The sequence below is a fragment of the Balaenoptera acutorostrata genome, chromosome 5, assembly GCF_949987535.1.
Source record: "Balaenoptera acutorostrata chromosome 5, mBalAcu1.1, whole genome shotgun sequence".
Lineage (NCBI taxonomy): Eukaryota > Metazoa > Chordata > Mammalia > Artiodactyla > Balaenopteridae > Balaenoptera > Balaenoptera acutorostrata.
The window spans coordinates 112,353,128-112,641,485 of NC_080068.1; the positions used below are offsets into that span (position 1 = coordinate 112,353,128).

General features: G+C 41.2%; 1 protein-coding gene across 3 annotated transcripts; it reads right to left on the reverse strand.

Moving 5' to 3' along the window:
• Positions 1-1,424: 1,424 nt before the first annotated feature.
• On the reverse strand, positions 1,425-119,152 carry LEF1 (lymphoid enhancer binding factor 1). Of its 3 annotated transcripts, XM_007191003.2 has the most exons (12): positions 118,741-119,152; positions 116,247-116,313; positions 114,657-114,790; positions 40,310-40,442; positions 34,420-34,510; positions 32,708-32,791; positions 30,499-30,621; positions 29,303-29,465; positions 23,457-23,564; positions 17,013-17,061; positions 16,319-16,359; positions 2,482-2,563 (listed from the first exon to the last, which is right to left on the reverse strand). In XM_007191003.2, the coding sequence occupies exons 1-11, from the start codon at positions 118,951-118,953 to the stop codon at positions 16,325-16,327; spliced, it is 1,200 nt and encodes a 399-aa protein (XP_007191065.2). In that variant the 5' UTR covers positions 118,954-119,152; the 3' UTR covers positions 2,482-2,563; positions 16,319-16,324. The 3 variants fall into 3 exon arrangements, with proteins under 3 accessions (XP_007191067.2, XP_007191065.2, XP_007191068.2); XM_007191006.3 differs by lacking the exon at positions 32,708-32,791; XM_007191005.2 differs by lacking the exons at positions 16,319-16,359; positions 32,708-32,791 and having other exon boundaries at positions 1,425-2,563.
• Positions 119,153-288,358: the final 169,206 nt, after the last annotated feature.

Consider the following 288,358-nt stretch of genomic DNA (forward strand, 5'->3'; position numbering starts at 1 on the left):
GACATCCAGGTTATCTAGGAAGAGTTATTCTGGAGGAAATATGAATAGAAAACTAGGAGGGACCAAGTTGTGGCCCGGAGGATTCAAACAACCCATTTCTTTCAATACTGTTTACCCATTTTTTGCGTCATATAAACGTAGAGGAGGAGGAACCCAGGGAGAGGAGACTTGAGTAGGCTTTGGCTGAGGCTCAAGTCTCACAACTATCCTTGCTCTGTTCACTTGACGGACAGACTTTTATCACTAATCAGTTTCTTTCTAAGACTCAGAAGAACCAATGTGTTGCTATGACCTGTTCTTCCCCCCAAAAGTAACACCCTAGATTTTTCCTACACTTCCTTGGATCTTCTAGTTAACTTCTGGAGAGACCACGGTGGCAGCTTTAAACAGTTATAACTTCTTGGTTCATGTATGTTAAGAAAAGAGAGAGAGAGAGAGTTTCAAATGAATATGAAACCTTTAACAAGTAGGTCCCCTGAACGTAATAGACATTTTTCCCTGCTTCAAGTTTAGGACTAAATGAAGAGGAATTGGAGAGGTTCCAGAGGATCGTAATGAAAATGATTAAAGGACCAATGATGAAAGGTTCAAGGAATTGGGATTACTTAGCCTGGAGAAGAGAAATTTGAGGGGTGATTTAATGGCAATCTTCAAGTACAGTATGTGGAGGGTTATTACAAGTATGGTAGCCAGCTGTTCTCCAGCTGTAGTGAAGGTTGAAAAAAGGAAACAGAACTAGAATTTCAGCAAGACATTGAAGTTAGATCAGTGGTGTCGGTGGTTTTCAGACTAGCTCAATGGACTGTGGAAGCTTTGTGGAAGACCATGAAATGCTGATGTTTTAAACTTAAAATATGGAGGTTCTACTAAATCCGATACCAACCTATATATAGTATAACAAACGCTTAAGGGAGAATTATGGAGTTCAAACTCAAAATTGGGAAAATGTCAACTTTGGGGAGATGAATGGGAGTTAAAGCACGGGGACACCTTGATTCGGGGAGCCCAGTTTTGAGAACCCATGGGCTCTGACCACGGGCTGCACCAGCACACCTGCAGAGGTGCCAGCTGGAGCCTGTGAGGATGTCTGGGTTCTCAGGAAGGGAGAGAATCATTCCCATCTGAATCCTGTGGCCCTGATTTCCATCTACCCGTGGGAGAGGAGGAGGTGGGGTTCCAGGCTGCAGGAGGACCCCTACGGACTGCATAGCCTGGAGAAGGGGGTAGGGTGTGGGCCTGTCCCCGAGGCAGCCTCACGGGCAGTGCCCCCGTCATGCGGACACACCAGCTCCGGCCTGGCCTATGGATTTAGGTCACCGTTACCAACTGCAGGTTATCAGGAACTTCACTCTTTAAAAAAAAAAAAAAAAGACTTGTTTTTAAATGTTTTATTACAAAGCTTTTTAAAAAAAATGCTCAGCACGTTAACTCAAACTGGAATGACAAACGTTAGATGACAGTTTTGGGCAAAGGCTGTGCCTTGCTGTTTAAAAAAAAATGGGTACATCAATGCTCATTTTAACAACTGGCTTAAAATTCCACTAATTGGCTAATAAAAACAGATACAAATACAGAACATTTAAAGTAATAACAATTCAAGTGCTGGGCTTTTTACAAGAGGGTGAGAAGGAAAGAAATGAAAATTCACTGCAAACTGGTCTGCTGAAAGGTATCTGTTAAGGTTTACCATTTTAAAAAAAGAGAAGAGATCATAAGAAAAATAAAATGAAAGAGGACTGCCAACTGCCACCCACACAGTGGACTGTTAGGTTTACTTAGCTCTATCGGACACCTGACAAAGACAGGCCACTATTATGACAGGCAATTCACGGAGAAGCCCCTTAGCGGACAAGATAGCCCTCAAAAGAAGAAGGCTTCTTTTCATTTCGTTTTTATTTCAAACTCTTCCAGATCTTTCGATTTTACTTAAAAAGCTCATCGCTAGCAAAATATACAAGAAGATTAAAACTAAAAAGTGTAAATTAAAAAAATTCAAGTTTAAAAAAAAAAAAGAAGCAAACAAGATCGATCCTTTTGCACTGTTAAATAAAAGCTTGAGGAAAAGAGAAACAAACACGAAGCCAGAAACAAAGAGGGAACTCTTCCACAAGTTCCCCCCAGGACGCTGACGGCTGTGCCGCGGCCGCTCCCGGTGCTCGGGGCAGGCAAGAGCGGCCCAAGTTACTGTCCTTGCCAGGAGGTTACAGGTATGGAGGCGGGATGCTCTGGGAAGTGCATGGCGGAGACGGGGGAGGAAAGCTGCTCAGCTGACCCAGGGCCCGCTAGCATTCTCATGTGCTTTTTTTTCTTTTGAAAAACCTTGTATGCTTTTTATTGTGGAACTTGGCTCTCGCAGTAGATGAAAGGGGGTTTGGCAGTGATTGTCTTTATGGATCAGCGTCTCTAGCAGTGACCTCAGGGTGAAGTTGGTGTCATTTCTCCTTTGGGGTCGACTGGGCAAGCCGTGGAGACAGTCTGGGTGGTCAACAAGCTTCCATCTCCAGGAGAGGTCCCGGGGTCGCTGCCTTGGCTTTGCACGTTGGGAAGGAGCTTCGTTTTCCACCTCAAGAAGGAACAAATAAAGTACTGTGAATGTGAATTTGCCACAGACCTTTACAGATTTTAACCTCTATTTCATACAGCACATGTCTTAAGATCTCTGCATTTAATTAATCCACGTTGTTGATCTGGTGATGGCTAAAAGAGGTTGCCCTATGGTAGCCCTAAATCCTCAGACTATGTTAGAGAATAAGTGTACTTTACTGAAATGTTTACCCTGGTTCCATGTATTTGTACATAAATGTACAGGGTTACGATGTGAAATACACGTAATACTTTAGATCATGGTGAAAAAAGAAAAAAAAAATCTGTTGGAAAAACATCAGGAGGGAATGGCCAAACATGAATCGTAATGGCAGGCAATGGCCAGATCAGGGGAAGACTTGTCATTCTAAAGTGTTGTTTGGTCTTTTTAGTCCACTGTGGGGAGCCACTGTAGGATTTTACACGAGACTAAACCACACGCAAGTTAGTCAATGCCCCTCACACTCCTGCAACAAGCCCCCTTGTGACCGGGATGGTCTATGTCCGCTCATATTCAGTCTTGAGGTGCATACGCTTCTCCCATCTTAGACTTTTCAATTCTCAAGAGTTTTTCCCTTCATAACAACCAGGATCTCTAACGTTAGCCTTGGAATGTACACTCAACAAGTATTTAAAGATATTGCTGATAAGAGCATTCAGAAAGGAGAATCCCTAAATCCCCAAAGCTTTAATAATCTGAGATTTAAAAAGTGATTAAAAATAAAATATAACATTGCAACAAGATGAGACAAAGACAAAAGGAAAGTGAAAGCATCCCCAAGGTCACCTCCTCTCTGGAGAGCATCCGCCACCCCTGCTTTGCACCTGGGGAGACGGCCTCGTCCAGCTGCAGGGAAGCACCTACTCTACCTGGGTCTTTGGCAGCTCAGACACATCTCAACTTTTTGTGCTTGCAGTGTCCTTGTTATTAGCAGACATTTCCTTCAAAAAAAAAATTAATTCTAAAAAGTGGAGTGCATTCCTTTATGCTTTTTATTTGAGTGGAAAGACATCTTAGAGGAGAAATAAAAGGAAGCTTTGAGATAGTTTAATAATGAAAACTCAACTCTGGGTAGCGAGTTACGGTCTACACCGCGCTGTTCAGAGAAGATGGATCTGTGGCCCGGGAGCCGTGAGGATGGGCTCGGCCAATGCCTCTAAGGGGCTCAGAGAGTGCAGGGCGCAGAGTGAGCCCCGCTATTAGGGCTCTTACCAGCCACGTGTTAGCATCGTCAGAATCATGGCAACCACCACCGCTGCTGTCCCTCAAAATGACTTACCAGAGCTGAGAAGAAACTGTTTACCCGGGTGGCTAGTGAACAAACAAAACAAGCAAAAGCAAAATGGGAGGAAATCAGCCACAGAATGTTGCCTTCAACAGAATGAGGTCTTCAATGACGATTTCAATTCCTATTCTCCTGGAAAATTAACCTTCCCCCATTTAACGGGAAAACCACACTACAGCTTTGTGATTTTTAAACTTGAAGCAGGGTAGAGATGCTTCACACAGGAGGATGGAAGAGCTGCGAAGGGCCCTGGCTTTCCAAGAAGACAGGAGCAGAGCCCGGGTGGGGGTGAAGGCAGCGCCCGCAGGCTCCTATTCACACCGTGCTTGGGCTCATGGACTCTCAAAGGCCCAGACCCGGTTGCTCTTGCTGGTGAGGAATGGCGAGCAGCCCCGGGCCAGGAGCGCACAGCAGCTGGAGACCAGCGCTGTGGTTCAGAACAGACTGGCCTCAGCCGCCAGGGGCGTCTGTCTGCTCATGGAGACAAACTGTCCCTCTGCTGGGACCCGTGCCCACCCCAGCCTCAGGCTGATTCCGAAGCCAGACGGTCAGCGGCCTGCGTGGCCCTGCGGCGGCCTCCTCTCTCCTCACGGCACCCAAAGTGCCTCCTCCTGCCCGCTTCTTGAGAGCATAACAACATAATTACTAACCCGATTCCGGCTGGCCTGAGTGGCCATTTGTCACAAGGATAATACGCGCTTCCCTGGCAAGAATTTCGACATCTCCTAATAAAGCCAGTGCTTTCTACAGTCTCACGTTTCCCCACTGTTGTTTCATTATCTTAGTATCCTCTTATAAATCCTCCTGAAAAGTTGGTTTCAGAGCTGCTCTGTACAACTGCCAACCAAAAAGCGACTCTTCCCCACCGGGGATGCTCTCCTTATAGTGTAGCTGGTATTTAAATAAATGGGCAAGGAAGCTGTCTATCAAATAAGGCACCTTATTTGAACCTGGTTGCTCCTTTAAAGTACAGGGTCACCAGGGCAGACCAGTCTTACCCCCAGATGGGAGAACTGGGGGTAAAAAGCCTTGCAGTGTTGCTTTACAGACATAAAACAGGTCAAATCAAGATTCTTTTCAAGAAACCACAGGCATGAGGCTCGGGAGACTGGAGACTTCCCACATCTAAGTCTTCACGGGGGGCTGCAGCTGAAGCTGGGCCGGCCAGGCGAGCCCCGCGCAGCCCTGCCCAGCGGTGGAGTCGGCGTAATCAAAGCCGCAATTACCGCGCCCGCTTCAAAGGGAGCTCGGAGCTCCGTCTTACACGTCAGGCTTGGGCTCCCTCCGCCAGCGCTCACCACGTGGGCCATTTTGCTGAGTGGGTGTGAAGGAAGCACAGGAAAACGCCCTCCTCCCACCGTCCAGCTGAAACCCAGGAGGCTCCTCTCCTGGACCAGACTCCAATCCGGACAAAATATCCCACTAACCAAATGGAAGCAGGAACCCAAACAGGCAGAGTCGCTTATTAAGAGCCCAAGCGGTAAAGGGACATCTCAAGATTTCAAGAGGGACCTGCGTCTAGAAGACGACCAGCACTGACTGAGGCATTAGGGCCTTCTAGGCCTTGGCTCAAAAGATGTGAAGACAGGGAGAGGGGAAATTCCTTCTTCTTAAGTGCAAACGTGAGCCTCCACTGGGAGCCAAGTGCGTGGCCAGCCCATATCCTTGAGGTTCTGCGGCCCAGCCCCCTTCCCAGGCTGTCCCCCCAACAGGAGGGGCTGCGGAAATGAGCCCATTAGAGAGGCCGAGGTGGGTGTGGGAGGAGGGGCGACGCGTGACCAGGACCCACCGGCTCAGCTGGAGCCGTGCCTGTAACCTCACTTCCTCGTCCAGAAATGGTGAGTAACCCAAAAGGAAGGTGGTTGGAGTAAGAGCTCCTCCCTCCCCTTCCCAAATGTTACTAGCAAGGAGTGGGAAACTCTAAAATGTTTTTAGTTATGCTGTGAAATTTGAGGGGAGAGTATCAGAGATCAGTCTGTGAGAGATGAACAGAGGCAGAGGCTTTGCAAAGATCGCCCTCCTCACAGCGGCACACACCACCTCATGCCTAAGTTCTTCTGCCCCACCTCGGGGCAGACGGACGGAAGCCTGCCATTCAGGGCGTGAACTCCCGTGCCGCACAAAGCCGCCTGTGTACGCAGGGAGCGGACTTCCAGAGCGGGCAGCGAGCGCGGCAGAGCTGGTCTGGCCCTGTTGTCCTAGAGGGAACTGAGGCATCTGGTTGTGAGCGGCTGGTGTGAGGGGCCCCTAGAGATTCCCCAGGCCTCCTGGTTCCCCACGGGTCACAGGAGCTGGTGAGGAGGAAGGAAGAACAACAACAACGTGCGCTGAGCGCTGCCGTGCCAGGCGCTGGGACACGACGTCATGCGATCACGACAGCTCCGCTGACTTGAGCGCGTTTACACAGAAGGATCCCGCTGCGGGAGGGGCGAAAGGCCTTGCCTAAGGTCACCCAACCTACAGGTGGCAGGATTAGCTTTTGAGCCCTACACATAAGTTCTCTCCACCACACCTCAGGGCTAAATTATCACTCATTTGCTTCTCCTCGCCCGCCTGCCTTCCGTGCCCATCATGAGTCAGCATCACTGTGGAGGTGGAGGTGGTCTCCATCTGGACCACTGCCCACCCCAAGAGGCTGTGCTCTGCTTGAAAGCAGGGTGAGAGAACAAAGGGCCTAAGAAAGTAACTTTGAAACTTAAATCTCTAAGATTGAAAGTCTAACCTACAAAGGCCACCTTCAGGTCTTTGAAAGTAAGTACTACCCAGTATTGGAGAAAAAGAAGAAATGATAACGCGTGGTGAGGAAGGTTAGCGCTGACTCTTCTCTCTGCAGTTGAGCTAGTCCTGAAGTCCCAGCATCAAGCTCGTCGGTCCCCCAGTCGCCAGCCACAGCTCTGACACCAGATGATTCCCAGAACGTGGAGGAGGCAGGGAGGGAGGGAGTGGTCAGTGAGACAAGGGGTCACTGGCCCCGGGGTTGGATCCAGGTTATACAGACCGAGGCAGGGTCACTGAATCTGTGCGGTTCCTTCCTGTGCAGTTATTCAAAGCGTAACTGTGACCAGTGAAAGCAGACTTCGGCAATGCCGAGATGACGCTGAGGCAGGCCTGGAACTATTGATAAATTGCTCGAGGGGGAGATGCTGGTTTCCATCTGCAGCTAATGGTTTCTCTTCCTCATCAGCCCTTTGTGTCTCCCTGTGAGGACGTACACCACCATTGGTTGGCTGGGCCTCCCAGTGTAGGTCTCACCCACTAGACCTTCACCTCCGCTGGGAACACTACCGAAACATTCTCAAGGAAAGTTTTGAATAAGAGACCCTCAAAACCCATCTTAATTCTGTATATTAAAGTGCTTCAGGAGGATAGCCACTATGGAGACTCACCTACCCACCTCCAAATTCTTTATCCAGTTCACCTTTCTCTCTACAAGTTCTCCTGCCCTAAAAATTCTAACTTCACCTTCTAAAAATGAGGCAACAGAATGAGCACACACTTCTGTGTGTTTTTCCTTTCCACCGTCGTGTAGTACGAGTCTACGTGTCTAAGTGTATGGGGCCTAGGGAGGTGACAATGCGTTGTGGGTTCTGAGCATGAGCTCTGAAGACAGACTTATCCTGAGCAAGTTACTTGAACATGCCACACCCGTTTCCCCATCTGTGAAATGGAAATAGTTAAGTCGCTCTACCTCATAACGTGTGTTGAGGGGTTGAGAGGAGATAAGGCTCTCCTGTGACAGGCTCGGCAAGTACCTGGCATCTGAAAGGGCGCAATGAATGTTGGTTACTGCAGTGGGTGGAGACTTGAGTGACAGAGAGACAGAGCCAGGTGTGAACCTGCCCCTGCTGCACACCAGCCACGTGGCCCTGGACAAGTTACTGACATCTCCTCATCCCTCTAACAGGGCAGAGATCCCTCCCCGAACAGGGCTGCCTCAAGGACGGGATGGAGAGGCTTCGATTAGAGCACCCAGGACAGAATACGTGGTCCAGAAATGTTAGTTCCATTTCTGTTGTTCCAATCTCACACAGCATGTTCAGGGGGTAAAAGCAAGATTTATACTATTTACAGAACTTCCGGTGGAAAATTACGACCAATAGAGAATTCTGGAAAATCTCTCATGAAATATTACAAAATATCTTATAAAATAGAATGTCTGCAGAAACACACTGATAGCTGGGAAAAGTAATCCCAAGAGGGCAGCAAAAAATTTGTCATTATATTTACGGAGACTATATCTAAAAATTTAGAAAACTTCAGGTTAGGTTTGACTTAGGACTTAAGCAAAAAAGTGGGCACTACTGTTTGACTGAGGTGCTTTCATTTTTTTTTTCTCCTCATTCTGTCGAAAAGAATAGAGTGACTTTGCTAAGGCTCACAGAGAGTTCTAGGCAGGATCACCCCGCTCCTCTGGATCTGTTGACGGGCAGCTTCAGACCCAAAGGACACAGCTGAGGAAAAGGAAGTGAAAAGGTCTCAAGGTCTCACTGCAGTTATCAAGACATTCAAGCAAAAAAAAAAAAAAAAAAAGCATATTTACCCTTCGTAATAAGAGCACCCTCCATGCGCCAACTCAGGCCCCGTTTACTTTTAATGTATATATTATTCAAGTAAGCTGTGTTTTCTGGTTCCCAATTCTACAAAGTGGATCAGAAGGAAAACTAGGGGAGGGGTACACAGTCCTAGACAGAACAAGAAGACACAATAAATAAAAAAGATTTTTAAGAAAACCCCATTATTTGGGGTCACCTAGAAGGGTCAAATAGCATCCATTCCTTGTTATCATTTACCATATGGTACACTACACTGTAGAATAATGGCATGAGGTATTAAGAAATATTTAATTTTCATGTACTCTGGTGAAGAAAGAGGTGCATTCACAAGAGTGAAAATTAAAAATTACATGTTTTGATACTTAAAAAGGTAAACCTAGAGTTCTCTGGGAAACTCTGTTATCCAGAAGGATGATTTCCCTCAAGTTCTGGATGGCTCAGTGAGAAAACATTCTATCAAACTAAATTTGTCCAAAATAATTTTTTTATTCTATGAAGTACTAGAATAATAGCATGGATCTTAATTTCATAGGGCTTTCATGAACAATACTAAATATTACGTATCTCAGGAGGGTTGTAATAATGAGCCTCATTCTCTCCGTCCACTATTATTTTTTTTTTTTTCACTATTATTTTTTAATGGCACGTGACCACTCTTGCTAGCCAAGGGTCCAGTTTCCTGTTTGTTTCCCAAGGCAACTTAAACACAATCCTAGCTCTTCTGACCATTAAAGAAAGAGGGGAAAAGAATTGATGGGAAGGACACTGCAGCACAACAGAGATTTTAAAAGCTTTCACCGTATGTATGATCCTCTCCCGGTTCCTTCACGAATGTACAGTTGCCTAGATAAAATCACCCTGTCTGCTGATCTAACAGGCCCAGCCACCCGCTTATTAGAGAGCTGTGGTGGACGTCTGCTGGGTTGCAGCCTGCCTCCCTCTTGATTATCCCAATGCCAACACAGCCCCGGTGGGAGCGGTGAGCCCCCGACAGCTGTCTTGTACTGTGTGACCATCTGCTGTGACCACAGTTGATTGCAGATGGGGGTAGAAGTTTGACCCAAGCTGGGCTAGCCAGAGTCCCTTCTCTGGAATTTGACTTTGTATTGGTTTATTTTCTGGCCACGCAGCATGTGGGATCTTAGTTCCCCGACCAGGGATCAAAAACCTGTGTCCCCTGCGGTGGAAGCGCAGAGTCGTAACCGCTGGACTGCCAGGGAAGTCCCCCTTCTCTGGAATTTGAAAGAGTTTTCTCTTTTGGAGACTGGTACTGTAAGAAAGAACATGTGAGCTTGAGGGGTTCTGGACACGTGGATCAAAGAACTGAGGAGGCCAATCTGCAGAAGGGGAGGATGTGATTTGGGGGAGGGGCAGATATAAGAGACAGCAAAAGCGTCTGGACAGTTTTCCAAGAGCACCTTCTAGTACTCTCCTCGGCTTCCACACGATGGTCCTGTATCCTTAAATAGAGATCCTTAGCCCAGCAGGGGTTGTTTCTGCTCCTTGTGATCAAAAGGCTCTCATCATATGAGCAAGCATAAGGCATTCTGGAGAATGGTTAGAACCTGAAAACCTGCGGTCCATGCACAACTTAGTCTAGCTACACAGTGCCGTGAGGCAGCCGTCTCTGTTTCAGACAGCGTGACCAAGGCTGCCCTTGCTATCAGTGTCTGAATTTTCCTGCGGAACCGTCTTACTAGGGAGTCCCTAGTAAGAACACTGCAGTCAAGTGTCCATATTGCCGTGTGAATTCTCTACAAGTTTTCCGCTAACTCATGATGCGTTTCGCAGGGGTTTGCAGCCAGACGTAAGAGGAGGGGAACGCGGGTAGTCTACCACCCCAGGCAGGGACAGACCTCCGTGTCCTAGGCACAGCACACCTGCGATCCTGACAAGACAAATGACACGCCCGCAGTCGTTTCCATCAGGATCCAGACGCTTGGCCAACTGGCAGGCGAGGCCCTGCACTGTCCGGGCCACCGCTCAGAGGACGCTCAGGAGGAACCTGGGGACAGCACTGAGCCGGGTGCAGGCGGCCGTGCTGGTCTCCCGCCTCCAGATGTGCGGCTCCGTTCCCGAGAGCGCCTGACTCTGCCGTCTCCTGTGTGCTTAGTGGCAATTCTAGGCTAAGTGCCCGACACACTTAGTGCCTAATCGTGTGACAAAAAGATGAAGGATGGAAAACAGGGCGTAGTTTTTTCACTTTCTCATTATCAAAGCCTTAATTTTTACTCTGAGACTTTGGACAAGCCTTACCATTTCTCTAGCTGCTTCCAACTTTACTACTTTGTAAGCACTTGGCTTTGCCTTCTAACTAGACATGCCAACCTAGGAACAAATACCCAGAGGCTCACTGATACTTAATGGGGGTGACTACATAAGTACTTAGGGAACAGAGTTCAGAGCAAAGATTAGGCAAAAGCATCAAGTTCCCCAGGGTGAGCTTCAAAAACTATACGAAATAAATGTTTTTCTCAAGGAGACAGCTGAAAATATTTAGACCTCTCCCTGAGTCTTAAGAGGACAGGGCTAAGTCCTGAGCTTCAGACAAGGTTCCTAGAAGACCTTCAGGGTCACAGTCTTCTCGCTAGTCCTGCACATGACTCCAGTCTATAATGGAAAGCTAGAGACAATTTTTTTAAAGATGTAAATCCAAGCACTGCACAATTAACTATTGCATTCTATACTGTACTAGAAATTACTTCTCCCATACACCTCTTGGCGCCAGGGAAATAAAGGCGAATGTTTTTATTTAGTAAAAAATATATATTAATTTCTCAGTTCAGCAAGTGTGCAAGCTAAAGATTATGCCAAGGCTAAAATCATAGTGTACAGAAGTATGTCTGTATGTGAGTGCCTATATGTATCTCTGGGTGCATTTAACCAGAGATTTTTTGCTTTTTAAAAAAAGATAGCTTGTTTCTACTTTTAAACTAGACCTTTGACGTTATATAATCAAATGAAATACACTGAAATATCATAAGAATATCTTTTCAATCTATATAACTTTAAGATAGTGGACTTTTTATGTTTTGCTAAAGTAAATATTAGTAAACCAACCTGTAAAGTTTTTAAGTTAGTAAACTCAGAATGATAATTCTCTCCAGCTTTTCAAAAATTCTAATTCTTTGCTTCTTTAATTCTTTATGAATCTTGATTAAGTCAGGAAGAAAGGGAAGTTCAGTATTTGATGATAATCTCTGACTTCTGATAAACTCTTGACGTTACATATTCCAAATGAAACGTGCACCAAAATACTGGAAACTCAAAGCAACTCGATCATTGTTCTGTCAAACTCAAGAATTCCCCCATGACTGGACACGCAAGTGTTACCTACTGCAGGAGGCCTTCCTTGATCTCGCTCTGATTTCCGTCGTCTTTGTTTTTACACACTGCGCTGTATGCACTTCCTTGGTAGCATAAAACATATTATTTTATAATTATCCATTTGTACGTCTGCATCTTCTTAAACAGGGAGCGCCTCTGGTAACGGACAGGGTCCGTTTAGCAAGTAACCCCACTGCCTAAAGCAGTTCTTGACTTGCAGGAGTAGGCCTCACTGGATGTTGGCAGAGTGAATAAACAAACAATTGGCATTTTATGATACTGGCCTTCACAGGAGAACGTGTGTAAGTCTCACTGCCTGAGGCCCTGGGCTCCCAGCTCCCACAAGTGGCAAGTTAGTTAAAAAAGCTAAGGATGAATCTGGATTTCTTGAATGATCCCACAGCTTGGGGATCACCTCCAACTTGGAGGAATGTCTTTTAAGGATCCCATTTCCAATAATCCTAAAGTCTGCTGCAAGGTGTTGAGACTGGGTTAATGCTAATTTCTTTGTTTCAACTTGATTTCACCAGAGTGAATATTCTTATAGAATACACAAAAGTAGAAGCTCACAGGGAGATGGGGACACAGCTGGGTATATGAAGCAACTGCAATGGCATTTCCCACCAATGAAATGAGAAAGTATTAAGTGAAACTCATGTCTTTCAAGGAACAGAAACAAGTTTTCAGAGGGCTTTTTGGTTCACAGAGGAGTCTTTTCCTGATGGGTGGGGTCTTTTCCTTATAGTCCACTGTCCCACTCTAGTTCAGAGTAATGAGAGTTCCCTAGCATTTGAGCTACATCATGGCTGTCTAAGCTCAGTGATCTACTAGGAATTTCCTTTAAGGGCAGCAGGATAATGTTAAGTTGCGCTGTGCAGAAAGAAACCCTCTCAAAAGTCTCTTCACGTTGGATCACGGCATCCTCCCTGTCTGGGCACCGTGCTCCGGTAGCTTTACCTTCCTGCAGGGAGGGCCGTGACTTCAGAACTTCCCTTCAGAACTGAAAGCAAGCCCTGTGAGCTTTCACAGACACTATGTGCAGGATCAAGTCTAATCAAACATTTCATCTGTCTGCGGCTTTTTTCTAAGGTGGAGCCAGCAAGAGCGGGACCGAAGTCTGGCAAACAAACAAGGAGCCACGTGATGGCATCAGTGGGGAAGCAAAGCCCCAGACTAGAGGCAGTGCTTGTGGGCACTCATCCTGTGGAGGAGGAGGGCAGGCAGGAAGTGACCTATACAGGACTTGAAGAGCAAGCACATCGTGGGCAAGTCGTTTTCAAGATCATACAGGTGCCTTATAGTTATACAGAGCCACTCAGACCTAGAATGAGGATGACAAATTAGTAAACAAAAAAGAGACCCGAGTCCCTTTACTAACACTGGGAGGCAGTGCTGCCCGCGGAAGCACAAAGCAGACCAGGACGTTGGGACCTGATGCAGCCGGGAGCTTAGAGGCCAGCAAAGCGCCCCTTTCACTTGTGCCGAGGAACCAGTCTCGGGCTTAAACCTACTGCCCCAGGCCATACAGCACAGGGACGGCTAATGTGAGAGCCCGCGTGGCCTCACTCCTAGTCTAGGCTCTTTCTACAACAGGGTGCCCTGTTGGCCTGGTCTTTCATTCAGAACAATACACACAATACCCTCCAGGGAAAACAACTGGTTATTACTGAGTGTCACCTCCTCAGAAGGGCCTTTCATGATCTTCAAGCCAAAGCCGACCCTCAAGTCACTCCCTGTTTTATTTTTATTATAGCACTTACACTTTCCTGTTTGTTTTAAATCAACTGCTCTCCCCGAGATGTAAGCAGTACAGAGCGGGGACCTTCTGAGCCTTGTTCGATGCTGTATTTCCAGGTATTATGGAGCTAACTGGCATTTATAAAGTGCTCAATAAATGCGGAATAATGACTAAACAAGTCAACTACTACACAGATAGAAGTTTCTGAATTCCTAAAACAAAGAAGGGGATGGGGAAACAGTAGGGATAGTATCATTCCTAATTTGCGGAAATCTTTACGAATGCAAATCTGACCTTCTCTCCGCTTAGTAATTCTTATCAGATGACTGCCAGTGCCGCTCTCTACGACAGGATAGTGGGGAGGACAGAACTTCAAAGGCTGCATGACTGATCCAGCAACGAGAGGGGAGAGGAACACTGGAGACTCTGATTAAGTGCAGCCCAGCCGACGGGAGCCTCACTGGTCACTGGTGAAAATTGTTTTCTTGGGGGGAGGGGGGAGACTTTGTTGTGTTTTTCTGGGGCAGGGCAGAGGGGACACACCTTGACCTTTAGAAAAACAAGTAAGTGACAAGAAAACACCATGATCACTGTAACATGATTTTAAAAAGAGATATTTGGGATACATTCTAGGACAAAAATGCATTCAGCCTAATCGTCTACTCTAAAATACTATATAATGTTAATCATTAAGGACACTAAAACCAAATATCAAAGTATGAAGCAGAGAAATACATTTTTGCATGATTTTTAATAGAAACAGCATTGAAGATTTTGGTGCAAACAGAGGACAGAGTAAAATCAGTGCATGTTGGTCCTTAGCATGGTATGCTTATAAGGGTTTTCTGTTTTGAGGCAGAGCATAAAAAGGGCTGCTGTCCATACCTAAGTGTTTAGTCATTAAAAGGACAATAGTCTTCTAAAAAAACGCAAAGAAGAAGTACAAGAGCATGTGCTTGCTACTAAAATTACTTCTAAACTATGATGCCATGAGCACCTGGGGGCAGAGCCTGTGCTCCTATAACCAAGCTGGGGGGCCAGCTCAGAAGAGGTCCTCAATTAATAGCCATTAAGTTGAATTAAATATGAACATCATCTGTGATAGTATCTTTCTGATACCTTGTTTGGTCACCTGTATGAAGGGCTGATCTTCTTTTTACCTGGAGAAAAGCCTACCACTCAGCGCTAGTTTAGAAGACTTTTGATATCATAAAACAACAATGATGACATTTTGAAGAACCTGGGGAACGTGAATAAAGATGAGGCAAGTTTCACAGAGGAGAAGGCAGCTGCATCAGGTCTTGGGGGTGGCGTCTAGGGAGGGAGGGAGGCCACATACGAGAAACAAAGAGCCCTAGCGGGTGGCGGTTACTGTTCCCATTTTACAGTGGAGGAAAATGAAGATTAAAAAGCGCAAGCAGATTGCCGGGGCAAACAGCTGATGCAAAATTCATATCTATTTGGTACCAAAATCTCTGCAGATTCCCCTGGGAAAGTCCGCTGAAATTTGAGCACCAAAATTAAGTTCTGAAAGATTAAGCGGTCATCTGGTTCTAGTCAAGAATGAAGTGACCCGCAGGCTAATGCTCTTCTCCTAAGAAACACCACCCTCAGGCAGAGGAAACGGGCTTTCCAAGCACAGGGACAGCACGTGCAGCAACCTCCATCTGCCTCAGGGACGGCAAATAGTTTTGTTTGGACTGAACCCAAGATGCATGGTTGGAGGTGAGGCAGGTCAGAGAGTGGAACCCCCAGGACAGGGTAGACGCAGATCCACACTGACGTGGTCTGCACTGCGTCCCTCAGACAGTGGGCTGACCGTTTTTAAGTCGGGAAGTGACACAATCCGTTTGTGTTTCAGCAGATCCCTCTGGGAGCAACACAGAGGATGAACTGGCAGAAAGGAAGTCTGGAAGCAGGAAAATTATCCAAAGGCTTATTACAATAATCCAGATGGAAAGTCTGAGCACCTGATCTGGGGCTATGAAACTGCTGAGTGTGAGAGGAAAGACTCGAGACAGACCCAAAAGATAGAGCTGACGGGACTGGGAGGCGGGTTCCTAGAGAGAATAGAATCAAAGCGAGCGCCTCTGAGAAGAACTGTCACAGTGTAGACACACTGTGAATTCAAAGCCTAGCAAAGACTGAGGCAATTTACAAAGCCAGGTTCCCGCCAGGGATGGTGGTCAAGTGGTCAAAAATCAAATAACTACAATAAAAAGAAATGAAATAAATATCACCTATAAAGATGAGAGTGAGATCTAGCAATGGTTACCAATAAAGAACTTGATAGAATACAGTTCATAAGTCCCCATGCCACATTTTTAAATAACAGAAAAAATGAAGCATCCCTCTCTTTCTCACTATAAACAAATCTATTACTTTTAAGCCTCTATATGTCATCTCAACTGAGAAAAAGTCTCTATACCACAAAACCTTCCAGGTCCTGGGCCAGCCTGAGCTCCTCCAATGCAGCCCTGGGTTTGCAGAGTAAGATGGCATTTTGCCGGTTTTTGTTACTTGTTTGTTTCTGAAGCAGGCAGATTTGCCACTGGTCAGTAAGGAATGGCTGACAAGAGTTAGGGGAAAGGGAATGGAGAAAGATTAAAGGGGCAAAAAGGGGAAGAAGAGAAGAGAGAGACACATACTATATTGCAAATCCATAGCCGGTATAAAAACCATCAGATGTTTTAAAGCACTAATTTGATTTTGGTGGCCTTTCCTCTTTAAAGGAGCAATGCTGAATGGCATCAGTATGAGCAAGAAGATTCACAAGCAAGTGCCTCTGTTTATAACTAATGTCAGCAGTAGGACCAGAGAGTCGTTCTTACCATGTTTCAGATGTAGGCAGCTGTCATTCTTGGACCTGTACCTGCAGAAAATTGTGTCTTTAACAAATTTTTATTGAAGAGGTTTTTGTACATTCCAAATACGTAGTAGCTACAATATAATGTGGACCTGTCTGCTTTACTTTTTATGGTTCTTATACCAGCCATTTTTATTTGTGCAGTACAAGTAGAGGCCTTATCTTTTATGAAGGAAAAGGGGAAATAAACTGGACCTCACTGATTGATGCCTTGAATTAATGTACACGAAAGATAAACCCTATCACCATGTTTTATATTTTTAAATAACCCCAAACCACAGAAAAGATTCTCAAGGGGATATAAGGTAGCATATCATAGAGTCATCATAAAAAACTGTATTGTAAGGAGTTTTGCAAATAGAAGAACAGAAGTGTTAAAGCAAAGAGAACACAGACAACAAAACCTTAAAAACAACCACAGTTAACAACCAGGAATCCAGGTGACAGGGTTTGCAAGAGCTTTTTAGGTGTACCTTCACATAGTCACATTTAAAAGAAAGGTCTTTCAAACATTTTTAAAGAATCTCAGGAAGAAAAGCAGAGTTCAACAATCATATGTTATAGCTGAAGAATAAAGCAGCGTGTAGAAAGATGCAGGCTACTTTAAAAGGTGCTTGTCAGAAGCATGAGAATTGGCTGGAAAGTCACATGGTGCCTACCTGATGTAGATTCCTGTAGTTTCTCTCTCTTCCTCTTCTTTTTCTTACCCTGGAAGAAGACAGGCACATGTTCATGTTATAGACTGTACTGTGAACACATGGATGAACGTGATACAAAAGGACCAGCAGGCGGTCAACCAAGAGATCAAGATGCCTCATTATATGTCTCTCTTTACCATCTGTACCTAGAAACAGGGCAAGAGAAAGAAATTCTTATCTGTGACCTCTGTCTCTATAGCTTTGCATTTAATGTCATCAGTACTGTACTGACGTTGGCGGTGGCCATACACACACACACACACACACACACACACACACACACGATGATGATGTCCTAGGGCTGTGGCCACAGACCCCCCCCCCACCCGCCCACCTTCAAGGAAAGCCCGCTTAATAAGGAGGCACTCCTTTTCCTGCTAACCACCACACTTAGGACCCACTTCTGGTAGTATTGATGATAAATCTTCCTTACTGTGAATTCCACCATCTAATTAAAAATCCACAGTGTTAACTGAGGCCCCTCAGCTCCCATGGCACAGACAAGACATAACTGAAGACAGTAGTAGAAGGGTAAGATAGAACCTGAGAAAACTTAGAAGGTAACTTTAAAGACTTATTTATGGCAGTTAAGGACCCTGCTTCCTAAAACAAACACGATAACGTGAATATGCTTGCAATTTAAAATACATTTCAAAATCATCTTAATCACAAATTTATAATTTTAGGTCCCATTGATAGTAGTTTAATTTTCTATTTTTCTTCATAATTACTTTCCCCTCAAAAAATAATTATAATAGGGCATAGACACAGTATATATTTGATTTATATGAATAGTAAATGACCAACCTGGATTAGGATGGTCTTTTCATATAAGTGTCATAGGACACGTATCACATCCAGTATCTCTATCTTACGTCTGCTGTAATAATCACATTCACAAAAAGTAAAACCATAAAGATTATATTGAGTATATTGTATGAATATATAAAAGTATCTATTTTTATGCACCTCAAGATAGTTTTTCTTCATGTCACATGACCCGACCATTGAGGCTTTATATCTTTGGAAAGTTGACTGAAACTATCCTCACAAACACTAAGGCAAACAACAGATATTAGTGACCTGGGGAAATGGCATATCAAAAATAATGGAGTCTTCTTTCAGAAGATTAAGGTGCTCCAGGAGGAGGGGAGCAGACAAAGGAAGGGCACGCTTCTCAGGGGCATCTGCTATCTCCCTTTCAAATGCAACGACTGTGGTTTCCAGAAGGTGCAATAAGCTTGTTTCCTGTGTCTGGAGCCTTCTTCCTCACCTTCTCCTAGCTGCCATTTGCCCTTTAAGACTCACCTCAGGTGTCATCTTGTCCAGGACCCTTCTCTCCCCACCACCTCCACCCCCACCTCCCATCCCCCAGTGTCAGCCCCAGGCAGAGCTCACCAACCATAACGTAATTCCGCACAGGTGTCATGATGGGCTGTGGCCCTGGACCCCTCAGCCACGTGGCTATCGGCTCACATGAGCACTGCCCGAGTCTCAGCACATCTCTGCCACCCAGCACATGCCTAGCACGTGCCTAGAACATGCGACCGTGCCCTGACATGTCGGACTGATGTTGCTTTGTGAAATAACCTGTACTATATTTTAGGTATACATCAGTGCTTCAAGAGAACTTACATTTATGGTAGACAAAAGGACCTAAGGAGTTTGGATGTATTCATGTCAGCTTAACACAAAAACAAAATTCACGTGTAGTAAACACATATAAAATTTTCATTAAAATCATATATAGTACTTGGGTTTTAAGCACTACATTTAAAAGCTCTAATAATATAAATATAATAATACACCTAAGAAAATATGTGCACTGATTTACGAAAACCAGTTATAAAAAATGAAAGTTAGAAAAACGAAGTTATAAAATCTATGATGCCATACAATAGGACAACTTAATATTAAATCATTGAGATATATATTTAATATGATCACAGTGAGCATCAGGATAGCATTCTGACAATGAAATGCTAAGACATAGGGCATGCATCTTATTTAGACTGTATTCCTGTACTCTTATTTTAAGAATACTGGGGCTTCCCTGGTGGCGCAGTGGTTGAGAATCTGCCTGCTAATGCAGGGGACACGGGTTCGAGCCCTGGTCTGGGAAGATCCCACATGCCGCGGAGCAACTGGGCCCGTGAGCCACAACTACTGAGCCTGCGCGTCTGGAGCCTGTGCTCCGCAACAAGAGAAGCCATGATAGTGAGAGGCCCGTGCACTGCGATGAAGAGTGGCCCCCACTTGCCGCAACTAGAGAAAGCCCTCGCACAGAAACAAAGACCCAACACGGCCAAAAATCAATCAATCAATCAATCAATCAATCAATAAAAAGAATACTGTAATATCTTTAGCTAAAGTGATACCACTTGATTGACTTCTGTTTGCCTTAGTAATTAATAGGCTTATTTTGATTGTTATAAACATTTTAAGTAACAAAGCTGGGCTTCCCCTTCATTCAAAGAGATCCTAAAATCAAGTTATGCAAAACAATTTCCTTTAAAAGTTGTGCAGAGGAAAATCTTTAAAGGTAAATTCACATAACACTGGTTTTCTTTAAAACTACTCTCTTCCTGTCTCTCCACATGGAGAAAAGGGGAGAGAGCAAGAGGGAGAGAACATGTGTTTCTTTTATCTCTTTTTAAAAGTGGAAACTCACTCCTTAAGGATCAGAAACAGAAACTTCACTCAAAGACATGATATCATCCATATATGTGGAATCTAAAATACAACACACATAAATTAGGAGGTTGGGATTAACAATATACACACTACTATATATAAAATAGATAAGCAACAAGGACCTACTGTATAGCACAAGGAACTCTACTCAGTACTGTGCAATAACCTATATGGGAAAAGAATCTGAAAAAGAAGATATATGTATACGTATAAGTGAATCACTTTGCTGTACACCTGAAACTAACACAACATTGTAAATCAACTATACTCCAATATAAAACAAAAATAAATAAATAAATAAAAAGAAGGATGAGTTTGAAAAAAATAAAATACAACACAAATGAACATATCTATGAAACGGAAACAGACTCACAGACATAGACAACAGACTTGGTTGCCAAGGGGGAGGGGGCGATGGGGAAGGGAAGGACTGGGAGTTTGGGATTAGCAGATACAAACTATTATATATAGGATGGATAAGCAACAAGGTCCTACTGTATAGCACAGGGAACTATATTCAATATCCTGTGATAAACCGTAATGGAAAAGAATATGAAAAAGAATATATATATATATGTATAACTGAATCACTTTGCTGTACAGCAGAAATTAACACTGTAAGTCGACTGTACTTCAAAAAAAAAAAAAAAGACAGTCAACATGCAACACTAAATCTATGCAAAGTCACAACACAGCAAAGCTCTCCCAGAGGTCAAAGAAGGAAGGCCACTCTCCCCTATAAGGCCAACCACATCCAAAAGAGATCCAGGACAGGGTTAGAGGAAGACACTTCTGAAACGCTTTAGGTGGGGGACTGATCTTCCCACTTAAAGGGCATCACTAAGGCTCTATCCAGAAAATACTAACTACGGCCCAGAGGATGGAAGCCCAGTTCAGGGAGAAAAGTCTTCAACTAAAGCAGACTTCCTAAAAAGGCCCTGGAAGACTGAGCTGGTCCACCTGGAGGAGGAGGGAAATGGCATAGACTGTGAAGTCTGGGGAACCTGGGTTTCCCTTGTAGCTTAGCCACTACATGGCCCTGGACCAATTACCTAACCTCCTGACAATTTAATTTCCCTCATCTGTAAAATACAATAATACTGTTGATGCCACAGGATTATTAGAAGGACTAGAAAATAACACAAAAAGCATTTAAGACAGCTCTTGACCATTGGCATATAGTATTGCACTGGCCAAAAAGTTCATTAGGGTTTTTCCATAACATCTTACAGTACAACCCAAACGAACTTTTTGGCCAACCCAAGTAGTTATTTAAAACAATCAAGACAACGGTTCAGGAGAGTTGATGAAGCTGCTGCTCCCAAGTCACAAACAGGAGGACTCTTACTTCCTACGCCATAGCTGTATCCAACCTTTAAGCTCCAAATCCAGACCAGTAGTGACTTCTTCTCTGGAGCATGTCACAGGAAACAAATGTGTTCCGAAAGTCTTGGTGCCTCATTATATGGGATGTAAGACCTCAGACGTGCGTCCACACAGGACCATCTCCAGCAATGGCCACACACTGATTTACATATTGATTCATGGCTTCACCCTCGCCCTTTTTTTTTTAAATTACTTATTTATTTATTTAACATCTTTATTGGAGTATAATTGCTTTACAATGGTGTGTTTCTGCTTTATAACAAAGTGAATCAGCTATACATATACATATATCCCCATATCTCTTCCCTCTTGCATCCCCCTCCCTCCCACCCTCCCTATCCCACCCCTCTAGGTGGACACAAAGCACCGAGCTGATCTCCCTGTGCTATGCAGCTGCTTCCCACTAGCTATCGGTTTTACATTTGGTAGTGTATATATGCCCATGCCACTCTCTCACTTCGTCCCAGCTTACCCTTCCCCCTCCCCCTGTCCTCAAGTCCATTGTCTACATCTGCGTCTTTATTCCTGTCCTGCCCCTAGGTTCTTCAGAACCATTTTGTTTTTTAGATTCCATATATATGTTAGCATACGGTATTTGTTTTTCTCTTTCTGACTTACTTCACTCTTTATGACAGTCTCTAGGTCCATCCACCTCACTACAAATAACTCAGTTTCATTTCTTTTTATGGCTGAGTAATATTCCACTGTATATATGTGCCACATCTTCTTTACCCATTCATCTGTCCAGGGACACTTAGGTTGTTTCCATGTCCTGGTTATTGTAAATAGTGCTGCAGTGAACATTGTGGTGCATGACTCTTTTTGAATTATGGTTCTCTCAGGGTATATGCCTAGTAGTGGGATTGCTGGATCGTATGGTAGTTCTGTTTCTAGTTTTTTAAGGAACCTCCATACTGTTCTCCATAGTGCCTCGCCCTTTTTAAAAAGGAATTTCCACAAAGGCCCTGGAAGACTGAGCTGGTCCACCTGGAGGAGGAGGGAAATGGCATAGACTGTGAAGTCTATGCCTTCCACAAAGGCATTCCACAAAGGCATTGTGAAAGGCATTTCACAATTCCATTTAATGTGAAGTCTGTCCTAGCTGGCACTCTGAATGCTAGTCTCACAAGAAACATGAAAATGATCTTCAAATTTTTAAATTAAGAGCTTAAGTAATCAAAATCATTCCCCTCTATAAAATATGATACAACTAATATCACTTATAATATTCTTTCTCAGTAGTTTTTGCTGTATCAAGACTACATGAGTAAGGTATTCAACTCTGAAGTAATAAAATAATTGGCAATATAAATGAGATATTTTTTTCCAATAAAATTAGTACAGCTTAAAAATATGATAATACCTACTTCATCTGAATAAAATATATAATAGGCATCAGGGTACGTTAATATGAAACAAACAAAAAAATGCTTTTTTTACCCAGTTTTAATTAGTCTGTGCAAAACAGTCACTGGAATACATTGTAAGAAGTGTAAAATAACGCAATCCATTTTGGAAAGAAATCTGACAATATATATCAAGAGGCTTTAAAATATTTATAATCTGTACTCAGCAATTTCACTACTGTTTCACTACAATTTCACTACTGTGAGTCTGTCCTGTGGAAATAAGTCCTAAAAACTGTTATGCACCATCCACTGCAGGATAATTTCCAATTATTAAAAAAAAAATAGCAAATGTCTAAAAAGCAGGGAAAAAATGGTTAAGTAAATTGTGACATTCACTCAGTGAAATACTGTATACCTGTTAAAACTGATAAACAGAAACACTATGCCATAACAGAAAAATGCTTATTATATATAAGAACAAAAAGCAGCATGATACAGAAGTGTGTGTATATACACAGCCACCCACCCACACATATCCAAGTAAAAGATAAAAAGATATGCACAACACACCACTGTAAAAAGCAATTATACTCCAATAAAGATGCTAAAAAAAAAGATAGGCACAGAAAAGATACTGGAAGGTAGCATAACTAGTTATTACTAATGCTGCCTTTACGTGATGAGATTATATGCTTTTAAAAAAATCTTTTTCACCAACATTTTAATGATAAGGTTTTCTTCGATTTAAAAATTTTTACTGAAAGATTTCATTAGCATATAGCCAAAAAATATTGACAGCACAAAGCTTTCGGAATGGAATATATCCATGAAATCTTTATTATAAAGTTCATTAACTTTCAAAACTAGAGAACGGCACCAGCATTAGATACACTCTACAACACATTTCCTTCATGAGAGCAACAGAGAGAGAGAACGAGTGAGAGGAGAGAGCCGTTGGTGTGCATAAAGTGCTTACATAATTGTCTCTTGCAGACCAGCCTGGATAGAGCTGCATATGTAGCTGTCTTTCCTTCCGTGCTAATTCATAATATTTAGCCTGCTCTTCGCGAGAGAGGGCATGCCACTGAAAAAGAAAGGGGAAGGAGGAAAAAAATCAAGTAAAAGCAAAATAGCGACAGTATTATATGTTTCATATTTCAAACACTGAAGAATGAAAATATTAAGCATTTAAACTTTGATTTATTTTTAAATGGCAGAAGACCACGTGTTGCAGAAATCCATCTAGAGTTCAGTGGCTGGAGTGAGACTCAAACTTTGATTTCTCTATTCTGTTCTCACGTTACATGAAACCTGTCAAAGTATCCAAAGTGAAATGGCCTGTCACCCAGCCTTTCTCTTCTCCAATACAAATTAAAGAGAACATTCACTGGTGAACCTCAACACCCACCTTAGCCCTTTTCATAGTTTGCAGCATATTCTGACATCTGAGCCCAAGCACCATTTATTTATGCAAAATGAAGTAATTTCCACAGATATATCCTCACCTCCCATGCACTCTCCCACTCTGTCATGTGAGGAATCTGAAACCTTCATCATATGATCCTGTCTATAAAGCAAGACATCAAAAGTCAGTCTGTCTCAGTCTCTTCACCCTCCCCTCACACTTATTTAAACACTAATTGTCCATAGGGAGAATACAGATAACACTGTATAATCAAACATGCACACTTTATGGCTATGTTTTTTAGCTTCCTTCGGACGGAAAACAAGGAGCATGACCTAAGTTTATTTTGCCATCTAGACTTTGAGACTGTAGGATCTAATCTGGAGAACGTAGCAGCTGACACCCTGCAAATTTTCCATTTCCCTTTAGGTAACATATATTTATTTATCATACAGAGCAAAACAGTTTATGCAGGCAAGGTGCTGTTTGGGATTTTTAGCAGCCTGTACTGGCATTTTGTGTGTGTTTGCACACAACTTACCCCAGGCCCCCAGGGAGCAGTTTCCAAGTTCGTCCCCCTACTCTCCAAATGCCAGGATCTGTTGTCAGAAAATCCCAGGAGAACTGGCTTCACTTTGGGGAACCCACTGGCTGGAGGTGACGGCACAGAGGTGGTGGACCCGACGCCACACCACTGCGCAGCTACATACACGTGCACATGCACGCGCACACGCTCTGAGTGAGCCCGGCTCCCACTCCAGGGCTCCCAGCTCTAGGGTGTGTCGCTTCCCATTTCGCTAACTTCCCCTTAAAGGCTGGGTGATTCTTTCTCATTCACCTCTACCCCGCATATTGATTTTAATTACCCTGTTCTTGTTTTTTAAAATGATAAGACAAAAAGAAAAGAAAGGTGTGACTGGATTGAGGGAAAGGAAGGAGGAGCGAGGGAGAGGGGCTGGTGAGTGAGAAAAGGGTGCCCTCCAGGACAGCGACCCAGTGGTTAGGACGCAGCCCCCAGAGCATGGCAGGGATGCTCTCCTCAAGAAAACGAACACCTGCTGCTCTTGCCTGTTAGAAGAACGAGAACCTGATCTCAAGGAGAGCACTAAAGCACCTTCGGCCTCATCCCAACCTCCCCTCCCTCCTCCCGTCCAGAGGCGGTGGGGCTCACAGGCAAGGCAACCAATTCCATTTCCTTTGAAAAGCCCCTTGAAGGCCAGGGCCTCTGCTGGATAGGGCAGATGATTTCATTTTTAATTGCTTTACACGTGCAGAGTGTAAAGTTAAGATGCATGACACACAGTGGGACTTGGCCTGAGTCTAAAGGCAAATCAGGTAATATGCTTTTCTTTTAAAAAAAAAAGGTGGGGGGGCGGAGGGGGGAGAGGAGATGGGGAGGTGGCAGGAAAAACAAAAAAAACAAAAAAAACCCCAAACACCTGGAAAAAGTTACCTGAGACACAATTCTTTGTACTAGCAGAGTAATCACAATTAGTCAAGTGCAGCCTAGGAAGGCACGTCTGGGGAGCAGTGGAAGTTCAGGCAGGAAAAGTCACACTGCCTCTGTCAACTGACAGCTTTTCTAAACCTGAGGTACTAACCTAGAGACCTTCACAGGGAGAAAAAGCCGAACTGGGCACAGTGGAAAAGATCAGCCTACACTTTTTTTAAAAAAGACTGATCATGGGCTTCCCTGGTGGCGCAGTGGTTGAGAATCTGCCTGCCAATGCAGGGGACACGGGTTCGAGCCCTGGTCCGGGAAGATCCCACATGCCGTGGAGCAACTGGGCCCGTGAGCCACAATTACTGAGCCTGCGCGTCTGGAGCCTGTGCTCCGCAACAAGAGAGGCCGCGATAGTGAGAGGCCCGCGCACAGCGATGAAGAGTGGCCCCCGCTTGCCGCAACTAGAGAAAGCCCTCGCACAGAAACGAAGACCCAACACAGCCATAAATAAATAAATGAATAAATAAATTAAAAAAAAAAAAAGACTGATCATTAGTGTTTAGACAGTTCTGGTGCTAACATGATCAGCAAGAGGCAAAGCGTTATCAAAAAGGAACAAAAAAAAAGACACTAAGGAAAAAAGATAAGGATAGAAGTCTTACTTTGTAAATCTGTTTATTCATTTGATAAATAATCTCTCCAATCCTACTGCAGTATGTCAGTATAAAGATATCTTTTTTATAAATATAATTACCTGTAAATATATTTTTATAGTATAAAAAAGCTTAAGTAATTTAAAGTATAATTTTATGTAATTTATGGCAGCTTTATAACTTGCTGAGAAAATCTGGCATTATAAATAGAACTTGTCTCCCAAATACGTATGGAGGTTGAGTCTTCTACCCAAAACAACCAGTTAATAAACAAGCACGAATTTTTCAGTTACAGTAGGAAACTTATGTTGACAAGACCCCAGCTAACAAAACAGCAAAATTCAAGGAGAAAAAAAGCAGACCACATACTAAACTGTTTACTTGCTTACTTTCAATTGCTTTTAGTTCCTTGATGTTATTTCTAATTCACAAACTTTACTCACAAATGAAACATCATTTACCAGAGTAAAACAGTAGGTAAAACTATGTATTAAAGTTTTGCACTGAAAACAAGAATAAAGTCTGATGCAGACTAGAAAGATGATCTTTCTTTACAGGAATTTCTGAAACACAACTGACTAAAAATGCTTTTCCATCTCTTCTGCTTACTGAAAGATTCACCAAGTTTTTGGGAAAATACCCATTTAATTTGAAGAGACATTCTGACAATGAATATGCAGTAAATGGGCTTCCTTTAGTAGCCTGGAAGGTCTGAAAACGAAAAGCTTATTTTAAAGTAATATCTGTGTTATTATTATTCAGAATACGAAGTAGAAAACTTTGATTCATTCATATGAATGAACATTTCTATGCTAGAAATACAGTAGAAGTGAATAAAAATCAAAAGATCAAATGTTCTAGGATGAATTTCAGGCCCACTATTAAGAATTCTAATTATCCCAATGTAAAACTTCATGATTTTAAAGCTGGGAACTTTAAAGAACTAGCAAGGACTACCCTGCCAGAGGCGGAGTTATGAAAGGACAGAAAACCTGATCTTAATCAAAGATCTCAGAGACCTATAAATAGAAACAGGTGTCCAAATTAAAAACAGAGAGAGACCTTAAATGAGAACCATCCTTTAGGACACATGCTCTGATCTGGGGATTGTTAAGGGAGCTGAGAAAGTAGCAACTGTTGGAAATGTGCATTAAAAATAGGAAGCATACATTCATATATTCTTAACTCTCTAGAGCAGGAAAATAATTCCCACTGGAGGACCATGGACCTTTAACTCAAAAAACAAACAAACAAACAAACAAACAAAAAATCTAAGAGTTTTACACAAGCTGAAATAAGAACCCTTCTTTTCCTCTGATTTCTTCTTTTAAAGGGTCAGGGAAAATGGTCATCAGCCTTTAAGCTTTCAAGGCGGAGTTCTTCAAAAAATGATGGGAATCACTCATCTGCTATGATCTGGCTTTGGAAATCATTGTAATTATTGTTATTAAGTGTTTAAGAATCCACAGGGAGATAGAGTACTGTACACAGGGCACCAAAAGAGCTATAATCTACCACTGCATCCCACCCCTGAAACCCTGGTGTCTTGCAGATTGGAAATTGCTGCATTTTTATGCTCTCCAACAGGAATCGATAATACAAGAATGCCTGCTTTCCTCCAGCTGCCTCCTCACATGGACTGGAAATCTCCTGAATGTTTTCTGTTATGAATGCTGAAATGTATTAGGTTTGTAACAAACATGACAAAAATTATCAACAACAGCTAAAACATGATCTCTAGGTCTCACAAAGGTTGTCAAGACCCTCCTTCTCCTGAATGTTCATTTGCAAATCATGAATTTCTTGAGAGGTTGCAAAAACAAATACACAGGGTCATATTTTAAGAAGCTACCGGGACTTCCCTCGTGGCTCAGTGGTCAAGAATCCACCTGCCAACGCAGGAGACACGGGTTTGATCCCAGATCCGGGAAGATCCCACATGCCACGGAGCAACTAAGCACCGTGCACCACAGCTAAAGAGCCTGCGCTCTAGAGCCCACGAGCCACAACTACTGAGCCCTCGTGCCACAACTACTGAAGCCCGCGCGCCTAGAGCCCGTGCTCCGCAACAAGAGAAGCCACTGCAATGAGAAGCCCGCGCACCGCAACGAAGAGTAGCCCCCGCTCACCGCAACTAGAGAAAGCCCGCACGCAGCAACGAAGACCCAACGCAGCCAAACACATATACGAAGAGCATCAACAAGTTAAGATGAAGCATTTCTAAAATTACAATGTAATTACAGAAAAATGCAATTTGAATTAGAAAAATTCAAATGTTCTCCACCACCCGTCAGATACCCAACTAAACCCATTTCAATCCTGAGAAAAGTACTGGGAAGGACTTGACTAGCCTCTGGGGTGGTGGCTGGACAAAGAAATCTAAGAGTGTCTGTCCTAGCTGTCAGTCCAGTTCCTGGTACATGACAGGTGCTCAGAAAAATATCTTAGCATAGGTGAAAGAAGCAACAACAACAAAAAGAGGGGCAGTCGAGAAACCTGGCCCATGTACACGTTAAGAATCAGAGAGCAATTTTCTAGAAAGAAGACTTCTCAGGCCTGTACCAATTCTTCTATTTAAAGCTTCAAGGTGGAACGATCTGCTTACATCTTGCAAGGAGCAGCCGGCCACATGTGCTTGCCAGGGTTCACCCAGAAGCGTGGCTGGTCCCACAGGCCTTTCTGTAGCCCCCGGGGTGGGTTAAGTGGTTTCCTGCTTCACAGTGTGCGTGCACACACACACGCACACGCACGCATGCACACACACACTGCTTCACCTCACCCCGTTCATCACATGGCTAACCCCACGCAGCTCTCAGGCCTCAACTACGTTCTTACTGGGCCCTTCCCCAGCCCCCCTGTGGTCCTTTCTCAGATCCTTGCTCTTCATACTCACAATATTTATCACAATTTTAATTATATATATACTGGGTAATTATTTGTCTAATATCTGTATCCTGTCACAAAACTTCAAGCTCTACGAGGGCAAGGACTACATCTATTTTATTCAGCAATAATTATCTAATGCCTACCACAGTGCCTGGTACCTAAAAGACACTCAAGATATATTCGTTTAAAGAATGATAATAGGAAAAATAGTTATCATTTTCAGGAAGTTTTCTATGTGCCAGGTACAACCTAAGCTGCCTACAAGGCATTATATCACTTACTCCTCCTAAAGGCTGTCGTGCTCTCTACTCCCCAAATGGCTGGTGACTATACAATGATTCTATGACTACCTGATATGTAAGTGCATTTGGGCAGATGTTAATGAAGAAGTTCCATGGTTACCATAAACATTTACATACCATCCCACTACTTACCCTTCTGCCTAGAATCTGGTTGATAGCTGCGCTTTCCTTTAGAGTGCACTCAGCTACGACATTCGCTCTCATTTCTTTCATGTATAACATGAAAGCATTCAGAGGCTTCTTAATGTGAGGTCTTTTCGGCTCCTGCTCCTTTCTCTGTTCATGCTGAGGCTTCCTAAAAGGTGGCGGTGGGGAAGAGGTTAGCCGAATAAGGAAGAGGTGGCAGGAGAGAAGCAAAGCATCTGCTTGTATCACAAGCCCAGCTCAGGCTGGGACCACGCCCTGGGCTCTCTATAAGCCCCCAGAACACCAGCAACTTAGAAGAGCACCTCATCAACTCCTTGCGGATAAGGATCCTTTGGTTTGAGGAAGTTTACCCACAGCTATAGAAGGGTTTAACACAACATGGAAACGGGCTCGTGAAGATGCTCCATCTAAACTTTTAGATGCTCCTTGGTCGCCTCAGGAAAAGCTGAACATACAGTGCGGGTGGTCAGTCCTCCTCCAGAACTGAGGGTCTCGACTTTTGTGGGTCAACGGCCCCTCTGAGAAGCTAATGAAACCTTAGACTCGCTCCCCCAAACACACGCACGCTGGTTTTGCCTGTATTTGCAGGGGTTTTATGGATGATCACGTGCTCCCTGCCACCCCATCCATCCTCCCATCCCAGTACAAACCCTAGGTTAAGAAACTCAATTACTAATCTCTTCGGACAATTTAGCCCTGCTGTGACAGCCTGGGATAACCCTGGCCCGACAGGAAATCCTGGGCTTGGTTTGCCTTTCCCTTGAATTCTGTGCTCTTGAAGCCTCGATGCAGGGTGACTGCCTTTCCAGAAGGAAAGGCACTGAACCCTCCAATCTACTTAACTCCTGTGCTCAAGAATTGGAACCCAATTAAAGCCTCGTAGTAAATGGCTATACAGCTCAAGTGATTCAGTCGCTATGCTCTGAAGATCACTCCCCCTTTGGTGAGTTTCCCTTGATCTTTTGAGGTCTGTGCTCCTTTTCAATCTCAGACCCAAAATCAGAGCAGTGAGAATCAAGCTGCTCAGTGTCCTTGGGGACAGAGCTTTTGAGGCGGAGCTACACTGACTTCCGTAATAACAGAGAGGGGGCAGATTCAACAACAGCGAAGGAGAAGAAATTGTGTGGTTTAAGTCCTTAGCACCGTAAGGCACTCGCGGGTGAAGACACAGGCACACTTACACGTGCATTAGGTCGCTGTCAGTGTGCGGGTGTTCCTGTTTGACCTGAGGCGTTACGATAGCTGGATGTGGGATGCCAGTTGTGTGGGGACCAGGAGGACCGGGAATCATATGATGAGAAAACCTAAAAGAAGGAAAGACAAGAAAACAAAATGTACTGCTGTAGCAAAAGCTAGACAGAATTTCCAAACAACCCACTAACTGCTATCGGCTGAGAGTGAAAACACACCTTCATACGCAGAAGTATTAACTATAAGTTAGAGCAGGCTGATGATTAATTTCTTTCCTTTCTGTATTCAGGTGGAAGATATTTATAATTACGTGCCACCTAACAGATTTTTTTTCAAGCTAAATGGTAGACTCGGGCATTTCTCCTGGGAAGGCTCTAGGCCACAGGATTAAAAAAAAAAAAAAAAAGTGAGTCACTTTTCTTGCAAAGCAGTTTTCAGAGAAGAATTTCAAGAACAATTACTGGAAATATAACACTATATTAAGATTTAGCTTTTTAAATGATTTAAAAATCTAAAGACATCACATTTTAAACTCTCTGTCTACATTCCTAAGCAAACCTTCACATTAAGAGTCTTCTTCTCCTGTTGGCTTTTTTCCTAATACTAGGAGAGAACAATTGAGAAGACAGGGGACAGGAAGATTTGTTCAGTCCCCAATTTAATAAGGTCACCATCAACATCACCCCAAATAATTTTCTACACATAAAGAAAGTAGTGTTTGAGAGATCTGGCCTAATGGAAAACTGATAACAAAATTAAGGGGAAGGATTTAATTAAAGGGAAGGATACAGTTCTGCTTCAAGGTAAAAACTACGTATGCTAAAATAAAGGCTTTCTCCCAGAGTATACTAGTAGAGCATTAAACAAATCTTAAAATATCCACTACCATCCAACACAAAGGAGGGAAACTGCCATGCAAGAAAAATAAAACAAATAAAGCCAGTACTTTCAACAAGCTCTTTGGATAAATTTGGATATGCTTTAGAAATTTTTTTTTTCAAGCTCTTTTAAAGTCAACAATTTAATTCAACAAAAACAACTTTCTCAGGTCTTTTCATCACCGCCTGTACAGTTAATTCCTTCTTCTGGGAAGGAAAGAAGGGACTCTGCTTGGATATGTAATATTTCAGAAACAAATTTTTAAAAATTAAGGAGGCATGGGAAAAATACAAATACTTGATCAAATCATAATGCTCTGCTAAATGTACCATTTGCAAAAATGCATGATGCTGGTTATTTGCCCCTGAGAAAATCCTGTCATCACACAATTCTTACAATGTTAAAAAAAAAAGTGTACAGATATAGTTTGGGGGAAGGATATTAATTTCATCCTCTCCCAATCAGCTAGATTTACAATCTACTGAAAAAATAACGTTTCTTAAAAAGCTGAAATTCGCCACAGAAAACTGCGAATTTCATACCGACGTAAAAAAGTAAAGATTCACAACCAGTTACTAACCCAACAGTTCGACTTCTAGCATGTTAATGCTAGCTCCCTTGAAAAAGCCACATTGAACACGCAGATGATACACCACAAATGTGTGTGTACATCAAGCACAGGGCATAGAAGCCATCCTTTCCAGAGGCAAAAGCATTACACAGAGCGGTGTGGCATAGCAGACCTCACAGAGCTTCGCTTGCACCAACGTGTCCACACGGGGCCTGATTCACACACTAGGACACGCAGCCCCGTACGGCCTGACAGCCTGTGAGCACCGTCCCTTCTCTTCCGACGGCCTTGGTCCCGAAGGCTCTAGACTATCTGGGCGTTTTCAAACACTGGCACGTGAAACTGATACAACTTTCCTCATAGAAAGCAAATTAGAAAACTCAGATCAAACCAGTCTTTATTCTCCCCCCCGACCCCACCCCCATCCCCATCATATTTTGAATCGAACAAGCTCTTCTGATCATGTCCCCTCTGGGGACGTTTTCCGTCCCACAGGCGGTGGGCAGCGAGGTCTTCGGGAGACACGGGTTCCCGGGGCGGCCGAGTCCATCCCCCTGGTGGGCGCGGCTGGCGCTGCTGGGGGAGGGCCCTCCGGGACGCCTAGTGTGGGAGGCAGGCACCCTGCGCAGACAGACGCGGGCCGAGCCGCGCACCCGCCCGGCCGGGACCGAGAGGCAAGCAGAGGCGCGCGAGCTGCAAGCGCAGGAAGAGCAGCCTGTCCTGGAGCGCCCGGTTCCACCTCCACCTACCTGGACATGGAAGTGTCGACTGACAGGGAGGATGGGTAGGGTTGCCTGAAGCCTCCCGTGACGGGATATACAGGCTGACCTTGCCTGAGGTCACAGAAGAAAGGAACCCATCAATGACAAAACATGACTTACCAACCAGCAGTAAGAGTTTGACGAGGGGAGGAACTCAACCAGCATTTTGGGGGAGTGTTACCAGGGCACTGCTTCAGTCACCCGGCTCCTTCCCTTCCTCACCCTCCACCCAACCAAAGCATCGTCTGCCTTGAAGGAAATCTCCCACCGCAGTCCGTGAATGGCCTGTCGTCTATCCCTTCCCCTCTCCCATCCCCACGAATGCTTTGAACAAAGCAGGCAGGTAAACAATGCTTACTGAATATAACAGAACCTGAGAATGGTGAAATACTCCTTTTAGGTTAGTGGATTCTTTATCAGAATCTTTGAGGATTTCAGGGAAGAGAAGAAAGAAGGAAATAAAAGTTTATATTTATATAAAAATGAACAAATTTTTAAAAACACTGCACTTCCTCCCCACTTATATATCCATGCTATAGGGAAGAAATAAAAGATCGATTCATTGGAGTTATTTTTCTCTCTGCTCTGAGAATTCCATCTCTCCCTCTGCTTTTCCTACATCTCACACTTTTCATTTACACAATCTTTATTTCCAGATGCCACTGATGCAACTCGGCCCAGGATTATTGCCCCTGAGTAGCTGAGTTCAGAGAGAATAATTGATGTAGGTTTGAAAGTATCTGCATAATCAATTAAATTCAGACAGAGTTATTGACTGAGAGATTTAATGCAAAGAGAAGAGAGAAAGCTGGAATTTCCATGGCAGGATGAGCCCTCCTTATGAAGAAGAGATAATATAAGGATATCAAGGTAGGGAAACCGGGGCCTTGACATGGGAGCTGTGGGGACAGAGAGCCAGATAAAGAGAGGAGAGAAAATATTTGCTGAAGTTGCAGCACTCTGTCCATGGAGTGAGCAGTGGGGAGAGGAGAGGAATGGAAGTGGGAGCAGGGAAAGCTGCACACTAACAATAAAATGATAAAAATAGGCTACATTATATGTAGTGATTCTTTCTTCCCTAAATACATTTCTTTTCCTTTACCTTTACAATTAAAAAAATTTGAAAGGAATGTTACGGATTTTTCAGAAATAACAAAATAGAGAGCATTTGGATTCTGATAAAAGAAGTCCAAACATCAGTTTTTCACGCCTCTGAACTCAAACTGGTGCTTATTTTATTAAAATTCAAAAGATGCTTTTGCACTTGCATTTCTCCCTAGTTATTTGTCATTTATCTCACTTGCCCATTTATAAGCAAAGATCGATATTCAATATATCTAAGGTTATGTTTCAAAAATATAAGTTGTTCATAAAGAACTAGAAAAGAAAAATCCACACTAAACACTTTGTACAGGCATAGCAAATGCCCAAAGCCACAAATTGAATCCATAAAACTATAAGCTTCAAAGCAAATGCTACACAGCCATTTTCTACACATATTAGCAAACGAATTCAATCCATTTCAAAGTCTGTATGTTTTTTAATCTTTTAAATTGAAATGAAATAAAGTTAGCCCCTTGCTTGTTGATGTGAAGTTTCTTCAACTCAAGTGTTATCATTCATAAAGCTAATTTCCATGAATGGGAAGTAGAAGAATACGTGTTCAAATGCCTGGCTAAATGTTGCAGGAAGGATCTTACCAGCCAAGAGGTGGGGTAATCTGTCCAACACCACCCGGAGACAGGGGATAAAAGGTAGGGATCTCGGGAGCTGGAGGATGTCTGGACATGCCTATTAAAAAGAACAACAGAGAGGTAGAGTTTTCAGATTCATAGAACATTCAACTTTAAGAGAAATAGGCAAGAAAATGCATGATGTCATTAATACTTAAGTTCTAGAATGAAACAATATTTATTTTTCAGATCCATTTAACAGAAGTCAGTTTGTTAGCTTTTCTCAAGATTTCAGCATCTGAGAAAACAGGCATTAAGGTAGTACATCTTGAGGAGCTCCTGAAAGAGTGAGTAAATATGCTGCTAGTAAAACAGGCATCAAAATAAGACTTTAAAATTATTTAGTTTGCCCTCATTATAATATCACTTTGGTCAGGAAAATGGTAGACAATTGTTTTTGTGTAGGATGGAAAATGACAGCCCTTCCTAAGTAGAAGGCCTGCCATGGTGTTCAAGGATTAGGTAAATTGCTACTTTCAGATTTTCACTGGCTCCCTTATGGACACATAGATTTGGGAAATGTGATACCTCAGAGGATAAAAGATTAATTAGAAATCATCTTCAGCCCCATAATGGTCGTACTTGATATGATTCATTTGGTCTCTGCCACTTCAGCTCCAACTAAGCTCTTCATCAAGTGGAGTCCTCTGGGCTCCAAGGTCAAGCTGTTCTGGATTAGTTGTATTCCACAGAAAATGAGAGTGCCACCAAATTGTTTCTTGAGCTCACACTCCCTGGAGCACACTGCCCTGTAACTGTGAAAACCACCTGAAGATTGTACCTAATCCTAGTCCCAGATGACACCTCTTTGTTTATATCTTACCTTGGGTACAGAAAAGAAGGACTAAGACGCACACATAAAAATGCAAAATAAAAACTTAAGATTTAGATTTGGGGGAAAGTGCTTCTGAACAGAAAAAAACCACATGAGTTTCTTTACATAGCTAATCTGGCTTTGAAAAGGCCATTACCAAGTGCAAACACACATTCCCAGGTTTAACACCCAGAATATGCATTCAGTGGCTGTAATTATATTGGCCAGTATGCAAATTAGGTGAGTATACAGAAGATGCTCTTTAAGTATGCTGCTTTTTTTTACTATTCAAAATGTTTATGAATTTCATTTGGCTCTTAAAAGATACTGAAGGCCTTGAGCATATGGGAATGGCTTAAGAAGTGTTGCCTTCAAAGTGGATGTTAATTTGACTTTGAAGTTAGGACAAACTATTTCTCAACTCTCAGAGAAAGGTCTTTAATCTTTCTCTTAACAGAGAGTTTCCAGGAGATCATCTGAGGTTTTACTGTTTTTAAAAGGATAGTCTAAAATCTCCTTTTTTGATCTCTTATCACTTTCAAATTTAATGAGTATTCTTTTAATTCCTTTATATCATGAACTCACCAAAAGCATTGCATACAATGGGACCTAGGGCATTCTGCGGATCCACTCTCTCCCACTGAAGCAGGGCCACTGGCAGCTGCTTTTTGGAAGCTGGAAGTTCACCTTAGCAGAGTTACCATCAAATCTCCCTTTTTTTTAAAGCTAGAAATACTGCTTCTTTTGGTCACAGTAGACCCCGAATTTTATACTCTGGGATTTTTTTCTTGGGTCTGGGGAGGTAGGGGCAGCAGAGGTGCCTACAGTGATGATCCTTGACGTATCAGAGTCACAGGGAAGTTTCTCCAACTCGCTGCCTCCCTCACCCCGACACTCTGCTACCTCTCCAAACCTCAGGTTCTGCAGGGGGGCTGCTCAGTTTTGAAAAGAAAAGCCAGGCCAACTCGGAAGAAAATGGAAAACTTTGTGGAAATTTGAACTTGAAGATCATAATTAGAGATGGAATTGTCTGAATTGTCTACTTTAATCCCTTTGTTGGAGAGGTGAAGTGACTGTTCAGGTACCTAAAAAATGCGATGTGTCCTGGGATCTTATCTCTGGGATGCAGAGAAGTAGCCTGCTTCCAATCACATGTCTCTAAGCAGACAAGCTTGAAACCTTGCTCTCCACTCTAGTCCATGCTCTGAGTACACTGAGGAGGCTGCATTAGTGATTCCGTGTGGGAGTAATTGGACAGAACAAAAAATACAAACTAGCTGGATTTGATTTGACTGCTTAAGAAGAAAGGAGGGAACCACCATTTACTTAGCACCTGCTACATGCTAGTTCCTATGCTGAGTATTTAATTTGACTCTTTCTATTAAAATTCTACTCATATTTCAGATACCTCTCTCTCATGGAATAGTCTCTAACTTTTATTGCTCTGAGAAATCTTTCTTCTTTGAATTTACAACATTTCATTTGTACTTTTAACATGGTACTTAAGATATTCTTCACTTTGTTTTATAGTGAGGTTGTACGAATGATTTCCTGCCTGAGCCTTATACACTGCTTGGAAAAAAGAGACCATGTTTTCCCCATCTGTGTATCAAACCATAGCTGTCTCCGGAGAAGGCTCTGAATATACTTCTGAGCGACTAAACAAATGAACAGGTGAAATAAATGGACCCATTCCCCATGCTGGGTCAGTACTCTAACCGTTTTGCACGTACATACATGACGTGGCTTAGGTCATTACATGAGTAGAAGAAAGTGGATCTGTGTTTTCTAAATAGCTTACTGTTGTTTTAAGATCCCGTTTCCAAAGATTCCTAGAAGAGTGTGCCTCTCTACCAACTCCTGTGCTACTGAAGACACATTTCACATCATTCATTTAATGAGTATTTACTGAACACTTAACTATATTCTGGAGGCTCCATGCAGTATATCCTTAAAAATTTTTTAACTTTTATAAATAACTTTTATAAATACAGCTAAAATGATTCTGGTGTCAGACTGTATGGATACAGTGATTCTGCCACTCACTAGCTATATGTCCTTGAGGAAGTTATTTAATTATTATTCTGTAAAATCAGAATGAAAATGAAATAAGTGTTGCAGTCAGGAATAAATGCATTCGTATATAATACTGAGAAGTGCTTGGTATATAGTATAAGCGCTATGTTGAGTGTTTGTTGTTATTTATAAGGATACAAACATATAAACAGGTACACAAACCCAGTATTTCTTAAAAGCTCTTTCCTTTTCACATTTTTATCAGACACAGTGAGTGGAACAAAATGATGGGTATCAGCTTCCCTTGCTTTTCCTACAACTAACTACACCTACACACCTGCACCCCGCACCCCATCCCGAAACACATACTGAGGGAAACGTAAAACCTAATATGCTTCCTAATAGGAAATTAACCTAAAGTTATTTTCCTACAAATGAGAATGGGTTCTGCTGACAAGCAGTTTATATTTATCGGATAATTCCATCTAGGGTTAGAGTATGAACACAATATTCTTATTTTGGTTTTTTTTGGATTTGGGGGGGATAAAGCTAGCCAGCTTCCCAAGGAACTTTGAAATCAGCAACTCAGTATCACCATGTTATAACCAGCTGTATGTGATATAACCAAAAGGCAGGCAGAAGGAGAGAAGAGAGTAAATGCAAGAGATCCAGTAAGCCTTAGACTTTTTTTTCCCTTATACTTATTTTTTGGTGATCAGTGTACCTAAGTATAATGATATAAACTCAAAATCATGTAAATTAGTACTTTTTAAAAAATTAGTTCTTTTTAAACCAAGGTTTTATATCCCCCTAACTACATGGTGATGAGGTACATGAAGTCCAGGACAAAAAAAGTAATTAAAAACAGGATTTTTATATTAAAACAAATGTAAACAGTGTATGGAGTAGAATGCAAAAATCACACAAATTTTTAGGACAAAATACTTCAAAGAAACTGCAAGCAGACAATTTCTGTTCATGCCCACTAGTCCCTTCTCTAGTTCTAAAACGTTTGTTTTAAAAAAAAAAAAAAAGTTTGAGGAGTAATGATATAAATTACAATTAGCAAGGTAAAACAAGGTAGGGTAGCCGTAAATATGGAAACAGAAGAGAAAGTGTAATTGTAATTGGTAGCTAGTCATAAAATTGTCTGTTTCAAAAAACTGAACTCTCCTAGGGACTTCCCTGGTAGTCCAGTGGGTAAGACTCCGCGCTGCCAATGCAGGGGGCCCAGGTTCCATCCCTGGTCGGGGAACTAGATCCTGCACGCATCCCACAACTAAAGCCCGGCACAGCCAAAATAAATAAATAAATAAATATTTTAAAAAACCAAAACAAAACAAAAAATTGAACTCTCCTAGAATTCCTGAAAGAACAACTTCTGAACCATCACGTGTTACTCCTTTAAAAATTTGTATAATGTTATTCTTTTAAACAAGTCCGTTTCAAAGTGCTCAGAACAGGGACTGGGATATAGTAAGTACTATGTAATTGTTAAGTAAATAAACGGTTTAAAACTAAATAAAACATGCTGTTGGATTATTTTTGCTAATAGCTTGTTCGGGGCTTTTATATCTATCTTTAACTGTCATCCGCATCTTTATGGTCCTCAGAGGCCAAGGTCATATTGGTCATATGGTCCCCCTTGGCCACGGCCAAGGTCATATTCTTGAGCTTCCCTCTCAAACTCAGCCTTCTTCCTAAGATGCCTGTCTTAATTCCCTTTCTCACTACATATTCACAGACCTGTCTCTGATGTTTCTTATTCTTTGGAGGTCCTTGACAACAGGAAGTAGAGGAGAGGAAGGACTGGAAATGAGGAATAAAACAGAGACAAACCCAGAAACATCGGCCTTGATGACTTCTGCCTCCTCTAAGTAAAGGTACCTGGGCTCCACTCAAGCAAAGTCCAACAGTAACTAAGTCCTCAAACAGTCGTCTTTTTAATAAAGGTGGGAAATGAACATGATACATATTTAACCTAGAAGTGTTCACAGCAGTGGGAAAAACACCCAGCTTCTGAACTCCACTCTTTTTTTTTTTACATACTTACTATATTTTATTGCTCACTATCGATCAAAGATAGGGCTGGACAAACGGGTGAAGTGCTGGAGACGGCACATTTGACCCCTATATACATTCTCTGCCTTCATGTGGTTTTACAGGACCTTTTATTTTGAATGTCTAAAGATCCTGTTGAGGTCCAAGTATGTACGTACGTGGAAAGAACAAGGGCTATCCTGTGAACAAACTCCCCCTCAAAGTCTGCTCTAAGCTGACAGGACCGGAAGGCTTGGAAAACCCGAGCTTTGTGTCCGACAACGAACCCACACCCACACCCATCAGGTTAGAAAACAGGCGTCTTGATTTTTCAGACCGCTTATGATGTGTGTTTCTCTGTAAATGATACAGAAGCAGAACTTGCTAATAACGTAGAGAAGCAAAATAAGACTCACGTTGCTTTGACTTTAGACAGAGATGGTTTTGTATTTTAATTATATTTATATCTAAATTGGTGCTGGGAAACAACAGAGAGAGGAGAAAACACAGCAGGGATATAAAGACCAAAAGAAATCACAAAAGGCTCAAAAAGGTAACATTTGAGGAAAAAAAATCTCCTACTTTGTCCCTTTTCTACCTTTTTTTTTTTTTTTAAACACTATCATCAACACCTAGTACATGCTAACATAAACAAATATGGCAGGGGGCACTGAGGACTGAATTCGTAATGTATTTTCACAACATATTGGTTTACACTGTGATCGTAGATCATCAGAGCTGTCACTTTGAAATGACCCTTCAATATTTTTGTTCTGTTTTTTTTTCTTAATCCTGAAAAGAAGCCAACAACAAATTCTTGTATGCTTATCAAAAAAATTGCTATCAAATAAGTTCCCCTCGTCTCCTACAAATGTATTACGACCCACCCAGTGACATGGGCGGAGGCACTTGTGAGGTCACTCAGACTGATGAGATGAGACTCCTCGCTTATCCAAAGCGGCCTGGGGAGGGAGGCAGGGCTCTCACCTTGTTTGGAGCTGACATCCGATGGGAGGTGTGACGGGTGTGATCCTGGAGAAAAGTGCTCGTCGCTGTAAGTGATGAGGGGGGTGAGAGGATGGACGGCGTGGGATGGCTGCACCACGGGCACTTTATTTGACTGCAAAGTAACCACAAGGACAGCCGTTAATATGGACGCCCAGCTCCCGTCTCCTCTCGCCGCAGAAGTCACACAATAGCAGTCACTGGGCACCAGCACAACCCGAGAATCATCTCCAGACCTGGACAGCTGAATCATCTGCTCTGCTCGCTTAGATCTGCAGGATTTTCTCATGTTCATACTCAAGTACATGAATATCCCACCAAGAAACAATCAGTTATTTAACCAAGGCCCCTCTGGAGATTTAGGTCGGTCACTATTATTCCATATGACATAAGTTCTAAACATACATATTTACACTCCCCTTTTGGATTATCTCCTCAGGTTAAAGTCAACAAAGAGCTACTGGAGCAAAAGTTGTGAATGTCCTATAAACTCTTTATTCATTATATATGTTTGGCATAAAAAAGGCACTCAATAAATATTGTTCAAAGAATACATAAATGAATAAATATTGTCAACTTGAAGGGCAACTTTTTAAACAACCCAGTATATATAAATCTGCTGTACTGATATCACCTTAGTTTATAAAATTCATAATTCTAGAGTTGTACATCTTTAAGAACCACATTATACCATATAGTTTTATAGTTTTGTCAATCAAACATGACCATCATTCATTATACTTTAGAGCTGCTCAGTTCATCTTCAGGTTCTTTAGTTTCTAGAAGTCTTAATTGATAAGAGCGAATTCTCAATCTTGAGTTTAACTGCATAATGTGAAATATGGCTTGTCAGAACACTCTAAGTTGTTAACATTTATATTTTAACATATTTTATATGTCTTATATTTGTTTAAAAGTAAACTTTATTATTTAATTTGGAATTCTAAAACTGTATAACAATAACACGTTTTAGAGGTTCAGGTTATTTATCTGGACTTCATCAATTTGAAATCTGGAATTCTTTCGTTTGGCTAAAGTTGACCCCGCCCCCCCCGCCCCACCCCCAAGAAAGTGCTTACAAAGCAAATCAGTAATATAAACAAGATTCAGGCAGCTTAACCTAATCAAGGGATTGTTTTAAAAGAAACTCTACCCAACCCCCCCAAGAGAGTAAACCCAACACAATTATGTACATGCAAAATACGTTTCTGAGTTTAAATTCATCTCCTAATTAAAGCAGTCTCAGGAAGATCTCTGTTTAGAAACACTACAGTAATAAGTAACTTGTGAATTTAAGAGGAATAGACTATAATGAATTGTAAATATTCTCTCATTCACTAGTTCAGACATGCCTTCACCACAGCCAGTTTGAAATAGTGACTGTTACTGTACTACAGACTAAAATGCACACGAAATCACTTTCTCCGGAAACAAATATCTGTATTAAAAAAATTTAAGTGCCTGAAAACTGCACAGTGTAAACTGCTTAAAATGTAGGGACATATGTGAACGGCTGAGGGCCCATAACACAACACACTCGTGTATGGTGGGTGCACCTATGCGGTGCACTGATTATCTCACGGTTTTTTACAAATTAGGTATAAACAGTCCGTGGCTCCAACAGGAAAAACCATCCCCTCAGGAAAATTAGGAATAATCATACTAGTAACACTTAATTCTCTTTACAGTTAGTAACAGTAATTCTCTACACCCTATCATTACAACCTGCACCCAAAAGAAACTTATGAAAAAAAAAAAGCAAGGGGAAAAAAAAAGATCACACTTTTTTAGACAATGACGTAATATCCATACTAGACTTTCCCCTATTTTATAATTATCGGCTTCCCTCTAATGGCAGAACTTGCGTAGCTCATATAGCCCTTGGCATTTATTAAATAGAGCACCATTATCAAAGCCACACGCCTTTTCTCCCTACACTTCTGCACAGACATCTATCTATGCATATAAATGTGTACAAGGTTAAAAAAAAATCTTTCAATGCTTTTCAAGGGTTAATGATGCAGTTTGTCAAATACACAGAATGAGCTTCTTAAATACTTAGAATGCTAAATGAATGCTTCTTAAATATTGAGAATGCTAGAGGAATGGGGGGTGGGTGGGTGTGAGAATATTATCATTATAAACCCTTTTAAATACAGCAAAAATCGCAACACCCAAATGCTAAAATGAATATATTTCAACTATAGTTTAGGATAACTGCTTTGAGTTTCATTTTTCAGAAGTTTCATAAGAAGTATAATTGCCAAACAATCTACTTAGATATTTTCTTGGGGTAGTTAAAAAGCATTGCAGAAATCTTCTGGGAAAAAAATATATATATTTATTTTGCATGCCTTTCTCATTTCCAGAGCACCACCTTAAGGAACCTGCATTAGCAGGCAGCATCTTCTTAATGTCTGACCTAACCCTCCAGTCATATAGCTCCGAATCCAGTGCCATGAATTTTTTGTTAAATTATGCTATCCTTGCTCTCCTCTTAATTTTACGGTTTTCAAGACAGATTTGCTTTCCTGTGGGAAGGAGATAAGAAGCTGAGGATTTTCATTTAAGCTCTGGCCTTGTCTTATATTTTGCAAGATGGATAGCGGAAGCAGTACTAGTAGGTGTGTTAAAGCCAACAAGGATTATGTCTATTTTTGTGGCCAAATAATAAAAGCAATATGAAATCTCAATAATATGAGCGAGCCCACTTCCAGGGTTTGTATCTTGCCTCCAGCTGATCACCTCTGCTACGTATACAAAAGGGTCCAACCGACACCACAGATGCTTGACACATCGCCCTCACAGTCAAGCATCCTCAGCCCTAAACGGTGGGCTTCCTCTGACATCAGGAGCTGCTGCCCTCTGGTGCTACACGCACACACAAGGCGAGAAGCCAGGCACTGCGACTTTGTGTAAGTTTTAAGTCAGACAATATAACCATTCTTTTTTATCGCCCACCTTAGGGTTTTTTCTTTTTTTGAACTTTTTATTTTATATTGGAGCACAGTTGATTAACAATGTTGTGTTAGTCTCAGGTGTACAGCAAAGTGATTCAGTTATACATATACATGTATCTATTCTTTTTCAGATTCTTTTCCCATTTAGGTTGTTACAAAATATTGAGCAGAGTTCCCTGTGCTCTACAGTAGGTCCTTGTTGGTTCTCTCTTTTAAATACAGCAGTGTGTGCATGTCAGTCCCAAACTCCCAATATAACCATTCTTAATTCTAGTCTTCTAATCTCCAAATAACAATGTGCTGTATATTGGGGAGGGGAGTGTGTGAGGAGAGAAATAACTAATCGACTACTTAGCTTCTATAGACAAACTTATGTAACTATATTCTAATGCCTAGTTACAGGTATATATGTGGGCACATGTGTATATTCACTAAGCACCTAAAATGTGCCAAGCACTATTCTAGTGCAGATGGCCAATACAGACAAGGTCCCTGTTCTCACGCAGCTTCCTTTCTAGGGGCCTGGAAATGGGGATGCGGGTATTGGAGACAAAAATAAATAAATAAATCTGTAAAAAACAAAACAAAAACCCCAAGCAAAATCTGAAAAGACGACATCAAGTGCTATGAAGAAGAGGAACCAGGTGATAGAAGAGACAGTGTATATCTAATCATATGCCTTCGTATCACATTAAAGCTGTAAGAAACCGAAAGTTCATTTAGTCCAAGATCCTCATTTTCTAAGACAGGAAGCTGAAAAACAGAGGTCACCAGGAAATGGGTGATCAAGCCATGACTACTGTCAACACCTGCAGTAAGACAGCCTTGCTCACTACACAACTCCGGTAACGCAGGGCCACTGTGAGGAAAATGGGAATGGAGACCCCAGGGGCACTTAAGAGAGTGGAACCAAGCAGTAGAGAAATACCATCTTTTCGGCTCCTCCTCTGTGCTGGGAACTGTGCGCCTAGTACTGTACCTAATGGGACCCCAGTCTCCTGACTCCCCCTCTGGTGCTTTTCCCAGCACACAGCTCCCTGTAAGGGAGGGAGGAAGGGCAAAAACCACTTCGATCCTTTTTCACTCACAGGGACAGTCAGGTAAGTCTTAGCTTCCAGAGGAGAGCCAACATGTACTCCCAGCATGTGTCCTTTCCTTGATCATCTCAGGAGAGCAGCATGCACGATTCCTCCACCTTTACAAGATACCTGGCAGCCTTAAGTCGTCCCAAATTCTCCACGCCTGCTCAGAGAGAGGTTCAGCAACTTGTTTACGCTCATACGGCAGCAAGTGGCTGAGCCAGGCCACAGACCTTCACCTTCTGATTCCAGCTATACAGCTCAGGCAGGTGATCAGTCAGGTGAGCAAAGGAAAAAGATGGAAAGAGCAGGTACTGGAAAAGGGGTAGAAAATATCAAGGGTGGACTCGAGAACACAGCTCTCCTGCCTACGCCCAGCACCCGTAAGTGGCCATTCAGGAGGAATCCCGCAATCTTTTCCCAAACGGGAAAAACCGCCATCAGGCCACCCGACCCACGAAGCGCATAATGATTACAGTAACTAACACGTAGCCAAGTACTTCCTATGTACTAAGCACTTCATGAGTATCTTTGAGGCAGACACTATCATTATCCTCCTTTTCCAGATGGGGGAGGCTGAGACACAGGGACGGTAAGTAACTTTCCTGAGGACCCAGAGCTAGTGAGTGGCAAAGCCAGGTTCAAATGCAGGAAGTCTGGCTCTAGAGGCCACGTTCATTACCAGTAGACCATGCGGCCTCCCTGAAGAGCCCAGCTCATAAAATCTTGGACACTGAGTTGACCACCTGGACCGTAGCTGACAGTATGTGACATCCATGAAATGCCCGTGTGGTCTCTGTCCCCCGCACAGGAATCACATCCGACAAAGAGGCACCTTAGTAGAAGCGGTCAGAGCTGGAGACTCAACTGCCACCTTTCTCTCCAGGACTGGAAAACATGCCAAGGAAGCTAGCTTGGCTGCCACCCAGGCTGGCCCCTGCAGGTAAGGACTTCTTCGGCGTCACGGCCAATAAAACCCACACCTCCCGTGGACACGAAGTGGGTGCCACTTAGGGACCCTGAGAGTCACCCCCACAGCAGCATTCCCAGAAACGACCCACTCACCGCCGGCAATAACTCGAGCTGTCGTGAGTGTCGTCAGCCTCTGAGGATGTGGTCTGGGAAGGACTAAAAAGTGGTTCAGCTCCCTCCTGGCTAAGGCCGTGGGCCTGCTGGTAAGTGGAGTAACCTGGGCGGGGGGGAAACCTGCTGGCCTGCTGGCTGGTCCCCGCTGTGCACATCTCCACACCTCCACTAAACCCACAGTGCAGGATCTGGCTGTGCATAAAGGTCCTGAGTTCCATTACAATTGGCTGTGCATTTTATCAATAGTCCTCCTGGTAATAACCGAATCCAGGGGAACTTTGACACTCCACCAACTTACTGAGGTGAGGAATTTCACCTGGCCTAAATCGTTATGGTGGCATTTTACTTTTTATAAAACTCTTAAGAAGTCTGGTGTTCGTGAAGTAGAAGCCGTGTAATTTCGTATCGTGCCTTCCCGTCCTCTTCTGAGATTCTGAGCTTCTCAAGCCTTCCCACAAAGAGGAGCAGATTTAATTTGCCCAAAAAGGATACAGTGATTCTTGCGTTCACTACAACTCAGAAGTAACACTTGGTACTGGAAATCTTTCCTAAGATCCCCCAAAGCTAAACACCTGACTCCGATCTGACGTGGCTGTCAAATGTAAGCTGACTACCGGCTGTGATGCAGCAGCTTTTTTCAGACAATGATGAGGTCCCAGACTTTGCAGACTTCCTGAGCAGGAACTGATAAAACTCTAAGGTTCGCAAAGGACAAATATTCCACGGGCCCGCCTCTGGAGGCAAAGGGATGGTCTCTACTGGACACCTGGAATATTTTCCCTAAGAGAGGAAGGAACATGTTGTAGGGAAAGGAATTAATATGCACTGGACACCCAGTAAGTGCCCGTCATTATGGCCATGCCTTTATTATCTCTGGCTGGCACTCATGCACAGAGGTGGGCGGTATCATCTCTATATTTATAGATGAGAAGACTGAGTCCTTTTGGACACAGCTAAGTAATAATCAGAGGAGAGAGAACCTGTGCTGGCACAACTGGGCACCCGTGTCCCTGACTGTCCTGCCCCACACTGCCCACTACTCAGCTCCTCTCTCCACCGCTGCTCCAAACCACCCTGCCAGCTGAGCATGGCCTGCCCTGGGCTCAACTGTAATGAAGGGTCTGGACAGGACAACGGGCCACTTGGAAAAGACTGATGTCACCAGCAGGACTCCAAACAGACTGATGGAATTGCTGATAAAATGAAAAGGTGTGAAGCGCCCTCCGTGTTCCCACTTCTCTATAAGGTGATGATTTCTATAGGCTTCCTCATTTAAACCTAAAGTCACCCCTAAGTTAGGTGTTACAGTTTACGTTACACAGAGAAGAAAGCCAAGGTTCTGAGAGGGTAAGCAGTTTATACAAGATCACACAGGGATGTTAAGCGGCAGAGACAGGATTTGGACCCAAGTTGGAGACTCTGAGGTCCACAGCTTGTATCCCAAGGAACCAAAACCAAACAGTGCCGGCATCCTCTGGTTGCCAAGTGGATGAGATGAGTAATAATACAGTTTAATATTCAAGTACATGGGAACTGGAGGCAGAGCGTTCAAACATTCTAATACCAGTTAGCTGCTATGCTTAGGTAACTCACTTAATTTTTCAGAATCTCGGTTTTCCCATATCTTAAGTGGGTAGACTAATACCTCACAGGATGAAGGTGAGGATTAATGAACAATGCAAGCAAAATATCTATCAAGTCCTGGCATATAATATATGCTCAATAAATATTTGTGGAATGGATAAAGGGAAGAGGAAAGGGAAAAGAGGGCCAATAAATGAATTACTCTGCTCCCCAAAGTTCAAATCACCCATCTCTAAGACACAGTACATTTTAGAATTTAGAACTGTGCTTTCTTTCAGAAGAATTACCCGCCAACTCTCCCTTCTGCAACTGGTTTAATAGGAAGACAACTGGATTCTCCTATCTGCTTTCACATTCAAATCTCCAATTTGATATGTTATTTTGGTTGAAATATAGGAAGAAAATCTGACCTCACACAGATACGTTGTTGAAAAGGGAAGGATTATTTTAATAATTTTTTCAGATAATTGTGGATCTTCGTCTTTGATACTAAACCAAAACTCAACAAGTGGTAGTTTAAAGGCTTGCTGCAATGTAGAATCAAAAGGCTTATCAATATATTTTTCCTACTCTTACATTAAAATTGATTGCTCTGTCTTGCACTTTGAATTCACCCCTGTATCATTTTGCATTGGGTCATTTGGAAAATAGTGTTCACTGAGTTGACATATTTTGTGACACAATATAAAAATCACATTCATTAATGTCATCTCTCATCTCATCAGAAAAGCTTTAAGGATTTGGGAAGTTATCAGGTCTACAGTAGTGGTTAACAAGTTTTCTAAAATTCTAATTTTTGCTTGAAAGCTCCAATTTTATCACTGGCAACAAATGCTATCAAGCGTTTTCACTGAAGAGAGAGACACCTTACTCATTTGTGAGAAAGTATCTGCCAAATACCAAAGCCCAAAGAACCACAGTTTTTCTGTCAGTTATGCAGTCAAGGGGTCAAGATTTAACAAAACTAAAGCATTTCCTACTGCTTCCTCAAGGATATTCTAAGTGACACTGGCATTTTTTCTCCCCTGGGAGGGTGTTGTGGTGCAGAATTCAGTGACTATTAGTACCTTTTGGTGCCAAGGCACCAATAGTTTTACACACTGTTGCTCTTGGACCAATGATGCAAACGCCAACACACAGTGGAAAAGACAAATAATGTGTTGCCGTTATCACGACAGTAGTTTTGACCTCGTGGACACCCTACCTCAGGGAGCCCTTTGAAAACTGCTGCCTGTAGTAAAGTAATGGTACAGAAATAGTTGTTGACTGTGGATGATCCAAGCCAATAAGGTGAAAAGTATTATTTTTGTTAAGCTGAATTCAGAGAGAAATTGATTAATGGGTTACAAAGGTAGAATGCTTTCATGATGTACTAAGTTATCATTTTTTCCTTCCTATTTGCTAGTATTATAAATCTGTAAATCAAGAGAAATTTGAAAAGCAAACAATCAAAAGTAATATATACCACATCCTTTTAAATAACATTAAAATTTTTTTACACTCCTTCAACTCTTTTAACTCTATATAGAACCCCAGAGACTTGTGTTCATTCATTCAAGTTGAATTATTTTCTTCAAAGGAATTCTTGACACATAATAGCTGGGAATATGGATTTGCACCCTTCGGTGCTAAGAAGCCTTCTTCAGCTTCCTCAGGTACGCCAGTCATCTCTGGCTCTATGCTTGCAGCCCCAGGACATGACGCCATGCATTTACCACACTGCATTGTTACTACTTGTTTATGCATCTGTTTCCTAGATAGAGATCAGGTCTTGGTAACTTATCGCCAGTGTCTAGCATAGGTCCCGGTAAAGTGGAGACAATCAGTGCCTATTTCTTGTGACTAAAGGTCCGAATGAGGCTTTCAACACTAAGAAGTCAGCTCTGTTCAAGAAAGAATTCCTACCCTTAAATTAAAAACAGGGATTGATCCTCATATTTTCTATTGCTGCCTAAAAAATTATCGCAAATTTATCAGCGGCCTTAAACACATCACAATGTATTGTCCCTCAGTTTCGGTGGGCAGGATCCTGGCATGGTGTGACCTGTTTCTTAGCTCAGGGTATCACAAGGGTTGGCCGGGCTGAGTTCCTGTCTGGAGACTCTGCCAGCTCACTCTTGCTGTTAGTAGGATTCATTTCCTTGTGGTGATCCCCATTTCCCTGCTGCTTGTCACGGGGGTGGGGGGGGCACTCACATTCCTTGACAAGCAGCCCCTACGTTGAACATCAAATGTTTCTTGCTTTGAGTCTCTGATTTCTTCTTCTATGACCTCTGGAGAAACCTGCTTTCCAAGGGCCCCCCATGTCAGGGGTATGTCAGGCCTACCCCATAACCAGTCTTTCCTAAAGCCAACAGTGAGAGTAAGACAGCAGAAGGGGGGGGGGGTCAGCTCTGATCAGTTCAGGATGCTGCAAGATCTGATGCCATCTGTTAAGACACAGATCACCCCCTTCACTTTCTCAGTTTTTCTCTGTTTGCAAAATGTTATCACCAATTAATCTTCAGCAGATAAAAATGAAGTACCATTACAAACGTTGTTATCTGGTGTTATAGTTCTTCTGGCTACACTATAAAGTCCTGAGGTTTAGTTTTGTGTTTCCCTCCTCTCCTTTTCGCTCTTTTTAATCCAGGGACTACATCGTCAACAGCGTGTTACTCACACGCATCAGAGTTGACGGCAGTGACGGCTCAGAGGGGAAGGGGTAAGAGAGGATTCAGACATCTTCTCCTCCCCTCCTCCCAACGTCAGGGAAATCAGGGAGAGCTCGTACAAGGAAAGTTCCAAGGTAACTACAGGGTCATGGCTTAAACAACGGAAAAGGGCAATCACTAAACAGAGTTGAGGCTCCAAATAGATTTATTTTGAAGAAAACGTTAACAACCAACATATCAGATTTTGGCCAATTATCTGCCTTTTAAGAAAATTTTTAGAAAAATCATTATTTTATATTTAAGTGTAACTCTCTTATTACAAGGGTCTATCTAACCTGAAGCTTACCTGACCCTAAAGAGTCATATAGTTGTCTTACCATTTATTAATCACTAATAATGCACTAAATGCTATATGAAATAAACATGGTAGAAGGGAAGTAAATCAAAGTTGTAGGTTAAAACCTGGATGCTTGAGTGAGAAAGACAAGAGAAGGGACATTCATGGAATATTTACTATATTCTAGGAACTACGAATGATACTTACACACTTGTGATCAAATTTATTTCCTCATTTTCAAATAAGGAAACAAACTGAGGCTCAGAAAGGTTAAGTTCTGCCCAATGTCACATAGGTTAGCTTGTAAATGTTTGAACCTGGATTAACTACAGATCTGTTCTATCCCAAACAGGTGAACTGTTCACTGTGAGCTGCTGAAAAGCATGGCAACAAGGGGAATAACTCATTCTGGGAGCCTAAAGGGGACCCACACGTTTCAGTCACTGGAGTCTATAACTCAGCAGACTGGGGTTAAGCTGAGGAAAGATCAGAGTAAAAGGGAAAATGACTTATAATTAGGTAAAGTTGCAACATCCTATTATTTGATTGATTTCACAGCGCCTTCACCACACCCCTAATCCTCTGAGTGCTGCATTTATTTTTCATGTTAAAGACTGTTCTTTGAAAATTAAGAGAAAGAACTGGAATCGTTCAAGATAAACAAACAAACCAAAGAACAAAACAAACAGGTTTGAGATTTACTGTGCTAGTGGTAAGACATTACGAGATGAGGCCAGACAGTGGCTAATTCAGAAGTTGAATAAAGGGATGAGGCGTGGGTGAAAGGAAGGATCACTAGATTCTAAGGAGGCAGGATAAGGAGGAGGAGGGAGACTGCCTGGGCTACTAGCTGTAGGAGCGTGGGGTTCCGTGGGGTGCAGACGTATATGTAAAATTTTACAGTGGAAGGACACGGGGTAGAACAAGATGCCAATGGTTCGTAGCATTTTCTGGATCATAGACATCGTGATCTCATGAAAGCTGTGTGTAAACGTTTTTGTATACAAACACAATCACACGTTAATGGACTGGGGTGGGAGGTTTCAGTGTGTACAGGGGAGGACAGGGAACGGAGTAGCCCCTGGACCCTAGATTAAAAACCCCTGCCCTATTCTAAGAGAGAAGTGCTTTAGCAGTCACTAAATCATAAAAATTTATTATTATTAATGAGCTGGAGTTTAATTAGCATGTTGAAAGTAGTATTTGTGTGGGTCATTGGGAAATAATGAAAGGCAAACAAGTCAGTGAAGGTGGGTGAGAAGTCAGGGCCAGGGCCTTCTCTGTCTACCCCAGAGAGCACTGAGTAGAAGCAGCAGGCGATAGTTTCCTCTGCAGCCCAGTGACAAGGCTGTATAACGACAACAGGCAACAGGAAAGGGCGGAATGAGGCAACTCCAGGAGCTCTGGAACCAGAGAGGGAGGGTACTGCTTTGGGGTGAGTGGATCCCCAGAAGTTCTCCTCTGAATCTCATCAGCCATCAATCCCGAATAGAGTCGGTCAGGTTTTCTGGTGCTGGTCTGAGCACAGCCTGGTTAAAAAAGACTCTCTCCACCCACTGCCCAGGGATAGATATTCAAAGGGAAGGTTAAGTCTTCCTACTGCCACCACAGCAGAACCTGTCTATCATCCAGTTTCAGAGGGTTGGGAAATTTCCCCACGGCACTCACAACGTCCAGTCCGAGAACCGGATGACCCTAGACCTCCCTGGGGGAGAGGGGAAGCGGGGAGCCCGCGTGGGCTTGAGGGCAAGGAAGTCCCACAGCTACCCAGGAGAGCGGGCGAGTTGTTTTCATGTTCGGGCTGCAAACGGATGGTACAAAATTCCACAGGAGCAAAGGCCAACAGGCTTAAACCTGGTATTTTCATACTGAAAAGGGATCCCTCACACTTAAAGTAACTATGAAAAGCATGTGCCTTATTTTAGTTTAGATAAAATTGATTTCTGTTTTAAGATCAGGTGTGAAGCATTTACAGCACAGTAATAAGAAGGCTTATGTGCCAATTTTGTCCCATCAAGCTGTCTCCGATTTTAATAAGTGCCATACGTGTAAAATATTCTCTGCTTAAAACTGGGTGTTTTGAAAAGTGAAAAGAGTAACATTTCAGTCTGTGGGGGACCCTCATTTTTTTACAGCATTTGCTAAAGAGTCTTTCAGAAATCAAAGAAAGAAATGCAAATTATCTTGGGTTCAGCTAGTAACAATAACACTCTAATTGAGAGCTACAGCTTATTAGGAAAAGCAAATCATTTTCTATGAATGTGTAAATGTGATATTTACATTGTAAGATAAGCATTAAAGCTATTCTACAGAGCTACACTGTCCTATATGGTAGCCACTGGTCACCAGCTTTTGAGGGCTTGAAATGTGGCTAGTCCAAATGTAGACGGGCTCTAAGTATAAAACGCACACTGGATTTCACACATTTAATGTGGAAAAAAGAATGTAAAATATCTCAGTAATTCTTCACATTGATTACATGTTGAAATAACATTTTGGTTATACTGTGTTACATAAGTTATTACTAAAATTGATTTTACCTGTTTCTCTTTACTTTTTTGATGGGGCTACTAGAAAACTTTAAATTACATGTATGACTTGCAGTTGTGGACTCACATTATATTTCTAACAGACAGCTAGCTCTGCTTTAGTTTGAAAATCTATAGGTAAGAATGCACCTTTCCCTATTATCCTCCAATTTGACTTAAAACAAATAAACAAAAAAAGGCATATTTATTAACAAAAGTTCCTTTTATGGAAAAGGAAACTTATGGATAAAGAAACTGAAAATCAGAAAAGTTTAGTGGTAGAGCTGGAAATTAAACATTGGATTCCAATATCCCATACTGAGGGACAAGTCAGTAAGTTTAAAACCAAATATTTATATGACAAGTAGTATAAAACTATACATTTCATATTATAGCATGAAAGGAATTGCTAAATGATATCTATCTTTTATAGGTCAGTGAGCCTTTTGAATAAATGGTGTGTCGCACAGCGGTTATATGTAACTTCTTCAACTTGTCAGCACAGATTACTTTTAAAAACACCTAATACACATTTTTAGATTCATTACAAGTTAATGGTTAACTCATTCCTTGATGGGTAACCATCTTTCCATCTCACATCAGAATATATTGTCTGAAAAAAACAAAACCCAACACACTAGAGTTTATCTTGAGAGAAAATGATGCTGCAGACGTCACTACTTATAGGATATACTTTTATGAGTCAAGGAAAAAAACCTTTTGCTTGGGATTTGAAACCAAATTCTTAAATGAGCTGAAACTGAGGCATAAAACCTGAGTGACAAATGAAGTAGATTACATAAACAGGATTTTATGTAATTTACTACATTTGATTCATCTTAAAGCCCACAAATAAGTCAAACTAGAACAGCAAACTTTCCCTGAAAATGTTTGTCTCAATGGTATAAAAAGAGGAAGCAAAATGTAAAGACCCTTTAAAAACTCAGTTCTATTCATATATTATAACAGAGAAATGCCCTATAGCCAGTGGAAAAGTATAGCAGCAAAAACGACAATAGCTATTCTCTGCTGGTGAAAAAGGATACTTCCACGAATATAAAATCAAAGATAAACTCTATTTTGTAGCATTTATTGTGAATAGGAAATTTCCTTTTTGGATTTTATTTTGCATCCTTTTTGGGAAAACTTGCTGATGAACTCAAGGCAGATACCGAATGCCTGATCTACAAACCTTTCCCAAGAGCAACCTAGGTTACTGTTTATTTACAGCAGTGTATTGGAGTTGGCTTCTACTAGCTCTCCAGAGCCGACTGCTAAATTTTCAGGAATTTTGAGAACCTGTTAATATTATGTTGGTAGCTTGAAATTGGCCATGGTGGGATTATTTATACCATGAAAATTGGCAAATATGAAAAGTCACTGCCACTTCCCCCCAAACTGGTTGTTAAACATGAAACAGCACACCACTGGCAAACACTGAATCCCTTCCTAAATTACCGGGTGAAACAAACTTTTCTTTCCCTCTTTCTTTTGACAAGCAACAGGAACATATTCTCGATCTTTGTCTGAAACCGTTCCAGAATAAGAAGTTTCAAAGATTGTGGGCTTCCCTGGTGGCGCAGTGGTTGAGAATCCGCCTGCCAATGCAGGGGACACGGGTTCGAGCCCTGGTCTGGGAGGATCCCACATGCCACGGAGCAACTAGGCCCGCGAGCCACAATTACTGAGCCTGCGCATCTGGAGCCTGTGCTCCGCAACAAGAGAGGCCACGATAGTGAGAGGCCCGCGCACCGCGATGAAGAGTGGCCCCCGCTTGCCACAACCAGAGAAAGCCCTCGCACAGAAACGAAGACCCAACACAGCCATAAATAAATAAATAAATAAATAAATAAATAAATAAATAAATAAATAAATATTTAAAAAAAAAAAAAAAAAAAAAAAAAAGAAGTTTCAAAGATTGTCATTTGATGCGATCTAGGATGACCTGAGCCATGTCCCCAGGCCCTGCTAACGCTGGGAAAACGTGTGGCGGCTGGGCATTTACTACTCTGCCTGGTTCCCTGCCACTGGGCTTCAGCAGCACCGGGTCTCAGTCAGCAGACAGGAGGAGCTCCACCACGTGGCACTGACAAGAGTGTTGTAGAAGATTTGCGGGCATTTTCTTCCCTCCTCTCATGGAAATAGTTCATGCAGCCCAAAAAAAGGATAAAATACTTAATGGAATTACTTTTGAAAGTTATCTGTAACAAATGAATTTTACACAGAAAAGCAAATAATTGAAACTATGTCATACATGCATTAAAGAATGCAGCTTCCAACATGAGGGCGGTATATCAAAGAGCAATCGTCCAGGCAAACTGCACAGAACCTGGTACTGGACTAAATATTAAAAAAGAGGGAGAGGAGAGGCTGTTGTCTTTACAGCACTTTTACTCAAGAAATAGGACATAAACACTCTGTAGAGAATATGAGGATCAACTTAGGGATCTCTGAAAGCAATTATGAATTTTAGGGAGAAGTGTAAAGGAGCAAAAATAATTTAAGGGCTAATTAAGGAATATTCTTAAGACACTATACACTTTGCTTTAACAAAGCTTTTGCCTGGGTTTCTATACGAAGGCTTGGGGTAGTGGTCGGTTGGTGGGCAGATATTAATAGCATACTGGATTTGAAGTTGAAACATCTGGATACTATTCCTGGTGCTACTTGTTGTGTGAACTTTAGGCAAATGATATATACCCTTTTTGTGTTTCAGATTGCTCATTACATGAGGCTAATATTTTCCCCGGCTAAGTGTGTATAAGGATCAAGTGAGATCATGCAAGGAAACACTTTGCAAATGGTAAAACACTATGTAAATACAATAGTTAATCCCACTTTGGAAGAAAAGAAGTCATTAATCTCATTTCCTACATTGAGAAAGTTACTACCTGAGTCCACATGCATGAGTTCGGGGAATACCAGATAAAGCTAACTTAGAAATTTGCTGAAACAGTTAATAATGGCCTCAAAGAATCCTCTCAATCACTGCTTCACGACTGATTTGCAGCCTTAAAGAAATCTCTACTCCCTATTAAGATAACTTCTTTGTGCAAGAATGTTTCTTTTCCGATGCAAATATGCTACAATATGGTCTATCTAAATGCATGAAGAATATTTCAATTTACCTCTTTAATATGTGTCACCTGCTCCATCTGAATACCAATATTTTAACGATGTTTGAAGGTAGTGGTTGACTTGCTAATACAGAAAGTGGAAATATATATGTACTGGGGGCCAAGAAAGCCTGAAGATGATCCATAAACACAAGAGGGAGCAAGAAAGGTAAAGGCACGTGAGGAGCGGTAAGGCAAGGCTCTTAGGTGCAACAACTTGAAGTTTTTGAGTCTCAAATTTTGGGATTGGATTCCTGCCATCAACAAATGATAAAAGTGTCGGCCCGAGTATCTTCAATGCCCTCTCCAGTACCAACGACCCTGTGATCCCAAGGGTTTCTAAAGCTTTGAATTCCAACATTTTAATATTCTGTAGTTCTGATTCTTCTAGTAGTAGCTAGGAGGAAGGAAGAAGAAGGTCAGGAAGGCAAAAGAAAGAACTGCATATAACCAGAGATGACTTACTTACCTGAACATTTAAAAAATCAGTTTGAAGATGCATCAGTGTCACACTGCAGATGGGGCACTGGCTTGTTGGCAGCATGTATTGGTAATCTGAAGGAACATCCATAAAGCTTACACAACAGATGTAAGACAGAGGGCGGGAGCATTTTAATTGTCATGAAACCCGATTTCTCCCAGTGCAAGGACCTGTAAGATTGTGCTAATGATGACAAGGGTCAGGACTTCCAGATGAGTCATCTTGACAAAATTCCACTGAGGGCTTCTCCCTTTCTGCAGCAAAGACAGGAACCACTGTGTACTCCTGCACCACAAGTCTACCTTGAATCTCCGCCACTAAATTAACCTTCAAAGACAAACCCAGTTGGACTAGTCTGTGACTAAGAAGTGGCAATCCCCTGTCAGAAGGGCAGGGAGATGGCAGCCCCCTGAGTTAGGTGCACTTGTGCCAAAAGGCCAGTCCAGAGTCTGCACTGACAGAGTGAGCTAATGTTCAGTACTTGTAAGTGCTATGAATTGTATGGCTACAGAGTTATGGTCCTACAAAATAACAAACATTGAAGAAGAGTCCTGCTTTATTTCAGGAGTCTAGATTCCTGGTTTCCTCTAAGTACTTTACTGCAAAGAGGATTCAGCGTTGGCAGTTTGGTCTAGCTATGAACAAGCCACTCCGAGGAAAGGCTGATGTCTTGTGGGGAAAAGCCAGAACTGAACTATGACAAAACAACCAATTTACATTAGTTTACAGAGTGTCTTCATGTCCCTTGTCTCATTTGGATCTTGGCATTACCCTGGAAGAAAAGTATTATTAATTTCCCCATTTTTCAGACAAGGACAAGAAAGCTCAGGGAAGTCCAACACCACAAAGTAATAAGTAAGAAAGGCTGGACTAAATCCTATTTTCTTTCACCTAATCATGATGCAGCCCATTTTCTGATTATCCAGTGGCCGACAGCCTCTCTCACTAGGTTGGAAAACTTGATCTGGAACAGGTCACAGGGCCTCAGAGGCAGGCGTGAGAAACGTCAAGCTGTAAATGCGTAGCCAAATAAGAAATCACCACAGACACCCCCCCCCACCCCCAAATGCTATCATCATCTGTGTTTATGCTTTAGAAATGGTTATGCAACATACTAATGTATAGTATAATCAATCAATACATTACCCACAAGCCTTGCAATTCCCAAGACAAGCTGATGAATGGAATGTCAAGAAAGAATATAAGCTATCATTCTATTTAGAAAATTCCTGCCTGTAAAACAAATAATCATTTTAAGGAACCTATGGGCCTCTGTTTTTCACCTTCCCTTTAACTTCCAGTTTATGTTAACAACGGCCATTTCTTCAGGCTCTCAAGTCTTTCAGCTAATTAGCAATGCTCAGGACACCTTCCCAGCCTTGATTACTACCGCTAATTCTTGAAAATAATTAAACTTTATTTCACCAGAGTTTGACTATGTCTATTAAAAAATCCAAGGGAATTCATTTTCTCCACCAACCCTATTTAAGCCAGCTTAATGTGGCGATAACATAAACCACTGTAAGTAATCCGTTTTCTTGTATTTAACAGAACCTGAAATTTTCCAACTCAGATTATTATTGCAATACTAACTCAGTTATGTTTTCTCTAACCAAATATATTGACTTGTTTAACTCCTGCCTCCCTTAAAAGTGTTTTAACTAGGTGATATTTAGGCCTTTAAAAATATTTCAAAGAAATAGATAGGAAAATAGTTTTTCCGTTCCTCAAAAAGTTAAACATAGAATTACCATATGACCTAGCAATTCCACTTCTAGGAATGTACCCAAGAGAACTGAATGCATGTGTTCATAGAAATGCTTGTACACAAATGTTCACAGCAGCATTGTTCATTAATAGCCAAAATGTGGAACAATCCAAATGTCCATCAACTGATGAATGGATAAACAAACTGTAGTATATCCATAGAGTGGAATATTATGCAGCTATAAAAAAGAATGAAGTTCTGATATATGCTAGAATATAGATGAACCTTAAAAACTATATGAAGTGAAATAAACCAGACACAAAAGGCCACATATTATATAATTCCATTTCTGTGAAATGTTCAGAATAAGCAAATCCATAGAGACAGAAAGAAGAGTCGTTGCCAAGGGCTGAGGGGAGGGAAAAATAATTGGGAGTGACTGCTAATAGATAGGGATTTCTTTTTAAAGTGATATAAATATTCTGGAATTAGACAGTGGTAATAGTTCCACAACTTAGAGAATGTACTAAAAACCACTAAACTGTACAATTTAAATGGTAAATTTTATGTTATGTGAATTATATCTCAATTTAAAAAAATAAACTAGAGGTGCAATAACTGATTTGGACTGAATGAAGGCTAATTTTACTGTATATGTAAGACAAAACCAAGCGATATTTTACTGTGTATGTGAATTATATCTCTGAACCTTGTAATTTTACATACAGTGATGACAGGGCAATCTCAGAAGGCTAAACTTGGGATTATATATAACCAAAGCACAGCTCACAGCAAAAGCATGACACACTGTGTGTGTTTAGGGACACAGATGACACCCACATAATCATACTGAGGACACATCTAGGAGCAAGCCTCCCCTTCCCTCACAGACACATTCCTGGGCCTTGCCCACATGCTGGCAGGAAGGCTGTTGTTGGCCCTGTGGTGCCCCTGCCCTTCCAGGAGCTCTCTCTGGAGTCGTTCCATAAATGGCATCAGTTTTACTGTGGGCACTGCCGCAAATGGACAGAAGGGAACCGGAAAATTTTCCAGGTGTTCTCCAACCTGCCAGAGGATGATTAGGGTGTTTGCAAGCCTCCTGGGAAATGGTACTGACTTCTCAGCTTGCTCTCAGGTAGACAGACGGGCATGCTTCATGGGAGCTGAAGGGAGCACACCTTGTAGACTCGGAATCTGGGCACACACGGAAGGAAGGGCTCCAAGGGCTTTCTGCTGGCCTGGTTGGCAGGCCACGTTTACAGGCAGCAGAAACCTGGAAAGTCTATATTTGTAACCTGGAGTTCTAAGTACTAAGGTTGATATTTTATCCTATTCTTTAAAAGGCAGTGAGTTTTTAAAGTTACAAGTGTGTAAAGAATCCACTGCCATGTAATATCCACTTCTTAAGAGGACTACTGGGGTTGGAACAAAAAATTTAAAGGCCACGCTCTAATTTTAAAACATTGTTTTCACTTCAAATATCTCCATTTTCCCGAGTGGTTTCAAAATTAACTTCAATCATGTTCAAATCATGACTTTTACCATTATATGTGAAATTTTTAAGTTTTCTACCTTATTTCTCTACAGAGGATTTGGCCAAAAATCTTACAATAGAACAACGGAAACGATCCCTTCTCTTCCAACGTGTAGTCTCTGGCAGGGCTCTCATTAGCCCACCGTCACAGGATACGAGCAGAATGACTCCTGGGCTTGAGATGAAATATTTTATCTCATACGAGATGGGGAAAGTTGCTACTTCAAAGTGATCAGGAGCAAAGCAGTTTACTGAAGTGGGATTCGAGAGCTGGAAGGAGCCTAAGGGCCCACACAAATCTGACTGCCCTCAGTTGGCCAGTCCGGAGAGCGCCGCTGCCTGGGGACCTGGTCGTCTGCATCCAGGCTCCAGATCCCCCCCCACTCCAGATCCAGCGCTCCCCTGCAACAGCACGCCGCTACCAGATCAGCCAAAACTGCTCAAAGGGGAGCCCAAATCTGGCTCAGAGATTAAACAATCCCATCAATTCAGTTCACTTCTACCCAATTCAATCAACTTTAAATCGGGCACCTGCCACGTTAAGGTGCAGGGCCAGACAAGGAAGGGTGGCAAAGGGGACAAAAATAAGAAAAATCTCATCTCTGTTCTCAAGGAACTTGGGATCTGCTCAAAGAGGTAAGACACATATGCCAGGAACCGTAATGTGGAGTGTTCGAAGCAAAGCTAGGCCAGCTGGGAGAGGAGCGAGTCCGGCAGGAGGTAACAGGATGGAGGGATGGCAGCGACCGAGGAATGGTCACAAACGCGAGCAGCAGAGACAAGGAGCTGAACGTGACGGCCGACTGGGTGTGGTGGTGAGGGGAATGGCCAGGGGAAAGAGCCTTCTAGGTTTCCAAACTAGAAGCCTCAGAGAATGGAGAGGCTGCCTTTGTGGACTAGGTTGTGGGTAGGCAGGCGGGTGAGAAATGATAATGGGCTTTGTTATCTCACACGCGTTCTGAGAACATTTCAGGTCCACTGAGGAGAAGAAAATTGGGTGTTACGGCCTTTGACTATCGTGAAGTCCAACAGACCACTTTCACTCCCCCCTCCCCAACTCTGCTGCCTCTCACGGCCACGTCCCCTGTTATACATGACCGCATACTCATAGACCAGTTAGGGTATTCATGTTGTTTTCCTTTCATGAAACGAAATTAACAAAGTGACTTTCATGAGGTCACTGGGCTAGGAAGAGGTAGAGCTGACACCAGACTCCAAGGAAGGCCCACGATCTGAGTTCTGGCCCCGGGCCATCCTGTACCTCCATAATGCCACCTCTAGTGTGGATGAGTTTTCAAAGATCAGTTGCAGAAATACAAATTATTTTTTCCAAACCCACTCATGTTAGTAAAAAATATATTAGAAAAAGCAACCTCACACGATCATCAAAAAACACTTGATGATGAATGGCAGTTTACATATTTAGAGTCCCTTTCAACTTCCGTTGAGTGCTCAGAGAGAGGAAACCCACCTGACTGAGGAGGCAGACAGGTTGGAAAATAAGCAATAACAGAGGGACGAGTAGAAATGAGACAGCAGGCTAGACACAGACAGTGTGTCAGCCGGAGTCCAACTTGAGCCTGATTGAAAAATATTAAAAAACCCCACACCTCACATGCCTCTTATTATACAAAGGCCCACCCATTGGTCTTGGTGGAAAGGCTGACTGGGCTTTTAAACAGTCCACTCTCTCTGTCCTCATTATGCCCCTCGTCATTTTTATCCGCATGAATGTACAGAATGGAAGAGGGGCTGAGGTCAGTGACCTCTGCAGGCAAACGTGATGGTGCTTATGGGCACAGAGAGGGAAAAGAGTTTTTTGAAAATGTCTCCCATACTTAGCAGCCTTTGCTCTGGGAAAAGTGAAATTTCATATAGTATCTATGGACAGAAAAAAGACTGGAAATACATGCACTGAAATGTTAACCACAATGTTAACTTGTCAGACTAGAGGTGATCTTGTCTCTGGTGCTTTTCTGTATACTCCAAAATCTCCACCAAGAATATTATGCATTAGCCTTATAATCAAAGAAAAAGTGTTTCACAACAAAGTGAAATTTTAGTGTTACTCGAGCTTTCTTGTATAAAAAAACTGTATACTATGAACTGTATTTTGGATAGCCACTGAAGTCAGCCTCACGTGTAAATTTTTCGGTTTTTCACAAAATTTTGCCCTTTCTGTCAAGTAAGTGATGATCTTCACACAAACACACTGAGAACACTGAAAGAAAAAAAAAACCAGGGTGTTATGTCCTTTGCCTATCATGGAATCCAACAGCCCACTTCCACTCCTCCCCCCAGCCCCCGCTGTCTCCCACTGCCATGTCCCCTTTTATTGACAGGAGAAAGAACAAGATATAGAAAACCTAATACAGGCACACAAACTCGTGCGGACAGTTACCACGTGAAGGTCTTATAAACGGGAGCCAGGATACCCTCAGAAAGCACAACTCTGATGACTCAGAGCCAGACATCTACATACAGCACGAAGCTGGCTAGAAAGGGACAGCTCCCTGGGCAGGGACGGGGTGAGACAGAGAGCCATGAAGGGAAACTCAACTGCACGGAACTCGGAACTCGAGAGAGAGGCGGAAGTATCGACGAGACCTGGTCATCTATCTATTCAATCACTCTGCAAAGTGTACAGCTGCAGGGACCTCAACCTGGATACGTGGCTTTACAATAGTGTGCTTCAACTTTGACGTTTCCTCTCCAAACGGCTCAGATGTTCCACATCAACCTTCAGGCGCTTTGCCAGAGATGACAGTTGTGCAACAAGCCATAACATCGTGCTGGTAATGAAAAGATCTCAGTTTATCATCTTATCTGTGATCAGTTTGTCACAGCACCTCTTACTTTCGACTTCTTCTAGATTTGACTCACTCGTAGTACACCCTTTCCTCCTTGCAACCTTATCTGGTTAAGAGGTACTGCACTAATGTTTTACTGGGCTCGGTTTTTCCTACCCAAATTAAGGCAACAACAGGCACAACAATTGGTATCTGCCTTCTGAATGTGTACAATAACTCGTATTACAGCACGGGGGATGTCTTCACAGCCTCGGCACTGGGAACGGTTCCACCAAAATAAGAGCAGTCACATGGTCAGGAGAAAGGCCTCCCACCTCATCTTACCAGCTCTTTCCCATGAGGTAAACAGGATCAGCCATGAAACCCATACAAATCACTACCTTCTCAATTTATTTATAAGGCACACTTGCACAAGGTTAGGATTAGCTGTTAAATATGAGGTTTAAAAATAAACAGAAAACAAGCAAACTAGTCCTTCCTGTTGAGCTGCAAGTTTCTCTCTCCTCTCTTGCACTCCTACCCCTATTAACCCTCTTAATTACATTAAAAGGATCTGGAGCAAAGATCTTACTAGTAATTAGGGGTGACTTAACGTGTGTTTTTCATTCTCTATCTGTGAACCAGGAATATAGGATTGGATCCAGACCAAGTATGAAATTCAATAGGTCCCTCCCGTCCCCAGCTTAGCATGCAAACTTTGATGTGTAAAAACTTACATTTCTACCTAGGGATATAGTTTTGATAACAAAGGAGCTTGGCAGACAAAGGATAATTTGTTAAATCTGCTAGAAGCTACTTATCTGCTGTGGGCATGCGATCTTTACGCATATTTGAGTTAGCACCTGTGTGGAAGAACTATTTAAATTGGAAGAAAGCAGAGAAAGCCACTCCCTGTATGGCCATCAACTATTCCTCCTTAGTGTTTTTTAGCCTGAGCACTTCCTCAGTGCTCAATCTGTTTCAATGATTAACAGACGAAAGCTAAATGCTGTTCCCCTGCTGGAGGCTGTCATCTAGAAACGCCCCTGAGAAAGAAGAGGAATGAGCTGCCTTCCAGTATAGTAAGGGGCTGAGCTGTGGACTCTGGAGCCAGACTGCCTGGGTGTGAATGTCACTTCTGCCCCTTAACAGCTGGACGATCTCTGGCAAGTCACTCCATCTCCATGTGCCCAGTTTCTTCGCGTGGAAAGCGGGGAACAAGAACAGGAGCGCTCCTGAAGGACTGCATGAGGAACACATGTGTTAATATCTGCAAGCCCCTTAGAACAGTGCCTGGCCCATGGTAAGTACTCTGTCAATGCTGAACAAAAATAAAGGTATGTGAAGTGCTTGGAATGGTGGCCAATGAGCATTAAATATTACTACTCCCGTCTAATGTAAATTTTAAACTAGAAAACAGAAGACAAAACATTCAGGGTCCTGAATACTAAAGACATTCCCTGAGGTTCTCAACTATGGCCTCCCGCTGTATTAACACAGATTCTTAAAAATCCAGACAAGTTATTTTCCATCAAGTCCCAAGCTCTTGGGGTCGGGGTGGAGGGCAGGAACAGCATGTCCACAGAAATACCCATCTGCCCTGCCCCGTAATTAAAAACAAGTCACCGTTACAGAATGCAGATGTGTTTGAAGTTCACCAGAGCTTTACAATACAGTACAAATTACTTTCTCCCGGTATTTCAAGCAATTATCACTTTTAAAGTCTATTGGGGGAGGGGTGTGAAAGGGAAAGTAATGAGATTTGTATCAGAACTGCTTTTCCCTTCAATTGTTTATATTCAGCAAGGGCAAGTCGCCTCCGGTGGGGAGGGGAGATGGGGAAGAAAGGCAGGTGGTAATAATGTTGGCTGAACAGTTTTCCGGGTAGAAAATTAACATCCTCCAAACAGTATGTAATTGTTAAATTTTTCTGTCTGCTTATTTTGAGTACAATAACAGGGGTCACTAAGTATTATAATCATTTCCTTATGGGACATGTTTTCACTCTCTAAAATTAACACGTTTTCGTATTTTATACTCATTTCTCTGAAGTCAGAATTTCTCACAAGCATCATACAGTATGGGTATTTACTATCTCTACAATGTAATAGCTTCAATCTGCCCCTGGTGATACAGCCATTTGTCTGTTGCCTAGAAGGTTCCTAATAGGATGATTATAATTGTCTTTGAGATCGACACTTGTGTTACTGGCATTTAATAAAAAAAAAAAACAAACCCACAAAGGGGGTTATTTTCCAATAAGGAAACAGACACATCAGCGTTCTTTATTTCTTCACCCTCCCAAGAATGCTCCCCTCTCCACTTCTCTCAGGAAATCATCCCAGCTAATCTATGCCCCTCCCCTCTCATGGGCACTCCATGCAGGTCTCCTGGTGTGGTGTGAAGCTGACAGATCTGGGTTCAAATCTTGACTCTGCACCGTTGGTAATCCTTGTCGAAATACACCTCTCTGTTTCTTCCATTGTAAAATGGAAATGTTAACATCCAACATCAGTGTTAATGTTAACACTAGATGTTAGTGTTATGAAAAGGATTAGGGAAAATGTAGAGAGAATTCACAGCCCTTAGTAGCTGTTCAGTAGTACATAGCAATCCTTCATGTTATTTGAAAACTTGGATGGGTCCTACAACCATAAGGTCTCTGAAACCTGTCCGTACTGAGCATTTATTATATTGGAAGAAAGATGGATCTTCTTTCCATATGCTGAATTTCCTAAAAATTGGGCAATTTCCTCTAAGTTCTTCTTAAGCAGAATATAGGGCTAATCAACAACTTACCTCCTCCTCACCCAATATTTCCATAGGATACACCAAAGAACACATGAGTCACAAAAGGAAGAAGAAAAGATCATTCATGTTGATGATCTGAGAAGACGCCTACGAAGGTAAATGAAGGATGCCCATCTGTGAGATACACCCCTGTAGACTCAACTCTACTTTCTTTCCATTCCCATTGTTTTTTCCGAATGTAGCTAAAGCTTTGATGACTGCACAAGAGCTGTGTTTTTATCTTGATTCCCAGCACACTGGCCTGTAGCTATTTTTTGAAAGCACCACCTGCTGAGTGTACCTGGGGATCCAGCTAATGGACTGCATTGTTGGCTAAGTCACCTTTCAGCAACCAGGCCGTGCTACAGAGTCCCCACAAACTCCTGCTTGAGGGGAGGACAGGAGAGAAAAACAAGAGATGGCTACAAAAAAGAGATCCTTTACCTTTTGCAGCTACCATATACATTCCCAGCCCTGATTCTGACATTTATCTCCACCACTTAATAAGAGGGAGAGTTAAAAAAGAACGAGCTAGAGAAAGACAAGATGAGCAAGAAAGGTGCTGGCATATGAAAGAGTGGCGGACGGATTTAGGTTCTATGCTTAAGGTAGACTATGGGCACTATACCTTCTTACCCATGATAGCAGTACCTAGTTCACAGGGTTGTTAAGGATTAAGTGAGCTACTATTAGTCAAGTTTCTGGATCAGTTCCTGGCTCATAATAATGACATACATAGATGTTTGTTAAATAGGTAAAATGTAAAAATAATTCAACATCTGCTGCACAGTAGCCAAACGTGACTCATACCTAGTACAAATGGCTTAACAGGAATGTGATTAGTACACGTGCCTCATTTTAAACCCGAACCCTTTTACAGATGCAGCCCTCTCAGAGAAGGCAGAATCAAGCCAAGGTCTACCTCCACATAGTAAAGCATTATCTGTCCCTAAGACGTCCCCCAGAGATCCCAAAAGTACACCGTTAGGCAAAGTCAAAAAAGCACTGTCAGAAACTGCCCCGGTGGAGTGGAAACCCCACTAGAAGAGGCAGCGGCCCAGGAATGGAAGCCGCGCGCTGCCACGAGTCCACAAGCTGGAAGCCGGAGACTGCTCCGCGAAGGTGAGACGTTACCGAAGTGAAAAACATGCCAAGTGTTTAATTAACAATGCTGATGGAAACCACTCTCTTTGTTTAAGGTCATATGTGACCAGAGTGAGGAAGAAATACAGTAAGCCAGTAAATCCACCAACCCCTAACTTTTAATTTGGAAATCAGAGAGCGCGCATGGGACAGAAACTTTCTGATGAAGACAGAAAGGAGGCAGGTGGGAGGGGTCCACCCCGCCCCCCAGCGTAACGGGGGGACCTGGGGAGCGCCAACTGAGCGACTGTCCCTTGACAAGTCCTGAAACTAACCTGCACACAGAGACAGAATTGTTGTGGGTGTGGAAGGGGAAATGGGGACCGAAGTCAGGGAGCACCCACCCTGCCACAAGCCTACCGCCTGTACAGTCAGGCTCACCTAAAACATCCTGTTTTTGCCGCAGATCACAAGCACCTTAACCCAAGTCTGCACCTCATGCTGTCAAAATACTAAAACAAAAGACACATCTACAGATCTGCTCTTCGAAGAATTCAACAAGATTCCCCTGGCACTCTTGCACAACAGCAAGCGCAGGGTGGGGAGGTTGGGGCCCTAACACACGGCAGGAATGTGCACCGAGCGAGGAGGGGGACGTAGGGCGGATGAAGCAGCAAGTGGCTACTTCTGCCCTTGGGCCACCCGTTGTCACTACTGCTCAGAATAAGCATTTTGAATAAAAGACAAGGCAGAGTCAAGTTGAAAGTCGGTTTGTTCTACTTTCAGCTGTAAAAGGTTTAGCTCTGGACACAAAGCACATTTAAAAACCACTGTGTGAAGACAAAGAATAAAAGAAAGGCAACAGAAGAGTTCCAAGCAATCTGGGCTTCCTTCTCTTTTTGTCTTAAAAGGCAAGTATGTTAGGAAAACTTCAGGAAGTTTGAAATACTCAAAACTTCTTAACCTATTTTATTAAAAGTTTTCAAAAATCCATTTTTTCATTGTAGAAATTCAGCATATTCAAGCCAACAGTTGCAAGTATTCAAACTTGCCCAGAGTATTTAGCATTCAAACAAAACAAGAAACATAAAGAAAAACTGTCCTTCAGAGATCTTCTTTCTCCTTTAGAGTTAACTTATTTGGTAAAAGAACCAACCTTAAAAATATTTTCAGAGTCAAGTAAAGGAATGTATAAGGACAAGCAGGGAAGAGGACCAAGCTTGCCTAAATGATAGACGTAGAAAAAGCCATACAAACAGTGGTATCACCATCGTCATCGTTGTTGTTGACATAGCAGGATAACTAAGAAATATAGGGCTTCCCTGGTGGCGCAGTGGTTGAGAGTCTGCCTGCCAATGCAGGGGACACGGGTTCGAGCCCTCGTCTGGGAAGATCCCACATGCCGCGGAGCAACTAAGCCCGTGCGCCACAACTACTGAGCCTGCGCGTCTGGAGCCTGTGCTCCGCAACAAGAGAGGCCGTGATAGTGTGAGGCCCGCGCACCGCGATGAAGAGTGGCCCCCACTTGCCGCAACTAGAGAAAGCCCTCGCACAGAAACGAAGACCCAACACAGCCAAAAATAAATTAATTAATTTAAAAAAAAAAAAAAAAGAAAAAAGAAATATAAACTGGGCCGTTCCAGAAAACGGTTTTTGCAGAAAGCAAGTTTTCATCACCCCTACCACTCCAAAGGTGCTGTGTTAAAGGGGAAAGGTTAAAATGAGGAAAACACCAAAAGCACAGAGGTGAAAAGGTACACAGTTAGGGGAAATAGCTCAAATTAATATGAAAACAAGTGTTCTCTAGGAAACGTGGAGACAATTTTGGTGCATATGAGCAGACAAACTCCATGAGCTGAAGATACGAGATTATGCTGTTTAGGGAGAGACACTGAATAGGAATGAGCAGCTGCTACAGGGCAAGGAAAACAGCCTGTGCCCTGGAAAAGGGTTTACAGAGGGCAGTTAGGACCACTGTCAGAGGCACATGTCATATGTGACACATCATTTGCCCTTATCCGTGGAAGTGTCAGCTTCCTCTGTGAACACTGCCCCTCAGCAGCCCAGGACTGTGTTACCCCAGGCAGCAGCCCTGGGCATGGTGACGGCAGGGGCTGCCTGCCTGGGGAGAAAGGGATGTGGGAGAACGGCATTTGGACTCGGTTCCCTCTGGCCTGCTATGGACAACCTATGTCCAAGAGGCTACATTTAAAGCAATGGATTTATTATCCACTTTAGATTATAAGCTGTCAACTAAAGGTCCCCTTCCCTTTATATATACACTGGTATAACTGATATATTCCTCTGTTGAAGACAGAAAATTCTCTCCTGGCCGTGCAAATACCCAACTTTATATATTGAAAATGAGCTGTCCAAATAAATCAGACCAACAGGCACAGCTTAACATGAGGCAACCTGAGGGTGAGAACGGGAGTAAATAGAAACCGTACAAAGACCTGATGAAGAGAAGTTAGATGTAATTTGGTATAATGCTGGGAAGCTGCCTCCTCTCTCAGCGGCTATGGTGAGCCCAGATCATTCCTCTGCTTTATAAACTTGAGAAAATTTCTACTTAAATGTTATTTTAACGTGGTTCACTTTGAGAGATAATGGTCTATCCAGAAACAATTTTGCTAATAACCCCAAAGCTAACTCCGAGCTCTCCATCAAAAATAAATTAGTAACTGATGCTACAGTAAGAAAATGGCCATCAGAACAATAGGACACAGCTGAGGTACTTATCAGACCTGAGGAGGTTAAAGGAAGGAAGTTTTGCAGCTGTTGTAGAAATATACAATAAGACTCCAACCTCTTTCTGCTTTTGGAATATACTAGAAAAAAACAATATGTAACAGAAAATGTTGAAAGACTGCACCGAAACTTTTTCAAAGAATCAAGAGCAGTGAGAGACCTTGAAATTCATTTAATCCTGTCCTTGAATTTTTCCAATGAGGAAACTGAGGCCCAGAGAGGCTAAGAGGTCTGCCTGTAACACACACAGAGATGGCTTAGGTACACCTGTGGTTTGAAGCCCTCAGGCCAGGGGTACCCTTTCTCGTTACCTTGCTTTCCCTCCCTCTATGAGAAGCAGTTATGGAAGAGTTATTTTTTATAGGGAGAATTGAAGCCACTGACTATGACAGAAGGAAAAGAAATGGTGGTTTTAATTTTGAGTGAAGCTATCGACTCATTGATATGCTCACACCCAGGTAAGACTTTTGAGCCTCAGGTAAAATAAATAGTAGGCCTTGGTAGCCGAGGCTGCTGTCTGGGATTAGGACTGGGGTCCAAACAGTGACGAGATCGGAGGACCACGGGCTGGACTCGGCTAACAGGACAGAGAATCAACAGGTTAAGAGAAAGGATCCAAGCAGCCCTTTGCATCCACTTGTAACTGCACTTGGCCACAGCACCCCAGTTCACCTTGCCATGGCTACACGTACAAAATCCACCTTGGAAATAGCTTGCCAGGAGCGCTGCCAGAGCTCAAGGCAACCCGGGACAGCGTGGTTGAAGCGCGGGCTCTGGGTTTGGGTCTCGGCTCTCCTGCTCATGTCTGTGCGGGCCTGGCTGTGATAACCTCCCTGTGCCCTGGTTTCCCATAAGGTACAGATAACAGGCTCTCCTCCACGAAGTTAACAGATCCAGAGCACCGAGAAGAGTCCTGAGCAGGCGACGTGCACAAGGGACTGGCTCCTTCCACCGCTTCAAGGCCACAAGCCTCCCAGGGTGACGACAGGTCACTTCCAGGCACTGCGGCACACAATTCACGCTCACACATCCTCTTTTCTCTGAAAGGTTAACCTTTTTGTCTGAAAGACAATTTGGTTTCTTTCTTTAAAAAAAAACAAAAATCAGCTTTTGTTTCTCCTTACTGGAATCCTCAACTCATGTAAAACGTTTAGAAAATCCAAATAACAGTTAACAAAAACTACCTGATATTGCCACCCAGAAAAAACACTTCAACACAGAGATAAACTTCTTTCCAATCCTTTTTCTCTATTAGTTTCACACACATACATTCATTTAAAAAACAGGAACTGTGATGTTGTTTTGCAATCTGTCTTTTTACTGAATACACTGTGAATCTATCCCCTTATTGACTATGTTTTATGACACTATGTTTTAATGGTGGCACTACTTCTGCCATAATTTACCACTTTTAACATCTTCGACAAGACCTGACCTCCACCGTCCTAGTCTCACCGTTTATATATCCCAAAAGAAAACAGAAACATAACAATGAAAGCTTTTTGATGGCGACCTCCGTACAAGAATTGTCCCTTTTGTTTCTCCCCAGCTCAGTTGAGCCCCGGTGCTCAGAAAGTGGCTTCCAGAAAAGCTTCTCCACGTAGAGGCTGGAGCTTCTGCATTACTAGACTAGGGAAGGGCAGCTATTATAGCCAGCTGAGTGTCACAGTGCCAGGAATGCCTGACCTTTCCCAGGGCTTTGATCTAGCAACCTCCTGCTGGGAGCTAACTGGCCAGGGCTGCTGGGGGGGGAGGGAAGTAAGATGGGGGGGAGGGGAGAGTGAAGGACCCTCCACTGGGCAGCGAGCCAACCTCCTGAACCAGACTCAAATGTCCAGCTGGAAGAATTACTTAGAGCTCACCTACCAACCCCACATTTTAGAGATAAGAGAACCAAGGCTCTGGAAGATAACAGGACTTAATTAGTACTTGAGAAATACAGCTTAATATTAGCAAGGATAACAGCCACAATTATTATTACTACTATTTGGAGCATTTACTTTGTACCAAGTACTGTGCTGAACAAATGTTTAATCCCAACGACAATCCTGTGAGATTGCATAATTATCCCCATTTTAGGAGGGGGGAGTGATAAGTCTTGGAAAGATGAAATGAGTTCCCTAAGATCCCACAGCTGGTACACAGTAGAGGTAGGAGTCAAATCCAGATCTGACACCCCAGTACGGGCTCCCTCTGAGCATACTGTAAGAGTGATTATTTTTATTTCCATTGCATTGTTTTTTTAAAAGATGAGCTTATTAGTACTCACTGTTAATTTAGAAGTTGGCAAAGAATCCATGCTTTCATCTCTCTAGTCATCTTTTTACAAATCCATCTTTCTGCATTTGCTAAACAGTGACATAAAAATATTCAACAGATCAATTTGCTGGCAGTCAACCTCCATATATCATATAATGGTTCTGGTAACAGCTTGACTGTAAAGTTTAGGCTAAATGTGAACTACCAGCTGCAATGATATAGCTGAACTAGCAAAGAAGGTGACAGACTTGATAAAACACTATGTCTCCAATGAATGACAAATACAAAGACATTTCTTCTGAATTTCTCCTAGGCCACTTCAGGTTTGGAAAGGCCTCAGGCCAGGGACTCTCCCAAGTACATAATTACCGAGCTTCTCTTAGATGATTATCAGGTAGAAGACAAAGATTTCAAATAGTTTGTTTACTTAGTTTTTTAAAGGCAGAGTCTCTTCTCAGAATGACTCAGTGAGCAATTTAAACAAACAGCTGTGGCAGGAGCTGGACAGCCACTGCCACCTGGTTTAGTGGGTAAATGTGCGCAATCTGTGTGCATTAATTTGATCAATCTTGACTCATTTTCTTTCATGAGACTGTATAACACAACATCCACCCAACCTGTTTTCTGGATTTTGTTTTACATACATTTGTTGTTATGGTCAAATCTCTTCTTGAGCTTCTTGTTGGTTGAAGGAAAAACTTTACAACTATTTTTTTTTTTCCAAACACGTATTTTTGGTGTGCGTATATGACAGCTATGCTCCCTTGTAAGGGAGCTGTACTTCACCGCATGTGGTCTGTGATCAAATAGATTCGAATAACTTACACCAAAGAAAGAAACATAAAAATAAAATTTAAAAAGGAGGATTTTATTCAATTTCTTTGCCTTCTCATTAGATCAGCTCTGTAGACTACAGATGTAAATTCTGCAGGAAGGTGGGCTTCTCAGTCTTGACATTTTTTTCATTTTCTAGAATATCATATGGATACATGGGAAGATGATTGTTCTTTCTCACTCTCATCTCTCTTAACTGTGCTTGTGGAATTCTGAGGTCTAAAGGCCAAGAGGAAAGGTTGTGATCACGGCCCTGTCTGTAGAAGTGAAGGCCAACTCCCACATTCACGATGAATGCTCAAACACCAGGTTACCGAAAACCATGTGCTGAGGAAAAGAGCAAGTCTTTGGGTTCTGAATCATTTGTTTTTGTTTTCTGTTAAATGAGGAAATCTTCTTTTTTACTTTCATTTAGAAAAGACCATTTCTATTCTTGATCTTTGAGTGAACACACTGAAATTTTATTTTAAGTAAGAAAGGACATGATAGATTCTCATAAATTTTCACTCAAGAAATTTCTGAGCCTACTTTAAATACATAATAGGCTTCAGATTTATGGGGTTCAAAATGTCATTTAATAATATTACAGTCATGTACAAAATGACAGTGAGAATTACCCACACTTAAAAAATGCAAAAAAAATAGCTCAAAACACTCAATAAAATGTCTTAGGTCTTGCCAATATGGCCTATTTGGGATTATTTTGAATGGTGTGGTTCATCACTAACAGCCTTTATTACAAAAAAACCAAAAAAAACCCCTTGTATGTATCTGTGCATTTGGCAGCCTACAATCTTTCCCATGAAAAAGCTTAAAAGTCTGACTCACTAAACTAGTAGTTCTCAAACTTTGGTTTTAGGAGCCCTTTACTCGTAAAAATTATTGAGGACCCCAAACAGCTTTTGTTTATGTGGATTATATCTATCAATATTTACCATACAGAAATTAAAACTGAGAACATTTAAAAGTATTTACTTATTTATTAAAAACAATAGTAATAAATTCATTACATGTGACTATAAATGACATTTTTGTGGAAAATAAGTGGCACTGTTTTACATTTTTGAAAATCCCTTTAACATCTGGCTTAATAGAAAACAGCTGCATTTTCATATCTGCTTCAGCACAAAATCTGTGGTGATATGTTGTTTTGGTTAAAATATATGCAGAAAATCTGGCCTCACACAGATATGTAGTTGGAAAAGAGAATTATTCTAATAGCCTTTTCAGATAATTTTGAATATTCTCCTTATACATGCAGTATAATGGAGATATTATACTACATTGGACATATGATGGTTTCTTAAAGGTTAGGTGCAAAATGAAATTTGAAACCATACCAGTGAACTTTTCCTACCCTGTCACATCAAAATCCATTAGTCTACATTGAATGGATCTTTCATCCATGTATGATTTTGTAAGAAGTACTGATCATTTTGAGTATGTTGGTTTCCGGAGTTATTGCAGATCTTCCAAATATTGACACATTTCATTATACAATATCAAAATCACATTTGTCAACACCCCCAATGAGATTAGAAGAGTCTTTAAGGATTCAGGCTTCAAGCTTATGGAGAGGGATACAAGACTTCCAAAATTCTAATTTTTGCTTGAAAGTCTGAATTTTATCATTGGTAACAAACATAATTGTTTTCCTTGAAGTGACAGGCTTAGTTCTCATAAAAGGTCTACCACAGGGGTCCCCAACCTGTGGGCTGTGAACTGGTACTGGTCCATGGCCTGTTAGGAACCAGCCGCACGGCAGGAGGAAGCAGCAGGCAAGCGTGCGAAGCTTCATCTGCCGCTCCCCATCGCTCGCATTACTGCCTGAACCATCCCCACCCACTCCCCGCCGGTCCGTGGAAAACTGTCTTCCACGAAACTGGTCCCTGGTGCCAAAAAGGTTGGGGACCGCTGGTCTACCAAATAGCCAAGTCTAAATAGCTATATTTGATCATTAGTCATTCTGTAAAGTAAAAACTCAATCACACAGGTGTTTTCTTGAGACAGCCATGGCACTTCACTACACACCAAAAGTACCTTATGTGTACTTCTCATTCATCACCAGAATATATTAAAAAAAAAAAAAGACTGAAAGGGTTTAGGTTTAATAAAATAACTTTTACTGTTTTATCAAGGGGCACCAGCATTTTTAAATTGAATTCATGATAGGAAAGAATATAATCACTATTAATAGAGTTGGTGCTACTGCCTTGATCTGTGCTGTTGCCACCAGTTCTACTCATTGTTACTTTCATACTACTAGTGCAAATGTTAACACAGTGAAACAGCAAAAAAAGAAAGAAAGAAAAAAAAAGGACAATTTATATGTTATCATGAAAACAGTTTTGATCTCATGGACCCCCTCAGAAGTGTCTCAGGGACCCAGGGGTTCAGAGACTACACTTTGAGAACCTATCTAACTAACCCAAACCTGCTGATACTGATCCACTCTACTAAGGAAGTTGGTTTTATTTTTGCTCTGAGCAAAGAATAGAGATACCAAAGCACAAGCCAAGCATGCCCTCGTATTTTGAGTACTACAGTGTAACCACTTTCCTTTCCTTACCCTCTGGACCAGCTGTTCCCAATAACTTGGACAACATTTTCTGGCCAAGACTTTGAAAGACTGATTTCTCAGAGTCATGAGTGACTGCTAGCAGCAAAGGAGGACAGTCCCTGGCCTGCACTGTGCTGCAATCACCCCTCATGCCTCAATCATTCTCTTTGATTCATCACATATTCACCACACCTTTAATCTTTCTTGTTTTGCTCTTATGAGCATTTAAGGCTATAAATTTCCCTCTAAGTATCACTTTGGCTGCATACCACTGGTTTGATATGCCAACTTTTAATTACCTTTCAGTCCTAAATATTTTCTTTGACCTTTGAGGCATTTAGAAGAGTTTTCCTTATTAATAAAAAAAAGTTTTTCTGGTTTTCTTCTAAATTAATAGCTTTATGATAAGAGAATACAGTTGTATAATAACTAATCCTTTGAAGTCTGGTAACACTTGATTCCTGGCCTAATATTTTATATCCCAAAGCAGCTGGATACAGCAATCCACATAATCCATTTGATCAAGCTTGTGTTGTTCAAATATTTTATAGCTTAATTATTTTGAGGAGGAGGAGGAACATCTGGTGATTTATCAATTATTGAGATATGCTGAAATCCCTTATTGGAAGGTAGATTTGTCCATATTTCCTTATGTTTCTGTCAATTTTTCCTTTATAGATTTTGAAGTTGTATTATTATAAGCATGACAGTTTAGCATTTTATTTTCCTTTGTCTGATATTATCATAGTTCAGCTTATTCTGGGTTGGTCTTTGCATGTAATACCTTTTACCTTAACTTTCATAATTTTCCTTTTTTTTTTGGTCTCTCCATATGAATTCTGGAAAATTTCTTCAGCTCTCTCTTCCATTTCATTAATTCTCCCTTCAGCTAAGTCCAATCTGCTCTTAAACCCATCCATTTTAGTTTTTAGCTTTAAATACTCAACTATTTCCTTTCTAAAGATTCTTTTTCTTTCTTAAAACTGTATCATCATATTTCTATAGTCTCTTGATCTTTACTCATATTTTTCAATTCCCTTTTCTATTTATCAAGCATATTAAACTAAGTGTATAATAATTCTACTTTCTAAAGCTGTACTGTCCCATACAGTAGTCACAAGCTATATGGCTACCTAAATTAAAAATTCAGTTTCTCAGTTGTACTAGCGAAGTGCTCAAGAGCCACATACATTATGACTACCATATTGGATAATACATATGACAACACTGATTTAAAGACTCTGGTGTTTGACTCAACTGAATCTGTTGAGTATGGGGCCATGTTTTCTTGTGTGCTGTGACTTTCTTTCTTTCTTTTTTTCTTTATTATAAGTGCCTATTTCTTGTAAGTTTATCTATGGAAAGTCTTTGAGACCTATTTTAAAGGTAGGACTTCCAGAGGGAACTTGTCTCTGCTTCTGCTATGTACTGGAAAACATTACCAAACTAGGATTCCTTTAAAGAAAATTCTCAGTTTGAGGTCTTTAGTCCACCTGGGTAATGTGAACTTGGGTCGCAAACCTCAGTGAAAGCCAGCTGTGTTTACAATTCTCATGAGAGTATTTTTCCAACCTTCTAGTCAGTGCCAATATTTGAGACAAGAAATTTTCCTTGCATTTTCCTGGGAAGGTGGGTTTATTGCTAGTTCACCTTTATACTGAAGATACAGCTTTTGGCATCCAGCTTTCTGCTGGGATTGGTGTTTTTCTTTTATTAGACTCTATCAACTTTTTTTCCTGTGTACTCTGCAAGATGTAAACTGAAGCTTGAATCACTACATTCAACAAAAGCCAGCTTCTGTGGGCCATTTACATCACTGGGTTCCTACTTTTACTTGTTGATTGGCCTCTGAGTATCCCTTACTTTCTAGTTAGCTGACAGATGCATTCAAAATGTATATTTTGACAATAAGTTTTTTATAGATTGGGTATGTGTATGCATGTTTGTGTATGCATCATGAATGTGCATATATTTGTGCATATATGAGTGTGTGTGTAAGTAAAATAGATCTCCATAATTTTGGCTCATTTCAGCAGAAGGGTTGGTGAGAGTATCTCATTTACCATGATGCCAGAATTAGAAGACCACATCAATTTTCAAGATGCCTGTTGCCAATTTTAAATCTAAAGTTAATAATCAAAGCTACTACTTAGGGAGTATTTTGACTTATCACCTATCAAACATGGTATTTTAGAAACTTTCAAAACAAATAACCCTATAATCTAAGAATTATTCTTTCAGAGGTTAAACAACCTGTCCCTGGTCTCAAAGTAAAAAGGCAAAGGCAGATTTAAATCCAGATCTGTCTGACATCGAAAACTTTTCTCTTGCAAAATGGTATGGTATTATTAATCTAATTTACATGAAATAACTAAGGTTCTGGTCTACAACATACGTGTTACGTGAAACCTGAGGGGACGTGTTTTCCAGTTTTCAGAATTTTCATATGTATGTAAAGTAATACAGGATGTAGACTGTATAATATGTAATACCCCCAGCAGAGTCAGGGGCAGCACCCCTTAATCAGTTAGATGAACATTCCTTCAGCAAAATTCAACAAGAGTCACACTAAGTGGGTTAGATATAGGCTATAAAAAGTCTCACATCAATTTTGGTCAGCTCTGGTGACCAATCAACTTATGAAAACACTTTCAGATTTCAGAGTGTTTTTGGATTTCTGCACTCTTTCATCCCCAAGCAATCTGTCCAAAGTTCATCTTGGACCTAGGATTAAAGCTTAGCTTTTCTAACACTACCTTCTAGGTATCACCAGACTTGTTTCATATATTTTAATGTAGCAATATTGGTACCAAGCTGTGGGAGAAACATTATTTTTGACTCATTAAATCTGAAATGAATTCTCTGCTGAAAGGCTAATCATATAGAATTTATCTCCTTCCAACTTAGAATTTTAACTTACCAACATCTTTTCCCATTATAGACTAGCAATTATTTTTCTCTGGACTAATGCACTGAGCTTACTAGTATTCATTGCACTTACTAATTCAATATAATTCAGTCATTATTATATCAATATTACTTACGGTGGTAGGATTCCAGCTCTTTTAAATATATCCCACTATCATTTTTTAAATTTCCCACTGCTACAGATGAAATGTTTAGTGTTTTAGAATTTACTTGGTGCACTAGTGAAAATCTGTGAAAGTCCAGCAGATATGTACATATTATTGATAGCTTATATGGTATTAGTGGGATTTTGCAACTTTGAGGTCTCCCAGAAAAATCATTTGTTTGCTAAGTAACACTACCTTAGAATCTTTTTTAAAATACATTTTTAAAGCACGTGAGTTTGAAAGATACTTCAGTAATCAGACTTTGGAAACAGCTAACCCTCAACAGATGGTTTAAGCACAGTAGTGTGAATGTACAGTCTTACCACCAGAGAAGAGAGGTCAAGGCTTGCCTGAGACTTCAATTCAATGTAATCCATAAATGCTGATTAAATCCACTATTATACTCATACGAGGTAATCCTAAATGTATTATGTTGTATTATTTAGAACTCTAAGTTCAGAAAGTTACTAATTGTAACAGTGTGAACACTAATCATATCTTTTACCATCAAAACCCACAAAACTACCCAAAATCTCCAGTTCTAATATTTAAGTTCTTAGATGGACATGAGACAACTTTACTGGAGTGGGGTAGTTTCTTGTTGTTTGTTTCTGGAAATGGTCCTATTCCAGAGTCCCGTGCTCTTAATTATGTTCTGAAGTGCTCTTTTTCCACTAAGGACTTAAAGCTCCAATTATAAGTCCCTTAAATTGCAAAAAGTTTCACATACACATGCATAAAAAAGCCAATTCTAGATTTCTGATAATAATGAAAACAGATATCATGGATATTTTTAGTAAATGTTCAGTAGTTTTTTTAGTCAATTATGTCAACTTTCCCAATCAAATTTTTTCATCTAATCAGGACTTAAACTGATTCGTTTGAATTTGACCTTTTTGTGCCTTTTGATATAGGTGCGATAGGGACAGAAGAAAAATGGGTAAAAAAATCAGTCAGGATAAATGACAATTGGAATACTTAATCAAGACTGTAATTTAATAGTTTCTCAACATATTCATCTCCTTATTTTTATCCTTAGGAAAAAAAAATGAAGGGGAAAGTTCCATTCATTTACTTCATCATTCGTTGATTTATGTATATGTGGCTCTATTTTAGGGGCTAATCATATAAAGGTGGTCCATGTCCTGAAGAATCTGTGTACAGTCGAGTGAGAGGAATGGGATGTAAATTAATAACCTTCAATACAATGTGGAAAATGCTGTAAGTGAGGCATGAGTAAAAAAAAAATATTCTACAGGAGTGATTAAAGCCAACTAGGGCTCAAGAAGAGCTTCTCAGGAGAGGTGACATGTGAGCCGGTAGGAGTTATCCCCGCGGAGAGAGCACTCAGGCAGAAAGAAGAGCACACTGAAACCTGGGAGAGGCCTGAGATGACACCTGGGACTTCCCATCTGACACGTCAATTCTTTGGATTATTCTTCAGGAGGACTCCTAAGGTTGTTTCAGAGCCCTCCAAATTTGGGGGACTAGTAAAGGAATGAAAGACATCTAAAAGTTACTTATTTCATTTATAAAGTTGCGTACCTGAGGAAATGCTGAGGACGTGATGACTGCTATATAAAACGCTGAAGCCGAATCTCGTGACCCTCCAGAGAGAGGCTGAAGACAGCTGGAGGGAGTGGGGGCAGAAAGAAGCAAGCACAGGGGTTCACTGACGTAAATAATTATTTACGATTACCACTGTGTTGGCATCAATTTTATGTTCTCCCTTTTCTCCATGCATTTGAAAACCATCCATCATCAAACCACCTCAGGGACTACAGGCAGTCTCCTGAACTTGTCTACAGTACATCTCACTTACAGAGCATGTACTGTAGCTGCTTCTCACTTATTTAAGCAGAAAATGTACTGTAGCATTCTTGCTACTGTGAGGAATCAGAGATTTTAGGAATGTAAATACATAGTGGGAAAAAGGAAGTCACAGAGAACTTATGGATGTAGGGAGTATAACATGTCAAGATAGTAAAGGCTGAACTGTGGGAAACAGGAATTTAAGGTCTCAAATTGTTTAGGGCCAGGCAAAGAGAATGAGATCAAGGGCTGGGTCTCTGTCCTTGCGTCCTCTTTTATGGGGCTTTTGACCATGGCCCTGAATCTTCTCCGTAGGGTCTGGTGCTGGACAATTCAATCCCACAAGTCCTATTTCTTTATCTTTCCAGCCACTGGAGGCTTGTTAATGCAACACATGCAGAGTATATTTTCGTAATATATGATTGCTGGGGAAAAAACAGCAAATGAATTATGTACGGTTCTTAAGAGGGAGTAGTACTCTCAAAAAGAAATATACACGCAAACCCCAGTATAAAAGTGACAATATTCACCTGTTGTGCAGTTCCCACAAAAGGACCTCTTACTAATGGAGGGAGTCTAGCAGTGAGGACCTTCACAAGGACCTTCAGTCTTGCCCTCCAAAGACAAGTTAGGCATTCAAGAAAAACAACAAGAAAGATGAATAAAACTGCAACAAGAGCTCCTAAACATCAATGTTTACAACATAAGAAAAATTATTTAGCTGTCATTAAAAAAACCTGTATCCGTAAAAGCTTGACAAGAAATCAGTCACTGGTAGAAAAGCAAGGTGGGATTAAAATCTCAAGGGAAAAAAAAAAAAAAGGATGTATTTTTCTTTAAGGATAAATTGATTACTGAAAGTAAGGAGTTAGGGCTTTTTTTTTGCCCTTTGGAAAGACATTACTTATTTTATTTTTTAAAACTGAAGTATAGTTGACTTACAATATTGTGTTAGTTTCAGGTGTACAGCATAAAGACTCAGTTTTTTTGCAGATTATATTCCATTATGGGTTATTACAAGATACTGTGTGTAATTCTCTGTGCTATATAGTAAATCCTTATTGCTTACCTATTTTATGTAGAGTAGTTTGTATTTGTTAATTCCATATTCCTAATTCGTCCCCTTTAGTAACCACGAATTTGTTTTCTAAGGATATATCTTATTTTAAAGTTGACTTTAAACTGTTCCTTTCTAAATTGTGAAATATATTCATTTTAACTAGAAAATAAATATATAGTTAAGATACAGCACCCATTCTTATTGAAAGGATATAAATATCTAAACAGATAAGATTACAAAAATGCCAAAAATACATATGTGTATGGGAAAGGACTAGAAAATAGAAAAGATCATGAATAATGAAAAGAGTTATTTATTAGGGTAGTAAGGCTGTGTATGGATTAGCTCATTTGATTTCCTTTGTTGTTGCCTTAAGACAGATTAAAAATAAGAGGAAAAGAACTCCTAAAAATGCCTATTATAAATGGATGTTTGTAGCAATCAAATAAATATCACAGATAAAATAAATGAACACTTCCCACACTATTAAGTCATAGGCACCACTTTCACTTCAGAAAAGAAGGCCAGGTAAAATCCCAGAGAGCGTCCACTGGGCACCATCTTCACCACTCCCCGTGCCCCACCCCCCATGCTGAATCAGGACATCTCTTCTGTTTTTGTTCTTTCTCTGATTCCTGACAGAACCAAACCTGCTGCTCCCAAGGGAAGAAGAAAGAACTCAGAAAACCAAGTTTCTCTGACCATCTTGCAGGATTTGTGCCACTTCACAGTCTTTCTGATTATGTGGAACTCTGGTCAGTTCCAACCAGCTCACTAGAGAGAGACAGAAAAACACAAACCCCTTCCATTCCCAAGAACCAGCGGTCAAGTAGAATGCCCCCTTTGCCTCTAGCATTATAAGAGCACTAGAATTCCAAAGAAAATTATAATTTTGGAGGAAAAAATATCTCTGAATCATAGATTCTCTAAGCTTCAAGTCATAATTTTTTTTTTTTTTTTGGTAAGGAGTAAGTTAGAAGCTCAAACCATGTATAGATTGCACGAATTTTGACTGCTTTGTTCTCAAAAACATGGTCATTCATGAATAATGGAGAGGCAGAAGGAGAGAGAACAATCCAAGTAAAATAACACTTTTCAGATTCTGAGAAAATCACAGATACAGAACAAAAAAATCCTGCCCTGGGTATTCCACTTAAAAATATATATGGAATCTAAAAAAAAAAAAAAAAGGTTCTGAAGAACCTAGGGGCAGGACAGGAATAAAGACGCAGATGTAGTGAATGGACTTGAGGACACGGGGAGGGGGAAGGGTAAGCTGGGACGAAGTGAGAGAGTGGCACTGACATATATACACTACCAAATGTAAAATAGATAGCTAGTGGGAAGCAGCCACATAGCACAGGGAGATCAGCTCGGTGCTTTGTGACCACCTAGAGGGGTGGGATAGGGAGGGTGGGAGGGAGACGCAAGAGGGAGGGGATATGGGGATATACGTATGCATATAGCTGATTCACTCTGCTATACAGCAGAAACTAACACAACACTGTAAAGCAATTATACTCCAATAAAGATGTTAAAAACAAACAAACAACAAAACTATCTTTGGTTGTTCTCCTCATTCTTCATAAGTCTATCCAACAACAAAATGTTCCCAGTTAATTCAGGTCATATCTTGGCATTCAAATTGCTTAATAAAGTTAGAAATATACTTAGTTTATCTTATGTTAGTCATAGCTAGTTGCAAATCCTAGGTACAAAAACGTGGTATCAATATTGGGTACTTACTAGGGTATAACCCTAGGAAGCACGCTGTGTATTCTTTGAACAATTTTCTTAGCCTGTCTGAAGTACCAGTAATAAATGGTATCAACTTAGGAGAGAAACGCTGTCCTCTTAAATCATGTCATGGGTAGCAGCGCCATTCACAGAGTGAATAGTCATTGGGGCAGTTGGTAGTGATTCCAATTTTCATTTCCTTTTTCCATAACATCATCAGTCCCAAGATCACTTTAAAAAAGTACTTGGTTCACTTCCCTTTGAGTTTCAGGATGAGTTAAAACAGTCCTTCAAATCTCTCCCTTCATACACGAACTTTTAGAGCAGCAGCTGGAATTTAGGTTAAAAAAGAGGAATGACAGCCTGTAACACAGGTGACCAGAACCGATTATTAAGTCTGCTTATATGATTCTCTTTAAATGAAGCCATTAAGAGCTTGACAGATAACTATCTACCTGGATAATAATGTTGATGAGATCCTTAAAGACACAGGAAGGCTCTCTTATGTTGACAGTCCTATGATGCAGTGTTATCAGCCTATGATTACATTGTTAACTGTTTACAGTTCATCAAAAGGCTTTCTAGTTAATTTGCTATGAAGTGAAAATAACACGTTCTCTTCCCTGCCTTCCCAAGTTGCTTCCTGGAGCTTAGGCTTGTCCTTAACCAACAAAGAAAGAAAATGAATAAGCGCACATTTTTCTTTTTTGTCTTAAACAGCATCAAACTATCACATGGCGGCGGGGGGGCCACATAGAAATCGTTTTTTCTAACGTAAACCACTCGAAAGTGCCTCGGCAATGCCCACACGACTATGCAAGAGGCCCTCACAGAAACACGCTTCCATGTGTTATTAGACAGAATTCTGGTCAAAAGAAAGACATCTGGAAACACTGTCAACTCTTGAGCAACAGGATCAAAGTCAGTCTCCGCAAACCGCCTAAGTGGTCTAAGGGGAGGCTGCAGAAGACCAACTCGTGAGCCTCTGCTTTGGGGAGTATTCTGCACAAGCCAATATATGCTGCTAGTCACCAGTGTGGCTTTCTTGAGGCATGGGCTCTTTGGGAACATGCAATAAAAATTTTAAGTTTCTGGCAGGCTGAAAATCAGACAAAATTCTGCCCTTGGGCAGCTTACCATATAGTATAAAGCATATCTTATAATAAAAAGCTTAAAATGTAAAAAGTTCCCAGTAAAAAATTTAGTGGTATGTTGTATAGGGTATGTGAGAAAACAGAGAGACTTTTTTTGGTCTGTTTTGCAAACCACACAAGAAATCAAGGTTATTTCTTTGTAGTTCAGCAAGTTCACTGACACGATGTTAGGATTTAGGTCAACCTGGAGGGAGATTTCAAACGCAAGTTCAAAGTGTCTATTGATGACTTGGATGAGGATCTAATTAGGCAATGCGGTTGAGAGATTCAGGAATCCAAAACATTATAGGACTCAACTGATGCGCCTATTTGAGCAAGATGAAATTTAACAAGGATAAATAAGGTAAGGCACTTGGGTCCAAAGAGAATTGATTTCACATCCAAAAGTATGTGAAAAATGTAATCCAGTAGTCTGGCTGATACACTGCTTTAGCCCTCCCTTGTTATTGCTATATCCCCACTGACATTCTAGAGACAACAGACTTCCCAGTGCGGAGAGAATTGTTCTTTCTCCTGAGCCAGGAATACTATTCCATCTGTAGCCCAAAGTCTTACCCGTCTTAAAGCACACTCTTCCCAATGAGCCTCTTCTCATTGTCCCAGCTAGAATTCCTTTACTCCTCCCCTATTCTCCTTCTGTATTTTGAGTTTCATTTACAGCCCTTTCAAAATAGTAACTTGGCACAGAATAACCTGGGCCTAGACTGCAGGCACCATGGGCCCCTCCAGGTGTTTTCTTCATGGCAAGTACTCAGTACTGCTTACTGAATTAGCATGCCTCAGAATCACCTGGAGGACTTAATCAAACACAGGTTTCAGGACCTCGCCTTATAGAGTTCTCAGTAGATCTGGGATGGGAACAGAAATATGCTTTTCTAAGAAATTCCCAGGTGATGCTAATTCTGCTGACCCCCGGACCACACTTTGAGAACCTCTGACCTATGGTCAGATCAACCTCATGAAACAGAAGTTTAGCACACAACTTTTATTTATAATTTAAACTTTACAATGACTATAGCATTCTGTGTAATCATGAGACATAAGTAATAAATGTAAAGCAAGTACGGGCTTCTCCGTCGGTAGGTGCCTGCACTCTGGCATGTAGGGGTTGGAAGAGACTTCATAGGTCCAGTTTCCTACTCAAGGAACTCCTTGACAACATCTTAAAGAGATGGTTGCATGACACCTCTCCACCTCCCCCACCCCAAAGAGTGATCTCAGTGTTAGAGATGCCATCATGATGGCAAATAATGCCACTTTATCGCCAAGTATGTGAGAAAGTCTTCCCTAAACTAGGCTGGTATTTGTCTTTCTGAGATTTCTATTTACCCACAGGTACAGGCCCACAATCTAATCTCTTATCTAAAGCCCTTGGGATCATATGCTTCATAACTTAATTTTTCAGATTTTAGAAAAGTAATATGGTACACATACTACATACCATATACTGTCCTCAGTGGAGTCCAGAGTAGTACTCTATAATCAAACATGTCTTTATTTTTGCAGTGAGGCATCTGAATATTCACACTTAGTGGAATAAAGATTATAAATAACTTCACATTAATTAGAGTCAGATTTTGCCACCAAATTTACCAAAACACTGAATTTTCAGGTATTTTTCAATTCCAAATTCACAAATAAAGGACTGTGGACCTGTATCATTTGGTCCTTTGTGATTACACGAGGTAAGTCTACTTCCTCTTCCACCCTAGCTAGCAGTCCTTCAACTATCTGGAGACTGCTATCACGCCCCTCCCTCTTACCCACTGTGTCTCCTCCTCCATGTCACCCTTCTTCCAAATGATCAACTGATAGATTAATCCAGTGTAATGAAAGAGGACTAGGTAAAAGGTCAACTACTCATCCTAAGCAACCTTAGTTCTTTACTTAAAGTTCAAATGTGCAGTAATGTAGCGCACAGGAGGAACAGTCAAAAGTGGCACTCAGTCCTCGAAAAGAGAAGACTTGTGAAGCTGATGAGGAGACAGTGATTCAGTTAATCCAAGACACATGGATGAAGTATTAAACTTTATCTCCACGATTCCAAAGCACAGGAAAAAAAAAAAGAGAATGAATCTTTGTTGACAACTACTATGTGTCAAGCACTGTTTGATGACTGACATACATGACCTCCGATCTTTACAACTGCTCTATGAAGTAGCTGGTATCATCATTTTATATATGAGGAAGTGAACACTTTGAGAAGTTAATTGCTCAAGGTCATACTGCAAGCCAAAGGCAAAACGAGGATTCTTATTACCGGATTCCAAAGTCTAAGCAAGATCCTTCCAAAATACCCAAAGGGTACTGATGAATGGCTCAGTAAGTCTGTTCTTAGTCCTGCCTCCATACGCATTTTAATCAATGACTTTAAAGAGAATGAAGATGCCTGCCTTGCAAATTCTGACAGGACAAGAAAATGGCAAGAATAAAAATCACTATCACTGGATCCAAAATGACCCCACATGGCTAAAAATGACAAAGTACCATTGAGAAGGGGGTTTTAATATGGCTTAATATGAAATTTTACAAGTTGATGGGTCCATACACCAACATGTTGGAGGAAGACAGGAATTTTAGCTGCCCCAAATTAACTTTGAGCCCACATGCCAAGAAGTGATTAAGACTTTAAAACCTATGGTTGCGTTAATAGAACTCTAATGCTTAGAATGAGGGACCCCACAGACCAGCCCTATGCTGCAGTGGTCAGACCCAATATGAAGTACTGAGGAGTTCAAATCTCAAGCCTTTACTGAACCAAAACAAATGTAATGGGGGGGGGGGCGGGGGCGGGGAACCAGAACAGCAAAATTTCTGAAAGCAGAGGCTTGGAAGAACTAAGAATGTTTAGCCTGAAACAGGGGGAAAGAGTGAGAGGAAGGCAAATGATAGCAGTCTCAAAAACACATGAAAGAGTGATTCCATTTATTTTCAGTGATGGCCCTGAAAGGCAGCTACCTCTCCCCATGGGGGTGGGAGATGGTGGGAGAGTGAGAGATGAGGGAGTTACTCTTGCAGAGGGCTGCCCTCACCTGGGGAGAGGTGCAGTGCTGTGTCTACCAGCCAGAATGTGAGACCAGCCCACCTCTAAGGCACTCCCCATCCCCAGCATCAGTGTTAAGGGCACTGAACAGGGGCCTTAGGCAGCAACGCCCCTGCTTTGTCTGTAGAGAAGCTCTAACAGTGGGAATTGGGAGCAAGTAGGCCAGCTGAGTGACATTTCAATGGACTGCCAGCAGGGAAGAGATTTTTAGGCAAGCAGAGACTTGTAGGCCTCCTCAAGCCCTACAGTGTAGGTAATTATCCACTCTGAATCCTTCAGGGGCTAACCCCACTTGGAGCCTGCAATCCCTTCTACCCTCCTCCCACTCACCCCATGGGCTGGCTCCAAGGAAACTCTTCTTTTTGGCTTCATCACTCCCCTCTACCCCGCACCCAAATGTACATCAAACAGTATGTGTGATTAAGTATATCCTTCTAAAATTCCTTAGGTTGACTTCTTCCTTACCCATTCATAAAGAAAATCAGTTACAAAGTTATTAGACGAACAGGCCAACTGAACAAAAACCGGTCTCATTTTACCTGGAAGCAGTGTAACCACTCACAGGAAGGTGGTGATGTGGAGTGAAAAGCAAACCTTTCAAAGGTTAAAATTCAGGTAGAAAAACAAAACATGGCAGACAAGGAAAAAAAACCTCTGAACTTAAATGCAAAATGATTTCCAGAAGATTATATTAAAAGCTTTAAAATTATAAGGCATGGTTCATCTTTTCTAAGACACACAAGCAAACACTATGTGTTCTGAGTTCTATGAAGAACTCTTACCTTTAAAATTTCCATGTGGTGTTGGTTGAGCATTTTATACAATTTATATCTTTCTATCATGTCTGCTTTGTCCTTCTACTATATATATTCCCCCAAACCTTCAACACTTCAGTTGCACTGGCTATTCAACCAAATATTCCAAAATCAAAGCATTAATCTTCATAGAAATGTGTGTGTTAAATTGCCAGTTCAAATACTTCTAAAGAAATAATGTTTCTAATGAAACATCTCCTTAATTTCCTTTTTTTTTTTGTTTAAAAAAAACTTTAGATGCTTATGCTGCATTGTAACATTCCGGTTTGGAAAAACCACTCAAATCTGGAAAGCAACACACAGGATCAAATACCAGAAGTTTGCCTTTTAGGAGTCTTATAACTGCAAAGCTAGAGGAAACATTTACATGTTTTACAAAGCATGCTATTTAATTCTTAATGTGCCTGAAGAGTTAAATAAAATCATTTAGGGTCATGTGCCCTCCAATAAGATTTGCATTTTTTTTCAAAAGCATAAATGGTTGAGATTGTTTACCCTGTTATGCTTGTAAGATTTTGAAAGCATGTTCTAACTCCAAATAGCCAAGAGTAAAATGGGAGATACCGGCCAATAACTTTTATGAAGTTACTATATAGGTTATGTAATCACTGAAATTTTTTCTTTTTTTAAAATAAATTTATTTATTTATTTTTGGCTGCATTGGGTCTTCGCTGCTGTGCGTGGGCTTCCTCTAGTTGCGGTGAGCGGGGGCTACCCTGCATTGCGGTGCAGAAGCTTCTCATTGCGGTGGCTTCTCTTGTTGCGGAGCATGGGTTCTAGGCGCACAGGCTTCAGTAGCTGTGGCACGCAGGCTCAGTAGTTGTGGCTCACGGGCTTAGTTGCTCCGCAGCACGTGGGATCTTCCCGGACCAGGGCTCGAACCTGTGTCTCCTGCATTGGCAGGCGGATTCTTAACCACTGTGCTACCAGGGAAGCCCTGTAATCTCTGAAAATTAAATAGCTACAATTAAGAGCTCTGAGTGTTCCTTTAAAATTCTGAGAAGTTGATCAAAACATCATTTTTTGTACACATTTAGTATGTACAATTTTTATCTGTCAATTACGCCTCAAAAAAGTTGGAAAAAAATCTGAGAGATCGTCTGGTCCTTTCTGCTAAGGATATAGCTATTTACTCAGACTAAGTTTCTTTTGGCTTGTCAAAAATTCAGAGGTTTTATTTTAAATATTTTTAAATTGATGTTAATTAACATCAATTAAAATATACATTGGTGCTCCTCTCCTAAATAATTCTTCTTCAAACAGTACAGAATTTTGAAGTTAAGAGGAGTAAAATTGTTAAATAAGTTATCTTCAGTAGTTTTTACAAAAACAACACAAATCACCAGAATTGGAGATTTCCTATTAAAACAGAAGGTCCAAATACTATTTTAAATACCACATGGTTATCTTCCCACTGCAACTTAGATTTTAAATTTTGGAGTTCGTATGTGATAAAACTGCCCTCAAAGGCCTGAGAAGAGGAAGGTAAAGCAGCACTGACGATTGTCCGCATGACGGTGAGAGGCCGTGAGGGCTGGTAGGCAAGAGGAGCAGTCTGAACGCAGGAAGGACAGATATTAGTTACCGTGCTGCCCAGAGTCTGCTTTTATCCTGGAGGATTTACAATAATCCAGTAACCTGAATCTTGTTTGTCTCATCCACCCTGAATATTATATTATCATATTATAAATTTTAGATCCTTACCCAATTTTTTATTTGTAACTCAAAATATCTGAATATGGCTCTCCTTTTCACCATTCCAAATGCTAGTGAATTACACATGGATAGACTCTGTAAAAAGAACTTAATACTGTCCTATGGAATGTATCCAACTAACAAATACAATATGCGAAAATATAACATTCATGTAATTAAAATTTTTTCCTTTGAAAGAGATAAGCTATTTCCTTTCGTATATTAAAAAGGCTAGAAAAAAATGTGAATTATGGTTGTTTTCCTCAATTCCAAATTACGAAACCTAAGAGTTAAACAAATTATTGACCATGTATTTTCTCCCATGATTATGCAGCCCTTAGGATCATTCCAACAAAACCCCTTATTATTGCATCTTCAATAGACATTCAGGCTTAGACGAGACATGCTGGACTCAACATTTCCCTCCAGAGCCTGGGCTCTACTCTGGGAATGGGTCATGAAGAAATTCAAATACCAAAAATGCATAAACAGATAATACATCTCAAAAAATTAGTAGCAAAATGCAAATAATGTTTTGAGTGCAGAACAGATGTGTTCTTTTCTAACATGAACCCAAGAACAGCTAACATTAGTACCTGAATGTCACCTATGTGTTGCATTTGCATTACACAGAGTCCCCACAGTAGTTACTACCATTACTTCCATTATACAGATAAGGAAATGAAGGATTAAAGTACTTAAAGTGGCTTGCTTAAGGTCCCACAGCCATTAAGCGGTGGAGCTGAGATTCAAGTACAGGCAATCTAATTGATCAGCATTAAACACTGCATTATATGTACATGTATATCCATATATATACACTCACACACACACAGGGGAATATGCCTGACAATTTACCTAGCATGTACATTTCTTTTTTTTTTTTTTTTTTTTTTTTAATGAGGATCTTGAATCAGATGCGTATGTTTGATTGATTGATTGATTGATTGATTTTGGCTGTGTTGGGTCTTCGTTTCTGTGCGAGGGCTTTCTCCAGTTGTGGCAAGCGGGGGCCACTCTTCATCGCGATGCGCGGGCCTCTCTCGTTGCGGAGCACAGGCTCCAGACGCGCAGGCTCAGCAGTTGTGGCTCACGGGCCCAGCCGCTCTGCGGCATGTGGGATCTTCCCAGGCCAGGGCTCGAACCCGTGTCCCCTGCATTAGCAGGCAGATTCTCAACCACTGCGCCACCAGGGAAGCCCAGCATGTACATTTCTACATAAAAGAAGCTTAGGGACAGCAATCTAGTTGGAAGAAGGGATTAGAGGTTCCATCTTGAAGCATGCTTTTACTTGGCATAGGTGTTTATTCGGGGCAGTTGAGGATATTGCTGGAGATTATGGAAGCTAGCCCACCCTCACACCTCCGTCCCCCAAACCCTTGGAGCTTCTACTGCCTGTGTGACAGTAAACGCCCTGAGCTCAGAATTTAGGGCTGGGATGACAGGTTCTTCCACCTGGGCCAGAGCAGAGCTTGCTTGCCAGGGCACGGTACCTATGTGCTGCAGGTACACCCTGCCCCATTTTCCTCCTCTGTCTTCTTTCCTTCCTTGCATGTAAATGTGAAGACACTTATAACAACATCTGCTAAGTAGCCTGGAAGGATGACAAAACGGGATTAAGGATAGGAAATGGAAGAGAGAGACTGGAGTAGAAATGCAAGCGGAACCCAGCCTGAAGGAGAGTCAGAGGACAAAGGCCTAAAAATACTGACTGCAATTCTCGACCATAGCTTAATTATAAGAAACTAGAAAGAATCTTCACTCCACTTCTTGTCTCAAGGCCTACAGCACACAACTTGTAAGCTTCAACGTATAATAAAGTACATTCATTAAATAGTTCAAAAAAAAATGCAAGTCTTAGATCTGTGGAAATGGCTCTGCTATTTTTCTGCTCATTAACTCTGTACTAGGAAATAAAAGTTGCAACCCGCAGTGTGGTTGTTTTCCATTTGAGTTTATTTAATTTTCAAAACAGTGAGTCATCTGAACTATGCAAATGAAAGCTATGATGATTTTACTCAAGTGATTAACTACAGTTTATACGGAGAACAAGTTTCTTGAAATAGCAGGGCATCTAGTTCTATAAAGCCAAACTATCTTTTTCTCCCTTAAAATCTGGAGACTTATTACCCAGCAAGGGGCAAATCAGGCTCCACAGTGGTTAAGGAGATGGATACGGGTGGCTTCCCCGGGCAGAAGCTCAGGTACACTACTCTGTCAGCGAGGAAGATAAAAAGAAACCAAGGGAAGGCTAAAAGTATAATCTGTGCTGCCATTTTATGAAAGACCTTTCGGGAAGCTAATGAAGGAATTGTATCTTGGGTAATTTCAGAAATGTTTACAGCTGTAAAATCAGTGAGCAAACAGGTTCACTTTTCTATAAGAATATCTAAAAATACAAGCCTTTTAAACTCTAACTTGGGTTCATAAAAATACGTACTGGCTCATATATCAAAATGCTGGCCAAACTGCTTCAGATAGATAGTTGATCTCCAAAAATAACTGACATTACCCACAAGAAACAGAGGAAAAAACACAGATTTCTTACCTCAAAAAGAATTCATGGGGGCTTTCCAGCTCTCCTTAATAAGTTGGCTTGAGGAAAGAATACACACTGTAGAGATTTGCCTTACTTTTCATATAAATCAATGGCTTTCAATAAACATTAAAAAAAAAACCTCTCCTCAATTTATATTCAAAATATCAAGGGATTATTGAAACCCCTAATTTGCTTTTAAAGTCTGTGGCAAGTTTTATACCTTGAGTGAAACACAATCTAATTCCTATGTGGTTATATTTAAAAAGGGTAGGGGGGGTGGGGGCGGGGAGAAGCAACGTTATTAAAGCCAATGCTCCAGGCAGCCCTGGAGCAGACTGGATCCAGTTTGAAAAGAACTGGCAACCCCAAAACTTTTTGATAAGATAAAAATTCATTGATGTTGGCTCACACGAGGCCCACTTCAACCCTGCACTTGTCCTCCGAGTTTCCTTGGCATATCTGCTCCTTTCCTCTATCTGCTTTAGCATAACTTTATTTTTCTCTTTTATCTTTCGATAACTGCACCCAGGGACCGGAGGGGATTGATTTTTTGTTTTGACTTATTGTTTGAAGATCTGTAACTCAAAGCAGCTCTCACGCCTCTGATGTCTAAGCTGGAGCGGCATAAAAGGTAAACCCGGGCCTGGGTAGCAAGCTGAGCAGCAGCAATACCATTTTATAATCAGCCATCTAGGTTTTCATCTTATTTTGCCTTCCCTCCCACCCCCTTTAGCTGGGCTAGCTGGCAAAGTGTGAGGTTACTCCTACGCCTTTGTTAGGTGACAAGAGCAAGTTAAAATAAAAATAAATGCCTCGACATCTTTGCGTGCCAGAGCTCTGAGACTAAATATACTCCTACTTAAAGCAAAAAGTTATTTCCTACCTAGAAAAAAGGCCCTGCTTTTATTCACAATGAAAGGAAACTTCAACGCATTTCAGAAGGTTGCTTTAGAAAAATAACATGTGAAAACAAGGGACGACAGAACAACTGACAAAATCATTTTCCCAAAGGGCTTAAGTTAAGATGAAAAAACGTAAGGCTTTTTTGAGGCAGATTAACAAATCCAAAACAAAAATGTTACTCTTGAACCGGAAGATGTTTAAAGACAGACTGACATATGTCAGGTTAGAAACTTAGTTGTGTTTTCAGAGTTTGGTGTCAGCAGTATAAATTCCAAATTAGCAAATGTAATAACCCAAAGTTCTCTTTCTCTCTTCCAGTCTAATTCTCAAATTATTAGGATTATTTTTGCCTTAATTAAGCTAACTTCGCATTCACACCCTAGTATACATACACATAAATACCCACAAGAGTATCTAAGGGTCTGTTCCCTGAAGTTGTTCAGCTTGCTGAAATATGGTTACATATGCAAACATTATCTCCCAATTGTAACCTCATTTTCTGCTCTGCTGGACAGCGTGACCAGCATTTGTCATCGTGCCTCCCCCGCCCGCCACGTCATTCGTATGTCTGTAATTGTCATCGAGATGTGGCATGTCAGCAGGACTCCAGTGTTCTCTGCACCCTGTCTCCACACAGTCACTCAGGTAACAAACCCGTAATCTCGTCCTGTTTTCATGATGGTTGAATTACACATAATTGTTTCTGCACAGTGATTGATTTCTGCCTGAATAGAGACCTCTGCCTTTTTTCAATGCAAGCGAGTGGCAGCCAAGTCTCTCCATCTAGGAGGAGGCAGCAGCCTTTGAAGAGATCAAAGCCAAGGCCGCAAGCAGTTGTGCGCCCTGGGAATATGGAAAGCCTTTATGCTCTCAACCCCATTTCCAGCATCATGTTGGACTGCAGCTGCATTACATTCTGCCAGCATTCTTAATGCTTTTAGTATTGACTCTGACATCACCAATAGCTGTTTTAAAGTAACAAAAGCCGAAAGATGACTTATTTTCACAACTCTGTAATTGGAACATGCAAAGATGGGGGTGGGGAATCAAGAATGAAGGGGAGGGAAGTACATTTGCTTTTAATTTAAAGCAGCACAAAAGAAAGCCCAGCCAAAGAAAAAAAATTATATAAGTTTTCACAAATGAAAAACATGTTTTTCATATGGAAAAACCAGCAGGGGCATTTTTATAACTCAGACCACACAAAATGAGCCGATGGCTAAATACACGCTTTTTCAAGCCTGAAGGGTAAGATGAAAACGATGGGGTAAGTGACTCCAATTGGGAAAGGGACTTTAACATGCACTGGGTCTGAAGACACCTGATGCAAGGTGAACCTTGCAGCTCAAGAACTGCCCCCTCCCCACTCCTTTTTCTATTACAGAGAGCTGAAATTTGCATCTGTAATACATCACAGGTTCACTCGGGAAATTGTAAATGCATAATTCCTTACTAATAAGAGAAGAAAAACAGGAAAGTCAGAGGAGCTTTTCAGTTCTGGCTCCAGATACACAGACACACAGTCTGCCATGATTACACCTTGGCATCTGAATCAAAACCGGAAGCCACCAAACAGCAGAAAAATTCTTAAGGATACAATAACCAAAACATATCAATATCAGTATCCTACTCTTTCTTAAAATCGCAAATAAGAGCGAAGGTATTTCTGATTTTTTAAAAATTAAGGCATTTTGGACACTTTTATTAAGCACACTGTGTAAATTATCCATTACTGCATTTAAAATCAACACAGAAAACAAGCAGGTCAACCATAAATCATTATACTGTATCTCCAGGGTTATGTATGTCCAGTAATCTCCACTCCCTAGCTACCAGAAAACCCTCTCATATTCCAATTCCAATACTTAAATTTCTGCTTTTGAAGATATCTGCCCCAATTAATATATGTAGCTTTATAAAGAAGCCCCAAATGTAATATAGGACAAGACTTCAGGACAGAAAAAGTGGAAAAGCAGAACTTTTTAAGAACTTACAGAATTGAATGCATCTCATTTATTAAAGTCCCCTTTCCAAAAAGATTTAATATCGTTTATGTAGCTATTAATCAATGAACCATAAGTCTTTTACTTTTTCAAGTCTACGAAGTTCTAAAACTTACTGACATCGAAGAAATGCATCCTTTCATTCTGTACAAAATCTCTTAGTTCTGAAACACCAAGTAACTGGTGAACAAAAGCTGCCTTTGTGTTTCTGACAGGATTTTGCATCAACAGGCCCGGTTGTAAGGTCCCCAACTGTAAATTTTCTCTGAAAAATTTGTCTGAAACTCTGCTGAACTGGAAAGTTCTACCTCAGTTTACTGGGTTACAGTTTTGATTCTTGTTCTATTTGGGGTTTATTTTTTGGTTTTGTTTTGGAAAAAGGAGTGCAAACTACATGAATTTAGAATTGCAACAACAAAATTCAGCAAGAAAATAGGAATAACAACATTTCAAAGTCTAGATCTTCTTCTCTTGGAAAAACGCTGTCTTTCCTGAATTTCACCATTTTCAGAAATTGCCAGAAATAAGTTCCAGTTATTTTCTCTATGTGGCATTCCTAATAAGCTTATCACATTTTCTGTACCCCAAGGCTCCAATCTAATTTCAGATTATCAGGCAAAACCCATTTCTTTATGATTCTATCATTAGCGCTCTCCAGCAAAATAACAAGCAAAACAGCCACTGGAAGCATCCCCTGCTTCTCATGCACACCTGAGGGACAGTCAGTACAGGCTAACTGAACCCAGGCCCCCCGCTCACAACCAAGCATCCCACTCTTCCTAGACTCTTTCTGTTGAGTCCAGTACTCTTCAAGGCTCTCTTCAGAGAAAGCTGAATTTAGAATTTTAGTCACCGGGACAGGACGTGAGGTGATACAGCGCCCTTTGCTCAACCACCAGCCTTGAGAGCAACACCACGGCGGCTAAGCAGAGACACGCTGAAAGCACAGGGAATGTCAGGAGCCGCGGGCTCACAAACTCCTAGGACTGCCCCTCAGCAAAAATTGCCATCATTGAGAACTGAGGTGACAACACTGTAATCATACACAGGAGACTCGTTATATAGCATAATCTATACGCTGGCCTATTTATTTTCCCCTTCAGGAAGGACTATAATCTCTTGGAGGACCTGGAGGGCTTGCACGCTGCTGACTGAAAAGAAAATACAACTGCCTCCGAGGTGAAGACACAGGAGGCGCAGGCACAGCCCACGCCCGGGGTCCCTCCAGGTGAGGCATTTTCATCCCTTCATACAAGCGTTTATTCTTAAACCCTTTAAAGAATCAGATTCCATGCTTCTCCTTTGGTAAACCATTCTAATGTTTATTAATCCCTCCCTCTGAACTAATTCTTCCAACCTCAATTCTTTCAACAATTTAAGCCCGTTTTCTTTGGATATTCCTTCAGCGAAGAACAAAGCTGGTCACAAACTCATTTCTGAAGAAACAGTCTTATACTTAGGGATGATTTCAAACTGCTCTTCTGCCTTGTCCAAGTCAGCTGACCAGCTTCTTATCAGGCAGGTCCCTCTGGGGGCTAGCAGAGAGCTCTGCCATCGACAGCCACAAGAATATGTCAAGATTTGGATGGTGCCCAGTTCCCAATGTGCTCGTGAAAGACTGAGAACTGTCTCAGATAGCAGAGGGCTTTCTTTTCAAGCGGTTTCATCACTTGCACACACACTGTACAGTTTCGGTTGAAAATAGCAAACACCCCAGCACAGACATCTAATCTAGGGGAAGGAAGGCAGCCGAATTCCCACACAGCTGCTGGAGGGCAAGGCCACAAGAAGGGCACACAGGAGATAGCGCAAGGTCGGCATGAAGCGCAACCTCCAATGATGTAACTTAGCTGGGCCATAGCAGGGTCACACATGGCCTCAGCCAACAGCCCAGCGTGCAGCAAACCCAGGTGATTCTGAGCCATCTGCAAGTAACCTACACAGCAAAGAACCTACTTAACCGGACAAAAAGAGGAGTATTTTCACGAGTGTTGCAGAATCTGCCGGTCTCATAAAAAGCCCTCACAGGAAACACATAGCAGCCAGCTTGTCAGAAGTATCTTATTGGATCAAATAGGAATACAGCCTCCCTTTACTTTCTCCATCAATCTAGAGCAGTGGGCTACAATGTAGTACAGGAAGAGTACATAGCACCATCCGTTGGGGTGCAGGAAGAAAACGTTACAATGTCAATATTTATTTCTATATTAGATCACTTAAGCTTTGCAAAATATTTTTAATATACAGATTGCCACTGGGCAAACGCCCCCATTTACTCTGCATGTCAGATGGGCAAGAAGGCAAGTGGACTGAAGACAATACTAACGATGAAAACACAAGTAAACTCAAGAAAATGGCAAAGCTAACAGTTATCCTACTTCTAACAACAACTCTTTAAGAGCCTGTCTTAGAGCTCAAATCTATGATGAGATCTGACAAGAAGCTAACGGAAATAATTAGAAATTATTTATTTTATTTGAAATAAGAATTTGCAGCTTCCATCAATGACCATAAACAGTGCCCTGAGTGTATACTCTCATCTGAGTTACTAGATAAATGTGTAATTCAGCTATATAATTCATAAATAATTACACAATGGTCAAATGTTTTAACTGGTAGGGATCTGCAATCAAAAATATTCTCATCACTGAGTTATATATCTGAAATATCAACTGACTTTAACTTTCCCCCCCCCTCCCAAAATAGACTAAATCAACTCATTTTCTCACTGTACTAATGCTCATACCTACATCAGAGAGAGTATCCAACCTCTGGAAAGTGAGATTCAGCCAGGAAGAGCCAGAGGAAAAAATGAATGAAGTAGTGATAACATGCTACAACATGAATGAACCTTAAAAATACTATGCTAAGTCAAAGAAGCAAGTCACAAAGGACCACCTATTATGATTCCATTCTTACAAAATGTCCCAAACAGGGAAATCTGTTGAGACAAAAAAAAAAAAAAAAAATAGATTAGTGGTCTCTTAGACCTGGGGTGGGGTGGTGAGGGAACAGGGAGATGGCGGGGTGACAGCTGAAGGGTACAGGGTTACTTTCTGAGGTGATGAAAATGTTCTAAAACTGACTGTGGCGATGATTCCTCACATCTATGAACATGTTAAAAACCATTAAACTATACCCTTTAAATGAGTGAACCGTATGGCATGTGAATTACATCTCAATAAAGCTATTTAAAAATAAGTAATCACTGAATAAATGCTAAATAAATGAATAAATTCCTCCTCCCCAATTAAAAAAAAAAGGCAAAGGAGAAAACCCTCCCGGACATGATCTCCCTGAGTCAAACTACCGTGTGACTTAATCCTTGTCCACAGGGCTACCCTGTGAATTTAAAACGACAAAATGCTTGCTTGTGAAAATGCAGCATCTGGATGACAACTGTGGGCAAGGAATTCTAGGAACATATCGGGGTGTGCGAAAAGGAGGAAAAGCAGAAATAGTTATGGGTTGGTTCCCTGAAGGCAGACCTTTATTGGTCAGCAAGTCCACTGCATGGAACTATTCAAATTAGATGTCCAGATCTCACTTGCATGGGTTAGTCTGCAACTGGGATGCCCCCAGAGGTTACTAATGGGCAACGAGATGCCCTCCCAGAGCCAGGCAGAAGCAGTACTGGGTCCATTTTCTTTGCTTCTCAAACCATCAGACCGTGCTCTGCTCTTAGAGCAGAAACACTCCTTTGCCAAAGCACCGAGGTCAATTCTGATGCTTTGAGTGCCGATAAAACAGCTCAAGGGAAATGCAGATCTCAGGCAGCGCAGTAGTCTGGCGCCCAAAAGCCCAGCGACTGTGCTTCTCAGGCCACGCAACCACTTGTTCCCACTGTGAGACAAGAAAACCAAGGCTCGGGGGTTAGGAACCCCTTCAGAGACAAACAGCCAGTCAACGACTTGCCTAACTTCTTGTCAGTATTTTTTCGCCACCACGAAATTAGCAACAACAGAACTTAAAGAAAAAATTAAAAGCCTTTTAAAATTTATTCTTCCAATCCTAAGGAAAAGAAATTAATTTTTCTGCAGGTAGCCAACTATTTTCAAACTTCACATTGCATACACATCATTGAATTCATTCATTAACTATTTAGACAACCAACAAACATAAAATAAACACCTCAGACGTCCCTGAATTACAAACCGTTTTCTCAATTGTAGGCTAAATGTCAAATTTCTCTTGCTCTTTTCATCTTGGGAGGAAATATTTCTTTTTGAAAAATTTAATCTCTGACTAATTTCCCCAATTAGATACATGAGAACCCCTCAAAAATCTAGTTAATATGATCTTACATTATTTAAATTTGGCTTTAGCTTAGAATTATTCAATAAATGGTATAGAAGACATGAAAGCAAACATCCTCAGGCCTGTAATTCACAGATCTATCTTGATACCTATTCCAAGCAGGTAGTCATTCCCTGCCATGGATTTTGACCAAATATTTCCTATATGCCGTAACTAAGTAACATCATTTTCAAAGCAGTCGTTTCCTGCTGTGTTTCCAACTATCAGGAAAATTTTCATACTGTGAGTAAAGAAACAGAAACAGAGAGGTAAAAGTAATTTTCCCATTAGACAGCTACCAAGTGGCTGATCCTGCATTTGGGCTCAGCCATTCAAGATCCAGGGTACATGTTCTCAGCCCTACATGACATAAGCAAATGGAAACTTGTCTACCTTCCTGAGATTCTGTTTGCCTAATTCTAATTGTGGTCAAGTCTGACAATAACTCTTAATGTGGTTACAGAGTACACAGAGCAAATGTCTCACAAGTTAAGGTTTCTGGTGGTGGTGCTAATGAAAGTGACACAGTACCAACAACTAAGCAGAGGAGGGTCTGACGCCTAGCCTTCATTCTTACCATCAATCAACTTGGCAGTGATGTTGATAAACTCGCCCCTTTAAAATGCTTTATGATGGATGTGTTAACTTACTTTAAAAATACAACAAAATGCTCTATAAATTATTGAGTTCTTTTCTTAAATAGTCTTAGGTTACTTACTATGCATAACTTTTCATTTTAAAAAGTATTTATTTATTAAAACAACTTTCCTGGCCCAAGCCAAACAGAACTATCTACACAAGCATTTTAGAATAACTAAACCAAATACTCTCTATCATACTTCAAATGGTCCATACTGAACTGAAAGCAGGTGAAGAAAGGCTGGCACATATGAAAACTACAGCCCTCAGGAACTGCTCAACAGGCTGCACCACTGCAGGAAGACCTGCCCACTCCTGTTCCCCGGGTCCTGCTCACTCTGCGTTCAGCCGTGGGTGTCTGCACAAGTGTCCCTCCCTTCCTAAACCGTAAGCTCCTTGAGGGTGGTGACCCTGTCTTCACTGTCATGTATGTTAACAATGGGGCTCAGCACAATGACTTTCAAAACAAGTACCTTCAATGAATGTTTATGAGATGCATGATAAGTCACACCTGAAATAAACATTCTTTGGTGTTTGCCTTCATTCTACCAGGAAACCTGTTTTAACCCTAAACTTGAGGGTTAATTCAGAAACTGCTACAACAACAGGTATCTTCCTCTGATAGTGAAATGAAATAAAATGTTTTTTCCTGGTTACTGTACCATCCTACAAGAGTCAAAAGAGTATCTTCTCTTCTGAAATAAATCATAAAAAATGAGCCAAGCTAATGCTGGAAAGCATTTTCTTGTCATCAAAATGGTTACTATGCTTTATATATAAAAACCTCTTATAAATCAAGAAAGGTATGATCAAGTGATTCACATAAATATAAATATGTAAAAACACATATTTAATCTGAAATCTGCACAGACTTATTTCTATAAACTATTTAATTCTACATAACCTAAAAAATAGATTATAAATAAATACGCATTTTTAACAGGCTTTCATTTTAGCATTGTTTAAAACAAGTAAAAACAAACAAAAAAAACACCCACAATTGAGGATAAAATCAATAAACTGAAATATTCTTATAACTGGATGGTGTCCAGCCATGACAACTGATGATACAGACCTTTACTTATTCACATGGAAAGATGGGCAACAATATCCTCTTAATGAAAAAGTTATAATAAAATAGTAACCTTATGAACCAACTTATAAAAGTGCTTGTATTATAGGTACAGTGGAGAAAGAACATCTTAAAAAAATATATAAATGAAACCATTATATCTGAGTGATAGAAATACAGGCAGTTTTATTTTTTTCTATTCTTTAATGAGTTTTCCCCTGACTTTTTAAAAACAGTATTACTTTAAAACAACAACAACAATATCCTTTTGAGAGAAAGAAGATTGTTTCTAGTAATTATTTTCTTAACAAAAAAAGTTTCTTCATTTTTTTAAGGAAACCCACTGTTGCAACTTCTCAGGAATGATCACAATTCCAGTTAATCCTAAACTAATTTCTTTTACTTAACCTAACATCATGATACCACAAAAATCACCACAAACAGCTCCTAGAAACGAAGCACAAACCACATTTTAATTGCTTATTGTGCAAAGAACACTCTTTGGCAGCAGATTTTTGCCTGTAAATACTCAGTTCTTATGGAAGGAGGAAGCAACGTCATTCACCAAAGTGATTCCAAGATTTACAAAACCTTTGGCCACACAGCTGTTTGATTAAGCTATTTAGTCCTTAAGACTTGAGGACACTGGGACCCTAGAAGTGAGCAATAGGAATTCCTATACAAATCAGACATTTATCAAAATGCGGCTGATACACCTAAGAAACAAATATTTCCTGGGAATTTTCAAGAACACATTGAGCAATCACATGGTTATGTGCTGAATGAACCGGAAGACAAATTTCAAGTATTCTTAGAGCTTGCTAATCAAGCCACCACTAAAGCTGAACCATTTACATTGTTTAATAAAACACAAGCATAACAGACACTTTTAATCCTCAAAGTAATTTATCGACATTGACTAAGGATTATTCTTTAGGGGGGGAACCAGTTTATAAAACGGGTCCCAGTTCCTAAATTAAGGCTATCTGGCTTTGAATCCAAGTTCTACCACTTACTAAGCTTTGGAACTATAGTAATCAATATAACCTCTCTGTGCCTCAGTTTCTGGAATGGAAAGACGGGAAGACTAGGTAGTGTTCACTTCATAGTGTTACACTGAGTATTTAATAAGAGAAATGCAGGTAAAGTGAATTCATTAAATATTACATGCTAGTATATTAATACTATTCCTCTCCTCACCTATAGGCAATATGCAGTTCTGTTTTTCATAATCACACAGAGGCTTCTAATCAAGGTCCAGGCAGCTCCAGAGGTAAGTGAAGTGATTTTGTGAGGCACAAAAAATTAAATAAATTAGATAAATTATGGACCAAAATGATGTCCATAATGTGAAATGTTTGGTTGCAGATACTGGTTAATTTTCTGTTTTCTTAACATAGAAGAGGAAACACAGGATAGTCCTTAAGCCAAACTCATGTATGTCTGTCCTAAAACTTGCTCCTCTTTCTAAATTCATTATTTCCACTAATACTGCCCCCTCATCATCAGGCTAGAACTTTCACCATCTTTTTTGCATCTCCCCTAATTTCCCCTCCCTTCGCTGCATCTAACCTGTAATTTGCTCTGTCTAAAGTCATTATTTCCACTAATACTGCCCCCTCATCATCAGGCTAGTACTTTCACCATCTTTTTTGCATCTCCCCCGATTTCCCCTCACTTCGCTGCATCTAACTTGTTGCCTTTGAACTCTGTGTTCTCTATTAGCACCATAGCTATTACTACCAAACATAATGTTAAAGACATTTATAATTCCATATACTATTTTATTTTATGCTTGCAAATACCATATAGATTAAGAACCATTTACATCTTCCTGATGAGAAATTCACTGATTCAACAATCATCTAGCATCTTCTGAGTACCAGTGGCAGTGACGGCAATGAAAACTGAAGTTGCAGAAAGCACCCTGCAGTGAGAGTCAAGGCCTGGTCCAAGCATGGTACCACTACTTTCTAGCTGTATATCCTGGCAAATTAACTACTTCATATGACCAAGCATTTCTTGGTCTGGTTTTACGGTGGTCCTTAACCACTTCCATGGCCCCTGTGCCTCAGTTTCTCAACCCTCCTTATGCCTCAGTCTTCTCATCTGTAAAATGGGGATACTGGGGATATCACTGGGTTATTGTGAGGATTAAATGAGCTAATATATATAAAGTGCTCAGAACAGGCCTGGCACTTACTAAATACTCAAAACTAATAGCTAATGTCTATCCCATGGATTATACTTAATGTTCAGATAATTTCTAAGCTCAATTTCAGGTCTGTGATTCTGTATTAGCTTATATTTTATTAAAGTGTCTCCATTTAAATACAGATTGATATCTGGTGTTACTGCCCTATATTAATGAATTTTTAAAATTTCTGCTCTGTTTATTCCACAAATATCCGTGGAGTAACCTGCTCTATGCCAGGTAGTATAACAGGTTGTGAGCAATAGAGATGAGTAAGACAAGCTCCTTATCCTAAAGGAACTAACAGTTAGTGAGACAGACAGACACGGAGACAACCAATGATTATAAGATGTGGTAACAATTATGAAGAAGGTCCTGTGGGAACCCACAGGAGAGAGCACTTAGTCTTAACTGGTGGTGCAATCAGGAGAGCTTCATGAGGTACCATTTAGCCTGGATCTTTCAGGATGAACAAGACTGTGCTGGCAGGGAAGAGGGAGCAGGGCATTTCAGGGAGACCAAGCTATAATAAACTGAAGACAGGGATTTGGGAAAGCGTTTAGGATGCAGGTCTGGAAATGTCACTGAATCGTAAGCTGCAGGGTATGGTGGCAAGGAAGCAAGGCTTGCAAGGTGGATGATTCCAGATTGCATAAAGCTTTGAAAATAATGCCAAAGAATGTGGGTTTCATTCTGTAGTCAGTGGAGGAGGGAAAACCCCTGAGGTCTGACTAGAAGTGAACAGAGTGCCAGTGGTCTCCATGAGGCATATGTTTGGTAGTAATAGCTATGGTGCTAATAGAGAACACAGAGTTCAAAGGCAACAAGTGCCAGTGGTCTCCATGAGGCATATGGAGTGGTCTCCATATTAGGCATAGCGCTGAACTGGGCTGAGTGGAGAGAAAGTAAGCTTTAGGGGCCAAAGTGCCTGACTGCTTTCTAGGTGTGCGAGTCACTTGGGATATCTAAGCTCAAGTGAGTTAAATTATTGAATGTCTACTTGATCAGTATTTTTTCAAACCTTACTGTAGGTAAGAATTGCTAAAGTACCTGGTTAAAAGTGCACGTGTATGTCCTGCTTGTCGCTTCTGGCTCAGGACATCTGCAGAAGGGCCTACATATTTGCCTTTTTAATAAGAACACCAGTAAATTCAGATGCAGTTGGTCCGCCTTCCACAAACACTACTAACTAATGCAGAGTGCCGGGTACTTTCGTAAGTAGACGAGGTGGCAGTCTGTGTTGCAGGTGAAGAAATCAAGGTCCAGAGAGGAGGCAGCCGGCTGCAGCCGGTCACTGGCAGACCCCGGCATCTAGATCTTCAGACCCCAAATGCAGTGCTCTGCTGCAGCTCCCGTCGTGTACGCACGCGTCTCGCCACCGCCCGTCCCCGGCTCGCGGTCTGATCAGGGATTATGACTAAGGAGATAACCACGCTCTCCTTCGCCCCTCCTCCCTAGCCTGGCCAATAAAGTAGGAACTTCTGCTCTCTTGGCAGCGGCTGCAGCCTTTGTCTCTCCCACCCCCTCACTCACTTTCCACAAAGGAAAGCGACTCATCTCTGGTGATCTGGAGAAAGAACTGAGCAAGGGCGGACTGACCCTTTGTTCTCCCTCTTGGGGCCAGCTTGCCCGAGCGTGGGTTTGTTCTCGTCTCCAGTTCTATAGGAGGTAAGCTCCCTGCCCCCTGTTAGGGAGGCCTGTGACTTAGTGGTGTGTTTCATCTGGGGAAGTCAAAGGAAGTCCAAATTCGTGTCACGGTTCAAGCCATGTTCTCCAATCCAGCCTTATTAATAATGAAGCTGATATTCTGCTCCCCATCTGTCCAGCTTCTTGTCTGTCGCTGGACTGATTCTTTTTTTTTTTTTTTTAAAGGATTTTCTTATTTATTTATTTATTTATTTATTTATTTATTTTTGGCTGTGTTGGGTCTTCGGTTCGTGCGAGGGCTTTCTCCAGTTGCGGCAAGCGGGGGCCACTCTTCATCGCGGTGCGGGGACCGCTCTTCATCGCGGTGCGCGGGCCTTTCTCTATCGCGGCCCCTCCCGTCGCGGGGCACAGGCTCCAGACGCGCAGGCTCAGCAATTGTGGCTCACGGGCCCAGCTGCTCCGTGGCATGTGGGATCTTCCCAGACCAGGGCTCGAACCCGTGTCCCCTGCATTAGCAGGCAGATTCTCAACCACTGCGCCACCAGGGAAGCCCCTGGACTGATTCTTGACTGGGAGAAGGCATGAAAGCGATCAGCCTCCAAACACCAACCATAACCAAATATGAATGTAGTCAAGTGATACTTTTAAATACTGACTTCAAATAAATGTTTTTTTAAGGTTAAACTGCAATGTTGGGTTAACCCCAAATTAAAAAGGTGCATTGCCTTTGACTCTACAATTCCACTTCTAGCGATTCATTCCAAAGAAATAGAATTTGTGCAAAGACGTAGTTAGAAAATATGCATTGCATCACAATGTTGCTTAAGATAGAGGGAAAAAAAGTGACACCACCTAAATGTCTTACCAACAAAACTGATTAAATAAATTAGGCAATAAATCAGGCATTATTAAAAATGATGTTACAGAAGATATCCACTGTATATTGGTGGGGAAAAAAGCAAGTACCAAATGGTATATTATGTTACCATTACCATGAACGTATAACATATACTTACGTATGTTTATGTGTATTTCTAAATGGGCATAGGAAGAGGTCTAAAATGCTGCATGGTGAGTTTTGAGAGTGATCATCTCTGACGGCAGGATCCTAGGAATTTAATATTTGTTATTCCTTTTGCTCATCTGAGTTTTCTAGTGTACTGCTTTTTAAATGAAAGTATTTTCTTTTCATTTTCATAAAAAATAGCTACACATTACTGAAAAGAAGTTGCCAACAAAATCTTCAAAATAATAATTTTTTGCTTTACATTTAATCAACATTATGATTCATGTAATAAGTGTTTTATGTTCTGAAAGGCACATATGGTTATTTTTTATGAAAATAAACAAGTCTTCAGACCTTAAGAAGGCAAGGGCAGTGACTCTATCACTTACTAAATTGAAGCAGGTTACTGCTGCCCCTGAGGATGGGCCCTTATCTTCAGCATGGAGATGACTACACCCAACCACAGTTTCCATTCGGGTAAATTGCCTAGCACAGTGCCTGGCACATGATAGCAGTTAAAAAAGAAAAAAAAAAAGTTAATCGTTTTCCCTTTCAAAAGAATTTCTTGAGTTTTAATTTTAAACTTTTAACATATACCAAAAAAAAAAAAAAAGAAAAAGAGTAAAAACCAATTCAAGCAATGTCTGGGAGACTTGATTCTTTTCCTAACCCTGCCAGATACTTAACTGATTAGCCCATTTATAGTAAACGGTAAACATTTTTTACTTTGGTACTCCTGGTTTTGTTTCAGACTTTAAAAAATCGAAGTGTTGGGGTCTAAGACAATGTTTAACACACTTGAGATAAGACCACAATACCTTTTTCCTTTGGTCCAAGTCATATGAACTAGTGTGCCAAGATGATACGTGTTCATAATTATTACAAGGTATAAATACATGATGTTTAAAACTGAAGAAGTCTACCAAGAAAGCTAACTCCACACTGAAATATATTTAACATTCACTGAGTTTTACTGAAAGAAAAAGAAAAGCCTTGAAAGGATGAAAGCTGTAATTTTCCAAAGAGACTAGAAAAACACTGATTTCTCCTTGCTGCCTGGCCAACATATATATCCCCTTGGACCTGAGTTTTTTTAGGTGCCACGAAAGCTCAAAAGACTTAAGTCAGAAGAAAATTCGAAGGGGGAAAAAAATAACTCTCCTGTCATTCTCTACATTCACGAGGCTCTTAAATCTCCTCTCTATATAATGTTTGCAGTGGGGAAAAGAAACCCAGCTCCTAAAGGATTAAGTAAAAAAAAAGTTTCCTAAATAAAAATCAATTATTACCCCCATCCAAGGAGTTAAGAGTTATCTGGCAATTTCATATCAAATATTAGAAGGATATGAGATTTTTAAACAAATCTTAAATTTAGAAATCCGTTCCCTCACACATCTCATTCCCTTAGTAGAAGAAAATCAGGTGCTCTCCTAACAACTGCGAGAGAGAGAAGAGCCCAAGAGAAGAAAGCTGTCTCTGTAAAGAATATAATGACAGTTCCCAAAACTTTTATTTATGCTAATATTTTCTAAAGGTTAATGTAAGGCCTTGACCCAGTGTCCAATTTCCAGGCCTGCGTGCTGCCACGGTAAGAACCAAAAATTTCTCCCCTTTCTCAGGAGCTTCCTGGATACAGCCAAACACCTCTTGTGGCAGAATTCCTACCAGGTGGGGATGAGGGCTTATACCATCTGAGACTTGTGCTTTGCTCCCATAGCTAAAAAACTGAATGCTTTCACAGGCTTCGTGCCATCTGAATTGTACATCACCATATAAGGTAGGCAACCAGATATAAATATGCCTCATAATGAACAAGGAAACAAACTCTGATAGAGGTTAAATACCTTCCCAAGGCTTTGGGGGAGAGTGATGGACGTGGGTCTAGACCCCAGACCTTTTGCTATCTTGCCTAGGACTTCCCTCCTCCACAGGCGCAGCCTTCACAGCAGATTCTCTACCTCTGCCTGATACAGACTCAAAAGTTTGCTGAAGAATATAATCAATTTACAACACACACTGGCCTAGAAGAGTCAGCACTGATGCTACCATACGTATTTAAAAAGAACATGCAGAGTTTTTTTTAATATCTCAAAATACCTCAAGTGTTACTGAAAAAAGAAATGTCCTTTCTATCTGGGAAAGAATAAAAATGAATTGAGAAGCATTAACCGCAGAAACAGAATTGAAGATGGTTTTCTTCTTTATTACTTTATTTCCATCTCAAGCACCCTTCTGAAAAAAGCGTTTCTATCACCTCTTCTTCTTCAATCAGGTTTCTAGGACATAAGTAAAAGATAAGTACTTCTTATGATCAGTCCTCAAATGAGGACCAAGTCCCATTCTTTTTCACTCTAGCAGCGAGCTCTCCAGCTGACTGTTTTCAGCTGTTACTTGGAAACAACATTCTGAAGGAGTGACTCTGACTTCCTCATTAAAGACAATGGTCTAATGCTCTTTTTTTTTTTTCCACTGAAGCAACAAATCAGAGAAAAAGTAAAATAATAAAATACTAAGGATTTATTTAGCAGACACTTTCAGATTTTGCTTTTCATATAGCATTTGGTTGAATAAAGACAGATCCTTTGGAAATATCCCCCAAAATACATGAAAAATTTCTAGTACATTATTTATTCAGCAAATCTACTGAAGTGTCTATCCCGTGCCAGGCTACTCATAACATATAACTCTCTCATAATTCATCAGTCGTCCCTGATCATCTGATCAGATGATCAACTATCATTCACAGTTAATAGGCTTTATTGCAAAAGTTTTCAGGATTTAAAAAAAAAATTAAAGGATTTATAAAAATATCTTTGTGTGTCAGCTTTTAACAGTTTTGGTAACTGTTTCATTCAGAAGCTGACAATAATAAAAGAAAATTAAAACTACACTAGAGCCATTCCCCTTTTTATATTATCGTACCTTCCCTTTGTCCACCCCTCATTCCACCTTTCTCTATATTGAGTAAAGTAGTAACAGGCTTCCTTTTTAAAGCGAACATAACATCAACAATAAATTACTATGACTAAGATCAAAACTTGATTCTGCAGAACTGTCACCAAGTTCCATACAGTATTATTCGTGGGCATAGCTAGAAACAATGGTCAATAATCAAAAGGTTTTTTTAGAGTCTACTTGCCTCCGGTTAGCTGCAAAAATACAATACATTTCTAGACCCTCTGTGATGCAACATCTCTGCCAGTCATATTTCTCCTACAGACGGGGGGAAAGAGGACAGGTAACCTAAACTCTTGTTCGCGCTGTAATGCCCTTGCAATTTTCCCTGTACGGACTGAAGGCAAGCAAGTAACATTCTTCAGTGAGCTTTATACTGATCTACATATAGCAAGTGGATAATTTCAGCAGGTTTACAGATTTGGCTAGAATGGGTATTGTGTATAAATGTACTGCTTTACAGAGACTTTACAGTCCTCTGAACAGCCTCTGATAATAGTCTGCAAATAGTCCCAGCTAGATTGGCTAGATTATCAGAATCTGGGAGTTAGCAATCCCTGTTCCCTATCCATCCTCTGCTAAACTCCTGACTCTCCTTTTTGGTGCGTTCAATCTCTCCCCTTCCTCATCTTTGTTGTTGGTCTCTAGGGCATTTTCTGGCTTTGTGCCTCCAAATCTTATAGACTGATCATTTATATGCTTAAAGTGACTTAAAAGCTTATAGCAGAGTCTACAGTTCCTATAGGAACTTCACGAGGTCACAATTAATATTTAAAAAGTGATCATCAATCTAAAATATATTTTAAAAATTATTTAAATAAAGTCCAATGGCTGCCTTTTCCAAATGAGTAAGGACCTGCTGGGACAGTACAAAGCAGTACTAAGTTCCTTGATTGCTACAGTATTAGTTTTCTACAGACTGGCTCAGTTTGGCATAATGACTTAAGTAATAACTTTAAAGATACAAATTTTAAATGAATATCCTCTTTTTAAAAAACTTCAGTCCCATGACAGTGGCACCTATATAATGCTGAGTTCTACCTTTGCCTGGGAATAAAACATACGTGCTTGTCTGCTGGCCCATGGACAGTGCTGGCATATTTTCTCTTTAAACTTCAAGTTTGTCTTGAAATCACAGGGAAACCAGTTTTATAAAATTCCAATTATGTCTATAACATGTAAACGAGGAACAAGGGGAGTCAGAGAGGAATGGAATGATCTAATTGCTTAAAAAAATGTCAGTCATATAAACCAAAAACAGTTCTGCCTAAAGAACTAACAGGATTAGTTAAAAACAAAACAAGACTCAAAAAGTTGCAAAAATTTCTCAGTTGATATTGCGGAAGAATACTTGTGAGGTAACAAGTTCAAGTCCAGATAGACCCATTTATGAGGCCCTTACTCTGTCCTGTTGGAATTACACAAGTCAGTCTGCAAGACAGAAATGGATCAAAATAGTTGGGCTGATGAGAGCAAGACCAGGACCTGTATGGGGGCAGGGGAAGGGGGTATTTCAAAGAGCAAGATTTTCTGCAGGTTGGCTTAATGGTCTTGTTTTAGTGAAACTGGGTTGTTCTCATGTCTTTATGAATGAACAAGAAATTTCTAGGGTCATTTCGAAAAAATCTATCTGACTAAGGATCACACTTCTGCAGTACCAGTCATGCAAGGGCAATATTAGCTCCTGAAGGGTCACATGTAGCATGGCTCCCAGGACACTTGAATTAGCATGCCATTCGGTCATAAGATTTCTAAATTATCTGAAGGGGGAATGGCAATCACTCCCAGTTCTTCTGACTGTGGTCCTTTCCCAACTTTGTAGCAGTACAATTAAGATGAATCAAACAAGGATTTCCCTGGCAGTCCAGTGGTTAACACTCTGCACTCCCAATTCAAGGGGTGCAGGTTCGATCCCTGGCTGGGGAAGTAAGATTCCACATGCCACGTGGTGTGGCAAAAAATAAATAAATAAAAGATGAATCAGACAGAAGAGTCTGGGGCCCTGAGGAACTTTCCCACACATTCTCCTGACATCACATTCAAATCTGAGATAGAATATACTTTCTAAAACTTAACTTCTCCTGAACTTGAGGTAAAAGGAAAATTTAATATACTTAGCTTCAAAAGGTACACAGCTTAGATTAGAAAATTTTAAATAATTTATTAGTAAGTCAAATGAAGTAGCTCCTTGCAGTAAAGTGAAAAGACACTTAAAATTTTTGCTCAAAACATAAGCCATAGTCTCCCTGTACCCTTGAATTAATAAGCCATAGTCTCCCTACTGATTATTGTTTCTGTGATTATTTTCAAAGCCAAGCAGCAGTGTGATGGACAGCTGGATAAGTGTAAGCTTACTGATTAGACATGTTCACCTAGTTCCTTAATTCCAGATGTGAACAATGGTAAAAATCTAATTTTAACTGTAAGCAAATATAAACATGGGAGGTTAAGACAAAGTTATAATAGATAAATTCTGTTCATCAAAAATCAAAATGTTGGGCTTCCCTGGTGGCGCAGTGGTTGAGAATCTGTCTGCTAATGCAGGGGACACGGGTTCGAGCCCTGGTCTGGGAAGATCCCACATGCCGCGGAGCAACTAGGCCCGTGAGTCACAACTACTGAGCCTGCGCGTCTGGAGCCTGTGCTCCACAACAAGAGAGGCTGCGACAGTGAGAGGCCCGCGCACCGCGATGAAGAGTGGCCCCCACTTGCCCCAACTAGAGAAAGCCCTAGCACAGAAACGAAGACCCAACATAGCAATCAATCAATAAAAATAATAAAAAAAAAAAAAATCAAAATGTTGATTCCCTTCAGGTAAAAACCATACCAATAGAACTGAGTTGCTCAAGGTAACAACAACAACAACAAAAAACCCTGAAACATTTTAATAGCAATGTCTACTAAAAATAAGAAAGGAAGATGAAATTCAAACACAAACACCTTCCTTTCCCACCTAAAAATCCATCCTCAGAAAGATCACAAAGAAACAAACAGTGCAGTCAACAGCACTCTCCTGACCAGGTGTTACTGTGGTTGGTGTGACCCGAGCCGCAACGTTTGCCGGCGCTTCCTGAGCTAAATCTGCTGCTTTTCCCTTGAGCAGCTGAAGAGAAATGAGATGTTTCTCTTCAGAGAGAGGTGTTAAACATTTGGGTTGCATGAGGGACAAATGGAAGTTTGACACCTAAGATGAATAACCACAGTGCATGAGGCCAATGGGAACTTTCACTATGTAAAACCAGCCAAGCTCACTGTCACACAGTATTCAGGCACACAAGTGCCAGGATCCAGCGCAGGAGGCAACGAACTATTTTTTCCTTTTACTACGGTACCACTGGCCTCCAAGGATTTTCATAAGTAAGACTCAGAGAAAGAAAGTCTTCGGAGTATGCTTTTAATAAAGTCTCCAGGGCCCTTACCCTGAAATATTTAAAAGGCTTCTGCAGCTTCTCACACTCGATGAAGACGACCACCTCAAGCCAAGGCTTACTGTGCTTTACGAACTCATGACACCAAAAGTGTCATTATTACAGGTGCTTTCTTGCTAGGCCCAGTTTATCTGAACCAAGAAGTCTTATTTAAAATTCTATGAAACACCCATTCACAAGATTTCTGGTATAGACACACCTCTAAGAATTTCTGTTCTAGAAGGATGTAATTAGCCAATTAAAATTTCCCTTCAGATGGAAAAAAAAGAAAAAGCTTGATTGGCAAAGGTGGTTCTCCTGTGTAGGTAATACTATATTTAGGTCATGGGTAAAAGCTGTGCGAGCATACGTATGTCAGTGTTTGCCTAAAAAAGAGCAGACACATATAGAATTGTTAAAATGAGCCACCAGCAGAAACATTTCTGTGCGTGCCAGTTGGATCATCTGCAGTTACATGTGAACAGAAGATTCTGTGTGGGAAAGGGCTGGTCAGGGCCCTCCCTCTCCCCCAGATGTTTTTCTAATCCTAACACCTGAGGGCAGCAGATACAGTAAACAAGCAGTTGTTTGTAATGCAAATCCAAGTAACAGGGCTGACTTGGGACTGCTCCCAGGCAAAGCCCAAACCCAAATGGTCACCCTGCTCCTGACACCCTAGATGCAAACCTATCACTGTGGATGTCAGTTGCACAAACACTCAGTCCTGCTAAGGACAGAGTTAAAGAGCAAGAGGCAGAAGTGTGGTTAGAGGTGAAGACGAGGGGCTGCCTTCCGGGTTAAAGTGTTTTGGGTCTCAGATACACTAAAAACAGCTGTTAATTATTAAAAACCAAAGATTTCAACTCACTTCGGTCAGACCCTAAAAGAAAAAAATTGAACATTGTCTTGTGGTTAAAACTGAAAAGCTTCTCGAATTGTGCAAACTGCAGAATATCGCAAGAAAACGTGCCTAAAATAAATGTGTTCTAAAATGTAACAGAATAAAGCAAAGCAGCAGATAGGAGGGTAAGGTAACTGTTTCCTGACCACACCCCTTTCCTCCACTCTACACCCACCAACATTTATTCTGGCCACAAATCTTTCCTAAACAATGAATGACGGTTCAATTCACTGACCTCAGAATTTTAATACATACACTAACAATAAATACTTTCCATTCTAACAATTTAAAATGATTAGTATATTGAGGGGGTAGGAGAAAAGGCTAGAGAGACCTAAGGCAGAAAATGCTGGTTTAAAGAGGAAGCGAAGCTTAATTTTCAATATTCTTAGGAATAATTTATAAATATCAATAGACTTTTTAAAAATTATTGTTTTGAAAGGAGAAGTGGCTAAACTAAAGAATAAATTCCACAAATACTTATTAAGCATTAACTGTGTGCACAGCCTAAAAGTATAAGAGTATTTTAGTAGCTATTTTCTATTGTTACCAAGTCAGAGACTATAATTTGATTTGTCGGAAAGATTATTTGTTGTTCTAAAAAGCCTTCAGCAGAAATCTTCAATTATTCCTTATCTAAAACATAATCTCCTCCCCCTCCCCTCCAAAACATCAACAAAAGAAAAACAGCCCAACTTTAAAATATCTGAATGTACGCATATTTAATTCAACAATATAAAGTCTCCTACAAATTTTAAGACTCAGAAGCATTTATTTGGGTAGTCTCTAAATGTTAAAAACCATATTTGCTTTTATTAGTTCATTCACTTTTTAGATAAGAGATTTATATGTACCTAACACACATTTCTATCATTAAATATTAGAAAAGCCTTTTAAAATGTGAAATCACTCTTTCCTATAACAACCATCACAAGATTTCCAAGATCTCCATTTTAGCTGCTATATGCAAATTAGAAAAATCTTATTCCCTACTTAAAAGGTCAAATATCTTTTTGGAACTTGTGGGAAAAAATTATAACTTCTAAATCACAGTGCCCGCATAAAGTGGTTATATTTCATAGACCTATCGCTTCAATAGTTGAGGGCCACAGATAATCAAGATAACCATAAATACTCTTGTTTGTTGATGACTGATTAGGAGGTATTCCTCTCTCCTACTCTGTAGTATCTCATGGCTCCCAGATTCTGTCCACTGAGGTATCAATGATAGTACTTGCCCCCAGATGTCTGTGACTGATTTTTTTTTTTTTTCACTTGGTGAAAGCACTGGGCTAATAAGGCAAAGACTACAGGTTCCATTTTATAATCCTAGATTTGACTTGAGGGAGGGCCAGTTAGACTGAAACCCTCATCCCCAACACCCAAATATACATGTTTTTCACTGGGGTTTGGGTGGTTGAGGGAGAGTGAGGGCAGAAAGAAGGTATATATATTGATGGAGCAATAAAAACCCATCACTACCTACGAAGAGACGAATCTCAGGGAGAACTCCATCACCAGCACATTTCACATTCATGTACTACAGAGGTAACCCTTTAGATGTTTTCTTACTATATAAATGAGGTTTCCATGTTATGCATAATGTGTAAAGCAGCTATAACACCACTGGATTTTTAAAACTTGAAAGTTAACTGAACCCGGAGATAAAAAAGAACAATTTTCATTAGAGTTATCTTCAAGTGATACTTTCTTAACAATTGACAATAATGCAAAAATAGCTCATTCCTCCCCACCCCCAAACTGATTTTAAAGAAACATTAGCTAATACAATAAAATGAGACACTGTTTTAAAAGCTGAAGTAACATTTCCAGTATTCAGCTCCAAATAAGCCAAAGGAGTTCTGATTCTACATAGCTTATGGGGCAATGAAAGACATACAGCACTTAGTTAATTGAAAGATTAAATCAATTTCTCTCATCAGAGTAGAAAGCACAATACTCATAAAATCATGAATTTGCTGATTTAAATTCACTGATTTCATGATAGCTCGTGATCTGTTTTTTATTACCTTAACCAATAAACCAAAAGCTAAAATTCCAAGTGCAAAACATCAAAAGTAGCAATACTGTACGGCAGCCATTCCTCATAGCAGGTCTTATTTAGCAACGACTGGTCATACATAATGAAAGCATTTCCAGTGTCTTTAAAAAAACAAACATTTTGCCAAAATACAAATTAATTTACACTTCTGAAATAATCTGCAACATCAGCATGTTACTCACTGTTCTCGGGATGGGTGGAGAAAGAGATCCATTTGACATGTATGGGTCATTATTCATATTTGGCATCATTATGTACCCGGAATAAGTTGAGTAAGAGGGTCCCTTGTTGTAGAGTCCTCCATCTGGATGCTTTCCTGAGAGAATGCAAAGAACAATCATATGTGTTTTGACTTCCTTTTTATATCACTGTATTTTTCATTGAAAAGTTAATAGTACTACTACAAATCAGACCTTACATAAAAGATTTGTTTACGAAGTATTGTAACTGGATTATTATGCTCTACTTTAGATTGACAGTATTTATTCTCTTAAATGGCTTAGCAGTGAACCAGATGTTTTAAAAACATGTGGTTCAATTTATTGCCACTACTGACTGGTTTTTTACTGGTGTTTTTACAAAAATAAGTGTTATCCATCTAACTTAATTTGTTCTAATACTAACAAACTGGACTAAGACATACAGACACATGAAAGAAGACACACAAAGCTGTAATATAAATATACTAGGCCATTCAGCTATACCCACATGTATGTATTTATACACTTGAAGTTATGCTCCATCGTATTGGCAAACTCAAAAATTCTACCTGTGCTTCTAGATTTCTGGAAATTTTCTAGATTTTACTGAGGGAGCAAGTTGTATCTAGCATATGGTCAACTACCCAACTTTATGAAGGATTAACTACAGAAGACTTAATTTTATGTGCTACACTTACATCACTCTGGTAAAGAATTGTGTGTGTGTTCACTGTATACATTTCTTCTCTTTAATCTGTGTAACTACTTTGTAGCTCAGAAGGAAGCCTGATATTATAGTTCTCTTCTCTTCTTCCCCTAGCTGACATATTTTATGTGCGAACACCTCATTCTGGTCAGGCCAATTGTAAGTAATGAAAGGAGAACAGAAATGTAGACTGTTCAACAAGGGAACCCTAAAGATTACAGATTCTTGTAAAGTCACACGGAGTTCTCCTTAAATCTTAAAAAAATATGTAGAATTTTTAGTTTTGAGCAAGAATCGGAAATGGGGAGAAAGTCTATCATGTTCCATATGCATAGTTCTTAATTTTAAGAATAATGTTTTATATTTTTACAAGTTAGATTCTTCTTTACTGAGCCATATTTAGTCTGCGCATACAGTGCCTGCCTTCTCACTATAACAAGAAACAGCAATTTCACAAATGAAAGCCCATTTGAAACTATTCTTGTTGGAAAATAAATTGGTGTAGACTGTCACTCTTTATAAGAATGCAGGAAAAAATAGTAAAGATCTACAATTAGAGCTTTAGGTAAAATGAGAAAAAGAGAAAAACTAATTATAGGCATTTCTCTTCCACAAAGAATCTGGAAGCCAAGAGAAATTCAAAAGCTCCTAAATCATTCAAAGAGTTTTTAAATTATGTAACTATACATTAGTGATAAGCAATAAGTTTCCTGGGTTTTCTTTCCCATTTTGTTACAACACAGGCACAGTCTTATCACATATGATTCGAGTTTCTTGGATGCAAATAAAAATAGCAAAACATACCTACATTCACAAATTGCACATGTTAAATGTTAAGGTTGGGAGAAGTAGAATTAGCGTCTTACCGTCATCAGGGTGTTCTCTGGCCTTGTCGTGGTAGGAGTCCTGAGAGGTTTGTGCTTGTCTGGCCACCTAACAACACGAATCCCCACCCCCAAAAGAAAGAAGATCACTTTAGAGTTTGTGACAATAATGATACAAGTGTGTATCCACTGGTAACTCAAAAGAGGACAATCAGGTGCAACTCAATCTACCTGTTTTGTTAATCTAAGAGGATAGGCTAAGGCTGAGTACTGGGAAATCTTTCTCTTTTCAACATGTGTTTTTGAAAACTATCTACCCAGGACTACCAGCTATAAATGATAATAACAACAGAAACAAACTTGTGAACAATCCATATGCTGTTCTGACCGCTGTTTACTAAAACACAACAAGGCTACTTGGATACCTAATATGACAAGAATTTGAGTTAACAGCGTTAATCGTTTTGATGGCTTCTTCAACCACTGTTTACTTCAATCAGAGCTGATTAAAAGCGGGCTGAAATATTTTGCAACTGAAAATGACATTTAACTAAAAACAAACCCATCACTCACAAATGGGGATCTTAGGCAACTGTCCCAAACCAATCCCAGCAGGAGCTCTTCTCCTCATAAGCTACCATGGCTGGCTCAGTGCAAGCTTACAAGAGAAAAGTAAACTGTTCTGTGGTTAAAGGGAGGAAAACTTGAAAATTGGGCTATAGACTTCTAAAAGGTAGCCCAGCTAATATCAGTTCTGGTAACCACCATCCACCCAGACTCAACCACGTGCAAATCAGTGGCATTACCCCTTCACTATCTTCCTTGGGTCTGCCCCATGCCCACTTACCACTGGCAAAGATTAACAGAGCCCTAATAGGAGTTCTGGACTTCAAATGCAGCACCCTTCTCCCCAAAGCAGAAACGTTCAGAAAATGTGAAGTGCGTGGCAACTTTATTTATAGAAAAAGAAAGGACGAGGAAAATGGGTAGAAATTTTAAAAGGCTGCTCTACAAATATGAGTTTGGCCTCGAGTGTTTTGGATGTCATTTGGTTCCTCGGACATCTGTCCTCCCAGTGGCCTCCTTCCCCCCATACACACACATAGTCACAAATCTTTTAAGTGGAGCTGGGTGTGCCCTGGCCACCCCTAGGTTCCCCCCTAATTGGCATGTTGGGATGAAAGATTCAGGGGATAGAGAACACCCCTATGTTCTCCTTAGAACCCAGGCCCCCGGGCTTCCAAAATGCGTACTCACCCCTGCCATTGGGATAAAGAAGGCAACTCTGAGGTGTTCTTAAACTTACTGTTTAAAACTCAGAATGTCCCCGCCCCCAAAACCACACGCTTTCTTTTTGGGGGCAGAAGGATGCCATTTAAGGAAAAAGAATATACCCTCCAAACTTCTTTGGAGGGAAAAGGCGTTGGTGAAATCATCTGAGTGTCAGGACTTTTCTACCGGATTTCCTCCAAAGCGTTTTCCAGTTGTTGAAGAAGGGTGGCCAGGGGAGTGTCGGGTATCAGGGTCCATCCGTCCCCCCCTCCCCCCACTTCTGAAGCTCTCCGCGAGGCCTGAAATAGCCCTTCCGCGAGGTCCTGCTCGCGGCTTTCTCTCGCCAGCACCCACGTGTCTCTATTTACTCTACTCGGGTTACCATCGCTATCGCCCGCAGCCGGCCAGGAGATCTGATAATGCGCCTTCCACCCTCCCCTGAGTGGGTGCACTGGCTTCCGCTGCATCTCACCGACTCGCCCTTCTTCTGCAAAGATTTAAAGGCCTGATTCGGGCCCAAACTAACCCCAAATATAAGCGTACTTTTTTTCTTTAAGTGGCGATGATTGGAGAAAGCTAGTGTTGCGGGCGGTACTGCGAGGCACCCCCCGGGGTGGCTCGGCTCGCCCACGGCTGCTGGCAGCCGGCCCCAGCGGCCCAAAGGACCCGCGCCCGCACCGCCCCCGCCGCCCGGGCGCGCGCCCCCTCGGCCGGCCGGCTCCGCAGCGGTTGGGGCCTCCCCGCCTGTCCCCGGCCCACGCCCGCCTCCCCTTCCTCGGGCCTGTGGCTCTGCTCGCCTTTACCTAAGCCTTTGGTGGTTTAACGCACTTTTGCAGAGACATCTACCGAGAAAGATAGCGGGTGCACTCTGTTTTCCGTCCTACGGAAGAACTTCTCAGTAGTGTTGTTCAGACATCCTCGCTTTAATGCATCGCACTCACTAAACCCCACTAAAAAGTCCGAAGGCCAAACATTATGGGTTAAGGGCAGGTTCTCCTGGCCGCAAACCAACGGTTTAGTCACCAAACCCCAAAACTGATCCACTTGGAATGTTTCCCAGCACACCACACACACACACACACACACACACACAAAGAAAGAACACTAACCAGAAGCCCAGCCACCCGCCCCCATCCCCCCACCCTGCAGACCTACTCGGGACCCTTCAGCCGGGGCTGTCCAGCGCCTTCCCTCCCTTCCTCCCTCTCTGCCCTTCCCCGGGACCCGCCACGCCTCTCAAAGCTTGGGGCAGCGGCCCGCTCACCTCGTGTCCGTTGCTCGCCGGGATGATTTCGGACTCGTTAACCAAGGAAGACTTGATGTCGGCTAAGTCACCTTCCTCTTCAGGGTGACTGATCTCGGCGAAAATCTTCTCCTTCTGGGGATCGCCCTCGTCTTTGAAGGGGATCATCTCGTCCGTGGCGCAGAGTTCCGGGTCCCCCCCACCGCCGCCGCCTGCCCCGGAGAGTTGGGGCATCCCGACCACTCTGTAATCTCCGCTCCGCTGGGGGAGCACCCCAGGCGACAGCAGAAAAGAGAAGGGGTCAACGAAAAGGGGAGGAGGAAAAGGAGAATTGGAAGGATGCGTGAGGGAGGAGAGCGGGCGGAAGGCGGGCTGGAGAGCGCCGGGCTGGCAGCCGGCAGCCGGAGCTGCTGCAGTGGCGCCCGCGCCCCGGTGGCCGCCCGCGCCTTCCCACTCCGCGAAGACCTACGCCCGCGCCCGTCCCCGACGCCGAAAGACACAGGGATGCGAGGGCCGCCGCAGCCGGCGCCTCTGGGGGCGTCTGTGCCGCGCGCTAGGCTAGGCTGCCCGGGCGGCCGCCCCACGCCCCCAGCGTCTCCGGGGTCTGCGCGCGGAGGACGCCAGTTCCGGAGGAGTTTCGACTCTCCAAAGGCCAGTGGAGAGTCCGTCGGCGCGTCTCTACGCAAATCTCTCCACCTTTGCTTTCCCAGATGCCGATCTGCGAGTCTGTTTTCCAAGAAAAGAAGGGAGCTAGGCAAAACGGCTCCGTTTGTCCCAGTAGAGACGGTGCAAAGAGAATCAGAAGATAACGAAATGTCCACTTCCTGGAGGATAAAAAAAATAAAGAGCCACCCGGATTGGAGATGTCCGTTTTAAAGCTTCTTATTTCCTTCCCTTTCGCTTCGGTTTTCCTTCTCCAGGAGCATTTAATCTGCCGGAGGAAAAGGTGGGGGCGGAGGAGGAGGGAAAGAGAAAGAGAAGAAGTTTGCCAAGAATAAAGTTTGTGTCGGCGAGTGCAGGGAGTCGGCAGTGGAGGGCACGGCTGGGTCTCGGGGAGTCACAGCAGGGGCCTGGGACCCAAAAGATTCTGCCGCGAGCTGGAGCCGACACACACACACACACACAGACACACACACACACACAACCCGACCCCTCTTTGTTCCCGTCTCGAGTTTCCTCAGTCTGGCTCGCTCGCTCTTTTGCTCGCCGCTCTCCACGCCTCCGCCGCACCGCTTGTCAAAGCAAAGCGCTTCACCCCTCGGGTTCGCCAGGCCCGGGGGAGGGGGACGCCCCGAGCTTGGCCGCGTGCGGGGCTGCGGGCGCGTCCCAGCTCCTCAGCCGGAGAGCGCGCAGCCTGGTCCCTCCTCCGCGCCCTGCCCCGCAGGTGAGCGGCAGCGCCTCCCCGCCGCTTCTCCTCCTCCCGCGCCTCGGCGGCGCTGAAAAGCTACCCTCTTGCGTCGCTTCTCCTCCCCTTCCCCTCCCCCGCCTCCAGCTCTCCTTGGCTGCCCGCTGGGGGGGGGGGCGGGGGGGAGGTGGGGGACGGCGAGAAGGAGGAGGTGATTGAGGACTTTTTTTTTTTTTTTCCCAGAGCCTGTAGGACGAGTCCTAGGTTTTGGGGTGTGTGTTTGTGTGTGTGTGTGTGCGCGCGCGCCTAGAGGAAAGATTCAGGCAACTTGGCGAGCGCAGGAAGGACCCGGCGCTTCTTGTAACCCACGAGAGAGACGCTTTGCCCGCGTGAAATTGACAAGAAACTCTGCCCCAACGGTTTAACTTCATCATCTAAGTGTCTCTTCCTTGTTCCCTTCCCACCCACCCCCTCCTTCCTCTGCCAGTCTCTCCCCCACCTCCTTTCCGCCTCCCTCTCTCCCTCCCTTGCTCTACCAGTGGGAAGAAGATGAAAGAGAAGCCGCCGCAGCTGTGATCGACACCACATTGATAGATGCTCTGACAGAGGGGATGAGGCGGGAATCGGGGACACAGAGAAGGAAAAGGGGAAAACATAACACATTGCTCAACTAGTAAGACAGAACGGAAGCAAGAAGAACAAGAAAGAGTTGTGGCTTTCCTAAATACATTGTAAAAGGACAAGGGAACACATGCTGGCAAAAATAAAACCTCCAGGCTTACCGAGAAATATAGGAGGAGGAAGGAAAAACTGAAGACTGGATCTTAATTATCGCTTTTTAAGCAAGATCTTTTTCATTACATCCTCACCATGGGATGCTCACAGAGTTATGCTAGGTCGCTCGTGGATTTTCGAAGATACATGCCACAATGTGTGGGAACCTCATAAAGAATGAAAAAACAACCCAAGTAGGGGGAAGAAAAGGCAAAAGGACCCAGGAGAGTGAAGCCAGTAGCAGGAGGGAGGACAGGGCAGTCTCTGGCACCTCGGACTGCGGGCTCAAAGAGACCCTTGAAGATGCAAATCCGAATCCAACCTCAAAAATTCCCCAGCCTCCGCCGTCTCTTTGATGCATTTTGTACAACGACAGGACTTTTAAGGAGATGCTTTATGAAAGTTACATTATAAACGAAGCTGAAGTTTGAAAACACATTACATTTTATTCCTTGGCTCTCAAACCCCCTCAGTTAAAAATCCAGGCAAAATTATTATACGCAATACAGTAGCCATCTGTGAAACCTCAGAACAGTAAACAAGCGGCAGGAAGAAATGTGTCTTCATGTCCCTCAAACTGAAAATAGGGAAAACATTACAGAATCAGACTTTAGCCGTATTATACAGGAATAGTCAGTCATGCAAAGATCCCTCTTCTTTTCCTAAGGGGGAAATTGCATGCTGCTAGACATCGTATAAGTAAAGACCTTAACAGTGCTCTAAATGAACACTCAAAAAACTTCACTTACTGATAGTTACTTGATAGGGATGGGAATTCACTAGGAAGCAATTTTTAAAACTATCATTTAAAGGGTTCACCTGGTCACATAGAGCATGGCCAGTAGTCACACGATAAATTCTATCTGGGGGGTTGGGGTAAAATTAGAGGGCTAGTGATGGGAGCCAGGAAGAATAAAACATTAAATCCACTGTAAATAGCTGACAGTGCTATGCCTTAGAGGAAAAACAACAACAACAAAAAGAATAATCTGCTACAATGTGTAAGGCAATACTAAAAAGATGGGGGAAAGCCCAATTTTATTTTTTTGGTCGGTAGCATTATGCAACTTCCCTTGAAGTTATGCACCAGTGTGAGTGTAATGTCTCAGAGATGTGAACATATAGCTATGTCAGACATTTATACCCTCTGTTCTAAAAGAAATATGGGAAAACAAAGTAAAAAGTCCTCCCACAAATGCTCCAATTTGACCGACAGAAAAAAAACTGGAAAATGCAGTTTCACCAAAACAGCCAGAGTAGACGTTCCTTTTCATCAAACTGTCGGGGGGCGGGGGGGGGGCACACAGAATGGCCAGAGGGTATTTTCTGGAAGCCAAAGAGAGAGATTAAATGACGACTCCTACATCCCCCACCCCCCGTTAAAGTGTTGCAACTAATTCGAATCCCATTTACTCCTTCATGTTAATTATCTGGACTCCCCGAGTCATTTGGAACTCAGCTCCAGGTGTCCTGGAGATTAGGAGCTCGAGAAGATAGGAATTTTGGGAACAATAACTAGTGGGAACTGTTTACCAGAAGGGCCGCGGGTAGGTGGCTGCGTTCTCTATTTTGCGGCAAACCTCTCCTTTGGAAACGTTGTTTCTAACGAAATCACCCAGCGCCTTACTCTATGTGCGTGGCTGGTTTCCCTCCCCGTGGCGTGCGGGGTGTTGGCTGATTGTCCTTTGCATTGCTGCAAATCTTCTGACGAGGTGCACTTAAAAGGAGCTTGACTAGAAGACATTCACTCAATTTTTTTTTAAAAGCTTTGTCTGGGAAGGAGATTGACATTTCCACGTGAAGTCTGCCTCTCCCGGGGTGGGGGGGGGGAAAGCTGGGAGACGCAGGAGGGGCGAAGTAACCCTGGGAAGATGTTCCTCCCTCCCTACAGGTTCGGTGAAGTTCCTGGCAAAGGCATTTCTGTCACGGAGAGGTCTCTTCTAATTCGCGCGAGGGCTGCTATTAAGATATGCAAACCGCCTCTTCGGGCGCAAGGTCCGGGATGTGATGGGTGCGGAGCGGGAGAGACACCGCCGCCCGCCGCCCCCTTCCCTCGGATGCAGAGGCAGGTTGTTCGTGTGAACTCGGGCGAACGACTGGAGGTTAGCTGTTGCAGGTTCACTCCTTCAGGATGTGGGTTTCAGGGGGCGTTTTGATGTGATTTAATTCCGACCGTAAAACAATTGCTAGGGGGCTGGCTGGCTTGCTGTTGGTTTTCCCCCTTTCGGTGGCTTTGGTTGGTTGGGGTTTAGTTTGGGAGCGAACTGTGACTTGTTTTCTATCAACACTTCCTTCTGCGCCGGGCGTCGTCCCCCGCGCTGCGCGTGGACGGGCGAGGCGCCCACCGGCGCCCACCCTGCGCCAGAACAGAGAGGGGGCTGCAAAGACGGTTCTCGAAACCGGCAGGGTAAACGCGGTCCAGCCCCCGCGGGTGCGGACTGGGGAACTAGGAGGTTGACCCACACCAATACCAGAGACCCCTCCTCCCCGCCGGGGTCGGGGGTGGGCGATTTTGCTGTCGAGTCGAGTCAGCTACAGACACTCAAGTGAGTCCTTAATTACAGGGAGGAGAGAAAAGCGCGGTGCCCTTCAGAGCCCTCTCCGCCTCCTCAGCCCTCCTAACCCCCCGCCCGGGCTCCGGGTCTCCCCCCCTTTGTGTGGCCTGGACTTTCTCCCAGCTACAACTTTGGTGGGATCCCAGAGGAAGGAGGTGGCGGGGGCCTACGGAAGAGAGAGAAGCGTGAAGGACTAGAAAAACGAATAATGTGATTCCAGGGATGGAACTCCGGCACCCCCGATCTCCCACCCCAGTGTCACCAGGGGACTAAAGCTGTGGGCATCTTCAGTTTAACGGACTTCTCGGAAAGGGGGGGGGGATGGCGAGGGAAACGGCAGTTTGTGTCCCAGGGGTTCTTCCGCCTCTTCTTGCTTCCTCCTAAGACAAACAAACTCAACCCCCCACCCGCCGGGGTAACCGAGAACCCAGGGGACCGTGAAAATGTCGTTCCCAAATCCGGCCGCCTGCGGACGCCGGGCTTCCGTGGGGCCGGCGCCCCTTGGCGCCCGCAGCTCCGCGCAGCCTCGCGGGGTCCGCCCACGGAGCCCTCCGGTGGCATCTCCCGCGCTCTGGCGGGCCAGGCGCGGGGTCCGCGTCTCGCTGGGGTGGGTGTGGGAGTCCTCCCACGGCCCACGAGGGAGGGCCACATCCCACCCTACAGTCTGTGCGCTCGGCCGGCGGACCCTCTGCCAAGCTGGAGGCGGGGGCTCACGTCACGGGGGCGCCCAGAGGGAGAGGAGGCAAGCTGGGGGAGTTCAAGGACTGGAACGAGCGGACGCGGGGTGGGCTTAGAGGAGGGGCACGGGCCAGAGAGCGCCCCGCCACGCGCCCGCACCGCTCGGCTCCGCGACGGGACCCCCATCAACCGCCCTCGGGGACTCGGGCTCCCGCACAGAGAAGCCGGCGTTACGTCTGCAAAGGGATCCCCAGAATGGAATGGAATGGATGGGGGAGCTAGAATACATTTGCGGGCCGCAGGACCGCTCGCCTAGTGGGCTGGACGTGAAATTCTTTTTCCGCCTTTCTGAAAACTTTCCTCAGGCGTCTCAACTTGGCGTGCGGACCAGCCTCGGGCTGCCGGCTGGTAGCGCGAGCGCCGCGGCCAGCCCTTCGGCCCTTCTCCTCCGCCGCTGGTCCCCCTCCACCCGCCCTCAGGCCGGGGACGCGCGCGGAGCGGCCGCGCAAAAAGGCCGCCTGCGCGCGCGAGCCGCACCTTATATCCGCGGAGGGCGGCGCCTGCGCAGGGCCCGGCGAGGCGGCGCAGCCTTTGAAGTCTTGGCGGCTGCTGCTTTCATCCTTTCTTTTTTCCCTTGCAGGCCCCTTTGTGTGACTAAATTTGGCGAGAATATGGATCCGAGCCAGTCTTTCCACGTGTGCTCCCAGCTCCCAGCTGAGAAGGCCAAGGGTTCTCTTCCGGGTAAGGAGACAGGGAGAAAGATCAAAGAGTTTGGGGAGCTGGATCTGAAATGTGAATTGAAAATAAAAATCAAGCCTGGACACATTCCAGTTTCTAAAGCAAAACCAACCCTCAACAGAGGCCGTCTCGCTAGGACTCTCGTTCTGCCTCTGCTTCCTGTACTCTTTCTTTCCCGCAACCATTCTTGAGCACATGGAGTAGAATAAAGAGGACATAGGGAAACACTTAGTTTCTCCGGATTTTGTTTTGCAGTAATTTTATTACGGAAAATATCTTGTTCGTAATTACCGTTATGTGAATCCGAATTTCTTTAGCCATAAATATTGTTTCATTTCAGTATGTTTCACACTTTATTCTGCGGCCACATTTGGGAAGAGAACGTTGACACACACGTGTGCACACGTTCGTCGTGCGGAGTGCTGCTTTTTCTACACACCGTACGGTGTGACACGTACTTTTCCTTACCGAAGCACTCACGAATCACAGCTGGTCTCTATGATTTGAAATCCTGTTATTGACCGACTTTGGAAAGCTTTTCTGACTCGCTGACTAGCCAGAAGTGTCCTGTCTTTAAGGCAAAAACACAAAAACAAAAACAAACACAAAAAAACACCCTCTAAGGCCTCTTCTTGAATAGACTTTTTCAGCAATGTTCTGTTGTTTCAGAAGTAACCGATATAAAGAGACAGCTTTGCATGCAATAGTGTAATGCAAAGAGTCGGAAATCCTGCGTTGAAGGTGGTTGCCCTCACTTCCTCTCATGCTGTGGTGACCTCAGGCAAACCATTTGACCTTGTCCAGAACTCAGTTTCCTTTCTGCAAAATAGGTGTACTAAGAGCCTACTTAACAAGACTGTTGTTGTAATAATTCAGTGAGATAATGCATGTAAAAATATGTACAAATGTGGGTATGAAGCAAAGACGATTCTTAAGGAGACCTGTACGTTTTGAACAAAAAACTTCTAAAGCACTAGGAATCTTTACCACAGGAGCAAATGGCGATGGTTTCACACTCAGACATCCACTGTTGAGTTACAAAGGCACCAAAATCACCTTGGCGTTTGTTATCCCCAGAGTGAGTGTGATGGCAGAAGGAACATTCCAGGAAGAGAGGGAATGTGCCTTAACTCTTCCTCATGTGTATGATGGACTCTTAATGCATTGATAAATTGCTGAGGAAAAATGGCACTGCGTGTGGGATATTTTTGTGAGGCATTTGGCACAGCTCCCGGTAACTCTGCTAATAGCCTGGGTAACACGGTGGCCTGTGAAAGGAGCAACATGTATATGGGGAAGATACTCAAAAACAACAACAGAAATACAGACACAAGGAGAGTGACTGGTAAGGTGTATTAGAGGTGTTCCTTGGGACACCGGAACTTATGTCTCAGAACAGAATGTGATTACATATCTTAGATGGAAGCATCTCAAGTTTACAGGGCAATAAAGATTATGGCTCGGGCTGGCTGTGAGGTGACAGGAGTGCCATATGTGTAGCACTTTGGGCATTTAGCTGAGTGTGCTTCATGCATGACCCTTTCTGACCTAAGGTAACCCCATGGACGGAATCATTTCCTGGGCTCCACCTCCCAGTATAAACTTTTCACCGTGACCTGCGTACAGAGTGATGAAAGCAGGAGTAAGGAAGGGGTGGTGTCCAGTGTTCCAGTCCCCTGTTACTGTGGCCCAAGGCTGCCCAGGTACCGGATCCTCCCGAGATGTTCCAGCTCTTTCCACCGTCTCTGCTAGCAGCAACAAGCAGATTTCGCAAACAGTGTTGAAGGGACTCTCTAGCAATGTGGAGGCGGGGTGGGGGGCACTCAGGAGAGGGAAACCTTCCAGTTTTAACATAGCTTTTCCTCAAAGTCCCAGATGAGACGTGAATGCTGAACAAGTTCACTGGTCAACATCAGTCCTTCCTTTCACTCTTCTTTATAGACGCAGCCATTTTGAAATTTATTCTTAGCTGAAAGAGGGACATGCGCCAAGGCACCAAGGGTTCTGTCTTATTTTGTGAGGACAGTAGGGAGGCCCTGAAAATACTCAGGGAAAACCTGGGGCCCTCTGGAAGTAAATAAATTCTCTGAAGGGGGTGCGTGGCTAAAGGATTTTCTTACTTTTATAAATTAGTTTCCTCAGTGAATATAGTAATAGGGGTGTTTCTTGAATCATGGTAAATGTACCTCTTAAGATGGGTGGGCTGTGTAGTCTTCTCAGGCTCCTGGGCTGTAGGAGCAGGGCTCTGGGCTCTTGTCAGCACTGGGCCAGCGCCTAATCCCTGGTTTGAGGCTAGAAGCCAAAGCCACAACCTTCTTGCCTGAAGGCAAGAGCAGTACCAACAGAGCCATATGGAGATTAATGCACAACAAGGTCATTAGTCTCATTGTTTATCCAGTTACTCGCAGCATAGATTTGTGTAAATTTCAGCTACAGTGGTTGCAGCCTGCCTTTGATGTGTGTAATCTGTACATTTTAGTGCTCCAGGAAAGTGCCTGACTGACAGGAACTACATCCAATGCCCAGAAAACACATCTACACAGGCACAGTGAAGCATGGAGCTGAACAATTTTCCAGTGAGTTCCATCAAAGTAAATACACCAAACTGGAGGGTCAGGGTTGAGCCTCCTTTTTTTTTTCTAAAAATTAATTAATTAATTAATTTATTTATTTATTTATGGCTGTGTTGGGTCTTCATTTCTGTGCGAGGGCTTTCTCTAGTTGTGGCAAGTGGAGGCCACTCTTCATCGCGGTGCGCGGGCCTCTCACTATCACGGCCTCTCTTGTTGCGGAGCACAGGCTCCAGACGCGCAGGCTCAGTAGCTGTGGCTCACGGGCCCAGTTGCTCCGCGGCATGTGGGATCTTCCCAGACCAGGGCTCGAACCTGTGTCCCCTGCATTAGCAGGCAGATTCTCAACCACTGTGCCACCAGGGAAGCCCCGAGCCTCCTTTTTATCAAGACATGACTTTTGGGGTTCCTTGTGATTGATTTTTATTTGTTTTCATTTGAAACTGGGTACCTACTTTACACCTTCATTTACCTCTCCGAGGATGAAGGACTTGGCCTACGTAACATTTGACCTTGCGGCTGCTTTCTTTATTTGAAGTACTTCTGTCCAGAAAAACAGACTGATTGTGCAGAGTTATCCAGGCTAATTTATACATTTATCCAAGACACAGCTTCCAGTTCTTTCCTTAACTCTCTCTTGAGTGTGCAGCTATGCTTAAATTAAACTCAGAATTAGCAATTATGAGAGTAGTTCAGAAGGTAGACAGAGCCAGCGCAGATAGTTTAGGCTACAAAATTGTCATCTGGCTCAATGAAATACTTTTCTTTGGCAAAAACAAAGCTAATTTGCTTGATCTGAATCTTACTTAAAGGTCCTGCCATCCCATTCTGCCAATTACAGATCTCAAGTTCACTTCCCTTAGGTTCAATTGGCAGAAAGCAAAGGACAGAGATAAATTACTGTCCTATGAAGTTTGGCAGTGATTTTTGACTGCCAATTCAGATAACTCTACAGACTCAAAATATATTTTGAGGCTTAAATTATCCAGATATTTGACCTTTGCTGTTCAAATTCTCTGGATAATTTTTAGATTATTTTACTTTGTATCACAGGAACAGCAAATCTCCAGTGACTGAGTCAGACAGGCCTCGTAAGATCTCTCTTGCACTACTGCCTCCTAACTGGTCTCTGGCTTCCACTCTTGCTGGGTTCTACACATGCCCCACAGCAGCCCACGCGTCACAGAGCAGCCAAAGCCGTCCTCGAACATTTCCTAGTCGTGGTGGCTTCCAAGTCGCTACGTGAGCTGGCTCCTGACTTCTCCTTCTACTCCTCGTTCACTGCTCTCTACCATCACTGACTTTCCTTCTCTTCCTCCAGGGTATAGAGTGCACACACACACACCCCTTGATCATTTACTTGTCGCTTCTGCCCAGAAGCTCCTGGCCAGGTCGATATTCGCAGGACTCACTTTTTCACTTCATGTTTCTACTCAGACGACAGCTCCTTCTCAGACCTTGTTATCTAAAAAACAGCCCACTCCCACCTCACCCCAATTCTGGGCACTCCATCTTTTACAGGCTTCATCTTTCCTCACTCTCACTGCCTGACATCTTTTTTATACTTATTACCTTTCTCTCCCACTAGAAAGTAAGTTCCATGAGAGTAGGGACTTTGTTTTGCTGTATCCCCGCTGCCTACAACAGCCCTTGGTGCCCCGAAAATATACTAGGTGTGTGTTGAGTAAGGAATTAATATAGACTTTGAACCCTCAGTTTCCTCATCTGTAATACTTCCCTTGTGGAAGATCACATATATTTGGTATAAAGTTACCTGGTATATATTATAAGCACTGAGTAGGTAGTAAGTATAATTGTGTAGATCCGCACTGCCAATACAAGTATAATGCGATTTAAATTTAAATAAAATTAGGCAGCTAGAAACACGTAAAATTAATTTTAATAGTATATTTTATTTAACCCACATATCCAAAATATTACAATTTCAACATGTAATCATTTTTAAAAAATTTTATTTATTTATTTATTTATTATTTATGGCTCTGTTGGATCTTCGTTTCTGTGCGAGGGCTTTCTCTAGTTGCGGCAAGCAGGGGCCACTCTTCATCGCGGTGCACGGGCCTCTCTCTATTGCGGCCTCTCTTGTTGCGGAGCACAGGCTCCAGACGCGCAGGCTCAGCAATTGTGGCTCACGGGCCTAGTTGCTCCGCGGCATGTGGGATCTTCCCAGACTGGGGCTCGAACCCGTGTCCCCTGCATTGACAGGCAGATTCTCAACCACTGCGCCACCAGGGAAGCCCCCTCAACATGTAATCATTATCAAAACTTATTAATAAAAGATCTTTATTTCATATTAAGTTTTTCAAATTTGGCATGTGGTCCACTTACAGCGCTCTCAGGTCAGGCTAACCCTGTCTGGAGGGCTCAGCAGCACATCTGCAGTAACATGACGGCAGCTGTAGTCCATCAACCCTTTAATGACACATTTTGTCCAGATCATCTTTGTATCCCCCCCCAACCCCCCATACCTTGCACAGTTCCCTGAAAACAGTAGGTGATCAAAAAGCTATCAAAGAATATTATGATAATATGTTGTTATATACTTTTTTTCATGGCAAATACAGGCTTTCACCTTCATGGGAGGGTGAAATAAGTGTGTGAACTAGCTTGAGATTGTGGTCATCATCTTAAGTGTACTATAAACAGTTCTTTGCACGTAAGAGGGGCTCAATGAAAAGTGGTTCAAGTGTGTTGCTGAATTGTTTCTTTGAGTATTTTTCTACATTCTAAATAATAGATTTACTATTGAACCTTGGGAAATATGTAAGTTGAAGATTTCCTGTATTATGTTTTCAAGAATGACTTTCTCCTCCCCTGCAAAACTGCTAAGCTCAATGTTCTCTAGGACCAAAGTTTTGTCAGGAAATAAATAATGTGGAGAGCTCCCACTCCCACCCAGACTTCATTTTCAGTTTTACTTCCTCAATTGCTTCTTGGCCACACATGGGCCAGATAGTAAATCTCCCTCTGTCCTGTGCCCGGAGTTTTCAACCAAGATACCTTCATAAGGCATTAGCCTTAGGCTTAGGCAAATGCTTTATAGTTGCAGAAATCACTCCGCCCATTTCAGAGGTTTAAGCCCTGATGCAATAAAGAGACCAGGATAATTTCCTGGAAGAAATGGGTAAAGAAGCTTCTGGTGAGGTATCTACCTCCAAGGCCTTGATATACCTTTATAGTAGAAAGGCATTACTTGGATATAAGTACATGAAGATGTCATCCTTTACTGTGACTTTGAAAATGACCTATAGCGTCTTTCATCAAAAGTACAGAGAATTAAGGATTAAGCTTATGCCACCACTAAAGTGGAGGGTGTTTAAAGGAAAACAGTTATGTTAACAATGATTCCCAAAGTTATTTTGCCAGCAAGAAGATCATGAAAGATATATTCAAAAGACTCTTAATGAGATGTTTATAGGAATGTAGGTTATAACGTTGAAAGGTCTAGTTGTTTGAACTAGGGGATTTATTTAATAAGTTCTAATATAGCTGTACCAGGGAGCACTATGCAGCTATGAAAATGACATCAAACAATTTTTATTCACTTGCAGATATATTAGTGATATATTGCTAAGTGGAAAAAGCAGCTTATAAAGGAATAAGTACAATTGTGCCTCATTTAAAAAAATCCCTCTGTACGTATCATTTATTAGCATGCAAGCTCTGTGAGGGCTGGGCACTGTCTTGCTTACCACAGTATACCTGGTGCCTGGGACAAGCCCTGCCACAAAGTGGGCACTCAGTCAGTGTCTATTGAATATACCCAGAAGTGTAGACATAAAATACTGACAGTATTTTTCCTTGAATAGTGAAGACATGGGTGATTTTTATCTTCTTCTTTGTGCCTTTAAAAACATTTATATGCAGTGAATCAATATTAGTAAAAGAGGAAGATGAAAAATGTTAAAATGTAATATGTTAAACAAAGATTTTAAAAATAAAAGAGCTGATCCTAGGGAACTTTGACAATAATAACAAAAAAGAAAGAAAAAGAAAAGAAAGTAAATCCCCAAGGAAAAGGAGAGGATGAGGCAGAAGTGGTAGTGTTGGAGCGCCACTGCATCATAGCAGATGCAGTTTCGGGGCCAACTGGTAGGTATGTGGGAGCTAATACAAAGGGGCTCTTATAGTTTATAGCAATCAGAAAGGGTGGGCTTTTTAATTTTTTAAGATAAAATTTAAACAGTGAAATGCACAGGTCTTAAGTGTACAATTCAATGAGTTTTAATAAATATATACACGTGTGAAATCATCACTCCAATCAAGATACACAACATTTCAATCATCCCAGAAATCCCCAGAAATATGGGATGAACTTATTTTGAAGCAACTTTTTAAGCTACATTTTTCGTGACATGTCGTGTGTTCTTACTGCCTTGCACATTTCCCTTAAACTCTGTGATTTAATTCCTCCATTTGAAAAACTTGTCAGGTTGAAATATGCCTTTCCAGGACTTCCCTGGTGGTCCAGTGTTTAAGAATCTGCCTTCCAATGCAGGGGACGCGGGTTTGATCCTTGGTTGGGGAACTAAGGTCCCATGTGCCGCGGGGTTTGTGCCGCAGCTACAGAGCCCATGCGCCATGACAAAAAGCCCGTGTGCCACAACTAAGACCCAAATGCAGCCAAAAATTAATTAAATAAATAAATAAATATTAAAATAAATAAATATGCCTTCCAGAAAATGTGCTGATGATGTACCTTATAGGAAGGGAAGAAATGGAACTCATAGTATTTGGTTGACTATTGAAATGCTGAATTGAAACACTGACCAAGTGAATTCACTGAAATATTTGTATTGCAAATTGTTTTCCAGCATAATGGATGCAATGATGTTTGTGGTCCCAACAGACACAACAGTCAGAAGAAGTCTCGGGTGCTCTAGACACGGATGTTTGGGGGAGAAGACCGTGGGGGTAAGTTGAGAAGGAAGTGATGGGGTGATTTCCAGAGGCAGCTGCATCCCAGAGACTTGGGAATGTGAGGATCTTTGGTGGGTGCAGAGACACAGCAGAGCAATACGGCCAATTAAGCGTGCCCCCAGCACATGCCTGCTGAGGTTAGCGTTCCTCTGGCCTCTGATCTAGTCCACTGGATACATGCAGTTGAGCACAGCAAACAGGAGGGTCTCTTGGCTGTGGCACAAAATTGTACTCATTGGGGGGAAAAAAAGCACATTTCCTGGATTTCTCTTGTGGGAAGTGTTAAAATATAGAGATGGGATGTAGACTGATGTTTTTTCCCCTTATTGTAAAATAGTTGACATTCTTGTCTTCTCTGTCTCTGTCTTTCTTTCTCTAACATGAAGATAAACCTGGACTTCCAGGAAGGGGAAAATTCCATCAACTTAAATATGGGTTCAAACACCCATGCCAGAACAATCCAATCAGTAAACAGGTCAGAGCTGTCCCAAAAGAGGGCTGTGGAATGAACTGCAGTAGGGTTCAGGTCAGACGATTTCCTAGCTAAGTGTCAGAACTTCTTGGGTTACTATCCTGGTAGTCCAAAGAGACACGGCATGCTGTGAAGGAAATAAAAACAATAACGTGAAAACGACATTCAGGACTTGCTCCAGGTATGGACTGCAGGATATTCCCGAGCTGCTGTCTTGCCCGCGCATGCCTTTCATCTGTCCCCCTTTCTTCATGGGCCCTGCAGCATGTGGGGTGTGAAATCACTTGACAAACTGTTTCCACTGGTGGGCTATGAGAATTTCATAGTTCGACCCCTGAACATGAAGGGAATTAAGAACTGATAGGAAGGATGGTTTGGTGCCCAAGGTGGTCAGTTGGTCACCAGAAACAGTCACTTAGGTAAGAAAACACCTTTGCATAGTGGCTATGTAGGTAAGAAATTATAAGTGAGCTGAAAATTAAGATAATAAAAAAGATTCATTTCTATGAGAAGGACAGTTGGACAGAGAGAAACAGTAAAAATTATAATCTGAGAAAAATAAGCGAGAGGAAGTTTACTTAATAACTAAATACTTTCTTTTGTCTCTCCCCTTCATTTGTAAACCAAAGTGGGTATTTTTTTGTTTGTTTATTTTCCATGCAAGAGTTAATGCCCTATAATTAATTATATTCATTATTCCAACAATAGCAACAGCAAAAATGATCTTTAAATGAAAATCGTCATTATGTCTATTTTTTGATTACTAAATATGAAAAAAGGTTGAAAATCAAATGGACGTTGTATATTAGTTACTGTGAGTATTTCACTTACTATGGTCTATTTTTTTAAAAATCTATTCTGTTTCACATAATGCTTGAAGTAAATTACATTTTCTGCCTCTCACATTTGAATACAGGACTGTTATCTTAGGGTTTCCAGCACTGTGGAAGAAACAATTTATGGAAGTAATTCTATTTCAGCTATACTGTCTCTTTCTGCTCCTTTTTTTTTTTAACTTTTTATTTTATATTGGAATATAGCTGATTAATGTTGTGATAGTTTCAGGTGTACAGCAAAGCAACTCAGCCATACATATACATGTATCCATTGTCCCCCAGACTCCCCTCCCATCCAGGCTGCCACATAACATTGAACAGAGTTCCTTGTGCTCTACAGTAGGTCCTCGTTGGTTATCCTTTTTAAATATAGCAGTGTGTACATGTCCATTCCAAACTTCCTAACTATCCCTTCCCTTTACCCTTCCACCCGCGGTAACCATAACATTCTCTAAGTCTGTGAGTCCATTTCTGTTTTGTAAATACATTCATCTGTATCATTTCTTTTTAGGTTCCGCACATAAGCGATATCATACGATATTTCTTTTTGTCTGTCTGACTTACTTCACTCAGTATGACAGTCTCTAGGTCCATCCATGTTGCTGCAAATGGCATTCTGCTCCTTTTTTATTGAAGGAAAAAAAAGAAAAAGAAATAAAGAAAACAACAATAATTACATTTATAGCCTAGGACTATGATCCTTTGAGTAAAACCGCTCTCACTTCTAGTTAACCAGGGGATGAGTGAGGTCCTATTTTCTTGTAGTTTCTTCTAGTCTTAGTAAGATGAAAGAAGAATTTACAATCAAATAGAAATGATACTGCAGATATTATGACTAATTTATATAGTTAAAAACTCAGGATTGTATTCAGATCAACATGTCACAGATTTAATTTAAAAGGAAAGAGCAATTTCTCTTTTTATTTTGGTAATTTACATTGTGCATGAGTCAGTATTTGTGCTCCCAGCCTCTGATGCTGTGAACACTGATGAATGTGACTTTGTGTTCATCCCTTCTGTCGATACTAGATTTAAATGGAACTAACTCCATCATCAGGTTGGAGATAATTCAGAAGTATTGCTTGCTTTCCTTTTTCTTCTTACTGTCTTCTTTTTCCTATCTTCTAGATTATTGGTGCCTCACCAGATGGGAACAGAAGGAGATACATATTTTCTGACTTATGTAAATTATATACAACAGGTCACTTACTACAGAGACTACATACGCAGAATATCTACCAGATATACCACACATATTATAGTATGTAGCCAATATTTTGTTCATGTAAAAAGTAAAGCAGAAAGTTAAACCAATTATTAAATATCTTAGGCAAAACACCCTACTGTAGAAGAAAAAGCTGTTTTTTTAACCTGAACTAGTCAGTTTAAATTACATTGAGCAGAGCTAATATTCAATTATACTTAATTTTGTTGGGGGAAAAAAATCAGACATTTCTTTTGGTTCCAAACAGTGCTAAAATCACCGACACAAAGAGGGTGGCAAATGGAAGTACATTCCTCTTCACCCCTTCTCTCTCGAACACACTGCAGATGTGCTTTTAGCCCCAGCTCTCCACCAAAACTGCTAAATCTGATGGTTGGTTCTCAATCTCCTTGTTTGATCCACCATCAGCGTTTGACACAGTTGATTACTCTGTCTTCAAACACTTTCTTCACTTGCCTCTAGGATGCCATCAGCTTCTGGTTCTTTCCTGGCCTCCTGGGCCACCCCTCAGCCTCCTCTGCTTGCTCCCCATATTCTCCCTGACCTCTGGTTGGTGCAGTGTGCCCCCGTGGCTCAGCCTCTCAGCCCCTTCTCTTCTAGGTAATTTATCCCCTTGTTGACCTCATCCAGTCTCAGGCCTTTAAATACACTGTAGATGCCAGCAACTCCCAGAGTCATATCCTTGTACTAGACCTAACCCCTGATGCACAGACTTGCTCCGACTGCCTGCAGACCCTCCATCTGGATGTCTGATAGGTGTCTGAAACTTCACACGTTCAAAATCCAACTTCTGATCTTTCCCCAAATCTGCTCCTCCATAGTCCTCTCTCTCTCAGGAAATGATAGGTCTGTTTTTTTGCTGCTCATGCCAAAAGCCTTACAGCCATTCTTCACTGTGATATTTCTCTTATGTTCCCATATCTAATCTATCTACAAAGCCTTTACTTGTAAAATATAGCCAGAACCAACTACTTCTCACCAACCTGGTTCAAGTTGCCATCATCTTTCATCTGGATTTTGACAACAGCCTCTCAACTGGTCTCCCTGTCTCTGCCTGTTGTCTGCAAAGCTGCCAGGGGGATCCTTTTAAACCTGAGTCAGTTCAGGTCTTTCCTTGCACAGAACTCTCCAGTAGTTTACAGTTTCACAAGTTCTACAAGACCCTACGTGATCCCCACTCACCCCTGACTTCTCTGGTCTCATCTCCTACTGCTCTTCCCCTTGCTTACTCTGCACCAGCCTTACCAGTTTCCTTGCTGTTTCTCAAATCTCAGACAGGATCTTGCTCCAGGATCTCCCGCATAGGCTATTTCTTCTCTTCGTAGTTATCTTTCCCACATCTTCACATGGCTTACTCCCTCACCTCCTTTGGGTCTTTCCGAATATTTCTTGTCAGTCAGGTCTTCTCTGATCACCCTATTTAAAATTATAATGCCTCCCCAGCCAGTGGTACTCCCTATCCTCTTTTCCTGCTTTGTTTGTAACACTTATTGCCAGCTGACATCCTGTACATATTATTTATTTATTTACTGACTATCTTCCCCACTAGGGTGTAGTTTCCTGGAGGGAAGGGATTTTTGTGTTTCCTTCATTGCTCTATCTTCAGGTACCTAGAATAGTTCCTGATATACAGAAAGAGTCCAACAAATATTTGCTGATGAAAGAATATCTATAAAAATACGTACATTACCATTTGGTAGCACTTGGAACCTGTATACTTTATCCCTTGTTATTGTTGTGAGCTATGGATGGGTGGAGCTTGATATTTATAAATAAATCATATTTTAAATGAATCAGAGAAACTATTACTTAAAGGAATTTGATGTCTTTTTTATGGGTTAAAAATCCTTTTTAAAATGACCAACCATACTCTCATTTGTCTATGTTGTCAATGTAGGTTTTCATCCTAATGACTTGCTTCCATAGAGAAGAAACTTTTGGACCACTCTGTTGGGCAGGCAGATATGATGAGGCTATTTCTAACTGATAGGGAGGAAAATAAATTTAAATTTTAAAATATTTTAAAAAGTCTGTTTTTTTCAGTAACCTGGTATGGATGAGATTTGACCAGGCCCCTCAGGACAGTTGTTGGGTTAGGCTCTATACCTCCTGAACTGCTTCAGGCCTTACCAGGTATCTGAAGATTTCCCGGGGTGGAGGAATCTTAGCTTGGTGGTATGGGAGATGATTTTGAGTGATGAACAGGCTCGCCATAAATTCCTTTGACTCAAGTAATGAGAAAGCTATTTCCTTTTCTATTCCCTTTTGACCTCAGTTTAGTATCTAGCAGCATCTATTGGAGCCCTGTCCCTATCTCCACCTTTATCAAGTCAGTGTACTACTGCCAGGCTTCCAGCTGCAGCACTTGTATTCTTTGCCTGAGGTCTTCTCTTGCCTCTGGGGCCTGCTTTGCTGCCCATAAGACAGCCCGGGAATGCTGGGGAATTAATGTCCCCATGATCAGCCTTTAACAGCGGTTGGTGTATAAATACCCCAGCTCTCTCACCCTTTGTGTGGGCTAGTTCTGAAGTGTGTTCTGCACTGGCTTCCAGAGTTTGCCCAGGGGGATTAAGCTCCAGTTGCCCAGAGTGATCACTGGCTTGATAACACATCATTTATTGGCTTCCTTCCCTTTTCTGCCTCACTTCCCAACTCCCTTATTTGTGTTTCCATGTTTCCTTCCCCTTTTAAGTAAACTATTTGCAATTGAATTCTTGTCAAAGAGTTTGCTTCTGGAGAAATCCAAACTAAGTACCAGTAAGGCTTTAACTACTTCTAGTGCTGTTAATCTTCCTTATTGCCAGAGAGCTAGCTCAGGCCTCAGGCTGGAAATCTTGGGTTATTGAGAACATCTTGCTAGAATTACTAACAGTTGTTTTGTTTTCGGTATACTTATTTTTCAGTTACCTTCTGTGTAGTATGATAATTATTTTATATTTACTATTGTGATATAAATGGATCCATTTAAGTTTAAAAAATGAGTTGGTTTAAATACAATGTTTATTAAATAACAAGACTAGTTAGTGGTAAAGGGATTTGACAAAAATCATGGACTTAAATGGCTGAAGTTTGGGCATGTTGAATAAATTTGCTTTATTGATATAATTTTTAAGTGTTTCCTTTTGGAATATTGCACCTTCTTCTTCCTCCCTTACCCCTCATCTCTTTTCTAGGAACAGAAGGAAATAGCTATCACCCATAATCTTAACGCCCAGAAATAATTACTGTTGACATTGTGTTATATTTCCTTCCTGTTCTTTTCTAATAATATATGATAAATGATGTGCTGAACCCATTCCAGTAAAGCTCCCTGACTACTATGACTACTATGAGTAAAGCTCATTTTCACTTGAGTCACATTACTTGTTCCCTCACAGCATTTGACACTGCTGATCCTTCTGGAAGTCCCCTGCCTCACTGACTATGACACTGCTCTCCTCTCTCCCCTCCTAGGTCTGCTCTTTCTCATCTCCTCCTAAAGGCCCCCATCTCTGCTCATTTCTTAAATGTGGGTCTTCCTCTGCTTCTCCCTGAGCGATCTCACCATTGCATGAAATCTCCTGCATATCTACTTCTTTAAGCCAGATTTCTATCCTCAGCTCCAGACCTACGACCTCCTTTCCCGGATGTCCCATGGCCACGTCAAACTCATCATGTTCAAAATTATAGTCATAATTTTCCTCCACAAACCTGTGTTTCTTCTGTATATCCAGTCTCATTAATTTGAGCAGAAATCAAAATGTCATCCTTGACTCCTTGCAGCTGATGAGGAGCCAAGTGCCGTCCTCTCCACCCCATGGCACTGCCTCCATGCAGGCCCCTGTGGTCTCTGAAAGACTTCAGTCACCCCACCCACTACCTTATACCAAGAGTGATTTTTTTTTTTAATACAAAATCTGATCATGACACTTTCTTTCCTAAAACACTCTTCAATGAAGAATCCAGGAGAAATACTAAACCGTTATCTCTAGGGAATGGGCCAGGATCATTTATTTTATTGCTTTTATATGACTTGATTTTTCTTTAACAATGAGCTTGTTATTTTTCCAATTAAAATGAATAAAGAGAAAGATTTTCAGAGGAAAACACATTTAATGAGCACCCCCTGTTGCTTACAAGCAAGGGACTGAAAATTCACTATACTCTGCCACTTGATTCTCCCTCAGGCTTCCTGTTTCCCACGCTACAGTCTTATGCCATATGTCTCAGGCTTATCCTATAGGCTATAGGTATTCTGAACTTCCAGGGCTTTACTCATGCTGTTCCCTCCATCTGCAATGCCATTACAGTCTTTGCCGCTTGTCCTGTATTTAAACATCCTTCATGGCTCAGGTTGTGTCACCTCTTCTATGAAGGACTTCCCCACTCCAAAAGGCATGACCGTGCTTCCTTTGTTCCCCATCCTGGGGCTTTACCCTGTGGAAAGATCCACTCTGGGGCCCACATGACATTTACACGTTTGCCCCTCCTCTTATGTCCATAAGTCTCTTGAGAGCATGGACTGAGCCTCTCAGCAAGCCCTTAAAAAAACAACATAACGAGGCCTGTCATTTACTGAACCTCTCCCTCCCTGCTGTATACCCTGTGTGTCACATATGTCATTTCTAATCCTGAAAATAATCTGCAAAGCAGAGTCGCTTCATCTCACAGCACGAAAACTGAAGCTCAGAGCTAGGCTAAGCGTCACCCAGATGGGTTTGTGGCAGAGCTGGGAATTGGAACGTGTGCCCTCTACCGCCTCTAATGAAGGGCACTGAAGGCAGGGGCCGAGCCTTACAGTTGTCGCACTGGTGGCGGCTGGCATAATGGTGGCTCAGTAGCCCATCACTAAATATGTGTCACCGAATAATCTGGTAGGATAGTAGTCCATCTCACTAGAAAGTATTTTACCAGGTCTATGACTTAACCTCAATCCTCTCTCTGTGTACTCTCTGAAAGAGATGCCCAAGGGCTCTTCAAGGACCACAAAGCAGTCTGCAGGGGTGGGCAGTGTGTATCTACCCTTGGGTAATGTGCCCTGGCTGGATCGTCGTTAGTCATTTTAAAGTTGTTTGCCAAGTTCATTACGCAAGAGCATGTCCCCAGGGACAACAGCTTTGTCACTGAACAAGGCACAGACACAGACAAAGGCTCTGGGGGTAGGGACTTCACCTCGGGGAAACACAGAGCTCTTAAGGGGACCAGCAGAAAGGTGTCAGTGCCGTGGGACTCCTTCTGCAGGTCTGGACGGAAAACAATGGGCTGCCGGGTACTCCGAGCGCGGGAGCTGTGTGCCTGTGTGCGTGTGGGTGGGCGGTCTTGAGGGCCGCCACAACTAGTGGAGGGCAGTGAGGCCCTGGGCAGGTCGGAGCTGGCAAGGGTGGGGATGGTTTGTGCCCCCCTAGCCTGGCTCCGGGCTGAGGGGTGGTGGAGCCTCTTCTCCGAGGTTCTCACAGCTTCCCATAAATGTTCAGCCCGAATGCATGCGGCTGGCGGAGGAGCAGGCCTGTGGCAGGGAAAATGGAACCCCCAGCTCCCTCTTGCTGGGGGATGCGGGTCGGGCACGTAGTAGTTTTGTGAGCCTGAGCAGAGGAGAAGCATCAGTACACTCAAGTCAGTGTGAAAAATGCGCGTGACTCCTGCGACTGCAGAGGTAGAGGAGACCTAGTTCCTCCCTGGCGTTGACATTCTAGGAGTGGGAGGCACACATGCAAACACAGAAAATCCGCACACTGGTGGGTGCCACGGGCAGGTCTGCTAGCACACGGTACATTCAAAGGGTGAGTGAATCGACATTCGCAATGTCTTATGCAAACGTGGAGTGCTAATCGTATTATTATGTTTACATCTAGCACACTAGCACTTAAAGATAAGTGGAAACCAGACTTGGTCCGGTTGCTTTTGGGAAGTTGAAGACTTCCTGCTGAACAAACAGCATTACTTTTTGCTATTCAGGATTTGGGCCACACAGTACTTTGATCTAAAATTTTAGTCGATAAAGAATGAATATTTATTGTTTTTATGAGCATTGTTTTGTATGAAACAAATTTGGGGGAGTGAAAAGGAATAAATATTTAGGACAGCAAACATCTAAACGCCAGTAGTTAATTTACTTTCTTACCTTGATTTACAATGGTAACATTTGGGTGGAGAGCTGAAAAGAAGGAACACTCTTTGTTCTTGTTTTATTTAGAATTTCTAACATCTAAAGGAATGTTTTTATTGCAAGTACATAAAATAATGAAAAAAACCCCAAGGATTTAAATGCCATTAGAGAAGCTTAACCTCAGGGTGTTAAATGAGCAAAGGATATTCTAGCAGATTTCTTTTGAATCTTTTTCTATTTTTTTCCTTCTTAAATACCTTCCAATTTCAAAGTTGTTGTTATAAAGAATAGGGGGGGAAAGGAGTGTTAAAAAAGGGGAAACAAGGGAGACTTCCCTGGTGGCGCAGTGGTTAAGAATCCGCCTGCCAGTGCAGGGGACACGGGTTCGATCCCTGGTCCGGGAAGATCCCACATGCCACGGAGCAACTAAGCCCCGTGCGCCACGACTACTGAGCCTGCGCTCTAGAGCCCGCGAGCCACAACTACTGAAGCCTGTGTGCCACAACTACTGAAGCCCATGAGCCTAGAGCCTGTGCTCCGCAACAAGAGAAGCCATGGTTGGGGCTTCCCTGGTGGCGCAGTGGTTGAGAATCTGCCTGCTAATGCAGGGGACACGGGTTCGAGCCCTGGTCTGGGAAGATCCCACATGCCACGGAGCAGCTGGGCCCGTGAGCCACAATTGCTGAGCCTGCGCGTCTGGAGCCTGTGCCCCGCGACGGGAGGGGCCGCGATAGAGAAAGGCCCGCGCACCGCGATGAAGAGCGGTCCCCGCACCGCGATGAAGAGTGGCCCCCGCTTGCCGCAACTGGAGAAAGCCCTCGCACGAACCGAAGACCCAACACAGCCAAAAATAAATAAATAAATAAATAAATAAATAAAAAATCAAGTAAAAACTAAAAAAAAAAAAAAAAAAAAAAAAAAAAAAGAGAAGCCATGGCAATGAGAAGCCCGTGCACCACAAGGAAGAGGAGCCCCCGCTCGCTGCAACTAGAGAAAGCCCACGTGCAGCAACGAAGACCCAACGCAGCCAAAAATAAAACAAAAAAGGGGGGAAACAGGGATTTCCCTGGTGGCTCAGTAGTTAAGAATCAGCCTGCCAATGCAGAGGACACCGGTTCGATCCCTGGTCCGGGAAGATCCCACATGCCTCGGAGGAACTAAGCCCGGTCGCCACAACTACCGAGCTGCATGCTGCAACTACTGAAGCCTGTGCGCCTAGAGCCTGTGCTCCACAACAAAGAGAAGCCACCACAATGAGAAGCCCGTGCACTGCAACTAGAGAAAGCCCGTGTGCAGCAAAGAAGACCCAATGTAGCCAAAAAAAAAAAAAAAAAAAAGGCGGGGCGGGGGGACAATAAAAAGCACCTGAATCTCCAGAGGCGTAGACTCAGGACCCCACAAAGTGAGGAGAATGGACTTATCCCTGGGAGGTTTGGGGCAGAGGAGACAGTAGTTGTCTCATAGACCAGAGAGCTTTATTTGGATGAGTCAGGTGGTTCATCCAGTCAGCATGACTAAACAGCCACCAGCTTCAGAGTCTTAGGAACCTGAAATCCTAAAATCATATTTAAAGCTGATGTGATGTTTAACAAGGGTCATCTAGAGGGAAAGCATCTGATAGGCTCAGAAGGTACAGACACTGGCTTTTAATGTTTCAACATACCATTTGCCTTGATCAGATGTTATTTTCAGGAAAGAAAATAGTCTTGTCTCTGGGACTTTGTCACACAAAAAAACTGTTCGGAAATTTTAAAATACTCAAACATTTCATAATCTCTACAAGTGTTCAAAGGGCAGAAAAATAAATCCCCATAGCTTGTGTTTTTCGGGGCTTATTGTTTTATTTCAAATTTGGTTTTCCTTATGTTTTGTTTGTTTTATATCACGATCACAAGCAGCATGGTGTAGCTATGGCAATGCTTATAGAATTTGTGTGTCAGGCTCTGGGCCACAGTGGCTGGGCGGTGTCCCACACTGGGGAGCAAGGAGGAAGATGACATCAAAGAACCTGAAGACTGAGCACATTTACTTTTCTGATTCTAATGACTTTGTTTGGAAAAGAGTAAACACAATTACCTTAACAACTGAGCTGGGAGGCTTTGAGGGTTTAACACTGCATTGTTTTCCTAGGGAGAGGGTGAGGACTGCTGAGGATCATGGAGAGGGGCCTGGAGAACCAGGTGGTTTTGTTTGTTTTCATTTTCTTCTCAGAAATGCGCTTGCGTAGTTACAGAGCATTTGATGGAGTTTCTTATAAAATTAACTTTGTTTATTTTCCTTATTTAAAATGGAATTAATGTTCATTATAAAATAATTTGAGAGGCCAAAAGAGTGACCCTTCAAAGTTCTGTCACCAAATCTCTTTCTACATTTGTCCCCCTAGCCAACTGTTCCCCTACACAGATTTTATATCCATTTATAAATATGCAACGCCCGCCCCCCCAAATAATAGCATGTCATTCATTGTTTCATTGTTTGCTTTTTTTCACTTAGTGTATTCTGGAGGTCTTTTACTCTCAGTCCCTTTAGAAGTGCTTCATTCTTTTTATCTGCAGCATAGCATTCCATTATATGGATGTTCCCTAGTTTATTTAACCTGTCCTCTATTGATAGATATTTTGGTAGTTTCTAATCTTTTGCTATCACCAACCATGTGGCAATTAATATTCTTGTAGTTGTGAGATTTTGCTGTTGTGAGAGTGTGCCTGGAGGGTAAATAACTAGAATTGGAATTGTGAAGTCACAAGGTATGAGCATTGGTGGTTTTGTTTGAAATTGTATTGCCTTGCTTTACATAAAGATCATTTATACTCCCGCCAGTCATATGTGAGAGAGTGCCTGTTTCCTCACATCCTTTGTAACACGGTGTGATATCAAACTTCTGGATCTTTGCCAATCTGGAAGGTGAAAATAGTGCCTTAATGTAGTTTAATGTGTACTCTTCTTATAAGTAAGGATGAACATCTTTGCCTAAGTTTAAAGAGCTCTTTGTATTTACTATTCTGTGAACTGTATGTTCACATCCTTTTGCCCATTTTTCTATTGGATTGTTATTCTTTTTCTTATTGATTTGTTATAGTTCTTTATATATTAATAATGTTAGCCTTCTTTTCTGGAATATGAATCACAAACAGTTTTACCAATTTGCTGTTTGTATTTTATTTTGTTTATCCCCCTCCCCTCACTATGCAGAAAAATTTTATTTTCATGTAGTCAGATATCCAGGTCTTTATCTTTTATGACTTAAGGGTTTTATATTATACTTAAAGAGGCTTTTCCCAAAACAGGTTATTTTTAAAAATCCTTCCATGTTTATATCTATTTGTTAATGAATTCGTATTTGATGTATCTGGAATTCATTTTGGAGGAAGGCATAAGGTAAAAAACCGCCTTACTGATATTCTACATTTTGCCACCTGCTTGCCCCAAAACCATTTTTAAAATAATGTATCTTTTCATTAATATTTTGAAAAATTACCATTGTATATATTAAATTACCTCAGTAATTTAGTTCTGTTTCTGGACATTCTGTTTTATGTCACTGATCAGTTTTCTAGTCAAAGTCAGTACCACTTTGCTTTTAAAACTGTAGTTTCATTATGTACTTTAAAATCTTGTAGAGTTGGTTCTCTCCTATTACTATTTTTTCCCCAAATTTTCATGGCTATTACTGTTTGCTTATGGATGTTGAAATCAGCTTGTCTAGTTCCCCCATAAAAATAGTTAGCCTTTTTGTTGGAAACATGTTAAGTTTACAGATTGACATAGGGAGAATTGAATTTTAGGATATTAAGTCTTTATCTCAGAACATGGTATTTTTTGCTATTTTTTCCAAGTCTTTTTTTTTTTTAACATCTTTATTGGAGTATAATTGCTTTACAATGGTGTGTTAGTTTCTGCTTTATAACGAAGTGAATCAGCTATACGTATACATATATCCCCATATCTCTTCCCTCTTGCATCTCCCTCCCTCCCACCCTCCCTATCCCACCCCTCTAGGTGGTCACAAAGCACGGAGCTGATCTCCCTGTGCTATGCGGCTGCTTCCCACTAGCTATCTGTTTTACATTTGGTAGTGTATATATGTCCATGCCACTCTCTCACTTTGTCCCAGCTTACCCTTCCCCCTCCCCGTGTCCTCAAGTCCATTCTCTAGTAGGTCTGCGTCTTTATTCCCGTCCTGCCCCTAGGTTCTTCATGACCTTTTTTTTTTTTTTTTAGATTCCCTATATATGTGTTAGTATACGGAGTCTGTCATACAGAGTGAAGTAAGTCAGAAAGAGAAAAACAAATACCAAGTCTTCTTTTATGTCTAGTAGCAGATTCGTTTAATACTCACTCCAGTAACGAGAATTCCTCCTAATGAAATACTAGCAAGAGTATAAGCTCCCCAAAGAGTTATTCAAAGCAAGATTTTGACTTACTTAACTGATGTATATTTCTAATCTTTGAGAATCCTCTTTCTCTTTATTTAAATATACACAATCAATGATTTTGCATCTGTGTGACTATATTACTAACATAAAAAAATTAAAAACATTTGCAAAATTATCCTGCATGGTTTTCTCCTTTGGATATAGTAAGAGGCCAGCAAGATAATTTTCTGGCCTCCAGCATTACATTCTCTCTCTCACTCTCTCTCTCTTATTTTTTTATTTAAATTTTACTTAACTTTTTAAACCAAATCTTGTATTTTGGAATAACTTTTTATTTACAGGAAAGTTTCAAAATTAGTACAGTGTCCTTGTATTCCCTTTACCCAGTTTGCCCTAATGTTAATATTTTAAATAACTATGGAGCACTTGTCAAAATAGAAAGTAACATTGGTACGTTACTTTAAACTCTAGGCTTTACTCGGGTCTCACTAGTTTTTCCATTCATGTCATTTTCGGTTCCAGGATCCAATCAGGAAACCACAGTGCACTTGGTAGTACTGCTCTTTGGCTAACCCACTAACCATGCAGGCTCCTTGTACGGCTAGAGGAGAACCTTTGTGACCGCAGAATCAGATCACGTGATCGCATGATACAGCCTTTCTGCCCTACATGTGCCTTCCTGTATTTGCACTGCTCCATTAATCTAACCTAAACGTGTGTGTACGTATGTGTGCGTGTTTAATATTAAGGCAAACCAACATTTCTTTGTGCCTTTGGAATGTCTCTCCTTCAAATGCTATTGATAAGGTTGTCATACGTATTTTGATGAAACCACTGTTTGTTAAATCAGTAAACGGGTTCTTTTTCTTACTGTCCACATTTGCCTAATCTACAAAGATGGGCTTTTTTTTCAGTGGTTAAAAGCATGGGGTCTTACAAATCTGGGTTCAGACCTAGTTCAGATACTTACCAGCTGTGTGAGCTTGAGCAAGTTATTTAATGTCTCTGAGTTTCGATTCTATAGAATGGAATGATCACAGAAACTTCCAGAGATAACACATGCATAGCCTGTAGTACAATAGAATTTCTAATAAAAGGTAGTTTGTATACACTGGCCGTCTCCCATTCTCCCTGGTCTCAAATAAGCTTTACATCCAGCACATCCCTCTAGACCACAGATTGGTATTAGCAGCATAATTTTTACGCTGTGAAGGCAAAGGTCTAGGAAGAAGTTTCAGTAATAAGGGTTCTGTCAAGTACAGAGACCACACACTCATCTAACCTCTCCTCTTTCCACACATTGCTACTTTATTCGGTACTCAGCTCGGTTTTCCTGGGTGCGCTAGTGGGAAGGATGGAATTGGCTCAGGTACGCCTGGAGGGCGGAGGCGTGTGGAGCAGGAAGGATCTCTTCTCTTCTCTCCGAGAGCTCCTTGTGTGGCTGCAGCGTTTGAGTGTCTGCCCAGCTGGGCGTTGCCAAGAGGCCGGGTGGCCCCAGCTGGGGCAGAGCTCACAGGCCTAATTCTGGGTGAATCTCTGGCTCACTGTTCCATGTCTGATGGGGCCCTTAGAGAGCTTCCGCTATGGGTAACTTTGGGTCCTTCTGGATGCCACTTCCAGGCTCTGCTGCCAGAGGAAAATTTTCTGGTTCACCTGGGATCATTCTGAAAGGACCAGACAACAGGGTCAAGCTCCTTGGTCTGCTCTGCAGACCATCCTGAGCTGGAGGGAGAGATTCTAGCTCAGGGTGTTTCTGAGAGATTTATCGTAATTAACATTTTTCAGTCAATGCTATTATCTCTGCAAAACTTGCCATATTGTTCAATATGGAAATAAGTATTCTTGGCTTTACATGTAAAGGCCTTCCATCTCAGCTCACATATTTCTTTACCTGCAGGTGATGCTAATGATTCCTTCTTCTTTTTTTAATCTTATTTTTTCTACTGTAGTTATAAAATCCTGATATAAATATATATATGTAAAATTATTATTATTGATATTATTTCAGGTGTTCAATGGAAAATTCTTTATGAGGAAAATAGAACCTTAAGTTATTCAGTTGCTCTCTTCTCTTAAAAGAGCAACTAAATAACTTAGTTGCTCTTAACATGTCCTTAATATGTTTGGAAATATTTCATAGATAAACGCAGCCTCCCTCAAGGCTATTTAGCAGCGAAATAATTCCCAACCCCAGTAATAAATAATCCATGTAAATAAATATCTGCAGCATTCTTGCACATATACATACTGTTCTGTTTTGGGGTCAGGGACCTGAGAATGAAAAAGGTTAATTTTTAGTATACTATGTCTTTGGGTAACAGACTCACAAATTTTTTCTTTGCTGTGCTACATTTAGTGTAAGATACTGCTTTACATTTTGACTGCTTCTCTACAAAGCTGGTGAATGGATCTTTACCTCTTTGAATACAAATGTAAATTATCATTACAGGATTATGGAAAAGAAAGAAGTCTAATACATACATTTCTCTCACTGCTTTCTTTTTCTCTTTTCTGGGAGAACCAGTTTGGCTATTAAGGGAACCTCTCAACACAGAGCAGAGCAAGAGAAAGCAAGCTTTCAGAGAGAATAGCTGTTTACCATCAAAGCAAACTGGGTTCCACACAGACATGGTATATTATACACAAAGACGAAGGTAAATGCCCCATGGTTTTTATGAGTAATTTGCTGTGCTTATATAAATGCACCAGAGCCTCTAGAATTCTTACTGATCATATTACTTGCTGTTTTATGGTTTAGAAAAAGGCACCAAATAACCAAATGTAATTAAAAAATCTATCATCTGGATTCCATACCCCCCACCCCCATAGTCTGGTGCTTCTGTGTGTCAACATCTATATATCAGGGAGGAGTGATTTTTCCATGTGATAAATGCCAATTTGGTGATGCCACATAATGAAAATTCACTAACCTTTTATTTATCAAAGTGTCTTTCTCTGCTCAGTTTTAAAAAGCAGGAATTTCACTTGGACTTATATATTTCTTGGGTTAATTTATATTTTATAAATATGTGAAATTATTAATTCTCTCTATCTGTAGCGTGTGTGGACCCTGAAGCTTATGGCAGTGCTGTTATCTGTTGTAGGGATGCAGACATGCTCTTTGATGTGTTATTCTTGGGGACTGGGAAGGATAAAGATGGAATACGCATTGGGCCCAGCTCTCCAGATGGGCTGAAAATGCAGCAGAGAGTTCATGTGCATTTCCTCAGAGCAGGCTCGTAACTTTCTCCTCCGCACCCTGTTGTAGATAACAGGGTACTTCAGGGAAGAGCAGCCTCAGCCATCCCTGCTCTGCACCCCTCTAGGGTGGGTGCCGGACGTCTCCAGTCTGCAGACACCACCTCCTGCACGTGCTTGCTTCAGTAAGCTGCCTCCGCTTTTGCTGTGTGGAATGAGTCACACTACCTAGGAAAAATGCCCCACGTGAACAATAAAAATAACAATCATATACGGTGCCAGCGTATGTCCCAGCCTGTTCTAAGTGCTTTATTTCTATTAACTCGTTTAATCCTCACAACAACCCTCTAAATAGGCTTTTTAGTATCCTCGGTTACAGACGAGGAAACTGAGGCACAGAGGGGCTACCTGTGTACCTCTCTTATTCTCTGGCCCCAGCCCTGTGTTGTTTTAGTGAATGCAGACTCAGGCTTGGCATGGAGATTCATTTTTGGTTTTCCCCCTCGGGACTTTATTCTTTAATTTAGTAATTCATTCTCTCAGTCAGTGTGTTGAGAGGTACTATGAGACAGGCGCTCACTGTGTTAGGTGTTGAGGATACAGCCAAGACCAAGTCGGGCATGATGGTGACCCCACAAAGCTTACAACCCGCTGGGAAAGCCAGACATTAAACAGATAATTACAGCAGACTGCAGTGATGATGGAGGAAAAACTGGGTGCTGTGGGAGAGCAACGCGGGGGAATCTAATCTGGTCTAGGGGTCAGAGTCATTTCCCAGGTGGAGTGAGAACTAGCCAAGGGAAGAGAAAAGAGAAAATTGCTCTAGGCAGAGGGAACTCCAAGGTAGAGGCAGGCAGGAGGTCTGTGGGATAAACAGAAAGTGCTGCTTGAAGAACTGACAAACCAAGGTCAAGTCTGGAGTGTGGATCGGAGGGCGGGGGTGGGAAGGGAGACAATGGAGAGGCAGGCTGGGGTAGAAGATGGAGAGCTTGGTAAGTTACTGAGGATTTGTCATTTAAACTCAAAGAGAAGCCTTTAAAAGGATAATCGGGGAAGTGATGTGATCTGATGTACACTTTCAGAAAGATCTGTCCCCTGCTCTATGGAGAACGTCCTGAAGTGGGGCAAAACTGGGGCAGGGAAGACCAGTTAGATGGCTGCTGCAGTAATCTACCAACCCTTGGGGATACCGACAAGTCCTCTCCTCAGTCAGCAGACACTTGGCAGGGTAAGAAACCTTCAAAGGGCCTGCATTCCACTCAAGTGCAGGGAAGACGAATGTGCTTGGTTTACGTAGCCGGGTCAGATTGATGTGGGGTTCCAGCAGCCCATGTGCTCAACCTGAGGAGAGCTGGGGAGGAAGAGTGCCCAGAGACACAGCCTTTGGATGTTTGATCACTGTTGGTTCATTCAATCAATAAACATATTGGCACTCAATTTTTTGTCTAATTAATTGACAGCTACCATTTCAAGCATTTTCACCAGTCACTGTTCTAGGCCTTGAAGTGGATTATCTCGTTTATTATTCACCACGGCCCTCTGAAGTGAGCACCTTATTTCTTCCCCAGTTTCTAGTTCAGGAAGCTAGGCAAAGAGCTTAAATTACTTGCCTATGCCACATAACTAGTAAGAGGAGAGGAGCCAGGATTCCATTATATGAATGAATGAATGGATGAATGAGCAGAACCTACGGCCTCCGCTCATTTGCCTCTAAAAATGTGTGAGAATGCTACCTGATTGTGAACTTCCCGCCAACAGTGGGTGATCGTCACCATCTTTATGTAGATTAAGCAACTGTGTGGGGCTCACTCAGTCCACCATCTGCGGCTTTGACGCTAGAAGAGAGAAAGGAAAATGCAGCCATTGACCTTTCTATGTCGTGGGCAGCAAGATGCACGTGGTCAGGCAATTAAAACAAGTGTCTGATAAGAAGACAGTTTCTGTAGGGAAAATGAATAGGTAAAAAAAGGCCATACTCATTTCTTTTAACTTTTTTCTTTTTTGGGCGCACCACGCGGCATGCAGGACCTTATTTCCCCGGCCAGGGATCAAACCCGTTCCCCCTGCAGCGGAAGTGTGCAGTCTTAACCACTGGACCATCAGGGAAGTCCAGGCCATCATACTCATTTTTAAGGAGTTTACAGTTAAGTTGAAACACTTATGCACCCATTGCATAAGTGTCAAAAGCACTTATTGCTTTTGACAATATACTCAAAAGCAACCAGGATCATATTAGGACTTTTGTTTGTCTTAGAAATTTTTCCCTTCCTCCATTAAAGAAATATTAAAAAATATATTCTACAAATGTAGGGTACAAAGAGGAATATAATCCAGGCTGGATTCATTATTATATCTTTATTATTGTTATTTTCTTTTTTGTTTTTATTTTAAAATAAATTAACATTAAAACATAAATGTTTGTGGCTTCTAGGTACTGTGCTGTTGTGCCTCACGGGTAAGTTGGTCCTGTTTCCAAATAAGTGACATAGAAAAAATCAGAAGATTGTTTTGATCTGAACTATGGCTCTGCAGCGGTCCCCAACCTTTTTGGCACCAGGGACCAGTTTCGTGGAAGACAGTTTTTCCACAGACGGGGAGGGGGGCGCGGCAGATGAAGCTTTGCTCGCTCACCCACCGCTCACCTCCTGCCGTGCATCCCGGTTCCTAACAGGCCTCAGACCGGTACTGGTCTACAGCCCAGGGGTTGGAGATCCTGCTCTCAGGGATTCAAAGTTAGCCCAAAAGGTACTAAGTGGTCAGTTTCCAGGACAAGGCAAAGATGGAATGGGCAGCTGAATAAAGTCTAGAATGAAATGGGAAGGGAGACAGGTGCATAGTGAGAGACTAGGTATTCCCTTTAACCTGATGCCAGATGTGGAATTTGGGAAGTGATTGCTAAAAGGCACTGTGCAGAGTGGGAGAGACCAACATGGGCCAATGTGCATAGGGAAGGGCCCAGGGGAAAGGTGGGATCCTGGCCAGGACCCTGAGAGCCAGAGAGTAGATTAGGAGAGTCTGGGATCATGGCAGATGAATAGGGCAAGACTGCGCAAGGCAATCCGGAACGGCAGATTAGATCAGGAGGATGTGGCGATACCATGAATTGAATTGTTCCCCATTCGTGGACAATTTTGCAAAAACAAAAAAAGGTTAAGTGCTGAAAGCCAGTTCAAGTCTCTGCTTGCATGGAATCTACTATGCGAAACACACAGCTGAGCCCAGAATCAAAGGGGTGGGGCAGGTCACTGCAAAGTGACATGGCAAAGGCCACCGATCTAGGGAGGAGTAAAGAACTAGGGTCAGTGAGATCGATCCACCGTAGAGAGTACCATGATACAGTCCTCATGTTAAAAGGACTGTGCCAGTAGCTACATGGAGAAGAGATTTGGGGAACAAGGGTGGAGTGAGAGAGGGCAGGCAGGAGCCATGGAAACGACAGCGGCTTGGGGGAGGGTAGGACCAGTGGAGATGGAGAGGAAGGTTGAGTTCTGAATATATTTTGAAGGTAGAGCTGACAAGACTTGCTGATGGCTTAGATGTATGATATGAGGGGTAGAAAGGAATAAGAGATGACTTCCAGGTTTTTGGCCTGAGCAAGTGGATATCACTCCCTTTGAGGCCCCACTAATCCAAGAAGTGACTGGTGGCACGGTGATCACATGAGTGTGCTCCCTTTGTGACAATTCGTGGAGCTGCACATGACGTGCCTTTGTCTGTGTGGCTTTCTGTATGCGTGCTGGCTCTCACTTTATAGCCTAGGAAATAATTGGTAGAAAAATGCTCAGTAAACACTGAGAGTCAACCTCACTACTTCCTCTGATTCCTCTGTGACTCTCCAAGTACCTGTTGAATTTATTCTGTCTCCCTTGTTTGTGCTTCAGTTCAGAGCTCTTGCCTGGACAGTTGCAATAGCACTAACTTATCCCACTGCCTCTGGTCCCCTGTCCATTCTTACACGGTGGCAGAAAAGTCTTTATAAAAGTCAGATACGGGGCTTCCCTGGTGGCGCAGTGGTTGAGAATCTGCCTGCTAATGCAGGGGACACGGGTTCGAGCCCTGGTCTGGGAAGATCCCACATGCCACGGAGCAGCTGGACCCGTGAGCCACAATTGCTGAGCCTGCGCGTCTGGAGCCTGTGCCCCGCGACGGGAGGGGCCGCGATAGAGAAAGGCCCGCGCACCGCGATGAAGAGCGGTCCCCGCACCGCGATGAAGAGTGGCCCCCACTTGCCGCAACTGGAGAAAGCCCTCGCACGAACCGAAGACCCAACACAGCCAAAAATAGATAAATAAATAAATAAATAAATAAAAAAGAAAAAAAAAAATTCAGATACGATCATGGCTCTTTCCTGCCAAAAATTACTTCCCCATAAAGTAAAGGTCAAACTCCACTGTTTATGATGTAAACGCCCCTCAGGTGTGGCTACTTCTACCTAATCTTGGCGCTGCTCTGTCCTTCCCATGCAGCATGACAGCCGTCACAGCTGTCTGCAGTTTCCGTAACAACACCCTGTACTTGTGCATGGCCCTTCCTCTACCCGGAGTGCCCTTTTCCCCCTGTGATCCTGGATAGGACCACACTCAGCTACCTGCCCCTCTTCCCCAGGCAAAGCCTCCTCCACTCCTTTGTGCCAGCACTTGGCTTTACACTTCCTTACATGTATTATCAGAAACAGTATACTGCCTTGTAATTATTTTTAAAGCAAAGTTTATTTTCCTTTTCCTAGCAAAGAGACCTAAATAAAGTGAGAGAAATAGCCATTTGAATATGACTTGTACAAAAAAGTAATAGAAAGAAGGAAAAAAACCCCCAACTGTCACCATTTTAAAATCTTTCCTTTTATTCTTTCCTTTCAATCTTGTTTTCAAGGCTTATTTTAAAAATATAGTTGGAAACATACAATATAAATTCTGTCCTGCTTCTTCATGCAATATTATAACATAATGACTTTCTCTTGGTATTTAAAAATGTTTCATGTATTTTTATGGAAACCTATTTCCATGTTATTTCTTAGCACCTTAACTTCCTCATCTGTGAGTCTTGTCTTACATGTGTTACTCGTCCATAAATTTATTAGATTTAGTGTTTTCCAGTGATTTATATAAGATTTTTCTATATCAAAAATGTAAACCATTGGGCTTCCCTGGTGGTGCAGTGGTTAAGAATCCGCCTGCCAGTGCAGGGGACACGGGTTCGAGCCCTGGTCCCGGAAGATCCCACATGCCGCGGAGCAACTAAGCCTGTGCGCCACAACTACTGAGCCTGTGCTCTAGAGCCCGCGAGTCACAACTACTAAAGCCCACGTGCCTAGAGCCCGTACTCTGCAACAAGACGAACCACCTCAATGAGAAGCCTGTGCACTGCAACGAAGAGTATCCCCCGCTTGCCACAACTAGAGAAAGGCCGCATGCAGCAATGAAGACCCAATGCAGCCAAAAATAAATAAATTAAATAAATAAATTTAAAAAATATATATATATAAACCATTTTCAGTTAAAAAATATCATTTAAGACTGAATTAGGCTGCAAGTAACAGAAAAGCAGGTGTATTTGTTTTCTGCCCCCCAGCTTTATTGAGGTATAATTGACAAATAGAATTGTATATATCTAAAGTGTGCGACATGATGATTTGATATGCGGTACACTGTGAAATCATTACCACAGTCAACTTCACACATCCGTCATCTCATGTAGTTACCTTCTTTTTGATGAGACTGCTTAGAATCTACTGTTAGCAAATTTCAAGTATACATAGGTGTATTAGTTTTCCATTGTTGCTATACTAAATTACCACAAACTTAGTGGCTTGAACAACACAAGTGTATTCTCTTATAGTTCTGGAGGTCAGAGGTCCAAAATGGGCCTCACTGGGCTAAAATCAAGGTGTTGGCAGGGCTGTGTCCCTTCTGGAGGCTTTAGGGGAGAGGATTTGTTTCCTGCCTTGTCCAGCTTCTAGAGCCTGCCTGCTTTCCTTGGCTGACGACCCCTTCCTCCGTCTTCAAAGCCAGCAATGGCAGATTGAGTCCTTCTCACGAGCATAACTCCCATCTCTGCTTCCATCATCACATCATCTTCTCTGTCTCTGATCTCTCTTCTGCTTCCCTCTCCCACTTTTAAAGACACTTGGAATTACGTTGGGCCCACCTGGGTAATCCAGAATACTCTCTCTGTTTTAAAGTTAGCAGAATAGCAAACTCAATTCCATCTGTACCCTTAATTCCTCTTTGCCATGTAACATAACATAGCCACAGGTTCAAAGGATTAGGATGTGGACATCTTTGGGGGGCCCATTGTTACATGCCACACCAAGCATATAAACAAGTGAGGTGTTTACTTGTCTTATGCAAAAATAAGTCTAAGGGTATCAGTCCAGGACTGGTATGACAACTAGTCATACCATCAGATATTCAGGCTCTTTCCATCTTCCTGCTATATCATCCTTAGTGTATGGACCTTTGACACTGTACTTATTGCCTCATGGTTGCCAGATGGCTGCTGAACCTCCAGGCATTTCTTCTATGCTCCAGGAAGGAAAAAGGTGGCAGTGTGAAGGACAAAGGAGCAAAAGATAGAAGGGAATGTGTCTTAGGTCAGATTCACCAGAAGCAGACCCTGGCCTATTCACATGTTAGTGATTTACTAAGGAAGTAGTTCTAGGAGATATCAGTAAATGGATGGAGTAAGAGAAGCAGCACAGAGAATACTATAGAGCCAAGCAAGGGAGTGCTTCAGCCTGAACTCAAGGGGAACACGGCATGAATTATACAAGTTTGTGTCGTCTCCATCTCCAAGAAAGTAGCAGACTCCTGCCCCAGTCAATGGGAAAGGGATGGGGACGTGAACACCCGGGCCTTCTGACATCTAGGCGAAGAGGCTCTTGCAGCCCAGAGGTAGCTGTCTGAAGAAAGTAACAGGTGCCAGATGTTAGGGCCAGCACAGAGACGAGCGCAGGGCGCCCGGAGCAGATAAAGGGTTTCTGAGGGGTCTGGGCAGAGCACCAAGCACTAGCTGCGATTTGTCTCTCTCGTGAAGCCTCTCTGGATGCCCTGGTTGGCAATCTCCAACACATCCCTTCTGTCCAAGCTTGTCACATAGCCACCCCTCTCTGCAAAGATGTCTAAATCAGGATTTTTAGTTGCATATGTTGCTACTTTAATAGAACTGGAGTTCTGTTAGTAAGTGAAAAGGAGAGAATGGATATTGGGTAGGCAACCATCAGAATCTGCTAAAATGTATTTCTTGTTTTGTTAACTTTAACTTTTAGTCATCTTTCTTAAACAGAAGATTTAAAGTTTTTACATTGTAGATATTTTCTTTTGTAATTTCTACCACTATTGAAAAATTAAAATGCCCTTATTAAACAGATCTGATAAATATCAATTTATATTTTATCTGTATTTTCTAGTTTATAAAATATTTAGCTCTTTAATCAGATCTTATTAAACAGATCTGATAAATATCAATTTATATTTTATCTGTATTTTCTAGTTTATAAAATATTTAGCTCTTTAATCTGTATCTTATTTTGAAGAATAATTTCAAGTATTGCTGCAGATGATTATCCATACAAACACACTTTTTTCTGTGGGCTGTGTATTCCACTCCACTGGTCTGTTTACTCCTTCAGTACCACACTTCAGTCTCCTCACTCTGAGACTCTCCAGAGTTTTTGTTCCAGTGTTTAAAATTTTGTTCGAGTGCTTTTCACGCAATGTGGTTCCTGAATTCAAGTCAACAACTTCATCAGGTGGTTCCCCAAAGAAACAGCTTCCCTTCAAACAATGAAGAAAAGACTTGCTATGTTGGGCGTATTGAGAGGAGGTAGGTCCGTTTTCAAGCTGACATAGTTGATCCGCATTGTTCATGGATTCTATACCTGTGAATTCACCTACAGGTTAAAATTTATTTGTACCCACAAAATCAATATTTGTGGTGCTTCCATACCCATTCACAGACATGGGCAGAGTGGTGAACCCTTGAATTGCCCAGGACACGAGTTTCCCAGCTGAGATGGAGCAACTCACACTCTGCATTCTTTTTTTTTTTTTTAATTAATTAATTAATTAATTTTTATATTTATTTTTGGCTGTGTTGGGTCTTCATTTCTGTGCGAGGGCTTTCTCTAGTTGTGGCAAGTGGGGGCCACTCTTCATCGCGGTGCGCGGGCCTCTCACTATCACGGCCTCTCCTGTTGCGGAGCACAGGCTCCAGACTCGCAGGCTCAGTAGTTGTGGCGCACGGGCCTAGTTGCTCCACGGCATGTGGGATCCTCCCGGACCAGGGCTCGAACCCGCGTCCCCTGCATTAGCAGGCAGATTCTCAACCACTGCGCCACCAGGGAAGCCCCACGCTCTGCATTCTTATTTCTGCTCTCATACTGAGGACAAGGGTCTTTTTGTGCTCAAGTTAGTGCCATGTTTTTTGCATTTTTGTGCTCTGTGTTGGTGATTTTGATGTTTAAAATGGCCCCCAAGCACAGTGCTGAAGTGCTGGCTGGTATTATTATGTGCAATAAGGCTATAGTGTGCCTTATGGAGAAAATATGTGCATTAGATAAGCCTTGTTCAGGCATGAGTCGAAGTGCTATTGGCTGTGAGTTCAACGATATATATTAAATAAGAAACACACAGAAAACAAGGTTCTGTGTTGATCGGTTGACAAAAATACGATCAGAGGCTCACAGTAATCTAACCCTATATTTCTCTTAGTAGCAATGGTTCAGTATTTGTTAATTCAGTGTTTGTAGTGATTTTACAGAACATAACTACTGCAAATAACAAGAATCAAGTGTACTTTCCTAAGGGATATTTGACGATTATTTGGGCCACTTGTGATTTTTAACCTCGAGCGTACCCATGTCATCTCTTGCTCCTAAAAGATGGGACTCCTTGTATCTTATTTGGGCATGACGCAGGAAGTATTTGGATGCCTGTGATATCCCCTCACGATGCCTTCCTCTTGAGGTTGTTTAGACCCCATTATTTAGAAGTCTGGGGAAGGATTTTCATTATTTACTTTAATATATAGTGTATCTTCAGTTTCATCATTAATACAACAACAACAGTGGTTTTGTATTGAGAAGCACTGAATACAGATTTTAGGGAGGAAAAGAAAATTGTACCCTGATTAGTGATGTTGTACATTCTTCAGTGACTTATAAAAGCTTTTTCTTAATGGTAAAAATAGTTGCCATTAAGTTTTACTGTGTTCCAAACACTTCAGTAAGCACTTTATATGCTCTATTTTATTACATCCTCACAACAATCCTGCAAAGTAGGTCTTATTATCTTCATTTCACAAATGAGCATCTGTAGATCAGGGAGCTGCATTTGAATCCAAGTCTATTTGACCTAAAGTCCAGGTCTTTCCAGGTCTTTCTACTAAAGCATTCACAGTAGACACTGGTTGTTTATATTTATGGTCCTAACTTGTTGGTAATTCATAAAACATATTAGGAGAATATGAATGAAGTTTACTCAACTGAATGTGTCACATTAACACCTTCTTAACTCGAGGGAAGACAAACAAATGTAAAGAGCATGATACATATTCACATATCCGTAAATTCAACCCATGCTTTGTTACTTTAACCAAGAAAGAGAAATGTGTAAGGAGTAAAAAAGGAAGGCACACACCGGACCCCCTATTTTAGTAATATATTAATTAATAATAAATACAAACAGATATTAGTGTAATATCTACATTTCATTAGCTTGAAAAAAGCACACAATTCCAGAAATGGCGCCTTTAGCTCCAGAATGCACTGACAATGAAACAGCAATTTGCTACGTCCAACAAATGAAACAGATCTTTTTGCAGGTGCTTTCAGGGTAATGGTAATTAAATAAATTTTTAGTTACTCCGTCCTATGTCCTGCACTAAGTTGATTAACCTGTTTAATGAGTATATGAGAATGACCAAAGCTGACCTCACATCAAAGAGCCCCATTGTTACTGTGTGCTGACCTGAATTTTAACCGCAAACTTGGTTCTTTAATTGCTCCACAGATGTGCTGGAAAATAGAGTAGGTATTTTAAGCGGCAGTGAGTTTCTTTTCCCAGATGTGTTCCGTTACTCAATATACAGTATTAGATGCTGGTTTGCATATCCAGGCTCTGAACACTCCCCCTCTTTGCAAAGATTCGAAGTTTAACAGTTACCTTTGATACATCTGGCAGTGGTGATCAGTTTTATTTCTATGGTAAAACTTCACTATGTATTATTAAACATCACAAGGGAATTCAGAAAATAAAGTCTGTAAGTAAGTCAATAGTGAATAAAATTAGAATCCAGTCTTCAGGAATCCCTTAAGGCCTCCAAGAGGATCGTTAGAAGCAGATGCGGCTTCCTTAGGGTACTGTCACCAAGAGACAACTGTTACTTCAAGCTCTACGTGCCAGACTATAGAAAAAAGGAAGCTGGCTCTTAACTGGTAACATTGATTTTTTTAAAACCCTGAAACTCAGTAACATTTGTTGTAGTGTTCTTTCCAATTCCTCTGCGACATGTTTTTGTAAACAAGGTGAAGAGGGTGTTGTCACTATCCATTTGCAGTAGGATGACTACATCCTGATCTCATTTTTCACTGTGGCACTTTTTTTTTAAAAACACTGAAGTTCATATACTTCTGTTGCTTAAGCCTTAAAAAATAGGCTGTCTTATAGTGGGAAGCAGCCTCATAGCACAGGGAGATCAGCTCTGTGCTTTGTGACCACCTAGAAGGGTGGGATAGGGAGGGTGGGAGGGAGGGAGACGCAAGAGGGAAGAGATATGGGGATATATGTATACATATAGCTGATTCACTTTGTTATACAGCAGAAACTAACACAACATTGTAAAGCAATTATACTCCAATAAAGATGTTAAAAAATATATAAGCTGTCTTAATATCTTTTTGCAACAAGCTTTTTTTTCTTGGTAGGCAGGCAGACATATATAAATAAGGATAAGTAAAGCAACTACTGCTCCCTTTGCTGTACTCTTTCCTATGCCCATTCCTGGAGTGGAAAGTGGACCCACTGAGTGTAGGACGGGGCTCAAATTACTTCTGTCATCCAATCTGCGTCTTATCATCGTGACAGCATCCCCAGATGTACATATGAAATAGCACCCAGTCCAGGCTGGGTGGCAGGGGTGGAAGCAGTAGGAAAGGCAGTGGGATCGAGGGAATGTATGGGACCAGCGGGGTACAACAGGGTGCAAATGCCTCTAATTTCTGCAGGAGCTGGCCTGATCCCAGCAGTCTTGGGTTCTTGAAGCTGCTCTCTTTCACTGCTTCTTTTGTCTTGCCACCCATCTTCCGCATTTAGTTTCTTGTCCAAACACTAACTTGTACTACAACCTTGAGATAGTCATTTAACAACTTGGGCCTCAGTTTCTTTATCTGTAAAATGAAGGTGTAGTACATCATCTCCAAAGTTTGTTACAGTAAATGAGTTGTCTGCTATTTTGTGGTCATCTTGTCAGGGTACTTGACTAGGAAGATGATTAAACTATTTCCTAAAGTCTCTTTTCTTTTTTTGAGATATCTTTGCGTTTTATTTCACGTTCCCCCACAAGTATTTTTTTTTTAATCCACAGTCTATTGGTTATAGATAGTTATATAAAGAGACAAAATAGCTGGACTCCAAATAGTCTCAAGATGATGTCAGGATTGCCCCCAACCTCCCAGTTTTCTGAAGAGAAGTATCTACATTTGTACGTGCTGGTACAGAATCACAGCCAGAAAGGGGCCATGTAAGGAAAGTCAGAAAAGGTGGGGACAGCAAGGGTGTTTGTGTGGTTGGCTAGATCCCATTAGTGGTGATTCTGTCTCTGAATAGAAAGCATTAGATTGTTCTATTGTTTGGGGAAGATTGCTAGCACATCAAGGGTGTTTGTGTCGTTGGCTAGGTCCCCTTAGTGGTGATTCTGTCTCTGAATAGAAAGCATTAGATTGTTTTATTGTTTGGGGAAGATTACTAGCACATCAGCTGGACCTCTCCTTCACTCAGTAAGTCAGCAGGAGACCAAGGAATTTTTGTTCCTCAGTGTGTCTGGCCGCCACTAATCCCACGTCTAAGTGGGTAGTATTATGTTTCTTCGCTCTGTCGACCGGTGTACCCTGCAGTGAAATCTTCTGTAGATGCTGGCGACAGCAGAGGCGCTCAGAAACACACTTTTGGAAAGGCAGTGTCTGAAGCACCTTCCTTAGGGCTGCTCAGGTGGGAAACTGTCCTGGGAAAGGTGGTGGCATGGGGCGGGCAGGGAGTGGGAGTGATGGAAGGAGAGCCAAGCCTGAAGGGGCAGAGAGGGAGGAGAGTCCACTGAGGCTAGTAAGATACAGGTCCCTCTTTGGAAGCAACTCTCCCAGAATTACCTACCTTGTAGTTCTTTTTCTCCGTTATCAGAAATCTCTTTTGCTTGCTTTTTGCATTTCTTTTTCAGGCACCTATGTCAGAGCCCTTCTGATTCATATTTTGGTTCCTATGTAACTAGAGGCGGGGGGAAGGGTGTCAGGATTATGCCAAGATGCTGGGATGCTGGTGCACATGTTTCCTCGTGCCCCGTGCAGAGAGAAGACCCACTTTGCCCAGGGACCACCGCCCTCCCCCAGCAATCCTCCCCGAGAGTTCACTAACCCAAGGAACTTAGAGTAAAGGGGTGGAGGTGAAGTTTCTGATCTTAATCCAGAAAGCAGGTTCAGGAAAACCTGGGCCTGAACTGTTAGGAGGGAGAGAGTGTGACTTAGGCCAGCAGGAGTATGTGAAGATGTACCATTAGACTCACAAAACACTAGTTCTAGAATCAAACTCAGATTTCCCACAGCTGCAGTTATTCTTATTAGGCTGTAATAATTGTAGGTGAAAGGGACAAATAAATATTTTACCTGAGCTGTGGTTGATTATTTTCCCCCATTTGGAGAAGGTGGTTCAGGTGTGGCTGATTTGTGAGGCCTCTCAGGCAGCAGGCTTTGGAGTCAGCTCCTGACCTCAAAGGGTTCATTTAAGCTTTGGTACCACTCACACTTTCTCTCTGTGTGAATTCAGTTCAGTCCCTTGGTCTCTCTGAGCCTCAAGTTCCTCACCTGGAACCTGCACATGATAACATTGGCTCTAGGGAATGTCCTCTTTGAAGACGCAACATGAGCATCTTTGTGAATGTACATCATAAAGGACTACATACGTTTCATTCTTTTGTGGCAGCCATAGCAAACGTGTAACTCTATTATGTACTATTTTTTTTGTATTAGCCTCACTTAATTTCCACTTATTGTCCCTGGTTTTGTTTTCTTATTTGTTTTCATTTCCAGTTTATAAATCTGCTGAATATAAAAACTATTCTGGGGACAAGATAGGGTATGTATAAGTAACTGAATAAATTTAAATTGTAATTTTGCTAGTGGAGTGATAAAAGAATCAGAAAGATACGCTAATGCCAACCTTCCAGGACCAGCCCTGCTACTTTATTCCAACCTCAATCACTGACTTATGTCAGGTACCATCTGGGGTCCCTTTCTTTTTTTTTTTTTTTTTTAAATTAATTAATTTATTTTTGGCTGTGTTGGGTCTTCGTTTCTGTGCGAGGGCTTTCTCTAGTTGCGGCAAGCGGGGGCCACTCTTCATCGCGGTGCGCGGGCCTCTCACTATCGCGGCCTCTCTTGTTGCGGAGCACAGGCTCCAGACGCGCAGGCTCAGTAGTTGTGGCTCACGGGCCCAGTTGCTCCGCGGCATGTGGGATCTTCCCAGACCAGGGCTCGAACCCGTGTCCCCTGCATTGGCAGGCAGATTCTCAACCACTGCACCACCAGGGAAGCCCCTGGGGTCCCTTTCTTGCTGCAACTTTCTGGGGGAGGTGATACTTGATCAGTGTTTACCTGATTGACAGAGTCAGTTATGTTGCTCCCCTTATGTAGCCCAGGAACGGACAGATCTGGGCTTCAGATCAGGTACAGTCTAGGGCCACCAGCTCGGTGGGCTCTTTTCCTGATGCCACCACAGGCTTTCTTGTGGAGACATCTCCCAATTCACGTACCTGGAAATGGTAGGAAAAATCCATTCATTCCATAAATAGTTAATGAAGCCCTACCACTCACCAGGCACTATGGCAGGCACTCTGGGTGCTGCAGGAATGGATAAGAAATGGATCCTGCCGTCAGAGGGTGCCTGGGCCAGTGGAGAAACCACTATGTAGGAAACCCAGTTGCTCGATGGAGTAGAGAGCTATGGTATGGTAGGGTGTTGAGTGTGCAGACCCTGGAGCTGGCCTGCCCTGTCATCTGCCAGCCTGGTGACCCCGGGCACCAATCTCTCAAGCCTCAGTGCTCTTATCTGTAAAGTGGGAATAAGAATGGCACTTACTAATAGGGTTGTGGTGAGGATGACTTAACACACGTACAACATGCAGAATAGTGCCTGGCACCACAGAAAGCTCTCGACAAAGACGATGGTGATCACGATGTTGTTGGGGGTGGGGGGATAGTCAGTGCTCCAGTGTGGGAACCAGAGGAAGGCTTGCCAGTTTTATCCGGGAGACTGGGAAGGGCACTGGAGAATTGGTCGTGCTTGGCAAAGGAGAGGGAGCTGCCTTCAGATGGAGGGCTCAGCACTGTGGGCATAGATAGGGCGGAGGGAAGGTTGTCTGAGAGCTTTTCAGTCCGGCAGGGAACTACCTTCAACTCCTGAATTCTGAGCTTGCTGCCAGAGTGGAAACAAACATGGCCTGTTTCCATCGCAAGAACATTTTGTTAGTAGCCATGAGAGAAAATTGGCCAGGCTGGAAAAATACGGTTTGTGAACAAATGATTTTGTCAAAAAGACATGCCCAGTGCCTACAGTGGCGGGGAGGTTGAGAACAAGCACTTACCTTGTTAATTCCAGGTGGGGAAAATCTTGTTAAGAAAATGAAGGTCGTAAATAAATCGGAATGAATTATACAGGTTGATAGTGTGCTCTGAATATGGCAAATTATTTTTTAGCCCTTCACTTTCCTTGAAAAAAAGTCAGAAGCTGACTCACAAGCCACAATCAAATGATATCTGTTTGGGCACAAACCCTGATAAAATCCCTGGGATTTTAAAATCCTTCTCATTACCAGAAAACTATTCCTTTAAAAAACGAGGGACAAGAATTGCTGTGAGTCTCCAAAATGCCAGAAATTTCTAAAAATAAAACCAATGACAGGTAGTGAGAAAAAGCCCCACTTACCTTTAGCTTGTACATAAATAAGTTCAGTTATAAATAATTCAGTGTATTCTGTTTGAAAACATTGAATTCCCAAACAGAATAATCAGTTTAAAATTAATGTGGTTTATTAACAATTAAAAGTGATAACACAAGCTGAAGAAGATTGGAGGTGAAGTGTTGAGTTTCCTTTGATAGGTAGAGTAATTACAAAGTGTGCTTTTGAAGTTCAAGAAGACAGCCTTAGGACACAACATTTTTAAAGTAAAAATTGGCTTGCACTCTGTTCGAGTGATTTATTTTGCACTAAGAGATGGGTGTGAGACATGATGTGATTTAAAATTTCATCCCTTGATGGAACCGCTTGAGGGTGACATGATTTTTTTCTTTTTTTCTTTTCTCAGCCTTCTTAGCCTATGAAGTTTCCTATCTAAAAGTTAATCTTCTGAAATTCCTTAGGAATTTAAGGAAACCTAATCTTTTGGTGTGTAAACAAAAGGGACTAAGTGTATTGCTCTCCCTCTGCCACTCAGGAGCCTAGGAGTGTCAAAGTAGCAGCTAGCAGGATCTAGCGCTGACCATGGCAAAGCAAATCCAGCCATTCTTGTTTTGTTGCCTATTAAGTAATTACCTTAGGAAAACTTCACCTTTACCTTTAAAAATGCTTTTTCTCTCTTCAAGGCTTGAAAGGTCTGGGGGTGAACAGAGGAGGGGAGACAGAATATATTGAAGAGGGAAGTTAAAAGGAACTGGGATTTAGTTCAAATAGGCTAGAACATCAAGGGAGAGCTCATTGAGGGAAAGAAGGTGAATAATAGTTTAAAAAACTGGTTGATGGCAAAGATGTTTCACATGTTTCACTGAGCGCTTCTGCTCTATTTCCAACAGGGAAAAGAAATACATTTAACAGACTTTAAAATTTCTTCAATAGTCTATTTGTGAAGAGAAAAAATACTTGAAAAAAACGTGTCTATCATGGTATGCTAGCAAATGCTTAAAAACTGGCTGTTTGGAGGAGGGGAGGGCAGGCCCTGATTTGCAGTGTTTGTCAATTTCCGTGGTGTAAACACTCCCACTCTGGTGGATTCTACAGTGTGATGTCACGGAACGTGCAGCTGGAAAGAGATGTGCAGTAACACACTGTTAGTTTTTCCACCACACGATACAATAAACATAAATAAACCCAAAAACATAGGTAATTGTAAAACATAGTAAAAAAAAAAAAGAAAAAAGGGGAGTGATGAGTGGTTTTTTTTTTGAGTTTTGAGTACTTCTTATCTTTTTTAAAAATGTGATTTAATTGTAAGTCTATATAAATTAATTTTTAATAATGACTGTGTTTAACATCCAGCTCACAACTTTCCTGAAAATTTAAGTTGGCTCTCAAGAACCAGTTCAGGCTGGTTCCAGCACACCGCTAAGTACATGTATGACATTCATGGAAAGGGGTTTGGAGGGTGTCACCCCAAATTACTGCGGTAATCACCTGTTGCTGGGGGCAGTTGTGGTGTGTGGAGGGCACCTTCACGGTTTACTCCGTATACCCCTCTTTTGTATACGCTGCTAGTGTAGTAAGAGTAAATAGAAAATGGTCTTCATAAAATATCTGTTGTTTTTGTATCACTGCCTTTCCCCCTTCTTTCAGCTGAGCCCAAGTCCCTGAGGTAGTACGGCTAAATGGACAGAGTATGAACTAGGCACTAAAAATTTGGTTTTTAAATCTGGTTTGGCCCCTGGCAGTCTCGGTAACTGAGTACAAGGTATTATTTAACCTCTCTGAACCTTGGGATCTTTGTTAAATGAAGATATTTGGATTTTATCTCTAAGAGTCTATACAGTTCTAACATTGACATTTCTGATGTCATTCAATATGTGCACTCTTTGCAGGAGATCCAGAGCACTCCCACAGAGACTTCTGTGAAGTTCCAACACATCACATTTATTTTATTTTATTTTTTTTAGCATCTTTATTGGACTATAATTGCTTTACAATGTTGTGTTAGTTTCTGCTGTATAACAAAGTGAATCAGCTCTATGTATACATATATCCCCATATCCCCTCCCTCTTGTGTCCCCCTCCCACCCTCCCTATCCCACCCCTCTAGGTGGTCACAAAGCACGGAGCTGATCTCCCTGTGCTGTGCGGCTGCTTCCCACTAGCTATCTATTTTACATTTGGTAGTGTATATATGTCAATGCCACTCTCTCACTTCGTCCCAGCTTACCCTTCCCCCTCCCCGTGTCCTCAAGTCCATTGTCTACATCTGCGTGTTTATTCCTGTCCTGCCCCTAGGTTCTTCAGAACCATTTTTTTTTTTTTTTTTTTAGATTCCATATATATGTGTTAGCATACGGTATTTGTTTTTCCCTTTCTGACTTACTTCACTCTGTATGACAGACTCTAGGTCCATCCACCTCACTACAAATAACTCAATTTTGTTCCTTTTTATGGTCAAGTAATATTCCATTGTATATATGTGCCACGTCTTCCTTATCCATTCATCTGTCGATGGACACTTAGGTTGCTTCCATGTCCTGGCTATTGTAAATAGAGCTGCAATGAACATTGTGGTACATGACTCTTTTTGAATTATGGTTTTCTCAGGGTATATGCCCAGTAGTGGGATTGCTGGGTCATATGGTAGTTCTATTTTTAGTTTTTTTAAGGAACCTCCATACTATTCTCTATAGTGGCTGTATCAATTTACATTCCCACCAACAATGCAAGAGGGTTCCCTTTTCTCCACACCCTCTCCAGCATCTATTGTTTGTAGATTTTTTGATGATGGCCATTCTGACCGGTGTGAGGTGATACCTCATTGTAGTTTTGATTTGCATTTCTCTAATGATTAGTGATGTTGAGCATCCTTTCATGTGTTTGTTGGCAAAATGTATATCTTCTTTGGAGAAATGTCTATTTAGGTCTTCTGCCCATTTTTGGACTGGGTTGTTTGTTTTTTTGATATTGAGCTGCATGAGCTGCTTGTATATTTTGGAGATTAATCCTTTGTCAGTTGCTTTGTTTGCAAATATTTTCTCCCATTCTGAGGGTTGTCTTTTCGTCTTGTTTATGGTTTCCTTTGCTGTGCAAAAGCTTTTAAGTTTCATTAGGTCCCATTTGTTTATTTTTGTTTTTATTTCCATTTCTCTAGGAGGTGGGTCAGAAAGGATCTTGCTGTGATTTATGTCATAGAGTGTTCTGCCTATGCTTTCCTCTAAGAGTTTTATAGTGTCTGGCCTTACATTTACATCTTTAATCCATTTTGAGTTTATTTTTGTGTATGGTGTTAGGGAGTGTTCTAATTTCATTCTTCTACATGTAACTGTCCAGTTTTCCCAGCACCACTTATTGAAGAAACTGTCTTTTCTCCATTGTATACTCTTGCCTCCTTCATCAAAGATAAGGTGACCATATGTGCGTGGGTTTATCTCTGGGCTTTCTATCCTGTTCCATTGATCTATATTTCTGTTTTACATCACATTTATTCACTTATTTTATTTCCTGACTTTTCAAAAGACTGTGTACTTGAAACTCACTGTCACTGTTGGTAATCATAAAAGTTGGTTGGGTTGAGAAAATTGAGGTTTGGAAACTAGCTGAAGGAAGGTCCAGGAGATGGTCTCTGGTTAGCTCTATTCCCAGCAGAGACCTTGTTGATTGACTGGACTGTTGATGGTGTGTGTCACTAGAGGCCTGGACACTGGGCCCTGGAGGAGCCCTTCCCATTGCTGCCTGGTTCCTATTCTTCTGGCATGGATTGGCTTGAGTGGCTGCCGTGAACCTCATTGTATGTTGAGCTGACTCTAGTCTCTGACCTGGGATGTTAGGAGTTTGGTTCCCAATCAAAATGATGACATCAATTTTTATTGTTTTTAGTTTTAAACTATAAAATATCAGATACTGTAGAAAATTTAGTAAATACATATGAGAATAAAGCGAAAAGGAAGACCACTGATTTTAAAGTGTAGAACTTTCCATTTTTGTTGCTGTGTTTTGTATATATGTCTATAAAGTTATGGATGTTTGAAAGAGCACCATCTTTCTTGAAAGTGAGGCCCAGTATAGAGTGTGGGCCCTGGAACCAGGCTACCCAGGCTGGAGTCCTCGTTCCACCCTCTGTGTGAACTCGTGCAGTTTACTCTGCCACTCTGTGCCTTCGTTTGCTCATCTGTAAAAGGAGGCAGATAGAATCTGCCTTGTAGGTTTGTTGTGAGGATTGAGTTAATACCTATAAAATGCTTATAGAACAGCGCCTGGCAGACCCTTCAATAAGTGATAACTTCTAATTTTATTCTATTGTATATCATGTACCATAGTTTACTCAGCTCTTCCTGTTGGACATTTAAATGGCTTCTGATTTTTCACAATTGAGATGAAATCTCATAAGTTATAACGTTACACATAGCCCCAGGATAAATTCTCGGGCCTGGAATCACTGAGTATGTACCTTTTGAGGTCTTAAGTGTATATTATGAAAATTGAAGTCCTCCTTATACTCAGGCAAAGACCATCCACGTCAGTGTGTGACCACGTTCCATCTCTCCCTCACGTCAGTGCTGGTGACTAGGCTGGGCTTTCACCGTCCTTATCAAAACGGGAATCACAGTCTATTTCCATAATATATACAAATCTGTGATCTTCATCTTAAGTGCAAAGTAAATGCCCTGAGATACTATTAAACTACGAAAATTTAATTAAATTGAAGGCAATCATTCTTTTCCAGAAGTTAATTCACCTGGTTGTGCGTAGGCGTGGAAACACCTCAGTGCCGAGCGGTTCACCCTCAGCCCGCTGCTGGGCAACGGCACCGGAAGAGACAGACTGCCTCAGGGAGCAGTGGTCCCCCGGGGTGGAGGGCAGAGGCCCCCCTGTCTCTCCTTTGCAGCCTTCCCGTCGCTGCAGATGCCGACACACTTCCCCACGGCTTTGAGGCAGACCCTGTGCACAGCCTGAGGGGAAGATGTGATGTCCGTCTCTGCTGCCCCTTACTTACCTCTGCTTGAAAAGTGTGTCAGCACAGATCACGGCCAGCCTGACAGGGACGTTGGTGAGGGAACTCTACAACGAACAGGCAGCGTACCAGTCAGGGTCCAGAACCAGAAACACCAGGACACTGGAGACCCTCAGGCAGGAGCCAAGGCTGCTGCCCACAGCTGGGATTTCTTCTTCCTCAGGAAAAACCTCAATATTGCTTTTATGGTTCTTCAGTTTATTGGAAGTGCCCCCCACCCCAGATTATCAAGGGTAATCTCCCAAAGTCAGCCGATTGTAGATGTTCACCACACCTGCAAAATGCCCTGACAGCAACACCCAGATTAGTGTTTAATCTAAGAACTGGGGACAGTAGCCTCGCTGACACGTCACAGGCAGTCACAAGGAGCCAGCATTCACGAACAGCGGTCCAACTCCTACTCCCACCAGGCAGCCCTCTTCGATTGCTGAGAGGACGTAGAGCTGCCCTTAGACAACTCCTCTCCTGGGAGAGGACAGTGCTAACCTCTCCTCATAGGAAGGCGGAAGGGAGCTTGTTATCCCTATTTTCACTCAGGACGATTTGGAAATTACAGTTCATCAGGCTCATGGAATTAATTATTTCAGAGGAAAGTCTAGAATATCCACTCGAAGGACCATTGGAAGCAGTAGAGGGCGAATCTGTACTTCTTTACAGAAAAACTGAAAAGCCTCCTTAGTAGGTTAATTTTTTTTTTTTTTGGCTGTGTTGGGTCTTCGTTTCTGTGCGAGGGCTTTCTCTAGTTGTGGCAAGCGTGGGCCACTCTTCATCGCCGTGCGCGGGCCTCTCACTATCGCGGCCTCTCTTGTTGCGGAGCACAGGCTCCAGACGCGCAGGCTCAGTAGTTGTGGCTCACGGGCCCAGTTGCTCCACGGCATGTGGGATCTTCCCGGACCAGGCCTTGAACCCGTGTCCCCTGCATTGGCAGGCAGACTCTCAACCACTGCGCCACCAGGGAAGCCCCTAGTAGGTTAATTTGAATGGGGACTCTTGAAAGGGGCTCCGGTATGCAGAATTTATTAAGCTAACTTGATTACAAAATCAGTTTTTTGCTGAGCACCTTTTGGGTCTAGTGTCCCATGAAAAAGTCTGGGGAAAGATGTAATCAGTAGTGTTAGCCCCTCAGACCACCCATTATTTGCCAGGCCTTATGACCAGTGCTCGGAACACAGGGCTGTGTAAGACCCACGCAGACCCTCATCTCATGGAGCTTATGTTTTTTTGTAGACATGCATCCCATGAGGAAGGGATCCCCTGATCCCTCAGCTATTCCAGATGGAACCCCACCAGACCCACCATCAACCCTAGTGCATAAGTCTCCTGCAGGATAGAGGATTATAGAAATGAGACCACGTGTCCAAAGAGTCTGTGCTTTGGCTGGAGGAAGGGAAGTGCTAAGAAAAATCACATCTGTCTTGCCCGGTAACTACATCAAAACCAGAAGAAAGAGAATCCCTTCACGGGACTAGGGTAGACAGTTCGGCAAAAAGCAAAGCCTCTGAAGTTGATGGAAATAAGAGGTGGCCAATCTCCCCTTCCTGCTGCCGATATTTTCCCTGACAGCCAGAGCCATCCTTGATGGAAAGCCTTGAATGTGAGAAGATGCAAATAACTAAAAAACTCAGGTCTTTCACTGCCATATAAAGTTAAAAAGCCAGTCAGGAAAGCCCATACCTGAGGTTCTCATCTCTAGGTTCCTAGTTGGTGCCACTTCGCTGAAGAGGAATTTTCGTCTTTCGTGGGCCTAAAAAAGAAGCCAGATTGGCTATCTCATACAGGACTGTTGATTCCTCGGTTTGCCACACCCTGTATCTCAGTGGTCAGGCTCATCTGGCCAGCTGGAACATATCTAGCCAGCTCCTAGTTGGTACAGCTGCAGGCTTTCTAGAGTAGGTGTCGTATCCTGGGGAGGTGCTTCCTGGCAAAATGGAGGAAGTGGTTCTCCAAGAGGGTCACTGGGAGACAGGGAGAAGATGAAGGGCAATCCTTCCTTCATCTTATGCCTGACATCAATCAACACACTTGTACTGAACGCTTCTTTTATGCCATGTGCAAAAGAAGGGGACACTAAGGTAGGTCAGGTATCTTGAAAGTAGAAATTTAATTCAAATTGGGAAATTATAAGTAGATATTTTCCCAAGTTGGAATTGGGCATGGGCCTGAAAATTGTTCCTTTTATGTTTGTTCTAGTTTCCAGTCTCTGCCTTCTCAGCCCCTTGCCCATAATGCCTTCCATTTGCAGGCCCAGCCATACCCAACTCTTAAATCAGTTCTGATCAGAACAGTGAGCAGGTTTAGTAGCCTTGGCTTATGAGGTAGTGGAGGATGACTTAATCTTATTGCCACAGAATTTTTGGGATGAGTACAGACCTACCCATTCAGTTGTAGCTTCCCCCTAATATTGTCCTCCCGCTGATTTTCACCTCATCCCATCTTGATGTTTAAATTTCCTTGACATTCCTTCTTCTAGATCCCTTTGGAGTCTGCAAAGGATACTGCATAACTTGTAGGAGTTAGTCCTAAAGCAAGTCAATTTCCTCAACCAAACTCACACTCAGCCTGAGCAAGATTAATCCAAGTAATAAAGTTCCGTTAAAGGTCACATGTGACCGCATGGAACCTTATGAATGGCAGTGGTCAGTAATGCATGCTCAGGGGCCAGTCTTTGTGGGTTCAGATCTTGGATTTGCCACTTAGTAGCTTTATAACCTTTGGCAAATCACTTAATCTCACTGGACCTCAGTTTTCTCATCCATAAAATAGGTATGCAAACTCATGGAATTGTTGTGAGGATTAAATGAATGGTAAAACCTTTAGAAGAGTACATTTCACATAGTAAGCGATCAAAAAAGGTAGCTCTTGTTGTTACTATTATTATTTTCCTGGCTAATCTAAGGGGACTCTCAGTTCAATAGGAACAGAACTCATCAATTTGGGTTCTGCTGTAAGAGAGTGGTAGGGGTGTGGAAGTGCTTATCTGGGCTGCTAAACTCACACTGGCATTTCATACTTGCAAAGAGTTCAAGTTTGACCCTGGAAATGTTCACCTCCCAAATCTGCTGTAATAACTTTGGAGTTAGAGCTTAAAATATGGTCCACTCTTATTTTGAGTGCAAAGTAGAGACTGTCACCACTGCACACCACGTCTACCGCTGATCTGCTAAGCAGGGACTTAGGGTAGGGAAACAGGCAATTTCTCACCTCGTTTACCCGCTGGAGCACTGCCTGGCTGAGAACTCCTCCCCACCTTTGAACACCAAGCTTTGAACTGTTGCCTAAGACTCTCACACCTTTTCTTTAAGAAGACTTCTTAATTTGACTATTACCCTCAAGGAAATCTACTTGCCAAAAATCCCAACAGTAACTATGGGCTGAGATCCTAAGGGTAAATTAGTATTGGATTTCTGGGCAATTTGCCCTAAATGCTAATGTATAAAAATGCACCTGGATAAGGACATTTTTCTTCTGAATCATAGATTCATGGTCTAATTTTTACTAACAAGAAGAGAAATGCTGGTTTTCTTTCTTTCCTTTTTTTTTTTTTTTTTTTTTTTTTAGCTAAGTACATTAAATAGGGTCTGCCTAGCTAACAGCTTGAAGGTAGGGACATTCACCTTTCCATCCCTCACAGCTCCTAGCCTAGTGTCTTGAATACATAGACACTCCCGATATCATGGTGGACTGCAAAGGGGACGTGTGCTGAAGGCATAGAATCGGGTTCAAATTTTAGTTCTACCACTTATTTACTAGTGTTGGGGTCTTGAGTAAGTGTTTAATTTCTCTGAGAACCAGTTCTGAAGAAAATAGTGTAAGTAAAGTGCCTGACACATCCTCTTCTGTTGCTGTATGTTATGTGATTGAACCTGGAATTCCTTCCCAGTTCCAGGGACTTTCCTGGACTCTTGAGAAACTTATTTTGCAGTACTTAATTTTACAAACTTTTTCCAAAACCACTGTTATTAGAAAATAATTCATTCTGCATAACCTAATTTTTTTTAATCATAGAGATTAATCACATTTGCTCTTTTCCTACTCAGTTAAAAAAAAACAAACTAATGATTATACCTTTGGTAAAAATTAGCCATCATTTTTCTAGTAGAATATAAATTATTCTTAAATCAGTTTTATGAAATCATTAAATCCTTGGGACAGACATTACTGCTTTCTTTTTGAGTAACTTTTTACTTCATATCCTTTGGAAATTTTTCAATCCAAACTTCTAGGCAGAAAAAAACAGATTACTTACCAAGAAAGATAATCAGATTGTCATCTGACTCTTCATAAGCAAACACTACATACTAAGAGATGATGAATTCTAAAGGAAAAAGGACCATGGCCGCAGAATTCCACATACAGCCAAGGTGTCATTCAATTGTGAAGATATGAAAAGACAGAAAACATGCTACCTATATCTTCTCTAAAAAAAGTTACTCAGGGAAGTGCTCTAGCCAAATGAAAAATAAATCAGAAGAAAGAGTTCAAGAAGGGAAGCTGAGGTATACAAGATATAATGGTGAGTATAAAATTTGTAGTAACTAACTAATAATGTAGTTGTGAAGTTTAATGGATATTTTAAGAATTTTTATACCAGAAGAGAAAAATTATACCAAAAAAAAATCAATCTTTAACTAAAATTTCAATTTGCTTCAATGAAGCCTAAGAGTGAGGAGAGGAATTAAAATTCTGCAGAAGATCTGATCGTGATGATTGAGCAGAGATAGGTTAAAGATTCTGAATAATTCTTGACTTTGATAGAGAAATGTAAGTTCACTTATATTTGTTAGAGTGATGAAAACTTTCAAGATCTACTCTCAAAGCAACTTTCAAATATAAATACAGTATTATTAACTGTAGTCACCATGCCGTACATTACATCCCCATCACTTATTTATTTTATAGCTGGGATTTTGTACTTTTTAACCTCTTTTTACCATTCCCACCCTGCCCACCCACCTTCTCCTCCCACAGCCATCAATCTATTCTCTGTATCCATGAGCTTGTTTTCTTTGTTTTTGTTTTTTAGATTCTGCATATAAAGTGAGATCATACAGTATTTGTCTTTCTCTCTGTGACTTCTTTCACTTAGCATAATGCCCTCAAGTTCTATCCATGTTGTTGGAAACGGCAGGATTTCCTTCTTTTTATGGCTGAGTAATATCCCACCATATATATATATATATATATATATATATATATATATATATATATATATACACACACATATATATACCAAAATTTCTTTATCCATTCATCCACTGATGGACACTTAGGTTTTTTCCATATCTTGGCTATTGTAAATAATGCTGCAGTGAACTTGGGGTATATATATCTTTTTGAATTAGTGTATTCATTGTCCTCAGATTAAAACCCAGAAGTGGAATTGCTGGATCATATGGTAGCTCTATTTTTAATTTTTTGAGGAACCTCCATACTGTTTTCCATGGTGGCTGCACCAATTTACGTTCCCACCAACAGTGCACAAGTGTTCCCTTTTCTCCACACGCTTACCAACACTTGTTATTGTTAGTCTTTTTGATAATAGCCATTCTAATAGGTGTGAGGTGATATCTCGTTGTGGTTTTGATTTGCATTTCCCTGATGATTGGTGATGTTGAGCATCTTTTCATGTGCCTGTTGACCATCTGTATGTCTTCTTTGGAAAAATGTCTATTCAGATCCTCTGCCTATTTTTAAAGTTGGATTGTTCATGTTTTTGACATTGAGTTGTATGAGTTCTTTATAGATTTTGGATATTACCCCATATCAGATATATGACTTGCAAATATATTCTCCCATTTGGTAGGTTGCCTTTTCATTTTGTTAATGGTTTCCTTTGTTGTGCATTAGTTTAGTCTGCTTGTTTATTTTTGCTTCTGTTGCCTTTGCTTTTTTTGTCAAATCTAAAAAATCCTCGCCCAGACCAATGTCAAGGAACTTATTGCCTATGTTTTCTTCTAGGAGTTTCCAATCTTTTAAAACGGTTTTCAAAGAAGAAACTGTAGACCCACATTTTGAAAGTTACTTATAACTAACTTCCCTTTGCCTTATTAGGGATACAAAAAGACAAGTTTCTCTCCAATCTCTTTATGGAGGTATACATAGCAAAAAAGGAAGCAAATAGAATTTTTAAACAAAAATGTTTCCAACTACAGTTTCCTTCCATGCAGACAGAAAATGGTGCAGGGACTTTGGCCATTTTTCTTAAGGACTGTGGTCATAATCTATATGTCTCATCCCAGTCAGATGCAGGGAAAGGCATTCCATTTCCAGCACAGAAGTGTCATGCCCAAATTGGGAGTTTTCCTGATCATCCTCTGTAACACTAGATACTTGGATTTGGAGCAAGGCAGGAGGGTCTGTCTGGCTTCTCCATTTCTTTCCACTCGGTGCCACAAACTGAGTGTCTAGCCCAGCTACTATTTCCAACAGCTAAGCTGCGCCAGGTTTGTTACATCCGCAATGAAATATGGGCCCGGCACCTGGCTTGTCCATGTTTCCATGATTTGCACATCTTGCTTTCTTTGCCTAAAGCCCCCTCCCCTTCCCCCCAACCCGGCTACTACTATTTCTTTTTCAGTCTCCAGCTCAGATGCAACCCCCTGCAGGAAGCTATCCTAGCTGACCTTGCCAGCCTGGGCTAGTAGCTGTCTTTGCATTTATTATGGCATGAATCCTGTTGTTTGTTTCTTGTTTGTTTACTGACCTGACTCCTCCTTGAGGCTAGAGCTGCTTGAGGGCAGGTTGGCACCCAGCCCAGGGTCTGACATATGCTCCATCAATCAGCGTTTAATAAATACGTCCCGGGCCATTTCATTAATGATCGAGTGAGCAGGGATACCTCTTTTCCTGAGACTGGAGTGAAGCGGGAGAGGAGGCGTGACAATAGAGCTGACTGCTGAGGTCAGGACAGAAGCAGAAGTTGTACTGCTCATGGGCACCTGCTTTGTCCATGAAGGGAGGAGGTTAGGCTGCCTGCTGAGAGCAGGGGAGACAGGAACCTGGTAGGACCCTTGAGAAAAGTGGTAAAGGTTTGGAACAGCTGTTGCGGAGAACAGAAATGGAGTAGATGAGAAACCCTTGAGGGCCCAGCTAAGGAGGGAGCTCATAAATTTATAATGGAGCCCAGCAACATGAATATGCAATTTCCTCCAGAAAGACTTAGCAGACCTGAACTACAAATAGACAAAATAATGCTAGTTTCTATTTATTCTTGCCTCCTATATGCCAGGATCGATGCTATATGGTTAAGATGCCCATTCTCTATTCCTCATAATAAAGCCTGTGTGTAGGTATCACTGTTTACATCATAGGGACAGAGAAACTGATGCTTATGGAGGTTAAAAACGTAATAAAGCCACACAGCTGGCAATTGGCAGAAGCAAAGGTAAACCACAGACTGACTCCAAAGTCTAGGACCTTGTCTGGGGCCATGTCATTCCACTGATCCTTCTGTGGGTCCAGCTGGGTTGAGCTGAGCTGGGGTTGGTCATGGTGAAGGCAGTGAAAGGACAAAGGAGACTAGAAGGAAGGGTACTGGCTAGCGTGCTGTTAAAAAGACTAAATGTGGGCTCTGGGTAAGCTAGTATCTGAATCCAGGTGTGTTTGGAGATCCCTAAGTGGTGAGGAACTGAAGGTGTCAGTAATATCAAAGAATAGATCTTAAAAGAGTAAAGAAATAGCAGAAGGATATAGATAGGAAGATGTGGTCTGTGCTTATGAATTCAGAGTGACCCAATTCCACGTGGTGATAAAGCTAAGGTGTTGCCATGGGAATGGATGTAAATGAACCAGAATGAAGGGGGTCATAGAAGTACAAGATCCTTCTGTATTGTTTCTTGGAAGGTTAATGCCTGGCATATTTTAGATATTAAATATTTACAGAGTCAGTGAATAAATAAAAGGATAAATACAAAGAGAAACTGTGAAGTAGTGGGGCTTTTTTACTGGTGTGGTTTGAGAGCATGTATCACTCTTTTATAATCCCAGTATACCCATAGATCTAATAAAATAGATGAAGAGAGAAAATGGAAGTTTGCCATCTAAAATGAAAACAAAATGCTCCCTTGAAGCGACTCTCTGGTTTTGGAGAGTAGAGTCATAGAGGCTTAAATATTTGGAAGAGAGGCCTGTTTGGTTGGAAGAGAAAAGAAAATTCAGTGAAAACAAAGTTATTGTTATTATGGCTGAGAAGAATGGTGATAAAATTTAGAAATCTTCTACATACTCTTTGTTGTTTGTTCTTATGATGTACGTGAACTAACACCCATAACACCCTTATGGGCCCAGAAAAGATGGTATGAACATTCTATGTTTCTTGTGTTGTATCAGGGACCCAGGCTCAGTCAACACTCATGCTTTGAAACCTGTAATCAAGGCATAGAGTCATGTTTAAGCTAAGTCATGATTATCCTTCGCAAATGGAGTATAAAACAAGAGTCCTGATTCATGAATTAGTGTACTGTTTTCTTCTGCTGATGTCTGATTGTTAGGTATAATATATATATGCATGCCAAGCGATGAGAGATGAAACAGCATGACGTAATCTTGTTGTGTTTCAAAGAGTGAAGCCTCAAGGGTATTGGTAAACACACCGCTAAACAAAGCCTCACAGTACACTTCTGTGTTTTATGGTTTTGTCCAAATCAAAGGAAATGTATTTACTTTGGAACAAATAATTGTGGGAAATTTCTATAGTGTCCCCGTGGCTTGTTTTTCATGGTAACTAGAATTTCCTTTGGTGTGTGAATAACATTGTATGAGAAAGCAGTACTGGACAAAGGACAAGATGAATTCCAGTCTTAATTATAGTGTAGAGGAGTTTTACCCTAGGCTTCTTACTTCACTTTTCAGGAAATAGCTGTGGAAAGGTGCCTATTGTTCCACAGCTAACAGACTTAAGGTTCTTAGCTGGATATACTCTTGGTGAAATATAAGAGAAAGACAGTTTCTCAACCTGAATACTTAGATCATTAAAACTAAAAGACAGCCCTGGCTATCTGTATTTTGCTACTTTTGTGATTTTGCAGTAGAGAGGATGACTTCCATGCATCTTGGCTATTTGGCTCTGCCATTTTTTTGGTACTTGCAAAAGCATTCAACTCATTTCTGCTTAACTGTGTGATGGTGAATAGTCATCGTAATGAGCTCCTTCTACTTAAGAATACACCCACAAGAGGAGCGCTCTAAGAAATAAAATCTAGGAACCAAGAATTTTTGTCAATCTCCAAATCATACTTTCCTTCCATTTTGCTTCTAAAATTATTAAACCTTAACACTTAAAAAAATTTTTTTTAAATGATAGAAACACTCTTACTCTGTAGATACTCTCAGATATCACCCTGCATAGCAAGAGGTGTAAAGCAAAAGGCAGAAATAGAAATGTCTTTAGTTGTCTGAAACCTGGGAAGATCAGGCAGAGAGGCCGCACCCTCAGTTTTCTGAAGGCTCAGTTGATTCTTATACTATGATTAAATGTCATTATACTAATTATAAGGCATTTATATTGTGAAACTGGCAAGCATGGGGTTAATTGGTGACACTAATACAGGTTGCATTACTTCAAGGCAGAAGTAATGCAATTCTTTGCAAAGCAAGACTGCATTAGAACAGGTTGTCAGCAGAATCCCAGTGAAAGTGAGTCACAGTAATGATGTGGACAGAACCAGCAACATGCCAAAACCTCCTAAAACTCACGAAAACATAATGTTAATATTGAATTTTATTCTGCCATAGTTAGAAGGGCATGTCATGGTCCTTGATTGCAAGTACTAGAGATTATAGACATATCTGCATTCTAGACGTTTTCCCCAAGTTCTTCTCTTCAGAATAATGGAAGAATTAATTAAATTAATTCATTGCTCTTCCTGGGAACTACTTTTATAAATAAAAAGCACTGTATGAACCAGAAGCTCCAATATGATTCATTTCATACAAAATGGAAAAGTTATAGATTATAAATCAAGATGGTTCTATGAAACACCATATATTGTCATTATGCTCTAAAAATTAGAGTATTTTAGGGAAGAGGAAAAAGAGCCCACATGATTTGTAATTTACATCCTGAAGTTTCTTCCTCTTTCAGAAAAACAATTAAGAACATTTTTTTCCTTTTAAATCAACAATACACAGCCATGGGAATTGGGTGGTGGTTAATTCTTGTGAGAATTTCACTGAAAAGGCCTAACTCTATTCTATTTTAACCGTGGTTTCAAGTGATTCCCCTAGTATCCTGTATTTTCCTTGGTGATCTGTGTTAAAGCACTGTTATTAGAGCTACTTGGCTGGAAGCCAGATTGCACAGGCATTAGATATGAGTGGGTGGTCAGGAAGTGGGAATCAGTGAGTATGTTTCTTTCAAGAAGTCTGCAGTGAAGAGAAGAAAAGAACGGACAGGAGCTTCAGGGAGTAGTATGTCAAGGGAATGCTCTTTGGGGATGGGGAGAGAGATTTTACCTTGCTTATAGGCTGAGGGGGAAGGACCATTGGAGAGGGAGAAAGGGAAGAATCGAGTCAGCTGACAATTGTTATGGATACTCGAAGAGGATGAAGTGGGTAAGATCAAGGTCACAAGTATAGCAGTTAGCCTTGGAGAGCAGGAAACCCTTCTCTGTGCCGGGAAGGAAAGAGGAGAAAATGGATGAAAATTTAAAGATATTTTGAGGAGGAATGGGGGAAGATGAAAGAGCTCTCCCATGGCCTCAGCTGAGGCAAGTGGTAGGAGGATTTGAAGAAAGGGAATGATGTAGAATCGGTTTGTAGGGAATGTGATTGGGTTTCACCGAATAAGAGTACTATTGAGAAAGAAAAGGGGCCAAGTGAGATTGGATATATAGATTTTAGTGGGACCATTCCATTTTAAAATTATTTTTAATGTCTCCAGGAACAGTTAGTACCTTGGGAGGAGAAAATGTGAAGAGGGATGTTTTGAAGACCCAGGTTGGGGATTCTTAAAGTAAGTTAAGACTGGAGAACACAGGCTGATAGAATTAATAGCACAGATACAGGTTGTAAAAAGGTCTAAAAGGGACCAATGAGTGATGAGAATAGGGAATGTCTTAGGAACTGAAGGAAAATGAGGGCAGAGAGCAGGGATTTAGCAGGGATTGGAGGGTATCAACAAAGAGGGGAATTTAAGAGTTTAAGATCCTGGAAGTGAGCAATTCCAAATTATGAATAACCAGATCTAAAGTGGGGGTCTGTTTCTGGACAGGGCAAGTAGGAGATGGAGGTGATTAAGGACATGTAAGATACAGGGCTTGGAAGGGTTAACATCATGGACATTGAGGTGCCTACAGGGTTTGAGCTTTCACTGCACCGGTACTGAGCTCCGTGATAGCAAGCACTGTTCTTTTATTATCACATGTGTGCCTTCCCACTAGACTGCTAATTCATACAACTTGAATAAGGTCGTATTTACCTTTATATTCCTAGTGCCTGATGCAGGGTTTCATGCACCTATTAATGGAGCATAATTGTTAAGTACAGGAGTAAGAACAAAATTTGAATCAGGTATAATTTATGAAAAAACTAAGAAATATAAATGCAACAAATGGAGAAAGGTGATATATGTGATGGCTTTGATTTCCGATGTAAGCAGATATTGGGAGATGACGGAAGAAGTAGGTTTGTGATTAGAGTGTGCTCATGTCAAAGTGACGGGTTGTAAAATGAGTGGTCACTATTAGAAAGGGGTGTCAGGGAAATGGTGTCTACAGGGACAAGCCAGTATTGAGGGGAAAGGGCAAAGAGGGTGTGTATTTGTATTATGACAGAGGTTTTGCAGGACATAGTGGAAGAGCCTGGTGGGAGGTGCAGGAATTCATGATGTGGGTATGGAAGGAGTTGAGCCAAATTGGAAGGAGGTGTGGGAAGCGATGACAGAGGGTTGAAATTCCCCTTTAGGACAATATTCCAGTCACAGGAAGAAGAAAGGAGAATGGGAAACAGCCTGAAGATGCAACGGTGATCCTGACAGAGTTTGTTGAAATAATAATAGCTAACATTTATTGATGCCTTCTTATGTGCTAGGTACCGTACTAAGGTATTGTACTATGATTTCATGAATTATCTCATTAAGTAATGTGAGATCAAAAATATCATTTCTGTTTTCTAGAAGGCGAAGTAGCTTCCTCAAGGTCAGGCTGTTGGCCCGTGGCAGGTCTAGGGTTCACACTTCAGAGCCTGTCCTAATCATTACACATCCAGCCTCCAAAATAAACCCCCAAGTTCCAACAAGTAGTGTTGCTTTTCCACAGACACTTCCCACATGTCAAGCCCGGGGTGGAAGTCCTAAGAACTCAGGAGATGTCAGGCCCTGTGTTCTTTGAGGTAGTAATCAGGAGAAGGACATTCATTTTTGTTTAGCCTGGGGTGGGTGATCTTCAAAGCTCCACAGTGAATCACAGCCTCGAAAAGTACCTCAAAGACTGAGACAATTGCAGCATGCATAGATTATTGATTTGTGTTTTTTTTTTCTTTCTTCAGAAAAGCCTAGATAATTATGGAAAATATTTAGCTCTGACAGAAGAAAAAATGCCTTGCTTAATAACAGACTGAAAAAGACAAGGGCATTGATTAACTTCCATGAAGAGATGGTTGTGTGGGGTGTGTGCGTGCATGTGTGTGCGTGCGCGTGTTGAAGAATGGGAGACCTAACAGTTGTGTGTGGAGGCCCATTGTTTTGATAGCACTCGTCGAGGCAGAACTAAATGTTTCCCTATGGCAACAAAACTGTAGGAAGCACAGACCATATTCTCTTAAATTGTAAACTGTGTCCCGTACATGTGTTTGAATGGGTTGTGTTTGCCTGGTGAGAGGGCTGAGCAAGGACGGAAGAGCCTGTGGGGTTGGCATCCGGCGGGCACAGGAGATGGACAGACTCATCCTGTACCTGGGGGCAGAGTGAGTCAGCGGTGAACAGGGAAGGCGGGAACAGGGACTCCAAGAGAGCATGAAGAGCTTCATCAGGGAGCTCGAAAGGTTACCATCTGGAATGAAGAGGACTTCAGAACTGGGGGAATGCTGTCAGGAAACGGAACACATGAGTGTGGGCTCAGATGTGCTTTCCTTGCACCGGGGCTATTTCACCCACAAAGTGGTCCTTACTCCTGGGTGTGTGCAAAGTGCTGTTCACCCTCTGATACCTGAGGCTGGTGGGAGTCATCTGGTTTGAAAAATGATCATAAAAAACTATATGAGACATTTTTAGTTTGTGTTTTTAGGACATGCTGTGGAGTTTGTAACACTGTCATGTTGGCTTTCTCTGAGCCTCAGTATATCCTAGTGCTAATCAAGGTATCGGTTCCGGTCTGATCTGCTGCAATTCATGGATCTTGCTTGCCTTGAAGATATTTATTTCACAATTATTTGATACAATGCTAGGTAGTACACATGAAAATCTAGATCTGGACTCTGCCACTTAGCAGGTGAATGTGACTTTAGGTAGGTAGATGAATCTCACTTACTCACCTGTAAAATGGGAATAATCAAGCCTACCTCACAATATTATTGTGAGGGTTCAGTGAGATTCCACAGGCAGAGTGCATAGCACAGTGCTTGTCACACAGTAGGGCTCCGATTAATATGACTTGCCCTCCCCTCACCCTTCTCTCCCACCTTGCTGCTGGTGATTCTGATCATGTTTGACTCAGCTGCTGCAAACCCTGTCAGTCAGACTTACTAGATTTGAAAAAAAGAATTGATATTTTGATTGCTCGAGGAGATTTGTTTAGACTCAATCAATTAAGAAATGGCTATGATGAAATCACTTTTTACCATTAAAGGAGTAGCAGGAGTATATATGAAGAGGGAAAAAAATGTGTAATTTTGTTTGAGAACCCAAGAAGACACAAGGGTAGTGGTGCTGAAATAGTCTTCCAAGCTGCTGTGAGACTTCTAGATCACAGCACTTTGCAATAACCACTTAGAAAAATATTTATCAAAGCTAAACATACACATACCCTGTGACTGAATTCTTTTACTCCTGGCTGTATACCCAACAGATATGAGTGCCTATGTCTACTAGAAGACATGCAGAGGAATGTTCATAGCAGCTTTATTCATAATAGCCCCAACCTGAAAACAACCCATATGCTCATCAACAGTAGAATGGGTAAATAGTTTGTGGTATTTTCACAAAACGGAATACTACACAGCAAGAAAAAGAACAACCTAATAATACACACAATCTCATGTATGAATCTCATAGATGTGATGTTGAATGAAAGAAGTCAGTCATAAAAAATAGTTACATATTGTGTGTGGTGACTGGAAATGGGCACACAGTTTTTGCAACTACTAGAGGAAATAGTCTATTTATTCCTCCCTTGAATATCGGTTGCTGTTATGACTTGCTTTGACCCACAGAATGTGAGGGAAATGACACTGTGTGACTTCTCAGCACTGAGCTGCAGAGGTTTGCAGCTCTCACCCTCTTGGAACATAGATGCCATGTGATAAAGCCCAGGCTGCCCTGCGGGACATGTGTAGCCCAACTGACAGTCAACAAAAACCACCAGACATTTATTTGGGCCCTGTTAGATCATGAAACACCAAATTGAGTTGCCAGATGACTGCAGCCATATGCATGACCCAAGGTGGAACAAACAGAAGAACTGCCCAGCTGAGCCTAAGCCAAACTGCTGACACAGAGAATTATGAGCAAGTAGAATGGTGGTTGTTTTAAACAATTAAGATTTGGGGTGGTTTGTTATACAGCAAAGATAACCAATACAGTGTATTATTTTATTTATCTGAAGTTCAAAAACAGCCTAATCTATAGTGATAGAGGTCAGAGTAGCAGTTATCTTTGGTGGGTACTGACTGGAAGGGGGCATGAGGAACACTTCTGGAAACACTTTCTTTATTGAGCTGGTTTATGGTCGTAAAAAAAATTCATCGAATCATATACTTGAGCACTAGAGATTGGTGCACTTTACTATATGTAAGTTATACCTTAATTAAAACACACACACACACACACAGGGCATATGATCTAGAAACTATATGGATGAGACAGCAAGCAGGCACGTAGAGTCAGCAAAACACTAGACTGACGGACCGTTGAAGATGGAGGCCATTCATTCAAAATATACTACTACCCACCTACTTTGGACCAAGCACCGTGCTTGAATAAAACACAATATGACCTTGCAAAATTGTACGTGCTAAGACAGACCAATGCAGACAAAGGCCAGAATGAAATGCTATTATTTTCCCATGACAAATGGGCAACTGAGGACATAAAATGTAATTAAAAACTGGATTATAAATCCCATCCTGGACTTTGAGAGATAAACTGAATAAGTACTGCTTATTAAGGTTCAGATCCATCAGCAGACCTACAGAACTGTATATCTTTCATTTTGTTTAACATAGTATGTATTTATGAGACTTGAAGATACCATTGACTTTTGGAACTGCCAAAATAGAAGGTGCTGTCCCTCTCTTGGTTAGATCATATTTTAAAATTAAAGTATTAAGTATTAATACTTTTGTCAGTGGGCTTGACATTACAGTGTACCAAAGCAGAGAGTAGCTAAACAGTTTCCTTCACCCTTCATTCACTATAAATGCAATGTTAAGTTTCTAGAAAATATGTCACTACAGTCAGCTTCTACCAAAGGTTCAGTGAGCTGAATGAATGCCGAGAATGAAGGCAACACAGGGTGGGACTGTGCGGTGGAGAGGTGGGGTCTGATGACATTGTTTGAGCCCTTGCTCTAGCTGTACCTGAAGCATAAACACTTTTCCTTTATTATTTATTTATTGTTATAGCAGTTTGGGTCTGGCTTTTTCTCACTTGGAAGAATCCTAACCAATAGAGTCAGCTGGACTGCCCCTTCCACCTCCTGCCCTTCCTTGGCTGTTAGCTAAATCCTTACTACCCCTACTAGGCACAAAACTATCTGGGCTTATCTTCTTTCTTTCAGGCAACTTTATACAGAGTCAAGGTGTGGTCGATGAAAGTAGTGGCCAAAAGGTGAAAAAATGGCAACAATGGCAGGGTCTAGAGTTTTTCTTGTTTGCAAATATGAATTCTAGCTGTCATCTTGCCAATCACCTAAATGAGTGGTGACCAGCAGTGCCATAGTTGCTTATATGTGGATATAGCCTTACTACACACACATATATCAAAGATGAAGTTTGAACAAACAATGGATAACTTTTTTATTAACCTTTTAATCATTTAGTTAATTAACCTGTTAACATTGTGAATTGTAACTATATTTTCTTAAATATTTAGAATTATTACTATTTATCAAGAGGTATGCTTTAGTTTATTATGTGTTGCTTGTATAATTAATTTATTACTTTATAGTAGACCCTTATATATGTGAGCTGCATATATTTTAACTCAAGGAAAATTTATGTTAGTCACTGGGAGTGACAGGAGAGGAATAAGACATGGCCTCTATCCTTAGGAAATTTATAATTTAGTCAGAAAGACAGATATATAAACTGTTTGTGGAAATCAGTCTGGACATGGTGTCATTGTCATCTAGCAGTAATATATATAGTCTGTTGCTTGGACATATATGTAAATAAGAGTAGAGAGTTCAAAACTAGACAGGCAAGGAGAATCTGTGATTTTCTCATATGCTGTTTTGCAATCTCTTTTCTTTCCTGTCTCCCAAACTGCAAGGTGAGCACCCAACATCTTACTCAGCTTGTATTCCAGACCTTCCCATAGTGCCTGGATTAAGAAGTGTTTTGTTGAATTGCATTAATATTGTAGCTGCATCCTTGGTTCATTTAACTTTATAAATACGTACCATATCCATCTCACTTGACCGCTGGCTGCCTTTCCATAGTTCAGAGGAAACAAGTAGATTCCTATATCCTGCCTTTTGCTTTTAACATATACTGGGCATCAGGCCAACCAATGGCCAGGTGGACAGGCAGACAGGAGTCTAGAAAGTTTATCCAAAAGGTCAAGGAAAGGTGGATGGCCTTGGGTTTAGCCAGGCATGAGAAAAAAGGTGGGCCTAATTTGACAAGTCAAGGGTCTGGGCAGGCGGCCAAGGCAGCTCTAGGAACAGAGTCGGAGGAAAGGACAGGGTGGGGGGCAGGTGAATTGTGATTAATTCTCATGCAAAGCTCTAGCCCAGTCAAGAGCTTACTCCTTTGAGAGTAAGACCCAATCTCAGGATATGGGAAATGCAGAGAGCTCTTGAGTGAAACTGGCTGACTGTGCAGTGAAGTTCCAGGGTGATTCCTTAACGGGACCTCATTCTGTATTTTTCATACTGACAGCCGGATCTCATTCATGTGAACAAAGGATTATTCTTCACAATACTTCTATAAACAGCATTTTAATTAATGAAATCACAAGTAACTATTTCCTGTTTATGTGCATTAAACAAAGTTGGCTCATAAATTTTATTTTAAGCCTAAATCCAGTCATAGCTGGACGCAAACTATGTGTATGCATGTGTCTTTACAAGAATACCTCCTCCACTCCCCCCGCCCCCCTCACCACCACCCCCCCGCCCCACGCACAGAGCTAGAGAGAAAATATCAAAATATCTTCAATTCATTGGGTTAGGATCTGAAAATGTAGAGCCATACACACTAATACTTTGAATCTTAGCTTATGGAAATGAAAATAGGATTCCTATCAGGAACACTGAATCCACTTGGTCCACATATATGTTGGGAGGCTCTGGGTCAGACTGAGAAGTTTGTGGGAACTGTTCAGTATTAACCCTTGGAATTTATAGTTCAAATCTCTGAACCTGACATTAAATTCCCTGAATCAGAGTTTTACATTGTGCTGTGATGGATTGCGTTTATCCTTCTGCCTTAAACAACTGAAAAGGAGGGGGGGGGCAAAAATATGTGAAACGATTTTGTTTAGTTTTTTTTTTTTTTTTTTTTAATTCAGGTGTTCCCACCTAAGCCTTGGGCTCTTTTTTTTCTTTAAGTATTTGTTTATTTATTTATTTATGGCTGTGTTGGGTCTTCGTTTCTGTGTGAGGGCTTTCTCCAGTTGTGGCAAGCGGGGGCCACTCTTCATCACAGTGCGTGGGCCTCTCACCATCGCGGCCTCTCTTGTTGTGGAGCACAGGCTCCAGACGCGCAGACTCAGCAATTGTGGCTCACGGGCCCAGCCGCTCCGTGGCACATGGGATCTTCCCAGACCAGGGCTCAAACCCATGTCCCCTGCATTGGCAGGCAGATTCTCAACCACTGCGCCACCAGGGAAGCCCCTGTTTAGTTATTTAAAAATAGTACAGGACAATGATCTCTGAGAGAAGGGAAACAAATGAAGTGAACCCTATGATCGGCCCTGCTCACTGCCTGGTGAGTGTTTCCAAACTGCAGTGCAATCCTCCCTGAGTTGAGGAGAAAAAGTTTGCAGCTTGAGGAGGCCAAGGTGACTAGAATTCACAGGGCAGAGTGCCAGAGAGTAGAGAGCTACACAGAGAGAGAGAAAACGCTCTGGAGATATTCAGAGGGTACCCTCAAGTCTTTAGCTGAGTACTAATCAGTGCATGTGTGTGAGGAAAATTCTGAGGCCAGGAAAAGAATCAGTGGAAAGAAGTAGGTAGAACAATCCCCAGAGCTCACACAGAGCAAGGAGTAGTTCATCTTCCCACCATTCAAAATGGAAAGACCTCTTAACACAATACATGCAGTACAGTGCTCAGAAAGGTATTTCCTTAGTTGTGGGGTCAAGCCCTCCACTAAATGTTATTGTGGACCTGCCAGACAAACATTAAAAGCAGGCCTTAAAAGGATCACCTGTTTCTAAGTAACTTAACTTTCCCAGAACAATGTTGCAGAATATTTAAAGGAATACAACAAAAATTCATCACTCCACAATCAAAATTCACAATGGCTAGCCCTAATAAAAAATGAGTAGACATACAAACTAATGGGAAAATTCAATAATATAATAAGGAGAAAAGTCAGTCAATAGAGACAGATCCAAAAATGACATGATCAGAAGATTAATAGTAAGGACGTTAAAAGAGCTGTTAGAAATATGCTTCATATGTTCAAGAAAATAGAGGAACACATGAGCATGATAAGGAGAGACATGGAAGAAATCAAAAAGATCCATATCAAACTTCAAGAGATGGAGAGATATACCATGTTCTTGGATTGGAAGAATCAACCTTGTGAAAATGACTATACTACCCAAAGCAATCTACACATTCTATGCAATCCCTATCAAACCACCAATGGCATTTTTCACAGAACTAGAGCAAAAAATTTCACAATTTGTATGGAAACACAAAAGACCCCAAATAGCCAAAGCAATCTTGAGAAAGAAAAACAGAGCTGGAGGAATCAGGCTCCCTGACTTCAGACTATACTACAAAGCTACAGTAATCAGGACAGTACGGTACTGTCACAAAAACAGAAATATAGGTCAATGGAACAGGATAGAAAGCCCAGAGATAAACCCACGCACATATGGTCACCTTATCTTTGATGAAGGAGGCAAGAATATACAATAGAGAAAAGACAGTCTCTTCAATAAGTGGTGCTGGGAAAATTGAACAGCTACATGTAAAAGAATGAAACTAGAACACTCCCTAACACCATACACAAAAATGAACTCAAAATGGATTCAAGACCTAAATGTAAGGCCAGACACTATAAAACTCTTAGAGGAAAGCATAGACAGAACACTTTATGACATAAATCACAGCAAGATCCATTTTGTCCCACCTCCTAGAGAAATGGAAATGAAAACAAAAATAAACAAATGGGACCTAATGAAACTTAAAAGCTTTTGCACAGAAAAGGAAAACATAAACAAGGTGAAAAGACAACCCTCAGAATAGGAGAAAATATTTGCAAATGAAGCAACTGACAAAGGATTAATCTCTAAAATATACAAGCAGCTCATGCAGCTCAATATCAAAAAAACAAACAACCCAATCCAAAAATGGGCAGAAGACCTAAATAGACATTTCTCCAAAGAAGATATACAGATTGCCAACAAACACATGAAAGGATGCTCAACATCACTAATCATTAGAGAAATGTAAATCAAAACTACAATGAGGTATCACCTCACACCGGTCAGAGTGGCCATCATCAAAAAATCTACAAACAATAGATGCTGGAGAGGGTGTGGAGAAAAGGGAACCCTCTTGCACTGTTGGTGGGAATGTAAGTTGATACGGCCACTATGGAGAACAGTATCGAGGTGCCTTAAAAAACTAAAAATAGAACTACCATATGACCCAGCAATCCCACTGCTGGGCATATACCCTGAGAAAACCATAATTCAAAAAGGGTCATGTACCACAATGTTCATTGCAGCACTATTTACAGTAGCCAGGACATGGAAGCAACCTAAGTGTCCATCGACAGATGAATGGATAAAGAAGATGTGGCACATATATACAGTGGAATATTACTCAGCCATAAAAAGAAACGAAATTGAGTTATTTGTAGTGAGGTGGATGGACCTAGAGTCTGTTATACAGAGTGAAGTAAATCAGAAAGAGAAAAACCAATACCATATGCTAACACATATATATGCAATATATATTAAAAAAAAATGGTTCTGAAGAACCTTGGGGCAGGACAGGAATAAAGACATAGATGTAGAGAATGGACTTGAGGACACGGGGAGAGGGAAGGGTAAACTGAGACAAAGATAGAGAGTGGCATTGACATATATACACTACCAAATGTCGAATAGATAGCTAGTGGGAAGCAGCTGCAAAGCACAGGGAGATCAGCTCAGTGCTTTGTGACCACCTAGAGGCGTGGGATAGGGAGGGTGGGAGGGAGACACAAGAGGGAGGGGATATGGGGATATATGTATACATATAGCTGATTCACTTTGTTATACAGCAGCAACTAACACAACAATGTAAAGCAATTATACTCCATGAGGATATTAAAGAAAAAAAGAATAACCAGTGTTTGAGAATAAGTACACCAGATGGGATTAATAGCAGATTAAACACTACAGAAGAGAAGATTAATGAATTTGAAGGCACAGCAATAGAAACTATCCCAAATGAAACAGAGAAAGGAAAAAAGAGAGATAAAAAGATCAAAACAGAGCATCAGTGAGCCTTGGGAGCACAATAAATTAACCTATACCTATTAAAGATATTGAATTAATAGTAAAAAATCTTCCCACAAAGAAAACCCCAGGCCCAGATGGCTTTATTCATGAATTCTATGAAACATTTAAGGAAAATATAACACCAATTCTACACAAACATCTTGGAAATTTCTTAAAAAGTCAAACATATACCTACCATATGACCTAGTCATTTTACTCCCAGGTATTTAACCAAAAGAAGGAGAAAGCATCTTTCTACACAAATACTTGCATACAAATGTTTGTGGCAACTTTACTTATAAAACTGGAAACAACCCATGGGCTCATCAATATGTAAATAGTTAAACAAATTGTGTTATATCCAGATAATAGAATACTACTGTAAAAATGAACAAAGTATTGATATACAGAACAACATGAATAAATCTTAAAATCCTTATGCTTTAAGCTAGACAAAAAGGAATACATATTGCATGATTGCTTTCTAGATAAAATTCTAGAAAATACAAACAAATCTGCAGTGACAGGAAGCAGATCAGTGGTTGTCTGGGGATGAGGATGGAGGGAAGGATGGATTACAAAGGCCCACAAGGAAACTTTTGGGGGTGATGGAAATGTCTGTTATCTTGATTGTAGTGACAGTTTTATGGGTATATACATATGTCAAAGCTCTCTCCATCTTTGATGTGCCTCTCTTTTGCCACTGACCTGTTCAACTGATGGGCTTTCCCATTTACCAGAGGCAGGTTTGGATCCAGGTTGAATTATGTGGAGTGTTCTGCTTAGTTTGTTGTGGTTCTTGGGACGTTGGCAGCTGGCAGCACCTCTGTGTTGGCCACCAGAGCCATGAAGAGGCTGTGACTGCTTTGGATTTGTGCCTTGGGCTTCTTCTAGAGTAGCTCTGTAAGACAGGCAGCCAACAACTTGAGTCCAGCTGTCATTACTGCAGATTTCTTTGGAAAATGATGGAATAGGCAGCCACCCTTGAACTTTATATAATTCTCTTTTTTTGGAGCAAAAGTTTTCACTCAGTTAAAAATTAACTGCCTAGAGAAAGAGAAAGATTTTGCTACGCAACTTTCTAAAGTAAGTGTAAAATTTTTGAAATGTTTAAACATAGTTGGACATTAATGACCTCAAGTTATTCTTAATAGAAGTCAGCCTTAATCATAAGTGATCAGGAACAGCTAGAAAAGACATGACTGGTGAAAGTTAATTCCACTTAACCTTTCCGTTTAACGACATCTTGCACTTCACAGTGAAATAGACTTTATAGTAGAAGAACTAAGCAAAGATATCTAAGCAGGTGGATCTAGATACATTGAAGACTGATATTTCTGGAAATGTAGAATCACTAGGACAAAAATCAAGTCCATGAAATTACCAGTGGCTTCCCCATTAGAGCATCCAGCATGGTCCTCCCCAAAGGGTCATCCCTCATCAGAGGAAAGACTTTTTCCCTTACCTCCTTTCCTATTCTGACCTTGGTGCCTAGGTTTTGCTCTTCCACCTCTCACTCCAATAAGTTTCTGTGATGCTGGTGGATCCAAGGGGACATTCATGACACCAGGACTTTATCCTGTTGCTTTCCCAGAAAGCTTGTAAGGACCACCATGAGGATCTTTTCTGCTAAGCAATTTTTCTGGTCTGCAACATCCTTCTGTCAAAATATCTCTCCAACAAGGAGTTCTCCTTGCTTTCCTCTCCATAGGTTGGACCCTCCCATTGCTGAGCTTCCAGAAGACAGAAAGAAACCTAAGGCTCGTTTGTCTCTTTTCTAAAGTAAATTTGAATTATCTATTATTATCTAAGTGATTATATATTTTTTCAAATGGAAGCTTTGTTGAATTGTAATTCCTAGGTTAGTGTTTTGAAAATAAAGTTGATTAAAATATTTTTAAAAATAGAAAAGTGCTTAAATGTGTAAAACTAAAAAATAATCTCAACTATACCCCAATAAAAATTAATTAAAAAAATAATCACCCAAATCTGTCATGATACATTTTTTGGTATGTTTTGGAAAAAAGAGTAATTTGGGGAAAGAAGACCCAGGAAAGTAACATTTGAGACAGTGCTTGGGATTTAAGAAATGTAAATGATTATTCTTATTTAAACCACCTTTCTATAGTATCTAGTTTTACATCTAGTGTATTAATTGGCCCTGGTCCTGGGGATGGAAAAATTCTGAAGTATTTGTATATATAAAACGAGATTTAAAAAAAAAAATTCAAGCTTTCAGTTAAAGTCAAATTGAGCTTTTAGTGGGCAAATGCTCTTCTCTTCTTTCTTTCTGCAGCCTGTTATTCAGGGACCACTCCCTTCTTAAAACTTCTTCACTTCTGAAGTGGTGAATCACTTCTGGCTCTTCTTTTCCCACATAACCCCGAATACCATTCTACGGTCTCTCCTTGGGAGATCTCATGATTTCTAGCTCTAGCACTAGCTCTAGCTCTACCCTTCATCCTGACTAACATCTTCATTTTCAATTGCCTTTCAATATCTCTTACGCTATGTCACCAGCACTTCAAATCCCAAAAGTACAAAATGTGCCTTCCTTTCCGAATGTGTTGCTCTGCTTGAATTTCCTACTTGATCAGTATTATTATCAATTTCCCAGTCATTCTATCAAGAAGTACTGGTGCCTTCCTTTATTTCCCATATCCATTTTTTTATATTTTTAGTAATATTTAGTAATATTTTTAGTTCATATGCAGAAGTCGCTAAAATATTTTCCTTCATTCTCATGCCCACTGGCACTTGCATAATTCAGATTCTAACATTTCCTCACCTGGATAAATTACAGTACTCAGCACTTTTTCTGCCTGCCAACGTTCTTTCTTCTATTCAAGAAATCCTTCACACTGATGCTTGCATTTTCTTTTTAGATTTTAGCTTGGGTTTTGTAGCTTATTCATTTAAAAACTGTAATGGCTCATTATTGTCTGTGGAATAAAGTCCAACTTCTTTGCTAGTGTTCAAAGCCCTCCCCAATCTGACAAACCCTTCATTCAGAGTTTATTCCCCAGCTCCAACCTTTCATGAATCCCTGATGCATTTTCACTTCTCAGTGCCTTTCCAGATGTCTCTCCTTTTTCTTGTGGGTCTTCTTCCATAGCAGCTATTAAAACCCAAGGCATTTTCAAAATTGTGTGGAAATGCCCATTTTTGATGAAGGTTAACTAGATTTAATCACTTCTTACTTGCCACTGAGATAGCCATTTGCTTACCCATCTGTTCTAGCACTCATACTGTGCTTGGTATAAGATATGTTTGGCTCTACAGCTGGCCTCCATATTCTTAGAAAGCAGAGACTGTCTTACACACCTTTGTAACTCTGATAGTGCTTAACATACTGCCTTGCATAGAAAAGCAAGATTCACTATGCCACCCACAGTTGAGCACAGGTCACAAAGCAGAGGAGCACCCAAGCTATTTATCCTCTTGTTGCAAGGTGCTTAGACCCTTGTGTAAGTCTGTCTCAGGTACATAGATAGGGAGTTTGTGGATAAATACCCTGTATACTAACTGCTCACCACACCAGATTTTCTTTCAAGTATGTGAACTCTGTCAATAAACACAACAATATTATTAATGTGTTGATGAAAATGATAGTTGACAGCTCATTTATAGAGCTCTTGGAACACTTAAAGTACGCTATCTCCATTGGTTCTCATGAGGCAGAAATGAGGAAGAGCATCCCCATTTTCTAGATGGAGAGACTGAAGCTAACATACTGGGTCACACAGATGGCAAGCACCAGAAGTAGGAATCACATCCAGTTTAGGGCTCCTCTTTCCACACCTTTATATTCCTTTTTGATTCCACAGTACAGCATTTGGGATGATAAATTGTTTTGGAATAGTTTTCTTAAAATTTCCCTTTGAAGAGAAGAGTTTTGTGAGGCATTCCATGAATCCTAGAAGAATGGCAATCTTCTGGGTTTTTTCATTTTGTGAATCTGTGTACGTCTGGCCACCCTAACACCATATTTCTAGATCCCTGTTTTTGGTGGTGATGGGTATTATTTAACCAGTACACAGAGCCCTGTATGGAGAAAGGATTTCTTGAATCACAGTCTTCCAAGATTTGAGTTATTTACTGTCTTAGCTTCTTGAGGCCATCAGGGGACACAGAAAAACCTTTTCTTTGTAGGTTCTATAAAAACTCAGTTCTTGGCTTTCTGAATTGCTGAAGTCCTTAATTAAAATGTTCGGAAGGGTTAGCAAGAGTTTAGATTACACGTATTGTCAACTGAAGAAACCTATGTACTTTCACTGGGATTTAAAATATAACAAGGAGAACATGCTTTGAAAATAAGCATAGAGAAGCTTGTAGAATAGACTCATCTGGTTGTTAGTGACAGAAACCCATCTCAATTACAGGTTTATGAAATTGGAAAGTCGAAGAGTAGAGCAGCATTTAGTCAATGTGCAGGTGCAGATAATGTCATCCATCGAGAGTCTGTCTTTTTCTAGCTCTCAGCTCCGGATTCTCCTGCACTGGCTCATTCCTGAGCTGGTTCTCTCCTTAAGCTGAATGTGTTTACCATCAACACAGGCTTACAACCTACCAGATTAGCACACTAACAGAAAGAGAGCATCTCTTTCATAATAGTTCCAGCAAAAGTCTTGGGAATATATTTTTTTGGTGCAGAGTGGATCACATGCCCATCCCCAAATCAGTTACTATGGATAGCAGGATGGAATGCTGTGACTGGCCAGGTTTGGATCATATGCCCATCTGTGGACTGAGGTTGGAGTCAACTTCAGTGTAGCCTGATGGACTACACTGTGAGAAGTGGAGAGACAGTATCCAAAGAGAAAATCAGGGAAATGGCAGAAAGGGAAATGGACTCTGGACAAGAAAAAACAACAAAGGAGTACCATAACTTCTTAGTTATCAACTCCTATAATAGAAAATATGATAATTTAGTGAAGGCCTAAATTTTAATAGTATTAATAGAGAAATGTTTATTTAAAAAATTAGTGTCATAAGTAAAACTACAAACTTTTTTTTTTTTTTAGCTGCGTTGGGTCTTCGTTGCAGTGCACGGACTTCTCACTGTGGTGGCTTCTCTTGTTGCAGAGCATGGGCTCTAGGTGCACTGGCTTCAGTAGTTGTAGCACGTGGGCTCAGTAGTTGTGGCTCGCAGGCTCTAGAGCACAGGCTCAGTAGTTGTGGCACACGGGCTTAGTTGCTCCGCAGCATGTGGCATCTTCCCAGACCAGGGATCGAACCCGTGTCTCCTGCATCGGCAGGTGGACTCTTAACCACTGTGCCACCAGGGAAGTCCCTGTTGGAAGATTTTTAATCACAGTTTCAATTCATTACTTGTGAATGGTCTGTTTATATTTTTTCTAATTCTTCCTGGTTCAGTCTTGGAAAGCTGTGCCTTTCCAGGAATTTGTCCATTTCTTCCAGGTTGTCTATTTTATTGGCATAGAGTTGCTTGTAGTAGTCTCTTTTGATCCTTTGTATTTCTGTGGTGTCAGTTGTAATTTCTCCTTTTTCATTTCTAATTTTATTGATTTGAGTCCTCTCCCTTTTTTTCTTGATGAGTCTGGCTGAAGGTTTATCAATTTTATTTATCTTCTCAAAGAACCAGCTTTTAGTTTTATTGATCTTTGCTGTTATTTTCTTCATTTTTATTTCATTTATTTCTGCTCTGATCTTTATGATTTCTTCCTTTCTAACTTTGGGGTTTTTTTGTTACTGTTGTTGTTGTTCTTCTTCTTTCTCTAGTAGCTTTAGGTGTAAGGTTAGATTGTTTATTTGAAATTTTTCTTGTTTCTTGAAGTGAGATTGAATTGCTGTAAACTTCCTTCTTAGAACTGCTTTCGCTGTATCCAGTAGGTTTTGGGTTGTCATGTTTTCGTTGTCATTTGTTTCTATGTATTTTTTAAGTTCCTCTTTGATTTCTTCAGTGATCTCTTTGTTATTTAGTAGTGTATTGTTTAGCCTCCATATGTTTGTGTTTTTTATAGTTTTTTTCCTGTAATTGATTTCTAATCTCATAACGTTGTGGTCGGAAAAGATACTTGATACAATTTTCTTAAATTTTCCGACGCTTGATTTGTGCCCCTAGATGTGATCTATCCTGGAGAATGTTCCATGTGCACTTGAGAAGAAAGTGTATTCTGCCGCTTTTGGGTGGAATGTCCTATAAATATCAATGAAATCTATCTGGTCTATTGTGTCATTTAAAGCTGTACTTCCTTATTTATTTCCATTTTGGATTATCTCTTGATTGGTGTAAGTGGAGTGTTAAAGTCCCCCACTATTATTGTGTTACTGCTGATTTCCTCTTTTATGGCTGTTAGCATTTGCCATATGTATTGAGGTGCTCCTATGTTGGGTGCATAAATATGTATAATTGTTATATCTTCTTCTTGGTGTCCTTCCTTGTCTCTTGTAACAGTCTTTATTTTAAAGTCTATTTCATCTGGTATGAGTATCACTACTCCAGCTTTCTTTTGATTTCCATTTGTATGGAATATCTTTTTTCCATCCCCTCACTTTCAGTCTGTCTGTGTCCCTAGGTCTGAAGTGGTTCTCTTGTAGACAGCATATATATGGGTCTTGTTTGTGTATCCATTCAGTCTGTGTCTTTTGGTTGGAGCATTTAATCCATTTACAGTCAAGGTGGTTATCGATATGTATGTTCCTATTACCATTTTCTTAATTGTTTTGGGTTTGTTTTTGTGGGTCTTTTTCTTCTCTTGTGTTTCCCACCTAGAGAAGTTCCTTTAGCATTGTTGTAAAGCTGGTTTGGTGGTGCTGAATTCTCTTAGCTTTTTCTTGTCTGTAAAGCTCTTGATTTCTCTGTTGAGTCTGAATGAGGTCCTTGCTGGGTAGAGTAATCTTGGTTGTAGGTTTTTCCCTTCTATCACTTTAAATATACCCTACCACTCCCTTCTGGCCTGCAGAGTTTCTGCTGAAAATCCAGCTGATAACCTTATGGGGATTCCCTTGTATGTTATTTGTTGCTTTTCCCTTGCTGTTTTTAATATTTTTTCTTTGAATTTAATTTTTGTTACTCTGATTAAAATGTGTCTTGGTGTGTTTCTCCTAAGGTTTATCCTGTATGGGACTCTCTGCACTTTCTGGACTTGGTTGGCTATTTCCTTTCCCATGTTAGGGAATTTTTTGACTATAATTTCTTCAAATATTTTCTCAGACCCTTTCTCTTTCTCTTCTTCTTCTGGGACCCCTATAATTCGAATGTTGGTGCATTTAATGTTGTCCCAGAGGTCTCTGAGACTGTCCTCATTTCTTTTCATTCTTTTTTCTTCATTCTGCTCCCTGGCAGTTATTTCCACCATTCTATCTTCCAGCTCACTTATTCGTTCTTCTGCTTCAGTTATTCTGCTATTGATTCCTTTTAGCGTATTCTTCATTTCAGTTACTGTGTTGTTCATCACTGTTTGTTTGTACTTTAGTTTTTCTAGGTTCTTGTTAAACATTTCTTGTATCTTCTCAATCCATGCCTCCATTCTATTTCTGAGATTTTGGGTCATCTTCATGATCATTACTCTGAATTCTTTTTCAGGTAGGTTTCCTGTTTCCTCTTCATTTATTTGGTCTTGTAGTCTTTTTACCTTGCTCCTTTGTCTGTAACATATTTTTTTGTGGTCTCATTTTTTTGATGGGTGGGGCTGTGTTCTTGTCTTACTGGTTGTTTGGCCTGAGGCATCCAACACTGGAGTTTGCAGGCAGTTGGGTGGAACTGGGTCTTGGTGCTGAGATGAGGACCTCCAGGAGATCGCACACCAATTAATATTCCCTGGAGTCTTAAGTTCTCTGTTAGTCCAGCGGTTTGAACTCAGCTCTCTCACCACAGGAGTTCAGGCCCGACCCCTGGCCTGGGAACCAAGATCCCACAAGCCATGTGGCACAGCAACAACAACAACAACAAAAGGCAACAAAAAAAAGGAGCAGAAAAATAACAAAGAATAAAAATAGAAAAATAAAAAATATATTAGAAAAAATAAATATACACATGAAATGACAACAACAGGCAAAACAGAACCACAACAGCAAAAAAAAAAAAAAGAAAAAAAGGCCAGAATAGGCCTTGGTGTGGGGGGGTGGTCCCTAGTCTCAGGGGCACAACCAGAAAAGGCCTTGGGGGGGTGGGGGCGGGGCTTAGGCTCAGCGTGGCTGGAGGGCGCCCTGGAGGGTGGAGGTTCAGGCCCGGGACCCCAGTAGGCTCCCCGGCCTGAGCAGCTGAGGGAAATGCTGTCTGTGTTCCCCTCCGATCCCCCAATCCCCCAATCCCCCGAAGGTCTCTCCCCATCCCTGCTGATCCCCACACCGTGGGTGTGCCCCTCTGATCATGGGAAACTCTCCCTTCCCCCAGCCACCCCTCAGGGGTGCTGGTCCCATCCCACCCACTTTTCCTCCCCTTCCTCCTTCACCCCCATGTCCTACCGGGTCATGCAGGGATTCCTCCCGTCCCTTTATGTGTCCAAGGTCCCCCACCAGCCCCTGGTAGGTGCCCTAGTGGTAAGGAGATGCAACCTCCTTGTCCTCCTACTCTGCCATCTTGACTCCTCCCCCCAATTCATTCATTCTTGAAACTCCTTTTGAGTGTTTAGCCAGACATTGTGCTAAATGCTACAGGTACAAATTCTTTAAGATTAGGTTACAGATTCCCTAGTTGACATTAATCTCCCACACATTAAAACTATGGATGTAAGAGCTCTACTTGATAGTTCTTAATGCAAACTAATTTTTTTTAAATGTGTTTGGTAAAAAGTATTTTGTAACTTAGCATTTTTAATTGATTCATCCTGGCCTTGCTTTTAGTTAAGCCAAATAGTAATTTGACCCACGGTGTATTTCTCTAGCTTCTTATGTCTGAGGAGTTCAAGATGACCATATAAAAAGGCAAAAATCCTTACATCATTTATGTTTCTTTCATTATGATTACACTGTGATAGATGTGTGATCGTACTTTCTAACGTAACTGATCTTCTTGATGATGAAGCTCTAGTCTGTGGTGAGTTCTTTCATTTTTGAACCAGTTATGCTGAAACAAAGGCCATCTTTCTTGTTTCAGTTATATTGAATATTCACATTACTTATTAAAGGAGGATTATGTAACGTTTAAATGAAGGCTCCAGTCCATAAAATACCTGTCACAGATGAAAAACATGTACGTGGATAAGCATAATGCATTCATTTATAGGCTATGGATCGGCTATCCCTCAAGGAATGTTATAAACCCACGTGTTGTCCCTGGGCGTCAGGGCTGGCCACAGCATCTGTAGCTGTAACAGCCATTGTGGCCCAGGAGCTCCTCGCTGACTACACATCTGAACAGCTTCAAGAGTACAAGTTTCCCCATCAAAGGTTTGGAATAAATTACACTAAAAAATTGGCTCCAGAAAGAGTTATTTTGGAAAGGACAAGGTGAAGCTCTCATGAGGTGTGTTAAATGAATCCCTTCTGCACAGTGGGTGTCTGTGGGAAAGTCGGTGAGGGTGGTTAAAGGCTGTGGGGGAAATGGGGGAATCTAACTCCACACATGCTTGGACAGAAATGTCAAATCTACTCACCGGATAAGTGTTTTGAAAATTCAGTTTCTTAATAAATGGCTTTATAACTTAATATGAACATATATCTTATGAAATAGTAATCTTTTTCCTGAGACTTTATTTTCCAAAGAATGTCTTTTCCCCTCCGTGGAGTGCTGGAGCCAGGTAGTACCAGCTTACGAGAGCTGATTATTAAGGTTTTAGGAATTTTGTGAGCCAACCGTCAAACACAACCACTATTTAAAATTAAATTATATAAACTAACAATTATATAAGTTATATTAAAAACAAAGGTAGCAAATACCCTGAACTTACCACTTTCTAATTATTTTACTACTTTTCAATATAATATACTCTGCTCTTGAGGTCACTTACATCCCTCATACCTGTACAGTGGACATGTCATATAACGGTGTGCTGCTGTGTGTCTCTTCACAACCCCACCTGCAGTGACATCACATAGGTGGTTTGAAATAAGCATGATGGCAGTATTGACATCACAGAAACTGACTACAAATCAGGGCTTGATTTATTGTTTTGTTGATTATTTAGACCTGAGAAAGTGATGGAGAAAATGTTAATAATAATAATGTATACTAAATTTAATCAGGTGTCTTACCTGTATTCGTTACATTGTGAATAGTCCCCCAAACTGAGGAAATATTCTTCCAGTATTCAAACACTATTATCTGATTCAGCAAAGAAGTTGCTTATGTCATTAATGAACAAGTGTGGTTACTATATATGTCTTAGTTGTTTATTACTCCTTAAGACACATGAAAATATTAACCAGTGTTCTTGTGAAAATTATACTTGTTTGATAATTGCAACCGTAGGTTGGCTAAGGATACAAAACTTAGATAAAAGTCAAGGAAAGCATTCTGTGAGAAATCAATTGTCTATGTAGAATTTATAATACAGGTTTATATATTTTATTATATTTATAAATTGTAGCCACACGTTCTTTATATTAGTAAAATTTATACTAAACTTATGCATACTTTTTTTTTCCCCAGAGAGCTGATTGTTAAACTCTTTCTAGCACACCACTGCCCACAAATAAAGTTGTTTCCTACTCCTGTTTGGAGTTTTCCTGTTTTCCCAGAGCTGAAGTTTCCCCTGTGTTAGATACTGAAGGAGGGGCTGTGGCACAGGTGAGGGACATAGGTACCTGGCCCGCTTGAGGTGGCACAGAAGGGAAGAAAGAGGCAGTCTTTCTAGCCATCACCCCACTGGCCCTAAGGGTGGATCTTATTCATCATAAGACTCCATGTGAAAAGCAAAAGACCAGCTATTTCTTTGGGCTGCTTTCCTGTGGCATTCTTTTTCTTTGGTACTCTGGAAACATGGGGCCATATTCCATCTCCCAACACATGCTTCAGGCCCTCTTCAGTTTACAGCCTATTATCCCTCCTTCTTTCTATGCTCCCGCACCCCCAGCTGAACAGTCTGGTATCTGCCAGTGCCACCAGCTCTGCCCACAGCATAGGAGCCAGACCACCCCACCGCTCCCCACCCTCACCACCCAGGGAAGGCAACCTGGAAGCCTAATGGTGGGCGTGATGCTTTCAGAGGCAGGGGCTCGTTGGACCCCATTTGATCAATGGCTTCTCCAGGGGCAGTAACCCCAGGGACAATGCCAGGGAAAGGAAGAACATGGTGGTGGCTGCGTGGCAGCTGAGGTGCTGGTTTATGACCCGTTTGAGGTGCCCTATGTATTAGTCTAAGTATCAGGGTGGAACTTGGTATTTAAAGGAAAATTGGATAATATTTTGTACTTCCAGGGCATGTTCCAGCATTCACAGACTTTACAAAATGGTCTCACCCTGATAACAATTCCTGAACAGAGGCAAGATTGTCTGGGCCAGTGGGAAAACATTTGGAGCCGGGGGACCTGGTTTTACTCCCAGTTCTGCTGCTGATGAGCCCTTTGGCCTTAGACAGGTTATTTTACTTCTCTGGGACTTAGTTTTCTGTAAAATGATCTACAGTTTCCAGTAGTAAAGGTCCCTTCAAACTCTGTCATCCTATCACTTTCTGTCTCTTGTTCTACAGTTAGAGTAAAGGAAGCACACATCTTTGGTCCAAAAGTCAAGGGTAGAGTCTAGCATATTGGTCATATCAATTCTTTGATTTCCAGGCCTCAAATCCTTGATGGCAGTAGGCATAAATCATAAATAATTCCAGGCTACTACTCCCAGATTTCTTAGAAGGATCAGAGCACTGACATTCTTTGGCAGATGAAAAAAGAAATTCAATTATCTGGCATGCAAAGAAAAAAGAATATTCTCTCTTGTTGAAAGTCTTTCTGAAGGGCAGTAGCAGTTTTTCTTGCTTTAGTAAGAACAGAGAACATATTAATATTTCTTCCATTATCATGGCTCTGTTCTGCTTCAGGATTAAGATTCTGAATACGAATGTGTTCAGTGTTGTATGCTCTGCCTGTAGAAGATTTAAGAGATTGGCCTGAATGTATACTGTCTTAAGTGCACATGGAGACATTTTTATCAATCATGTCTGTGGTCTCTGTGAGTCACTTAAAGTTTATATCATTAAGTGGGATGACCAAAGAGTTCTAAAAAAAATTTTTTTGGGGGTGGGTGGGTGGTGATAATGTTCCATCTCATTGAGTTCTGATTAATTAAGGCTCTAGATGTTTAAAGAATTCAGAAACATAAAACATTTATACATGTTCTGAGTATTAAATACTATAGTTGTTATTTAACAAGACAGTTGCTCATAAGCAAATGTTTTCAGATTCTGAGGTATAAGAAACAATATACCACATCAGCCTGACCGTCCCTGTGCAAGAGCAGCTTCCCCTCTGACATAGCTACTTCCTCAGTATGGGACCTTGGGGTGGTCCTGGTTTTATTTTTAAAGTGACTATTTGAGCATGTTCTCTGTTTCTCATTGTACTGTCTCAGCCCCCAATGAGCTTGAATTCCAGTATTCAGGTATAAGACATATTCCCCACCTAGACCAGTTTCCAAGGCAATTGAAGAGAAAGGGAGGGTGAAAAGAGGACCAAGAAGAAAAGAAAGAAGGAAAGGTAGAAGAGTGAAAGAGTAGGATTAGTCATGAAGAGCTCATGCTTAATTTTTAAGTAGGAGAACAGAATTCAAACCTCAAGAAGAACAAGAGTGCCCATCCCCTTTGCTTTTGGGGTATCCAAGGTGGAGCTTTTCCTCTCATGGGACACAGGCTTTGGATGTCAAAACTGTGGCATGTAGTTCATCCACTGGGCTGCTTTGACTCAAGATTTTCCTGTTCATTGTCAAAAGTATATCATAAACCTTCTACTTATCACAACACTGTTACAATCATGCAAAGATTCATGTCAAAAAATGAAATAGATTTAAAACCTGAACTACTTGTCTGAAGTAAATTCAGAGTTAAACAAGTTTCTTGATGACCCTGGGTACTGAGGGATTTCTGTGGATTCTTAGGTAAGAAATGGATCTGACAGTCTTCATCCCCAGCCAGCCAACCAACTGACCAACCAAAGAAACCAAATCTCGCTCCCACCTCCACAGTTGCACTCATGTCAAATGCAAAATTCTTTTTTTCTTCTGGTGTTGATCTCTTGATTCAGGAAAGTCCTGATTATTTCTGTGTGGCTTACGCATTTCATCAGTTTTCCAGATAGCTTACTACTTCTATTGCCTGCCTGTTAGCACCTTTGTTGATAATGAGAAAAGAGGGTCTCAAACTAGTTCATTTGGCTCTGTGTTAGCAGTTCTTGAATTAGTTTTAATGGAGAGAAAGTTGAAACGAATGGATAAAATGAAGGCTTTACATTATTCCTGCATTTCAGTTGTTTATGTCAGCACTGACCTATGTTTCCACAGGTATTTGAAAAGTTGTTTTCACTTCTGTATTTTTAGATTTTAAGATCAGTTTTGCTAAATGTCTGAGACCCATCCTTGCAAGGTGGTGGTGGTACTGTTGATGTGTCATGCCTCCTGGCTTCATTCTAGGTAATAAATCAGTAATAACTCTTTTGAGCCTTTCACCTTTCTTTCATTTCACTGTGGAAAAGTTTAGGTAGAAATATATCTGTCTATCTATATCATGCGTATTTTTTTGTGAAAAGGGTAATGGAATACAGAATGCCGTACATGGGTTATTCCCGCTATGAATTAGTCTCTTTTATCTGTCTCTGACCAAAACAGATGTTGGCAGCCTTTCTATTCCAGCTCTCTAAGTCAGACTAAGACTATCAGTTCCGCTTAGGAAAGCTGTAGGGAAATGATTTAACTCTTTCAATAGACCCTTACTAGTTTTTCCCTTGGTTCCTTTTTATTATAAACTACAAACAAAATTAGAATGCATTTTTATGCAACAATAAAAGAAATATAGCAATATTAAAAATACATCAATACAACTCTAGAGGGAAGTGAATTTTTATTCAAGGGCTCTCAAGAATTCTGACATTGAAAAGACATGTTTGCTTGAGGAGACAGCTAAATGTGTTTCCAACTTATATTCAAGTTCATTTGCATAGAATACCAAAAGAGCCATTTTTTTTAATTCAGGAAAGGGTGTCTATCAGAGTGTGGCAGGATGCATCTTGCTAGGATTCTACTCTTTTCTGTAGAAACTAACCATTTAAAAAAGTCATTCTGTGATTGGTGCCACAATAAAGCTCTTGCACCAGGATTTTGCAACAAAATGTAAATTAAAGGAATGTGAGAAATGGAGGGTCTATAGGGGAAAGAAAGGATCAAAGAGTGAAAAGGAAGGGGAGATTAGTAGAAAAAAATGTTTAATAAACAATAGCATTCCAAGAATTTATCATGGAAAGAAATAATCTCTTTAGATTTTAGGTTAAAAAAATTCTGTAAGCTACCAAATAAAAACTTTAAACATTTTCCAAACCATGCAAAGGAAAGAGGAAAAGAAAATGACTTCTTAGACTCCAGGTAGTTTCAAATAATTAATCACACTTAATTCTTACAGTTATCCTATGAAGTGGGTATTTCTGTCATTACTTTTTCATATAGTACCCATGCCAAGGCACCTGTGTATTAGACTCCCAGGTAACTGATTTCGTGGAATAATGCCTCTGCTGGCACACTCCCTCCTTCCTCTAACCCTTCCAGGAATACTGGAAATACAGGGCAGGAAGAGCCTTGGACTTTCTTGACCAAATCCTTCCAATGAAGTCATCAAACTATAACTAATGCTGCATTTAATCACCATTTATCAGTAGATGGCATCTGGAAATTCAAATTCTCCATATTGCTAACGTGAAAGCCAAGATTTATTGACCTACTTACCATATGCCAGGACTATGTTAAACCCTTCATATATATTACTTAATTTAATCCTTTTCAGCAGCTTACAAGGTAGGTGCTATATTTTTTCTCATTTTCAGAAATGGAGACTATAGAAGTTGTTAGTCATCTGATATCTCACAGCCAGGAAGTGGCAAAATCTGGCATTTTTATTCCAGAACTTGAATTCCTAACTGTCTCATCTCAAAACTTGGCTCCATTGGATGTTATCCTTCATTTCACTCTCAGTCACATTCTCCTGCTCCATAACCACATCACAGAACTTCGAGGTGGATCTCTTCCACCATAGCCCCTGTCACTATCAGGTGTGCTGTGTGACACAAGGAACTTCACAGAGAAGCATTTCCTGCTTGTGGTAGGTGATGGCCAAACTGTGACTTGCTGATCATGGAAGGGCCAAATACAGAGATATCAAACACCAGAGGAAATCACGGATGGCAGAAGTGTCCAGGTCCCCCAGTGTGCATGATTTCAAAGCCCACGTGCCTCCTCCACACCATATGAAATTAAGGACTCAACCAGAAGCAGGGTAAGGACTTCTAATTCCCCTAGAAATGACTGGAAAGCAAAAAATCAGATATCTTTAGATGAGGTGGATGGTGATGGAGGGAGGGAGTAAACAGTCTTCTAGATTCTCAACTAAGAGTGTATCATGTGCTTCTACAGAGGAGGCTGGATCAGTCTCTAAGGAGTTACAGCCGCATTAACTGCTGTGTGGTTAGTGCCATGCTGGTGGCTCTGATAATTCTACAAGGATGAGCAGTTACCACATATTCATTACATAGATTATGTCATATTTTGCATTGGACATTAAAATGTCCAAAAGCAATGACATTCATCGTAGGATGGCCTTTGGAGTATTTTTGGTATATAAACACCATTTTAACTGTGTCTCAAGGGGCTCAGGGCTGTGATATCAGTATCAGGAGGTCATAATTTGAGAAACCAAAGGTAAATATGTGTATCTGAAGTGGGAGCTAAGTAGTCACAGTGACCCAGATTTGGGTCAGGGTAGAATCAAGATTCCTAATTTCTAAAATAGATAAATTCTTCAGCCTCTTTCCATTGTACTGAAAGGTCGGGCTTGCTCTTCGGTACAGCATGTTTTGTGTCTGCTACAGTGCTTTCAGTCAGTGAGAATCTATTCTATGAGGTGAGAGTCCTGCCCACTCTCTTTTGAGCAGGCCACGTGTCCAACACAGCTGTGTTGGCCCTTCAGGCAGTTTGGAGAACATCTGCTTTGCCAGCACACTGACAAACTTCCGTGTTGGGGATGTCACCACAGAGCAAACTGTTGCACATTTGTCACTGGATTGTTCTTTGTGTGTAGTCCTCGCTTATTCCTGTGGCCAACAACAAAGAGAGCATCATGTGTCTACAGAACAGCCGCTTCCTGATGACGGTACTAAAATTCAGGCTTCCCATTGGCACTGTGGGTTTTTTTTTCCCTGAATTCCTCCCTCTTCTTTCCACAAGTAAGTACCTGTCCATTCTAGAAGCTGGGGATACAGCAGTGAATGAAACAGGCCAGGTCCCTGCTCTCACGGAGATTGCATTCTGGTTGGGCGGGGGATAGACAATGAACAAAATAACTTTCAAAGCAGACAATATCGTGCATGTTCTAGAGAGCATGTGGAGATCTACTTTAGAGGGCTGTCCAGGGAAGGCTTCTCTGCGGAGCCAGTGCTTCGGCTGAGGCTGGCATGACTAGAATGGAGCGGGCAGGAGAAACCTGGCAGTGCACGGGAGGTGAAGAGGAGAAATGCAGAGTCCTCAGAGGAGAACGGCCTGGCAGTTTCCTGGAACAGAAAGGGGGTGTGGGGCCCATGAATATGGTGGAGAGGTAGAGAATGGAATCAGAGAGGCAGGCAGGGTCCAGACTGTGTTGAACATTGGAGCCCCTGAGAAGGAGCTTGGATTTTGTTCTAAGTCTCTTGAGAAATGATTGGAGACTTTTGAGTGTGGGACTAACATGATATGGTTACTATTTGAAGGGCACTGTAACTTTTAGGGGGACAAGGATGGGGGCAGGGAGACTAGATGGAAGCCATTCAGGTGAGATGATGACGGCCTGGACCAGGGTGACGGCCATGGTCAGACTTGAGATTGGAGATACAAGATACATATTGAAGATACTGAGATGGGAAGGGTGAGGAGGATCGCTTTTGTGGGGGGTGAGGGTGAAATCCATAGCTCTGTTTCGGCCATGACAGTCTTGCGATGCCTATTAGAAATACAAGTGGAGAGTCGACTTGGAAGTTGCTTATGTGTGCCTGGAGCTCAGAGCTGGAAATATAAATTCAGGTTCCCTTAAAAATTGGAAGCTACCTCAGTTATAAGAAAAATAAAAACATTAAAAAATCTGGATGGATTCTAGAAAATAGAGACTTGAGAAGTGGCATTTTTAGAAGAAGAGAGTGGTTACATTATTTTCACTGCAGTTTATTGCATGAACCTACATTTATGTATGAGGCACATGTAATCTGTATTATATAAGCACAGATTACAAAAAAAAAAATAAGTCCTAAAACCGGGGCTCAAGGAACTCACAGCCTAGTGGACAACATACACACACACGAACAGACATTTATTTGCAAGCTACTTCTTTGCCCTGTACTGAACAGAAGCCTTCTACGAAGTGTGCACATCATTTTCCTGGATGTTGAATGAGGAACAGATCCCATGTCTAACCCTTCAGGTCGCTGGAATCATCCCGGGGTCAGTGGGATGACGTGCTGGAGGCAGACCACTCTTGATGCTAACATGGTGTGCTAGAGCGTGGGAAAGGTATCCTGTACAAGGGACCAAAGGAACTCAGTAAGAGATCACAAACCTTTGCCTTGGGGCTGGAGAACGCTTCACAGCAGACGTGACATTTGAGATGCACCTTTATTTTTTTTTTTATGAGTTTTTTAATAGACATAAGGTAATTGTATGTTTAATTTATAGGAATTTCCACACTGTTTTCCAAAGTGTTGCATAATTTTATATTCCCAACATCAAAATAGAAGAGTTTCAGTTGCTCCAAATCCTATGAAAATTTTGTATTGTCTTTTTTTTTTTTTTTTGCATCTTGAATGATGAGCAGGGTTTGCCAGAGGGCATGGGATGAGTGGGAAGTCTGTTTCTACTAAAGGAGTTTCCAGAGTGAAGATGTGTCCTGGAGAAAGTCAGCCAAAAACATTTTTTCTTCTTTGAACACACTGCCCAGCTGGACACATAGATCAGATCTTTGCTAGACTTGTCAAGTTACTCTTTTACTTTTGAAATCTGCCAGTGCCAGACTTCCAGTGTTTCATATATGCATTAAAAATCCCAGATCATTGTATTAATCTGACTTGTGGGGACACAAGACATATTTTCATTTAAAGCTTTGATTGAAGAATATTCTTCTTCACACCCTCCCATCTCCTATCTTAGACAGAATTAATGAAAACAGTATATAAGTGGATTATTGCAGCATAACTATATCCTGTTTCCTTTTATGTTTAAAAAAAATCCAAATAATAATTATAGGTAATTACTACAGTGTAAACCTCAGTCTGTTCACAATCTAACCTAAAGCGAGTTCATCTGGGAGTCACCTACTGCACATTGGTATCTAGTTTTAAAATAGACTGGTGCTCTCCATACTTCTTTATCATTGCATTTGTAACAAAGTGCCTTTCAGTCACTTCTTGTATATAGTCACTGTTTCTTCCCATTACACCTCTTAATGCCAATTTCTTCCTCTTCATTTTAATGACTCAACACAGATGTTGAAGACTAGGAAAGAGATTACCCAAAATGGGACTTTCTTAATATTGGTAGTAAAATATTTGCAAACCACTGCCTTGTTTATGTCACTTAGGATGCCCCAGAATTCCTCCAGATTTCCTGAAAATTACATGGAGGAACAACATGACAGCCAATACATAGAGAGGTTAGTTTGTAGGAAAGCCCTGATCTTAGTCTAATTAGTCTCTTCAATTTTGTCAGTGCATGACAGATTGAATAGTAGTGGTTTCTCAGAGGCAGCAAATAATTATTCTTCCCCTTCCCAGTTGAAGAGAAGATGAAAGTTGATTATCTGCTGCCAACTTTAAGCATGCCTTCTGACCACGATTGTGTAAAAGTGTTTAATGAAAATATAAATGACTTTCCTTGAGCAAATTATGCAAACTTTCTGACTTCTCAAGCAGCTAAGTGAGGATAAAATCTCTTTTACAGAGTTGTGGAGATTAAATCAGAGCACATCTATGAAGAGTCTAGCAGACAGCCTGGCACAGTGAGTGTACAGCGTATGTTAATTATTGGCTTATTTCCTCTTACCCAGAAGCCTTAGTAGGGCTGTTTTTATATGATGGAAGGAGCATATAAAAACAGCCCTTCATATAAAATCTTCTATATGAAGATTCCAAAAGTTTCCAAGTTAAATGATTAATTTCTTACAAGACATCAATATCACCAGTGACCCACTAATCATTTACTTTAGTGATATGAATAACACACCCTTGTGATGTTGTTTGGAGTTGCACTCAGGTGGTCATCTTGTTATTTGTGTCCTGACCCAATTTGATAGAAATAGGGTTAGGACATATAATCTTCAGATTTATGCTCTGTTTGAAAGTTCAGTAAATTCTTGGGAGAGTCACAAAGGTTCTAGGGCAAGATTTTGATGAATCTCCAAAATGGACATATTTCGATATCCCCCTGCTTTCCTACAGTTATCTGTTTTGTCTGCAAACCTACATACAAGTTAACCAAACTGAATTAAAATTTTCTTTCTCATTTTATTGCTATCTTAAGTAAAGAAAAAATTTTTAAAAAGTAATTAATCAGAGATGCAGCTTATACAAAAAGAGGATTCCAGTTGAGTGGGGTTGACTATATGTCTCTCCTTGCCCAGGACAGACTCAGTTTATGCCTATGGTCTTGTTGTAATTATTAATAGCAACCATTTTACTCTCAAAAGTGGTCCCAATTTGTCCAGTAAGTCATTGGTCCCAATTTTCCCAATTTTGACAATATGTTGGACTGCCCTACAGTAGATCACTGTGTCCCATCACTAACTATGTGGTCTCTCAGGAGCTCCCACCTTGCAGCAGAATTATAAGTGATTACATGGCATAGACCACTGAAGTTGCTCCCCAGTGGTCTACAATGAATAGTTGAATCTGAAAATGTCAAGGATCTCCAGGATTTAAACACCCACTGAGCCACATCTGTCTACCAGTGAGCAGCTCCCCCTCAGAAGGGATCCTGCAGCCTTTCAGCACGCAGACTCCCACTTCGTTCAGAAGATTTCACCAGTGTTTGAGGTTACTTCCTATCACCAAGTTTTTATGGCATCAAAACCCAGCCTGAGTAGTTCTTTTTTCTGCCCACAAGCTGTATTGTTACTCGAGTGTGCTTCTTAAAGCAATGAATATGTAACTCATTAAATGCCTTCAAGGAAAGGGAGATGTAAGGATCTAATTTTATTGACTGACATGGACAGCAGAGACACACAGAGCCTGCTCACATCCTTTGTAAAGTTTGGATTCAGAGACACTTCTTCACCCCCTCCTGCCATAGCGGGAGCCGCCATCACACATGTTTATTGACTGGTAGACAGCAAAGATCTGTTGGCCATATGCACTCAAGTAAAACAACATAGATCTTGACAGGAGATGTTTCTTATGAGCTACATTTAGGAGAAATTTCTCTATCCAGGGCTGGTGTGGTCACATTGTTGGTACCAAATCAGCTGGTGTGAAGAACTCAGTGGGTCATCCTGTATGCACCCTACCCTCTAGAAAGGATTTGTTCACACCAACTCAGAAACGCTGTCTCAAAGAACAACAAAATCAGGCCAACCCCAAAGGACAAAATTCCCACTCCTGCTTGATAACTAATTTTGTTATATGCAACATCTCACTTCGATTTCATGCACTTTAACTTAATCCCCAGACTTCTTCATCTTGATGGAAATAGAGCAAGTGCTTACAGTTAATGTAAAACTAACAAGACAACAATAGCAAACACATAGCACTGACTATGTGCCAGACGCTGGTTCAAGCGTTTTACACATCATAACAAACATAACCCTCACAAACACTTAATGAGATAGGCACTATTACTGTTATTTTACAAGCAAGGAAACTGAGGCTCAGAGTCTGTGCCTACACTGCTTGCTGCCCTGCCTCTCGTACACCGGCAGTGTTCTAGAAGGCGTCAGGGAATTGCAGCTCACAAGAAGCATCTCCTGTCAAGCTCGGTGTGGCTCCACTCGTAGGCTTATGGTCGCCAGATCCTTGTCATCCGCCTGTCAATAGTCACCCCTTTCCCTTAGGAATAGATTCCCATCTCTGCCCTCAGCCTTCTTCTCTTAAGGCACAATAGATCTAAATTCTTTTACTTCTTTCATTGTGAGGACTGTTTCCCAAACTGTTAATCATTTTAGTCGTTTTCTCCAAGTGCCCCAGAACATGCTTCTCCTGGTACCTCCAGACCCGTCCCGCTTCAGACTCACTGGCTGCATGAAGGAGTGGGGTTTTGTATGGTTTAAGGATAAACAGGGGAATAGAAACAGAATCAGCCCAGATCCCCCAAACCATAGCCATTTAACCAGGAGGGTAAGGCAACCATTATTCCTTGATTCCTTTCAGTGACCAATGGAAGATAAGTCATTTAGTTTTCCATGAAGAGAGGTTTATACTGACACATTTATAATCTAGTTAAAAATCTTCCTTGGTCACCCAGAAAACTATGCTGGTGAGAGACATGAATACATGGACCTTAAGCAAATGAACAGATAAAGGAGAAGGCATGCCACAATTCCAGCCAGCTGACACGCTATTTTGAAACCTCTCCTCCTTTAGTAAATGTTGGAAGATAATTGATGGTTGTATTTTTTTTTTTTCTTGTTTCTTATGGTATTGTGGTCTTTCTCCTTAGAGGATAGTCATCCTTTTAAGCGGGATTCAACAACCTTCCTCAAAGGTTGGAAGTCAAAACTGAGCCCAGACTACTTTGAAATGATATCTAATATAAGGTTGTCAGGGTTTTAGAATATGAATGTGTTTGCATTAGGAGGTTACTTGCTTGATTACCTTATTTGATCTTGTGAAAATTCTACGTCTATTCAGAGGATTTTTTAAAAAATTTATTTATTTATTTATTTATTTTTGGCTGTGTTGGGTCTTCGTTTCTGTGCGAGGGCTTTCTCTAGTTGCGGCGAGCGGGGGCCACTCTTCATCGCGGTGCGCGGGCCTCTCACTATCGCGGCCTCTCTTGTTGCGGAGCACAGGCTCCAGACGCGCAGGCTCAGCAGTTGTGGCTCACGGGCCCAGGTGCTCCGCGGCATGTGGGATCTTCCCAGACCAGGGCTCGAACCCATGTCCCCTGCATTGGCAGACAGACTCTCAACCACCGCGCCACCAGGGAAGCCCCAGAGGATATTTTTAAAATTGAGGTATAGTCGATTTACAATATTGTGTTAGTTTCAGGTGTACAGCAAAGTGATTTGGATTCTTTTTCAGATTCTTTTCCGTTATAGGTTACTACAAGAATTCATAGGATATTTTAAATAATGAGTACACAGACTACACACAATAGTTGCCCTCAAAATGTTCATTTCTCATTCTACTGTAGTGTATTAAGTTATGCTTCGGCATCGTTTAAAAATGCCATCTGGTGTATTCAATTTAACAGTTCATGTTTTGTCTAGGTTGTCATTTGTGATGTAAACATGGACAAATGACAGCTTTCACGTTGCTCAGTTTGAAGGGACTATCTCTGAAGACCCTCATTTCTCAAGGTGGGACGTGTGTTTCTTTGTTGGTTCACAGTATGATATGAGATGGTATACAATGAACTTTTGAAAACATTTTGTTAGCTATATATTTACTTAACATGTGTTAGGAGAACTATTTCTAACATACCAAGTCTCTTATTTCATAGATATTATTCCTTAAAATGGGGCTGAAGAGAAAAGGAATAGATTTAAAAGGAAAAATTTAGAGTATATACGTCTATCAGCCAATGCAACAAAAACTTTGAGGGAAAGTCATAAACGTATAAAGTTTGGGACACACCAATATAAGATATCTTGAGACCCAGGAACTTTGTTTTCCTTGGTCTATTGATGGATGTAGATAAGTGCCAGGAATCTTATTGCTCTTGTTCTGATATGTTCTAGACTTGTCTCAAATTTTCCTGGCCATTCTTGGTACATGATCTGGCTCTTTCCTACCCTTGGAATGCCCTTTCCAATCCTCTGCAGCTCTCCAATTTCTCCTGTTGTTCAAGGCCCATTTCAGGTAATATTCTTCTATGAAACCATTTGCACCCATGCAGTCACATAGCATTTGCTTCTTCTATTACCCTGCTTCACACTAAAGTCTCCTCCCTCCCTGGCCCCTGGTACAGAGCTTGCTCACCTGTGCGATATGCTGGGTGTTGAGTAGCCTTGGTTTCTACAGAATGATCGGTCTGGGGAAAGGCAAAGGTAAAACCAATTCAAGCAAGTCACAGATCAAAGTAGGGCAGAATTTATTAGCTCTGCTCTTAAATATTCTTCTAAGTTGACCTGCTATCCATCAGGCCAGTCCAAGAAAGCTCACATTCTCATAAATTACATCATCAATCATCTAGGAACAATAGTGTTCATTTCTAGGTAGGTTGCTTCTTCCTTAGTCAAAATCCTAATTTCATTAATTTTTCTGAATTCTGGATTTCAATCAAATTGTGAAGTCAAAGGATTTTAAATTTTGATGTTTTGCCAAGTTGTCCTCAAGAAAAGCTGCATAATTTATCTGCCACCACACACTGGCTGACATGCTTGCTTTAATTTGAGATGTGCAGGTTAAAAAAGGATACTTCATTGTTGTGGAAATTTGCATTTTTAAAATTACAAGTGTTGCTTATATTGTAAAATTATGAGTGATGTATATAAAATTATGAGAAGCTTTTTGCTTGTCCTTTGCTTATTTTTCCTTTTGCCTTTCTTACTTCTTCCTTTCCTCCTTCCCTCCCTCCCTCCCTTTCTTTTTTTCTTTTCTTTACTTTCTACTGATTTATAAAAGATCTTTTTGTACCAAGTAGAATGTATTACAAGAGTTTTATTCATGTTCGTCTTTTTACTTTATTTTTAGTATTTTTTCCTATAGAATTTAAAAATTTTGAGACAAATTCAATACATCAATCTTTTCCTTTATGGTTTCTGGGTTTTATGGTTTTCTTAAAAATAACTTCCTCACAGAAATTTTTTTAAATCCACACATTTTAAAATTCAGATTTCTGATTTTGAAAAGGATGTTCTGTGTTTGTTTTATCCCTGACATGCTAAGTGGAACAAGCAGCTCACGCAGCTCCAGAGCACAGGGACATAGCCTCTTCTGGCCTCCCTGGGAGGCCTCATGTCTCCCTTGATCTTTCATTCTGTGTACCCCGGCTTTGGCTTCAGCTCCTGAGCTCTGACTCAGGCCTTACTTGTTTGGATGCCTCTTGGAACTCATTTTTTGGGCCTGTAGACCTCAGTCTGGTGTGATACTGTTTGTTGACTGGATGTATCAAAGGACCCGTATTAAATAGAGTAGCACCTGTGACAAAATAAGGGTTCCATACTATTACTATTTCCAAGTGTTGCATTGAAATTGCCTTTTCACAGTTCAAAATGGTTAAATAGTTGAGGCTGCTGATGGTGAGGACAAAAACAATTTCTAAAATTCTAACAGGATATGATAAAAAAAACCTGAGAAATAAACACATATACGTATATATATATATATATATCCATACTCTTTTACAATATTTCAAAAGGTTTTATTATGAGCAATTCCGTTTTTTTGTTTTTGCATATTAACGTGTTAAATTTTATTTTCTTATACAGGTAGTAAGTTATCCAGATTTACAGTGTTGAAGTGGTTAAATAGAATTTCTGTAAAACATGAATGAAGTCCTGTTTTGAGTTTTATTCCATGTGCTATGGCCCCTTTGGTCCGTCCCATGGCTCTGTGTCTGCCTAAGCCCCACGTGGCCATGCTAGCAGCCAGCCACTATCGAGTTCCGGTGACCGACGCCATTCCGGAGATCTCCGCCCATTTCCGTTGCAGGGTCGGGACCGTAAGAGTTTGGCGCCACTCTGTCACACATCTCGCCCTTATGACTGACAGTTCACACTGGAATCGAAGATGAGTTCATGGGAGTGGAGGTAAGCCATCCTTAGGCAAGTCTTCTGTAAAGAGCCTTAAGCATTGCTTCAATATCAATAGCGTCTGCCATTTTCTCTAAACGCCGGTGCGGGCTTTTTTCTCTAAACGCCGGTGCGGGCTTTCGGGGCCCCTGCGGTGCTGGTGTTCGGAAAGACGAGGGCCGCCGCCGCCGCCACTGTTGCTACTGTTACACCGCTAGGCCCAGGCCGCGGTACCGCCCAGCCCGAACTGCTGGCTCTGAGGGCGGATAGGCCCAGGCGAATCTAAAAGAAACAATAGGCTTAGAGGAGCCCGCGCGGGAGTTCAGGACGCGGGCCTCGGCACTTCAGGATCCACCCGTGCGGCAGCGACCGCAAGCTCTCTGCAATGGCCAGTGCTTCCCCCGAGCGATCCCTTTTAAATAGTGCCATTGTCTATCTGGGATATATAGGATGCTTGAAGTTTGAACGGAAGCGTTTGGGAGGAATCATAGTCAGAAACTCTGCTAGAGGTACCTTTACGTGTTCTCGCACGCTGAGGAATGACCCTCCTCTTGACGTTCTGTGCCGGTTTCTCATAAAGACTTCCCTTCTTGCCGAAAGCCTGCCATGTGACGTTCGTACACAGTTGTATTTGTTTTTGTGGGATTTTTGTATTTATCACAAAGAAGTCAAGTCATTGATAAACCGTTATAGACATATGTTTTATTTCCCATTAGATTTGGTTCTTTCTAACAAAAAGTATACCAGTTTAGAGGGGTCTTAGGCTTTTCAAACAAGTCTGGAGGTATCATAATAAGCCACCAACTAGCAATGCCTCTGTGTTCCTTTAAGATCATTCAAATCAAACCATAAGAAATGAGAACTATTTTATGAAGACCTCCCTAGGAAATTCCATACCATGTTGAAAACGTTCACTGTCATAGTGAACAGAATCCACTGTAGCGAAATTAGTATACTTAATTTAAATATATTATGCTAATATATTTCAAATCCATAATCTCTTACTATATTATCATCAAATGAAATTTAAAGAAAAACAAACCTGGACTTCATCAGGTGAGATTATTTTTCACAGGCTTGGAACATGTGTTCAGTCTTGTGAAGTGATGTGCTGGAGCTGGATGGCACTGACTCAGGAACAAGAACATTCACATTTCTTCACAACTCTGTTTAGGGACCTCAGATAGAGAGCTTGAAATTGGCGTCATGGCAGTACTTACACCATGGAAATTGGCGGATACTATATGTCAGGGCTTTATTTTACAGAGAGCCATTCTGCCAGCACACCGCTGGTTTCTGTCTGCATACATCTTATAATGGGAGATAAATAACAGGCTATTCCTTGAATATTCGTTTTCTATGTCAGTATTACTGAGTATCTAAGGGATTAAGTAACTTAAAAAGTCAACAGTTTGGCTTTAAATGATAGAATAAGTAGTTAGCTTGCTAGTTCTTGACTTAGCAAGTGTGACTTATAAGTCAACAAATAAAATTTTTAACTGAGAAAGACCATAAAAGTTTTGTATGCCTGTCTCCTATCCTATGAAGAACCCCTATTACAGGATAGCTGTTATTTTTGTCTGCCCTGAAACCTCTTCCCTCTTTTACTGATTAATAGCATTTTGATTTTCCCTTGGCAAGTCTAGGTCCTCACGGTTTAAGAGGGAGGGATTGTTGACTCCACACGGACCCTCCTCTCCTGCTCTAAGGATGTGCACATGACCCAGACCTGGCCAAAGAGAGTGCTGCATGCCCGTGACCGCCTAGATTTGTGCAGGGTGGTCACTTGACTTAGTTCTGACTAATGCAATTGCTGCTTTTCCCATGTCCATAGCAATAGGTTCAGGGGAGGCACTTGACCCAAGCTAGAGTGAATTCCAGAAATTACTGCTGCTATCAAGAAATGGGAAACTCCACTCCTGTTGCTTAGTCGGTGGAGTGTGAGACTGGAGCTGTAGGTTGTTCTCTTTGCCACCATCTTTTTTTTTTTTTTTAATTTATTTATTTGTGGCTGTGTTGGGTCTTCGTTTCTGTGCGTGGGCTTTCTCAAGTTGTGGCAAGTGGGGGCCACTCTTCATCGCGGCGCGCGGGCCTCTCACTGTCGCGGCCTCTCTTGTTGCGGAGCACAGGCTCCAGACGCGCAGGCTCAGCAATTGTGGCTCACGGGCCCAGCCGCTCCGTGGCATGTGGGATCTTCCCAGACCAGGGCTCGAACCCGTGTCCCCTGCATTAGCAGGCAGATTCTCAACCACTGCGCCACCAGGGAAGCCCTCTTTGCCACCATCTTAGTATGAAGCCAACAGAAAGGCAGGTGGAACTGGAGTGATAGAGAGAGATTCCTAATGATATCATTTGAGCAACTGGATCCTTCTGGGCTGAATCTAGAATTACATTGAACCAATTCATTTCCTTTTTTTTTTTTTTTCTTTTTTTTTTTTTTTTCATTTCCTTTTTGTTTAAGCCAAATAATTTAGTTTTTGTCACTTGCAATTGAGAGCTCTCACTGATTTAATGTCTTTCTATAATGGCTCTGAGTACTCAGCAGCTGACTCTTGAATACATCTAGAGATAGGGCCCTCACTATTTTGTGAAGCAGTTCATTTCCCTTTTGACGATTCTGAATATTAGAATATTCTACACTGATCCCAAATTTATCTCCTTTCATTGGTCCTATATGTGTGGTCAATGGCAACACTTGTAAGTGTACCTCTTTATCTGTCTTCCTTCCCTTTGCAAACTCTGAGTTAATTATCATGCTTTTGCTAAATCTTCTCTAGCTAAACATACTTAGTCTCCTCAAAGATCCTTCATGATTTTCATCCTCCTGGTCATACTTTTCTAGACGTACAACAGTTGGTCAACATCTTTTTAAAAATGTGGCTTACTTGTAGACCTAATATTTATCAGAAGTTTGAGCAGAGAGGGATTATTCTCTTGTTCTACCTGCAGGACTGACTGTAAGTGAAATGCCTAAGGGGAAAATGTATGGTTACGACTTGGCTTCCATTTCTATTTACTCTTCTATTTCTGTTATTTCACCCTGTCAGGGTTTATTTTCTCTTTCCACCCCAGGGATCCTCTTACCCCTTGTCCCCTTCTCTACCTCACCGCTGTTGCCTCTGCCCCTGTTCTCCCTCCAACCCAAGCTGCTCCTGTTACAATAAACAGTAAAGAAAGAATTTGACTCATGTATTGCATTGAAGTACAAAATAAATGATAAGTTTAATGTGCCACCTCTCTTCAGGTGTATACATTTTAATATCCATAGGCAAAGCCTTGTTTAATTTGAGTCAAAGAACAGAAGTTGCAGTTGTGGAGTTTTAGCTGGGGTTGAGCTGTTGGGAAGGTGGTTTATTGGAGGGTGCTTTATTGAGATCGTATTTCCAGCCCCAACTTTGCTAGCAGAGTCTTGGCCAGCCTGCAGTCTCCAGGGCTCTGCTTCACAGCCTGCCCCACTGCCTACTCTCACATGTACAGCCTGCTCTTCTGAGCTTGGTGACATCCAGCTGTGTTTTTGCCTTCTTATTCTTTTTGTTTGTTTTAATTTTTATTTTGTAATGGAGTATAGTTGATTAACAATGTTGTGTTGGTTTCAGGTGTACAGCAAAGGGATTCAGTTATACATATATTGTACATGTATCTATTCTTTTTCAAATTCTTTTCCCATTTAGGTTATTGCAGAATATTGAGCAGAGTTTCCTGTGCTATACAGTAGGTCCTTGTTAGTTATCTTTGCCTTCTTATTCTTTTTTTTTTTTTTTTTAATGAGGATCTTGAATCAGATGCGTATGTTTGATTGATTGATTGATTGATTTTGGCTGTGTTGGGTCTTCGTTTCTGTGTGAGGGCTCTCTCCAGTTGTGGCAAGCGGGGGCCACTCTTCATCGCGATGCGCGGGCCTCTCTCGTTGCGGAGCACAGGCTCCAGACGCGCAGGCTCAGCAGTTGTGGCTCACGGGCCCAGCCGCTCCGCGGCATGTGGGATCTTCCCAGGCCAGGGCTCGAACCCGTGTCCCCTGCATTAGCAGGCAGATTCTCAACCACTGCGCCACCAGGGAAGCCCCTGCCTTCTTATTCTTAAAGAAGCAAAATTCTTCTTGTTCTCAATGGAAGACAGATTAGACAAAAACAAAACAAAACAAAAATAAAAACTTGGAAGTCTGCACCATTTCTCCTGTGAAATGCACAAAGATCCTCCTGTCACTGGGGTAGAGATGACGCCCATGTCCTGGGCGGTGTCTGAGATACCAATGAAAGTTACACATTTCACATATTGCATCTCCTTTTGAGATCATGTATTTTGGCCATTTTAACCACTAAGTCCAACTCCATAGGTTTGCTGGATCAATTAATACTATCATTTAAGACTAAACATAGTAGATCAATGTCTTTCTTTTCATTTTAGTCACATAGATTTCATCCGATTTTAGCATTCTTTTGATATTACCAATAGGGTTTTGTTTTTTTTTTTTGCAGTTGTTGTTGTATCCCAGACTTAGCCCAATTCCTGGCTCTTAAGAAATTTTTTGCAGTTGTTTATTAAAAAATAGCATGTAAATATAAATATTCAAAGCAATATCACAAAGCTGTTTAAAACTGCTCCTCAAAATTTCAGTTCTTTAACAAGTTTAATGGAGTTTTTCTATAAGACCTATTTATGGAGGAAATTTATGAAAATATGGGTCCATCTTGTACTAAGTCCTAGGATATTCATTTCTCAGAAGTAACAGAAAGACCTCTTTATAATATGGCTTTTCCCTGCGTCAGTGTGTTTTGGAAGTGGACCACCAGGCCAGCACTATAGTGACATCCCTGTGTATACACACATTGATTTCCTCCAGCAATAGATGATTTTCTCCAAGCTGGCTTCTCCTCAAAAATCAAAACTTAATTTTTCTCTGGGTCAGTTTTCGTGTGAAGAATCCTTTCCAAATCACTTTCCGGTCTCTCTCCATGAAACCACCACTGGTTAATGGAAACCTAGGGCACTTGATGGAGTGGGGCACAATGATAAGTCTCTCAGTCTGTTTTCTTCTTTGAATAAACAGGTCTTTTCTAAGGGCACTGCTGGTGGTTTGATCCTTGGCAGTGACTCTCCTCAAAAACGTGTCTTACAAGAGCAAGTGGTTCTTCCAAGTAGAATGGGTACCTTTCAGAGCCCTTTCTGTTTGTTTAGTTTCTTGATTATATGAAGTACGTTAAAACCAGTCCAAGGCCCATTAACATAATTTTCATGCATGTTAGTTCTGGCAAAACACACTAGGCAGGAACTGTATGATAAATGAGATAAATAATTCTGATGGAGCAGTGAAATAAAATAAACTTTTGCTATTTAAGAAAACAAACCATGACTGGTGGTATGTATGGGGGTCAGTTTGTGTTAGGGTGGCATTCTGAGGGTGGCCTCTCATCCTTAGAACGTTCTGGGGAGAAAGAGCCGCTGTCTAACTCCAACAAGGTCCAATTTCAGCTTGAAAATAAAATATTATGAAGCCTGTTGTCCTTTATTTAGGGGTTGATTATCCAGGCTATGGATTGTGTGAGGATCCTTGTACATCTTCTCCTTGGCTGCATTTTAGCACTTTGTCTAAAGAATGGGCAAGGCAGACAGAATAAATGAAATTTGTATTCATAGTGAGACTTATTAACACCTTGGGGAAGAAGTCACTGGAGGCTGAGTGGATTCTTTCTAACAAGTTTAATTTTGCTTAGTTAGCAGCTTATAGACTGTTGTATGAGCAGATCCTGTGAAACGTGTCTATCAGAGTTAGTAGTAGAGTCAGGCTCTTGGGGCCTGGGCCAATAATATGGTCTTTGTGTGCTGCCCAAATCATGGAAGGTAGAATGGACCTCAGATGAAACCTTGAGAGTTTGGGGTTTTTTTTTTAAAGAACTTTTAAAAAATGGGTTTCTGGAAATAAGGTATTGTTTCACAGTGGGTTGATTGTTCCAGTGTCACCTGGATTTTGTATCATTGAGACCTCCCTCCTCCAGTGCAGAGCTGTGTTTCTTGGGTAGGAGGAGGAAAATCCCACACAGGTATGCATGCCGTGGCAGAAGATGGCTAAATTACACTTGTGTATGTTTTGTATTTTTCCTTTAACTTCTCAAAGACCGATCAACTAGGAGAAATTCAGGCAATAAATAAAGTTAATGAGATTATTGGAATGATTGATGGATTTTAAATGTCCTTGCCAAAGCTGCCATCATAACACTGTCGATAATTGTGAACTAGTTATATACCACATGTGACAGGAAGCTCTAGAGTTTCTACTTCTACACACATGGGAAAATATAGCACCATATCCCTACCACCCACAACACATTCTAGCCTGTCTATAGAGGCCATTGGATCTTTTATCATAATAAAATCCTCATTATCTCAATAGCCTATGATGTTGATGATTGCCTTAAAGTTTGGTTTTAGAATGCTGGGAAAATGGTGGCAGCATGATTTTGAGGTCTTCCTAAATTCCCCACAAAAAGCACAGGATAAATTGCATGCCATATGAGTTATAGCTCAACAAAACTGTCTATATATATAAAACTATAAGGAAAAAATAGAGCAACTAAAACTAAAAATCCATCCATGGACAATATGTATGAAAAGCCAGGAAACAAGATAAACCAGTGAATCCTAAAAAATGAGCTATAAGACCTGTACCTTCTGACATCTGTGTAAGAGGAAACACAGGGAAGCAGTGGGGCTGGATTTGATGAATATGAGAATTGAAGAACCTCAAAATAGATGAAACGTGGAACTAAAGCAGGTCAACTTGATAACAACAGCTGATCTTGTCAAGTGTTTGCCCACCCCAGTTGCTGGTGATACAAGGGTCTCATGTTAAGGCTTAAAGTGACTGGAGCAGTACAGCCTCTGTGAGCTCTTGAAACGGACCCACCAGAGCTCTCTTCCAGCACAGGGCCTCACACTGAAGAGATGAAGGAAAGAGAAGGTTCAGATAGAAGTAGATGGGTGGAGGAAACAACCAGGAAATCATAGACAGCAAACTTGGTGTGTGTTTGTGTGTAATAGACTTTATTTTTCAGAACGGTTTTATTTATTTTTTATTTCTTATTTTTTGCAGGGCAGAAATAGAGACACAGATGTAGAGAACAAACGTTTGGACACCAAGGGGGGAAAGCGGCGGGGGTGGTGGTGGTGGTGGGATGAGTTGGGCGATAGGAGTTGACATGTATACACTGATGTGTATAAAATAGATAACTAATAAGAACCTGCTCTATTAAAAAAATTAAAATTAAAAAAAATAGAATGGTTTTAGATGTATAGAAAAATTGAGAAGATAGCACAGAGAGTTCCCATATACTCCCCACCCAGTTTCCCTATTAAATAACATCTTTAACATCTTATATTAATATGTAGAGTTGTTATAATTTATGAACCGATATTAATATATTATTATTGCCTAAGTTTTACTATATTCACATCTCCTAAGTTTTTACCTTTTCCTGTTCTAGGATCCCATCCAGGATACCCCATTACATTTAGTTATCATGTCTCCTTAGGCTCTTCTTGGCTATAACAGTATGTTAGGCTTTCCTTGTTTTTGATGATCTTGACAGTTTTAAGGAGGACTGGTCAGGTATTTATAGCGGTCATTTTATATATATATATATATATATATATATATATATATATATATAAAACAGTTTACAAGAACAACAGAGGAGAGATCTCTGTGAAGTAAGAAAATTGTATGAACCAACTCTCTTCCAAAAATTTCAGGAAAATAATTTTACATGAAAATTAGCAACAGAAAATTATTGAGTTCAACTTCTATGCAAAGTTACTGAAAGCAAAAAGAGAATCGAGAGAAGAATAATATCTCTATAGGCAATAAAACTACCAGAAGGACATATGCAAAAAAGATAAATATGATAATGTACTATTTCAAAACAAGCTAAATATTTTAAGAAAATTATTCAAAATATGAAGGAACAACAAAAACCACAATTTAAAAGACTCAGAAATCAGAGAATAGGTGTCAAAAAATAATTAAAAGTAAAAGAAAAAGTGAAGATTAGATTAGAAGAAATGCAAGAGTGAATAAATATGAGATAATTCCTTAAGGGAACTAGAAGGTGAAAAGGAGAAAACAATTTTTAATTCAAAAAAAAAAATGAGGAAAGAAATGAAAAACAGATTCAAGACAATGAGACAGATATTTGAAGATAGGCAAAGAAAATTAAACATGCAGATAACAGTAGTCCTTAAAGAAGAAACCCAGTGGACAGGAATAGAACAAATGCTAAAATTACAGAAAATATTTCTGAAATAGAAGAAAAATTGAAGCTACATTTTAAAAAGCACACTGTGAACCTTAGAATATTGATCTAGAATGACCAACATCAAGAAAAATTCTTATAAAATTACTGAACTTTAAAGAAAAAAACCCAAATCTTTTGTATATATAGACAAAGAAGGCATATGATATATAAGTAAAATCCAGGTAGGTTATCATCAGACTTTTCAACAGCAGTGCTTTATGCCAGAAGAAAAAGGTATAAAATATTTAAGACATTCAAGGAAAGAAAATGTGTGCCAAGATTTTATATCTAGTAAAACTGAATTTCAAGTAAATAGGGCATCAAAACTTAAAATCAACATGGAAGAACTCAATAAATATTGTTCCATGAACCCTGTAAAAATCTTTCAGACTTAGTTTTGTATTGGAAATATAAGCATGAGCTTATGAGGTATTGTATTTTAAAAACATACGTGCATATCTTGTGTGTGTATTTCCTAGCTCTGTTCACATAAAAGGTCTAGAAACAATAACCAACTCAGAAACAATGACTATCTCTAGGGCCCAGATGTGGTCTTGAAATACCATTCCCTCTAAAAGAAACTGGGATTTATTGGAAAATGGCTGATCCCAAGTCTGAGGCAAGAGATACAAGATGAGCCTGGAACGCCTTGTAATACCGGGTAGCAAAGAAGCTCTCAAAGACTGGTAGGGTCATGTCTAATGGACTTGAGAACCAACTTGAAGACAAAGCTCCCACTGACCGGTTTGAACTTCAAAATGGATGAGAATTGCAAAGGCTTGAAATCCATCAAATATCTTTAAATCTGGGCATTCATAATTATATATATATATATATATATATATATATATATATATATATATATATAAACATTATATGGCACTAGTTGGTCACCTTTTCAAGATAATAGGTACCAATTCATTTATTTAAAAACTGGGTAGATGAAAGAATCAAGCATTTATCTGCTTATCCTTTGTGAACCATACCACTAGGTATCTCCTTATAAAATTATTACAGCCAACAAATGAAAACAAAATGATAGATTAGAATGTGACAATTTTGTAACTCCTAATGAACGAATAGATCCAGGCATTGAGTCAATGCCTGCTTACAATAAAAAGGAGTGAAAACCACCATTATATGCATTTTTTTCCCCACATCTTTATTGGAGTATAATTGCTTTACTCCAGCTGAATCAGCTATATGTATACATATATCTCCATATCCCCTCCCTTTTGAGTCTCCCTCCCACCCTCTCTATCCCACCCCTCTAGGTGGTCACAAAGCACTGAGCTGATCTCCCTGTGCTATGCAGCAGCTTCCCACTAGCTATCCATTTTACGTTTGGTAGTGTATATATGTCAATGCTACTCTCTTACTTCATCCCAGCTTCCCCTTACCCCACCGTGTCCTCAAGTCCATTCTCTACATCTGTGTCTTTATTCCTGTCCTGCCCCTAGGTTCATGAGTACCAGTTTTTTAGACTCCATATATATGCATTAACATACAGTATTTGTTTTTCTCTTTCTGACTTACTTCACTCTGTATGACAGACTCTAGGTCCATCCACGTCACTACAAATAACTCAGTTTTGTTCCTTTTTATGGTCAAGTAATATTCCATTGTATATGTGTGCCACATCTTCTTTATCCATTCATCTGTCAGTGGACGTTTAGGTTGCTTCCATGTCCTGGCTATTGTAAACAGTGCTGCAATGAACGCTGGGGTACATGTGTCTTTTTGAATTATGGTTTTCTCAGGGTATATGCCAGAAGTGAGATTTCTGGGTCATGTGGTAGTTCTATTTTTAGTTTTTTAAGGAACCTCCATACTGTTTTCTGTAGTGGCTGTATCCATTTACATTCCCACCAACAGTGCAAGAGGGTTCCCTTTTCTCCACACCCTCTCCAACATTATTGTTTCTAGATTTTTTGATGATGGCCCTTCTGACCGGTATGAGGTGATAGCTCATTGCAGTTTTGATTTGGATTTCTCTAATGATTAGTGATGTTGAGCATCTTTGCATGTGTTTGTTGGCAATCTGTATGTCTTCTTTAGAGAAATGTCTATTTAGGTCTTCTGCCCATTTTTGGATTGGGTTGTTTGTTTATTTGATATTGAGCTTCATGAGCTGCTTGTATATTTTGGAGATTAATCCTTTGTCTGTTGCTTCATTTGCAAATATTTTCTCCCATTCTGAGGGTTGTCTTTTTGTCTTGTTTATGGTTTCCTTTGCTGTGCAAAAGCTTTTAAGTTTCATTAGGTCCCATTTGTTTATTTGTGTTTTTATTTCCATTACTCTAGGAGGTGGGTCAAAAAGGATCTTGCTGTGATTTATGTCAAAGAGTGTTCTGCCTATGTTTTCCCCTAAGAATATTGTAGTGTCTGGCCTTACATTTAGGTCTTTAATCCATTTTGAGTTTATTTTTGTGTATGGTGTTAGCAAGTGTTCTAATTTCATTCTTTTACATGTAGCTGTCCAGTTTTCCCAGCACCACTTATTGAAGAGAATGTCTTTTCTCCATTGTATATTCTTGCCTCCTTTGCAAAGATAAGGTGACCATATGTGCGTGGGTTTATCTCTGGGCTTTCTATCCTGTTCCATTGATCTATATTTCTGTTTTTGTGCCACCATGCTGTCTTGATTAATGTAGCTTTGCAGTATTGTCTGAAGACAGGGAGCCTGATTCCTCCAGCTCTGTTTTTCTTTCTCAAGATTGCTTTGGCTATTTGGGGTCTTTTGTGTTTCCAAACAACTTGTAAAATTTCTTGTTCTAGCTCTGTGAAAAATGCCATTGGTAATTTGATAGGGATTGCATTGAATGTGTAGATTGCTTTGGGTAGTATAGTCATTTTCACAATGTTGATTCTTCTAATCCAAGAACATGGTATATCTCTCCATCTGTTTGTATCATCTTTGATTTCTTTCATCAGTGTCTTATAGTTTTCTGCATACAGGTCTTTTGCCTCCTTAGGTAGGTTTATTCCTAGGTATTTTATTCTTTTTTTTGCAATGGTAAATGGGAGTGTTTCCTTAATTTCTCTTTCTGATCTTTCTTTGTTAGTGTATAGGAATGCAAGAGATATCTGTGCATTAATTTTGTATCCTGCAACTTTACCAAATTCATTGATTAGCTCTAGTAGTTTTCTGGTGGCATCTTTAGGATTTTCTATGTATAGTATCATGTCATCTGCAAACAGTGGCAGTTTTACTTCTTCTTTTCCAATTTGTATTCCTTTTATTTCTTTTTCTTCTCTGTTTGCCATGGCTAAAACTTCCAAAACTATGTTGAATAATAGTGGTGAGTGTGGACATCCTTGTCTTGTTCCTGATCTTAGAGGAAATGCTTTCAGTTTTTCACCACTGAGAATGATGTTGTCTGTGGGTTTGTCATATATGGCTTTTATTATGTTGGGGTAGGTTCCCTCTATGCCCACTTTCTGGAGAGTTTTTTATCATAAATGGGTGTTGAATTGTGTCTAAAGCTTTTTCTGCATCTATCGAGATTATCATATGGTTTTTATCCTTTAATTTGTTAGTATGGTGTATCACATTGATTGATTTGCATATATTGAAGAATCCTTGCATTCCTGGGATAAACCCCACTTGATCATGGTGTATGATCCTTTTAATGTGCTGTTGGGTTCTGTTTGCTAGTATTATGTTGAGGATTTTTGCATCAATGTTCATCAATGATATTGGCCTGTAATTTTCTTTTCTTTGTGAGATCTTTGTCTGGTTTTGGTATCAGGGTGATGGTGGCCTCGTAGAATGAGTTTGGGAGTGTTCCTCCTTCTGCTGTATTTTGGAAGAGTTTGAGAAGGATGGGTGTTAGCTCTTCTCTAAATGTTTGATAGAATTCGCCTGTGAAGCCATCTGGCCCTGGGCTTTCTTTTGTTGGAAGATTTTTAATCACAGTTTCAATTTCAGTGCCTGTGATTGGTCTGTTCATATTTTCTATTTCTTCCTGGTTCAGTCTTGGAAGGTTGTACATTTCTAAGAATTCGTCTATTTCTTCCAGGTTGTGCATTTTATTGGCATATAGTTGCTTGTAGTAGTCTCTCATAATCCTTTTTATTTCTGCACTGTCAGTTGTTACTTCTCCTTTTTCATTTCTAATTTTGTTGATTTGAGTCTTCTGCCTTTTTTTCCTGATGAGTCTGGCTAATGGTTTATCAATTTTGTTTACCTTCTCAAAGAACAAGCTGTTAGTTTTATTGATCTTTGCTATTGTTTCCTTCATTTCTTTTTCATTTATTTCTGATCTTATCTTTATGATTCCTTTCCTTCTGCTAACTTTGGGGTTTTTGTTGTTGTTGTTATTCTTTTCTCTAATTGCTTTAGGTGTAAGGTTAGGTTGTTTATTTGAGATTTTTCTTGTTTCTTGAGGTAGGATTTTATTGCTATAAACTTTCCTCTTAGAATTGCTTTTGCTGCATCCCATTGGTTTTGGGTCATCACGTTTTCACTGTCATTTGTTTCTAAGTATTTTTTGATTTCCTCTTTGATTTCTTCAGTGATCTCTTGGTTGTTTAGCAGCATATTGTTTAGCCTCCATGTGTTTGTATTTTTTACAGTTTTTTTTTCCTGAAATTGATACCTAGTCTCATAGCGCTGTGGTCAGAAAAGATGCTTGATATAATTTCAATTTTCTTAAATTTACCGAGGCTTGATTTGTGACGCAAGATGTGATCTATCCTGGAGAATGTTCCTTGTGCACTTGAGAAGAAATTGTATTCTGTTGTTTTTGGATGGAATGTCCTATAAATATTGATTAAGTCCATTGGGCCTAATGTTTCATTTAAAGCTTGTGTTTCCTTATTTATTTTCTGTTTGGATGATCTGTCCATTGGTGTAAGTGGGGTGTTAAAGTCTCCTACTATTATTGTGTTATTGTCAATTTTCCCTTTTATGGCTGTCAGCATTTGCCTTATGTATTGAGGTGCTCCTATATTGGGTGCATAGATATTTACAATTTTTACATCTTCTTCTTGGATTGCTCCCTTGATCATTATGAAGTGTCCTTCCTTGTCTCTTGTAATAGTCTTTATTTTAATGTCTATTTTGTCTAATATGAGTATTGCTGCTCCAGCTTTCTTTTGATTTCCATTTGCATGGAGTATCTTTTTCCATCCCCTCACTTTCCATCTGTATGTGTCCCTAGGTCTAAAGTGGGTCTCTTGTAGACAGCATATCTACAGGTCTTGTTTTTGTATCCATGCAGCCAGTCTGTGTCTTTTGGTTGGTGCATTTAATCCATTTATATTTAAGGTAATTATTGATATGTCTGTTCCTATTACCATTTTCTTAATTGTTTTGTGTTGGTTTTGTAGGTCTTTTCCTTGTCTTGTGTTTCCTGCCTAGAGAAGTTCCTTTAGCATTTTTCGTAAAGCTGGTTTGGTGATGCTGAATTCTCTTAACTTTTGCTTGTCTGTAAAGCTTTTGATTTCTCCATCAAATCTGAATGAGATCCTTGCTGGGTAGAGTAATCTTGGTTGTAGGTTTTTCCCTTTCATCACTTTCAGTATGTCCTGCCACTCCCTTCTGGCCTGCAGAGTTTCTGCTGAAAGATCAGCTGATAACCTTATGGGGATTCCCTTGTATGTTATTTGTTGCTTTTCCCTTGCTGCTTTTAATATTTTTTCTTTGTGTTTAATTTTTGATAGTTTGATTAATATGTGTCTTGGTGTGTTTCTCCTGTATGGGACTCTCTGTGCTTCCTGGACTTGATTGACTATTTCCTTTCCCATGTTAGGGAAGTTTTCAACTATAATCTCCTCAAATATTTTCTCAGACCCTTTCTCTTTTTCTTCTTCTTCTAGGTCGCCTATAATTCGAATGTTGGTGTGCTTAATGTTGTCCCAGAGGTCTCTGAGACTGTCCTCCATTCTTTTCATTCTATTTTCTTTATTCTGCTCTGCGACAGTTATTTTCACCATTCTATCTTCCACCTTACTTATCCGTTCTTCTGCCTCGGTTATTCTGCTATTGATTCCTTCTAGAGTATTTTTAATTTCAGTTATTGTGTTGTTCATTACTGTTTGTTTGCTCCTTAGTTCTTCTAGGTCCTTGTTAAACGTTTCTTGTATTTTCTCTGTTCTATTTCTGAGATTTTGGATCATCTTTACTATCATTACTCTGAATTCTTTTTCAGGTAGTTTGCCTATTTCCTCTTCATTTATTTGGTCTTGTGGGGTTTTATCTTGCTCTTTTGCCTGCAAGATATTTCTCTGTCTTCTCATTTTGTCTAATTTACAGTATTTGAGGTCTCCTTTCCATAGGCTGCAGGATCATAGTTTCCCTTGCTTCTGTTCTCTGTCCCTGGTGGTTGGGTTGGTCCATTGTCTTGCATAGGCTTCCTGATGGGAGGGACTGGTGCTTGCATTCTAGTGGGTGGAGCTGAGTCTTTTTCCTCTGATGAGCAGGGCCATGTCAGGTGGTGTGTTTTGGGGTGTCTGTGAGCCTAGTATGACTTTTGGTAGCCTGTGTGCTGATGGGTGGGTTCGTGTTCCTGTCCTGTTTGTTGTTTGGTGTGAGGCATCCAGCACTGGGAGCAGCAGGCAGTTGGGTGGAGCTGGGTCTTGGATTCAGATAGAGGCGTCCATGAGAGCTCTCGGTGATTAATCTTCCCTAGTCATCTAGCGTCCTGGACTCAGTGCTCCCACCCCAGAGCCCCAGGCCCGACTTCTGGTCAAAGAACCAAGACCTGTAAATTGCTTGTCCCAGCAATAAAGGAAATTGAAAAATAAAGACCAGCAAAACCCCAGACAAATGGTAAAAAGTATAATCAAACAAAAACAGAAACAAGGAAACATGCACACACACAAAAGAAACAAAAACAGAACCAAGTAAAACAAAAAGCAAGAGAACAACCAGACAAACAGGAGAACCCCAAAACAAAATCAAAGAAAACTAACGAAACACAAAACCACAAAAACAAAACCAAAGCAGAGTGCCAACTGAAGAATGAAGCAAAGAAACAAAACAAACCAACAAAAAATGATAAAAAAAAAAGAAAAAGGAAAAGAGAAAGGGGAAATAAGACAGAACAACAGAAAAGCAATGTAGAAATAGAAATATAAAAAAATAGGACTTCCCTGGTGGCACAGTGGTTAAGAATCCACCTGCCAATGCAGGGGACACGGTTTTGAGCCCTGGTCCGGGAAGATCCCACATGCCATGGAGCAACTAAGCCTGTGTGCTACAACTACTGAGCCTGCGCTCTAGAGTCCGTGAGCCACAGCTACTGGGCTTGTGTGCCACAGCTACTGAAGCCCACGTGCCTAGAGCCTGTGCTCCACAACAAGAGAAGCCACTGCAATGAGAAGTCCGCACACTGCAACAAAGAGTCGCTCCCCACTCGTTGCAACTAGAGAAAGCCCGTGCGCAGCAATGAAGCCTAACACAGCCAAAAATGAATAAATAAATTTTAAAAAGGAAATATTAAAAAATATATATATATTAAAGTAAGAAGAAGAAAAAAAAAAAAACAAAAATCCCAGAGAAATGGTAAAAACAAAATCAAACAAACAAAAACAGAAACAAGGAAACACACACACACAAAAAAGAACAAAAACAGAACCAAATAAAACAAAAAGCAAGCAAACAACCAAACAGAAGAACACCAAAACAAAATCAAACAATTAGAATCAAAACTAAGAAAAACACAAAACCTAAAAACATAACCAAAGCAGTGTGCCAACTGAAGAATAAAGCAAGGAAACAGAACAAACTGATAAAAATGATTAAATAAATAAATAAAATAAAAACAGAAAAAACAGAATAACAGAAAAGCAAAGTAGAAATGGAAATATAAAAATATATATATATTAAAGAAAAAGAAGTAAAAATTAAGGGAAAAGAACACAGAACAGCAGAAAAGCAAAGTAAAAATAGTAATATATAAAAAAAATTAAAATAAAAAATATGTTATAAGACACGAAGATACCAAAAGACTAAATTAAAAATATACTAAAACAACAACAAAGAAACAAAAAAAAAGCCAGAACCAACAACAGAATGAATCAAAACATAATAAAATTAATAGTAATAATGATGTTTCCCTGGGGTCTCCACTGTAAATGCCCTTGCACACCCCGTGAGCCACAGCCCCCCTCCGCCTCCCCGTGAGGCCCTCCTCTGCCTCTGGTCTGCTCTCTGGACCCTCTGTGGGCCCTGTGGGGACCCCTCAGGCTCTTATCTGGCCCAGTTCCTGTGTGTGCTGCCCCCAAAGTCCACAGCTGCCCAAGCTAGCCCGTTTTCATTTGTGGGAACTCACTGTCTACTCAGATATTCCATAGACGCAAGGTCTACCTAGCTGATTGCGGGGATTTAATCCACAGCTTGTACAGCCAATGAAAAGATTTTCGATCTTCTTCCTTAGTCGCCCCATCCCTGGGGTTCAGCTTGGGGTTTATCCTCACCTCTGCACGTGGTCCACCCACAGGAGTCTGTTCCTGAGGCTGCCTGGCGCAGAGGTGGTATGACTGCTTGGATCGCAGGAGCCCCCATGGCACCAAATGCACAGGGAAGCCGGCAGCCACGGGTGCAAGAGATATGGCCCAAGTGAGGGCCTTTTCTGGCACCCCGCGTAAGGCATATGAGGGCCAGCCCTGGCCGGAGTTTTTCTGGCACCTGGCAGCCACACCAAAGGGCCAGCCCTGAGCAGGCTTCTTTTTATTGTCGTCGGCAGGCGCTGGTGTGTGGGAAGCGAGAGGCTACAATAGCGGCTCCTCCCCCTGCGTGTGAGTCAGCAATAGCACCCTGCTTCCATGGCAGTCCAGTCTTCCTCCGAAGGCATTCCCTGCTGTGGATTTCCTCCCTCCCATCCCCTCAGTCTGTCTCCCCACAGCCAACAGCAGTTCTCGCCCCGGGCCTGTTCTCCAGTCCCCACACTCCAGCTCCCAGCCCCCTCGCACACCTGTGAACACACGTCCCAGTCCAGGGCACGTAGGGCCATGGTACAGACCATCTGTGTATTTCTCATTCTGCCCCATCTGCCACAGAGTGGCCGCTTCACCCTCTTCCAACAGCCTCAGATGTTTTGTCCCGATCAATTTCCTGGTCAGAGAGGGGGTTTCGCCCAAATTCGGGAATCTCTCCTCTGTTTCAGCTTCCCCACCCCAGGGTGCAGGTCCTGTCCCGCTTCCTCTCCTCCTCCTTCTCCCTTTTTTTCGTCCTACCCAGTTATGCAGGGATTTTTATAGTCCTTTCCAGTGTCTGAGGTCTTCTGCTAGTGTTCAGCTGGTGTTCTGTGAGAATTGTTGCATCTGTAAATGTATTCCTGATGTATCCGTGGAGAGAGATGAACTCCACGTCCTCCTACTCCTCCGCCATATTAACTGCTCCATTACATGCCTTTTGAAGGAAGAACACAGCACCATTTGAGCTTCACCAAACTGAATCTGATCCAGTCTCTGGATCCAGCTGCCAATTTGAAGGAAATACCAAGGACAGAGGCACATAACGAACTGCACCAAGGGTAGGCAATTAGCAAAATCCAGCCTGTAGGAAACACTATTGTTAAATAGCCTAAGAATTTTTTCAAAAGGTAAATTATAAGGGAGAAGAAAAGCGGCATGGAGGGTAACTGATAGATTAAAGAGACTGAAAATATATATCAGATTTTAAAGAATAGGCAAGATTAAATGACAGTTTCTCAGGATGGACACTTGGGTGATAAAACTAGGAGTTACAAGGAAATGGTTGCTCTTAATCTCAGATTAGTGGTTATTTCTGAAGGAAGGGAGGGGCTGTGATGGGCTGAGGCACATGGAGGGGCTGCTGGGTGGCGGCAAAGTCTTATTTTTTTTTTGACCTGAGTATCGGTCACAGGCTGTTTACCTGATAAATAATTCACTATGCCATACTTTTGTTTTGCAGGGGTTTTCTGGTATCTGTGTTTTATTTACATTTATAAAGGTGTTTTTTAAAAAGTGTTTTTAAAAAACTGTTTCTGAGTTTTGAGCTTCTTTGACATTCTGATGAAATGTATCAACATCTGAATACTTCTTATAGAGTCGGGGCCTCTCTACAACTCTTGACCGCCCCGTCCCCAGCTCCACCGCACTGGGAATCCTGAACTCCAGATGAAGAGCTCCTGTTTAGAATGTTTTACTCAGAGGAAGGATAAGTCGAATTCAAACAAAATTGCCATGAGCTGAAATGAACTCTTCATTTTTGCATAATGGAGTCCTTAAATTGGAGTCTGTGTATGAACTTTGAGGAACCTGAGAAGCCTGTGAAATAGGACAACATATTTTTGTGTGTATATGTGAACATTTTTCTGGGAAAAGGGTGCAAAGTTTTTATTGATTATCAAAGTGGTCTCTGACCTCAAAACGGTCAGGAGCCCTTAACAGCCAGGAGAAGCTGAGGAAGCTGTAATGCCCCTCTGTGCTGCTGGACCACTGTGGTGGGAGAGGATGCTTCCTTGTGCCTTCAGTTAACTGGAGAGAAGGCCCCACTCTCTGGACCCCAATGGTCTTTCTTCTGTCCTTACCCGCATGCTGCCCTGGTGGTAGGATTGGGCCATGGAAGCAGCAGAGGGTCCCTGAGCTCCCAGACAGTCTGTGGTTTTCAGCTTATGCCTATATCTGGGCAAACAGAAGCATATCCCTTTCCTTTCAATCTCAGAACAGTGAGTCTCTGGGTTTCCCAGATATCGGTCTTTACAATACAACCTCCGTAATCTTTGGCAGATTTGCCACCACCTCTACAGTCATTTCTTTAATGTTTTCTTCTTTAAATAAAGTGAAATTCAAAAAAATAATGTGTGGATTTAAAATTCCCCCACCCCCTTTTGGTCCTTGAGTTTATTTAAAAAGGAGAATGCCTGTGAAGTGGGTTTGTAGCGCTAATTATATTTCCATCTCTAGTGCGTTTCTCAGAGCGAGACTATCAGAGCACATGGTTCGGAATCACCTGGGTGGTGCCGACTGAGAAGACGGCCCTTGGGGAGGCTGTGGGGTTCAGCATTCTAACGAGCTTCAAGGTGATTCTCATGCAGAGTAAAGTTTGAGAACTACTGCACTAGTGAAGTTTTCTTCCAGATCCCACCTAAAGGAGTGTGGGCATACTAAGCTTTGGGAAACACTAGATTTAGAGCTTAATGTGCATGGGTTTTGAAGAAAAAAGGCTTGTGTTTGATTCCTAGCTGTGATGTTTTCCAACTGTGTGAAGTTAGCCAAATGACCTATTTCCACATCTGTAAAATGGGTATAAGAAGACTTTACAGGATTCTTGTAAGAATGGTGGGAGATCGTGTTTGATGAGGTCTGGGTCCAGAGAACACACGCTATGCTCTCTTTCCAGGCCTCTCTATCTTCTGAGTTTTCATCTAGGCTCAGTGTGGAATTATTACAAAACTTGAGGCAAATCATTCAACTTATTTGAAAAGTTCTCTATTTTTTATCTATTTTATAGTGATAATCTTTGATTTTATTTCCTACCAATCCTCTAGGAAATTAAGGGCAAACAGGACCTTAGTAATTTCACAAACTGATGACTGGTGAGAGCTGTACACCTTTGCTGGGAGCAATATGAACTTGGAATAAGCACTCACCTTGTCTCCATGTAACTTCATGAATACTCAGGCAGCTGCTTCTTCACTCCCACCTGACTGTGCACGTGTGCTTCACAAAGCTTACATTAGAAAGAGCCATTTTCCCCCACCTTTGACTAGCTGTCTCACACTGTTTACCCTTTTGTCATTTGAACACACAAAATTGTGTTAGAATATTCTAAATGAACGACCGATTATCTGGACACTTCAGATCCAGAAACACCAGACACTGAACAGGCAGCTCTGTGGAGTGACTGAAATTTGGGCGGGGGAGGGGCATCTCGCATAAATCTCTGTTTGCATATCGATGACATTGAGAGCACAAAGAACAAAGGGTTAAAATGTAAGTGAGAGTGGTTACATGTCACTCAAAGTTCATATGTTCACTTCCTGTCACGCAGATGTCAACCTTACTTCATTCTGAGTGTAGTTAGTTTTGTAGTTTATAGGGGCAACAGTCGGTCATTTTAGGGAAAAAGAATTGATGGCTACCTATTAGGAACTTGGTCATATACCTATGGCTGTCTGTTTTTCAGGAGGATGGAAATCATTTAGTTCTTGCACCAAACGTAACATTCCTTTTATTACTCCTTTGAAGCGAAACTTAATTCTTTGTGTATTTTTTTTTAAATACAGGACTCAAAGAGGAAATCTCGCATTAAGTGAAACATGAGACGGTTAACTATTGATAATATGTAGGTGTCAAGATGATGGCTTATGAATCTGGGCTGGGTGTATAGGTTGGTGGAAAAACCCTGCCAGAAATCTGTTACATCATTGCTGATTTCAATGGAAGACTGAACTTATGTTGATAAGAAACAGAATTTAAAGAGAACTCTTTTACTATAAAAGTGGTTTAAAATGTGTACTGCTTGATTCATCTGTCGTCTTTGGAGCTTAAATTAAAATGTGCATTAATAGTCATCTCTAAACTTTGAATGTTGTGATGGTTCTCTTCCTGGATCACCTTCCTATTCTACTATTCAAATAAATGTTTCCTTTCTACCAGGGAAAGACAAAAGAAACACCAATAAGACAAGAGCACAGTGAATTTAGAGCTTGCTGAATAGGCGCACTCAACCAGAACTGTCTGTTACTCATCTGGATGGAAAATTTAAACCTTATCATTTCTCGGCATAGAAACCAACAAATGGGAGCATAATTCTGGTGGTGCTGCAAATTCTAAAACAATGCAAGATATGAAAATCAGTGGCAAAGTGAATTAAAGCATGGACTGAGAGGTAGGTAATTGGAATGTTGTGTATTCCTTTAGGGATTTCTACAAATCACCTAGAGGATATCCCACTTCTTTCTGACAGTGATTGTTCTAATCCCAAATTTTCAGAGAACCTGCTGGGTGCTATGGTTGGTTGTGGAAATGTCTTTTCACTGGGCGGAGGGGACCTGGGTTGGAGATCCATCAGTCCTCAATTTAAATCACCAGCACATATCCACTGATACACTTTGCTTTTCCCCTAACACCTTGGCTTCTTGGGATCCCCGAGATGGTAAGACAGCTCAGGCTCACTCATACCCCTACCTAAATGTTGGAGATAGTTAGGGAATACTTCATAGGCTGGGTTGCTCTCATAATCCAAAATTCAGCTGATTTTAAACTGTAAACAGTAGTATGCGTGTAACATCACCCAGGAGCTTGTTAAAAATGTAGATTCTAAGACCTAACTTCCATGGATTCTGATTTAGAAGATCTGGAGACTCATGAATTGCATCGTAACAAGCACTGCAGATGGTTCTGATACAGATGACTTCGGGTCCACTTTTTAGGAAGCACTACTCTAAGTTATCGCGTACAGTACTTGTCTTCAGACCGTTCTCTGCAGATACTGCTACACAATATATGCTAGGCAGAAAAAACAAGAAAGGGGACATTTAAGAGCCCATTTACAAATGATTCCCTAAGATGCCTGAAAATATATAAGTACTTTCTTGAAAGGGATAGTTTGGGGAACTAGCAAGAATTGCTACCAATTGCTGTTGTGTCCCCAGTGAAAATAAGCTAGAATTGTGAGAAATTGTTCCCATATCCTTTGAAACCTAGTCTTTAGATATCTGCCCTTTTCCATCAGAACCCATGCCTCTATTCCTAAAATGTTCTATCAGTGAAGTTCGGCCCAGTGCCTGACGTCATGGAAAACTAAACCACAGGCTGGTTTGCAAGTCATGCAGCTTTTCAAAGAAGGGTAATTCACCGCAAGTTAGATTCCCCACAGTTCTATCCCTGTGTTAATTTGAACAGGCGAAAGAAGTTTCCAAGAACTTCTGGTAATGAAATCTTCTCCCCTCCCGCCACATTTTCCAAGTTCACTCGCTGTGAGTTGCAGAGTTGATCCTGGGGGTATATACATGTAGGCTGCTTGCTCTTGCCGTTGTGTTCAGAATCTCCTCGGGACTGCTTGGGAACTAAACTCTTTCAGTAAATTAATTAAAATAATAAACAGCTGTGACTCTTAGAACACCTGGCCCTCCTTTGAAGTTTTTCTAGACTCTAAATGGTAGAAAAGTGTGTGAAATAAAGAAGCCAATTCTAGGGAGATTCCTCACTAGACAAGGTAAGACAGGGAGAGGAATATCTGATGTTTTGCCAAGAGCCGTCTTTTAACTCTTGTTCTCCTGGCTTTAATGCAATAGGCCGTCCTGTGAATCTAAAGACAAAAGACTTTGCCAATGGCTTTACAAGAGAGTTGTAATTGGTATATTTTTGTTAAACTAGTGTTTTTAATTTCCTGGTGAGGGAGCTTAAGAGACAAATCATTTTACAGGTAACATTTATACACACACACACACACACACACACATCTATTAAGCAGTAGTCCTCAGACTTTAATATGCATACAGATCTCTTGGAAATCTTGTTAAATGTAGATTTAATAAATTGGAGTTGGGGCCAGAGATTCTGCATTTCCCACAAGTTCCCCAGTGCTGCCCATGCTGGAGGTATAGGGACCACACTTTGAGCAGTAACGCACACAAGGGCATGTGATAAAGAAATAGATAGGGATTTATGAATCTTGGACTTACAGCACTCCTTTCAGTCCTGAGGCATGGTCCCTCTGATTAAACAGAATAGAGTCTCTATTTTAGTTTGACTACCAAGCATTCACAGTTGTATTTATTTGTTCTACAACTTTTGAGGGGCGTGACTGGTGTGACCATTGTGATACCGGTAAATAACATCAAGATAGACCTTCAGTGTGCTCCATGGTGCAGTCTGTTGCAAAACACCAGGCCATTCAAGTTTTAGTGGTCAAATCAACATTTTCCAACAGATTTCCTTGGCATTTGAAATGTGAATAAGAATGACAGAAATAAATGTGCCAAACCTACATTTCACAGAATTTCCGGTAAAGAAGAGTATAGTTGTTGCTCTTCAAACGATTGCCCTTAACTGAATTCTCTTTGATCTCTGGGGTCTCAGAAAGAGCTTGACTTATCCGACTTTCTCACAACTAAAATAACACACGAAAAAGCAACTAATTTAAGTATCTTCATCGCAGCATTCGGCTCACCCCCCTTCTATATTGCGTATGACAGTATAATCTCTTAGGGCAAGACCTAAGGTGAGCAGAGAGCCTATCTCATAGCAGAGCTGTTAATTCACAGGTAAGCAGCACATTCTCCAGGGGAGCTCATGTGGTTTGCAGACCCTCCATACACTTAATAAGGCTATTATGATTTTAGAGGTTTAGTTGTCATCTTTGATTTGTGTTCAAATCTCTTCTCTTGGGAATTCAAAAGTGTCTGGTTACGTTTTTGATGGAATTGCCCAAACTAAAGAAAAGAACGCGAGAGTTAGAAGAAGTGGAAGTGCTTCCGGGTGGGGTGTGGAAGAAACTTCACTGAGACCTAACTGCTTTTCTTATTTTGAGAGAAAAGTGGGAATGGGGAAAAGATCCAGGGAAAAGTAACCAGATAACCAAGGATATGGAAAATGGGTTCTTCAAGAAAAAGCTGACGAGGATGGAATTGTTTTACCTGTAAAAGTAAGGATTAAGGAGTCAGTTAATTCCCATTTTTAGAACTATGGAGGGTTATTACAAGGCAAAGGGATCCAGTTATTCTGTGTCTTCACAAGGAAAATCTTTACAAGTGTAGATTTGACAGATAACCTCTCTGAAGTGCTTTCAAGAGCTATCGTTTCATTTATTTAAAAAGTAAAATAGTGTAGATTTTAGAGATGATAACGGGGTCTTTTTTCTGGCAAAACTCATGTGAAATCTGTATCCATTTACAGAATCGCTGGGTTATTTATATGAACTAACAGTGATATTTGCTAATCTTTGCTAGTTAAATTTAGTTTCACCATCGTTGAAAATGTAAACTGTTTACACTAATCTACATCTCATAATTTGTTCTCTCTTCTTTTGAAGTTCTTTATTAGCTGTGCCCTCTACCATAGGATCACCACTGAACCCCATGCTAATGGGTATAAATTATAGTGGGGCCAGCTTGTCTTACCTTTGTTAAATATGTGCCAACTGTTTCACAATGAACCTTTACTTTCCATTTTACGACTGGCTATAAAAACTGTGCTTAGAGCCAGTGAATGGACACGGTGTATTATATCCACAATCTTGACAGTCCCAACGAAAGTCAACTTTTTAACTCTCTAGGGATAGTTCATGGCACTTTCGTGATGTTCATCCTTTACCCTTTTTCCCTTTGTCTCTGCCCATTGTTTTCTAAAAGAAGATGGGAAGGAAAAACAACAAAAAGTAAGCCTTCAGCTCTGTGCTTTGTGACCACCTAGAGGGGTGGGATAGGGAGGGTGGGAGGGAGGGAGACGCAAGAGGGAAGAGATATGGGGACATATGTATATGTATATGTATAACTGATTCACTTTGTTATAAAGCAAAAACTAACACACCATTGTAAAGCAATTATACTCCAATAAAGATGTTAAAAAAAAAAAAAGTAAGCCTGTCAGTTTTACCCTTCAGTGTAACTTCTGCTTTCTGGTGAGGGGGAAATTGATATTATTATAGAAACAGTAAGTGATTTAATTTAACATATAGTACTCTTCTTATCCATTATTACTAGGGTTAATTGAGAGTTGGCCATCTTTTATTTTTTATTTATTTTATTTTTTGGGGGGTGGTTTGAGCAGAGATTTATTTGTAAATGTGTATGAATAAATCATGAATAACATATGAATGAACACATATAAACCCCAGAGCTTATATAACTCCATAAATCATTTTTTTGTTTTTTTTTAACTTCTTTATTGGAGTATAATTGCTTTACAATGTTGTGTTAGTTTCTGCTGTATAACAAGGTGAATCAGCTATATGTTTACATATATCCCCATATCCCCTCCCTGTTGCATCTCCCTCCCACCCTCCCTATCCCACCCCTCTAGGTGGTCACAAAACACTGAGCTGATCTCCCTGTGCTATGCAGCTGCTTCCCACTAGCTATCTATTTTACATTTGGTAGTGTATATATGTCAATGCTACTCTCTCACTTTGTCCCAGCTTACCTTTCCCCTCCCCGTGTCCTCAAGTCCATTCTCTGTGTCTGAGTGTTTATTCCTGTCCTACCCCTAGGTTCTTCAGAACTATTTTTTTTTAAGATTCCATATATATGTGTTAGCATACGGTATTTGTTTTTCTCTTTCTGACTTACTTCACTCTGTATGATAGACTCTAGGTCCATCCTCCTCACTACAAATAACTCAATTTCATTTCTTTTTATGGCTGAGTAATATTCCATCGTACATATGTGCCACATCTTCTTTATCCATTCATCTGTCGATGGACACTTAGGTTGCTTCCATGTTCTGGCTATTGCAAATAGAGCTGCAATGAACATTGTGGTACATGACTCTTTTTGAATTATGGTTTTCTCTGAGTATATGCCCAGTAGTGGGATTGCTGAGTCATATGGTAGTTCTATTTTTGGGTTTTTAAGGAACCTCCATACTGTTCTCCATAGTGGCTGTATTATTTTACATTCCCACCAAGAGTGCAAGAGGGTTCCCTTTTCTCCACACCCTCTCCAGTATTTGTTTGTAGATTTTTTGATGAGAGAGTTGGCCATCTTTTAATCAGATGTCACAGTGATATAAAATTAGAATCAGTCTGGTGAAGACCTAATAGTTTCTACAATTAGTTATCTTGTGGGAAACATTGATGTGATTCCCAGTTTACAACTTGACAAAAGTCATAAAGCATCATTTTGTGGTGGGGTTTAGAATTAGATAATTCCAGATCATACATGTACTTTTTCATGAATACAAAGAAAAATAAAACAAGAGCTCAAAAACACTATGTTTGAGACACCTGAAGAAACTTATAAAGAAAACGGAAACATTTAGAAAGGAAAACCAAGAAAGTAAAATCCAAATACTACCTGAAAATAATCAGGTGATGAACAACTATGGTGAACTTCTTTGGATGTGAATAAAGAGGCAAAATATAAGGAAAGAAGAGAAAAAAATAATATTTTCAGGGGAGAGAAAAATGATTTCTAATGTCTTCAGCAAATCAGGATAAATAGAATCTCCATTTGTTCTCAATAGAACTAATTGAAAGATCTCCTGGGAATGTTTCCATATTGGCTCTTCTTGAAGGAAATGGGTTGGAAAATAAAAATCTTTGGAGTTCTAGAGTCTTTGTCATTTAAAGCATGGAACAGGTTTTCTGCACCACATTCTAAATTATAGTTCTAGCTGACCACATGAGCTAGATTGATCTGGTTCAGACTTCCTCAGAGCTCTGAGCCTAATGGATCCTAAATAGGGATTCATGATTTCCTTGTAAGAGAGGCATGTAAGCAGATAAAGAGTAAGCTAGAAATGCCATACACACCTTTTTACTTGTAGAGCAAATGGAGAACCAGCCCAACGAGTGGATTCTTGGCTGTAATGCCCATTTTGTCTCCTCTTGTGTTCTCCTCCATGAAGTTTGAGTGGGAATCTTCTTTATGTTTATTCCAAGGGGTTGGTTGACTTGGAGGTGGAAGGTGAAGGGCCATTTGTTCACATCTGTATAATGCCAACCAAGTAGCAAAGGGGAAAGTGTGTGTTCTCTCATTCAGGGAAACAAATCCTGCTGTTTCACACTTAGAGCAAGCCATGTGTCCTGAAGCCAATGGAAGAAAGCAATAGGGCTGGGCCCTGGGGCCTCAGCCCAAACACCACAGGGAAAAATCATGCCATGCTAATGTATCTGACATCAGGAAGCACTGTTCACTGACTCTGAACTTGGCCAGGCCATTCCCAATGGCTCTTAGAGAAGGAAAACACAAGGGAAAAGGAGAAAGCCAATAATGTTAGGAGCCTCAGAGGGACACAAGGCAAAGGGTATGTTTTTACAATCCACAAAATGCTGAGAAATAGCCTCCCTTTTCCTTTGGGAAATGGGAGGTTCTTTCCAAAGGAAAAGGAAGGCTATGCTCTTCAAGGGCTGCAAATAAAAAATACTTATGTTGGTACGCTCTTTTTTCTTGTGTCCAGCACTCTTTCCTGCCCAGTGAGACTATTGTTTCAGAATCTTTCTCAAAGTAATGCTCCAGGGAGGCCCCGCCATCTGGCTGAATTTGACATATTTGACATCCGTGGTTTATGCTACAGGATAATAGCATTTCTTCATTGGAGAAAGCACCGTGCTGGTTCCAGGGAGAATAGGAACAGTAATGGCTTGTTTCTCTCTGAAAACTCTGACCAATGGCTTGGAAACATGGGTACAGTACAGGTTGGACTGTGGTTTTCTGTAGATAGATCATATGATAGATCGATGGATAGATCATATCCTCCTCTTGCCAGTCTTAGAATTCCAAGGGCTCAGCACAGTTTTGACAGTGTAGTCAGTGCTCAGTAAACGTTGGCTGAATGAATAAACAAATGAAAAAATGGCTAAAGTTAAATCATAGTGGTTAAGTCCCGTTTTGTCATTATAGAGTAAGTTTAAGAGTTAAAATTTTTCCATTTTGAATTTTTCTCCTCCATATTTTTAATTAAAATATTGACACCTGCTGCTATTAAATCTATCAGTGCTACTGAACTAGTAGCAAACAGTTGCTAAGAGAAGACTTTGGAAATGTGGTCTAAGAGAAAACAATTCTCTCTATGTTTTTTGAGATACAGAAAACATCATACAAATAATATGGGCATATTTTTCCACTAGTAAAATGCATGGAATTCTGTGTCACCAATTCATGATATCCCATAAAGAACATGATTTTCAGGTGTTCCATGATCTGAATGTGTTTTAAAACCGCCCTCCCCTGCCAAACCCTACATTTTAGAACAATAGTTCTTAAACCATAGCGTTTATAAGAATTACCTAGAGGGCTTGTTAAAAACCAGATTGCTGGGTCGTCCCTCCCACCCTCAGGGTTTCTGATTCAGCAAGTTTGCATTTCTCACAAGGTTCCAGGTGATACTGTTGGTCCACAGGCCACACTTTGAGAACCAGTGATTTCGAGCATATTTCCTTGAGATAAAGACACCTTTTATTATTTTGGCTGCTCCTTCTTAAATACCCCCTGAAAGATGTTGGACATTATAAGAGCCCCTGATACATATATAGCTCACTTAAGCCTTATAAAACCCTGTGAGGTGTATACTATATTATTATCCCCATTTTGAGATGGAGAGAATTTGAATAGCAAGTGGGAAGAGCCAGCGCTTGAACCCAGACAGTCTGGCTTCAGACTCTTAATTGTAGCATTATACTGACTTTTAAGAAGAGGGCTAACTGAAATAGATCCTCCCAACTATGTGGTTTTGATCAAGGGCAAGAAAAATAACTGAGGAGATTCCAAAGGTCTGTCTATTTGTTCAAAAGAGCGGCGAGCGGTGGGCTGTCTAGGCTGGGGCTGCTCTGGACCTGATCTCCGGCGGCCTCACTGCCACTGCTTAAGGTAGAATGAAACCTTCCTTCCTCAGAGGGCAGAGCAAATGATTGGAAACAACTTGGATATTCTTTCAAAAGGAACTTATAAAGCAAATGTGTAAAGGCACATCCATTCAATGGAGTAGAACACAGTGGCAAAAGAAAGAATAAGGAAACTCTTTATGTAGCAATATGTAAATAGCACCCAAGATGTATAGTTAAATTTTTCTAAAAGGAAGAAAATAACATATTTGTGTTTGCTTACATGTGCATAAAGTATCCTAGAAGAACACATAATAGAGCAATAATAGCTACCGTCTAGAAGGAAGAGGACCGGGTGAACAGGGACAGGAATGGGTTTTTGAAAATTAAATAATTAACACTTAAAATTGGTGATAGATTCTCCGTGACTTTCCTTATTTGATTACCTGGAGAAAGCTTTTCCCTTTGGGGTAATTTCCCATTCATCCCCAGCACCTCATGGGTCCTTCTACTTACCCAGTTGGAAATCCAATACAGCCTGATGGATCTGTCTTTAGGGTTTGTCTAGTATTAGCTTGTGGAACACAGTTAGGATTGTGTGTGTTTCAGTGACTTTGGAATTTTTTGTGTGTTGTATGTAAACGACTAAATGTAAATAATTTGGAAGAAAAAAACTTACTTCTCTTAGGAAACCTAGTCTACTTTAATAATAATGGCATCTCATTTATATAGCACTTCCTAGTTTATAAAATCCTTTCACATGCATTAGGCCATTTATACCTCACAACAGCTCTGAGAAGTAGCTATTATAGTCCCCATTTAATAGATGAGGAAACTGAGGCTCAAAGATTTCCAGTAGGTTTTCCAAGGTCAGAAAGCTATATAAATAGTAGAGCCAGGACTGGTACCCAAGTATTCTGACTCAAGGCTTGTGATTTTTTTCCCCTGTCTTTTTATAGTTGTAAAAAGAGAAAAATTAATATGCTTTTTTAAAAAAGAAAAAGACTGAAATATCCATAATCCCATGACTCCCAACAAAAAACATTATGAAATTTACATATCTTCCAGGGTTCGTCCGTGTGCCTACAACTATTATCTAGTTACAATCATAATATATGTGCAATTACGTATTCTGTTTTTTCCCCCACTTGGCGCTGCTATCCTGAAGCATTTTCCGAGTTGCAACATAATCTTCATAATTAACAAATTAATGGCTTCATATTTCATCAAGAGCCATACTAATGCCATCTGCTACTGTTTAACATGGAATCACTTGATTCATTCATTGAGTCACTCATTCAACCTATAATTCCTAAACCCCTACTATGTGCCATGCCAGGTCCTGTGCCGAAGGCTAAGGACATGTCAGTGACAGGGACACACTAGAGACTGAACCCTGAAGGTGAGGGAGCAACAGGGCAGGGAGGAAGGCAAAGCTTCCTGGAGGAAGTACATGCCGAGACATTTAGATAATCGTTGAACTTTTTAATAAAAAAATATAACACTGCTGTAAACACCTTTGTGCTTACAGCTTTTCTATTTTTAAAAGTTTGCTGTTTTTGTTTTTTTTTTTTACACAGAGGAATTCCTTTTTTGTGGCTTAAGTACTTGTGTTCCTCTACCTTGATACCTAAAATATGAGTGTACAATTTCATTATGATTTCACCAACACTGAGTATTTTTATTGAAACACAATGTCTGTTAATTTTACAGTTGGAAAATGGTGCCCCATTGTTGCCTTAATTTGCATTTCTTTGATTAATAGCGATGTTAATATTTTTTCCATTGGCTTGTTTATTAATTATATTTCTTTTTGTATGAATTGTCTGTGTTTTGTCCCTTGCCTAATTATTTATTAGCATCTTATTATTTTCTTGTCTATGTGTGAGAGCTCTTTATATAATTTATTTTAGTTTATTTCAACATCATTCAAAAATTGATTTGAGCAGCCTTTTTATATCGTCAAGATGATATAAAAACGATCATTTGCCATTGTCACTGAAATTGTTTTTCTTAGTCCATATGCCTTTTTATTTTAATGTTTATAATTGAAATTTTTTTAAAGGAAAGCTGTCTTTGTATAGGGAAATTTCATCTTTTTCAAACTTACGAAGTTATTCTTCCTCTTAATATTTGATTGATAGAGCTTCTTTTGTACTAGTTTTTGTTTTTATTTTTTCTTTAATTCTTAACAGCATTTGTAACTAATTTGGGTTTTGTGTGAGGTATAGACTTAAGTTTATTTCTCTCCCCCAATTTCTAATGAGATAGTACAACATCATTTATAAAAAACATTTTAAATTTCCATATCAAGTATTACATTCTTATACTAACAAACTTCCTATATAGATCCATTAGTGTGGATGTCCAGTTTTGTATTAGAACTAACACACTGCTTGTTTGGATTTTTGCTTTATATTATATTTCACTATCTGATAAAAAGTCTTTTATCCTTGCTCATCTCTTTCAAAATATTATAGTTTGACGCATTTGTTTTTACAGATGAATTTTATTTTAATTTTGCAGAATACTAGTAAAAATCTTATTGGGCTTTTGATTGGGATTGCATTAAAGATACATAGATTTTGTGTATGTGAAGAATTAGGCATCCTTTATATATCTGAATTTTTCTGTTTAGAAGCAGAAATATTTCTCCTTCTACCAAACCAATTAAAGTATTTCTCAAAATATAAGTAATGTGTATCACTTGCTAAATCTGTATTTTGTATTTTTGGTAAATATTTGAGAAGAAATTAATTAAACATTGTAATTGGTTATTACTGGTATACAGAAATATCCATTTTTGCATGTTTATCATGCACAGGAGAGATAAAAGATTATCTTTGAATGTAAATAGCTTTTTACTGAAGTTCTTTGGCCTTTCTAAGTATATAGTCATATACTCTTTGTAACTAACTATATTTTGATCTCTCTCTGATAGTGATGTCTGAGTAGATAATTTTTAAGATCACACTTCTAGTAAGTGGTGAAACTGGGGCTGGCAGTAGGTAGGGTCTGTTGGAGAGCAGAGCCCATGTTCCCACTTCCTGTCCTGATTCAGGGGTGTTCCTTCGAAGGCCAACTGCGGGGTAGATCTGGGGTTCACAGCCGTGCTATGCACTAACCCACTAAGTTATGCTGGGCAAGTTGCCTGCTTCTCAGGGCTTCATGGGATCAACTTAGTTGACTTCTAAGAATTTGACCAACGCTAAAATACTTTGAAATGGAATTGCATTGAGAAAGTTATCTGGCAGGCATCAATTTGGGGCAGAGTTTTTAGATAAGAGAAATTAAGTGAGACTTGCCAGAGGAAGGAAACATGTGAGGTTGAGAAGAGCAAGGGTTATCACTGAGTACAAAGAATTGCTATCTATATATGTACCCAGTGTTCCTTTTGATGTACTGTGTGCCAGGGCAAAATGCTCACTGCTTGTTTTAAGGTTCCTTGACATGAACCTGCTTAAAGAACATTCTTGTCGAGATGGCTTCATTTGAAAAGGATACAAAGGCTGTGGTCATTGTGGTGGTGTTTTGTTCTGTTGTAGTTTATTGCAACATTCATTGACCTACTGCTGGAGTTCTGAGTAATGAGCCCAGCCAGAGATAATGATGAAAAGAGAAGAGGGAATGAGCTAATGGGAGAAGAAGAAGAGATTTTAAAAATAGTAATTTATCAACATAGAAGTACTAGTATATAACATTGCAGTTAAGACATGCACTGTGGAGCCAGATTGCCTAATTTTTTTTGTCTCGTTTTACATATTTATTTATTTATTTTTATTGAAGTGTAGTTGATTTACAATGTTGTATTAATTTCAGGTGTACAGCAAAGTGATTCAGTTACACACACACACACACACACACACACACACACACACACACACACACACACACACATATGTATGAATCTTTTCCAGATTCTTTTCCCTTATAGGTTATTACAAAATACTGAGTATAGTTCCCTGTGCTATCTGGTAGGTCCTCGTTGGTTATCTGTTTCATATGCAGTAGTGTGTATATGTTAATCCTAAACTTCTAATTTATCCCTCCCCCTCACCTTTCCCCTTTGGTAACTATAAGTTTGTTTTCTGTGTCTGTGGGTCTATAAGTTTATTTGTATCATTTTATTTTGGATTCCACATATAAGTGATATCATATGATATTTGTCTTTCACTTCACTTAATATGGTAATCTCTAGGTCCATCCATGTTGCTGCAAATGGCATTATTTCATTCTTTTTACGGCTGAGTAATTTTCTGTTGTATATATGTACCACATCTTCTTTATCCATTCCTCTGTATATGGACATTTATGTTGCTTCCATGTCTTGGCTATTGTAAATAGTGCTGTTGTGAACATTGGCGTACATGTGTCTTTTCAAATTATGGTTTTCTCTGAGTGTATGCCCAGGAGTGGGATTGCAGGATCATACAGTAGCTCTATTTTTAGTTTTTTGAGGAACCTCTATACTGCTCTCCATAGTGGCTGCACCAATTTACATTCCAGCTAAGAGTGTAGGAGGGTTCCTTTTTCTAAAATGGAGGATGTTAATATGACTTACTTCATAAGATTGCTGTGAAGAGTAAAATAAGTCAATAATGTAAAGACCTTAGAAACTGTCCCTGGCATATAGTAAACTATCAAATTTCACTACTATAGTTTTTTCTGAAAAACATTTCAGATATACATCAGATTAGCCACCATTTAAAAAATGTTCCTGATGATTATCCTTCCCAACCTTCTCAAATTATGTCTTTCTGAGGTGGCTATTTGGATGCCCTGTTAATGTAAAATTTAAGTTAAGCATTTTACTGTTAGAAATCAAAGAACTGCATGCCCTCGGTGCTTTTATATTTATGAGGCTTAATTTCAGTTTATGTTCCAACTTGCATATTACGTTCTTTAGCTGATTTATTGCTACCTGTAATAAATACTATTTATAACACTTTTCATCCTTAGTTCTCTAAAGTTTTACATACCTCAGTTTATTCCAGCTTACAGGCAGGTGGGTGGTAAGTAGCAGAATCTCTCATTTTTCAAGCAAAAAAACCCTAAAGACATAATGAGGAAGTGATGCCCAACAAATTGGTGGCAGGGTTGGTAATATGATGATGGGGTTGACTTACTATTGGGCCTTTGTGTTCTCAGGCACTCTCAGAAAATAGTTCATTCCTTTAATGAAGGTGAGTGAGGAAGGAAGGGCACAGGCTCTGGGGTCAGATAGATTTGGGTTCAAATCTGACTCTACCATTCACAAACCGTGGGGTCTTAGGAAAGTTACTTGACTGCTCTTAGCTTCTGTGTTTTCCTCTGTAATTTGGGAATGACAATTTTGTCTTCTTTATAGGTTTTTTTGGGGGGAAGGTGGAGGGGTGGGGGGATGGTGGATCAACTAACACATAGGAAATGATCAATAATTGTGGTCACTTGTGTTCTTGGAATTCACCTCTTTCAGGATGCATAGGCCAGCTTCACTTGAGCTGATATCATTTTAAACAAGGCCTCTTGCTTAAATATTTGAGTCTAAACTTTTGTGAAGGGAACTATTAGTTTAGAACTTGAGCAAGGTGGCTTCATGTTTCATTCCGTTCCCCAGGAGCATGTAGGCTTGCATGACCTGGTCCTGTGCTGTGCAAGGAAGAAGAGGGAGGAAACGTAGAGGCGTCCATGGCAAAGAATATTGTCATTGGAGTTCTCAGACTTTAACACAGGAGAATCCCCTGGAGTGCTTGTTAAAACACAGATTCCTGGGCCCCGCTCCAGAGTTTCTGATTCCATGTGTGTAGAGTGGGGCCTAAGAATCTGCATTTCTAACAACCGCATAGGTGGTGCTGATGCTTCTGGTCTGGATCCCACACTCTGAGAATCACTGGGTTAGGGTATGCTGCGTGACCGGCAACCGCTACATCGCAACGGTTTAAGACAACAGAGGTTTGCCTCTCACTCACACTGCATATCCATTATGAGTCAGGTGTTTTTTGGTAAACTATCACATTTCTGTATAGTCAGTATCCCCAAGAAGATGATAATCTCCTAAAGGGCATGGGTCACCTTTCAGTTTTGTGTCCTTGCCAGCATCCAATTCAGAGCTCAACGCATACTTAAAACCCAGTAGAGACTTGTTGAGCTTCATTGAGACAGGAGGATCAACAGAAGATTTTTAACCTTTCATTTCTTGCTACTTTTTAAATTTCTCCTTCTAGATGGATCTCTGAGGTCCTGTGGATTTTCAGCTAGGGTGTTCAAATGGGACTGATCCTTTCTTAATTGTAAATGAAAATGCAGAAATTAATACATAGATAATGTGTGTATATTTAGACATGCCTCATATTTTTCAAACAAAACAAAAAATTTAAGCCTCTAAAGAGAGGTGAGAGCAAATAGTCTAGTTATGAGAGCCATTATTGTAACTGTTACCAGATAGTAAATTTGACTCTGAACTTCCTGGCAATAATAAGAGAAATGTGATGGATTATATAATTCTCTCCCACTCACCACCCATCCACTTACTTGATCTGTTACATCATAGTTTTGTCTCCTCTGCTTTCCAATTCCCTTTCTCTGTATGCTGCCCTCCAATTTCTGCTTAGGGTTTTCCTCAGTTCCTTTCTCTGGCTTTAATAAGTTAATGCTTTTTTCTTTTTATTCTTCCTCTACTGTGTACACACCTCTAACTTTCATTGAACTCTAAGTGAGGTATGTGTTCTCCTCTGGCTTTGACCCCAGATGACCTCTACTAAACCACTCCTTCAGGGAAGGGAGGACAGTCTGTGTCTTCTGTAGAGATGCATCTCCGGCATGCAGGCACTGCTCAGCATCAGAAAAGGTCATCTGACAGGCAGCAAGACCCATGGAACTGATAGAACCCCAGTTCCTTCAAGAGAGAAAAACCAAAATGAAGCAAATGACAGATCCTTAAAGGAATAAAGCCTGTGGCAAATAGGTTTCCTCTTGAGTGCAGTGGCTTCCTAGAGAAAGATCCTGAAGCTGCCTCCCGGCTTGGCAGGAAAGGATGCTGTGATCAATTAGTGATGTCTGCTGAAGTGGAGGCGGGGGTAGAGTGGCAGCCTGTGGGCCAGGTGTTTTCTAGTCCTGCATTTCGCAGTAAGCCGATTATCCAGACTGTATCTTAGGCCCAATAAGGGAAGAACAAGAGTCCAATCAGAATTGGGTTATATGTGAGGGTTTGGTCTCAAAATAAAGGAAAGAAGTCTAGTTTCTAGAACCGGGTTAGAAAAGGACTAGACATACATATTGACTTAAGCCATCTGAATATTGAATTGGGAGTCTTTAATTATATGCTGTTTGTTTTGGGGTCTGGAATGGGGCTGAGGCCATAGTTTGTAGTCTCCTAGCTCAAGCTCTATGAAAGAAAAAGATAACTTGGGGGAATCAGGCAATATTGTTAGTGATCATATTGGCTAGTAGACACTTTGTGGCTTGCCAACTGTTGCCAAGTAAGGGTATTTTGGATGCAAAAGAACCTCCCGAAAGCCACCTCTAGGGTCCCCTCCAGCTCTACTGTGACCAGGACAAAGTTTTCTCACTCCCCTAATCATCAACATCCCATGACTAGGAAAAGAACAGCTTTAAAAAAGAAAAAGATATAAGCATTTGTTAATCCAATCCCTTTATGATTTTGATTCTTTTAGTGATTTACTAGTCAAGAGACCTAGGCTTTAGTTCTGGTTCTGCTACTAACTAACTGGTCTTGGGCAAATCACTTAACTTTTCAGGTCTTTAGCTTTTTCATCTTCAAAATAAAGCACTTAGCTTGATCGCTCCCATCCATTCATATCCATAAAATTTAATGGGCTTTGATTTAGCTTCTGAAAAGTGTCCAGTACATTTCATTCATTCTACACATGTTTACCGAACACCTATTCTTGACTAGGCACAAGGCTGGGCACTAGGAATACAAAGTCACTTACCCCTGCTCTTTCCCAAGGAGCCTACAGTTTAATGGAAGATAAACGTGTAGCCACATTGAGAGGGACATAGTATAGCAGCTAAGAGTACAGATTTAGGGCTGGGCTGCCTTGAATCCCAGCTCAGGCACTTCCTATATTTATGACACTGGCCAAGTTTCTTAACCTGTCTGTACCTCAGAGTTCTTACCTTCCAATGGTATCCATCTTATATGGATATGAGAATTAAATGCATTAATAAATAGATATAAATCATTAAATCAGTTTCTGGACAGTACAGACAAGTGAGTTTGCATAGCGTGCCATTGGGGGGATTCTCAGCTCTCATGTAAACCAGAGCAACTCTCATTAAAGGTTTTATAAATTAGGCATCTATGTAATATTTAATTTTAAGAAAGGGTTAATAATAAGAGAATATTTTCCTGATTAAGATTATGTCTAAACGCAGACAGATTGGATCCTATCTGCTACAGTCTGTACTCATTAAAGAACCACCATTAACTATGGGACTGTTCTGAAAGACAGAAGTAAATAATTATCATCTTGTCTGAGAATCACCCTGCTGAACAGAGCCTTGGAAAGCATCGTGCCCCACTCCTTCATCTATAAAAGGAAGGGGTGAAGTTACTCACCCAAGGTTACAAAGCTTGTTAGGGAAAGACCCTGCTCTGGCCACTGGGTTTGGTTCTTTTTAAACTACAGTGATCCTGGGGAAGTGCACTGAGGGAATACCTTGGGCCTGATATATATGACTAATTGACTTGACTTTATTTGATCTTTTTACCAGAAAATGTTTCTGAATGTATCTCTAAAAGATAAGAACTTTTAAAAATAATTTAATCATAATACTGTTATCACACCTAAAAGAACAGTTAGCAATAATTTCTTAATGTCATAAAATACTCAGTGTTCAAATTTTAGATGTAGATGCAGAGTTTAAAGTCAAGCTGAGCAAGTTTGTGTTACCTTTGAAATATTATGTAACTTTTCTGGGTCACAAATTCCTCATCTGTGAACTAGGGACAAAGGCAATATCAGTAGGGTTGTGAATGTCATGTTTGTAAAGTCCCACTCTAATGTAGCACAGGCTAAACACTTAATGAACCACTGTTGAGATGGTGGGGAAAAAGTGCCTGGCTCACGGTAGATACTTAATAAGTCTTAACTGTTATTACTAAACAAACAATTACAATATGATACAATAAGTGTTGGGTCCATACAGGGGAGATGGTGCCTGGAGGGTTAGGGGAAAAACACCTCCCAGAAGAGATGGTGTAAGAGACAGATGGACAAGGCCCGTAGGATGGGAAAGGGGTGTACCAGATGGAGACAGAAGTGAATTAAGGGATGGGCAAGCCACCAGCTCCCAGGTGCCCTTCTACAAAGGGTGCAAAAATACCCCTGGAAAGCAACTAGAAAGATGGCATCATGTAACTGCCGTTTCCCCACGTTACTTTTTATGGAATTTGGTGAAATGTAAAATGGTCCGGCTCCTGATCTGGACATATAATAAATCTCTAGTTTTTAATTTGAACGTATGACAAGAAAAAATTGTCATGTATAATCCCCACTGCTTTCAAGGAGGGTGGATGTTTGTAACCAAAGGATCTTTTATTTTCTAATCACTAACAAGTTCCTCAATCTCAGTATAAAGTATTAAGTATGCAAGTTGAGACAGAGAGACTGGGACAAAGTCAAATTGCTTTACGTGAAGAGAGAGGCATGGGAGGTCTACAGAGGGCAAGATGGAGGAAGAAAGCCTGCCTGCTGGAGGAGAAAGAAAGAGGAGACCCCATCCCTGAGGATGTGAGAACAGGGAGAAGTTCTTTAACTTACTTCTGCCTTAGACTCTGGGGGAGTCCAATGAAGCCAGTGACCCCTTCTCAGAATTTTTAAAGACATGAACTACATAGGATTAAAAAAAGAAAACAATTATAATACAATAGTTATCAAAGTATTTTTTAAAACCACGAATTTGTTTGCAGGGAAGAAGGGATGAATAGGTGGAACACAGGGAATTTTTAGGGCAGTGAAACCACTGTGTATGGTATTGTAATGGTGGACACGTCATTATACATTTGTCAAAATAGAATGTAGAACTAGGACTTCGGGTGATAATGATGTGTCAGTGTTTGCTCACCAATTGTGACAAATACATTGGTAGGGGATGTTGATCTGTGTGTATTTGTGGGGACAGGAGTATATGGGAACTCTGTAACTTCTGTTCAGTTTTTCTGTGAACCTAAAGCTGCTCTAAAAAATAGAATATATATATATTTAAAACTACATTGTGATACACTAATATATATACTTCTTTATTAGCTCTTAGCAATATCTAGCACTGAGTCTAATAACTACCATAATTCAAAGTAGTGATGACCATAAACAATATTTCAAGATATCCACAACTACTGTAATAAAGACATGAAAATAACTATGGTTTCTTTTTTTTTTTTTTTTTTTTTTTTTTTTAAAGAAATTCACGTTCTTTTATTTATTTATTTATTTATTTTTATTTATTTATTTATGACTGTGTTGGGTCTTCGTTTCTCTGCGAGGGCTTTCTCCAATTGTGGCAAGCGGGGACCACTCTTCATCGCGGTGCGCGGGCCTCTCACCATCGCGGCCTCTCTTGTTGCGGAGCACAGGCTCCAGACGCGCAGGCTCAGCAGTTGTGGCTCACGGGGCCAGCCGCTCCGCGGCACGTGGGATCCTCCCAGACCAGGGCTCGAACCCGTGTCCCCTGCATTGGCAGGCAGACTCTCAACCACTGCGCCACCAGGGAAGCCCTATGGTTTCTATTAGTGGAAAAAAATCGCAGGTACTGCCAATGGTTTGTTGATTACATTCATAATTAAAGGAAATGCTAAATTTCAGTTTCAGGTCATTGACAATAAAGATGCAAATATTTTCCATCCAAAATTAAAAATTCCTTCCCTCAAATTTCATTCACAGAACTCCTTTGGGGAAGGGAGTGTCCTGTGGATCACTGATGAAGGCCCCCTTACGTAGACGTTAGAATACAGTCAGTCCAATTCCCCACCTCAAAGATTCTGCTGCTCTGTCCAATTATTGTCTTCTTCTGAGGTTTCTCAGCCGATCTGCACTGTTTTTCTCTTTGTCTTTGGCAAGTAATGCCAGTGTTTTCTACAGCCAGCTGACCCTGCTTATTCCCTGTGTCTTGATACTCAGGAAAAGCAGAGCTGTTCTGGACAGCAGCTGAAGCAATGCCGTGAGAACGTGTAGTGAACAAGAAGGCGGGAGTGCTGTCTGCAGAACCTTCACACCTGCTAGTCGGTCTTGTATGTTGGGTGCTGGAAAGATGTATCGCCATTGGTTCCTAATAACAATTTGTAGTGTGTTTATGGTACTTTTGAACTTCAAAGGACTAGGCCAGTCTTATTAACTAATGATGTCTCAGGTCTGCTGTTGAGTTGATTAGGGTAGGGTTGCTTTCTTATAAAAGTCTCTGCTGAATGTTGTTCTACTATTCCTGAGATCTTATTGAGGTGAATAAATAGGAGATATCCCCAAAGACAAACCATTGTTTTCCCAGAGAGTCTCTACCATTCAAATAGAAGGAGTACTCTTTAGGCTGGTTCTATAATGGAATGGATAAATGAATCCATTTCTTCCTCACAGAGCCCAGAATCCTTCTCAAGACAATATTCTTGGCAGCCATTACTAAATTAAGTATTTTCTCAAGATGCAATGTATTTGCCTAGACTGTGCTTTTGATATAATATCACTGTTAAGTAACCATCTATTGATCTCCATTTTCTACTGGATAAAGCCTAGACTTCTTGTTAAGGCATTCAAGGCCTCCCCTCAACTCATCCTAGCCCATCTTTCTAGCACCGTGTTCTTCCTCAAAGCCAGCCTCTATATTCTACCTTTTCCTAAACACAAACTGATCTCTCACATACTGTTTACTTTTTCAGGTCATTTCTTTTGCCTGGAATGTTCTTGCCCTTGTTTTATATTATTCTTTTTATCCCCAGACACATATTTCTCACCAGTCAACCCTTCTTGGAGCCTTCCCAAATGGCATTCATTGCTCCCACTCATTAGCTTTCTTTATACATCTTCTATCACTCCCTTATTCTCATTTTGCCTTGAGCCGTAGCTATTTATGTACTTCTATATTCTCAGGTAGACTGTGAACTCCTGAAGAGCAAGGAACACATTTTCTATTCCACTATAGCACCTAGATCCATGCCATTTATGTAGAAGGTATTCAAAAAATGTCTGTGTGAATGAATGAAATGTCCCCATTATTCATCTTTGAATTTCTCAATGAACTGTGTGTCCCTTCACAAGCCATCTATCCCTCACTCCCAGTTTTGTCTTCTAATCCAGTCACGCCTGTCTAGAATCCCTATAAACCAACCATAGCAGGCTGTAGAAGCTTTCCCCAAACCCTGGTGTGTTTTCACATTTCTATGTCTTTATCATCTTGGACCTTCTGTCTGACATGTCCTTCCTCCTTATCGATCTAGCAAACTCCTAGTCATCCTTCAAAGCCCAGATCAAATATCTCCTGAACTCCATAGGCTTTCTCATCACACCAGGACAGGATTAATTGCTCCCACATCTGGTTTCCATCAACACTTAAAACAATATCAGATGCATAGTAGGTGCTCAATTACTAGTTGTTAAAACCGAACTACTTGCTCGCAGCTCTTTGTTCATGATACAGTCTCATTTAGAGGGAAATCCACTGTTCAGCAACTTAGGCTTTCATACCAGTCTTGCTGAAATAGAGATCCTTTGGTGAGTAAATAAGGTGTGAGTAAACTTGAGGGGACTGATGCCCCTGAAGTCTTATTTCTCTGTACATAGTGCTCTGTGTACAAATGGTTAAAACAAGAAGGATGGAAGGAAGGGAAGGAGGGAGGGACTTGTAAGAGTAAGAAGAACCAAATTATTCAAGCCTGTAATCTAAGTCGAGTTCAAGATATATGCCCTTACTATTAGAGCTTAATGTCAGAATGTCATAGACCAAGCTCATAATTTAGTTCATGGCTGATTTTTATAGTAATAAAAAAGATCTAGAAAGAAGCTGCCTGGCACCATTTGCTGAAGACGTTTTTTAATACTGTCAAGTGATTCATAATTATAAAGGGTGAGTGTATCATGTTTGCTCTGTAGTGGTTATGCTGAGACTCATTAAGCACTTTCTGCATCCAAGAGTCCTGTTTTATGTAAACAAGACCTCTGAGGAAGATATAGATGGGTAATAAAGATGAAAGGAAATGAAGTATATTAACACAAGGACAAATTAATAACGGCCTTTCCATCCTCTACCAGGAAAATCAGTCACTGCGAAATAATTGCACTTTTCAAGGCAAAAGGGGAACAAAAATCCAGACAAAGCAGTAGACAGAAGAAAGCCGAAATCAGACAAGGTTCCAGGGTCAAACTACTTTATGAAGATAGTTTGCACTTTGGGAAACTGTTGCCTGTGTGCCCAACCAGGTCTCTGATGGGACCTGCAGAGGGCTTTTACTTGGCCACAAATGAAACCACTTTCAATGCTTTGTAATGGTCACTGGGGCATGTAGAAGCTACGTTAGGGGATGGGGAGAAGAAGTAAGAGGGAGGTAGGAGAATATGAGTGTGGTGAGATGGCAGGGAAATAAAAAAAGAAAGGGAGATAGGATCAACAGAATTACCATGTCATTTCTCTTCACACAAAATAGTGGGAGCCTGTGTGTTGTTGAGATTTGTTTGAAATGAATACAGTGTTGTTGAAACAAAGCTGAGCTAACACAGGTGGAGCTGTTTTCATATCAGCAATTGACTGTCTGAATTCCTAGACAAGTAAGTCAGCCGAACTGTTTCTGACTGACCAGCGCCTACACAGGTCACTGCAATGTGCAGAGTGCAACACAACAGAGCTACCTGTGGGATCCCCAGTTCTTTACCTGCTCAAGCTTACTTGTCCAAAGTTGGCAACAGGACAGCTCCAAAGGGCCTCCTCATGTCACTGAATTCCAGAAGGTGTTCCCCACCCAGGATAGCCTGTTTTCCTAATCTTCAGGCCTTTGTCCAGCCCTGGCCTAGGGTCACTTGCTGCCCACTGGCCTTACGAAGAGTCTTCAGATTAGCACGTGCTGCTGAATGGCCCTGACCAGAGCCTGGAGTAGGATGAGGCCAGCCAGACACTGAGGGTGCAAGCTTTAAGGAGACACCAGTCCCAGGGGCCCACCGTGCACTTGCACGACCTTGAGAATAAGTGCCTCCTTCAATTTTGCCCCTGGGAGCCTCCCTTGCCTACTCCTAGACTCTGGCCTGGAGATAGAAACTCTAAGCTCTGGAGAGAGATTGATGCTTTGTATTAGTTTTAAAAACTTCACATCCAGGTCTCTCCTTCTGCTTGATTGCTCTTCTCATTTCTGTTTCCCTCAGTAAAAACTTCTCTTTCTTTTTACTGGTTAGTTTAAAGAACCTGAAGACCAGAAACCGTGCTTGGTATTTTAAAGTGCACGGTGAGGGGACCACCTTGCTTTGTCATGTTGCTCAGAGATGGCTCGACTAACGCAGAGGCTGAGACCTGTCAGGGAGCCATCCTGACTCACTAAAATGATCGCAGGGACTCAGGGCCTGCGCCACCTCGGGCCGCCTTAGGAGGACCCCAGGCTTGGTTTAATGCTCTGCTGTCCCAGCCTTGATGGTCTTAATAATTTTTAACAAGGAGCCCTGCATTTTTATTTTGCATTGAGTCCCACCTGGTCCTGGCTGCACTTAACAGAATAAATAAAAATATCTAGCATGTCAAGCACCTCCACCGCCTAAAAACCTGTCCTGACCAAAATGTCCTGCATTTTTATTTTGCATTGAGTCCCACCTGGTCCTGGCTCCACTTAACAGAATAAGTAAAAATATCTAGCATGTCAAGCACCTCCATCCCCTAAAAACCTGTCCTGACCATTCTTGGAGTAGACACAATTCCTTAAAATAGCCTACAAACCCCTGCTTTGTTGGGCCTCAGTTCACCTCTCTGGCCCCGTGTTGTGGCAGTTTCTTTCCTGCTGTCCGCACTCTGGCCTTCTTGTAGTCCTCAGCTGAACGACGTTCCACCTGGCCTCAGGGCCTTTGCACTGGCTGTTTCCTCTGGCTGGAATACTCTTTCCAAGTCCCACCTCCACCCCCAAAATCCAGCCCATACCACTGATCCTTTAGTTCTAAACACAGACCTTAATTCCTCAGGGAAGTGTCTGCTGAGCCACCAGGCTGGATTGAGCCCCACCTGGTACATTCTCACAGTGCTCCTTTAACATTTATCACGGTTTATAATATAACCTTTGTACGATCATCTCATTAATGTCTCTGTTTCCATGTGATTCCATGTTAGGCAGGGAAGTTGTTTGCTTTGTTCACTCTTGGGGATTTAAGACCTAGCACAGTGCCCTGCACTTAGCAGGCACTCAGTAATAGATATGAAATCCTGTCCGGGGATGTGTGTGGAGGGAAGTGGGGAGAAGGTGGAGGTCAGAGGTGAGCTGGGGGGAGGTAGCCTCTGGAAGGAACTGGAGCAAAGCTGCCTGCCTTTGGCTGTGCCTTCCAGACTCACATACCCAACGCCTCCGATCTGAAGCTAGCTCAGCTGCAAACTAGCCTTTGGTGAAGGGAGATGGTGAATGAACGAAGTTTAAGCACATTTCTAAATTCAATTCCCTGATGGTCAACCTTGAGATCTCAATAATTAGAGAAAACTATACTGTGTTAGACAATTCTAATGAGCACAAGAGCTTTCAGTTTGCAGTGTGGTCTGTTAAGTATTTTAACAGTTTGGGTTTTCATCTCATCTCTTCCTCCTTTATTTAGTGTTACACTTCCCTTTGGTGGTTTTATTCCCTTTGATAGACTCGTAAAACCGTTATTTTTTTTCCCTACTCTCTGGTGTAGCTCACTTTGTCTCCTTGCTTCCTTTATCTTTTCTCCAGCAAGCCACTGAGGATCGCGTGCTCTTCTTTGATTTTCTTCTATGGTTCCACATTCCTGTACTCTAAATTTTTTACTTGTGATCTTTGAAATGTCCCCCACAAGGTCAAAGTGACTGCTACTTCTTTCTTTGTTGGGAAAAAGAAAGTCAAGACTCTCTCTTGGCTGCAGGACACCCAACTTTCTTTCAACCCCCCATTCCCATCCCCACCCCAACATGGTATTCACCCAGGCCCTCCGTGCCCCTTGTTTTGCTTCCAAAAAATAGTGTGACTTTCCACTACTTCTCTGTGTGACAGAGACTCAGGACATGTTTTTGTTCTCTTGTTTTTTTATTCTTCTTTTCTTCTTACAAGAGAAAAAAAAAAAAGAAATGGTAACTTTTTTGAGCAACTATTCAGTCGACTAAAGGTAAAGTTTTTTTAAAAAATTAATCTTATTTATTTATTTTTGTCTGTGTTGGGTCTGCTGCGTGTGGGCTCTCTCTAGTTGTGGCGAGCGGGGGCTACTCTTCATCGTGGTGCGCGGGCTTCTCATTGCGGTGGCTTCTCTTGTTGCGGAGCACGGGCTCTAGGCGTGCGGGCTTCTGTAGTTGTGGCACACGGGCTCAGTAGTTGTGGCTCGCGGGCTCTAGAGCGCAGGCTCAGTAGTTGTGGTGCACGGGCTTAGTTGCTCCGCGGCATGTGGGATCTTCCCGGACCAGGGCTCGAACCCGTGTCCCCTGCATTGCCAGGCAGATTCTTAAGCACTGTGCCACCAGGGAAGCCCAAGATAGAGTTTTATAATAAAAATGTAGAGGCTTCTCTAGGAATCCATTTTTCATAGCTTTGCCATCCATCAGCTGTTGGTGTCACTGAAATTCTCAGTGAGTATCAAGGGACTTCCTTACCCCCATGGAGCCCCTGCCACCTTGGAACAGCCAGGAACACAGGCAATGACATAACAAATTTGGTTATTAATCTATCTTGATCGAGGTCTTAGCTAAATGATACGTAAATGATGGTTTAGGAAAAAATTAAAATTTAGTGGAAGCACCTAATTTTGGATGACTTTGGGTCTGAATAAAGGGTTGGGCGGGGCATTAATTAGTCTTACTTGGAATCCAGAATATTTAGCCACTCACCAGGGTGGTGAAATGCTTCTTTTTGCTTTCTCTGATATAGTGACATTTGAGGAGAGACCTGAAGAAAGTAAGGATGGAGCTTTGCAGATGTCTTGGGAAAGGGCACACCAGGCAGAGGGACCAAGAGGTGCTAAGGCCCTGAGGTTGGAAGGTCCTTGATGTGGTCAGGGAATCCAAGAGCAACGCGGCTGGAGAGGAAAGGCCAATGGGAGGAGTGCTGGGAAATGAGGTGGATGGAGCCTTGGGCCACATCGTGCAGGGCTTCATAGGCCATGGTAAGGACTGCTGCGAGGATTACTTGGATTGATTCACGTAAACTGCTCAGGACGGGCCTGGCACGTGGTCAGTGCTCAGTGAAATTGCTGTCATCATCTTCATCATGATCTGTCTGTGACTTGTCCTGCTTAGCTTTATATTCCTTGAATCGACATAAGCCTTGGTATATAGTACACACTCAGTACTTGTTTGTGGAATTAAAGATACACATTCTTAGTTCTTTCATTGTTGTGTGTGTGGGTGTTGTTTTGTTTTAGAGAGCAGCAAACTCTGAAACCCCCGTCTGCACCCGTCTCAGAGGTGAATAAGCTCTTGGAGAAGAAGGAATCACATCTGTTTAACTGATCTCCTCTTGTGCCCAGTCCAGCCTAGTTGTGCCAGGGCCTTGTGATGTGGTCTACCACAGGCTTGCCCTTATTTCTGTACGGGACTGCCACCGCTCTTTATATTGGGTCGTCAGAATAATGACATTCTGTACCCCTAAAAAGAATTATTTTGTGATACTCTCGTAGCCTGACTCCTGGGGCCTAACACAGGATCTCTTCATATTATTTTCCATTAAAAATTTAGTTGGGGACTTCCCTGGTGGTGCAGTGGTTGGGAATCTGCCTGCCGATGCAGGGGACACGGGTTCGAGCCCTGGTCTGGGAAGATCCCACATGCCGCAGAGCACCTAGGCCCGTGAGCCACAACTACTGAGCCTGCGCGTCTGGAACCTGTGCTCTGCAACAAGAGAGGCCACGATAGTGAGAGGCCCGTGCACCGCGATGAAGAGTGGCCCCCGCTTGCCGCAACTAGAGAAAGCCCTCGCACAGAAACGAAGACCCAACACAGCCCCCCCAAAAAAAAATATATATATATATATATATATATATATATATATTCAAGGTCCTCAACTTCAACTTTAAAAAAAAAAAAAGATTTAGTTGGTCATTTTCAAATTCACCTTTATCAAACGTTGTCTCTGATCTCTTCTCAGAGGATGTGCCCAGGTTGCCAGTTTCTTTCTGCAAAGAGAAGGACACAAATGCTTCAAGAACTATTGAACACCATATACTGTACACACTTGAGTAGAAGGTGGCCCCCAATATAAGTTGATCTCATATTTTGGGCTGTTTTGAATATATAAACTTTTTAAAAATATTTATTTATTTATTTATTTGGTTGTGCTGGGTCTTAGCTGCGGCAGGTGGCTCCTTAGTTGTGGCACTTGGGCTCCTCAGTTGCAGTGTGCAAGCTCCTTAGTTGTGGCATGCGAACTCTTAGTTGTGGCATGCATGTGGGATCTAGTTCCCTGACCAGGTATTGAACCTGGGCCCCCTGCATTGGGAGTGCAAAGTCTTAACCACTGCGCCACCAGGGAAGCCCCTGAATATATAAACTTTTAAGCCATTTTTTTTGCCAACTTGAATATATAAACTTTGGGGATATAATTAAAACAGACAATTTGCCTACTTATAATTTATTAATTTAGATACACATACATATTTAAAACCAAATGCATAAAATATTAATTTAGAAATGTTGCTTTTTTCACTTACACATTTCATGAAACAACTTTATTCAGATTCTTCATGGGCAACTTTGACATTAGTGTTGTTTTCTTCATAGAGCCATCTCTTAATTCCTCAAATACAGTTTTCAGAGCATATCATCTTCTGTCAATTGTAAAATTCAAGACTGATTCTGTCATTGTAAATTTTATTATAAGCCATGGGTACCTGTTTATTTAATATAGTTTTTTCCCCTAGTCTTTTCAAAGATATATATTTGTGATCTTGTAATCATTTAAAGTATGTTTTAAAAATCTTGTTCAAAATAAAATCAACCACCTTACACTCATTAGAATGGCTGCTATCAAAAAACAAAAACAAGCCATAAAATAATAAATGTTGGGGAAGATGTGGAGAAACTGGAGCCCTTGTGCACTGCTGGTAGGAATACAGAATGGTACAGATGATGTGGAAAACAGCATGGCAGTTCCTCAAAAAGTTAAAGATAAAACTACCATATGATTTAGCAATCCCATTCCTGGGTATATACACAAAAGCACTGAAAGCAGGATCACAAAGAGAAATTTGTACAACCCATGTTCATAGCGGCATTATTCACAATAGCCAAAAGGTAGAAGCAACCCAAATATCCACTGATGGATAAATGGATAAACAAATGTGGTATATACATACAATGGAATATTATTGTGTCTTAAAAAGGAAGGAAATTCTAACATATGCTATAATGAATGTACTTTGAGGACATTATGCTAAGTGAAATAGACCAGTCACAAAAGGACAAATACTGTATGATTCCACTTAACATGAGATACTTAGAATAGTCAAATTCATAGAGAAAGCAAGAATGGTGGTTGCCAGGGGATGGAGAAAGGGGGGAATGAGAAATTATGGTTTAAATGATTACAGGGTTTCAGGGTTTTTTAAATTAATTAATTAATTGATTGATTAATATTTATTTTTGGCTGTATTGGGTCTTTGTTGCTGTGCACAGGCTATCTCTAGTTGCGGCTAGCGGGGGCTACTCTTCGTTGCAGTGCACGGGCTTCTCTCTGCCGTGGCTTCTCTTGTTGTGGAGCATGGGCTCTAGGCACGTGGGTTTCAGTAGTTGTGGCACGCGGGCTCAGTAGTCATGGCTCGCAGGCTCTAGAGCACAGGTTCAGTAGTTGTGGCGCACGGGGTTAGTTGCTCCGCAGCATGTGGGAATCTTCCCAGACCAGGGCTCAAACCCACGTCCCCTGCCTTGGCAGGCAGATTCTTAACCACTGCGCCACCAGGGAAATCCCAGGGTTTCAGTTTTACAAGACAAAAATTGTTGTGGAGATGGATTGTGGTGATGGTTGCACAGCAATGTGAATGTGCTTAATGCCACTGAACTGTACACTTAAAATGGTTAAGATGTTAAATTTTATGTGATCTATATTTCACCACAATTAAATAAAAATGAAATAAAATGAAACAAAATGAAATTGAACATTTACAATTGTGGGATCAACCCTTTGGAATAATTACTAGATCTGTGTTAACATTTTTTTTATTAAAATAAAATACTGATTCTACCAGGTAACTACGAAAAACACCCAAAGTAGGCATTGGTTGAGGTCAGCTCAGGTGAATATGTTTTTCTCTCAAAACATTTCGTTGTTCAAAATAAAGTAATTAAAGAGCTCCCTATAAATTGAGAGAATTTTCAGGGATTTCAATAAATGCTTTCTTTTCAGAAGAATACTTTTTTTAACAAATAAAAGCACCTCATATTATAATTGGGTTTGTATGGTAAATAGAAAATGTATAGTTGAACCATACAAAATTGCCTCTACTTAACTATTTTTGATCTATTAAAATGTCAAGTTCGGGCTTCCCTGGTGGCGCAGTGGTTGAGAACCTGCCTGCCAATGCAGGGCACACGGGTTCGAGCCCTGGTCTGGGAAGATCCCACATGCCACGGAGCAACTGGGCCCGTGAGCCACAATTACTGAGCCTGCGCGTCTGGAGCCTGTGCTCCGCAACAAGAGAGGCTGTGATAGTGAGAAGCCCGCGCACCGCGATGAAGAGATGGCCCCCACTTGCCACAACTAGAGGAAGCCCTCGCACAGAAACGAAGACCCAACACAGCCATAAATAAATAAATAAATAAATAAATAAATAAATTAAAAAAAAAAATGTCAAGTTCATGTGTTCAACCAAATCCAGTTATTTTTTTTTTTTTTTGCGGCACCATAAATTAGAAAATGTATTTAAATATAGTACTAGTCTTGGATATTTATTCCATGGTTTAAAATTTAAATTTCCAAAGCCAGATTATAAATTGCTTTTGATTATAAACCATGTATTGCTAAAATCTCCTTGCTTAGTCCCTAGAGGAATCAATTGAAGGTCAAACGTTGTTAATTTATTTAAAATAAAAAGAAATTATAAAGTGTATCTGATAGGTAGAATTTCATATTGATTAAAAAGTTGTTTTAAAATATATTTCACTCTTTGACCAAAGAGTGAAAATTAAAAGACTGACATCACTTTGAACATTAATCCTTTGAAAAGAGCTCCAGCCTGAGGATTTTTCTTTCTTTTTTTCCTTTCTGCCTGTGACTCAAGGACATATAGTGGGGAAAATGTGGTGCAAAATGCCCAGTGTATAAAAACCACTCAAACCTTCTTTGGTGGATAGAGCACTTCCTCGGATGAATAATCACCTCCATTTTGAGTTTATTATTTATTTTTTTCTGGAAAAAGAAAAATCGAATCTATAGAAAACATGAAAGAACAGTACTTTACCTAAACTCACCAATTATTCACATTTGTCATATTCTCTCTGTCTGTATATATATACACACAAACATTTCTATATATGTATATATTCTATGTATGTGTATATAAGCATGCATATATACGTATATAAACATTTCTTTTTTATATATGAACATATTTCCTGACCATTTTAAAGTAAGTTGCAAATATCATGACATTTCACCCCTAAATACATCAGTACACCTCCCCTAAGAACAAAGACATTCTCCTATGTAACCAAAACACCATTATCACACGCAAGTAATAAAATATTGTTATAATAATACTATCAAATATATAGTCCATATTCAAGTTTACCCAACTGAAAATATACTTTATAACTCTTCTAAAAAATCTGGGATCCTCTCAAATATCACTCATTACATTTAGTAGTCCTGTCTCTCCAGTCAGCTTTAATCTAGAACAGTCCCCCATCCCCACCTTGAATTTATTTTTTTCTTTCATGGCAATGACATTGTGAGAGTCTAGGCCAACATTTTGGACTTGACCTGCTAATAGATCCAGGTGAAACGTTTTGGTAAGAATATTACATAGGTGAGAATGTCTTGCTTGGCATCACGTCAGGAGGCTCTTAATGGCAGTTTGACATTAAGTTTGATCACTTGTTTAAGCTGTTTTGTGTTGATTCTTATAAACTTTAGTTTTTGAAAGTGTTTTTTTGTCCTTTTCCACAAAATATGTGAAGTCTGTAGCATCTGATTACATAGAAAAATCTTAAGTCTTGAGTATCTATAGATCTCATAGGCCAAACTATTATTAGCTGTGTCAAACAGGCTTGTTTTATTTACTTTTCAACTGATGAATGATGAATTACTGATTTACTGATTTAGTAATACCTGACTCTCCAAAAAGGTTGAAGGCTGCTTGAAGGAGACTATAAAAAATAAAATGCTTGTCCCAACTGCCTGGCAAGGTGAAAGAATGCTTGGAGATCTCTCTCTGTCTCTGTCTCTCTCTTTCTGATTCCTTCTTATTAAGACCATCTCATTCTGTTTACCCATAGGCTGCTTTAGATTCAACTTATTCAGTAAAGAATAGACATACAGAAGAAAGAACTTGTAGAGAAACATTTAAACTGAAATCTTTTTTCACCATATTTTTTAGCTGGTGAATATTTTGTATCTTTGACAGAATTTTCTGTCCACTTCCCAAGAACTTTGTCAGAATAACTTTTTTTGCCAGTATAAGCCCCTGGAGCAATCCACCATCCATTGCTTTGTGCTCTGGGGAACAGCTGACCTTGGTTAGAAATTAATTTATTACTTCCTGTTTCCTTTACATTTCCCACTTCTCTCCCCACCTCCTGCTCCAGTAATGACACATAAAGTTAATGAGCACTGGTAATTAAGAGGGCCATTTTAGAACAAGGGAGTTGGGTATTGAATGCCCTTGATCTAAACTTTACTTGGAGAAAGGATAGCTGAATAATTAGAAAATGGGATTCTAAATCAGAAGCCGAGGGTGTCTTTTCTGCCAATAATTTGTGTAGCTTTGGCTGGATATCTTTACTTCTTTATTTTTCATTTTGTCCATCAGCTGAATAAGACTTATAATAATTTCTTATTAATTGTTTTTGAGTGTCCAGATAAAAGCCTCAATATGGTAGCAACATAACTTCCAATTTAAAAATAACTGGACAGTGTGACTATTTTTACTAATTGTACAATACAATATATGTTCCTTAGCTCACTTTTATACTTTTACCTACTTAAATAAAAAAGTCACAACTTAAATCTTTTTCATTAAATAGCTTAAAATAACAAGAAGAATTTAAAATACTTTATTTCTAATTTCTTACATAATGTTCAATTTTATCTTCAGAAATTTTTAAAGTTAAAAGTAACATCCCATTTTACAAGTAGTCAATTAAAGGGATATTAGAAAATGTAGATAATCAAGAGGAAAAACAAATCAGAATCCATCACCACCAAGACAGGACCATCGTTAATACCTTATGTCCTTCCAGAAGGGTCATGTAGACAATATCCTTTTATAATCTTTTTTTTTTTTCATTTTTAATGAAAAAAAAAGACTATTTTGAAATAGTCTTTCTGGTTCATCCAAAGTAATTGTAGCAGATGCTATGATGTACCACCCAGATCCCCTTCAGGACCAGAAGATTTATTTACCCAGCTGTTGGCTGCTGGCAGACAGCCCTTAGCCCTCAGCTCTTTAGAACTCTTGGATGAAGGGATTCCCCTTGCCCAAGGGCGTACCCCTTTCTATCAGCTGCTGGCTTCCAGTGACTGGAGGATGCAGGGGTATAAAGGCCAGGCTCCCATGCCCTGACTCTAGGCAATTCTGAATGGCTATTTCAGCTTCATATCTCCCTGTGGGGTAGGTTGAGGCCTTCAGTTGGGACTACATCACAGCCCCACTTCTCTCTTCAGCCCCGCCCAGCCCATCACTTCCCTTCCGGAGACCCAATCCCAAGAGTACTCCCTTATCAACCTCTCATGTGCTAATTTCTGTCTCAGAGTTTTCTTTCTAGGGAGGCTGGTCTATAACAGTTGGTACTGGAAGTGGTCTGAGAAAGCTGACACTGAGGTAGAAGTTTGGAGCTGGGTCACTTGCCCCCTAGCTGGCAGTGAGGACCCCATGAGTGGTGGTAGACAGAGCACAGACAAGCCCTGGCCCGAGGAAGCAGAGCACTGTCAAAGCTTTCCTGATGGGAAACTGGTGGAAGAAAATTCAACAGCTGGTGAGATGTATCAGGTGTTAATAAATATGAAAGAAATAACATAAGGCCAGCAGAATTGGGTAGCTATTGCTAAGCTCAACTGACACTTTTTGGAAAAAAACAGTAAAAGGCTGAGAGTGATTATTTGACAGTTAAATTGGTAAGAGTGAAAGCCAGAGGGCTTCCTTGATTGCTGATTAAGTACTCTAGTCTTCTAAAGTCAGAGGCTACAGAAAGCTAAGTACCAAGACCAGAACTTAATCATAAAATTCACAGAGCTCTAAAGAAAGTTTAATTCTCAACTGAGGCAGGTAGGCTAGGAAAGAATGGGTCCCTGGCACATGGAATGGAGGCCTCTGGGTTTCTGAACCCCAAAATCCTGGGTCTCAGATTCCTCTGAATGCTTTGAACCAGCAGAAAATAGTGTACTCTTCACCCTTTAAGATGAGCCCTGCCTCCTTGATTGAAGATACTTCAGAGGCCTTTCTCCTTCAGGGTTGAAGTTAACATTGATACCCAGAGACCTGAATAAACAGAATCCTGGCTCAGCTTTGGCTCATCATGCATCCACTGGGTCCATGGGCCCACCCAGTGATCATCTCCCTATCCCAAAAGTCTATTGGGAGAAGATATACTTTGTATTTGGCACAATTCCTATATTGGTTCCTTTGCCTTTGGAATAAGACCTGTCACGGTGCGAAGGCCAAGTGGAAGCTCTGAACCCTCCAACCCCCTCCCTACTCCCAGCCAAAATAATACATTAAAACCAAAATCACATCCCAGCCAGTCTTTAGTAATTAAAGACTAAAGGATGCTGAGTTGGTGGGCCCCATCATCTCTATTTAATTCATCAGCCTGGCCCCTGAAAAAACCAGATGGATGTTGGAGGACGACAGGGAACTACTGCATACTTAAGTGTGTAGTAGCTACAATCACAGCTGCTGTGCCAGATATGGTATCTTTGCTACAGCAGATTAACAAGGCCTTGAGGACATGATATGTGGCCACTGATCTGGCACATATTTTTTTTCCCATCTCTATAAGGAAAGATGATCAAAAACAGTTCAAATCCATTTGGAATGGATGACAGTTTACATTTACAATCTTGATCTAGGGCTATATCAACTCTCCTGTTCTCTATCATAATATAGTCCAAAGGGTCTTGAATGGCTGGACATTCTGCAGAACATCACACTGGTCCACTAGAGTGATGACATCACATCAGTCAGATAAATGAGCAAGAAGTGGCTGGTCTTCTGGTGAGACTCATGCCCACCAGAGGGTGAGAGGTAAGCCTTACAAAGATTCAGAGACACCCACGTTAGTGAAGTGCTTGAGAATTCAGTGGTCTGGGCATGGGAAGAAATTGCTTAATCCCTTCCAAACTGAAGGAAAAATTACTGCATCTTGTGTCTCCCACCACAAAGAAGAAAGCATAGCACTTCATAAACCTCTTTGAGTTCTGGGGGGAGCATATTCCATACCTGCAAACACTGCTCTGATCCGTATTTCAGATGACACAAAAAGCCATTGGCTTTGAGTTAGAAATTAAGAGAGAGTTCTGTCTTGGGTCCAGGCTGTGGGGCAAGCAGCCCTGCTACTTATGCCCTACCATCCAGCAGAACCTGTGGTTGTAGAGATGTCATGGTGGGAGAGGACACCCTGGGGAGTTTATGATAGGCCCCAGTGGAAGAATCACTACACTGGCCCCTGGGTTTCTGGAGCAGGAGTGGAGAATGCCATCTGCAGTGGAGAATTATACGTCTTTTGAAAACAGTTCCCAGCCTTGTGCCCTAGTAGAGATGGACTGCTTGACTATAGGACACCGAGTGACCAGGCCACCAGAACCGCTCATCTTGAGCTGGTCCTGTCAGACCACCAAGTCATACTGTCCGATGGGCCCAGCACGAATCATCACACAATGCATGCGGCACATCAGGATCAAGCCCGAGTAAGGCTGGAGAGTACGAGAAAGCTGCACAAGTGGGCCGGGCCCCATGTTGCCCACCACTGTTCTTCTCTCTCAGCTCACATGTGTGGCCCTCTGGAGATCCTTTATGACCAACTGACTGAGGAGGGAAAAGCCCTCTTTGGTTCATAGATGGGTCAGCCCGGCACGTGTGAGCAAACTGAAAAGGGACAACAGCTGCACTACCACCCCTGCGGGGAGGGCAGAAAATTCTCCCTATAGCACCTACTTTGTGTGGAAAGAGAGTAGCCTGAGGTGAGGATATACAGACTCAGAGACAGTGGCAAATAGCTTAGCCAGCCGGTTAGGAACCTAGAAGGAGAAAGATTGGAAGATAGGAGGCAAGGTGTAGAGGCAGGTAGATGAACATGGAATGAGCCGCCCAATAAGATGGGCTTCATATCGCATGTTAATGAATGCCCGGCAGAAAGCACTGACCATAGCAGAGGAACTAAGCAACCAAGTAGGCAGAACTGGACCAGTTGACACCAGCCTGCATCTGTCATCACCCTGGTGCTGGTGCAATGAATGTGTGAACACGGTAGCCATGGAGGCTGAGAGTGGAAAAGAAGAGTAAGCAAGCAAGAACAAGGCTCTGTGGAGAGAAGGCTGGGAGAGTAAATGTTCCCTATCCAAGAAAGCAGCCTTAGAGAGATGTTAGAACTGAAATATCTACTGAACTGAACTGAAATTTATGAAATGTTTTGCTGTGGACCTGGGTTAGGGTTAGGGTTAGGGATCCCTACGCAATCTCACCAACCAAAGACAATATAGCCTCCAAGCTGTCTGTAACAGAGACCAATTCTGAACCCCAGATAGACCACTGGCTACCTCTGGCAAATTAACCCCTTGCCCCTTCTACCCTGGAAAGGGCAACGTTTGTCTTGACTAGAAGAGACACATGTTTGGAATATGGATTTGCCCTCAGGACCTCAGCTACTAGAGTATCCTGAAAGCTTACAATGTGTTTGATCCAACTCTACAGGATCCCAAATAACATCACATCAGCCCCAGCAGCCAACTTTCCAGACCCATGGGATCCACAGTCCTATTACAAATTGCACCACCCAGAAGTTGCCAGCCTGGCAGAATGATGGAACAAGTTGAACTCACAGCTAAAGCGCCAGCTTGGTGGTGATTGTGAGGATGGGGACCATCCTGGAGAATGCAGTGCTCAACTTTAAATCAACAAACTTAACTGATGAGTGTCTCCATAGGTAGAACACATGAATCTAGGAACCAACGGGTGGGAGTAAGAGTGGTCCTGCTACCATCACTCCCAGTTACACACTGGGAATTTTGTGCTTCCTGTCCTCTAAGCTCTGAGCTGTTCAAGTAGTATAGAGATCCTGATTCCCCAAAGAGGAGCCCTTCTGGCCAGAGGACACATTGCCCTGTGGTGTAGCCGATTCTATGCTCAGTGAAACTTCCCTGGAGCACTGTAATAAAACAGCCATAACTTCTACACTTGAGTCAATCTCTATCTTCCTTCCTTCTTTACTCTGCCTGGCACTTATCACCATCTGAATTATATTGCTTATTTATTTGTTTACTTGGATATTGTCTTTCTCCTCCACCCAAATGTAAATTCCAGGAGGGCAGAGATATTTACTTGCTCTCAGTTAGTCATCAGTGCCTAGAACAGTGCTAACCACATTGAAGGCACTCAATAAATATTTGCCAAATGAATAAATAACTCTACAATGTAGTTTTTTGTGGGTGGGTAGTATCCAACTGTAAGTATTCATCATCATTTATTTAACCAATCACTTATTGCTGGGCAGTTCATTTTCCTCACATTATTTCTGCGATAAAATAACGGCAGGCAAAAGTCTTCATGTGTATCACCTATTATTTCCATATGATGAAGTCCAAGCAGTACAGTTTGCTGGCACATAGGTATGACTTTTAGTTTTCAAGGCTTTCGATATGCGATACCTCATGGATTTGTTTGAAAACTATTATCATGTATGCAATTCAGATTTAGCGCTCCTCTTGTCAAACAGGCTGTCTTGACTCCGCATAAAACCGAATTCTGACCTGGCTCCCTTCAACATTTTAAATAAGAAATCCAACCATATTCAGAATGCTAAAATTTATTTTTCATTACTTTTGCAGAAGACTGCATAGGGATCTCTAACCCTAATTCTAACTCAACCCCATAGCAACACTTCTTAACCCCCAAGTAGATGTTTCAGTTCTCCATTTCATCTCAGGCTGCTCTCTTGGCTGGGGAACATTTTTTGCCACAGCATGCTTTTCCTAAAGCCACATCCTTGCCTACTCCTTCCCCCTTCCTCCTTCATGCATTTTCTCCCCCAAAACTTAAATTCCTCCCCCCACTTTATCAAGTAGAGAACTGCCCACTTTCTCATGAAACTAGGGCCCCATGTAGAGATGTAGGAGTTTGCTTTTAGCTTGTACTGCCTTCTCTAAGTCACAAGTTTGTCTCTTCCTACAGAGAAATTCTCAGACTCTAATGCATAAAAGAAAACACTTCTTCTTGTTTTTCTTTCCCTTAAGTTACTCCCTCAGAACATGGAAGGCCAAATCCTAACGTTCTCTCTCTATTTGTATTGTGCAATTGCACTTGGAGTTGTGTGTTACCTGTTTGATGAATGTGTTGGTACACTTGGGCTTCCTCCAAACCTCTTTTGTTCCTCTCCTCCTCCCATGGTTTATTTGTCTCCCTCCTTTTTGTCTCAGGTTCTAAGCTCCAGAGGCTGAAAGAATTGGATCAATGTCCCATTTCCATCGCTTACTGTGTGAATTTAAACATGAAACTTTACTTTTCTGGGTCATCATTTCCTCATCTGTAACATATCACCTGCTGCTATGAAGAATAAACCACATAAGACATAAATTAGCACAGTGGCCTGAGGAAATACTCAACAAATGTTAACTGTTATTATTTCTCTCTTCAATTTGGCATGTCTGTTCTTTATAGAGCTTCTCGGGCATTCATTGTCTTATTTCCCTTTATCCTTTCCATTCCTTAGTCTCCCTAATTTCTTCCTCCTTCACCTTCTTCTGTAGGAACCTTTGATAAGGTTATGTCTTCTGCAAACTGCCCACCCTGTCTTCACTTCTCAACAGTTACTTTCTTCCTCCTGTCTTTTCATTACACTCTCTTGTTTATCTTCAGGTTTTGGAAATATTTTCCTTTGCCTTTCCCTCTATCACAGCCTGAACTATGTCTCTGTTACTTTTCTCTGTTGTTTATTCTAAAATTCCTACCCACCACCTCCTTCTTTGCTTCCAGTCTCCTATGACTTCCCTCCATGCCTTTGGGCACTTTTGCTGTTTCTTTCCTTCTTCTCACTTGTCCTTCTCATCTGGCTCGATAATGCTATTCTCTTATGCCTACATATTCCCTTTATCTTTATAGAGATCACATCTAATTCTCTTTTTATAGCGAGCAATGGCATTCATTCACTCATTCATTCATTGAGTGAATATTATTGAGAGCCTACTATCTTTAAGGTGCTAGGTTAGGTCTTTGGAAGACAGAAATTAAAGACACAGCCCCTGCCTTTAAAGAGCTCAAAGTCTAGTAGGGAAAGAGATGAATAAAGTAATCCTATTTGGGTGACAGGTCTAGGAAGGGGGCAATGCAGGGTGAACTGAGAGGGCAATTAGTGGAAACCGAGGTGGAAGGAAGAGGTATAAAGGAAAGCCTTCCACAGCTGTTGACATCAGAGTTGTTTTGAAGCATGAATAGGAACAAGTCAGGAGAAGTGGGGTGTGAATACATTAGAGGGAGTGCAGATTCTAGGTAAAGGGCCAATATTTGCCTTTGCATTGAGTCAAATCCTTCACTGCTGAGTCATTTGACTATTCAGTGCAATCAGATGATTCTTAGCTCATAGCTACAGGATGTCTTTTTTTGACTGCATTCCTCATCAACTATAGCCTTTCTTGGCCAATGAATGAAAAGAACTTCTGGTTTGGTAATCCTATGTTCTTCTTGATAGAGCCCTATTTCATATTTATCTCTACCCTTCTCCACACCAAATCTAAATGAGCATATAAATTTTTAACCTACTATTTCATTCACGAAGACAGTAAAAATGTTGTTTGCATTGGTCTGCTAACTAGGATTACCACACAGTTCTGGCATCTTTTCTTCTGATATGCTTTCGTAAACTTTGCATAAAAGTCCTCACTTCTAGTAGTTTTCATTAATGCAAGTAAATACCCCATGGGCTTATTCAAATGAATTGATAATCGGGCTCTCATCTTATGGTCTCATAATGAAAGTTTCATAAGTTTCTTAATACAACTGTATTCAGAGGGGTCCTATCTTCACAGCATCCAAATGTTGTTATTGTTGTTGGTTCTCCTCCTTCCTCCTCATTCTTTTCCTCCTTCTTCATTTGCCCTCATCGTAGCACCACAGAAGCTTGGAGCTCAGTAAATAACAAGGTGATCAGAGCACATGGCTCTGAGGTGGACTGAGATGGAAGAGACATGGCAGCTGTGGTGAGATAGGCCCTTGATATAGACCCAGCCAAAGGCAACCTGACGAATGCTAGTGACAAAGGCAGAGCGTTTGGTGTTCAGAGGACAGTGATGGGTGATGGTAAGCCATCCAGGCAGGTGGGAAATCTGCCTGGAATTTTTACTGTCTTCACACCAAAATTATACATTAATTGAAGAAGATTTGAAATATCTTTAACATTAAGTCAGCAACCACGAATGTAGTATGTGTCTCCATTTACTCAGTCTTCTTATATTTTTTAATAGAATTTTAATATTTTTCCATAGCAATGTCTTGTACATTCATTGTAAAGTTGACCCCCAGATACATTACAGTTCTGCTACTATTGTGAATGATACTTTATTTTCTCGTTTGATATTGCTGGTATAGAACACTATGGATTTTTGTAAGTCAATCTTGTGTTAAGGCAAATTTGCTAAACTCTCACTAATTTTAATAGTTTGTTAGTGCTGTTGGATTTTCTACATAGATGATTATGTTGTCAGCAATGAATGATGATTTTTTTAAAATTAATTTTTATTGGAGTATTGTTGCTTTACAGGAATGATGATTTAATATATTTTATTCTAATGCTTGCATACCAGTTATCAATTGCTTCAAACAAATTATCCCAAAACTTAGCAGTTAAAGACAACAGACATTTATTATCATATAGTCTCTGAGGTCAGTAATCCAGGAATATGACCTGGTATCAGAAATCACACAGCATTACCTCATCTTATTCTATTTGTTAGAAGAAATTCACTAAGTCCAGCCCAAGCTCAAGGGGAGAGAAATTAGGCTCCACTTATAGAAGATACTGTTAGAATTTATAGACATATTTAAACCACCACATCTTACAATGTTTTTTTCTTCTTGTTTTCTATTTTAATTTTTATTGATGAGGACATCCAGTAACAGGTTAAATAGTGGCAGAGATCATGATAACTTTGTTTTGTTCAAGACCTTAAAGGAACTGATAGTTTATAAGGTTTCTCCATCAACTATCACATTGACCTTAGTCTTTAGGTATAAGGTCTATCAGATTCAAGGAGTTCCCTTCTATTCCTGGCTACTGAGACTATTATTATTTTATCATAACTAAATGTTAAAGTTCATGAAATACCTTTTGCATTCACAGATTTTCTTTTCCTAGCTTTTCCTCTGTTTTCTCTTTTAAGATAGGTTTTCTGATATTATACCATTGTTGCATTCCTGGAATAAACTGCACTGAGTTTGTTTTGTAACACATGGTTAGATTCACTTAGATAGTAATTTATATAGGATTTTCCCATCTGTGTTCATAGGTTAGATAGGCCTGTACTTTTTTCCTGTGCTGTCCATACTGGTTTTAGAATCAATGTTTTGTTAGCTCTTAAAATGAGTTGGGCAGCTTTCCTCCTTTGTCTGTTCTTCAACTTGGAAGTTTTGCAGCATGCCTCTGTTGGAGGCTGGCCTTTTTCTTTCCATACGCCCATCTATCTACTTTTACCTGGTCTACTTTCTCCCCTGGCCCCTGACTTACTGCCTCATTTCCAGTTCATGGTTTCTGCCTTCTTTCCTGGCTCTGTTTTGCTTATACAGGCATGGTTTAAAGATATTGCAGGTTCAGTTCCAGACCACCAAAATACAGCAAATATCGCAATAAAGTGAGTCACACGAATTTTTTGGTTTCCTGGTACCTATAAAAGTTATGTTTACACTAAACTGTAGTCTGTTAAGTGTGCAATAGCATCATGTCTAAAAAACTGTACAGACCTTAATTTAAAAATACTTTATTGCTAAAATTGCAAGCCATCATCTGACAACACAGGGTTGCCACAAACATGCAATTCGTTAAAAAAAAAAAAGGCAATATTTGCAAAGTGCAGTAAAGCAAAGTTCAGTAAAACAAAGTATGCTTGTATATAGCAGGGGGTCAAATTTTACACAGTTTGGGTCAGTGTGCAATTAATGGTAACTGCTTTATTTTGCATAACTGACTCAGGCTTCCTCACTGAACCCTTCATTGTCAATGACGGAGGCAGGGAAGGGTGATATGAAGGCATGTGGTTGTACTAAAATTTGCCAAATATAAAAGAGCATCTTTGTATCTTATAGTTTAATATAATGTCATTTTGAAGAAATATTCTCCCTCTCCCTCTTAGGTTCCAAGATGACTTCTTGGATCCAAGGGAAACTTGCTTGCTTTCATGGTGATGAGGTGAAGGGAAGCTGGTGGCTTATCTGCATGTGCATTTCCTTGACAGTGGACATAGCTGAAGAGGCATCAAAGACCAGAGAACAGCAAACACACCTGAACTTACACCAGTCGGTTCCTCTAGTCACTGCAAAGATACACAACATACCCAGGTGCCCTTTTGGGGGAGTAGGCCAGGGGATTGAGGAACTTTTAAAAGAAGCTGAAGGGCCGTGGTAGGAAGTTTGGACCTTGAACTTGACTGAATATTTATCCAAAGAAAATAAACTAAGCTGAATGAATTTGTTTTTAAACTGAGAGACACTGAACTTACTTTAATTAGGAGGTTTTGACTTACGTGGAATTAACTCCAAGATATACTATTATGTGAAAAAAGCGAAATACAGAAGTATGCATAACATGCTGCTGTTTGTTTTAAAAAAAATCATATACACGTTTGTGTTTCTACCTCTGGACCCTCCAAGGAAACAAAGTGGGTGAAAGGGACGGGTTCCTTTCCACCCAGAGTCTGCTCTCTGGGAAGGGTTTGCATGGGTGTGGATGTTCCCTTCATGGCAATTTTGGGTCCCTGAGAAGTAGACCCTTGAGAGAGCCTATCTCCTCTGAAAAGTGACGTATCATTTGTGTAGAATTTAAATTTTTATTTTACAACTGCTCCTTGCAGCCCCATAATCATTCATCCAATTACCCTGGCAACTTGGAACATTGTTTATCTTGGCCTCTAAGGAATCTGCTTTCAAACCAGGAAACCCAAAGCCAAGTGGGTGAGGGCTACAGAAGCAGTGGGTCTTTCCCTGTGGCAGGCAGGCCCCAGATGGCCATGAGCCTGCCTCATAGCACCCACATCCCGTGGAACCCCCTTCCCCGGTGTGTCACTTCTGTGATTAGGTCACACGTTAGTGTGATGTGTATCTTGCTACAGACCCTGCCCCTTGCTGGTTTTCACAGAATAGCTGCCATGGTGGGGGGGGGGGGGTGCCGCGTGGCAAACAGCCAGCAAAGCACTGAGTCCCTCAGCCAACACCCTGGAGATCTGACTCCTGCCAACGACCACAAGAGCTTGGACGTGAACCTGCCCCAGACAAGCCTCCTGATGAGACAGCATCCCCAGCACTCTCACCTGAAGCTGAAACCCACCTGTGGTGCCTGGACTTCTGATCCACAGAAATGTGAGGTAGTAAACTTGTGCTGTTTGAGGCTAAGTTTGATATGTTTTCCTTACTACCCAGTGATATGTGGCTTGAAAACAAGATCAGTTACAGAAACATAAAGAATGGTCCAATGTTTACACATCTAAGTGTAGTGGCTACAAATCTGACCCCACTATATTTGGACTAACAGATCTTGGCTTCCTCATCTTGGAACCTCATCCACTGACAGACTTCATGTCACCTGATCTCCCCTAATCCTATCCCCTTCCTGGTTCTGATCGAGAGAAATGGGTACTGGACAGAAAGCTGTGGACTAGTTCTGGCCGTACTGCTAGCTCACTGTGTGACTGCTCTGCCTCTTAATTTTCTGACCCATAAAATGGGAAGACTAAAATCAATGAACCTTAAAGTCTTTCCAGCTTTATGGATTTTTTTTTCTTTTCACAATCTTGCCTGAATCCCAGTACCTTCTTCTTCTCAGCAGGGCGTATGTAACTTGAGGGGACATTCAGACTTTCCAAATCAATTTTTCCACTTTATTTGCCCCCTTCATTGATTTCTCTGCCAACTTGACTTAGGAACAGGTCATGCTGACTGCAGAGTGACAGCAGTGGTTAGAGTTGGTTCGAGTTTGTAGCTGCTCCTTATGGCATATGGCATACTGCATCTCTCACCCACCTCTTTTTCCCACTTCCTTGTGAAAAATCCTATTGGCATTTCATACCCTTCAAGTTCTACATTTTACAGCCTGTGTGACTCTAAATGCTGGTTTTAAAAATCAAAAGCACCAAAGCAGAGAGTCTGTTTGGATCAGGAAGGCAATAGTGCACTTTCCTGATAACACTGTTTCCCCAACAAAACATAAGTCTGAACAAATGAATCTACAGAATCACTAGTGCTGGGCTGAATTCTTTTTTCTTTTTTGGTGCCTGGTAGGGTTATTTCCCATCTTCCAAAGCTGGAGCCCTAATGAGCTCCAGGGGGACAGAAGTCTGTCAATCACAGGGTACTTTTCAAGTATAGTCATCTCTGCCCCATCAGAGAACCACAAGGCATGAAATAATTAGAAAGCCCAAAGTAACTGCTCTGTTTTACAAGAGCAAAATCCGTATGCGGATCATTTACATAAACCTGTCCCTTCCCATTAGAGTTCTAATGTAGGCTGGGCAATAATCGCAGGCGTGCTGGGGGAGGGGAGGTCAAGGTAAGCCGGGCGTCCATATTGGCAGCGCAAGGTACGCGTATGCTGCGCCTGCCGCTGCCTTCGCCTTTACCGACTACTGAATTAACGTAAAGTATCTTTTCTTTTCCATTAAGTAAGAACTATTCCTGCTGCTATGGCAGCAGACCCTGTGCTTAAGAGAAGAAAAAAAAGCTTTTGCATCAAGCTATTGTTAGGGGAGAATTCGCTTTGAGGAGCTTTTCAAAGCTGATCCGATTGGGGAAAGAATCATGTTAAATATTTGCTATGAAATATTTATAAGACGAGCACAAGAGCAATTGACAAAGTTGCCTGGGAAAATAAGCATTTCTCCTCATTTGGAAATTTGGGGGGTAGGGGTTTAAATGCTCTAGGGAGAATTTATCTAAGTACAAATACGTGTGTGATGTTTTGTTCACAAATGTGCGTGTGCACGCATGCACACTCACACACATGGTTGAACGGGTTGATAGGATTTAGGCCAATCTGCATCTGAATGCGGTTTCCCAAATACGGCAGCAATAAGAGGTCACTGAAGACTGTCTCGATAATTGTGTTTGAAGAAGCACTGTACTGATGCCAACAGAGCAAGACGCCCTGGACTTAGCCTGGCGGACACGAGGTACAGCAGCAACCATCTTATAGGTGCTCTTCTCGTATCTGCACCCAGGAAAGGGACTTCTGGGGGGGATAGAGTCCCCTGAACCCTGCCCTTTTTTCCATCAGCATAATATTAACAATGCTCAGATGAATGCATTGAAGAAAGAAAAAAAGATGTGTTTAAAGCCAGAATGTATGCTTTTTGAGGACATATTTCCATGTGGCTTGTGGATTTTTCAAAAATGTTTAGCACCCAAACCTTGCCCACCTGAAGGTGACAAATGACTTATTGACTTTTACATAGTTAAAAGAAGCTCTGCATCAACTATGTTTATTTTCAGTATCTGTGGGACTCTTCTCTCTACTGGGAAGAGAGAAATGAAAATATTCGGTCTTAATGCAGTATCTCCAATAAATAAATCACATATTTTAACACTTAGCCTTTGCCACATGAGCCTTGTGACTATTTGATGTCACATTTTATACGACTTTGCAACTAATGTAGTGTAGTATGATTTGTGTAACTGAATAGCTAACTAGGTAATGCATACACTGTTACTGATGCTTATTTTAATCTAGAAGTCCTATAGAGAATTTTACTGTAGGCCAATTTTATTAATCAAGGAACACATCATAAGATTCTGGCCAAAAGAGCAAGTGCTCTGAAATGACCAGTTGCAACAACCTCTACAGTATACGGCTGTCTGAGAGGTCCACGGCTACCTAGCAGCGAGGCGGAAGATGCACAGGCGTAATAGGGGTCTGAACCACAGCCAGTCTGTTTCTTATCTGAGAGATCACCAAGTGAGAAAGCATTGTGGATGGATTTAAATCAGCTTTTTTTCTCTGTCCCCCTTCCCTTGCACGCAACAAAAGTCTAAATCCCTTTTTAGGCCAGATTGCCCCATTTCCCTGCATGGGCCAGGCAGATTGGAGACATGTTTGTCATTCAGCTTTTCTCCAGGCTAATCAGGGGACACTGGGGTGGTGAGATTTCTGCCTCTCATCTGTGGAGCTTGCCTCTAAAAGCAGCCGCTCGGAGGCCGCTGGGCCCACTTGAGAGCTGGGCTGCCTGTCATCTCTGCAGACAGATAGAAAAATATTGTTAACCACCAACCTAAGTAGAGGGTTTAACAGGGATTTGAATCTAAAATGTGATACTCCACATAGACTAACTTGATTTGGTCCAACAGAGCCGAACCCCTTATTCTGTTCTAACAAAGTGTGTCACATAATGGAGGAGATTTTGATGGGATTTACGACATCTCTGTTTCAGGCTTGACGCTGAATAGATCTGAACTGTGAATGAACATTGCTGCCTCCAGAGTTGTCATGGGGAGAGGCCTTGGCCAAACTGACTCCTGCGTCAAGGTCTTGTTGACAGGCCAGCTTTCAAGTTTACCGAGGTGTAGTGTGGATCATGCAGTGGCAGCTGGGCTAGGCAGGTGTGTAGCAGAGGATGGTTCTGTGCAGAGCCTCAGACAGTGCAGAGGGTTGCTACACAGTGATTCCCGCACCTCCTATTTGGGGAACCCCAGTGAACTTTTGAAGCCGAAAATTCTGAAAAATAACTATTTGTAAAGACAATGGCCACGAATCATGAGGAGGTAGTATAGAGTGGTGGTCTGGTTTGACTCCTGGCTTCTCCACTCACTGTGGGATCTTGACCAGATTACTTTCTACAACTCGGATTCCTCATGTATAATAAGGGGGTGGTGATAGTATCTACTCTCTGGAATTGTTGCAAGGGGTACAGGAGATACTGCATGTTAAGCACTCCATCTAGCCCAGATATAAATGCTTGATCTATAATGTTGTTAGCTATTGCTTGCAGTTCCATGGCAGTTGAGGATGGTTTGCGACCTTCCCTCCACCACATGCTGGCTCATTCTTAGCTGTTGCTGTTTGTAAAAGCAATGACTGACGTTCCTTGTTGTAAACATCAGTGATACAGTGACACCCAATCATATTCAGCCATGGAGAGACCACTTGGGAAAGTCCTATATTTCAGGCATAAGCAAAATTTAGAAAATAATATAATGAACACTCATGGGTGTACCATAGAGCTTTGACAAATTTTAATATTTTGCCATATTTACTCAGATCTTTTAAATAAAACATTAGATTTTTGGTTGAGTTACTTGGTACCTTCCTTGAGCCCATTGTTCTTCTTACCTTCTCATCGCTGCTCTGAGATAACCACTATTTTGAATTTGAGCTTTGATTATTACTACATATGTTTTAAAATTTTATATAGCTACAGCAATAGCTATATATATCCATAAGCAATATTTAGTTTTGTTTTATACATTCTGATTTTTATACAAGTGGTATAGTGAACACAAAAGTCCACCATTGACCTTTTTCATTTAATATTATGTTTTTATATTTATTCATATTTATACATGTTATTTATTATTTTTACATTTTTAGTTAATTTATTTTGATTTAATTTATTGAAGTATAGTTGATTTACAATATTGTGTTAGCTTCAGGTGTACAGCATAATGATACAGTTGGGCTTTTTTTGCAGATTATATTTCATTATAGGTTATTATAAGATATTGGATGTAATTCCCTCTGCTATACAGTAAATCCTTGTTGCTTATCTATTTATGTATAGTAGTTTGTAAATGTTAATCCCATATTCACGGTTTGTCCCACCCCCCCATCCCCCTTTGGTAGCCATAAGTTTGTTTTCTATGTCTATAAGTCTCTTCTTGTTTTGTATATAGATTCATTTGTATTGTTTTTATATTCCACAAATAAGTGATATTATATAATATTTGTCTTTCACTGTCTGACTTATTTCACTTAGCATAATATTCTCTAGGTCCATCCATGTTGCTACAAATGGTAATATTTCATTCTTTTTTATAGCTGGGTAATATTCCACTGTATATATACAGTGCTTCTATGATCATTGGGGTGCATGTATCTTTTTGAATTAGAGGGTTTTTTTTCCTGGATTGCTGGATCATATGGTAGCATTATTTTTAGTTTTTTGAGGAGCCTCCATACTGTTTTCCATAGTGGCTGAACAAATTTACATTCTCACCAACAGTGTAGGAGTGTTGCCTTTTCTCCGCAACCTCTCCAGCATTTATTATTTGTAGACTTTTTGATGATAGCCATTCTGACCAGTGTGAGGTGATACTTCATTGTAGTTTTGATTTGCGTTTCTCTAATGATTAGTGATGTTGAGCATCCTTTCATGTGTTTGTTGGCAATCTGTATATCTTCTTTGGAGAAATGTCTATTTAAGTCTTCTGCCCATTTTTGGATTGGGTGGTTTGTTTTTTTTGATATTGAGCTGCATGAGCTGTTTGTACATTTTGGAGATTAATCCTTTGTCAGTTGCTTCATTTGCAAATATTTTCTCCCATTCTGAGGGTTGTCTTTTTGTCTTGTTTATGTTTTCCTTTGCTGTGCAAAAGCTTTTAAGTTTCATTAGGTCCCATTTGTTTATTTTTGTTTTTATCTCCATTTCTCTAGGAGGTGGGTCAAAAAGGATCTTGCTGTGATTTATGTCATAGAGTGTTCTGCCTATGTTTTCCTCTAAGAGTTTTATAGTGTCTGGCCTTACATTTAGGTCCTTAATCCATTTCGAATATATTTTTGTGTATGGTGTTAAGGAGTGTCCTAATTTCATTCTTTTACATGTAGCTGTCCAGTTTTCCCAGCACCACTTATTGAAGATTCTGTCTTTTCTCCATTGTATATTCTTGCCTCCTTTGTCAAAAATAAGGTGACCATATGTGCATGGGTTTATCTCTGGGCTTTCTATCCTGTTCCACTGATCTATATTTCTGTTTTTGTGCCAGTACCATACTGTCTTGATTACTGTAGCTTTGTAGTATAGTCTGAAGTCAGGGAGCCTGATTCCTCCAGCTCCGTTTTTCTTTCTCAAGATTGTTTTGGTTATTCAGGGTCTTTTGTGTCTCCATACAAGTTGTGAAATTTTTTGTTCTAGTTCTGTGAAAAATGCCAGTGGTAGTTTGATAGGGATTGCATTGAATCTGTAGATTGCTTTGGGTAGTATAGTCATTTTCACAGTGTTGATTCTTCCAATCCAATATCTCTCCATCTGTTTGTATCATCTGTAAATTCTTTCATCAGTGTCTTACAGTTTTCTGCATACAGATCTGTTGTCTCCTTAGGTAGGTTTATTCCTAGGTATTTTATTCTTTTTCGTTGCAGTGGTAAATGGGAGTGTTTCCTTAATTTCTCTTTCAGATTTTTCATCATTAGTGTATAGGAATGCAAGAGATTTCTGTGCATTAATTTTGTATCCTGTTACTTTACCAAATCCATTGATTAGCTCTAGTAGTTTTCTGGTAGCATCTTTAGGGTTCTCTGTGTATAGTATCATGTCATCTGCAAACAGTGACAGTTTTACTTCTTCTTTTCCCATTTGGATTCCTTTTATTTCTTTTTCTTCTCTGATTGCTGTGGCTAAAACTTCCAAAACTATGTTGAATAATGGTGGTGAGACTGGCCATCCTTGTCTTGTTCCTGATCTTAGAGGAAATGGTTTCAGTTTTTCACCATTGAGAACGATGTTGGCTCTGGGTTTGTCATATATGGCCTTTATTATGTTGAGGTAAGTTCCCTCTATGCCTGCTTTCTGGAGGGTTTTTATCATAGATGGGTGTTGAATTTTGTCAAAAGCTTTTTCTGCCTCTATTGAGGTGATCATATGGTTTTTCTCCTTCAATTTGTTAATATGGTTTATCACATTGATTGATTTGCATATATTGAAGAATCCTTGCATTCCTGGGATAAACCCCACTTGATCATGGTGTATGATCCTTTTAATGTGCTGTTGGATGCTGTTTGCTTGTATTTTGTTGAGGATTTTTGCATGTATGTTCATCAGTGATATTGGCCTGTAGTTTTCTTTCTTTGTGACATCTTTATCTGGTTTTGGTATCAGGGTGATGATTGCCTCATAGAATGAGTTTGGGAGTGTTCCTCCCTCTGCTGTAGTTTGGAAGAGTTTGAGAAGGATAGGTGTTAGCTCTTCTCTAAATGTTTGATAGGATTCGCCTGTGAAGCCATCTGGTCCTGAGCTTTTGTTTGTTGGAAGATTTATAATCACAGTCTCAATTTCAGTGCTTGTGATTGGTCTGTTTATATTTTCTGTTTCTTCCTGGTTCAGTCTCGGAAGGTTGTGCTTTTCTAAGAATTTGTCTGTTTCTTCCAGGTTGTCCATTTTATTGGCATATAGTTGCTTGTAGTAATCTCTCATGATCCTTTGTATTTCTGCAATGTCAGTTGTTACTTCTCCTTTTTCATTTCTAGTTCTATTGATTTGAGTCTTCTCCCTTTTTTTCTTGATGAGTCTGGCTAATGGTTTATCAATTTTGTTTATCTTCTCAAAGAACCAGCTTTTAGTTTTATTGATCTTTGCTATTATTTCCTTCATTTCTTTTTCATTTATTTCTGATCTGATCTTTATGATTTCTTTCCTTCTGCTAACTTTGGGGGTTTTTTTGTTCTTCATTCTCTAATTGCTTTAGGTGTAAGGTTAGGTTGTTTATTTGAGATGTTTCTTGTTTCTTGAGGTAGGATTGTGTTGCTATAAACTTCCCTCTTAGAACTGCTTTTGCTGCATCCCATAGGTTTTGGGTCATCATATTTTCATTGTCATTTGTTTCTAGGTATTTTTTGATTTCCTCTTAGATTTCTTCAGTGATCTCTTGGTTATTTAATAGTGTATTGTTTAGCCTCCATGTGTTGTATTTTTTACAGATCTTTTCCTGTAATTGATATCTAGTCTCATAGCATTGTGGCCGGAAAAGATACTTGATACGATTTCAATTTTCTTAAATTTACCAAGGCTTGATTTGTGACCCAAGATATGATCTATCCTGGAAAATATTCCATGAGCACTTGAGAAGAAAGTGTATTCTGTTGTTTTTGGATGGAATGTCTTATAAATATCAATTAAGTCCATTTTGTTTAATGTATCATGTAAAGCTTGTGTTTCCTTATTTATTTTCATTTTGGATCTGTCCACTGGTTAAAGTGGGGTGTTAAAGTCCCCTACTATGATTGTGTTACTGTCAGTTTCCCCTTTTATGGCTGTCAGCATTTGCCTTATGTATTGAGGTGCTTTTATGTTGGGTGCATAAATATTTACAATTTTTATATCTTCTTCTTGGATTGATCCCTTGATCATTATGTAGTGTCCTTCTTTGTCTCTTGTAATTGTCTTTATTTTAAAGTCTATTTTTTCTGATATGAGAATTGCTGCTCCAGCTTTCTTTTGATTTCCATTTCCATGGAATATCTTTTTCCATCCCCTCACTTTCAGTCTGTATGTGTCCCTAGGTCTGAAGTGGGTCTCTTGTAGACAGCATATATACAGGTCTTGTTTTTGTATCCATTCAGCCAGTCTATGTCTTTTGGTTGGAGCATTTAATCCATTTACATTTAAGGTAGTTATCGATATGTATGTTCCTATTCCCATTTTCTAAATTGTTTTGGGTTTGTTATTGTAGGTCTTTTCTTTCTCTTGTGTTTCCTGCCTAGAGAAGTTCCTTTAGCATTTGTTGTAAAGCTGGTTTGGTGGTGCTGAATTCTCTTAGCTTTTGCTTGTCTGTAAAGGTTTTAATTTCTCCATTGAATCTGAATGAGATTCTTGCTGGGTAGAGTAATCTTGGTTGTAGGTTTTTCCCTTTCATCACTTTAAATATGTCCTGCCACTCCCCTCTGGCCTGCAGAGTTTCTGCTGAAAGATCAGCTGTTAACCTTATGGGGATTCCCTTATATGTTATTTGTTGCTTTTCCCTTGCCACTTTTTATATTTTTTCTTTGTATTTAATTTTTGATAGTTTGATTAATATGTGTCTTGGTATGTTTCTCCTTCGATTTATCCTGTATGGGACTCTCTGCGCTTCCTGGACTTGATTGACTATTTCCTTTTCCATGTTAGGGAAGTTTTCAACTGTAATCTCTTCAAATATTTTCTCAGACCCTTTCTTTTTCTCTTCTTCTGGGACCCCTATAATTCGAATGTTGGTGCATTTAATGTTATCCCAGGTGTCTCTGAGACTGTCATAAATTCTTTTCATTCTTTTTTCTTTATTCTGCTCTGAAGTAGTTATTTCCCCTATATTATCTTCCAGGTCACTTATCCGTTTTTCTGCCTCAGTTATTCTGCTATTGATTCCTTCTAGAGAATTTTAAATTTCAGTTATTGTGTTGTTCATCATTGTTTGTTTGCTCTTTGGTTCTTCTAGGTCCTTTTTAAACATTTCTTTTATTTTCTCCATTCTATTTCCAAGATTGTGGATCATCTTTACTATCATTACTCTGAATTCTTTTTCAGGTGGACTGCCTATTTCCTCTTCATTTGTTTGGTCTGGTGGGTTTTTACCTTGCTCCTTCACCTGCTGCATATTTCTCTGTCTTCTCATTTTGTTTAACTTACTGTGTTTGCAGTCTCCTTTTCGCAGGCTGCAGGTTCCTAGTTCCCATTGTTTTGGTGTCTGCTCCCAGTGGGTGAGGTTTGTTTAGTGGCTTGTGTAGGCTTCCTGGTGGAGGGGACTGGTGCCTGTGTTCTGGTGGGTGGGGCTGGATCTTGTCTTCCTGGTGGGCAGGGCCATGTCTGGTGGTATGTTTTGGGGTGTCTGTGAACTTATTATGATTTTAGGCAGCCTCTCTGCTAATGTGTGGGGTTGTGTTCCTGTCTTGCTAGTTGTTTGGCATGGGGTGTCCAGCACTGGAGTCTGCTGGCCGTTGGGTGGAGCTGGGTTTTAGCATTGAGACAGAGATCTCTGGGGTAGCTCTCGCCTATTGATATTACGTGGGCCCAGGAGGTCTCTGGTGGTCCAGTGTCCTGAACTCTGCTCTCCCACCTCAGAGGCTCAGGCCTGACACCAGCCGGAGCATCAAGACCCTGTCAACCACACAGCTCAGAAGAAAAGGGAGGAAAAAAAGAAAGAAAAAAAAATTAAAATAAAAAAATAATTATTAAAATAAAAAAATAATAATAATAAAAAAAGGAAGAGAGCAACCAAACCAATAAACAAATCCACCAATGATAACAAGTGCTAAAAACTATACTAAGATAAACATAAAAATCAAAAACAAATCAGTTGCAGACAACAAACCCCAAGTCTACAGTTGTTCCCAAAGTCCACCGCCTCAATTTTGGGATGATTCATTGTCTATTCAGGTATTCCACAGATGCAGGGTACATCAAGTTGATTGTGGGGATTTAATCCACTGCTCCTGAGGCTGCACAGAGAAATTTCCCTTTCTCCTTTGTTCACACAGTTCATGGGGTTCAGCTTTGGTTTTGGCTCCGCCTCTGCATGTAGGTCGCCTGCAGGCATCTGTTCCCGCCCATACAGGATGGGGTTAAGGCAGCGGCTGATTAGGGGGCTCTGGCTCATTCAGGCTGGGGGGAGGGTGAGGTATGGTAGTTATAATTGGAATGCGGGGCAAGCCTGCGGCAACAGAGGCTGGCAAGACATTGCAACAGCCTGAGGCATGCTATGTGTTCTCCCGGGGAAGTTGTCCCTGGATCATGGGACCCTGGCAGTGGCGGGCTGCACAGGCTCCTGGGGGCAAGGTGTGGATAGTGACCTGTGCTCGCACACAGGATTCTTGGTGGCTGCAGTAGCAGCCTTAGCATTTTATGCCCATCTCTGGGGTCTGAGCTGATAGCCACGGCTCACACCCATCTCTGGAGCTCGTTTAGGCAGTGCTCTGCCTTCTGTGGGCAGACAGGGAAGGAATTCCCTCTCCTTCCACACCCCGAAACAATGGTCTCTTGCCTCTTAGGCAGGTCCAGACTTTTTCCCGGACTCCCTCCCAGCTAGCTCTGGTGCACTAGCCCCTTCAGGCTGTGTTCACGCAGCCAACCCCAGTCCTCTCCCTGGGGTCTGACCTCCGAAGCCTGAGCCTCAGCTGCCAGCCCCCACCCGCCCCGGTGGGTGAGCAGACAAGCCTCTCAGGCTGGTGAGTGCTGGTCGGCACTGATCCTCTGTGCAGGAATCTCTCCGCTGTGCCCTCTGCACCCCTGTTGCTGCGCTCTCCTCTGCGGCTCTGAAGCTTCCCCTC

What these genes read in the sequence shown, in the direction of transcription:
- LEF1 (XM_007191003.2), bottom strand. Translation starts at nt 118,953, where the DNA reads ATGCCCCAACTCTCCGGGGCAGGCGGCGGCGGTGGGGGGGACCCGGAA. An exon ending in CAGAGAACACCCTGATGACG is followed by an intron (nt 114,791 to 116,246) that starts GTAAGACGCTAA and finishes GCATTCTCTCAG; the next exon opens with GAAAGCATCCAGATGGAGGA. An exon ending in ACTACAGGAATCTACATCAG is followed by an intron (nt 16,360 to 17,012) that starts GTAGGCACCATG and finishes AATTTTCTGCAG; the next exon opens with GTACAGGTCCAAGAATGACA.